At 41.4% G+C, this 211,351-nt stretch overlaps 4 protein-coding genes across 8 annotated transcripts; 3 read left to right on the top strand and 1 right to left on the bottom strand.

Annotated features, from left to right (window-relative positions):
- The first annotated feature begins 13,689 nt into the window (after window positions 1-13,689).
- Window positions 13,690-141,104, top strand: SLC38A10 (solute carrier family 38 member 10). Of its 3 annotated transcripts, XM_070740192.1 has the most exons (16): window positions 13,690-14,055; window positions 23,746-23,863; window positions 32,837-32,882; window positions 37,742-37,835; window positions 39,977-40,120; window positions 43,887-44,011; window positions 54,066-54,168; window positions 57,247-57,429; window positions 59,808-59,919; window positions 62,216-62,322; window positions 96,046-96,196; window positions 127,443-127,610; window positions 127,898-128,314; window positions 131,257-131,358; window positions 136,088-136,264; window positions 137,542-141,104. In XM_070740192.1, the coding sequence occupies exons 1-16, from the start codon at window positions 13,951-13,953 to the stop codon at window positions 138,642-138,644; spliced, it is 3,255 nt and encodes a 1,084-aa protein (XP_070596293.1). In that variant the 5' UTR covers window positions 13,690-13,950; the 3' UTR covers window positions 138,645-141,104. The 3 variants fall into 3 exon arrangements, with proteins under 3 accessions (XP_070596293.1, XP_070596294.1, XP_070596295.1); XM_070740193.1 differs by lacking the exon at window positions 136,088-136,264 and having other exon boundaries at window positions 13,696-14,055; XM_070740194.1 differs by lacking the exons at window positions 131,257-131,358; window positions 136,088-136,264 and having other exon boundaries at window positions 13,743-14,055.
- Window positions 141,105-142,457: 1,353 nt separating this feature from the next.
- Window positions 142,458-149,643, bottom strand: NDUFAF8 (NADH:ubiquinone oxidoreductase complex assembly factor 8). The gene is made up of 3 exons (XM_070740195.1): window positions 149,462-149,643; window positions 146,742-146,852; window positions 142,458-142,671 (listed from the first exon to the last, which is right to left on the bottom strand). The coding sequence occupies exons 1-3, from the start codon at window positions 149,540-149,542 to the stop codon at window positions 142,648-142,650; spliced, it is 216 nt and encodes a 71-aa protein (XP_070596296.1). The 5' UTR covers window positions 149,543-149,643; the 3' UTR covers window positions 142,458-142,647.
- Window positions 149,644-149,839: 196 nt separating this feature from the next.
- Window positions 149,840-165,300, top strand: TEPSIN (TEPSIN adaptor related protein complex 4 accessory protein). 2 transcript variants are annotated; one of them, XM_070740190.1, is made up of 13 exons: window positions 149,840-149,927; window positions 151,070-151,142; window positions 151,525-151,616; window positions 151,755-151,848; window positions 153,216-153,283; window positions 153,391-153,469; window positions 154,925-154,990; window positions 155,711-155,914; window positions 158,407-158,578; window positions 159,056-159,169; window positions 160,910-160,988; window positions 161,528-161,662; window positions 163,499-165,300. In XM_070740190.1, the coding sequence occupies exons 1-13, from the start codon at window positions 149,883-149,885 to the stop codon at window positions 164,027-164,029; spliced, it is 1,752 nt and encodes a 583-aa protein (XP_070596291.1). In that variant the 5' UTR covers window positions 149,840-149,882; the 3' UTR covers window positions 164,030-165,300. The 2 variants fall into 2 exon arrangements, with proteins under 2 accessions (XP_070596291.1, XP_070596292.1); XM_070740191.1 differs by lacking the exons at window positions 149,840-149,927; window positions 151,755-151,848.
- Window positions 165,301-173,449: 8,149 nt separating this feature from the next.
- Window positions 173,450-210,186, top strand: CEP131 (centrosomal protein 131). 2 transcript variants are annotated; one of them, XM_070740188.1, is made up of 26 exons: window positions 173,450-174,074; window positions 177,164-177,360; window positions 182,778-182,872; window positions 183,174-183,291; window positions 184,287-184,390; window positions 185,468-185,581; window positions 187,829-187,990; window positions 190,283-190,400; window positions 191,524-191,646; window positions 191,800-191,968; window positions 192,442-192,542; window positions 192,782-192,976; window positions 193,392-193,583; window positions 193,945-194,082; window positions 194,416-194,541; window positions 194,851-194,967; window positions 198,649-198,751; window positions 199,333-199,534; window positions 202,371-202,478; window positions 202,972-203,089; window positions 204,103-204,177; window positions 205,927-206,069; window positions 207,228-207,405; window positions 207,711-207,907; window positions 208,764-208,824; window positions 209,825-210,186. In XM_070740188.1, the coding sequence occupies exons 2-26, from the start codon at window positions 177,181-177,183 to the stop codon at window positions 209,897-209,899; spliced, it is 3,312 nt and encodes a 1,103-aa protein (XP_070596289.1). In that variant the 5' UTR covers window positions 173,450-174,074; window positions 177,164-177,180; the 3' UTR covers window positions 209,900-210,186. The 2 variants fall into 2 exon arrangements, with proteins under 2 accessions (XP_070596289.1, XP_070596290.1); XM_070740189.1 differs by having other exon boundaries at window positions 173,723-174,074; window positions 183,177-183,291.
- The last annotated feature ends 1,165 nt before the right edge of the window (window positions 210,187-211,351 follow it).

Raw genomic sequence — 211,351 nt, 5'->3', positions numbered from 1 at the left:
ATTATGGCTATGTCTATCTCTTTTCTTACTACCAGCATTCTTGAAACAGAGACAGAGACAGAGGGACAGAGAGGATAACTTTCTTTTCTTTTCTATTATGGCTATGTCTATCTCTTTTCTTACTACCAGCATTCTTGAAAGAGAGACAGAGACAGAGGGACAGAGAGAGAGAGACAGAGAGGATAACTTTCTTTTCTTTTCTATTATGGCTATGTCTATCTCTTTTCTTACTACCATCATTCTTGAAACAGAGACAGAGACAGAGAGACAGAGACAGAGAGGATAACTTTCTTTTCTTTTCTATTATGGCTATGTCTATCTCTTTTCTTACTACCAGCATTCTTGAAAGAGAGAGAGAGAGAGAGAGAGAGAGAGAGAGAGAGAAGGAATGCCTGCACAATGTCTTTGGGCTGGTAGACTTTCCGTGGAAACACCATTTATGTTTCAGTGGACAAAAAGGAAAAGCGTGAGCTGGCTACTTTGTGTGAAGTCGCTGCAGTGTTTCAACAACACAAGAAACAAAGCACAGAGAACACAAGCTAACGCTATAGAAATAAAAAGAAACCAAGGAGGACTCTGGGATGCCAAAGGTGGCTTGAGGGAAAGACTCAGTGGGGAAGAGGTTTAAGCAGAACATGGATGGGTGAATTTTCAGCCTGATGGGATTAAAGTCACAGTGGGCAACTCTGGTCCCAGAAGCTATATGCAGCGGCATATCCCATTTTCTCTGCCCTTAGATTGCTTTGCTAAAACTTGGTGGCATGACAATTTACACTGGGGCAGAAATTAAGGGGTCATATAGATACATTCTGCTTTCATCAGACTTAAGGCACCAATTTAAGGCAGTAAGTGCCATCAAACCCCTGCTGCACAAAATATTAAAAAATTAATATCCTTCCCTGCACTGTTGATAACAGAAACCTTTTCCCCAAAAGCACAGCATATAGGATTACCACAAAATATTGGGTTTCTATGGATTACAGGAATAGAAAGAATACTGATATATTTATTTATTTATTTGTTTGTTTATTCGATTTACAACAACTACGGACATTTCTCCAAAGGGTCGTTTTTCCCAATCCTGGTGTCACCTTCCATCTGTGTAGTGTCATTTTGATCAAGATGGCGGCACTTTGCTTGGCTGTGGCTGCTTCAGCTATCAAAAGTTTTGGAGATGAAAGAGCCATCTGGATTGAGTGATTCTATAAGAATTGTGGCAAGAAAGCAGAACTGAAATGCTAAAATGTTATAGTGTATCTACATTTTCTGTTGAGGAGGGATATTAGAATTTCATTTTTAATATGTCCCAGTGCCTTCACAGAAAAAAAAATCTTAGTAAATGTTCTTTATCTCTCCCACTCTCCCTCCCTATCTCTATCTCTCCCACCATTTTGTCATTTGCAGCCTGAAAGATGGAAACAAAAGGAATTATTCAATAATGAGTTTTAAAAAATCATTTAGAGGAATCCTCTTTCAGAGTTCCGATTTTTTCCTGCTCTAAATGGGCAGGGAAAAATCAAGAAACCTGCTGATTTTGAGATGCAAGAATTTAAGTGGCACCTGGAGGGAATTAGGCAGAAATTGCCTACCTCCTTGCCAGCCTGCAAAGAACAAAGTTTGGTGGCTAGCCAGTGCAACTGCAGCAAATTATACAAACAGCATGGAGTTTGTTCCAGTGGGAATTTGTTCCAATGGGAAGGTGCAATTGGCTTAAACAGAGCTAATTTGACATCATATGTGGTTGTGTGTTTATGCACGCATGCATGCACACACAAACTGTTCATCAAGATCTTGCTCATGGCCAAGGGGATAGAAACAAGCAGATAAATTAGTTGAGTCCTGAAAAACAACAATAACTTTTGTCTAGCATAAACAAAACATTTCTATGCATTTTGTAGCCTAACCATATTTAGATTTCAGAAACAGCAAGCTCACAACCCAAACTGGGGTTCAACCTAAATGGGGTTCAACATATTTGCACGTGCTGATTTTTATACCTTGAGAAATAATTGTTATAATTTTAATATAAATACAATTCATTTAATCATATAAAGTATCCTATATCAAAAATTTTAAGTCCTTGAATAACACACATTAATTAGGATAAGTCCAGGGATGGGCTGCTGCCCGGATGGGGGGGTGAATGCAGTAGCTCCACCCCAGAGCACCTAATTTGCACTGAAAGATGAAAGAAAATGCAGGGCGTCCTGCATAAGCCACGCCCACAGTGTGGTAGTAAAAATGTTGGTAGCCCTTCACTGGGTAAGTCCTATGTTGGACTAAAATGAAATTTTGAGAGAATATAATATTTATGAACTAAAATATTTTTACTGTAATAAAAAACCTTTACATAAGGTCAGATTGAGCAATAAATAGATGATAGGTTACTCTAGCTCAGGGCTGTCAAACTGGCAACCCAAACTGGCGAGATGCATCATGCATAGGCCACGCCCACCCCAGCTCAGCGAATGGGAAAAACATCACAAAACATCATATAATGGCAACGTAATGTCTTGAATTTGACATTCGAGCTCTAGTTTTTGCTATCAACACAAATATTTTTTGGGGGGGGGCAATAGAAATATTACAGCTTCAGCAACATGGCCTATACAGCAGTGTTTCCCAACCTTGGCAACTTGAAGATATTTGGACTTCAACTCCCAGAATTCCCCAGCTAGCGAATGCTGGCTGGGGAATTCTGGGAGTTGCAGTCCAAATATCTTCAAGTTGCCAAGGTTGGGAAACACTGCTATACAGTATAGAAGAGAGATTGGACAACCTTTTGTCTGAAATGGTATAGGGTGGTGATGGCGAACCTTTTTTCCCCTCGGGTGCCAAAAGTGTGTATGCACGCATTGTTGCACATGCAAGAGTGCCCACACACCTAATGCAATGCCCCTCCTGCATGTCCTGCCCCCTGCACATGTTCACGCAGCAGTGGGCTATGAGCCGGAACGCTAAATTGCGCTCGCCGCCACGGCTCATAAATTCTTGCAGGGCCAGCGCGATTTTGCTGCTGCACCTGTGGAGGCAGCAAAATCGCGCACGGAGCTGCAGGTGCGCCCATGTTTCAGTGAGGATTTTTTGCTTCTGCGCATGCCAAAATATGGGTGCACTTGCAGCTCCATGCGCAAAATTGCACTGGCCCCACAAGATCTTATGAGCTGCGACGGCGAGTGCAGTTTAACGTTCCGGCTCATAGCACACTGCTATGTGCATGTGACCAACAACACATGCACCTGTGACTCCCCGTTTTGGCCTCACATCCCAAAACAGCGATGGGAGAGGGGAAAAGCCTCTTTCCCCAAAAGGAGCTGGGAGCGGGGGAAAGCCTTGTTTGTCCAAACAGCACTGGGGTGCAATCTCCATGGGCCTCAGAAAGTGAGGAGAAAGCATGAGCTTGTCTGATCTGAAAATCAGCTGGCCGGCAGGAGGCACATGCGCATGAACAGTGGGGCTGAACTGGTCAACAGTTTGTATGCCTGCAGAGAAGTCTCTGCACGCCACTTGAGACATGCATACAGTGAAGGGCTACCAAAATTTTCACTACCACACTGTGGGCGTGGCTTATGCGTTTTCTTTCAACATCTTTCAGTGCAAATTGGGTGCTCTGGGGTGGAGCTCTATTTTCGCTACCCCACTATGTTCCCCAAGCCATCTGGGCACTAGCCCACCCCTGTACGCATGCCATAGGTTTGCCATCATGGGTATAGGGTTTCCTACTTATAGATGTTAGGGAATCTTATTGCCATATGTAAACATTGCCATACATGAGCATACAGAAGCCCCACAGAAATGTTTAAACCATGAAAACAAGGAAAGTATTACAAAAAATAACAAACATGCCATTCTTCACTGTTACTTCTCAGATACTGATTTTTCTAGGTACAAAAAAGCCCTGGAGATTTTGTTAAAAGCTCCATCTGCGAAAAAGTAGAAGAGCAGGTTCTTTCCAGAATATTCACCAGATGTGTTTTTATACATCTCTTTTGAATACAGGTGCATTTTAAAGTACTCAGTAAAAACACTTTGGCCAGAATTTTAATTTTCTATCTGTGCCTCTTTTACTCCTGACAATTAGCAAAATAAACTTCTTGGATTTTTAAAATAATAATGTGATTAAACATTACAATTAGAAAAAAGCTAACACAAACTACAAAAAAAGGGATGAAAAGAAAAATGATAGGATGCAAAAAATATATATAGTAAAGAAAAAATATAAAGAAATCACTTCCTCTTCATGACTATGAACAATTTTAGTAATTTATCTCTTAAAATAGAATAAATAATTTCTACTTCCTGTATCTCATCTCTTATTTACAAATTAATCCAGTAAAGGGAGATATTGTGGTTATGGGTGATTTCAACATGCCTGATGTTGACTGGAATATCCCCAGTGCCCTTACATGCAAAAGTAAGAATATAGTAGAGGCCTTTACAGGAGCAGCTATGGCACAGCTAGTTAAGACACCAACTAGAGGGGAGAATATTCTAGATTTAGTTTTTACAAATGGGAATCGGGTTTCAGAGGTCAAGGTGGGAGAAAATTTAGGTTGCAGCGACCATCTATGTTTGTGGTTTGATGTAAAAACTGATTGTGAGCAATCCTATACTGCAACCAAAGTATTGGATTTCAGAAAAACAAATTTTAATGCAATGGGGGAATATTTAAATAATGAATTAAAGGGGAGGGATAAAATGGCAGGAGCGAGCACCCAGTGGACTGTATTAAAAAAGGCCATCTTAAAAGCCACAAGACTTTATGTAAAGCAAGTAACTAAAGGTAAAAGGAAGAAGAAACCGCTATGGTTTAGCAATGATGTAAGGGCTATAGTCAATGAAAAAAAGGCTGCCTATAGGAGGTATAAAGAGTCTGGAAGTATAGCTGATAGAGAGGTGTATAAAATGAGACAGAAGGAGGCGAAACAGATAATATATGCTGCTAAAGCCTCAAAAGAGGAAGAAATAGCAAAATCTGTAAAGAAGGGGGATAAAACCTTCTTCAGATATATTAGTGATAGGAAGAAGAAAAACTGCAGCATCACAAAGCTTAGTACCGGGAATAATACATGCATTAATGGGAATAAGGAGATAGCTGACCATTTCAATAGCTACTTCTGTTCAGTTTTCTCAAAGGACACCTTACAAAATAATACTATAGAGGGATATAGCATTGCTTCCAGCTGTACGGATTCAGCTCCAGTGATCTTAGAAGCCGATGTCTTAGAAGAACTTGAAAGATTAAAGATAAATAAGGCAATGGGTCCAGATGGCATCCATCACAGAGTTCTTAAAGAACTCAGATCTGTCATTGCTACCCCCCTGACTGATTTGTTTAACCAATCCCTGTTAACAGGAGATGTTCCTGAGGATTGGAGAATGGCCAGTGTTGTGCCTATCCACAAGAAGGGCAGTAGAGAAGAAGCTGGAAACTACAGGCCAGTTAGCTTGACATCAGTTGTAGTTAAAATGATGGAGACTCTACTCAAAAAGAGGATAAATCAGCATCTAAAAAACAATAACTTATTGGACCCAAATCAGCATGGCTTTACTGAAGGCAAATCGTGTCAGACTAATCTCATTGAGTTCTTTGACTATGTCACAAAGGTGTTGGATCAAGGTGGTGCCGTGGACATTGCCTATCTGGACTTCAGCAAAGCCTTTGATACGGTTCCACATAAAGAGCTGATAGATAAATTAGTGAAGATTGGACTTAATCCCTGGATAGTTCAGTGGATTTCAAGCTGGCTGAAGCATAGACATCAGAGAGTTATTGTTAATGGCGAGTATTCTGAGCAGAGACAGGTTACAAGCGGTGTGCCACAAGGGTCTGTTCTGGGTCCTATTCTTTTTAATATGTTTGTGAGTGACATAGGGGAAGGTCTGGTAGGGAAGGTTTGTCTATTTGCCGATGACTCTAAAGTGTGCAATAGGGTTGATATTCCTGGAGGGGTCTGTAATATGGTAAATGATTTAGCGTTACTAGATAAATGGTCAAAGCAATGGAAACTGCAGTTTAATGTTTCCAAATGTAAAATAATGCACTTGGGGAAAAGGAATCCTAAATCTGAGTATTGCATTGGCAGTTCTGTGTTAGCAAAAACTTCAGAAGAGAAGGATTTAGGGGTAGTGATTTCTGACAGTCTCAAAATGGGTGAGCAGTGTGGTCGGGCAGTAGGAAAGGCAAGTAGGATGCTTGGCTGCATAGCTAGAGGTATAACAAGCAGGAAGAGGAAGATTGTGATCCCCTTATATAGAGCGCTGGTGAGACCACATTTGGAGTACTGTGTTCAGTTCTGGAGACCTCACCTACAAAAAGATATTGACAAAATTGAACGGGTCCAAAGACGGGCTACAAGAATGGTGGAAGGTCTGAAGTATAAAACGTATCAGGAAAGACTTAATGAACTCAATCTGTATAGTCTGGAAGACAGAAGGAAAAGGGGGGACATGATCGAAACATTTAAATATGTTAAAGGGTTAAATAGGGTTCAGGAGGGAAGTGTTTTTAACAGGAAAGTGAACACAAGAACAAGGGACACAATCTGAAGTTAGTTGGGGGAAAGATCAAAGGCAACATGAGAAAGTATTATTTTACTGAAAGAGTAGTAGATCCTTGGAACAAACTTCCAGCAGACGTGGTTGGTAAATCCACAGTAACCGAATTTAAACATGCCTGGGATAAACATATATCCATTGTAAGATAAAATACAGGAAATAGTAAAAGGGCAGACTAGATGGACCATGGGGTCTTTTTCTGCCGTCAGTCTTCTATGTTTCTATGTTTCTATCCTTAAAGTCTTATCATTAAGTCAGCAAAAAAACATTGTAGGTTTCCAGAGATAACATGTTTAATTTAATGTTGATCAAATAAACCCACCTTATACTCCTTCCTTTTACTTTTGGCAATCTTGATCTTTAATCCCTTCAGATGCCTGGTTTTTTTTTTATTTCCTCAAAAACTCCTTCCAAACTTTAACAGGTCTCTTTTATAAAACAAATATAAGAAAAACATTGAAGTCATTGTTTGGTTTGCCACTTGAACATACCTTTTACTTATAGAGACAGCAGCTAGTTTCATTGGTATATTCAGTGTAGCATGTAATCTTTCTTTAAACCTTCTTCATCAAGAATTAAAGAAAACTCATCCAGAGCTATCAAACTTGTTGATCCAAAGGTTCCTAATAATTGAAAAGGAGCAAATTTTGAAAATGAGTTAAAAATGAGCCTTGACAAATCTTTTGTCCATAAAGGATATATTAGAGTTATGAGCTTGATTGAAATCCTTCCACTCCCAGCTGTTCAACTTCCAAGTCATCACAAAAAACTTCAGTTTCTGCAGTCTAAAGAGGAAAAGCTATCCTGGGAACAAACAGCCAGTTTCACAAATTCTCCTTTTTTCAAAGAGTCTTCACCAACCAAGTTCATCTTTACCATAATACTGTTGCCACTACTTCAGGAATGTCTACTTCACCATGAATCCTTATCAGAAGCTGGAATAAATGTCAGGTCAGTAAAAATGCTGATTTATGCTACTCTAGTATTCTGCAATTGGACTGCTGCATGACTCCAATGCTAGCCCTAATGCCAGAAAGGACATCTTCATGATTGATTCTCAAACTGTACATACAGTGTAGTGGTCCACTACATAAGACCATTTATCTCAATTCAGTCATTAAGTACACCAGAACAGGAAGACTATGAAGTTTTGTGGTTGTGGTCCAAAACATCGTGTTGCTTACTCCTGGTACAGTATTGATAACAAAGAACTAAATGGACTTTATGTCAGCACTGCCATGCCCAGTACTCTACAGAAGTATAGAATTTAACACACATATTTTCTCCCGAAAATATGCTTTTAGAAACAATTTGACAGTTCTTAAGACTGTGGAGATGGATATTATAATTATAATACATTGGTAATATCTTCTAGAATTCAGAAATAGTTCAGAATTCAGATTCTTAAACCTTGCATAATTCCATGCCTCTTCACCCAAAGAGCAGCAAAATAAATTCTGTAGCTTACGCAGCTATATGTAAATTTTCCTAATGTGCATAATGATACCCGTTGCAGAAATCACATTTTCTAGATGCAGAATAGGTATAGGTCTGTCCATTTGGCAAAGTATTTATGTATACTTGATACCCCAAAGTCATGGATGCTGGTATATTTACTGGCCAGATCCTTTAGCCCTAATATTTGGAAATTGAAAGTTAAAAAGTTTGACACACCCTAATTTTAGTATAAGGGAAAAATAGAAGTGTCCGCTTGTTAGATCCCTCAAACTGAGCAGAGTTTTCTGGAATTATATGTATTTTTATCATTTAGAACTCCAGGTTTAATCCTAACCATCAGTCCTGGGACAGTATCCATGGAATTTCATTTTAGCATATAATCTAATTGAGAAATCCCAGGCTACAGCCCATCTGTGATTTTATAGGGCTGCTGGCAGTAAATTAGATCCATCCCCCTCTATTGGATGTGTTGTCATTTTTATGACTTTGTGGGGGTTACATAAAAGGCGAATGGGGAAAACAGGAGCAAGGGAAAGTCAGGCAAGCAGTCAAAGGACTAACCCATGGTGCCAAACTCCTTTCCCCCTTTTTGAATGTTTAAAAATTCTGGTTACTGTAGTTTACAAAAATCACACTCAGTATCAGTCCTTGGCTGGAACACAAATCTTGTTGAAGTGTAGAACAAGAGGCAACTTCAAACAGCTGTTGGTTTGTGTCAGAAACGATAAAGTGAAATAACAGGGTGGGGTTTCTAAGTCACAGGCTACAGCAGAGAAGCAGAATGTTTAGATTATAGAAAATTGTGTACACAGCACATATTGTGCATGCTTACAGACAGAGTCTAATAAAAATCAGGTTAGAGTCCTTTGTTCTTGTTCAGCTTTCCTCCACCACCACCCCTTATACAAAATGCTTGTGATGACACTGTTCACTTCTGTGAAGGAAGCAATTTGGCAAGTAGAACCACACTTGCTGTTGAAGAAAGCTGAGAAGTGCTTGGAGATTGAATAACTGTAGGTTCATTGCAATCGTCCGGGAAGGATCTTCAGCCTGAGATATTTATGTAGTGTTTCGGACAATTAGTCAATCGTCCATTGCTCATTGAGAATTCAATGAATAAAATAACACTGCCTGTCTTTATTCACAGGGGCATAGATGTGGCCTACAATGCGAGGGCCAATCTGGCATGAGCAAAGTCAATATAGCTTACCCATGCTGTCATTGTAAAATTAGTTAAACTACCAATAAAACAGATGAAGAAACAAATACACATACAGTATAATGGTGATGGAAAAGCACCTGACCAGGATAGCAAGGTAAAATTGTTTAAGATACAACTTCTTGATGCAATATTCAAAAAAGGATTAATCCTTGGTAACATTTTATAAGATTTTTTTCCCTCCAAGACTGGAAAATAATTCTTAGTGTTATTTGCATTGTCTTTTTCTTTAAACCCTTATCTTCACAGGTAATTTTGAAAGCAGAAGAGGAAGAGATTTCAGTGTGCAAGAAGCCAGCATTGCTTATCTATACAATTCATGGGAACAATAACGCAGCATAAATGATTGCTATTTTTTGTTTAGCAATAGCAGGAAGATTTGGTCTTGGTTATAAATTTTCCCCACCTGCTGTTCCAGGATTCAGTCATTGGATCATGCTTACTCTTGCGGTATGCATCCTGTTCTCATGACTTTAAAGCTTGTGACATGCAATGCCTATTGGTGTAAATAGTAGCAGAATCTGTTCAGGAAATAAGACCATCTCTATCCTGAGATATTTTAGTAGCTAAATATAAAATCTTGATAGCCCTTCTTCAAATTAGTCTGCACAGGATGTAATCTTTCTAGAAGTTATTCTAGACAAGTCAAATGAAAATGAGTTTTGCTCTATGCATTTATAGAGCAAAATATATCACTTAGCATGAATTATCACTGGTGAGTAGGTAAATAGGCATATCATAGAGAAGAGTTCAATCTAGCTTTCTCCCTGATTGCTTGTTTGCTAAATGCAGGGTCTCCCTGTGGGGAGTTCAACCCCCCCATAAGTGAGCATTCAAGTATGCAACCTCCCACCTGCCACCTGAAGTGGCGCATTGCAATAAAAGTGTTTCTATCTGATTGATGATTGTATAAACTTAATTAGTCCATAGATTCCTGCATACTGTGCAATAGGTATTGGGGAGCTTCAAGGTTGAAAGATTTCTCCAAATGCAAAAGTTTGCCATCCTCATGTAAACAGCTTTGGGGCTAACTCAATGTTTGTGGGGCATGTATTAATTCCCCTCTCCTCACTGCTAATTAATTCCACAACCTTGAGCTCAGATCCCTAGAGTAATCCACACATGCTCCATTGTCTTCAATTTCTTAAAGGATCTTTGTCCAATTTTGTATGCTTCTCAAAAGTCCATTTGGTAAACCTTAATAAGTGACAGTTTGGATAGAAAAAAAGTATTTATGCTATACCCAAAAGCGTACATCTATAGCACCAGGCAGTGATCAGGTGAACATAATTCCTACAGCCAAGACATAGCCTCCTTCCTTCTTGGGCATATTTTATCACTTGTCATGTGCTATAGGTAATCCTAGACTTACAACTATAATTGAAGTTTGGGGGGAGGGAGCGATTCTTAGGTTATAAGCTGTGCCAATGGATCACATGACCACATCTAATTTTATAACCTTTTTTGCAGCAGTCATTAAGCAAATGCATTTAAGAGAACCGGTTGTACCCAAAGGGTGTGTTTTGCCAGAGGCTGGAAATAAACTCTGGTTTATGGCAAAAAACATTGTAAATTGCATTCATGTGACTGAAGGCACTGCAAATGACAATAAACATGGGCCTGTTGCCAAAGGCCCAAAATGTGACCTGTACGTCATAGTTATCTTTCTTTTTTGCTCCAGAATATTATCACTATTAAATCTATCATAATAGCATTCATGTGATGTTCCACTCAAAGGGCCAACTATGGACATCATGGATATTTAGAGTTGTACAATGGAGCCCCTGTGGTGTATTAGTTAGCATGACAAAGTGAAACAGCAAAATCCAATTCAAATATCTATGTGAATATTCACTCTGTAATGTTGTGCCAGTCATTCTTTTTTCAGTCTACCTTGGCTCATGTTATTCTAAGAATGCTCTGCCCTCCCTGAAAGAATGGAGTACAGTTAATCCTCGACCATTCGTTTAGTGACTGTTTGAAATTACAATGACACTGAAAAAGTGACTTATGACCATGTTTCACATTCGCGACTGTTGCAGCATCTCCATGATCACAGGATCAAAATTTGGATGCTTGGGCAAGTGGTTCAGATTTATGATGGTTGCAATATCCTGGAGTCATGTGATCATCTTTTGCAAACCTTCAACAAGCAAAGTCAATGGGGAAACCCAATTCACTTAACAACCATGTTACTAACTTAACTGCAGTGAATCACTTAACAACTATAGCAAGAAAGGTCATAAAATGAGGCAAAATCACCTAACAACTGTCTCACTTAGCAATTTTGACTATGGAGATGCTACAACAGTTGTATATGTGAAAAACTGTCATTTTTCTGTGCTGTGGTAATTTTGAATGATCACTAAACTGTTGTAAGGCAAGGACTATCAGTATATGAAATATAAATTTATATCATAAATAGATCCACTGGTTTCTAAATGGTTGGACAATTTCCTGAACTCTTATCCAGATTTTGATATTTTGGGGTTTGATTATTATCCTTCTTCTCACCAGGCCTGGGGAAAAGAAGGAACCTAAGACAAAATAAGAAATGGAGCTGCCCATCTCCCCCCCCCCAAAAAATTAATTTTTTGCAATGGAATTTCTTCTCTTACCACTTACATATTCCAGTCAGCTGTTTTGCCAAATCACACTTAACCAGGTCAAGTAAAGATTTAGAAGCTGCTTTTTTGCACAGTATGCCAACTTTGGGCAAGATTAACCTTGTTTAAGCTATTTTCGTGGCTTGTTTTCTTATATAATTCCAAACCAATTGGTCACCTTTATAATTCCCTTTACTGTGTGAAGCAAATGCAACTGAAAGGGACCCACGTGGGTACTTTGTATGCTTCCATGTTTAGTCTTGAAATTCACGTTCACACCTGACAGTTACTAGTGCAGGAACCAAGAAAGAAAGTGCTGGAGTACGGCAATCAGGCAACAGTGCTCTCCAACTCAGGTAGTCCCCAACTTATAACAGTTTAATAACTGTTCGAAGGTATAACAGCAATGAAAAAGCAACCTATGACCGTTTTTCACACTTATGACCATTGCAGCGTTTCCACGGGCATGTGATTAAAATTCAGATACTCGGCAACCGACTCATATTTATGACAGTCACAATGTCCCAGAGTCATATAATCACCTTTTGGGGGGACCTTCCGAGGAGCAAAGTCAATGGGGGAAGCCAGATTCAAGCTTAAGAATCGTGTTTACTAACTTAACACCTGCAGTGGGGTTCACTTAACAACCATGGCAAGAAAAATCATAAAGCGGGGGCAAAGCTCGTTTAAACAAATGTTTCACTTAGCAAAAGAAATTTTAGACTTTGTCGTGGATCGTTAAGTCAAGAACTAGCTTGTAATCACTTTTAGTCAAGCCTTCAGTGGATTGTTGGGCTGCTTTTCTGTTAACAGATGGGTTCCTCCCGCCTTCATCTCCCATAGTATAATGTGACCTTCTGATGGAGAAATTATTTATTTTATTTGTTTGTTTGTTTTGTCAAGTATTGGAGGTATATTGGAGGTAGGTAAAGAACCGCCTGCTACAGCACGAATCCCAGCAACCGATAAGGTCCCAGAGTTGGCCTTCTTCGGGTCCCGTCGACCAAACAATGTCGTTTGGTGGGCCCCATGGGAAGAGCCTTCTCTGTGGCAGCCCCGGCCCTCTGGAATCAACTCCCCCCGGAGATTAGAACTGCCCCCACACTCCTTGTCTTTCGTAAATTACTCAAGACCCATCTATACCACCAGGCATGGGGGAGTTGAAACACCTTTCCCCCAGGCTTTTTTATATTTATGTTTGGGTATGTATATGTTGTTTGCTTTTTTAAATATGATAGGGTTTTATGTGCTTTTTAATATTAGATTTGTTTTCGCTGGAATATTGTTTTTATTATTGTTGTGAGCCGCCCCGAGTCTTCGGAGAGGGGCGGCATACAAATCTAATAAATTGAAATTGAAATATAATAATATTCATATACATGACATTGGAACAAGAAAAAAAGAAAAAAAACATTAGATATAGTAATAGTCACATACATGATACTAGTAAAAAGATAAAAGAAACATTAGGTCAGGGGACTGAAGGCACGCTGGTGCACTTATGAACACCGTGCCTCGAGACTAGGCGCCGTTATTCAACCCAAATTCAAGAGAAGCTCTTGGTCACCTATGTGGAACCCCTTCGCCTTTGCCTTCCCCGGCGATCCACGCGGAGTAGAACCCATTCCCCCGACCATTGCTGCCAGCACAGCAGCAGCAAAAGAAAGCACCCCTTCCTTTCCAAGGCGGCCTAATAGGCGGTGACAGCCAGCATCACGAGAGTTGCTATAGCAACTCCGCTCCTCCCCCTCCCCTCCGCTTCAGTCCTCCGGGGGCAAGTCCAACGCTTATTCCAGTCGTGCCGCTCTAGGCAACGTCCTCCCCTCTGTGGTTTTGCATCCCGGAAGCGCCAACAGAGCAGGGAAATGAGGAAGTGCGTGCGACGTGTTGAGGTTGGAGCCGGCTTGCAGGGGAAGAGTTTGTTTTGGTAGGAGGTTGCTGCTGCTGTTGCTGCTCAAGGTGGCCCGCTGACCCCCCCACCCCGCCGTAGTCTGCGGCGCTCCGTGCGGGTGTGGAGAGCCGCCCTTGCCCTCCTTCCCTCTTTCCAGGCTCCCTTCCCCCGTTTAACCTGCCCGCTCTCCCCCCGCGTCCCTTTAATTTTTTTCGGCGATGACTTCCTCGCCTCCTTCGGGCTCCAACTGGGGCTTGATCATGAACATCGTGAACAGCATCGTCGGGGTTAGCGTGCTGACGATGCCCTTCTGCTTCCGACAGGTCAGTCTGGTCGATTGCGTGCGGGTCCCTTCCTTCCCCGGTTGAAGTGTTAGCGGCGGGGATGACGTGTCCCGGGTTTCCCCCCTCCAAGCCACATGACCTGGTCCTGGCTTCGTCGGTCTGCGTGGCAAGGGGGACCTTTTAGCAACTGCCCTTCTTCCCTTTTCCCTGAGCATCTTTGGGCTGAAAAAGTTTCTCCTGGTATACTCCTAGTGGATGGGAAGCACAGGGGAAGGGAATTAAAATTACTCATTTTATTTATTGATTGGTTGGTTGGTTGGTTGGTTGGTTGGTTGGTTGGTTGGTTGATTGGATTTGTATGCCGCCCCTCTCCGTAGACTCGGGGTGGCTAACAACAATTTAATCAGGTGTAGAATAGAATATAATTCTTTATTGGTCGAGCGTGATTGGCCCCACAAGGAATTTGTCTTTGGTGCATATGCTCTCAGTGTACATAAAATATGCAATTAATTTTATATTAATTTAATATATTTAAATTAATATTTAATTAACTTAAGGACCCCTCGCATCCTGGACATAAACTGTTTAAACTCCTACTCTCAAAATGTCACTACAGAGCACTGCACACGAAGACAACTAGACACAAGAACAGTTTTTCCCCCGAACGCCATCACTCTACTAAACAAATAATTCTCTGGACACTGTCGAACAATTTACTAAGTCTGCACTTCTATTTCTACTAGTTTTTTCTCATCATTCCTATCACCCATTTCCTTCTACTTATGACTGTATGAATGTAACTTGTTGCTTGTATTATTAAGATTTTTATTCATATTGATTGTTTCCTCAATGCTTATTTGACTCCTATGACAATTATTAAATGTTGTACCTCATGATTCTTGACAAATGTATCTTTGAGAGCATATGCACCCAAGACAAATTCCTTGTGTGTTATCACACTTAGCCAATAAAGAATTCTATTTTGCTGTCAATTTAAAGATGAGGTTGGTTCCTCCTCCTTTAAAACTGGTACTTATGATCACCTTTTGCCCTTGTTTGTTGTTAGTTGTGAAGTCGTGTCCCATCCTTCGCAACCCCATAGAAAATGTTGCTCCAGGCCTTCCTGTCCTCTATCATCCCCCAGAATCCATTTACGTTCATGCTGACTGCTTCCGTGACTCCGTTCAGCCACCTCATCCTCTTTCATCCCTTTCTTCTTTTGCCCTCAGTTGTTCCCAGCATTAGGTTCTTCTCCTGTGAGTCTTTCCTTATCATTAGGGGGTTTCAACTTCAGGATCTGGCCTTCTAAAGAGCAGTCAGGGTTGATCTCCTCCAGGACTGACCTCTTTTGATCATCTTGCAGTCCAAGGGGCTCTCAGGAGTCTTCTCCAGCACCCTAGTTCAAAGGCCTCAATTCTTTGGCACTTAGCCTTTCTTTTTTCTTTTACTTTTATGCTAAGGTTTTTGACCTTTTATTACTTGCCTTCACTTTTAAATGCATCACATAAGTTATCTATTCTAAAGAGCCAGTTTGGTATAGTGGTTAAGGCACCAGGCTAGAAACCCTGAGGCACAAAGCCGGCAGGCTGACCTTGGGTCAGTCTATGCCTTTTAGTCCTACCGGTAGGAAAGAAGCAATGGCAAAACCCTTCAGAAATTCTTGCCAAAAATCCTTCAGGGACTAAGGTATCAGCACTAAGTCAGAGGGACATATTTCTTCATGTGGGTCAGATGTTCTGCATATTTGCATGGTACCAATGTTGTATATTGAAACTGACATTATTGTACTTCCTTTTCTTTTGGTCAGGGATTAATTTCTTTGGTGTGTGTGTGATATTTTAAACCACTTCCAAACTGCTTAGTGTTATCTTGCATTAATTGCTATTATATAAAATATACAGGTTAAATATTCACCTTAGGTACAGTAGCATGGCTTGCTTTTTATATTGCTCAAGGTTTGGGTTTCATCTTTTTATTCTTATTTCATATTCTTTTTAAACCGAGTTTGATTGTCTGTTCTTAGAACATCTATCCTGCATTATTGGTATGAAAAAGGATATCATGTAACAGTAAGAGTTCTCTTGATACATAAATACAAAAAAGAGCCGGGGTGGCGCAGCAGGTAGAGTGCTGTACTGCAGACCACTGAAGCTGACTGTAGATCTGTAGGTCAGCGGTTCAAATCTCATCACTGGCTCAAGGTTGACTCAGCTTTCCATCATTCCGAGGTGGGTAAAATGAGGACCCAGATTGTGGGGGGCAATATGCTGGCTCTGTTTTTAAAAAGGTGCTATTGCTATGTTGTAAGCCACCCTGAAGCATAAAAATCGAATAAATAAATAAATAAATAAATTCCAAGGTTTGTTAATTCTTTAATACTTTCTCCCTTTTATATTATCTGGCCAAGTTTATTATAACCTGATGCTTAGACACCTGTTCATCTGTGTGACTTGCCTGACAAGCACAAAAATATAGAATTTGTTATTAAGCTTTATGTTTTATAAATTGAAAAATGACATAGTATCATCATTAAAAGTAATCTTATATCTATATGAGACTTGTATAAATCTTGGTTCTTTTCCCCTCCTATTATTCCTTCCTCTTCACCATTGCCATGTATTACTTTCCTGGATATTGAGAGGCTTTCAGATTGTGGAATCCAATGTAAAACAGATTTTAGGAACATAGGCCCCAAGTTGTTTCATATTAAGAATTATCTGCATGTCTAAGCTCCAAATCCATTTCCTAGGAGCCATTTTAATATAGTGGTTAAGGCATTAGGCTGGAAACTAGGAGACCGTGAATTGTAGTCCCACCTTACTCTACTCCCACTTTAGGCCCCAAACCAGCTGGGTGACCGTGCGCCAATCACACTCTCTATAGTCCTAGGAAGAAGGCAGTGGCAAATCACTTCTGAAATCTTGCCAAGAAAACTCAGGGATGTTTCCAGGAAGATGTCAGAATTGATTTGAAGGCAAACACAAAAGATAAAGTTTGTATTACGTGGCTTTAGAACACAGAGCCCTAGAATAAGTTTTTTTCAGTGATCAAGAAAAATGTACACTGTAATTCTTTTTTTGCTTAATATGGACTATAGATATGAGCATCACATATACCAGCATGGCTGGCTGAAAAATTCTTGGAGCTGAAGTCCACATATCTGAAAGTGGCTACGTTTGAGAAACACTGATATACACAAAAATGTAGTTGCCTGTCCAATGAATAAGTGGCATACATTTTATAGTAAATGAATATGCAGCTTCCTATAACTATCTTCCCTAGATCGGCAGCAGAGAAAGTCTGCCATATTCGACACTACCGGTGCAACCTCCAATGCCGTCGCGGGCGCACACACACACAGTGGTATGAAATTTGGCTGCTGCGCATGCACAGCAAGCGAAATCTTATGTGAGCACATGCACATGAGCGAGATTTCGGCAATTTTCAGTGATATTTTTGCTTCCCTGCATGCGCAGAAGCAAAAAACCGGTGAAAATCTCCAAAATCTAGCTCGGACGAGTATCTTCACACAAGATTTCACTTGCTGTGCATGCACAGCAGCCAGATCTCGTGCGGAGCGCACATGTGCCCATCGGGAGCACGCAGCTGCGCAAGCATCTCCAAAATTGATACTGGAACATCTCCAAAATTGCTTATCGTTCCGGCAGCAGGCCTTCACTGATCGGCACCTTCCAAATGTATTGAAATTTAATTCTGAAATTTCCAGCCATTGCAACCATTAGATATAATGTTGGAGATAATAGAAGCTATAGCCCAATATATTTCAAAGGTGTCATTTTATCATTGCTCCCCTAGGAGATAAACCTACAAAGTGGCTTCTATACATATTTATTCAGTCCAGAATACTACTTTCCATTGTGCTAGTCAAATGCCAATGAATGATCTGTAAATAGGACATGGGTCTACACCAGTGCTGCATTCTTCATTTACTATTCCATATCATGTCATCTGGAGTTCCCAATTTTGCCACATTTTTCAATGCAAGGTTTCTCAACATATTGTGTATTATGTTATACATCATAAATTAAGATAATAGGAAAACTCAGAATAGTTCACTGTATATCTGTTGATATAACTGACAAATCTCACTCAGTATGTAGTCCTCAATGGAACTACTGTACATCTACATGAAACGAAGTAAAGAGTAGAGAATCTCAAAGTTCCAGTTTCGGGCTAGTACTCTTCAACATCTTCATACATGATTTAGATGAGGGAATAGAAGGGGAAATAATCAAATTTGCAGATGCATCAAAAAATAGGCTCCAGATCCAGATGGAACTCTGTAGACTTGAACACTGGGTCCAAGTCTACAATCTAACAAAATGAAATTCAATGTAGAAAAAAGTAGTCTAAGGAGAAGGGCGGCATAAAAATCAAACAAATAAACAAACAAACAAATAAATAAATAAATAAATAACAGTGAGAACAATTAACCACTGGAATGGCTTGCCTTCAGAAATTTTGGGTGCTCCGTCACTGGAGGCTTTTAAGAGGAGTCTAGATAGCCACTTGTCTGGAATGGTATAGGGCAGGAGCCCCCAAACTTGGCAACTTTAAGATTTGTGAACTTCAACTCCTGGAATTCTCCAGCCACCATAACTGGCTAGAGAATTCTGGGCATTGAAGTTCATAAGTCTTAAAGTTACCAAAGTTTGAAGACTTCTGGTATAGGGTCTCCTGCTTGAGCTGGGAACTGGATTAGAAGAGCTCCGAGAGCCCTTTGTTATTCTGTAAAGATTTTGAATTCTTTTGAGTTTTTAAAAAATAAAATATTTCCCAATTTATCCTAAAACCTTGAGATTTTCTATCCAAGCTCCATCGGGTCCAACCTTGCTTTACTTTTCAAAAACAGCCAAAGTCAGGTGGCTTCTACTACTTAGCTAGTTAATAATTACTACAATATAGATAACTACTATCTAGTTAATAATTACTATAAAATGTCATCTTGTTCAGAAATGTCCATCCATGTTATTTTCTTGACAACGTTAATGGAAGTTTGCCATTCCCCAATTATGGGACCTTGTTTGACTTCCCAGTCTAGTCTTCTTAGTTACTGACCAAGTTTGCTTAGTTTTTTCAGGATCATCCAATGCGTTTATTACACAAAGACTGAACAGAGAAAAGGTCGTTGTAACATCTTACATTAGCAATGCAAGAATGTTTATGTCAGGCTCCAGCAACAGTTTTGTGAATTTCAATTTAAATAAGTTATTAACTCTTAACTGCAGCTTTTGCATTTTATCTCCTTCTGACCTTACTATTCCCTTCCCTATCATCTAATTCAGGGGTGGGCATTTAATTTTGCCATGGGGCCGCATGAGAAATTGGGATGGTTTTAAAGGGCCGGATTAATATAATTAACTCAGGTCTACCCAATACTGTATATTATTGGGTAGAACTGAGTTAATTACAATTATATATTATAATTATATATTATTACTATATTATATTATATTATTGTTATTATTATTATTTATTAGATTTGTATGCTGCCCCTCTCCGAAGACTCGGGGCGGCTCACAACAATAAAAACAATATTATAACAAAACAAATCTAATATTAAAAGAAGCATATAAAACCCTATCATATATTTAAAAACCAAACAGCACATTCATACCAAACATGAAACAAAATATAAAGAAGCCTGGGGGGAAAGGTGTCTCAACTCCCCCATGCCTGGCGGTATAAGTGAGTCTTGAGTAATTTACGAAAGACAAGGAGGGTGGGGGCAGTTCTAATCTCCGGGGGAAGTTGATTCCAGAGGGCCGGGGCCACCACAGAGAAGGCTCTTATAATTATAAATTAATTGCCCTCCCTCCCTTCCTCCCTCCCTCCCTTCCTTCTTCTCTCCATTTCTCCTTCCTTACTTCTCCAGATGGAGAGAAGCTTCTGTCTCTCTGATTTTCTCTGCCTTTTATTTCTGCTTTTGGGCAGTTCTTTACTTCTCTTTCAAAATATTCCTTTCAGGTGCCTCTCTTCAAGTGACCTACATTATCAGTTGAGAAAACATAGTGGAGGCTTTGCCTGAAAGTAGCTTTGGGTTCATTTTCTTCCTCCTCCTCCCCTTCCCCCCCCCCCCTTGTGGTATACTCAAATTGTCTGTATAGGTAATCTCTCAGTTACATTGTTTTTTTGTTTTTCAGTCATATTTTTAACTAACATTTTTGTTTTGCCCTTATTGATTTTTAATTCAACCACCTCTCCATATTCTCCAATTTGTTGAAGTAACTCTATTTCAGACTTTAAAGGATCTTCCAATATAAACACAAACTCATCAGCCAATGCTTGTAATTTGTATTCCTCCTTTTTGATGTTCATTATTGTAATTTCCTTGTTCTCCCATACATTCCTCCTTAAGACTTCTAATGTCAACACAAATAACAATGATGATAATGGGCTTCCTTGTCTTGTTCCTTTCATAACTGCAGCTTTTGCATTTTATCTTACTATTTCCTCCTATCATCCAATCACGTACATATATGATTGACCCATACTCCTCATTCTGATGTTATCATTTTCATTCAGGTTAATATTCCTTGTGTATAATGGTGGCCACAAATATCTTTATTGTTTTTACTTCTGGTATATGTAGTCTTACAACACAAGCTTCAAGAAAGTAAGGTGCTAAACCTATTGACTACATTTTTTAAAATTGCTAAGAAAATAGATAGCCTGATATTGCTTTTTTTACAAAAAAATCATTAAAAGATTGGAAAACAATTGTTGCAAATAGTTAAAATTGTTATTATCAGAAGATTTCAGCCAATCAGGATGTTAGATTTTGGTTAGTTCCATCTTTTTCCCAACAGATGGCATTAACATGTAGCAAAGCAAAACACTTGAGTCTTTTAAGTAGGTCTGTTAGCAGATGGCACCACGATGTAGTTATATTTTTCACATGTAGATCTACATCAAGGTACTTCTTGATGGAATAGATGATTAGTCAAATATGAACATAGTCCTTTGATCAAATCCGTACATCAAAAGACCTGCTATTTTCAGCTTTAACTTTGGGTTAATTTAGATATATTTGTTTGTTTGTTTGTTTGTTTGTATCCTTCCTTTATTATTTTTACAAAAGAGTCAAGGCAACAAACATATCCAACACACCTTCCTTCCTTCTGTTTTCCCCACAACAACAACTCTGTGAGGTGGATTGGGCTGAGAGCGAGGGATTGCCCTAGCTGGCTTTCGTGGGTAAGGTGACCCTAGAACTCAGTCCCTGCTTTCTGGCCTGGTGCCATAACCACCAGACCAAACTATAGATAAATTAAGACATAAATTAGAATAGCGCCTGGTTCCTAGCTACTTATCATCCTCAGTATCTTCTGTTTGCAGTTAGCTATTTATGAAATATGGATTATATCCTGCAAGCAAGTGTTATCTTAGAGTCTTAGACCATGTTTCCTTGTAAAATACCTATCCTTCAAGCATCCATTGGTTTCATGCATTCCTTATAGGGAAAGGAGATGGGAATTGTGATCTGAAATGCTCCAGAATGTATACCTTTGATACACAGATGCCATTCCATTTTTACTGTTGTCTTTCCTTAGGATGTTCTTTCAATATAAAATCAATGGTAGTGCAATCTTACATATACTTTTAGAGAATGCTGTTAATGTTTAACAGTTCTGTAACTACAAATGTAAACAAGAAAATTAGATAATCCTAGAAAAAAGTTTGGGAGAAATGTTGAAATAGTTGTTGTGTAAGATAGCATTGATATTGGAGGGGGTTTATAACTATTGAACTGGTGGAAGATTTCTACTGGCCACTGCCTCGTTTGGCATCAATTACTCTTCTTCATCTGTCTGTCTGCTTATAGTTCTGATATTGCTGCTGCAGCAAAGAGCATCTCATGCCTCTCTTTTCGGTGGAAATCAGTGTCAAGTAAACAAGGAGCCCGTCTAGTGCATGGGACATTCACAGGCGTAGTTGGTTTTCCTATGTTGGACTTAACAGGAGGTGGACTTCTGTTAGTAATTAAGTGCTTGTGGTTATAAAAATGCTTACCCCCAGTGATATGTGGTTATGCACATGAACATCTGGTCACAGATGCTTTCCTAATGCATGGCAACACTTGTTACCAGATGCTGATAATAGATGCTGTGGTATGTGCTTGCGTGAATGGTGAGGTGGAAGATCACGGTACTAGAATGCTAATTCCTTTACAACTCCTGCCCAGTATGTCTGCATGAATGTAGCCTTCCTATTGAGCAGGTCCTGTTTTGCCATACCTGGAAATGGCTGTGATAATCCTCATTTTGTGTGTGTGGTGGGAGGAATGTGCCGGGGCAGTTTCTCTAAGGAACATTCAGAAGACTTTGGTTGTTTCAATACCGGAGCTACTAACTGATGTCAATAAACCTTCCCTTGAAGAAAAAGGCTTTTACAGCTCTTTGGATTTAAAGGGTCCTTAGAATAGGTCATTGGTTTGTTATGCATACAGTTGCCAGAAGCTTCAAAAGCTGCAACTCCTTTGATTAAAACAGAACAAATGGCAGCTGTGATTAAAATGTAGCACCACTTGTTCCTGTCCAGTGTCATGCATTGTTTTCATAAATGTTCAGCCATTCATGTTCTCTCCCCCTCTTTCCCTCCCAAACCCCTTCCACTTCCTCTGCAAATGTGTCCAGAGAGCAAACCGGCACAATGCTTTCAGGACAGGTAGCTAACAGGGTAATTTATGTTTATGCTGTAAGTGGATAGAACAGCCAGTTTTACTTGTGCAGAGGAGTTCAAACCCCTGGATCAACAGCATGCTAACTTGTTTAACATGAATCTGGTAGTAGCTAGAGACAGATCACTGTTCTGGAATAGGCCCAAAACCTGTCACAACAGCAGGGCAGGAAGGTTTTTGTCTTCCATAAATTGCTTTGGCTTCTCTTTCCATAGCAAGGAGGTATTGTGACTGAACCATTTAGTAAATAGGTGACTGCTCTATGTCTTTGCCATAAACTTATGTGTGTGTGTGTGTGTGAGAGAGAGAGATAGACAGAGAAAGACAGAGACAAGAGAAGGAAAGAGAAAGAAAGGAAAGGAAAGGAAGGAAGAGAGAGAGAGAAAGAAGAAAGAAAGTAAGTAAGTAAGTTCATATGTCACATATTTTGGTTGGTTGTTGCTCAGAAGCAAGGGATTCTCCTTTAATGGTCCAGTGTGTGCTTGCAAATAAAAACATGGCAGTTTATCTATCTATCTATCTATCTATCTATCTATCTATCTATCTATCTATCTATCTATCTATCTATCTCTATCTATCTATCTATCTATCTATCTATCTATCTATCTATCTATCTATCTATCTATCTATCTATCTATCTATCTATTTTGTCCAATACACAATGAGGGTTTTAGTGGGTATATATCTATATACACATAGTAAAATACATGATGAAGGTTATAGAGGAGATACTCATAGTAAAATATATCTAAGAAAGAATAGAAAAGAAGATATAGTAATAGAACATATCAATGAAAGAATAGAAGAAGAGATATAGGAATTGAAGAAAGGTATAGGAGATTTAGGAGAGCAAAAGGACAGGGGAGGAAGGCACTCTAGTGCACTTGTACTCGCCCCTTACTGACCTCTTAGGAATGGTCAACCGTTTCTTGGTGTTGTGGAAGGGCATAAAAGAAGAACTGTTTGGGGGGAAGGGATGATGATTATTCTACTACTAGTATTTATTCATTTTCCCCTTCCTATCGTAGTGTGGCATATTTCTGGGAGCCCTGCTGCTTTTTTTCTGCTCCTGGATGACTCATCAATCCTGTATGTTCCTAGTGAAATCGGCCAATCTCAGCAAACGCAGGACCTATCCTGGACTAGGTGAGCATGCTCAACATGAGGGTGGTTTTCATCCCACTCTTTTCTTCCTGTTTCCTAATGTGCAATTTCATTTTGGCATGGCTGAATTATTCCCAGCATATAAAATATGTCCCATCCCTACCCCCACCAAATATTTCTCTTCTCCTTTATATAGCAAACATTCTTAGCATACAGATTTCATTCTCCAGGGATGATATATATACTGCTCAAAAAAAAATAAAGGGAACACTCAAATAGCACACCCTAGATCTGAATGAATGAAATATTCTCATCGAATATTTCATTTGCACAACTATTCCATTTGCACAACAGCATGAGAAATTGACTGCCAATCAGTGTTGCTTCCTAAGTGGACAATTTGATTTCATAGAAGTTTAATTTACTTGAAGTTATATTCTGTTTTTTAAGTGTTCCCTTTATCTGTTTTGAGCAGTGTAGAATGCTTCAATTTGATGGGTGAAAAGGAAGGGAAGGGTCCAAACGGAGGTTCTTCAGGCCTGCTATACAATGTTGGTTTCTCTCCAACCCACTCACTTCCCCTGCCCAGCATGCTATTGAGGATGTTGGGTTCTGCCAGTAGAGACCCTAGTATGGTCTTCGAGCGTGTGCTTACGGCAGCTTAAGGGGGAGGCGAAGGGAAACAGCGTTCCAGCGTTGCAGGCAGCCAAGAACACTGAAACATCTGCAAGATTCATGTGTGTGGCTTTTTGGCAAGGACCAGCAGTCCTCTTGCTCTTGGTTCGCTGTTGCGTCTTGGCACCAGGACCGCCATCTATTTTTGACCTCTCCTCTGATTCCCAAAGATTGAGGGCTGGGTGGAACGGCGGAGCAGAGCAGATATATGGCCAGGCGTTGAGGATTCAAACATTTCTGCTTGGTGTGCATTCTGTTTGCTGGAAGACGAGTCACGAGCAGCAGGGATTGGGATATTCTCTCTCGAAATTTCTTTGAGGCAGCTGCTCCAGAAGGGCTAGTGCCTTTGCCAGTTTAAAGTTTGCTCATTGCAGAGGTGGAGTTTGTCCCCGGGGATGGCAGAGGTGAAAGATTCTCATGACAGGATATGCTGTTTTCTGGCCTCCCACAGCTGTAACCCCATCATGTGTTTCCTGAGGTGCCTCTTGGGGAGTCAGAGCGGGGGAATTGGCTGGTCTCTCTGCTGAAAGGAGGATTTAAAGCAGTGTGCAGTCTCCTTAGTGACTGCTGAAAGACTGCTACCCCCGGTTCCTCCGTTGCCCGAGGCTACCTCATTTAGCTGCACAGTGTAAGCATTGCAAAATATGTCCATTGGCAGCAAGGGGGGAAGAAAAAAGAAAAAAAACACCCATCAAGACCTGTGGTCTTGAAGGTTAAACCTTAAACGGCAAAATATATGGTTAATTATAACTCTTTTCTCTTGAGGAAGAGGAAGAGGGGGGATCAAATGTAGCTCTTCCTCCTTAACACCAGATGCCCATAATCATTGATTTCCCCTTCTGTGTCACAATAAGTCTTTATACGCTTCCCCTTTTGACTGAATACATTAAGTCCTGTTTACCTTGGGTTGTCTGCCAGGAATAAGAGATTCCCTTCACTTTCCAAAACTAAGCAGCTTAGAAACACAGAAGGGTCAGTAAATGCTTCCAAACTTTCTGGCACATAAACATTGGTGCGGAAAGAAATAGCTTCCCCCCCCACACACACTTTTTTTTTTTTTTGCCTGCCTTTGCCCTGGGAGAGATGCCATCAGCCAAAGTGGGGAGAATGCCTGGGAAAAAGGCATCCTTAGCCCAAGGGGAGGCTTTACTGCTCGAGTCATCCTGATGCATCAAGGTTGAGCAACTACACACAGCAGCCTTTGTCATTGCCTTTCTTCTACACCGGTCCAGCTGCAAGCGATCCTGGCAGAACCTAAGCTGATTCTGTGGGAGGCTTTGGCAGCTTTGAAGGATGCATGAATGGTTTACAAATTAACTTAATTTAAGCTACGTCTTCCGGAAGAACATTCAAAGCTTTGGCTACAAGAGCCAAAACCGGCAAGAAACAATAGGAATAAACAAAACACCTCTAAACATTATTTGGAAGGGGGTGGAAGGGTGAAGGAACATTTGTTATGAGTCCAACAAATCAGTAGTGTTTGTCTGTTAGCAACTAAGAACGGTGTGTTTTATATTTATTTTTAAACCATTGTGGAATTATGAAAGGATAATTTAAAATAACTGATCCTTTAACGTTGCCTGTGTATTTTCCAGGCATAGACGTGGAAGTAATACCCAAAGTGTCCAACCTCAATTTATCTTTGTGACTCCAGGTTCTCCTGTATAGGTGAACACCAGGATGTCCTTACTCCAAAATTATCCTGTTCTGTAAGCATAACAAAGATTTGATTGATACTCTAGAACGGTTCTTGGATGGGTGTCAACAGACTTAAACTCAACCCTGATAAGACGGAGTGGCTGTGGGTTTTGCCTCCCAACGACAATTTCATCTGCCCGTCCATCACCCGGGGGGGGGGGGGAACTACTGACCCCCTCAGAGAGGGTCCGCAACTTGGGCGTCCTCCTCGATCCACAGCTCATATTAGAGAAACATCTTTCAGCTGTGGTGAGGGGGGTGTTTGCCCAGGTTCGCCTGGTGCACCAGTTGCGACCCTACTTGGACCGGGAGTCACTGGTCACAGTCACTCATGCCCTCATCACCTCGAGGCTCGACTACTGTAACGCTCTCTACATGGGGCTACCTTTGAAAAGTGTTCGGAAACTTCAGGTCGTGCAGAATGCAGCTGTGAGAGCAATCATGGGCTTTCCCAAATATGCCCATGTTACACCAACACTCCGCAGTCTGCACTGGTTGCCGATCAGTTTCCGGTCACAATTCAAAGTGTTGGTTATGACCTATAAAGCCCTTCATGGCATCGGACCAGATTATCTCAGGGACCGCCTTCTGCTGCACGAATCCCAGCGACCAGTTAGGTCCCACAGAGTGGGTCTTCTCCGGGTCCCGTCAACTAAACAATGTCGCTTGGCGGGACCCAGGGGAAAAGCCTTCTCTGTGGCGGCCCCGACCCTCTGGAACCAACTCCCCCCAGAGATTAGAATTGCTCCCACCCTCCTTGCCTTTCATAAGCTTCTTAAAACCCACCTCTGCCGCCAGGCATGGGGGAATTGAGATACTCTTTCCCCCTAGGCCTTTACAATTTTATGCATGGTATATCTGTATGCATGTTGGTTTTACAATAGGGGTTTTTAACTGTTTATATTGGATTGTCATATGCTGTTTACTACTGTTGTTAGCCGCCCCGAGTCTACGGAGAGGGGCGGCATACAAATCCAATCCAATCCAATCAAATCTTGCAGATATAGAAATAACCTTGTATACCATCAAAATTCTGAAGATAGAGAATACAATTTGCTTTAACAGTTCCTCATACAATGCCAAGTTCAAAGACATTTCAAGAAACGGGGCTCGCTGTGCTGCAGTTCTATCTGGTTTACTTAATGGTACAGCAAAGCTGGAATCTAGCATCTTGAACCAAGTTAAAAGGGTGAAGTCATTTTATTGAAACCCAGATTTGGAACCTGCTTTATACTTTTCTAATTTTGGCGACTTGGCTTGAATTTCAACAGACTGGTTCGCAACTCAGTTGGAAAAAAAAAATAGAGAGTTCTGCTTTGGGTACACTGCCTTAAAGGTACATGAATTAAAACAGGCAAGGTATAAATATGTATAATATCTAACCACGTGCATAGCGATACAGCTAGCCCTCAGTTTACAACCATCTATTTAGTGATTATTTGAAGTTATAACAGCATTGATAAAAGTGATATGACTATTTTTCACACCACTGTTGTAGCATCCCCATGGTTACATGATCAAAATTTGGATGCTTGGCAACTGGCATGTCTTGATGACGTTTGTAGTGTCTTGGAGGTCATGAGATCACACTTTGCAACCTTCTGACAAACACATTCAATGGGGAAGCCAGATTCACTTAACAGCCATCACTACCTTAATAACTGCCACGATTCACTTAACAGTTGAGGCGGGGAAGTTCGTAAAATGGGGCAAAACTCATTTAACACCTGCCTTGCTTAGGCAATGGAAATTTTGGGCTCATTGGTAAAGATAATGAATACATTTTACTTTGATTGATAGTATTTTAGGTTATATGTTATAAATAGGTGTTGGGAGGTTTGGAAGATATTTTATTTACTTTTATTTATATGTTTAACTTGGGGTACAGCTAACTAGCAGCTTCAGCATTTATTTATTTATTTATTTGAGTTTTCTGCCGCCCAATCCCGAAGGTCTTTAAATAATTTAATTTTAAAAAGTAAAACTATTAATCAGAGTCCTTGATGAGTTGGGAGGCATACAAATTGAACTAACTAAATAAATAATACCTGGAACCAATATTAATCATGACTATAGCAGTGATTTTCAACCTTTTTTCAGCCGCGGCACATTTTTTACATTTACAAAATAATAATAATAATAATAATAATAATAATAATAATAATAATAATAATGATTTATTGGATTTGTATGCCGTCCCTCTCCGTAGACTCGGGGCAGCTAACAACAATGATAAAAACAGCATGTAACAATCCAATAATAAAACAACTAAAAACCCTTATCATAAAACCAAACATACACACAAACATACCATGCATAACTTGTAATGGCCTAGGGGGAAGGAATATCTCAACTCCCCCATGTCTGGCGGTATAAATGAGTCTATAGAATAAAATCCTGGGGCACACCACCAACCAAAATGACGCAAAATGACACTCGAAATTGGGACCATGGGGAGGAATAGCAGCTTCAACTACTCGCCCTGGCCACACAATGACAACTGTGCGGCAGCCCGAGCGGGGACCTTCCTGGGTGTGGATGAGAGGTGGCCTGCTATTGGTTCATCGCTAGTGGTCGGGATAAATCCTAGAAGTTGATTGGTCAGTGAGCGTTCCCTGTGCCTCCACTCTTCCTATCGCTGATAGCTGGAGGGATTGTGAAGGGAATGTTTATGTTTGGATGAAGGCGGCTAGTATCTGGCATGCGGGCCATAGTTTGGGGACCCATGTTTAATTTCCCCATGGCACACCTGACCATGTCTCACGGCACACTAGTGTGCTGCGGCACACTGGTTGAAAAACATTGGACTATAAAATTCAATGTGACTGAAAAAAAGCAACAAAGAAGTATGAGGGCATAAAGTTACATTTGGGAGTAATATGTAATATGTTTACCATATTATATAGTTAGTGTGTGAGATTAAAGCTTAATATTTCCCTCCCCAGTATATCTGACAAACTTAAACTTTGGGTGTGAATTTGGTTGAAATCCATCTTCACCTGGTTATGAAGTTTCTTTAAATACTTTAGGTCAGTCCCCCTTTTTTCAGCCTAATATACCAAGTAAGATTATTGTTACCGAGATATAATGACAGAGATGTAAGTTGACACATAGATTCTAGGTGTGATATAAATTTTTAAAAATGTTGTGTCCACAACTCTATAAACTAACGGGCAGCCTCCAACTTGACATCTTTTAAGAGGGTTGGACTTTAGTCCTTAACAATCATCAGTAACTAGAATGGGCTATTATTTACAGTGGTTGTGGGATACAGTGGCTAGGGATATTCTGTGTGGTAGATCAATCCGCAGGAGTGTCAAACTGGCAGCCCATGGGCCAGATGCATCATGTACAGGCCATGTCCACCCCAGCTCCAGGAGTGGGAAAAATATCATGTGATAGCAATATGACACTGCGAGTTTGACATCCATGATCTAAAACAGAGGTCTTCAAACATGGCAACTTTAAGACTAGTGGACTTCAACTCCCAGAATTCTCCAGCCAGCCATGCTGGCTGGAGAATTCTGGGAGTTGAAGTCCACAAGTCTTAAAGTTGCAAAGTTTGGGGACCCCTGATCTAAAAGGATATCATCCCTAGTGTTGGATCTTGATTGTAATGATCACTTGTTAATTGCTAACCAATAGGAATAACTTGACATCCTAGAACAGAGGTGGGGAACTATGACCCTTTTAATGACTTGTAGACTTCAACTCCCAGAATTCTGAGCTGGCTCAGGAATTCTGGGAGTTGAAGTCCACAAGTCATAAAAGGGCCACAGTTCCCTACCTCTGTCCTAGAACATTAGTCCCCTTAGTCATTTCCAGTTTCTGACAGAACCTTTCTGTTTATTCTTTCCACCACTTTTCCATTTAAGAATTTTTCACCCAACTTTATTCCAGAAACTCCAAATTGTCTTCTGAAAAGTTGCTATTTCTCATGCTACTCAATCTGTCATTCATTGAACTCAATCTGTATAGTCTGGAGGACAGAAGGAAAAGGGGGGACATGATTGAAACATTTAAATATGTTAAAGGGTTAAATAAGGTTCAGGAGGGAAGTGTTTTTAATAGGAAAGTGAACACAAGAACAAGGGGACACAATCTGAAGTTAGTTGGGGGAAAGATCAAAAGCAACGTGAGAAAATATTATTTCACTGAAAGAGTAGTAGATCCTTGGAACAAACTTCCACCAGACGTGGTTGGTAAATCCACAGTAACTGAATTTAAACATGCCTGGGATAAACATATATCCATTGTAAGATAAAATACAGGAAATAGTATAAGGGCAGATTAGATGGACCATGAGGTCTTTTTCTGCCATCAGTCTTCTATGTTTCTATGTTTCTATTGCCTAGTTGGTTGGTTTTCTTTTGAAGCTGACGAGATGCCCAATGAAAACCCGAAATTATGATGATCTTGAGCACACACAGATGAATACATTTGGTTTATTAACTTGTATTTACAGCTGGGTTTATTTCTAAAGATTTGGTCAAGTAGGTTCTTCCTTTTCTGATGACAAAAGCAGGCATTTATTCCTAAACATCAGTGGGATGCTATATGGTCTGGCTTACATCTTTAAATAACTGTTCACAATCAGCTTTTTTTTCTTCTTCATGTGAACAATAGAATGCCAGAGAACATTCTTATAGACAATCCCAGTGGCTACTTCCACGGAAGAATAAAACCCAGATTTCTCATTTCCAGCACACCCATTTAACTCAAGTAGCTACTGTGATCTTCTGGAAAGACCTCCCATGAAGTTATACTGAGCATGCAAATTGACCACCCATGCAAGCAACAATTTCCATAATCAGATAATGTGTGAACTACCTCGGAGTATGTGACTTACTCAAAACTGTTAGCATTACTCTCCGAATTTCCTAATCGCCCTTCTAAAGCATCTCTACATTGAATATTAAAGGAATGACTGTCTCTGTCAGTTTTTTCCCCTCCCTTTTTTCTTTTTTGGAGAGAAACAGGGAGATTTGGGCAAACTTCTTTCCCTGCCAGCATTTGGTTATTTTGGCTCTTTTTACTTTCTTCCATGAAAGTACGTGAAGATAAGATTCTCAGATCAACGAAGTTGCTAATCCCTTCTGGATCGTATGTTTAGACTTTTTATAAAGCCAGAGAAAGAAAGAATCTCAAATGTCTGCAACATGAGCCCCCCCACCCCAATAATCTGTGGAAACAAATCATTAAAATTTATCTTAAGGCTTCACTTACAAGTTTGCTCTTGGGACTAATTTTTCTCTGCCTATTCTATATTGGAGCCAGGGAAGTAAGTCTCCTTTATACTTAAACGTATACGTCTGCAAACATTTTTAAAGCAAACAAGAACATTGGAAACTGATATTCACAAGTACTTTCCTTGGAAAGCCTGTCGTTGAGACTTAAATTTGTAGGATTGGAACACGATAGCAGATGAAAAGTGAAGGCATAACCGAGCATCTAGGTCTGTGATGGCCAGCCAATTTGCCACCCTCTGCTAAAGTGGGCTTGCGTCAAAATTCTCTTTGGAAATAAATTTGAATGACTTTTCTGTCCTCCCTCCCCTTCCCCACAGATTTACTGAAGATGAGACATCAAGGACATTTTCATCAATGGGCCTGCCATTGCTGTATTCTGTTCCCTTACTTGTTTTAATTGAAAACCAGCGATTCTTTTTCAATTGAGAAATTGATTTCTAAAGAGATTTTATCCTTGGCCTTTAGGTTGTGGAGGGAGGTGCTTTCTCTTGCCTCCATCCTCCTCCTGTTACATTCCTGCACTAGGTTTTTGTGTATGTGTGTGTGTGTGTGTTTTTAAATAAAACCCAACAACGCCGATTTCCCCAAGGGAATATAAGTACATTCTGCAAAGTGAGGTTGAAAGCCAGCTGCCCTCTGTAAACATTTCACATGAATGTGGCATTAGTAATGGTTCCAGTTAAAAAGGTTCTCTCTCAGAATTGGAGGTGGTAATTTTCCTCTTACCCTCGTAGTCAAATGGCTTTTGAAAATGCAAGCTGAGCTTTGCAGAGCAGCGATTTCAAGGATGCTGATTGTTTTGTGTGGCAAGCAGCGATCAGTGTATGAAGCAGAAAAGGGGGGGGGGAGGAATTCTATCGGTTAAATCCCTTTGGTGTGGCGGTGAATCACGGATACGGTCAGGGCGGCTGAGCTTTCTGGGCACCCATCTTGGTCCACCCGTCAGCAGCCCAAAGTGGTCCAGCTGCAGTGGGGCAGGAAGGAATAAAATCAGGAACCCCACTGAAATTTTGCACTGCAGTAACTTTTAGCCACACAATCTCTTAGGGCTCGCATATATTTCAATGCTGCCTTTCTTCTTTTAATGGTTACCATGTGTAAGTCCTACTTAGTGCTGCTGGGTTGTGGAGGGAGGGAAGAAGAACCTGTTTTGAATCTTTCTTCCAAATTTGTTTTCATGTGGCTTCTGATTTGTGAATGGTATGTCAAAGAAGGGGGGGGGGGAGCCCCAACGTGGTGGTGGTGGGATGGAACCAAACTAGCAAACCTCTGCTTTCTCAGTTGCCGCTGATGAGCGATATTCGTTTTTATACATGCCACGTTTTGTGAACACATGTTTGAATAACGATTTTGATAATGTGTTTTTCCCTTCTCACTTTTTCTTTCCTTCTAGCCTTCCACGCCTATGGAAAATCTGGTAAAATGCTTGTGGAAACCAGGTATTTTATTTTATTTTTTGTCCCTTTTTCTTATCCAAGATTCAAGTATTTCAAATTTTTATTAACTGTTTAATATGCAAGTTGTTTTTAGCCCTGATGTTTTGTCTGTGATTTCATGTTTTTTGTCTACGTAATCTCTCCTTTTGTGAACGTAGTGTATTTATCCAGCTAGGGTTAAGCATGTTAGGGAAGACATGTAATGTACCATATATTCCCAGGTCCAATTTTAAAAGCTCTTCCCAAGACTAGATTTTCTAGCCCTCAGCACTCAATTGTCAGGAAAGCTGGGAGAGAAGCATACTTAAAAGTTCAGGCAAAACATTATACAGTAGTACAGTACTTCTGATTGGCAGAAAATATTTACGCCTAAAAATGAATTGTCTGCATTATAAATACGTAGGCCCTCCATCTTCTAGAATAGAATAGAATAGAATTTTTTATTGGCCAAGTGTGATTGGACACACAAGGAATTTGTCTTGGTGCAGATGCTCTCAACGTACATAAAATAAAATATACATTTGTCAAGAATCATGTGGTACAACACTTAATGATTGTCATAGGGGTCAAATAAGCAATGAAGAAGCAATATTAATAAAAATCTTAGGATATACGCAACAAGTTACAGTCATACAGTCAACATGGGAGGAAATGGGTGATAGGAATGATGAGAAAAACTAGTAGAATAGAAGTGCAGATTTAGTAGAAAGTCTGACAGTGTTGAGGGAATTATTTGTTTAGCAGAGTGATGGCGTTCGGGAAAAAACTGTTCTTGTGTCTAGTTGTCTTGGTGTGCAGTGCTCTGTAGCGACGTTTTGAGGGTAGGAGTTGAAACAATTTGTGTCCAGGATGTGAGGGGTCAGTAAATATTTTCCCCGCCCTCTTTTTGACTCGTGCAGTATACAGGTCCTCAATGGAAGGCAGATTGGCAGCAATTGTTTTTTCTGCAGTTCTGATTATCCTCTGAAGTCTGTGTCGATCCTGTTGGGTTGCAGCACCAAACCAGACAGTTATAGAGGTGCAGATGACAGACTCAATGATTCCTCTGTAGAACTGAATCAGCAGCTCCTTGGGCAGTTTGAGCTTCCTGAGCTGGCGCACAATGAACATTCTTTGTTGTGCTTTTTTGATGATGTTTTTGACCATTTTACGTCTTGAGATATGATAGAACCTAGAAATTTGAAATTTCTATGTATCCAGTTAGCCATTTCAATCGTTACAATATAGCACATGTACAGTTGTTCCCTTGAAATCTTGTGGCAGTTCCCTACATTTGTTAAAGATGTTCTTAATCTTTTATTTCCACTTTTTTTTCTCACAAATTTGGTTAAGGGGATTGGCATAAAGAGCTGTGTTTTCAGCCTCAGTATTTTCATGCTGAAAAAGGGTATTCCACTTGAAAAGCTCAGGATGCATAAACATCTTTGCTGCCCATCCAAGTCTATAAATCATGTTGTGAACTGGTTTTCCACATGGGGAAAACAGTTGAGTGGTCCCACTTCAGTCGGAGGAGAGAGCTGTGAATAATTCAGTAGTGTCTTTTTATCTTGTTTGTGGTTATTTCCATCTCTGTAGAACACGAATAACACTAGTCCACGTTAATGGGTTTGTTGACAATAATATGGCAAGATGCTCCTGCCATCATTTGAAGGCTCCCACTTCTTCTAATGATAATTTTTCATTTGTAAAGGGAAATGTCCCCTAATAGGATCTTAACATTGGTTCACAGCAAGCTTGAATTTTAAAGAGAAACTTAAACTTTTCCCATATATTATGCTTCTCAAAATAAAAAGAGGCATTGACTTGGAGGATAGTTTGATACGAATGGCATCACAGGGTTGCTTTTTATGATTGAGATTCTCAATCTCTGATCTGTCATGAGATGACTGGTCATGTGATCCTGGCTTGCTTCTTTATCACCCAGCTTTGAACTGTTTTGAGGGACGCCTAAAAATATTCTCAGGACTTGATTGCCATTACTCTCTCGTGTTAGCAATTGCCATAATTGCCACTGGGGTCCTATGCAGTCAGAAAAGAGAGGGGAAGTGATCCGTGCTTTTGTGGCAGGGAAAGGTGCAGGAGCTCACAGAATGATGTCCTAATTAAACTGCTGTCTGGCTTCCTGCAAATTGTGAGGCCTATTCCACTCTTCACTGAGCAAGTATTGGCTTCTGTCTTGGACCTTCACCCCACTCCTGATTGTGTGCTCAATGAAATTCCCAAGACCGTTCTAAATATGTTTCTCACTCACATAGATTCATACACCCATGAACATCCCCCCCCCCTTGTACATACAGATGGCCTTTATTGAAAGTAAATGAATGAATAATATGTTTCTCCCAAAATAAAACTTCCATCTTATATCTGGAAAAGCATACTTTGCTGATATGCAGCAATCTCTTTACTGGCCGGGTGCTGGGTATTGTCTCTTCTATTAAAGTCTGATTCAGCAATTGCCTGGCGTTTCCTTTTTGGCCCTCTCCATAGTGTCAGACCTGTAGACAGACTGAAACTATTGAATAAAAGAGTTATATTGCATAAAAACAATTGTATGTTACTTGATGTCTTTAAGGAGAAAGGGAGGGGAAAGAAGGAAGGGAGGGAGGGAGGGAAGAAGGAAGAGGGAGGAAGGAAGAGGGAGGGAGGGAGGAAAGAAGGAAGGAGAGGAGGAAGGAAAGAAAGAAAGAAAGAAGAGGAGGAAGGGAGGGAGGGAGGGAAGAAGGAAGAGGGAGGAAGGAAGAGGGAGGGAAAGAGGAAAGGAAGGAAGGAAGGGAGGGAGGGAGGGAAGAAGGAAGGAGAGAAGGAAGGAAAGAAAGAAAGAAGAAGAGGGAGGGAGGGAAGAAGGAAGGGGGAGGAAGGAAGAGGGAGGGAGGGAGGAAAGAAGGAAGGAGAGAAGGAAAGAAGAGGAGGGAGGGAGGGAGAAAGGAATGGAGGGAGGGAGGGAAGAAGGAAGAGGGAGGAAGGAAGAGGGAGGGAGGGAGGAAAGGAAGGAAGGGAGGGAGGGAGGGAGGGAGGGAAGAAGGAAGGAGAGGAAGGAAAGAAAGAAGAAGAGGGAGGGAGGGAGGGAAGAAGGAAGGGGGAGGAAGGAAGAGGGAGGGAGGGAGGAAAGAAGGAAGGAGAGAAGGAAGGAAAGAAAGAAAGAAGAGGAGGGAGGAAGGAAGGAAGGAAGGAAGGAAAGAAAGAAAGTTTTCTAAAACTACCCAATTTTCTAACTACTCTGGAAGTATATAATATAGCCCAATAAAGTACAAACAGAAATAGAAAGATAAAACAAACATATATTAAAAATAGCATTACTTAGATAGCTAGGGAAATTTTAAAAAATGTTTATCTGTACCAAAGGTATTTTTTCAAGAGGCAACTAAATGGACTTTCTGGTTTTTCATTGAAGACGTTTCGCTTCTCACACAAGAATCTTCCTCATCTCTTCTTGGATGAGAAGCGAAACATCTTCAGAGAAAAACCAGAAACCAGTTGCCTCTTGAAAAAGCACCTTTGGGACCACCATGACCTAGATGTCTGAGAATCTCCATAGATACGTTCATCTGTACCTTTTCTGTTTTACATGGATGCAACAATCTAATCTACCCCCATATCTGCAGAGAAGTGAAATAGATTTAGGCGACCGCATTAAAATGTGCCACATGAGAATGAAATTAAGAAGTGCTTCTTTCCAGGCTTACAAAGAAGAGGAAGAAGACAGGGTAGTAGATGTTAATGCTAGGCCACCTAGCCTATGCGGGAGATTCTTTGGAAGGCTTAGATAGCCTGTGAGGATTCTGGAAGGTAATAGTCAATATTAGGATCATAAATATATGCAGGCCCCGTTTAGTCATTATTGACTGCTGGCAGTATTCTTGAGGCATGCCAAACCATGCATCAATATGTTCCTATTAACATCCAGCAGCCATTAGTAAATATAGTTTTCCTGCAGTCCTGTCATGTCTCTGCGGCTAGTTGCTTCCCTTGAGATACATTTTCTTTAGATCCTGTGATACCAAAAGCTCGTGTGGTTCACATGAGTGTATGGTTTCCAATATATTTCTCTCTGCATGTTTGTTAAGAGTCTGCATGAAGAACAGTACCCTTTGTATGGGGGGCGGGGGAGAGAATTGCCTTTCAGCAAACCTGATTAATTATTATGTTATTATTATTTATTAGATTTGTATGCCACCCCTCTCCGTAGACTTCTTCTGAAACTGTCCTGTTTGCAAGACGATGAGAAGGCGGTTATCATCTAGAGCAGGGGTAGGCAACGTTGGCTCGTCTATGACTTGTGGACTTCAACTCCCAGAATTCCTGAGCCAATCATCCTAGTTCAGGAATTCTGGGAGTTGAAGTCCACATGTCATAGAAGAGCCATCTTTGCCTACCCCTGATCTAGGGCAGTGTTGGCGAACCTTTTTGGCATCGAGTGCTGAAATGGAAACACGTGCGGAAAAGGAAGTGCCGGAAACCAGAAGACCAGCTTCTTGGCATACACACGTGGGAGCGCCAGAAACCGGAAGAGCAGTTCCCCAGTGCGCCTGCATACACTAGGAAGCTGAGATTCTGGTTTCCGGCATACACATGCCCGCCAGTCACTTGGTCTTCTGGTTTTCTGGCATACATGCGTGCATGCAGGTCGGCTGGCCAGCACCCTTGTGCCCAAAACATTAACAGGCCACAGCTAGTGTGCCTGGAGAGATGGCTCTGCATGCCACTTCTAGCACCTGTGCCATAGGATCTCTGGCATTGGCAGTAAAAATGGCTATATTCAGAGAATTTCTGAACATAAATCTCACTTGAAGTCAGCACACAGGTAAATGATAACGGTTTAATTTTCCTTTTTCTAGAATAACCACTCCATTTTGTTTTTACAGTATGATTGGACTAATGCTGGGGACCTGCATAGCTTTCTATGTTGTTATTGGAGACTTAGGATCAAACTTTTTTGCTCGATCACTTGGATTCCAGGTAAACTTGCTTTTTTAATGACCTTATCAATAGCAAATTAGATCAGGGCCTCTTTCGTATTTATGTATAGGACATGGAATCTTGATATCACTGCTAGCACTGAAGATGTTACCTAGTTGGGTAATGAACTATCTGCAAGAAAACAATCAATCTCGGAGAGTACCACTCAGTCCAACCCTGAGCTACAAATATTCTCTATTATTGATAACATAGCTTGTCTGAATTGTATTGTGGTAGTATATACAAGCAGCCTGCCACTTTCAAAATTAATAGCCAGTATGCAAATTGCAGAGCAGCCTACCCCACAAAAACCTGATTTAAGGTTAAACTAAGTGCATTTAGTGATAAAGATTAATTTGTAAGATGTCTGTCTGTCTCTCCCTTCCTTCCTTCCTTCCTTCCTTCCTTCCTTCCTTCCTTCCTTCCTTCCTTCCTTCCTTCCTTCCTTCCTACCTACCTACCTACCTACCTACCTACCTACCTACTCAAATGTTTGTATTTCCTATTAATCAAGGGGTGAGAGTGAAGATAGACCAGGATCATGCGTGTAAATCATACTAACTTACAGTATGTTAGCAATTACTTCAAATGTTCAACAATGACAGTATTGATTTGACTAACTCTTGCACATTAAATTATGCTGGCGAATTAAGAATCTCCAGAAATTCAGAATGCTTTTTTTCTTCATAGCAGAAATGAGATTATTCAGACATGGTATTTAAAACTGATTTCAAATTTCAGTATTATAGTGCTTTAATAAAAACAAAGAAACTTCTTTAAAACAGAAATTTGCTTAACTCTGTTGTACATTTCTCATAATTTATCAGCAAGATTGTCTCTGCTTTTAGTTTATATAGCTGTTGCTCTCACCTACCAATCCTTCAAAATTGTGGAAGCATCCCACACCTGTCCAAAGAATAATCATGTTTTTAACTTGACGTAGGTGTGAGACTAGGCAAGGCACACCTGGACCTATTACTGTAGGCTGAAGCAGTCACCAGGGAATTTCCAGTTTGAGATGCTAAAGTTTATAGTATCAAATACTCTGGGGACGGAATTGGGTGAATGAATAGGGTTTTATACCTTAGGATCTATTGGCTGATTTGTTAATCTCAAAACTGCCAAGTCGGAATATAGAGCACGATGGCAAGCGAGGTTAAGAAAGTGCAGCCTTGATAGCGTATCTGCTTGTTTGCCTTTTTCCCCATGCAGGAGCAGTTTAATTCCCAATGGATAAATAGGAACCAAAGAAGTCCCCGTAGAGCAGAGACAAGCCAGGAAAGCTACAATGGACATTCAGTAGCATTCAGGCATGGTTTTTATCTGCTTCGGCCTGATGTAGTTAAGCTCTGATTAAGGACCTAAGCAGCTAAAAAAAAAAAGAAAAAAGCAGCATCATAAGCAAAGCCAAATTAGGTATTAAATATTTTGAGGCATTTCCAAGCTTCCTGCTATAATAAATATAAAAAGCTGCTGGTTAATTTTCTGGGTCAGAATTTCCAAGACTCCCTTAGTTTCCTTTTTTTTTTTTGCAGGAAAGTTAGTTTTCGTTTTATTTGTTGGAAGTACATAAAAGATATTCAAATAACGTTCTGTTTGGATTACCATTTAAAGCAGGCAGCGAGCCTTTGCCGTAAAATGGTTTCGATAAGTGCTTCATAGAGCAACAGTGGCACCCAGTGTCTGTGTGGTCTCATCACAGACACTGTGTGAGAAGCAGTTTTCTTGACGTTCCAGGGGGTTTTTTCCACCACCCCCCACCCTCCCCTCTTTTATTTGTTTTCAGAGTGAGTCTTAACCCCGGACTACAGCAGAGTGAATGGGCTTAGAATGTTAATTTTGAATACGCTTTCTTCCTGTGTTAACTCTCCCTTGCTGGACGTGTGGTACTCAAAGTGCCCCACATGTGAACGGCATGTGTTTTTTATATATATTGGGATTGTTTTATGAATTTTTAAATTTAAAATTGTAATTAGATTGGTGGGAATTGGATTTGTTACTATGTACTGTTTTTATTATTGTTGTGAGCCGCCCCGAGTTTCCGGAGAGGGGCGGCATATAAATCCAATTAATCTAATCTAATCTAATCTAATCTGATTGAAGTAGGCTGAGGTAAAAGGTCCTCACGTTCCTCTTTTCAGGTGAGCGGCTTATTCCGGATCCTTATGCTTTTTTTCATCTCCCTGTGCATCGTCCTCCCGCTGAGTCTCCAGAGGAACATGATGGCTTCCATACAGTCCTTCAGCGCCATGGCTCTCATTTTCTACACGGTGTTTATGTTTGTGGTCAGTATTAATGAGGGGAAGCTTTTGTTTTCTTCAGTCGGGCGGTTAATTCCTCTGAGGGGAACCACAATGCGTATTTAAATTCCAGGTTACCCAGACTTTTTCCACATGGGTGGGCTCTCCGAGGGCCTTTAACAGGAGGGCCTGTTCTGCCTGTTGGCAACAACACATACTTTTAGGGTTCAGCCTGAAAAACGTTCCCAATTATTGGCACTACCTAGTGAGGGAAGACCACTACCAGTAATGGGGATGCTGTTTGCTCTTCTATGCAAACCACAGGCCCAGGAATGTGTCTCCCATATGCTGCTTAAAGTTGTACATTCTTCCAGGGTGATCCTGCCGTGTCTTCATCTTCCAGCAAGTCAGCATTTTTATAGTAGTGTATACAATAGCAACTCAGGCCACACAGATTGTCAGAGGAACTCCTTAATGCCGCCTTCACTTTCTGTTCCACAGTGTTTAATCAAATGCTTCCTTCAAAGCTTTCTCGTTGAGGATTTGCCAGAGAGGCGGCTAACAAATTCCTCTGCTCAGTTTCTTTTAACCTCTAATGTTGTTCCGAGGTATTCCTTGCTTTATCTTATCTCTCCGGCCATTTTCATCTTGGGATGCCATTTATTTATTTATGAACATTTTAAAATGGCCTCAGACTTAAAGACTTAAGACTTTAAAAGGCTTAAAAGACTCCTAAGTGGTGGACAAAAAGTGACAGCTGAGCTTCAGCACTAGATTAAACACATACAGCCAGGGGTGTCAAACTCAAGGCCTGGGGGCTGGATTCAGTCCACGGGGTGCTTAGATCTGGCCCAGGGGACCACTCTGGAAACAAGAAAGGACTGACCTGCGGTGCCTCTGCCAGTGAAAATGGAACTCGAGAGAGATGCTCTGTTTTCGCTGACAAGAGGGTGTTGCAGGAGACTGTCGCAGCCAAAAATGGAGCTTGGGAGCTCCTTTTTTCTGGCAGAGCACTTCGGCCACCACAAGTCCCCCTGACGTGAGTCATATCAAGATGGCCGCACCCATGCTGACCACACCTACTCGCGCCCCCCCCCCCAGATCAAACACAATCCTGATGCAGCCTTCAATAAAATGAAGTTTGACATGCCTGCATACAGTAGACTAAAATTGTACCAAAGTTGTGTTTGTTTATATGAAATGACACATGGCACCAATTTTTTTCAATCAGTTAGAACTCGGGCTTTTTTAGAAAAGTTTGCCCAGGGAATGCCAGTTTTGGGTCTCCCTCTTCCCCATACTTGCTGATAGGCAGAGGCCTTTTGGCAGGTGTTCTCTGAACCACATAATAGCCAACTTCATGGTTCCCTGTTGTAAATACTTGTGCAGCTAGCTGGTACATCAGCCAAGCTGGAATAAGATATAGAGCCATGTTTTCTTCAACTCCAGTTTAGAAGCAGAAGCATCCTTAACAAACTACAGTGACATCAAAATAATGACCCAGGTATCATGATATTGGCAGCCAGCTGACACAGTTCTGTACTAGAGGGTGACATATTATGCAGGTATGTTAGTCACATTGTTTGTGCCATGACACACACATTGTCATTTGCATTACCACCATCACCCACCAAGTAACGATCTCAGATTATCTCAATAGTAGGTCAAATTAAAAAAAATGTGCCTGGTAAACAAAGCTCATAACAAAGCACATTTTTCCCTGTACAAACACTGTATTTTTTCTCAGTTGGGTACTGTGTTTTTCCCGAAAATAAGACCCAGGCTTATACTTTTTTGAACCCTGAAACAAACACTTGGCCTTATTGGCATTCACTCAAAAGCCCGATTGGGCTTATTATCAGAGGAGGTAGTATTTTGGGGGAAACAGGCCATTAAAGAGTTATATAATTTCCTCCCACACCCCCACAAAGAATGTTGGTTCCTCCCACTAGGCAGCTTATTGTAAGATGGGGATGGGAGGCCAGGGAAGAAAGTAAGATAAGGAAAGGAGGGAGGGAGAGACCAACATAGAAAAAAACATTTTTCTTCTATACAACAGTTGCATTTAGAGTTAGCAGTTCAAATTAGGTCATATATTATAATAGCCTTGCCGGAAGTAGCAGATTTAAAAGAAAGGTGGAAGCGACAGGTGTCTAGAAGAAGAGCAATGTGCAGTACACTTCCTTCAATGCAAAAACTGGTGCTGGTGGCTTAGAACACATAGTACAGTGATGGTGAACCTATGGTACGCATGTCACAAGTGGCACACAGAGCCATATTAGTAGGCACAAGAGCTCTGGTCTGTCACACATGTACACACTGGCCAGCTAATTTTTGGGCCTTCTGGGCCCACTAGTGTTCTGTCGAGCTCTCTGGTAGACTCCTCCCGAAAATTCACAGATACAAATTTCAGACACACAAACACGTTTGAAAATTCAAAACAATGTTCTTTATACTGAAAATTCAAATAAACTAAGCACTCTTTTTGTATAGCAAAGAACACTCATCTCCAAACAAACTGGTAATTGGTACAACTCCCTTATCAGTTCTGAGATACTTAGCTTGCAGCTGTGAAGCAATTCACAGTCCTTCTTCTTTCACAACGTGAAACACACTTTGCTCTGGTTTAGTTTCAAAGCGGGGAAAAATCAGCACACAAAAGGTCGAAGTCAGCAAGGCAGGCACGAAACACAATGATCAGATAATCCTCCACAATGGCCAAACCCACAGGCTGCTATTTATAGCAGCCTCACTAATTACCACAGCCCCACCCAACCACAGGGGGCCTCATTTTCTCATTTTAATCTCTCAGTTGTTGCTGCCTATGCATCGCTCTCCGCATGCGTGGCTGTATCATTAACTCTTGTTCTGAATCCAAGGAGGAGCTAGATAATTGATCTCCTTCTGAGCTGTCTGCCACACTCTCCTCCTCCCTGTCACTCATGTCTTCTTGGTCAGAGGAGCCTTCATCAGCAGATTCTACCGGGAGAAAAACAGGCCTGCGGCATGTTGATGTCTCCCCCACATCCACAGTCCTTGGGGCAGGAGCTGGGCCAGAGCTAACCACAACAACTAGGAAGGCTGTTTTCGCTCTTCCCAGGCTCCTAGAAAGGTTCTGAAGCCTAGGGAGAGCAAAACATCCAGTTCAACTGAAAATTGGCAAATGGGACATTTCCAGCCTCTGGAGGACCTCCAGGGGGTTGGCGAAGGCCGTTTTCGCTCTCCCCAGGCTCCTAGAAAGGCTCTAAAGCCTGGGGAGAGTGAAAAAATGGGTGTGCCCTTGCGTGCAGGGAGAGTATGCAAACCAAAAAAGGTTCGCCATCGCTGACATAGTGTATTTCAGAGGCTGTTGGCTGCTAAAGTTGGGAGAGCTCGTTATTACGAAAAGCCAGAATACAGAAAAGCCCCTGAAAAAGGGTGGTTGGTTAGGAGATGGAAGTGTATAAAGATGTTGAAAGGACTCACTGGTAGAAGTGGAAGGGATTGAATGCCAATGAAGGGATTTGCATATTTGTATCAAACATCCAGTTGGAGGGCAAGCCATTCTTGCACCACCCCTTCCTTGTGATGCAGGTTGCTGTAATTTGCTCAGGACCCAGAAACCCCAGGCTTCCCATTCATCTCATGCACTGGGGAGGCAGAGCCAGGAAAATGTGGCTGGGTGGAATCTCTCTGCCTGTGAGCGTCTGCTGCCCCTTTGCTGTTTCCTAGTTCTGACATGGCTGAGGCAACCTGGGTTGTCAGTTACTGGGTTGGTACGGTGTCTCTGTTGTCTAGAGTGTAACCTCTCTTCTCTTTTCCTTGGCTTCAGATCGTGCTCTCTGCTTTCAAACATGGCCTCTTTGACGGGCAGTGGCTGCAGCGGGTCAGTTATACACGCTGGGAGGGCATTTTTCGCTGCATTCCTATCTTTGGCATGTCATTTGCCTGTCAGTCGTAAGTATCAACAGCCCTGGCTGCTTGGAGATTGTGGGGTGGAATGAGTTTTGTTAAGGGCAAAGGGTCAGGATGGCCTGTATGGGATAGATACCATCTGGTCCCCTTGTCTTGATTTTAATCAAAATATTTTACAGCCCACTGAGGTATCGCATCTGACTGGGTTGTGACCCTTTTGTTACCTAGCTGGGAGAGGGAGTTATATTTCACTCTGGACTCATTGCACTTAAAAAGCTTCTTGTTCATAGGAGGCAAATACATCTCTGCTGTAATTTTCCAGTGGCTTTAATGTCTGTTACTTGGGACAGGATTGAGCCCTGTTCTTGAGATGTACGAAGAACTTAAGCAGAGATAGTTACTACCATAGTGGGCTTCCAATATTGGCTCAAAATGATTTTTGTGAACATCTTCGTTAAACAACATAATATTTTCCAGAGAATATTTAAGGAAAAGGTAACTTTAAGTCAGTTTGACCTGGGCAAGATGCGGCCCAAGGGCCGGATGCGGCCTGCCCGCTGTCTGTGACCGGCCCGTGGAGGTCGGTCCAACTTTTCTAGATAAGAACTGGGTGTTCAAGATATAATATATAATATATAGTATATAGTATATAATAAATATATAATATATATATAATGTATAATATATAATGTATAATGTATAATATATAATATATAATACATAGTATATAGTATATAATAAATTAATATATAATATGTAATATGTAATATATAATATAATACCGGTATATAATTGTAATCTATAATTATAATTAACTCAGTTCTACCCAATAATATACAATATTGGGTAGAACTAAGTTAATTATATTAGTCCGGCTCTCTAAAACCATCCTAATTTCTCATGCGGCCCTATGGCAAAATTAATTGCCCACCCCTGTTCTGGATTATAAAATCCCATTTACCATTTACAGGGATTGACTCCAGGCTTTCTTTCTGTGTCTTGCACAATGCAAAGCCTATTCCAGAACTGGATTCAAGTCTTTCACTTTTCATTTAACACATACACACGCCCCATGCACAAGCACACAATTTTTAAAGCTTCCCTGTTTCAGACTAGAGGGGTAGTTTTTTTTTTTTTTAATTTCTTGCTGTCATCTTCCCATTCAGAACCCCAAACATTAGAAATAATATCTTTGCACCTTGTGCTTTCTCCTGTTCTTTTCTCACCGTCCCCTTCTTCCATTTTCTGATTCCGCCATTCTTCGCCCCACCCCCGAATTCCTCAGAGTCTGTCAATAAAAAAGAAATAATGGAAACCCACGCTGCATGCTGGAATAGTTTATTTTGGATGAAGAACTTAAAAGATTTTTATTTTCTTTGGTGAAACACATGCCTGCCCTTCGTTGTCATACCCGCTCTTGTGGCAGATGCAAGCTTTCATCCATAGATAATTCCCATTTCCATTCTAGTAGCAATACCTCTGCCACCCTTTCATTTGTGGCTGGACTGAAAAGTGGCCCAGTGAAACCATAGACGTGTGTGTGTGGACCGTTCGCATTAGCTTTGATACAGCTGGGCTCTCCTTCTCCCCCTCTGCCCACTCCCCCAATTATGCTTCTCGGATTTAATGTGCTTCACTCAGTTTTAAGTGTCTCCGCTATAATTGGTGACAGAAGGGTTGATTCATTCTTTTATAGCTACCTAGTTACCACAGCGGGGGTTTATAAAATCCAAATTTGTCCTTTTTCTTGTGGTGGCCATTCAGCAACCAACCTTCATTTGGTGGGAGTTGGAAACACAGCAAAATTATATGTTCCAGACTAGTATATTCACATCTCTCTCTAAATATAGATTACTACACCGCTGGTGTGGCAAGCCAAACTGAAAGTTAAGTCCTATCAATTTTCCCAAGGGCAAGAACAACACACGTTTCTTGGCCTGTGTGACGTCACATACGGATGGATCCTGGGGTTGCCGGGCTTGTAATAACTGACCTTTCAGTCTATTTCCCCCCCCCCTCCCCCCTAAACTTTAAGGAATGTTAGGTAGAAGCAAAGAAGTAACATGCATTATTGATTGGCCACTTACTATGGCTTCTGAATGCACAAGTATGCTTTGCTTGTAGAGTTGGCTGTCTCTGGCAGTACGGTTTGTTGTCATTGCCAAATTCAAAGAGAAATGCCTCTGCGAGGGCCCCTCCCCGCCCCTCATGTGTGCAGCATATGGTTTAACAGACTGCACATGAGGCTGGAAGCCAGGAAGCCTAGAAATATAACATTAGCTCTGCTGCAGCCTTCCTGTACGACCTCGGGATAGTGTCCCTGCCGTTAACTCTTTTGTAATACGAGCTATGCCGGTGTAAGCTTTGGATCCGCTATTTCAGTCAGCGGTATAGATGTGAACCAGTTGCAATGACAGACACCATTCGTAGTAGTTCGGGCATCGCTGCTAGTTCAGTACGAGTGACACTTCGAAGAACTGGGAGTAAAGACTCCATTTATTGCTCTGCCTCACTTTTACATGGAACTGGACCCACATTTGTGGCTGTTTGGCCCAGTTTCTCTTTTAATCAAGAATCTTTAAAACTGTAGTAGAAGTGCATTTCAATTAATAATAATAATAATAATAATAATAATAATAATAATAACAACAACAACAACAACAACAACAATAAAACAACTACTACAACAATAATAATAATAACAACAACAACAACAGCACTGCTGGGTGGATAAAGGAGTTTGAGAAGGAATTCTCAGGGAGCAATATGCAGCAGCTGGAGATAACCCCTGAAATGATTGCAGAAAGAGTGAAGAGGGTAAAGAACTGGACATCCCCTGGCACTGATCAGGTGCATGGTTTTTGGCTGAAATACCTGACCAGCCTGTATGCAAAAATGGCCGAATTGTTCAACAAAATGCTGCAGACAGGAAATATCAGTGAATGGCTTACAACTGGCAGAACATATTTAATACAGAAAGACGCAGTGAAAGGAGCCATATCAGGAAACCACAGGCCAATAACATGTTTGCCGACCATGCTCAAACTGCTGACAGGTATCATAGCTGACAGAATTCAGGACTACCTAGAAGAAAATGACATCATGCCAGTGGAGCAAAAGGGCAATAAAAGACAAAGCAGAGGTACGAAAGACCAGTTCCTAATTGATAAAATGATTTTGGAGAACTGTAAAAACAGGAAAACAAACCTATACATGACCTGGATTGACTACAAGAAAGCCTTTGACTCATTGCCACACAGCTGGATCATAAAATGCCTGGAAGTCATTGGAGTCAATGAAAACATCAGGAAATTCATAGAAAAGGCGATGAAATATTGGAAGACTGAGCTTTTTGTTTGGAATGAAAGCTATGGACTGATCAACATCAGAAGGGGCATCTTCCAGGGGGACTCTTTGTCCCCATTGCTATTCATCAGCGCTATAATCCCGCTGTCACTCATCCTACAGAAAACAAGCCTAGGCTACCAAACTGCTAGGAATTCACCAAAAATTTCACACCTGAGGTTGTACAGAAAATCAGAAACTGAGATACAGTCACTAACCAACACCTTGCGAATCTTCAGCAATGATATCAGCATGGAGTTTGGCCTGGATAAATTTATTATTTATTATTATTATTTGGATTTGTATGCCACCCCTCTCCGAAGACTCGGGGCGGCCACAGTGGCACTGAAAAGGGGGGAAATCACTGAAAGTGAGGGCATTGAAATGCCAAATGGTCAAACCATCAAGTGCCACCAGTCAGAAGCCTATAGATATTTGGGCATCTTACAACTGGATAATATCAAGCATGGTCATGTGAAAACTGTGATCAGCAAAGAGTACATCCAGAGGACCAGAAAAATTTTGAAGAGCAAACTGAATGGTGGCAACGCTATCAAGGCTATAAATACTTGGGCCATACCTGTCATTAGATACACAGCTGGCATAGTGAACTGGACTAAAGCAGAGCTGGACAACTTGGACAGGAAAACCAGAAAATTAATGACGATCCATTCTGCGCTACACCCCCGCAGTGACATTGACAGGCTGTATTTACCAAGGAAAATAGGCGGCAGAGGACTTTTACAAGTGAAACAGACAGTGGAAGAAGAGAAGCATGCATTAGCTGACTATGTGAAGGAGAGAAAATTGTCAGTGTTGATGGAGGTCAACAATAGGAAGCTTCTCAAGGTGAAGCAAACTAAGGACCAGTATAGAAAAACTGTAACTCAATGTTGTATGGACAGTTGGCGGAACAAAGCATTGCATGGACAGTTCTTGGAGAAGATTGAAGGCAAAGTGGATAAAGAAAAGACCTGGTCATGGCTTACAAGTGGAACACTCAAAAAGGAGACAGAAGGACTAATACTGGCGGCACAAGAACAGGCCATTAGAACAAATGCTGTCAAAGCCAGAATTGAAAAATCAACAGACGATCCAAAGTGCAGACTCTGTAAAGAAACAGATGACATACTCAGCTGCTGCAAAAAGATCGCACAGACTGACTACAAGCATAGACATGATGCTGTGGCACAGATGATCCACTGGAACTTGTGCCGGAACTACCATTTACCAGTGGCAAAGAACTGGTGGGATCATAAGCCCGAAAAAGTGGTCGAAAATGAGCAAGCAATACTATTGTGGGACTTCTGACTTCAGACTGACCGAATTCTGAAGCATAACACACCAGACATCCTGATTGTGGAGAAAAAGAAAGTATGGATCATCGACACCGCAATCCCAGGGGACAGCAGAATTGAGGAGAAGCAGCTAGAGAAATTAGTGAAATACGAAGATCTAAAAATCGAGCTGCAACAACTCTGGCATAAGCCAGTGAAAGTGGTCCCAGTGGTACTTGGCACGCTGGGCGCAGTGCCAAAGGATCTCAGCGGACATTTGAAAACCATCGGAATTGACAAAATCTCCATCTGTCAATTGCAAAAGGCCGCTTTACTGGGATCAGCAAACATAATTCGCCGCTGCATCACGCAGCGTGGCCTCCAGGAAAGACGTCTTTGTGACGTCAAAGCTCCGCCCATGGAATTCCCTATTGGGATTCCCCACCTCCTTTCCGGCCTCCAGATCGGCCGAAAACGCCACCGTTGATCGCAAAAACGGCGCTCCGCTGGGTGCCGCCACCCGGCTGTAACCTTCTGAAACAGCCGGGCGCTTCTCGGCAGCCTCCAGAACCCAAACCCGAACTTCCGGGTTTGGCGTTCGGGAGAAAGCTGAGAAGCCCCCCAGCTGTTTCAGAAGGTGGCAGCCGGGCGGTGGCGCTTCTCGGCGGCCTCCCGAACCCGAAAAGTTCACGTTCAGGAGAACACCGAGAACCCCCCCGGCTGTTTTAAAAGGTGACAGCCGGGCAGTGGCGCCCAGCAGAGCGCCATTTTGCAATTCCCCCCCCCTTGCACACATTAATCGCTTTTACATTGTTTCCTATGGCAAACAATGTTTCGTCTTACGAACTTTTCGCCTTACGAACCTACTTCTGGAACCAATTAAGTTCGTAAGACAAGTTATTACTGTATGTTCTTTTACTTACATGCAGTGAATAGAGAAAGAGAAAAGAGAGGTAAATAGAGATATAGAGCGATAGCATAGTAGATTTGATATAGACGTTTAAAAAATGGAAAGAACAACATTTGGTATGAAAATTTTTTGCCATATGCATCATTCAGGGAAGGGGGGAATAGCAGTTTTTATTAAGATATGCAAAAAAAATCAATTCCTGACATCTCTCATAGCACAGTAGCACACTCAGTGTCATTGGCTGGTGGGCAATATTGTAGTACATAAATACATGGACTTCTCTCAGGGAATTACAAGGGACAACATTCCCCTTTACAATTAAATTGTAATGCTGGAGGAGTAAGCCTGTATCGGGTGAAGCAAGATGCTACCTAACCCTCATGAAATATTCTGACTGTTTTTGTCCCGAGACTTCTGCATTTTGACAAATTAGGACTTTTCTCTGAGCAGTGTTCTCTCCTGCCCAGAAAAATCTAACCCCCCCCCCCTGCAATTTTACCTTTCCACAGGCAATGGATGTTTATGTTTAATGAAATGGAAACGTGGTCTCTTTCTCTCCCTACCCCCCCTTTCACACACACACACACGCGCGCACACACACACAAAACACTCCCCCCCTCCACTAAGAACTATTTCAGGCTTGGAAGCTGCTTGCTTGTGCTGTTTTTCTCCTTGTGCTCATCTTGGAAATAGAGAGATACATGTAAAGGCATTTGGACTAAATAGTCACCCTGAGGGCAGCGTTCTGTGATTACAAGTGTGGCGAAGAATCTCTTGTAGCATAAGGAAATGTTTATCAGACAAAGGTTTCTGTTCCCAGATACCTTGATCTTGACCTGGCCTTCCGGGTGGACATTTCAGCTTAAAAATAAAATCTGTGCACAGCAAGCAGCACTGCTTGTTATGCATCTTGGAGTCTTGATTGGCAGAGAAGGTTTGACTTGCACATCTGATGGGTTTGAGAGTCTCTTTTACTTCTGTGTCTGGAAAGCCAAAATGTCTTGGGGCTTGTTTATACAAAGCAAGGGTGGTGAGGGACTTCTGATCTTCTGTCTCTTTGAACTGCCATCTTTTTAAAAACCCAAGAGTTTCCTTGTTAGATCAGACCAAAAGCTCTTCTTCTAATCCAGCTGCCCCGTCTCCCAGCAGTATCCAGGCAAATGCCATGGGGAAGTTCACAAGGAGAATATGGCGGCAAGAATAATTGTATGGTTTGTTCTTTGGGATTAGGCAGTCAGAAGTCCACCCTCAGAATGAACGAACGAGTAGGATCAAGGAGATTCACGAACATTCATGTTTTACTTTAAAAACAAGAAAGGAAGTGAGGTAGGCACTAAAGAGCTAAAGAAGAGGGGCTCATTCTCCCAGTTCTCTAGTCTCTGAAACGGTTTTCCTTATTAAAAATCAGTTCTGCATCCATCATAATGGTGGATGGTTTTAATCAAGAAAATATAGGATGGGAAAGACAGCTTTATTTTCTTCCTTATTTTCTTTCTTTATGTACGTGTGTATTTTGATTTATAACTGTATACTCAAAATTCATATACATTTGTACCAATATTCACATAGAAACATAGAAGTCTGACGGCAGAAAAAGACCCCATGGTCCATCTAGTCTGCCCTTATACTATTTTCTGTATTTTATCTTAGGATGGATATATGTTTATCCCAGGCATGTTTAAATTCAGTTACTGTGGATTTATCTACCACGTCTGCTGGAAGTTTGTTCCAAGGATCTACTACTCTTTCAGTAAAATAATATTTTCTCATGTTGCTTTTGATCTTTCCCCCAACTAACCTTTTGCTTTATGTATACCCTCCATTATTTATCTTTAATAAAGGTTATATTTTCTTTTTAAAAAAAACAACCCGCTGGCCTTAAAAATCAATCTTATCTTCATTCATTCATTCATTCATTCATTCATTCATTCATTTATTTATTAGATTTGTATGCCGCCCCTTTCCGTAGACTCGGAGCGGCTCACAACACAATAAAACAGTTCATAACAAATCTAATAATTTACAATTTAAAATATTAAAAAAACCCATTATTTAAGCAAACATACATACAAGCATACCATACATAAATTGAATTGAATAGGTCCGGGGGAGATGCCTGACAACAAAGGTGGGTTTTGAGGAGTTTATGAAAGGCAAGGAGGGTAGGGGCAGTTCTAATCTCTGGGGGGAGCTGGTTCCAGAGAGTCAGGGCATTGTCAAAGGACAATGCTTGCAATTAATATTATTTTTAAAATGCAAAGTATCTGATTTGGTTCATAGGTTTAAAAAGGGATTTGTTTCATTAACACCTTCCCCACGTGCAAAACTGCCTGGGTACAGGCTATGTGACTTGTGGCAGAAAGATACAAGGTTTTGTCCTTATTTTTCCTGAAGCCCTAGTAGGATTGTTAAGAGCAACCTAGCTGGATTGATTTTATTTATCGACATCCCCCCTTATATTTATAAATAATTTAAGGTGGCATCTTGGACCCAAATTGTTGGGGGGAGGGGGCAATATGATGACTCTGTAACTGCTCAGAGAGGGCTGTAAAGCACTGTGAAGCAGTATATAAGTCTCTTGCCGTTGCTATTGAAGCCCATATCCAAACATACCTCCCTCCACCTATTTTATTTTATTTATTTATTAGATTTGTATGCTGCCCCTCTCCGAAGACTCGGGGCGGCTCACAACAGCAATAAAAACAATATAGCAGTGGAACAAATCTAATATTAAAAACATATAAAACCCTATCATTATTTAAAAAACCAAACAGCACATTCATACCAAACATAAAACAAAGTATAAAAAAGCTTGGGGGAAAGGTGTTTCAACTCCCCCATGCCTGGCGGTATAAGTGAGTCTTAAGTAGTTTACGAAAGACATGAAGGGTGGGGGCAGTTCTAATCTCCGGGGGGGGGGATTTTCTCCTTAACAACAAACCTGTGAGATAAACTAGGCTGAAAGAGAGTGACCAACCCAGCTTTGCCTTTTGTGGCTAAGGTGGGGCTTGAACTCATGGTCTCCCACTTTCTAACCTGGTGTCTAACCCAAACTGGCTTGAGGTTCATACTGCCTTTATAGAAGAATGCTTAGAAAGAGAGGTCTATCAGTTGGATTTTAAATTATATCCCCCACCCCACCAGTTCATGATTCTGATCTGGGTTAGTTTTTAAGGGTGGGTCGTAGTTTCATAGGCTCCCATGTCCACTCCCACATCTAAAATGATCTTTAAAAAAACACAAGCTTATTTATTTGGGGGGTGGAGATGCTCTGGGAGTAGTTTGCTTCTGGGAAACTTTCCCTCCCATTGCTATCCTTAACCTTCCCACAAGGCCAAAAATGGCCAAAACAATTTTAGCCACACCCCTTATGATGGGATGATAGTTAGACATTACTGGATATATATTTTCTTGGTTTTGTTTTGGTTTTTTGCTGCTCCCGACCATTCAAACCTTGCCAGCCTCCGAATTATATCTATGCAACCTCCAGCTGCTGTAGTAAATTATATACCTGATGTTGGGAACAAGCTTATATAAGCGCCCAAACCCCCGTGTAATTGGCTCCTTCAGTTTTCTGGGAGCTTGGGCTCAAGCATTAGCGCTGAAATATGACAGGCACAGTGTTTTGTTTTGGTTGTTTAACTTTCCTCTTTGACAATCCGATGCTTTCGCTCCTTCCCTGCTTCTTATTCTGTAAACACCGTATTGCTTTAATTATCAACCTAGGATGCTTCAAGAGCAATAATCTCCAGAGTGCTGTCTGGAGCTTTGCCACTGTTCTTTGACTCAAAGAAGTGGTCATTCTAGTTGCGACGTCACTCCCCCCCCCTTCGTTCCTTCTTTCTTTCTTTTTTTCACCTACAAAAAGATATTGACAAAATTGAACGGGTCCAAAGACGGGCTACAAGAATGGTGGAAGGTCTTAAGCATAAAACGTATCAGGAAAGACTTAATGAACTCAATCTGTATAGTCTGGAGGACAGAAGGAAAAGGGGGGACATGATCGAAACATTTAAATATGTTAAAGGGTTAAATAAGGTTCAGGAGGGAAGTGTTTTTAATAGGAAAGTGAACACAAGAACAAGGGGACACAATCTGAAGTTAGTTGGGGAAAAGATCAAAGGCAACATGAGAAAATATTATTTTACTGAAAGAGTAGTAGATCCTTGGAACAAACTTCCAGCAGACGTGGTTGGTAAATCTACAGTAACTGAATTTAAACATGCCTGGGATAAACATATATCCATTGTAAGATAAAATACAGGAAATAGTATAAGGGCAGACTAGATGGACCAGGAGGTCTTTTTCTGCCGTCAATCTTCTATGTTTCTATGTCTATGTGAAATATTTACATTGTACACGTGGCAGTGGCACAGAGGAGAAGAAGGGGCGTGTTTGTGAAACCCTTAAAACTTGGGACTATTTAAAATCTCTTGGCCTTGGCAATATAAAGGAATCTTGTGGGGAGATGCTGGGATTACCTTGATGGTGACAATTGAATGCTGATTTGAATGTTTCTCTTCCTGACCACACGTTCTAACCAATGTTTGACTGTGTCTTGCAGCCAGGTCTTTCCAACTTACGATAGCCTGGATGAGCCATCAGTTAAAATCATGAGCTCCATTTTTGCCGCCTCGCTAAAGGTGGTCACTGCCTTTTATGTTATGGTGAGAATTTTTATTTATTCATTTTTAAAAAATCTTTCCTGCCGTGTCCCCTACTCTACATTGGTTTTTTTTTTTAAAAAACCATTAAAAAAAATCATTGTGTGGTGGTGGGGAGTCCATAAGGAATTAACTGTGAGTAAATTATAAACTATTCGTCCAATTCAGGATTTGCAAACCATAAATTCCATTAAGCAGGGATGGAACATGGTAGGTGTGATTAGTGTGCATATATGGTGTTTAAATTTCCCTACATCTTAACTAAGCAATTATTTTGATAAGATGGATTAACAAATGCTGCCAGAACTGTCTGTATAAAATAAAAATACCGGAAGGGATCACAACAGGGTCTGCTTCAGCAACAGCATCTATATCTTGACCTTAATTGAAATACTTGTCTCTGATAGAGCCCAAAAGGAAAGCCCTTCCTTCCTTCCTTTGTAACTTGTTAATGTATGAGCAGAGTAATCCTTGTTTACCAAGGTTGTGCAAACACAGAAACGTTTAGATTGAGATTAGTTATGAATAACTACTCAGCCGCACACAGATATACCAACTTGAATTAAAGTTTACTTTGACATCTTCAGATAAGCAGTCTAAAGTCATACACATAATAAGTCAGAGTAATAATCTAAATAATTCCAAGTACTGTACATAGCCTTTTTTGTCATAATCAGCAAACAAAAATATCATTTTAGCTAATATACATAACTACAATACAGAGAGATTGCAGAGCTAATCTAACAGTGAGTAGCCATTAATAACCAGTAGGCAGACAAAGAGAAACAGAGAGGGTGACTCAGAGAAATAATCTATAAACTCTAGCTCCCTCTTGTGGCAGTCTGCAACACCTGCAGCCAATATAATGCCAAAAGAGTCCTGAGATAATTCAAGGCAACAAACATAATTAATATTCCTTTGCTCCAATTTTGTCCACTGCTAACAACCCTCAGAGGTGAGTTAGATACAAAGTAGTGATTGGTTCAAAATTACTAGCTGGTTTTCACGCCTAAGACAGTACTAGAACTCACAGTCTCCTGGTTTCTAGGCCAGCCCCTTAACCTTTACATCAAGATGTGCACTGTTTGATTTTTTTTTCAGTAATGTGCCAAAAGTTTAACCCCCAAAAGTGGGTAACTCGAGTGAATATTAAAAGTCTTAAACCAATTTATGTGATTATTCCATCTAAAGTTTAATAAGTTCCACTCTTGATACATTCAGTAATGACATTTGAAGGGATTATAGGAGCTGCATTCTAAGTTTGTGCCTTTCCGGGCAATGCTTGGCAGTTATTACATTTCGCAGTTGTAGCAATGTCTCAGTACCATTGAGCTATTCATTCTTGGGGGCAGGGGAGGAACAATAAGCTTTGCTTGTAACTCTCCCAGTGCTACATTGTGAAATGAATGACATTATTTTCTGATAAGAAAATAACCAGAAAAACAGAAAAAAAATTACTGTCCACATTGCATTATGAAACTCAGTTAAATATATAGCTTATTCCAACAGTTCATGTTGCTGGGTATATTACCATACCTACCTTTTTTTAAAGGGCGAATTTTGGAGTTCCAGTTGCTATCTTGCCTTCTGTAATAGAACTAGATTGACAAATTCTTTGTTTTCTCTATTTCCATCCCGATAATGTGTGATGATGTCATAAAAATGCTTTTAAGATGATGGAATAAAATGAAATGAAAGTTAATGTGAAGTTTTTATTTATGTGTATGGCATTTGGGAAAGCATTGCTGGACATCATCATAGCCAAGCGCTCAGAATAAATTAACAGCACCTTTATCTTCGTATCATATTGAAACTTGATGTTTTACTCATAAACCTGCTACATGATTTACATACATACATACATCTGTTCCTTTCAATATTGCCCACTTCATCTGTAAAATATTTATTTATTTATTTATTTTGTCCAGTACAAATTGAAAGTTAAAGAGAATAAAAGCATGTAGCTGCCCCGAGTCTACGGAGAGGGGCGGCATACAAATCCAATAAATGAATGAATGAATGAATGAATGAATGAATGTAGTAAATATCAGGGAAAGGATAGAAGAAAAGATATGAGAATAGAATACGTCAATGAAGAATAGAGGAAAAGATATATGAATGGGAGAAAAGATATATAAAATATAGGAGAGACAATTGGACAGGGGATGGAAGGCACACTAGTGCACTTATGCTCGCCCCTTACTGACCTCTAAGTAACTTGGTGAGGTCAATCGTGGATAGTCTAAGGGGAAAATGTTGGTGGTTGGGGGTTGACACCACGGAGTCCGGTAATGAGTTCCACGCTTCGACAACTCGATTGCTAAAGTCATATTTTTTACAGTCAAGTTTTGAGCGGTTGATATTAAGTTTGAACCTGTTGCGTGCTCTTGTGTTATTGCGGTTGAAGCTGAAGTAGTCGTTGACAGGCAGGATGTTGCAGCATATGATCTTGTGGGCAATACTTAGATCATGTTTAAGGCATCGTAGTTCTAGGCTTTCTAGACTCAGGATTTATTTATTTATTTATTCTATTTTTATGCCGCCCTTCTCCTTAGACTCAGGGCGGCTTACAACATGTTAGCAATAGCACTTTTTTAATAGAGCTAGGCTATTGCCCCCACAATCCAGGTCCTCATTTTACCCACCTCGGAAGGATGGAAGGCTGAGTCAACCTTGAGGATTGTTAGTCTAGTTTCGTAGGGTATTCTGTTTTGAGTGGTGGAGTGAAGGGCTCTTCTGGTGAAGTATCATTGGACATTTTCGAGGGTGTTGATGTCCGAAATGCGGTGTGGGTTCCAGACAGAGGAGCTGTATTCGAGGATGGGTGGAATTTGGAAATGTACAGAGAAACCCACTATAGATGATGCGGTTTTGTTAAGAGACAGATTTGAATGGGTGATAGGCATTCCATTCAGAGGTAAGGGAGGAATAAGAAGGATAAAATTAATTAAACTATTAGAGAAGAAGATAGCTCTCTTGGACTAGGGAACAGGCCCAAGGGCTGCCTAAATTTGTTCTTGTTCCCCAAAAACAAATGTATCTATATCTTCCAAAACTAATTTCTGTTTTTTGCTTCAACAGGTTGGGTTCTTTGGCTATGTGAGTTACACTGAAACCATTGCAGGCAATGTACTTATAAACTTCCCTTCCAATGTAGTGACGGAGATGATACGTTTGGGGTTCATGATGTCTGTTGCAGTTGGATTTCCGATGATGATTCTGCCATGCCGGCAGGCGTTGAATACGCTTCTTTTTGAGCAGCAGGTAAAATGGCATAAACTTGCACGAAAATAGATTTTAGACTTTTCTCCATAGTTTATCCTATGATAAATTTTGTGCTCACACTGCCCTCCCCTTACTCTTTGTATTTCATGCAAAAGGAACTAGTGGAGTTTCCCCACTTTTTAGGTTTGGAGATTGTTGTTGTTGTTGTTATTATTATTATTATTATTATATTAGATTTGTATGCCACCCCTCTCCGTAGAGAGATACTTTGGTGGTGTTTCCATCTGATTTTATTATTTAAAAATTTGATTAAGAAAACAATTATCAGTATTTGCTCTTGCATGGAATCAATTTGGCTGGGGTGAGGAACTTGATAAGAGCCTCGGTGGCGCAGTGGTAGAGTGCAGTACTGCAAGCTACTTCTGCTCATCACTGGCTGCCAGCAGTTTGGCAGATCGAATCTCAGCAGGCTCAAGGTTGACTCAGCCTTCCATCCTTCCAAGGTCGGTAAAACGAGGACCCAGATTGTTGGGGGCAATATGCTTATTCTCTGTAAACCGCTTAGAGAAGGCTGGAAAGCACTGTGAAGCGGTATATAAATCTAAATGCTATTGCTATTTTGTTCAAATGCCTGGAAAAAGAACAGGAAGTAATGTTTAGGATGCTCTGTAAAGTGGGTTGATTAGGCTGTCCTGAGAATGAGTCTTATGCCTGTGAAGACAGCAGCCACTGACTGCTAGGTATGAAGTAGACTTAAGTCTAAAGCTTCATAACATCCCAAGAATTTTTAAAAAAAACTTCAGACCAATGATCAGTTGTTGTAGCTACGCCTTAGGCCAGTGATGGCGAACCTTTTTTTTCTTGGGTGCTGAAAGTGTGTACATGCGCAAGTGCCCATACCCATAATTCAATGCCTGGGCAGGGCGAAAATCGCCTCCCTTTCCCCCCGGAGGTCCTCTGGAGGCCTGAAATGGCCTGTTTCTCAACTTCCGGTTGTTGTACATACTCATGGTCAGTTGGAGGATGACGAAGAACTTGAGGACTCTGATACAGATAGTGTTTATGAATTAGTGGTGGGGCCGGGGTTACAGGTAGTAGAACAGGTGGGAGGCCAGCCACAGGATTTTGCTATGAGTCCAGAATCTAGCGAGGAAGAATCAGACGTTCGCTGGGTCGATCCTAAATTCAGAAGGGTCCAAAAACGTACGGAACAAGTGGTTGGAAGAAGATATTAAGGGGAGGAATGGGTTAAATACTGGAGTGATGTATTTGGAACGTCAGGGGGGCAGTGGGGAAGAAGGGTGGAGTTTTAATGTTGTAGAACAAAAATGGAAGGTGTTCCCGTTCAGCTCCCAAGCATGCAAACTCATTCTGTGTTATTTTCTAGCCATTTCTGCTGTTTTGGAATCATGCTATGAGTACATAAATCTTGGTGAACAAGGAAGGCTGGGAGGAATGCAAAAGGAATGTAATTAGGAGAGATAACGGGAGAACAAGAAATGTGCTAGTATGAAGTGTATTTTGAATACGGAAGGAAGAGAATAAAGATGGAGTTACTTTGTTTATGAAATACTGCATTTAGTAAAAGTTATTTGTAATAGCTAAAATTCTACCAGAAACCAGAACACCGGTGGGCCCGCTAGGCCCGTTTTTCACCCTCCCCAGGCTCCAAAGGCTTCCTTGGAGCACAAGGAAGGCAAAAACACTCTTCCCCATTTCCCCAGAGGCCCTTTGGAGAAGCTGAAAACACCCTCCCAGACCCTCTGTGCAAGCCAAAAATCAGCTGGCTGGTGTGTGCATGCATAGTGGAGCTGAGCTAGGGCAACATATGGCTCCATGTGGCACGCATGCCAGAGGTTCGCCATCACTGCCTTAGGCAAATGGTAATTATCTCCTTTCTTTTGTCTTACCATTTTGTTCCTACAAATGTGACCACTTTCCTAAGAAGCTCAGTCTCTGGTCAATGATTGACTCTTGTGCCATTCAAACGTAGCGTGGTAATGCATTTTTATCGTGGACATTATGACTGTGTAGCTCATCAAATGCAATCATGTTGGCCTGCTGGAGCTATGATGAATCTTGTCCACTGCTATACAGTACAGATTCGTGATACAGCTGACATCGCTTTGAAGTATAATTGCCTTAACATTTGCTCTACTGTTGTACTGGCCTGTTATCTTCCATCCTGGATGATTTTTTTCAGAAGTCATTAAATCAATGCTGGTTGGATTATTTTACAGTTTTAAGTTTAAAGTTTCTGTGAATAATTTCCGAATAGTAATAAAATGGTAGATTGAGAGAACACATTGGGAAGAGATTTTAATTTATGGGATCTCCAGAGAGATTCCTGAGAATTTGCAGGTGAGGGGGGACCTGTTTCTATGCTTTTATTTCATTCATCTTTTCTTTTTAAACAGCAAAAAGATGGAACATTTGCCGCAGGAGGTTACATGCCACCTCTCCGATTTAAAGCTCTGACTCTGGCAATTGTGTTTGGGACTATGGTTGGTGGCATCATGATCCCAAATGGTAAGGGAAATTTTGGAATTTTTGGACTCTTAATCCCTGACTTTTTAAAGCTTGTGTATGTTTATGTGGTTGCTGTATGTGAACATATATTAGAATAAGCCCAGTGTGTCTGCAATCAACTTTCGTTAAAGGTACAGACTTGCACATACAGTGAATGCATTTAGAATGATCATACTTATACCATGTAATATATTAAGTATTTCCTGTTTATTTTCAAAGTTTCTTTTGCTTGTTGTTCCCAATAATTTGTATGATCTTGTATATGTTGTCTTGAATTTTAGTATCTCTAGACAAAAATATGCCTGGTTAAACCTTCCCTTCCTGAAATGCTTCTAAATATCTTAATGTATATATGGTACTAATGGCTAACCTTTTCAGAAAGACAAGATACATTATCTTTTTTAGGAGTTCTACAGGTAGTCCAATTGCTTAACGACCACTTGAAATTAAGATAGGCACAAACAACTGCTTTACGCCCTACACAACACTGTTGACCAGTTTAAAATACTGTCTCTCCATCCCCACAGTCATGTGACTGCATTTTGGAGGCGTTATGATGGATTGCCACATCCCATAATCATGTGACTGTAATTGGCGATGGTTTTTATTTATTTATTAATCATTTATTTATTAACCAGATTTGTATGCCGCCCCTCTCTGCAGACTCGGGGCGGCTCACAGCAATAATAATACAATGTAAACAAATCTAATATTTAAGTTAATTTAAAAAACCCCAATTTAGAAACCAATCATACATACTAGCATACCATACATACATTTTATAAGCCTAGGGGGAGGGGAAATGTCAATTCCCCCATGCCTGACGACAGAGATGGGTTTTAAGGAGCTTACGAAAGGCTAGGAGGGTGGGGGCAACTCTGATATCTGGGGGGAGTTGGTTCAAAAGGGTCGGGGCCGCCACAGAGAAGGCTCTTCCCCTGGGTCCCGCCAAACAACATTGTTTAGTTGACGGGACCCGGAGAAGGCCAACTCTGTGGGACCTAACTGGTCGCTGGGATTCGTGCGGCAGAAGGCAGTCCCGGAGATATTCTGGTCCGGTGCCATGAAGGGCTTTATAGGTCATAACCAACACTTTGAATTGTGACCGGTTACTGATCGGCAACCAATGCAGACTGCGGAGTGTTCGTGTGACATGGGCATATTTAGGAAAGCCCATGATAGCTCTCGCAGCTGCATTCTGCACGATCTGAAGTTTCCGAACACTTTTCAAAGGTGTTTTGTTGGTTATTGGCAAAATATGCTCATTCCGACAAATGGACTTTTACTTACAACTGTGGCATTTGCTTAACGACCAGTGCAAAAATGTCAAAAAATCAAATCCACTTATGAATGTAAAAACTTACGGTCCTAACTAGGGTTTTAAGGTTGTAAGTCATGGACAATCTACAGTCTGGGGCAGAGATATTGGTATTTTTCGTCAAGGAACTGGTTCAAGTAGAGAAGTGAATATATTACGGTATACTGCATTAATGGTATTATTTTAGGTATAACAATCACTTTTCTAGAAGATACCAGTACCAGACTATGGAAAGAAAAGCAAAAAAAAAAAAAAACCATGGGAAAAATATGGGGATTTTGCTTGCTCCCAGTCACAAGATTCTGCCATGTTAGAACTCCAGAATAAGATGCCTTCCAATTATTTTGTGCCTTCCAAATGATTTTAATTTTAGTTCCGATCAGCCCTAGCCAGTATGGAAGGACTTAAAGAATTTGAAATCATCTAAGGGTATCACTTTGGTTATTTGTACAGGAATGAGTATCTGGATCCATGCTAGAACTAGCGTATCCATAATCCCATATCTGAGGGTGTTAGGTGGTTAGACATAGCAAATATAAATACAATTTAAAAAAATAATAATTTCAGTATCCTCTTAAGCATTCTCCGTTATCAAACAGAAGTATTGTGACAAGTGTATGCTTTTCGCTCTATTTTAATGCACACTTAAGGATGAAGTAGTATCCTAATCTACTGTGTTTATGGTAAGTATGGAGCTAAAGATGTTAGTTCATCACATTATGAACGAATTATGTGCTGATGTGCTTATTTTATCACAGTCAGTAATGTAGATTACAGTCTCTGCTTCATCAATAGGCCCAGAGGAAAAAAGTTCGTTCTTCACAGTCTAGACCAGGAGTGACTACAGAGATCTAATTCGTGTATGTGGCTTTGAGCACGTGCCTCTAGTTTTCCCCTGAATCATTTCAATGGAAGGGTTTATTTCATATACTGCTAACTGGTACTTCTAATAATGTTTCTCTTCCTCTTCTCTGCTAGTGGAGACCATCTTGGGCCTAACAGGTGCAACAATGGGAAGTCTCATCTGTTTTATCTGCCCAGCTCTTATTTACAAGAAAACTCACAAGAATGCTCTTTGCTCACAGGTCAGTACCAATTGTAATTAACTCTTATTCCAGTTCCTATTTACAGTAGAGTTTGGGCATCATGTTAATTTCTCTTGACGCCAAGGAACCCAGGCGACTCTCTTGTTCCAGATGGATGGCAGTTCCGGAAGGCAGGGCAAGGGTTCTAACTCGAACACATCATTATCAAGAATTTGGCGCTTGTGGCGGTATACCTGCATCTTCTTGACCTTGGAATGCCCCTCCTTTTATGTCTAGCAGACTGCAATGCATTAAAATAGCCAAATCCCAACGTTGCATCAGCCTGTTCCTTGCTATTGTGTCCCTAACATGGAGAGTGCAGGCAGCATTTTAAGTACTTAACTGGTCTTCTTCTTTGGGATTGGGTCTGGGAAGCAAATATATTTTGGCACTGTGGACCTCGCTCACGGGTTTTTGTAGTTGCATCCACAAAATAATAACTGCAAAAAAGTAGCATGCGTATTACACACACACACACACACACAGAGACACACACAATTATTGTTATAGAAATAGATTTCCCATTGTAGAAACTGTTTGAAAAGCACACCCAAAGTGTTCTTGGTTTTTTCCCTTTTCTTTTCAAAGATAGGACTGGGTTCCAGTTCCTGATTTACTGCAGCCACTAATTTTTAAATGGAGCTGAAATTAAGGTTTTTGCTGCTCCTTCTGACCATTTTTCAGGGAAGTTCAACCTTTCTCTGAGAAGAGGTGGGTGATCGTATTCTTTCCGCTGCTTACTCACTTCTCCTTCAAACATAGACTCGTAGCATCTTTTTTTAAAGGAAAGTGATTGGGAGTTTTTCAAGCAATTTGTTGGGTTAAGTCTTTGCTGTTAAGTCTAAGCGATGTTAGGCACAGCAAACTGGCATCACAAGACCAAAGAAACAGCCATCCCTGTTTTAGGATGAAACACCCTGTTGTCACATTCTTCTCCACTCTTGACACTCGTAAACAGATGCAGCATGTGGGCCAAGCAGTAGAACAAAGGCAGCAAAGTAAAATTTGATTTTAATTGTTGTTGTACTCTAGGCCTGCTACCTCCCCCACATGCTTTTTGGAATTATACCGTTGCCTCCTGTATCATTGCATGTCCAGTTTACTTTCAAGTTAGTTTTGATGTTTGTTGTCTTTGATTGCAATGTGTTTGTGTGTGCGCATGTGTGCGCCTGTGTATTGGAGTTAACTTGCAAACCATCCTGAGTAGCTTTAAATTGGCTAGTGTGTCTTCTATCTGTCTGCATAGAATGAATATAGCTGTGGATGTTTGCGAGTATGCATTTTATTTATTTATAATTTTTTTATTGATTGATTGATTGATTGATTGATTGATTTGATTTGATTTGATTTGATTTGATTTGATTTGTATGCCGCCCCTCTCCGTCGATTCGGGGCGGCTAACAAGAGTGACAAAAAACAGAATGTAAAAATCCAATACTACAACAGTTAAAAACCCTTGTTATAAAACCAATCATACATACAAACATACCATGCATAAATTGTAGAAGCCTAGGGGGAAAGATTATTTTAATTCCCCCATGCCTGACGGCAGAGGTGAGTTTTGAGGAGCTTATGAAAGGCAAGGAGGGTGGGGGCTATTCTAATCTCTGGGGGGAGTTGGTTCCAGAGGGTCGGGGCCGCCACAGAGAAGGCTCTTCCCCTGGGCCCCGCCAATCGACATTGTTTGGTTGACGGGACCCGGAGAAGGCCCACTCTGTGGGACCTAACTGGTCGCTGGGATTCATGCAGCAGAAGGCGGTCCCTGAGATAAACTGGCCCGGTGCCATGAAGGGCTTTATAGGTCATAACCAACACTTTGAATTGTGACCGGAAACTGATCGGCAACCAATGCAGACTGCAGAGTGTTGGTGTGACATGGGCATATTTAGGGAAGCCCGTGATTGCTCTCGCAGCTGCATTCTGCACGATCTGAAGTTTCCGAACACTTTTCAAAGGTAGCCCCATGTAGAGAGCGTTACATGCATTTGCAAATCACTCCTCAATGGAAGATATTTTCCTTTTAAATTCACACAGATCATTACCAAGACTGGGTCAGTTGCCAGTTATGCTGCAATGATGTAATTGAATGGTCTGCTGACTTGTGCTGGGTGAGAGTGTAAGTGTCATAGTTGAAGGTGCAGCTTTAAAAAGCTGAACCAAACATGTACTCCTCCTAATTCTTCTTGAACGGAATCATTCCCATGGGGAGGAGGGGGGCGCATCCCCAGATGTTTTTGTTGGTTGGGTATCTAATGCCACCAACCACAGTTAATTGTGGCAGACAGCTGGTCAGTCAATAGTTGGCAGTGAGCCAGAGCCCCGGAAGGCAGCTTGGATTAAACAGTGTGGGCAGTTCTCTTGCAAGCTTCGAATGCTGGAAAGTTGATTCAATAATTGAGCAACTGGGGGAAGGGCTGAGAATTCTGCTAGACTTGTGAAAGTGCTGATGACTTGGGAATCTTTGTCCTGCCTGTGGTTCCATTTGTAAGACTATATATATTCTCTTGGTACGGTGGGGAGAGACGGGAGAGACCATATTCTGTCCAGGGGACGGAAGAGACCATCATTTGAAAGTCTGTCAATGGTTTTGCTGATGCAGAAAACTTGCCTGGACTCTCTCAAACAACTTCCCAAACAGGAGAGAAGTCCAGGAATATTCTACATTTAACATATAAGAGAAAAAAGCCGAGAAACTAATAATAGTAACAACAACAACAAGAAGAGTTGGAAGGGACCTTGGAGGTCCTCTAGTCTAGTCCAACCCCCTGCTTGGGTAGGAGACCCTACACCAGTGTTTCCCAACCTTGGCAACTTGAAAATATTTGGACTTCAACTCCCAGAATTCCCCAGCCAGTGAATGCTGGCTGGGGAATTCTGGGAGTTGAAGTCCAAATATTTTCAAGTTGCCAAGGTTGGGAAACACTGCCCTACACTATTTCAGATTGTAGAGTCTCCTGCCAAAGCAGACCTCCAATGTCTCTTCAAACTCTGCTATTTTTAAAAAAATTATTATTATTAGTTTCTCGCTTTTTTCTGTCATATGTTAAACTCTTGACTAGATCTTTTATTGGCTAGTGTGTCATTTAGGACAACAATGCTCAAAAAGATAATGGGCTTTTTTGACTACCTTATTGTACTGCATATGGAGCTACTCTCGAAATCTGCAAAATCTGAGGGTTTTGGTTGCTAACAAGTACATGACATTGTGACTCCAACATACTAATGTTGAAATATTTGCAGTAACTGTCAGTAGTTATGCAAGGTGGGATTTGGTTTTGAGGAACTGTCGGTCTTGATACGAATTAGCCAGTTCTAGTTTTAGTTATGAAGGTAGTCCTCCAATTACAGCCACAGTTGTGCCTGGAATTGTATTATTATTATTATTATTATTATTATTATTATTATTATTATTATTATTATTTATTGGATTTGTATGCCGCCCCTCTCCGCAGACTCGGGGCAGCTAACAACAGTAACAAAACAGTATAATCCAATACTAAAAAACAGTTAAAACCCATTATATAAAAACCAATCATACATACAGACATACTATGCATAAAATGTTAAAGGCCTAGGGGGAGAGTGTATCTCAATTCCCCCATGCCTGGCGGCAGAGGTGGGTTTTAAGCAGCTTACAAAAGGCAAGGAGGGTGGGGGCAATTCTAATCTCTGGGGGGAGTTGGTTCCAGAGGGCCGGGGCCGCCACAGAGAAGGCTCTTCCCCTGGGTCTCGCCAAACGACATTGTTTGGTTGACGGGACCCAGAGAAGATCCACTCTGTGGGACCTAATCGATTGCTGGGATTCGTGCAGCAGAAGGTGGTCCCTGAGGTAATCTGGTCCGGTGCCATGAAGGGCTTTATAGGTCATAACCAACACTTTGAATTGTGACCGGAAACTGATCGGCAACTAATGCAGACTGCGGAGAGTTGGTGTGACATGGGCATATTTGTAGTCATTGAATGAAGTGATTGTTCAGCAAGGTGCTATGGGACTCCTTCATTCAACGACCAACATCCTAGCTCTCTCTGTTATGGTCCTTAGGCAACTGTTGGGATCATTAAATGGACATGGATAGCGGATGAGTTCCCACCACATCTAGGGGGCCTGGCCCCTCTCTTTGCTCCATTGGGGAGAATGCTGGAATGCACTTGAGTAACAGACCTCCAATCTGGCCAAAACATTAGCAAATCCTTCCATTCTGAGCCTTTCAGAATGCTGGTATTTACTAGCATTGCTCAGTTTGGAGAATGGACTTTATTAGGTGAGGAAGAAACCCTGTATAGCCTCCTCATCAGGCATGTGACTGTACAATGAACTTGAAGTCAGAAATTCAGATCCCAACTAAGAGGTAATATACGAACGTCCAGAACGTAATGCACCACATTTTTTTCTTCAACAATTATTTATTGAACACAATGAAACTTACACAGAAGAAAGAATTATGTTTCTTCTACACTCCCTATTTTTCCACATAATCTCCTTCCCGTTCTATGGCCTTCCTCCAGCGAGACTCAAGGGCATGTATGCCCTGTCGGCACCACTCCTTGTTCTAGTCACGAAGCCTTGGAGCTCTGCCAAACCGTCTTCTAATGGCCTCACCCTCTGTGTTAAGCGACTAACCGTACTTCTGTCGACTGCAGATTCTCCATAAACTGCGCACAAATGTTTGTGAATGTTCCCAACAGTTCTTTCTCCGTGGTGAGTATTGTATTGGCAGTTCTGTGTTAGCAAAAACTTCAGAAGAGAAGGATTTAGGGGTAGTGATTTCTGACAGTCTCAAAATGAGTGAACAGTGCAGTCAGGCAGTAGGGAAAGCAAGTAGGATGCTTGGCTGCATAGCTAGAGGTATAACAAGCAGGAACAGGGAGATTATGATCCCGTTATATAGAGTGCTGGTGAGACCACATTTGGAATACTGTGTTCAGTTCTGGAGACCTCACCTACAAAAAGATATTGACAAAATTGAATGGGTCCAAACCCAAAGATGGGCTACAAGAATGGTGGAAGGTCTTAAGCATAAAACGTATCAGGAAAGACTTCATGAACTCAATCTGTATAGTCTGGAGGACAGAAGGAAAAGAGGGGACATGATCGAAACATTTAAATATGTTAAAGGGTTAAATAAGGTCCAGGAGGGAAGTGTTTTAATAGGAAAGTGAACACAAGAACAAGGGGACACAATCTGAAGTTAGTTGGGGGAAAGATCAAAAGCAACATGAGAAACTATTATTTTACTGAAAGAGTAGTAGATCCTTGGAACAAACTTCCAGCAGACGTGGTAGATAAATCCACAGTAACTGAATTTAAATATGCCTGGGATAAACATAAATCCATCCTAAGATAAAATACAGAAAATAGTATAAGGGCAGACTAGATGGACCATGAGGTCTTTTTCTGCCGTCAGACTTCTATGTTTCGATGTTTCTATGTGAGAAATTCAATGACGACACGCTGCTTGTAACATACATCACTTACAGACACCATTTCGAAACACTGCTATAGCTACACTATCTGCTGAAGAAACACAAAATTTACACACGCACTCCTGACAATTCAAATAATGTATATCTAAAGTTTTGCATTCATACCATTACTGTAGGCTGAGAAAAAAAAATGGTGTATTACTTTCGGGACGACCCTTGTATATCTATTCAAGAGCTATCCTCTTTCAAGGAATTTCTGCCTAACAATTTTAAGAAAGTGTTGTTGTTGTTGTTGCTATTATTATTATTATTATTATTATTATTATTATTATTATTATTGGTCCTCTAAGTCTGTGCCAACATTTTTATATCCCTAAAGGGTCCTGAACGGTGTAACCATTAGCAATCGTTACTCATTGCTTCTTATTTCATATCTTTTGAATGGCCTTTGGAAGGCATGCTATTTCATAAAGTCAGATTTGACAGGCACATACCCTTTCATCAAGAATGAAAGAGAGAGACAAATATTTAGCACCATTTGGGAACAGACATGACAAATTTGAATACACAGTAATAGTTTTGGCTTGGCTAATTATAGGGTAGTCTCCATTAAATATTTCCTGATGTTTTTTTGGGAGGGGGGATATATATGTTGTGGTTTACTGAATGATATAATGATCTTTTCAAAAGATCTATCTTTACATTAGAGACGTCCTAGAACAATTCCATGAACACAGACATTTTATTTGGTTGGTAAAATGTGCATTCAATCTTTCCCAGCTGGACTATTTAGGGTACAGGAACCTACAAAAACACAATCTGAAGTGCGCCATGCATTTTCAAAGCTTTGTGAACGTGCATTAAAAAGTCATCCCTGACTTTGCAGGGTTTTCAAGAATGCTGTCTCCACTCTTAAACAAAGAACAGTCATTTGGATTGTCTACTCAAGAGCAAGCAGCATTTCAATAATTGCAAATCCTTTTCACAGCCATTGCTCAAGCATCTGGACCCACTCTGCCCCCTTGTGGTGAACACAGATACTTCAGATTTTGCCCTTAAGAGACCATTCTTCTCCATACAGTAAAAAAGAGAAAGAGAAATCTTCCATGTACAGGTAATCCTCCACTAACAACTGTTTAGTGTCTGTTCAAAGTTACAACAGCACTGGAAAACAGTGATTTGTTTGACCATTTTTCACACTTACGAGCGTTGTACCATCCTCATGGTCAACATGGTCAAAATTCAGATGCTCAGTGACTGGTTCATGTTCATGACAGTTGCAATTGTTTAAGTTAGTAACATGGTTGTTACATAGATCTGACGTCTCCATTGAAGGTGGAAGATGATTGATGATTGTGCAGGGCACTGCAGCCATCCAAAAATATGAGTTCACTTACAAGGATCTACATTTTGATCACGTCACCACAGTCCTAAGTGTGAAAAACGGTCATTGGTCCCTTTTTTTTTAAATGCTGTTGTAACTTGGAATGGTTACTAAACAAACTATTGTAAGATGAGGATTACCTGCATAGGTGCATACAGACCACCAGAATTGAAAATTCTGCCAAGAAGCACAATTTCTTACACCTTGTCACTTTAGGTTGGCACAGATTTTTGTGTGTGTGTGTTTTAAATATTACCCATATTATTTAAATATTACACAAATGATCAGAGACGCTATGTCACTTATTAGCCCCGGTAGCAGGGTGGCTGTCTCTGAAGGCCATTGCTGAGAAAATAGTGGGCTTCCTTGTGCAGTTGGTTGGCCTCTGTGACAAGCAGACAGTTGCACTGGTTAGCCAGGAATCTAACCCAATAGGACATTACTTACATGCTCATATTTCTGAATGCAATGTTCCATTGCTCATGTATCTCTACATGCAGCCAAGCAACTTTGATTTCCCCAGAGATTAGATCTTTCAGAAATATTGGAGATAGGGGCTAATTTGCTAGGTTGGATTAGAATGCAACAGTAATAGGTTGCATACGTCAGGGCTCAAATAAATGATTCCCAGTGAACCCCGTAAGCCAGGTCTTCATCTTTATCTATGAATGACGAGCAATTATTTCATCTGTGTTCCCCTTTCCTGAAGGGATGAGATGTTGCAACTTTGCCCTGATAACAGAACTGCTGGACATGATGGAGGGGGACACTTAAAATTTTGCATTTGTTTGTTTGCTTGTTTATTTATTGATTTGATTTGATTTGATTCGATTCGATTCGATTTGTATGCCGCCCCTCTCCGTAGACTCGGGGCGGCTCACAGCATACAATAAAACAATTCATAACAAATCTAATAAATTTTTTAAAAACATTAAATAAACCATTATTAAAGCAGACATACACACAAACATACCATACATAAATTGTATAGGCCCCGGGGGGGGGGATGCCTCAATTCCCCCATGCCTGACGGCAGAGGTGAGTTTTAAGGAGTTTACGGAAGGCAAGGAGGGTGGGGGCAGTTCTACTCTCCGGGGGGAGCTGGTTCCAGAGAGTTGGGGCCACCACAGAGAAGGCTCTTCCCCTGGGACCCGCCAGACGACATTGTTTAGTCGACGGGACCCGGAGAAGGCCAACTCTGTGGGACCTAATCGGTCGCTGGGATTCGTGCGGCATTGGGCAGAGGAGAGCTATTTTGACTGAAGATGAGAGTGCACATCAAGCATTGTTTCATCTTGTCATATTTGTTGCTGGCTTTTAGTTTGCAAATGCCTGCTTCTGTGGAAGTGCATCCATTCTTCCATTGGCCACTACTTGTACTAGAGGATCTTTATTTATTTATTTATTTTGTCCAATACATAATACACATTGAAGAGAAAGATAAGGGGAAAAAAAAAAAGAATAGAAGAAAAGATATAAAAGTATAGGTGAACATATTTGAAAGGAAGAAAAGATAAATGAGATAAGGAGAGACAATTGGACAGGGGATGGAAGGCACACTGGTGCACTTATGCACGCCCCTTACTGACCTCTAAGGAATCTGGAGAGGTCAATCGTGGATAGTCTAAGGGGAAAATGTTGGGGGTTAGGGGTAGACACTACTGAGTCAGGTAATGAGTTCCACGCTTCAACAACTTGGTTGCTGAAGTCAAGTTTGGAGCGGTTAATATTAAGTTTGAATCTATTGCGTGCTCTTGTGTTGTTGTGGTTGAAGCTGAAATAGTCATTGACAGATAGAACGTTACAGCATACGATCTTGTGGGCAATACTTAGATCGTGTTTTAGGCGGCGTAGTTCTAAGCTTTCTAGACCTAGGATTGATAGTCTGCTTTCGTAGGGTATTCTGTTATAAAACTGTTCCTACTCCCCATCCCTGCATTTTGAGAAGATGGGGACAAGATCGAGTAGAATGCATTCTAGATGTGGGTGGGGGGTGATGGAAAAGTGAAATATCTGATTCAATGGAAATACTACCCTGAATCAGAAAAGTTGTGGGAAACCACAACATATGTCCTTGCCTCAAGCCCTGTGCTTCACTTTCATTTTAAATTCTTGCACACGCCCCTCCGCCCCTCCCCTCCATCTCCCAGCACTGAAACTAGACAGGATGAAAGATGATTCTGTGCTTCTTACCACAATGCCAGTTTTTTCTTTGTTTAGGCTGGGAGACTGAATCTAATGGTTAGGACAGCAGTAGCACTTATATAATTGCTTTATAGCGCTTTGCATCCCTCTCTGAGTGGTTTACAGAGTCTGCATATGTCCCCAACAGTCTGGGTCTGAGTGGAAGGCTGAGTCAATCTTGGAGCTGGTTAGGATTGAACTCTTGGCTGTGGACAGAGTTTGCTTACAATACTGCATTCTAACCACTGCGCCATCGTGTCGCAGATGGTGTAGAGCAGTGTTTCCCAACCTTGGCAACTTGAAGATATTTGGACTTCAACTCCCAGAATTCCACAGCCAGCAAATGCTGGCTGGGGAATTCTGGGAGTTGAAGTCCAGATATCTTCAAGTTGCCAAGGTTGGGAAACACTGGTGTAGAGCAGTGTTTTTCAACCAGTGTGCCGCGAGACATGGTCAGGTGTGCCGCGAAGAAGGAAGCTCAGGTTCCGGTCTCGCAACTTTTTGCTGAGAGAGAGAATGAGAGTGAGAGAGAGAGAGAGAAAGAAAAGAGAGAAAGAGAGAGAAAGCAAGAGTGAGAGAGAAAGAAAGCAAGAGCGAGAGAAAGAGAAAAGGAGAGGAAGGGAGAGAGAGAAATGAGCAAAAAGGGGAGGAAAAAAGAGAAGTGAGAAAATGATTGAGACAGAGAATGAGAGGAAAGAGAGAGAAACAAAAGAGAGAGAGAAGTGACTTGATTTAAAGCATATGATAAAAAGCAGCCAAAGAATAAGAGAAAAAACCCAGCCCTCACCTGTTTTTGGAATTGGTTCAAGAGTGTATATACACACACGCACACACACACACACACACAAGGGTGGGGAGGAGACAGGGATGGAAAAAGAGAGGAGAGTGTCTTAGGGTGTCATTTTGTGTCATTTTGGTTGGTGGTGTGCCCCAGGATTTTGTAAATGTAAAAAATGTGCCGCAGCTCAAAAAAGGTTGAAAATCACGGACTACAAATGTAGCTTTGAAGAACATAGAGTCCAGCTATTACAAAAGCATCAGCATAGCCCAGAAAGACAGCAGGAGATGAGAGAGAAATTTAAGTTAGACCTGCCTTGACTCTTCTGGGAATAAGAAGGAAGGAAGGGAAGGGAGGGGAGGAAGGAAGGAAAAAAAATAACATCCTCATGAATGGACCATTGCTGTACATTGTACATGGAGCAACCTTTGGACCACTGGGGGACTACAGCTAGGCCAGAATGCAGTGATCTGGGCAGTAATAAATGTGCTGGTGTATGTCTATGTGATCTGCTCCATGAGCTGCACTGGTTACCACTTGGCTTTTAGGTGCAGTTAACAGAGCTAGTTACAGCTATAAAGCCCCCTCCATGGCACAGGGCCTGATTATTTAAATTATCTGATAATTTCTGCCTACCCTGTAAGATTGGGCAGAATGGATATTCATCTGGACCCTTGAATTAAGCAGTGTCATCTATCAAAACCTAGAAAGCCACCGTGCCTGTCCTCTAGAATGAGATCCCTCCAGAAGTCCATATGTCTCCTACCCTGGTGATGTTCAAAAAGTCATTGAAAACCTGGCTGTTCTCCCATGCTTTGAGGTAGAGTGGGTATTGAACCCCTTTGGATTTGTAATTGTTATGTATTGTTGTCTGGACAATTCTATTTGTGGCTGCCATTGTTATTATTTTCTTTTGAAGTTCTAACCCACTCAGAGTTTTTATAAGCAGGCAGTCTCTTCTTCTTCTTGTGCCATATCCGTCATCGGATGTTGGCGATCCTATTTTTATGCACAGCCACATGAAAAAGTTCTGTTAAGGTTTTGTCCGAAGCAATCCCTTAGATTTTGAAGCCATGATTTCTTCTGCCTAGACCTCATTTACCTTCAATCAAGGATTAAGTGAAGTATTGATTGATTGATTGATTGATTGATTGATTGATTGATTGGATTTGTATGCCGCCCCTCTCTGGATGCCGTATTTTTCTGGGTGTCACGTCATATATCCAAAATGTTCTAACTTTTGCTTTTTTTATGGTTTTGATGAGGCAGCCTCTAAGTTATTAAATTAAACTTAGCTAAAACTATATTAAAGTTTCACTACACTTATATCTTCTGTTTCCCTTAATTCAAATATTTTTCCAAATGTGTATTTGCAACTTCCATTGATGTTAATTTTACCAATTTAAATTTCAGGATTTTTACATGCATCCTCTATCATAGAATTCCCCAAAATTTCTCAGTTGGTGGCCTGGAGCGGGGAGGGGGGGGGGTAGAAAAGGAGGATGGTTTTGTGGGAGGATCAGGCGCATGCAGTTGTTGCTCATGCAAGTGGGGTGGTGAGCACTCACGTGAATGGGACTATGAGCGCCATCAATGCTCACACAAGTGGGGCGGAATGTGCACGCACGCCACTTGGCCACTAGCCCAGTTGCAAATAGGCTGCAGCCTAGCAGTGGGTCCACAGATTGGGGAACCTTGATCTATCATACATAATTTTGCAGATGATCCCACTTGGAATATTTATGGAATTAAGCTGAGTCTTAGTTTTTCACTCTTGACTTCACAATTGGTACCATCTCATAATGTTCCAAGAGGGAAACTACATGTTACATTGCAGCTTTTATCCGAACCTTTTCCAAATAATTACCAGAATCAAGTTTACCTTTTTAATCGCTTTTATATATTGAGTCTTATCGTCTCACCAAAGTGGTACCTATTTATCTACCTACTTGAATTTGCATGCTTTCAAACAACTAGGTTGGCAGGAACTAAGAACATAAGAACCTAAGAAGAGCCCTGCTGAATCAGGCCAAATCCCATCAAGTCCAGTATTCTGTGTCACACAGTGGCCCACCAATTGTCCATGGGGATCTTGAGCAGAAAGAGAATGCAAGTCCCTCCCTTTCCCTTGACCCCCAATAAGTGGTACTCAAGGGAATCCTGCCTGCGTCAACCAACATAGAGGCAGCACTTGGACATCCGTTTCAATAACCATCTATATGCTTGGCATCCATGAATCTGTCTAATTCTGCCTAGAAGCTGTTCTGTCTGGGTCCCCCCCAGACGCCAACACCAACCAAAAAGAGTATCCAGACACACTGGTAAAAAGCAAAGGCAGTTTATATAATTCAAAGCAAACACAGGTAACAAAAACTGTTCTTACAGACAGGAACACTCTGAAGCTTCACAGAGGTTTCACGAAGGCCAGGCAATAAAACAGGATTCTTGCTGGCAAAAACAACGCTGGAGATAATAAAACCCACGCCTCCCCCAAGGCCACAAGCCAAGATCAGAGACGCCGAGAATCGAAGCAAGGTCACAGGACTCCCAATTGATAACTCTCCACAAGACTGTAAGGGCGGGCCTGCCTTTTCAACCCTGCTGAGGAGAACCACACCCAAACCCAGCTGTTGCCAATTCAGGGATGGAAATATCTTTCTAATTGGCCCCTTCTTTGAGCTGCACGTCTCTGCCTCATGTCTATTATAGCCTGTGCGTCTTCATCCAATGAATCCAGGCTACTAGCTGGGGAGAGGCCCCCCCCCATGGGTCTCAGGCTGCTCTCCCTCCTCCTCTTCCTGACGTTCCTCTCCCCCGTCTGCCTGGTCCTCCCCCTCCTGTTCACTGTCCTCCTCCTCTGGGCATGGATCCAGCAGAGATCCAGCCGGTCCCTGAGGAGCCTCAGGCTGAATCACAACAGAAGCTATCAAGGCTGACAGCTGTCACAACCTCTTCTGGAAGTGAATTCCATAAACCAACGACCCTCTGGGTGAAGAAATGTTTCCCTTGATTTGTCCTCACTTTCTTACCTAACTGGGGCAAGGATGGGGGCTCACCCAACTGCGTAGCTCTTACATCTCAAACTTGGGCTGCCGGCTTTTTAGGCATCAAGCCTTAAGTCATCACTCAGAAGTGTAACAGCACTTTAAGATGTCATGCTGGCCATATGACTGCAGAAATGTCTTCGGATAGTGCTGGCTCAATAGCCTTGAAATGGAGATGAGCACCTCCCCTTAGAGTCAGCAACAACTAGCAGAGTAAAATCCAAAGGGACTTTTTTTATTTGTACCCTACGACAATCCTTAAGTGTTGTATCTTCAGAAAAGCTTCAGAAGATAAGGATTTAGGGGTAGTGATTTCTGACAGTCTCAAAATGGGTGAACAGTGCGGTCAAGCGGTAGGGAAAGCAAGCAGAATGCTTGGCTGCATAGCTACAGGTATAACAAGCAGGAAGAGGGAGATTGTGATCCCGCTGTATAGAGTGCTGGTGAGACCACATTTGGAATACTGTGTTCAGTTCTGGAGACCTCACCTACAAAAAGATATTGACAAAATTGAATGGGTCCCAAGCCAGGCTACAAAAATGGTGGAAGGTCTTAAGTATAAAACTTATCAGGAAAGACTTCATGAACTCAATCTGTATAGTCTGGGGGACAGAGGGGAAAGGGGGAACATGATCGAAACATTTAAATATGTTAAAAGGTTAAATAAGGTTCAGGAGGAAAGTGTTTTTAATAGGAACATGAACACAAGAACAATGGGGCACAATCTGAGGTTAGTTGGGGGAAAGATCAGAAGCTATGTGAGAAAATATTACGGTATAGTAGATGCTTCGAACAAACTTCCAGCAGACGTGGTTGGTAAATCCATAGTAACTGAATTTAAAGATGCCTGGGATAAGCATATATTCATCCTAAGATAAAATACAGGAAATAGTATAAGGGCAGACTAGATGGACCACGAGATCTTTTTCTTCCGTCAATCTTCTATGTTTCTATGTACCTCATGATTCTTGACAAATGTATCTTTTCTTTTATGTACACTGAGAGCATACGCACCAAAGACAAATTCCTTGTGTGTCCAATCAGAATTCTCCCCTTCCCTTCCAAGTTTAACAAATGTCCTGCTTAGCAATGGAAATTATGGGCTCAATAGTGGTTAAGAGTGCCTGCACTCATTGTGTTTCATTGTTGAACCTGGAATGGAAAACCTGCCTTATTCATTTCCGTTCCACAGGTGAACTTGTGAACCTTCTGGAATGCTTAATAGTTATTGTTCCAGTTGTATTCTGTACAAATCTCCGTGCGGCTGACCACACCTGCACATCTGTCAGCTGCATACCTGTGAGGCTTCTATTGCCCTTTTATTTTTTTCCCCTTTTGGCATATGTTACGTTAGTTCATTGTGGAAGAGGATCATTTTTGTTTCAAGCTAGTTTCACTATTCCCTTCAAAGAAAACATGCTTGTTTCTCGTGTGTGTGTGTGTGTGTGTGTGTGTGTGTGTGTAGGGGTGGCGTATTCATGTGGTTGCAGGAATTCTTGCCTGTTTAACATTTTCTTAACAGCAGGTTTTGCATTCAGAAGAGGCCAGCACCCATAAAGGCTGCCCATTCTTGGCTCTATAGGGGCAAAGTGTGGGTGACAGTCTGGACAAAACAACTCAGCCAGGTCTGAAAAATGTTCCGCCAGGATATTGATTAGGGCCCACATCACGTAGGGATGAATGCATCTGCTTCCAATGCTAAAGATGGAGCAGTTGCTTCAACATCACTTGTACTGCACATGGTTCTCAAAATGCTTTTTGCAATCAGCCACTATTGAGAGATTTATTTTGTTTTACTCCCTTTCAGTTGGTTTCTAATTCCTTAATCTTTAAAGTTTGTTTTCTTCTCTTTTCATACTTTGGGCATTATTATGGGAACCTCAAAAAACATAGATTTTTTAAAAATAAACAATTCCAATGAACTCTTGCTTACTGCATACAGATGCCTTATCATCTCCCTTGTATTTAATGGAGTGTCACATGTAAATGGAAAGGGAAGTTTTTAAAAATACTATACAGTGTTCCCCCGCTTTTTGCGGGGGATGCATTCCGAGACCGCCCGCGAAAGTCGAATTTCCGCAAAGTAGAGATGCGGAAGTAAATACACTATTTTTGGCTATGAACAGTATCACAAACCTTCCCTTAACACTTCAAACCCCTAAATTGCAATTTTCCATTCCCTTAGCAACCATTTAGATTATTACTCACCCTGTTTATTTATTAAAGTTTATTTAAAAAAATATTTATTAAAAGCAGATGAAAGTTTGGCGATGACATATGACGTCATCAGGTGGGGAAAACCGTGGTATAGGGGGGAAAAAAGGGAAGTATTTTTTAATTAATATTTTTGAAAAACCGTGGTATAGACTTTTCACGAAGTTCGAACCAGCGAAAATCGAGGGAACACTGTACTTAAAAAAATAGTACTTTGGAGAGGGAGATTATCCTATCACATTTTTTCCAAATGGGGAAAACCACACCTTGCTTGAAAACAGATCTAAAACGTCATTGTAGTGGTATCCTTTTCAGATAAATAATATGCTAAGGAGTTTTGTGATGGTAATATGTCTCTATGCTGGTTGGCGTAGTTGTTTGATTTCTCAGAAGAGTTTCTGATCAGTTAGCAGGGTCTTTGATGATTATTGAATAGACTGTTTTGATCTCAGGATTCTGTTTGCCATGGGTTGAACTGCTCTTAAACTGCACAAAGTTTGTGGGCAATAGAAGGTCCTAAGCAAGAGAAAACACAGAGGAAAATAAGCTATGCAAAGAGGATTGAAATTGATTAACAAAGTAAATTAAATACTGAGAGGGAGGGGGAAATGAATTAAGAGTGGAGAAATGGAGAGAGAAAGTGGCAGTACCATGGCAAAGATCAGAAGCACATGAACTAGGTTAATGTTAGGCTAATGTTCCTATTTTAGCCTGAATTTCTTCCTGGAAAGCTCTAGTCGTGTTAAATAGATTTAGCTAGATTTCTGACCAAGGCCAAGAAAATAGAATAGAATAGAATTCTTTATTGGCCAAGTGTGATTGGACACACAAGGAATTTGTCTTGGTGCATATGCTCTCAGCGTACATAGAATAAAATATACATTTGTCAAGAATCATGTGGTACAACACTTAATGATTGTCATAGGGGTCAAATAAGCAATGAAGAAGCAATATTAATAAAAATCTTAGGATATACGCAACAAGTTACAGTCATACAGTCAACATGGGAGGAAATGGGTGATAGGAATGATGAGAAAAACTAGTAGAAATAGAAGTGCAGATTTAGTAGAAAGTCTGACAGTTTTGAGGGAATTATTTGTTTAGTAGAGTGATGGCGTTCGGGAAAAAGCAACTGGTGGAAATCTTGATCATCACCGGATTTCCAGCTTTATGTACATTGAAGCAAAGCTAAGTACTGGGACTTTATGGATTTGCAGGTGCTGGCTTTGCAATTAATGGGACTGATACATGGAACAAGCCAAATCAAATTAATTTTTCCAGAGGACAAATGTATATGCATGGAGGTGAATGGCATATGCTACTAGAGTTCTGGGTTTTGTTTTTTTGTTTTTGCTGCAGTGGTTTCCTCTGCCTAAAAATATGCTTTTCGAACAGAAAAATGACTCTCCTCATCCGTGATAGAGATGGCAAACACAAAAAATGCAAAGCAAAATTCTAGCTGTTAATATGCAATTCCCTTCTGCATATTCATAATGCCTCTTTAAATGGCTCCTAATAAAACTTGCATCCTGTAGAGGTGTGCGTTTGCTTGTTTTTACTTCTTTGTACTTTGGGTAGAAAAGGCAATTTAAACTCCAGTCCAAATAGGAAAGCTAATTTTATTTGGCATCTCCAGTGTATCAGTTTTATTAACCAGGAAGCCCACTCTCCCAAAGTATAAAATCCCAAATGCCTAGCTTTAATTCCTGATATAATTAAAAGCTTAAACTCAACAGGCTAGCATCCTAATTCGTTTCAGTTTTTGAAATTTCTTTTAAAATAAGGAAGTATGATCACTCTGTGATAGTGCGTATGGTTTGCCTAATTGGAGAACTCTCAGGGCTTATGTGTGGCACTCAGGTTAAAAGCTTTAAGGAGCACGTAATAGAAAAGTCCTCTGACTTGAGACCTGTGCAGATCCCCTGCCAGTACAAAAATGATTCTAGATCCATTAGAGCAAGATTCTGATTGACGTGTTTTAAAAGTGGATAGCCTAATTAATCCATAATAGAAATCTGGGCATATCTGAAACTCCTAGTGTCCCATATTGTATTATTTTTTGTCTTATTTTATTTTTATAATTCTCATCTTTCCAAACCAGAACCGGAGTGGTATACCGAACAAGCAATAAAAGCAATCTTTAATTTAAACAAGGTTAGATTAAAAAGGTATCGTAAAGCAAAACAACCAGAATGCAGCAATTAAGACAAAATTAATTTGGAAAGGTAGCATGCTCCTGGAGCTGTTCTTACTTGCAAGCGCATGTACGAATAAGCAATTGAAACAATATTTTAAATTTGCTTTAGATTAAATCCGTACTTTGCTTTTCCCTCGAAGGAGCTCTGGAACATGTAGATTTATGTTAACCTTGGAAAGTAGAGTCAGTTGTAGTGACTAATATAAAGCCGGTTACAATAGAATTTATAATAGATCTGCTCCTCTAAGAACGTATCTGCTCCTATCTTGTGCTGATGCTGTTCTATTCTCAGATAGCATAAGGAAATTCTTTTCTAAACTGAGATGCTTGGCAGCCTTATTTAAAAAAATAAAACAGTCCAGACTACAAGCTGCTATGGCCATTAGACAATTCCCCTGCTGTTGTGTGCCCTCTTTACTTTCCATGCCAGGAAAAACAATTGTCAAGATTTTTTTTTACTCCCCCCCCCCTTTGGCGTGCAAATACACACATACATATGTGTGTGTTTGTAATAGGTATACGAACTTGAATTTATATATACAGCTGAAGCACCAAAGCGCACATATCAGGAAGCATGCAACCAAGTTTAAAGTAAAAAACCCCTTCCTTGTATTTTTCCAGCTTTTCCTCATGGGACCTGTGGATGAAATGTTTCTACTTCAAATAACTAGAGAATTAATAAAATAGTGCCCAACTGTATTTACTAAAATAGTAATAAAACAAAGGCCCAGAGGAAAAGTAAGTAACTCACGGAAAGAAAGATGATATTTTTAAAAGTTCTGCTGGGTTTCGAATTGACAACATTCTGCCCATGAAGCCCAGTCTTATAGGGATACTGCTCAGTTAGTCACAGTAATTGGGACCAGAATTTCCAACACTAAGCAACACAGCTGTAAATTGTGATATCACTTGAACACATTCTTAGCGATAGAAATGCTGGCACTTCTGTTTGCTGTTGTGTAAGGAAAATACATAGATTTGGAACACTGGTTTGAAACTTTGCAAGGTGATAGAGAAAAAACTGAAAACAGAAGACTAAAACGAATTCAGTGCTACTGGTATTGCTACAGATTTTTAAGGCATGAGTGTTGAGAAAATAAGCTTAAGTACAGGAAATGGAAATATAATTGAATTTTTGAATTCCGGAGAAGAAATAATGAAGACGGTGGATCCAATGACTGCAGCAAAATGATACAAGCCAGCATGTAGATCAGCTGTTTATAATTCCTCTCTGAACAAGGAGATGACTTCAGATCACCCACAGGGCTGCAGACAGGTGCTCCTTGTGAGGAGATAGCAAAGCAGTGGTCTCTGATGGGTTTAGAGGTCTGAAGATGAGGGATCCGCCATCTTTCTCAAAACGTGATTGTGCTTTCAAAAGGATACCAAGTTTGCATAGTTCCTTTTAAAATCATTTTCAGAAATTGCTTGTTATCTGTCTTTCCGTTCTTAGGAACCTTAGGATCCTAAGGCAGTATTAGGACCAACTTGTTTTACAGTGGATGAGTTTTCTTAGTCCTTAGTGAAAGACATTTTAATTACAATTTTAAGTACTGTAGTTTTTTATTTCAGAATTTTTTAAAGCAAAAAGATGCTTAGGAGTTTGGTTTTAGAAAGTTACAAATAAAGATCCAGATAAATTTGAAGTAAACTTTTGGAATTATTTATAAAGATTCCTTCCCCTGGGAAAATGCACTTGTTTTTAATACGTGTTTTTTTTTTAAAGAAAACATAAGGAAAATTTTATAAATTGGACAGTTGAGGAAATTAGAATGAATGATAAAGATTATAATTTTAAAAAACTGAATTGAATGAATCAAAATATCTTAACATTGGACATATTGAAGGATATTATTGAACAATGGACCCAGAAGTTAATTTTATTTGTGTGTGCCTCTATAAATTGACTGTGTTTCAGAGATGTTATGGAACAAGTTCTATCTGACAACATCAAGATTGATTTGAAAGTGGATTTTTAAATGACAGATTTTTAAAAATGATATGGAGAAGGATATAATGATATGCAAAAGAAACCAGTTGATATGTTAATAATTAAAAAGGATGTACAAATAACAAACTAAAAAAACGACCTGGATAATTTTCCTATTTGAATTTATAAAACAGGCATTAAATTTTTTAAGAATTTTGTGAAAAGGCACAAGGAATAAATGAAAAAAATATTAAGTTCTAGGACATTATTTCAAGGGACTAAAGAGTCAGATACAGGTAGTCCACAGATACAAAGAGTCCACCATTCTTTTGCTAGGGGAGATAGTTGTTAAGTGAATTTTGCCCCATTTTAAATCTTTCTTGCCATAGCTGTTAAGTGAATCACTCCAGGTGTTAAGTGGGTAACATGGTTCTTAAGTGAATCTGGCTTCCCCATTGACTTTGCATGTAAGAAGGTTGTAAAAGGTGATCACATGATCATTGGGATTCTGTAATCATAATAAAATAGGACTCAGTTGCTATGGGGATGCTACAATTGCTGTAAGTGTGAAAAATGGTCTTAAATCACTTTTTTCAGTGCCATTGTAACTAAATCAACAGTTGTAGGTCAAGGACTACCTGTACTTAGAAGAAAAGAAAGGATTATAAAGTTGGTTTAATTGATCACAGTTAAAATATACATGTTTTTATTTTAGTGGACTTTTATTGATAACAGAATTGGAATGAAGAGGCTTCATTAATATATTTAGAGAGATGGGATATGAGAAGAGATACTTTATTGTATTTTAAGAGATTATAAAATACTAATATTGTTTATACTTCAATGAATAGGAAACCATTTTATATTTTTCTTTTTCTCTACTGTATTTTTCTCTTTTTTAAATTTCTTATTCTATTTTTTCTTTTGCACCTTCTATTTTTTTCTTTTTATTCTTTTATATTTCAGTTTGTATTAATTTTACATTACTATTGTACTCTTTAATAAAATTACTATTTGTAAAAAGATGTTCATTTAGAAGACTGTCAGATAACCCCCGATATGGCTCTAGTCATATGGGTCTTGTTAAATCCATGGAATTAATCCAAAAATAGTCCAATTTGACTCAAAATGTGACTGAAATCTATGTATTTGTAGTTTTTATCCTATTATCCTAAATTGGCACCTGTTAGTGATCTTGCAAATAGAATTACTGTATGAACTGTGCTTCCTTGAAAAGCCTCCTTTACTCACAAAGCATAAAGAATTCCAGGTCTCTGGCAGATATTATCTCAAATATTGAAAACTCTCCAGCTCATCTTAGTTTACAATTTTTATATTGAAGTACAAACTTTTTATTTCCTAAGGGAAAAAATAGTAGAGTATTGCTTTTCCTTAAGGCATTCTGGTGCCTAGGGAGCCAAATGCAAATACTGTACTCTTTTTTCCCTCTTTGTATTATCTTTTGTTGATAAAGGCTTTTTTTAAAACATTCAAAAACTTAACAGTCTAAATTTTGTTTTTAAAAAATAACCGCATAATAAGGTACATCTCTTTACCTCCCACCCACCTCCCCAAAACCCACAGAAACTATACAGAAGCAATATTTCTTTTTTTCTTTTTTTTGTTACTAGGTGGCTTATATTCTGTTTTCATTTATACCCCATTTAGAGGGTATAGATCTTGGAACCAGTGTGAAATAGTCAAGAAGGGCGGCATACAAATCCAATCAATCAATCAATAAGATGAAGGCTGAGGACACACATTGCAGATGTATAGGGAATCTGTCAAAATATTAATGGTTCTTACACATCTCTCTTACGGTGAAATTGGTTAATTTTTTCCAATATCAATCATGTTTTATAAAATGGACAAATTATTTGTTCACACATGCAATTCAATTTGCAGTTCCCCCCGCTTCTTCACTGTCAGTCCTGTGTGGTAGTCCAAATGCTTGAACTTTTTCTCATTCTTCATGTTTCCATCTGAGAACTGTTTTTCATAACCAAATGTTGCTAATTCCTGTCTCAGAGTGGCTTTCACTTAACCCTTGGATATGGACCAGCTAATTTTAAAATGCAGAATACTCAATATAATGTCCTCCAGATCTTTCTTCAAATGAAATCTGTGCAAAATTGCTTGTTGAAAAAATTCTACATGTCTACAAGTAATTGCCAGCTGGTTTTGTATTAGGCTGGCCTCTGTAACACTTTTTGTGACTTCGTGCTGTTCTTCCCTAGCTTATGCAGTTTCTTACAAGTCTAGCAATGTTTTTTTTTGTTACAGTTGCTTGTAATATTGACAGTGTTTTCTCTTTAGAAAGCAGCCCAAAACACTTGATTGTGAATATTAGATGGTGAATAGCATAGCACTTAGACTTATATACCACTTTGCATTGCTTTAGAGCCCTTACTAAGCAGTTTACAGAGTCAGCATATTGCCCCAAACAATCTGGGTCCACATTTTACTGACCTCGGAAGGATAGAAGGCTGAGTTAACTTTGATCCTGGTAAGATTTGAATTGCCAAATTACAGGCAACCGGCGGTCAGCAAAATAGCCTGCAGTACTGCATTCTAACCACTGTGCCACCGCACCACCTCAGAATATTACACAGCATGTGGGTCTAGTTTGTAATGGGAACCCATGAATTAAATAGAGAACATAAAATAATGTATTGTTCTCTGCAAACTGTACCTCAAATAAGATTGAGTGGCAGTTAAGGTGTTGGACTAGAATTGGGGAGATATAGTTTATGTGCACACTGATTCATAGAAATAAATGTTGAGCCTGTCCTTTCTTTAGTCAGGCTACTTACTTACTTACTTACTTGCTTGCTTGCTTGCTTGCTTGCTTGCTTGCTTGCTTGCTTGCTTGCTTGCTTGCTTGCTTGCTTGCTTGCTTGCTTGCTTGCTTGCTTGCTTGCTTGCTTGCTTGCTTGCTTGCTTGCTTGCTTGCTTGCTTGATTTTTATGCTGCCCTTCTCCTTAGACTCAGGGCGGCTTACAACATGTTAGCAATAGCACTTTGTAACAGAGCCAGCATACTGCCCCCACAATCCGGGTCTTCCCAAGGTTACTGTTGTGGGTGTGACGTTGGAGGCAGAAGGAGAACATTGCCTTGATCCTCTAGAGAAAAAAATTGATACATATCTAAAAAAATAGATAATAGTAATTAATTAATGATATCTGGAAACTTTACAAAATCAGACAGTTGCTACAGAAATGTTTAAAAAAATACACACCGACGTATATGACCCACACAATGAATGTGAAGCAGTAGTAGCAGTCATCAAAAAGTAGATTTCTCGTGTCAAGATTCTACTTGGATCCATGACGGAAATCTCTTAAGGGGGGAACAAATCTTCATGGACTACTTACTTTTCATGAGTAAGTGAAAAAGATGATTGTTCAGAGACAGATCGAGCAGAGAGGGATCTTGACTGCTGCCACCGTCTTGCGCTGATCATCGGTTCTGCTTCTTAGCACCTCTTGCAAATAACATTTTCCCCCCAAATCCCAAAATGATGTTTTTTGATTGGAGTACCATTACCCTGCTTGATCTAATAACTCTTTGAAGAGGGCGAGGATAAAATATAGAAAATTCGTTATGCCTCAATTGACTCCTCTTTCTCCATCCCCACTGACTACCTTGTTATCTTGGGTGGCATTATTGGCATTTTTTTAAACAACAACAACATGCTTTCTTGGTTTTCTCTGTACCTGTAATAGTGCATTGGTTGACATGCAGGCCAGGTTCCATGTCAACCCCTTGCAGTGAAAAATACAGTGATTAACTAGATAAAAATAATGCATCAGAGTTTAATTAAATCTCCTTCACTGTCAGCCAATAAGCCATCCACTTGTTTTTCTCTCTCCTTCGGTGCGTTTTTTCGTTTGGAGCTTGGCAGCTCTGCTGTGCAGGTGAGGCTAAAATTCTTGATGCCCATATTGTTTATCTGTGATGATTGTGTATCTGCTTAGTTGATCAGCCCAACCCACACCTCATAAATTACGGAAACTTCAAGGGATAGCTTAAATCAAAGTGTTCTCTCTCTCTGTATGCGTGCTCAAGGCGAGCAGTAAAGCTGTGTAATAATAACCGGGATGTCTGGATTCTAACATCTAAGAAGCATCAAACTCATTCTGTTTCTGCAGCTTAATTTTGTAATCTGTTTTGCAAATATTGTTCCCTTGTTCCCTTTGTTTTAAACAGGACAACGGGAAACTTCCTGTTGTTTGATGGTGCGATTAGAGGTTTTCAGGCCTTTCACCAGCCATATGAGATGCTGTGCAAATTGGCCAGGTGGGATGGAGTCCAAAGTGGACTTCACTAGCTTCCTTCCTCTCGTTTGCCTTTCCTTCCCTGAAATTAAGAAACCAGCTTGATTCTTCCTCTTTGTTGAAATAGGAGCTATTACTAAACTTATTTAAATTAAATTGTGGCCTCCTTTATTTTGCACTTATGCCCCTCCTGGTTGAGTGAGGTCTGCCGGGATCAATTTCCGGTCACAATTCAAAGTGTTGGTTATGACCTATAAAGCCCTTCATGGCATCGGACCAGAATATCTCCGGGACTGCCTTCTGCCGCACGAATCCCAGCGACCGGTTAGGTCCCACAGAGTTGGCCTTCTCCGGGTCCCGTCGACTAAACAATGTCATTTGGCAGGACCCAGGAGAAGAGCCTTCTCTGTGGTGGCCCCGACCCTCTGGAACCAGCTCCCCCCAGATATCAGAGTTGCCCCCACCCTCCTTGCCTTTCGCAAGCTCCTTAAAACCCACCTCTGTCGTCAGGCATGGGGAAATTGACAATTTTTCCCTTCCCCCTAGGCTTATAGAATTTATACATGGTATGCTTGTTTGTATGATTGGTTTCTTAAATTGGGGTTTTTAGATTATTTTTAATATTAGATTTGTTTACATTGTCTTCTTTATTGTTGTTAGCCGCCCTGAGTCTTCGGAGAGAGGTGGCATACAAATCAAATCAAATCAAATAAACAAACAAACAAATAAATAAATAAATAAATATGGCTTGCAACTGGGTTCAAGTGATGATCAATGCCTGTTTGCAGGAAGCAATGGTACTACCTTCCTTGAAACAGGTGGTGGTAGTGCCCCCTGCTTTCTCAAGAGGCCATCCTTAGACCCAGTTAGATTATATACGTAACTTTCGTCAAGTCTCCAGTCTTCCAGTTTTGGGGAAGGTTATTGAGAGGGTGGTTGGCATGCTATCCTAAATCTGGATGAAGTGGATTATTTGGACCCTTTTCAGTCTGCATTCAGACCAGGGTTTACCACTGAGACGACATTGTTTGTGTTTGCTGATGATCTTTGGAGGACTAGAATGGGGGATTATGGTGATGCAACTATCCTGGCTCTCCTTAATCTCTCATTGGCTTTTGATACCATCAAACCCTTCTGAACCAGCTCCAGGGTTGGAAGTGAGAGACACTATTTTGCAGTCATTATCCTCCTTTCTCCATGGCCGGGTTCAGTTGGTGTTGGGGCAGGAGGAATTGTCAATCCCTGCTTGAGTCTATTGTCTCTCCTCTTTAACATCTACACGAAACTGCTCAGTGAGTTCATCCAATAGGATATAACAATACTACATAAAAGCTTCTCCTTTGGAAAATAAAAAACTAACCTCCCTATCTTCTTTCGGATCTAATCAGTACTTGTGTGATGTGAACCTTATTTGCTTTTTGTCAACCTGTTTCTCCAACTTGGAGGTGTCTTTTGAAGGGCTCTTCACCAGCCCTTGTTTTAAGCATCCCAAATAATTTGCAAAGATAGATGTCTCACTCCTCATCCTTAATTCCAGATCATTTAAAAAGAAGTCTTAATTCTTCAAAATCAAATAAATGATATCTGCCATATCTCTCCTCTTAGTTTCATGTTTGCTGATGCACTCAAAGAATTCTAAGTACAGTAATTCAAATTAAACTTTAACTTTGCCAAAGCTGTGTTGCTGTTTCGCTGGCAAAATGTGCCTTCAATACAATATTTGTTCATATTGTGTTTGACAATATTTTCCACCGACTTAGTTCGAACAGATTTGAAACTGTAGTTTATTGGATTTACCTGGACATTAATTTTATAGAAATCTTCACATTGGTCTTCTTTTCAATTTGCAGGATTATATGAACATCTGCACATTTTTAGAGTGTCAGATTAGTTGCTGCACACTTGAATTTTTTAAAGTTCTGTTTGATGTATGTTGTCTGGACCTGACAAGCTTGTTTTATTTCCAATTTGTTAATAAGATGTAGAATTTAGCCTCTTTATTAGTCTCAATTCCTCTGGTTTCCTGTCTAAAATGGCCACTTATCTATAGACATGTCTTTAATAGATATATACATATTTTGTCATCCAATATTTATTTAATGGTTCCATAAATATCTTAATTTATTGAATACTTTTTCATTGATTGGTGTCATCAATCATACGGTACATAGGGACATTGTTTGTGATTGTGGCGTTGTGGTAAAAATATGCCAAAACTGATGGATGATGACTGTAATCTAATTTGCAGTTTTCATATGTGTCCTGTGAAAACCTGATATCTGTGGAACTATTTAGTGGTGGCCCTAGCATATGGAAGATTGCAGTTTGTAATGCAAAAGGAGTGAATGATAAAGAGCCTAAACTGATGATTGAAATGCAAAGGAAAGAAACCCAGAGAAAAGGGCAGGATGTGTAATAGATCTGAATGAAGATTGTCTGATTTTGTGTGGGGAATTGATGAATAAATGCAGGCGAGCGAAGGGATGGGTTTCATTATGAATGAAAGGGTGAAATGGGCTGAAAAGCATACTAGAAAGTATGACTCAGTGTCATGTAGGTTATCATGGTTACATATGAAAATAGGAATCAACAGGGTGGTGAAAGTTACATGTTACACTTCATTGAATATTGATAATAGAAAGAACAAAAACGTGTTTGGGCAAAAATGTGCATTATTCTGAATGAATTCAGTTTGGAGAAAAAAATTAGGTGACATGAATGGATGATGGGAACGAGACAAGAGGATTTTTTTAAAAAGTTATCACGCCATTCTGATAACGCAAGGATGAAAGAGAATGATAATTGTTTAATGAGTTCTTGCTTAAAAAAAACTCTGCTTCCAATATGGTAAGTCTGTTCATAAATATACATGGAAAAAGAATAAATATACATCCAGATTCTTTACTGGCTTGTTTAGGATGGGTGAGAGAATGAAAAAAAAGTAAAATAAATCAGAGGAAAGTTAAAATGGTTAGAAAGAAGTAGAAGTCCTGTATGAAAAAGATTACACAATAAATGAATTGAACATAATTAATGAAAAACAGTGATAAAGAAAGAAGACGAGTGAGCTGCCTGGAACAGAATGAAGAGAGACATGTTGCAAGGTGTGTGAGAATATGTTGAGTTATGCTGCTGAAAAAATTTAAAACATGCTTTGTGGAGTGATGAAGTGAAAGAGGCTGTATATGAGAAAAAATGCATTAAAAGAGAAAGATAAAAGGTGTGTCTAATGTCCACAAAGAGAAAGATAGTTGCAAAGAATCTTATTAAAGAGAAAGATACAGTTAAGGCTAAAAGAAGTGGAGAGAATGCAGACCATTTTGATGGAAATTCAAATATTGTCTTAGAAGTAGATGAAAAGGGCCAAATAAGAAGCCCATAGCAGAGTAAGAGAAATTAAAAATAAAAACATGACATGATGTGGGATGAAACTGAATTGAGGGAATGCTGAAAGGAACGTATTGGAAATCTGTACAAATGATAGCAGTATGTCAAAAATGGAATTGAAATGCTATAATTAGAGCTGCTGCTTCTAAGACTAAGCAACCTAGACAGTCACCTCCTAAATTTTAGGAGGTGCAAAACTGAAAACACTTCTGAAGTATACAATATGAATGTAAAATCTGATGATCTTTCCTCGTTGCTTTTTCTTTCCACGCTTTAAAAAAAACACTCACAAAGTCAGTTGAGTGAAAGTGAATAGCACACTAACCAAGATGTTCAAGAAATAAATTATTACTGTATAGCAGACCTGGGCAAGGGGTGGCCCATAGGCCACATCCGGCCTGCCTGCTGTCTGTGACCGGCCCGCCTTCTATCTATGACCGGTCCGCGGTGATTCCTCATGATTCATCAGGAAAACAGGAACTGGAAAAGTCCCGGCAGATGTGATGAGCTCTTTCATCCTCGCACTGGAGCGGACCATGACCTCCTACCAAGAGCGGCTGAGCACAGAAACCACGCAAACACTCCAGCGCAGTGACTGTGGTGCACCGTGTTGCCGTAAAGCAAAAATATTGGGGTCTGTAGAGTGGGTCTGGGTGTTTAGGTCAGGCCAGGGTCCGGCCCTCTAAAACCATCCCAATTTCTCATGCGGCCCCATGGCAAAATTAATTGCCCACCCCTGCTGTATAGCTATGGACCTCAGGAAACTTATAATATTATCAAAGCAAAACAATGGCCTAATAAGAAAGTACTGAGTGAACAAGTTGCATAACTGTCAATTTATCAAACTTATACTGTATTTGGAGAAGTGGAAATGGAACATTTGGTGCAGTAGCACTTGGGGATTTGACTACTGTATACCGTCAGGCATGGGGGAATTGAAACATCTCCCCCTGGGCATGTTTAATTTATACATGGTATGCTTGTGTGTGTGTCTGTTAGTTTATGGGTTTTTTTAAATTTCTAAATATTTTAATTAATTGCATTATTTATGATTTGTTTCACTTGTTGTGAGCCGCCCCGAGTCTTCGGAGAGGGGCGGCATACAAATCCAAATAATAAAATAATAAATAAATAAATAAAGGGTGCCAGATTATGACTTTACTTAGAGGTCCAAATGTCTAGAGCCAGTCCTGCTAGGTTTCTATAATATGCAAGTAAAAATTGATGGAATATAATGTAACTGGCATGTGAGAATGTTGAAAAATGGCAGGTGTCAATGGAGGAATATTAAAATACAAGTGTGGTTTGCCTATAGAAGGCGATATGACTTGTGACCTGGAAAGATGCTTGGCAAAATCCTAGCTGGAGGTGATCATGAATAACGTTTGGGGAATGCTATGTGGCTTCATTTCCTCCACACTGCATTGAGATAAGTATGGATGTTACAAAGACATTTGGGAGGTAGCTTAATTTAGAGAAAATATGTAATAAGGTGAATAGGCCTGAATTATGGGATGTTTTCTGTGAATATGGAGATTGCAAAATATAATAAATGGATGATGGATATAAAGAATGCATATGAATAGATGCAATGCTTAGTTAAGATTTGTATGGTTTGTATGACACGTATGATTGTTTTTTATATTAAGAGTTTTAAATTGTTTTTTTAACTATTGGATTTGTATTGTTCTGTTGCTGTGAGCCACCCCGAGTCTTCGGAGAGGGGCGGCATACAAATCTAATAAATGAATGAATGAATGAATGAATGAATGAATGAAAGAATGAATGAATAAATAAATAAAATTTAAAAATAAATAAATAATAAATAAATAATAAAATAATAAAATAAAATAAATAAAACAATAAATAAAATAAAATAATAAAATAAAATAAAATAATAAAGATTGAGCCCTGGGCAAAAGAGTAAGGCAAGAATGGCTGATGTCCCTTTGATTGTTTTTTATGTATTTATGGAGAAAATGTGTTAAGTAATATTTGAGGTGAACATGTGGCAGGGGTGGATTCCTCCCAGTTTGAACCAGACTGTCCGAATCGTTAGTGACCTGCTGGTGACATGATGATGGTGTCCCAGATATGGTTTGGTCGTGGGTGCCGCCATCATTTTTGGGAAATTTTTGGAATTTTTTTTCCTTGTTTGGATGGCTTCTCCACTTTTGCTACTTGAAAAAGAGCCCTCCTGTCCACCTGCGGGTTAATAATGACCTTTACTTTTTCACCTGAAGCACAGCTGATCAGCTCCTCAGCTGTGTTTTGAGCTGAATCCTACTACTGAGCATGCGCGGAAATGAAATTGCACAAGGGGATGTGCACAAGTGCATGTGTGTGAAACATCGCGATGCAAACCAGTGGCGAAGGTAGGTGGAACCCACCCCTGGCATGTGAGAACTGAATGTAGGTACAGGTAGTCCTCACTTAGCAACCGCCTTGTTTACCACCTCTTCGTAGTTACGACAGTGATGAAAAAGTAACTTTACAACAAATCCTTACGTTTTGGATTTTTGCAGATCTGTAAAACAGGAAAGCTGAAGTAAAATAATAAGCACGGTCCCTGTTTTATTTAACGACTGAATTGCCTCTTACAGTTGTGGTCACTAAATAATTTTTGTAGGCAGATATTACCGTATTTTCCGGCGTATAAGACGACTTTTTAACCCCTGAAAATCTTTTCCAAAGTGGGGGGTCGTCTTGTACGCCGGATACTGATTCCACAGTATAGAAAATTCGCCGGATACTGATCACACAGGCTGTAGAATGTGTAATCAGTATCCCATTACTACCGGTACCTCACTGCAGATTCCATGATTCGGTTCCGTGAAGGGCCGCGCTCTCTCACTGCCAAGAAACCCCCCCACCCGGCTGCCGATAAGCTCCGCCCCTTTCATGTATCTGGCCCTCCTATTGGTTCCTTCCCCTCTGCCTTACAGACCTCAGCACACGCTCCGGCTGCCGATAAACCCCGTCCCTTTGATGTGTCTGACTCTCCTATTATAGTAATTGCTTCCCTGCCTCCCACATGTTGAAATCAAATCTGATGTGTTTTTTTTCATTTTTATTTGGTGTGCGTCAGAAGAGGGGTAGTCTTATACGGCGAGTATATCTCAAATTCTATATTTTAACTGGAAAAGTTAGGGGGTCGTCTTATACACCCAGTCGTCTTATACGCCGGAAAATACAGTACTATGTTGCTACGAGAACTTGAAGGTTTGAAGCAAATATTAGATTGTGTGATTCAATGAAGTATATGGATCTGAAAATGAATGTATCTGACCAAGATGCGTTGAGGAGAGAAAATTGAGTGATTGCAAGTTACAGTGATCCCTCGATTAGCATGGTCTCGATTAGCGCGAAACGCTGCAACGCGGTTTTTCAAAAAATATTAATTAAAAAATAAGTCCGCGCTAGTTCTCTCTCTCTTTCTCTCCCTGTTGCCGGCGTGGTATATGAGAGAGAAAGAGAGAGGCAGAGGTCGGGCGCATTACCGGGAGGTGGAGGCGGCGTGGGGACGCTGGGTGCCGGGGACACCGAGGAGGGGGTGGACGTGGCTTCTCAGCTGCAGAGCCGAACAAGGGCGGAGGCAACGGCGGAGTCCAGCACTGGGGCCATGCGGGGCCGCTCATCCAGGGGGGCGTGGACTGGCAAGTCGCCCTCCTTTCTCTTTCTTTCTCTCTCTTATACCACACCGGTAACAGGGGGAGAAAGAGAGAGAGCGGAGGGCACCTTGCCGGTCCACGCCCCCCTAGATGAGCGGCTCCGCATGGCCCCAGCGCCGCCCAGGCAAAGGGGAAACCCCAAGATCGCTTGCCGCTTGCCGCTTGCCGTATTGCAGCGAAGGAGGCGAAGCAAGGCTCCAAGCTGCAATACGGCAAGCGGCAAGCGATCGTGGGGTTTCCCCTTTGCCTGGGTGGCGGGAAGACCAAGGGAAGGTTCCTTCAGCCGCCCAACACCTGATCCGCTCCGCAGCGCGGCAGCAGCGAGGAGCCGAAGATGGGGTTTCCCCTTTGCCTTTACCCCATCTTCGGCTCCTCGCTGCTTCCGCGCTGCGGAGCAGATCAGCTGTTGGGCGGCTGAAGGAACCTTCCCTTGGTCTTCCCCGCCGCCCACACGCAAACTCCACCATCTGCGCATGTGCGGCCATGAAAAAAATGGCGCACATGCGCAGATGGTGGTTTTTACTTCCGCACCACTATAACGCGGAAATCGATTAGCGCGGGAGGTCTTGGAACGTAACCCCCGCGCTAATCGAGAGATCACTGTATACACAAATTATGAAGAACTAGAGTACTTTGGTAAAAAATTTACAAAGCTAGATAAAAGGATGAAAAATTGTTACAGTGGGCAGATGCAGGTAAAAAGATAATGTATAATCTGCAAGAAATCAATGTTCATAGAAGTAACAATGGCTGTGTATAAGAGCGTGCTTTTCTTCACGTTGTCATGTTCAATAACTTGAATAGGTTTTAAGTACTATAACAGATCAGCCATCCTCCATTTTGTAACAGGCAGTCCTCTTTGTTTCTTCTTCTTTTTTGAACTTTAAACTACAGAATTCTTGCCATTGTCATTGGCCCAAAATAAGTCATTATCAGTAGCTGTTTCTGGTAGTAATTGACATACCATCAGATGGGTCCAGTTTTATGTCTCTCCACATTGACACAGCGTGTTGTCATCTGCTAACAGCCTCCACTTGAGCATATTGGTTTTACACTTAGGCATTCCAACTCTCAACCTATTCAGGGTCCTCCAAGTAGTATAAGGGAGGGCAGGTCCTTCAGCCGTATCCTCCTTTAATGTTATTCCTTGCTCAGTGGTCACTTTCCTCCATCTTTTACTTTTTCATTCCTATCTATCTAGCTCCATTCATATCTAAGAGTTGTCTGTATAAATAAGAGACTGTCTGTCTGTCCATACGTTGGCCTTATTGTTATAAATGTTTCCTTAAAATCTTTAATTGCATTTTATGTTGTTTCTTTGTCACTAAATAAGTTTGGATTCCTTTTTGGTTTTCTCTTCTGAGTAGAATTTCCATTTTCTCAAAAAAACTGAGTAGATGTTGCTATATCTGTACTCATGTGTACGAGACCTAGACTCAAAATGAGAATCGCAAAGTTTGTAAAAACTTTATAGGAGATTAATTTATTTTGTTCAATAAATAGCTGACAGCAACAAATGGCAAAAAGACAGTTCTTGCAAATGCTTTTTCCCCTGACAAATGGATAATACTGGGTTTTAGAATTCCACATGCTTCATATATAATACAGACGTGCTTTGGATTTTGTATGAGTGTTGCTCATTAAAGAATGTGAAAGCCTGAAAAAGCTTCCACTACCAGTTATACTAACCTGTATTAATTGACTTATTAAAATGGCGGAAGCCTGAAAAAGAAGGTTTTACTTTAATAAATAGTATGTAGACGTTGTATTTGCCTACAGTCCAAAGCATGTTTTCATAATTGTTTTAGTACCATCCAATATACTGTATATCCCTTACAATGCAGATCAGTACAATCCAGGACTAGCTTGTTTAGGTTCTTTCTGTATCAGTCCAATGTAACTGAGTTTTGACCTTGTTGATATTAAAGCACTTACCCCATTTAATTTTTACTGGATCATGCAGTTAGTGTGTTGAGTTTGAGGCATAATTCAATTTCGATGCCATATGTGCTATAATGCACTGGGTGATTTTGGCTGGTGTTGATGAATCCTCTAGCTGTGATACAATTGATTGGGTGGCCTTAATGTCACAATGTCATGTTGCAGGACGCGGGGGGTGGGGTGGAGATGGGGATAGTCTCCAGTAGCTGCTGCCTGAATTACATAGATTACAGTAAAGGATAAGGGAGATAGGAGGAAAATTGCTGATAGAAGTACTAGAACTTTAAGAAATGAAAAGAAGGAAGGAAATAAAACCTAGAAAACAAACCAATTGGGGATATGAGAAAATAGTTTCGAGGGAAAGAAATGAGGTTAAGGAAGGAAGATCAAAGAAAATAAAGGGAAGAAGATTGGAAGACAGAAGAGGAACAATGGATATTGACAATAGCTGAAAGGCTGAAGAAATCTAGAGTAAGAACCATACACAATTGTTCTCCATAAACAAGCCTCTAAGGCAGTGGTTCTCAACCTGGGGGTCAGGACCCCCTTTGGGGTCGAACGACCATTTCACAGGGGTCGTCTGAGACCATGGGAAAAGACAAATGTCCCATGGTGTTAGGAACTAAAGCTTCTATTCTGGCTCCTTGGAACATATTTTTACAATCCGATCAATCAGGCGTTTACAGTAGTGTCCCTCTAACCTTCCTGCCAATCATCTTAAAGCTCTGTTGGGAGAATTGGCACTAGACGTATGGTTGGGGGTCACCACAACATGAGCAACTGTATTAAGGGGTCGCGGCATTAGAAAAGTTGAGAACCACTGCTCTAAGGTATCTCAAAGCCCTTTTTGTTGCCTCTCTCCTTTCCCTATTTTGCATTCTGCTTTCCTTTGTATTTGGCATCAAAGAATGGATAGACTGCAGGCCACGTTTAGTAGGGCAATAACGCAGTATGTTTGGAAGAATGTTAACACATACATTTTCATGCACACATATACACACATGCGCACACAAACATGTTTCCTTGATTTGTACGATTGCTTAGAGATGTTTCTTTTTAGTTCTATAATATTTACTATTCAACCAAGTGGAGAATCCTTGTCTCTTCAAAATGCTAAATAATAATAATAATAATAATAATAATAATAATAATAATAATAATAATAATAATAGTAACACTATTTGGCGATAGTTAGGGAAGGGTCCTGAAGCCCTCAAAAGAGGTTTGGGGATTGTGAAGGTGCTAGGAATTGTGCATCCGTGCATTCAAGATTCTGAACTTTTGTTGCACAGATCATATTATGGATTGGTTTGGGAGTGTTAATTATCAGCACCTACACAACTTTATCGGCAATTCAAGAGACTCCAGCAAAAGTTGAAGTCGTGGAACCAGACAACGGGCCTAGAGAAATAAATAAGGAACAAGACTCTGCTAAAATCTCAGGTATGTGACATTTTCTTGGAAAACTGTGCTGCAAAATGCTATATAAATTCATTAAATATAGTTGCACTCCAGTCCATTCATAGGATCACAGTGCTGAAAGATATTTTTAAGAAAGATAATGTACCGACTATAATCTCTTTTTCCCCTTCGTGATTGCTTTTAAAATTAACAAGCTGGGGCAATCTTTTTCTCGGGAGGCAGATTTTTGTAGGGGAGTTAACATGCTTTATATATCATCTCTAACCTTTAAATGGTTAAATATGTGTTAGAATATGCCCTTAATCTTTCCTTTCCTTCTTCTGTTTTTGAAAACCCAGAAGCAAATGTGTAGTCATAGCAACTGAACCTTGATCTCATCTGTTATATAACAATGCAATAAGTATATTTTAAAATAAATATGGGTATATAAAAGTTGATTCTCCTCCTCCTTCCAGACAAGTACAAACAGTTGCATTGACTTGACAGCTTCTCTAGTATTTCATTTTTTTAAAAAAATAGCTTTTTCCTATCCCTCGTCAATAATAAAATTATAAAAGCCTATAAAAACCCAGAAATATTAACACATATACTATATTTTAATCTTAATTTTTAAAAAATCATTTGTAATCCAAATTCATCACTTTCTTTAAGAAATAAAGCAAAAGAATTCTCAGCCAGCTTGTAAACAGATTCTTAAAACTCTTCTGTGCAGTTCTGGTCAAAAAGAAATCCCATTAGTAGCTTTGCAGAAACCACACCATACATATTTTAACTCTGATGACATAGATTCATTTCATAGACCACCTGTTCTCCGTACTGAAGGAGCGGGTCCAGCAGTCACATGGGTTGCTCATGTCCAATCCGGTGGAACTGAGCCTAGTGTTAAAAAAGCTTGCCGGATCCGCCCCTTCCCGAATTCGCTCAGTTCGCATATCCTGCGGTTGTATTGTGATAGCTCGTTCAACATTCTAACACCTTCCCTTCGATCTTTTTCTTCAAAAGTAGTAAGATTTTTTATCTTTATTTAATTACTTGCACTAATAGCGCCAGCCGTTTGCGGCTCGGCTTTTTTCCTTGGGAGAAGTTGCGGTTTCGTTTTCCCCCGGCTGTTTTGCCGTTTACGATCCCCGCTGCCGCTTGTGGATTCTTTTAATCCTTTGGCCTGGAGGTCTGGGTGCAAGTATTGATTCATTGATTCATTATTGTATTATTGTATTATTGTTAAAGGGCTTAAAAAATACCTCCTGCGGAGTGAGACGCTTGTTCTAGTCTCCTGGACTTAGTCGATCGCTTCCCCTTTAAGATTTCTATTACGGAGCGATTTTTCGGCGCGAAGGCCTTCGCGCCCTTTTTAAATTTAGGCCTCTCGTGTTGGCCTCCTGCCAGCCGCGTAGGCCTCAGTCCACCGCGTGGATCCCGGAGTGGGCTTTGGGACGCTCAGGCTTAATTCTCCACCGGCTAAGCCTCCAACCAGAGTGCCTTGGTTTACTTTAATTAAAGTTTAGGGAGGCTGGCCACGCTGTATTTGGGGACACGAACTCTGGGTTTGCCCAGATTGCCCTCAAGTCTCAGCAGCTCCGAGGCCTCGGAGCAGGATCCATTCCTCTTGGGAAGGCTTTGAAATTCTTCTCCCTAATTATTCAGTTATTTGGCTCAGCCTGGTCTTCTGTTAATTGTCAGACTATGGCTACTTTTCCCAAGAGAGGCACAACTAAAGGTCCCAGAGAGGCCAGGCCTACAGGCGATGAGATTACCAGTATCCCCCAGGCCTCGACCTCCTCTTCTTCAGGGGCCCGCCCCTCGACCAAGGTCACCAGGGCTGAGAAGAGAAGGGACCTAGCCCTACAAAGAATCCATGACAAATCAGCAAAGCGTTTGAAAGTACAGGCCCAAGTACTCAGTAGTCAAGACCCCTCAGAGGCTTCTAGTCTGCCTCCTTCTGGGGTCCCTGTGTTATCTCTGGATGAGCCAAACCTAGACAGACCCCAACCTAACCTATGGGGAATAGGTCCAGAGGAACCAGATATTATTGAAGATTCTCCCCAGCCAGGACCCTCCCAGGCCTTCAGGGATTCTTCTGCCATTCCTGCTGATATTTCTAATTTACCTCCTGAATTCCAATCTATTTTTTCTGTGTTGTCCAAGGCCATTGATGCTAAATTCTCTACCATCAATGAGCTTCCCTTACCTCCTCCACCTCTTCGTCCCTCCCGCCCCTTGGGTTCTTCCCCAGCGGTTAGAGCTCCTATTCAGGATGATTCAGATTCCTCTCAGGACGAATATGAGGATATGGAGGAGGATGAGGATCCCTTTCAAGGTCTCTCAGATGATGAGGAATCCCAAATAAAGGTTCCTTCTCCAATTACTATTTTTCCTTCTCAATTGTTCAAATCTCTCCTCCTCAAAGCTAGAATTTCTACGGGATTGGCGGCCCAGGAGAAACAGGCCTCCACATCCACTGATCCCCCGGAGGAGAATTTACCTTACTTCACAGAGGAACAGGAGGATAACGAGGTAATTCCTATGCCTAAATTGTTTAAAGATGCCTTACTTAAGCAGTGGGACTTCCCAGCCTCTGGGCTTAATCCCTCAACTAAGGACAGAAAATTGTACAAACTTTCCTCCTCCTATGAGGAGCTCCTATCCTTTCCTAAACCGGATGAACCTGTCAAGATCCTTCACTCGGCGGCTGCTGTGCCAGGCGAAGCAGAGGAAGTCCTCCGCCCAGAGGACAAGCGGATTGAACAAATGCTCAAAAGAGGATTCACCGCAGATTCCTGGGCCATTAAAAGTTCTGCAGCGGCTTCCTTTTTCTCCAGAGCCATGCTTCTGTGGCTTCGCCAACTTCAACAGCATATTCCTCCCGATGACTTGAGAGGTCAACAAGACTTCAACAAGGTCTTTGCAGCTGCCCAGTACGTGGCTGATGCCACTTTACAATCTACTAGATTTTCTGCTAAGTCTATTGCAGCTTCTACAACGGCAAGAAGACTCCTATGGATTCGCCCTTGGCAAGCGGGAGTACGCCAGAAGTGGCAGTTATCCCTGGGACCCTTAAAGCGCGACCTTCTTTTCGGTGATCTTCTGGATCCACTCCTCACGGAAACCACGGACAAGAAGAAAGTTTTGGGTCCAACCACCAAAAAGGCTACCAAAACGCAGTCCTTTCGTCGCCCAGGGCGTCAGCAAGATCAAGCGGCTTCCTATCAGAGATCTCCAGGTCAGTATTCCCCCCGCTTTCGTTCCCAAAGTAGGAACTCCAGGGGCAGAGGTTTTCGCTTCCAAAGGGGAGCGTCCTCTAACAGGGCTTCAAAGAAACCTAGATGGTAATTTTTCCTCAATTCCCATAGGTGGTCGTCTAGCCCATTTCGCCTCTAATTGGCGTCTCACCTCCAAGGACCCCTGGGTCATTGACACTGTTCAAACAGGCCTTCTTTTAGAATTTATTTCTCCCCCCCCGAAACGTTTTATTTCCTGCCCTTCTCCCAGGTCCTCCTCGGATTGTAACCGTATGGAGGAGGCCATTTCCCACTTATTGTCCATCAGAGCCATTCAACCGGTTCCCTCCGGTCAGAAGGGTCTAGGTTTTTATTCCATCCTATTTATGGTTCCAAAATCCTCTGGAGGTTGGAGAGCTATTTTGGATTTAAAGAAGCTGAACCTGTTCATCAAATATAGGAAGTTTAAGATGCACTCCTTATCATCTATTTTGGCCGCCATCCACACGGGAGATTTCATGGTCTCTTTAGACCTCACTGAGGCCTACCTCCACATTCCTATAGCCAAATGCCACAGAAAATTTTTACGTTTCTCCTTTCAAGGCAGGCATTTCCAGTATAGGGCGATGCCATTTGGCCTTTCCTCGGCCCCTCGGGTCTTTACAAAGCTCTTGGGGTCCCTGGCGGCCTATATCCGGGCGTCTCCCATTCACATTTTATGTTATCTTGATGATATTTTGATTCATGGGAACTCCCTAGAGAAAGTGAAAACAGACCTTTCTATCACCATGTCAGTCCTTCAGGACCATGGATTTTCCATCAACTTTGATAAAAGTCATCTCCAACCTTCCACATCCATATTACACCTGGGATCCATTATTAATTCAGAATCCTCCCAGGTTTTTCTCTCTCCCGAGAGAAAACTCAGTATAGGGGAGTTAATTTCTTGCATTTTATCTAAACCTTCAGTATCCATAGTAACCCTGTCTTCCCTTTTGGGGAAGATGGTGTCATGCATAGGCATCATTCCCTGGGCTCGCCTTCATGCTAGGGAACTTCAGTGGCTCCTATTACCCTTTCAGAGATCGGGGCACAGCAACTCAAATCGTCGCATTGTCATCCCACCAGTTGTTCGCAGATCCTTCAAGTGGTGGAAGTCTCCGGCCATGGACAAAGGATCCCCGTCCAGGTGCCCGGATCAATTTGTCATCACCACAGATGCCAGTCTATCGGGATGGGGCGCCCACGCCCAGGGGATGATAGCCCAGGGCACGTGGTCCCCGGAGGAAGCTTCCAAGCCAATCAATTGGCTAGAGTTAAGAGCCGTTTCCCTGGCTCTGAAGCATTTCTCTCCTCGCATTCCCAACCGGCACGTTCTCATTCTCACCGACAACATTGCCACAAAAAGCCATATCTGCAGACAGGGGGGCACGAGATCCAAGGCCCTCATGAGGGAGGCTCTCAAGTTAGGCCTTTGGGCGGAAAAACATCTTCGGTCGCTCCTAGCCGACCACATCTCGGGGAGCCTCAACGTCCAGGCGGATTGGCTATCTCGAGCAACGATAGACCCGGGAGAGTGGAACCTCCATCAAGACCTGTTCCATCAAATCAGCCTCAGATTCGGCCTACCAATTCTGGATCTCTTCGCGACCAATGCGAACGCCCAACTCCCTCGCTTCTTTTCCAGATTTCCATCCCCGGGAGCGGAAGCAATCAATGCCCTCCGAAGTCCATGGCCTCCAGGCCTACTTTACGCATTCCCTCCAATTCCAATTCTCCCGGACGTGATTCACAAGGTCCTCACCGAGAGGGCCGGAGTAATCTTAATCGCCCCTCATTGGCCCCGCCGGCCCTGGTTCGCGGATCTCCAACAGTTGTCCGTCCAGGACCCTTGGCGACTCCCCGTTTCGGGGGATATGCTGCGGCAGGGGGCCTCATTCCATCCAGACCCGGAGTGGTTCCACCTCACCGCCTGGCTGTTATCAGGAGAGATTTAGAACTGCGTGGTCACGACCCCGATACAGTGGAGGTCATTTTAAAGGCCAGAAGGGGTTCGACCAATCGAATATACGACCACACGTGGTCCAAGTTTCACCAGTGGTGTCTACAGGAAGGCCTCTCTCCCCTGTGCATTCCCATTCACAGAATCATTTCCTTCCTTATGCAAGGGTTCCATAAAGGACTCTCTACCAGCACCCTCCGGCGTCATCTGGCAGCCATTTCATCTGTCCTAGGGGGCCCCCGCAGACAGCCTCTCCGATCCTTCCCAGAAGTTCAGGAATTCCTCAAGGGCATAGCCAACCTCAGACCTTCCAGGGTCCACAGGTATCCATCCTGGGATTTGCCACGGGTTCTCCATTCCCTCACGCAGGCACCATACAAACCCCTAAAATCGGCGTCCCTCAGGTACCTATCCTTTAAGGTAGCATTCCTGGTGGCTATTACCTCTGCCCGACGCATTTCGGAGCTGGCTGCCCTTTCAATCAGGCAGGACCTTTGTCAATTTCATCAGGACAAGGTAGTCTTGCGACTGGACCCCACCTTCTTACCCAAGGTCAGTTCCATGTTCCACAGAACTCAGGATATTGTCCTACCTTCCTTCTGCCTCCAACGAGACCATCCCTTGGCAATTAGATGGCACACCCTGGATCTCATTAGAGCGCTGAGAATCTATATCCAACGCACAGGACCCTTTCGGAGGTCAGAAGCACTTTTTATAGCCTATCACCCCAGAGTCATGGGTGCCAAAGTGTCTTCAACAGTAATAGGCCGTTGGATCAGAGGGACTATATCTAAGGCCTATGAGTCGGCCTCCCTCTCAGTTCCAAGGAACATCACAGCGCATTCCACCAGGAGCGCAGCCACCTCGGCCGCTTGGGCGACTCAAGCCCCGTTGGAGGAGGTCTGCAAAGCAGCCACTTGGGCCTCGCCAAATTCCTTCATCAGGCACTACAAGATTGATTCTTACGCTTCAGCGGACGCTGCCTTCGGCAGAAGGGTACTCCAATCCGTTATCTCACACGATAGCAATTTAATCCCACCCTAGGGACCATCTATTGGGTATGTCCCATGTGACTGCTGGACCCGCTCCTTCAGTACGGAGAATAGGCGTTGATTGCTTACCTGAACGCCTCTTCTCGTACGGTGAGCGGGTACAGCAGTCACTTCCCGCCCTTGTATGTGTCTTCTTTATCTTCCTATAACCTTTCTTCCTCTAACAATAAGAGTTGAACACTACAGAGCTTCACAGCTGAGCCTAGTCTATGGATTCGCGAATTCTGGGGAAGGGGCGGATCCGGCAAGCTTTTTTAACACTAGGCTCAGTTCCACCGGATTGGACATGAGCAACCCATGTGACTGCTGTACCCGCTCACCGTACGAGAAGAGGCGTTCAGGTAAGCAATCAACGCCTATTTACTTTTTAAAAGCTTTAATCCTGACATGTCAAATGACCATAATTTGACTTCTTATCATTTGCTCTTTGTCTCCTATCAGGAACAATTTCCTTGGTTTTATTCATTCGTTTTGTAAATCCTAGCTAAGAAGGCTTTCCAAATCATTCTTTTGATTATTATTTGTATGTTGCCTCTAGTTTTTAAGAAATCAACTGGTTTAAACATAGAAGATTGACGGCAGAAAAAGACCTCATGGTCCATCTAGTCTGCCCTTATACTATTTCCTGTATTTTATCTTAGGATGGATATATGTTTATCCCAGGCATGTTTAAATTCAATTACTGTGGATTTACCAACCACGTCTGCTGGAAGTTTGTTCCAAGCATCTACTACTCTTTCAGTAAAATAATATTTTCTCACGTTGCTTCTGATCTTTCTCCCAACTAACCTCAGATTGTGCCCCCTTGTTCTTGTGTTCACTTTCCTATTAAAAACACTTCTCTCCTGAACCTTATTTAACCATTTAACATATTTAAATATTTCGATCATGTCCCTCCTTTCCCTTCTGTCCTCCAGACTATACAGATTAAGTTATATATATATATCGTTCATGAAGTCGTTCCTAAGTTTTATGCTTCAGACCTTCCACCATTTTTGTAGCCCGTCTTTGGACCCGTTTAATTTTATCAATATCTTTTTGTAGCTGAGGTCTCCAGAACTGAAGACAGTATTCCAAATGTGGTTTCATCTATAAATCTATTTTGAGTTCTTTTTCCACAATATTTTTCTACTCTGGCATTTTAAAAGCTATTTTCAGAGCCACAGCAATTTTTTCCATATAGCTTTTGTAACCCAACATTTTTAAAACTCCAAGTCCCACATTCAAATCTGTTTTATCCATGAAATCTGTACCCTTTGTGATATTAAAAAAAAAAAAGTAAGCAATTTTTGAGCACATTGTTCACAAACAGTCTAATTTCTTTTATAGTAAAATAGTGTTGCTGCATTGCACTAATGGGTCTATTTTCCTTTAAATGAAATTGTTTGTTCTCTCTGGTTCCCTCTAGGCAGCCTTATCTGTTTATTTCCCCACTTATCATCTGTTTATTTTTCTAATCAACAATTCTGGGAGTTGAAGTCTCCAAGTCTTAAAGTTGCCAAATTTGGGGACCCCTGGTATAAAGCTTGCTCTGCCGAAGGCTCTTAACTAGAAAGAAGTTAATATTAAGCCGTTTCCTAAAGTAGCAAAGAGGAATTAGGCAAACCCTGTATCTCTTTGGTGTCTCCATGGTTCTATACCATAGTTCAGTGATTTTCAACCTTTTTTGAGCCGCGGCACATTTTTTACATTTACAAAACCATAAGGCACATTGAGGGGGGGGGGCGGGGCGGCTAAAAAAAGTTTGGACAAAAAATTCTCTCTCTTCCTCTCGCTATTTCTCTCTCCATCTTTCTCTCCCTCTTTTTTTCACTCTCTCTCCATCCCTCTTTCTTTCTCTCTTCCTTCTTTCCTCTTTTTTGCTCTTTCTCTCTCCCTCCCTACTTCCCTCTATGTCTTTCTCTCTTTCTTTCTTTCTCTCTCTTGCTCTCTCTTGCTTTCTTTCTCTCTTGTTCTCTTTCTCTCTCTTGCTTTCTTTCTTTCTCTCTTGCTTTCTTTCTCTCTCTCTTGCTTTCTTTCTCTCTCTTGCTTGCTTTCTCTCTTGTTTTCTTTCTCTCTCTTGCTTTCTTTCTTTCTCTCTCTCTTTCTTTCTCTCTCTCTTGCTTTCTTTCTCTCTCTTGCTTTCTTTCTCTCTTGTTTTCTTTCTCTCTCTTTCTTTCTTTCTTTCTCTCTCTTGCTTTCTTTCTTTCTCTCTCTCTTGCTTTCTTTCTCTCTCTTGCTTGCTTTCTCTCTTGTTTTCTTTCTCTCTCTTGCTTTCTTTCTTTCTCTCTCTATTGCTTTCTTTCTTTCCCTCTCTCTTGCTTTCTTTCTTTCTCTCTCTTGCTTGCTTTCTCTCTTGTTTTCTTTCTCTCTCTCTTGCTCTTTCTTTCTCTTTCTTTCTCTTGTTTTCTTTCTCTCTCTGAGCTTCGCGGCACACCTGACCATGTCTTGCGGCACACTAGTGTGCCACGGCACACTGGTTGAAAAACACTGCCATAGTTCACAGAGGATGACCCCCCCCCCCCAAAAAAAAGAAGCATCCACAGTTCTCCAAACCTGCTGGAGATTGCAATTTTGCAGGGAGAGGACAAAGACATGATATTTTGGTCAAAAGTGGCAAATAATGTATCAAAACCAACACCTGACTTTTTCACCCAACAGTTTTATATACTGCTCAAAAAAATAAAGGGGACACTCAACACATCCTGGATCTGAATGAATGAAATATTCTCATTGAATACTTGGAGTTATATTCTGTTGTTTAAGTGTTCCCTTTATTTTTTTTAAGCAGTGTATTTTCAGGTTTATAAAAGAATATAGGATGCATATTGTCAATCATGTGCAAGAAAAATGTGCAAATAAATTTTGTTTATCATGCCCTAGTTAAGGTGTGGCCTCAAATCTGAACTTTTTATCATTTTTTTTTTTTGGATTTAGAAAGCTTGTGGGTTGGAAAACAGCCAATGATAGTTTTTCCTTTGGAGAAAGAACTGTGTAACTATTCTGTTGCCAATTTTATACACTGATAAGCATTTTCCTCCCTAAAGTTTGTTTATCAGTGGTAGTTCTGCGCCATCACCAGCTAACTGTTAAAGCAAACATTTGTCAGTTTTGAAAACAAACAGTCCCAGTAAAACTGGGGGGAAAATATTTGAATCTCTTTTGCATTACTAATGCCATACATACATGTTTATCAGGCCAAGGAAATCATAGGACCTCACGTGAGTCAGTGTAGATTTTGTACTATTTAATTGATAATTTAGGCAAACGAATAAATTCATTCAACTGTTGTTTAGATTAGCAGGGTGAATCAGAGCTTGGTGAAAAATACCCATGGGGTTAGACATAGGCTATAAATTAAGAAACAGGATGCCTTTGAGCACATGCTCAGTTTAGGCAGTTTGTGATCTAAAAAAGCCAACACTCAAAGTTCTTTCCTCTCCTGGTTTCCCCCCAAATATTCTGTCGTGGTATTGAAATTACAAGAAAGAGAGACTGCGTTAATGGACAGAGGGGCCATGTAGAAAGCATTCCATCATGGTTATTCCAGCTTGTATAAAGGGAGTGACATCGCTCGAGGAAAATAAATGCATATCTATTTTGTTTCCTTTTAAAGAGACAAAATTTCATAAAGATTACAGAAGAACAGAGAGACAGGTTATGAACAGAAAAGGATATTTTCCATATTTTCCTTTTCCATATTACTCCATACAATTCTTTCCTCTCCTGGTTTTCTCTCCCAGACATTCTCTTTCAATTGTGTAATTTTAAGTGGAAAAATATTTTTGAACTGTTCCTATTCGTTGTTTTAGTATTGGGAACCTTTCCCAATCTCCTGCAAATCGTCTGGAGATCTATAAATGCTAGTCTTCCATGTGCTAATCTAGGAAAAAGAACCAGTGAAACAGAATAGGATTATTATTGCACTTTCCCCCTCTTTTTCTAACTTTTCTGGAACTCTATTTAAGTAGATCTGAGAGTGATTCCTTGTGATGAAGAATGAAACGCTGTAACGGATGGGAAATAGGCAAGCATGTATCTCTCTATGTGTTTACTGACATTCACAGAAGATAACATTTAAAGGATCTTTGGTGAGACTTGGAGATCATAAGAGGACACACGAGGAGAGAACATTGCTTTAACTCCAGAATAGTTCAGAGAACTGCAGAGTATTGTTTAAATGTATTTCGGCAATCTGTCCCTATTAGAGGGTAGATATATTAACCATATTCCAAAATATGGTTGAGGCATTCAAGGCATGAAAGATTTTCTGATTGCGGCCTTTTTGCAAGTGGGGTCAATGGACCGTATGATATCCTAGCCATTGAAAGCATAGCTCTATTTAAGCCACACATAAGGAAGCACAATCCATTGAAGCCCTCAGCTAGGTATGAACAAAAAGGCCGCAAGCCTCTCCATTCTTCAGGGACTCTAGAAGGGACGTCTTCTCGCTGTGTTAGAAGATCTCCTCATTTATTTATTATTTTATTTATTTATTAATTAGATTTGTATGCCACCCCTCTCCATAGACTCGGGGCGGCTAACAACAGTAAAAAGACAATATGAACAAATCTAATATTAAAAGTAATGTAAAAAACCCCAATTTAAGAAACCAATCATACATACAGACATACCATGCATACATTTTATAAGCCTAGGGGGAAGGGAATGTCTCAGTTCCCCCCATGCCTGACAACAGAGGTGGGTTTTAAGGAGCTTACAAAAGGCAAGGCGGGTGGGGGCAACTGATACCTGGGGGAAGTTGGTTTCAGAGGGTCGGGGCTGCCACAGAGAAGACTCTTCCCTTGGGTCCCACCAAACGACATTGTTTAGTTAACGGGACCCGGAGAAGGCCAACTCTGTGGGACCTAACTGGTTGTTGGGATTCGTGGGGCAGAAGGCGGTCCCGGAGATATTCTGGTCCGATGCCATGAAGGGCTTTATAGGTCATAACCAACACTTTGAATTGTGACCGGAAACCGATCGGCAACCAATGCAGACTGCGGAGTGTTGGTGTGTTCCTATGGTGTCAGAGCCTGCCGTCTTTCTTTCACACCTTATAAGGTTATCTTTTAAGGGATGCTTCTGTGCTAAATGCACCATCTTCCCCTCTCTCCATTGCGAATTAATTTTGCCAAAAGAACCTGCTTCCCAGGGAGCTGCAGTCTGTCATTCAAACCACGTATGGGGCTTCTGGGTTACTTGGCTGTCACCAATACCCCCTCTTTCAGCCCACATCTGTTTCTCATTTCTTGCACGAGCCTCTTGCGGAAACACATGGCTTTCCTCTTCAGGCAGCGTGCAGAGGGACCCTTTTCCCAGCTTGTTTCTGAATTTGTCCCAGTCCCACTCCCCCACCCGCGCAACCACCAGCAACTTTAATTCGTGTTTGGCTTGTTGAGGCCGTTGATGTGCATTTTGGACTTCTGCCTTTGTCATACATCCATTGCCCATCAGTAGATGCTAGGATGCTTGAGATTTTTTTCTATTTTTTTTGGAACGGCGGCTTTTGAAGATATAGAATTGTATAAACTTTCATTAAACTCTGCCCCATGGGTTTGGAGATTAGGTATATTAGAACGCTGCCCTTTTATGTGAACACATATTGACCAGGAAATTTTGAATCACGCTTTTATGAACGACTCCCAAGTGCCCAGTATACACACATACACACACACACACACACACACACACACACCATATCGATAGGTGTTTCCTGTCAGCCGCTGCTTCCGAAGGTATAAAAACCCCTTCCACAGCAAGGCTGCTGTAATAGGGCATGCGGATGTTAAGAGATTGCTAAACTGCCTTTGAAAGCACATGGAGGCAATTATCCATTTAAAACAAAAAATCTAATTAAGCAATTTCTTTTTTTTTGCTTTTGAAAAATACCCCCCCCCCCCAAAAGGATCTCCCTGGGTGGATTTTTTTTTAAAAAAAAATATTTTGCAGCTCCCTGCTTTAAAATCGTTGCTCGGAGCCTTCTTTCTGTTGCATTCCTCAGTGGGGTTTTTTCCCCCCATATCAAAAGTCTGATTCGCTGTTTCTCTACCTTCTTCCCAGCTAGACCAGAAATGAAAACAACGTGGTCCCCGTGATTCACCCCTGCCATCTTTCCCCCACCCCCAAATCTATCCGTTCAGATTTACCCTTTTTTTGCCTCTGATGAGACATGGCTGCGTCTGGGTGTCTGGTGTGTGCTGTTCGTCTGTTCCACTTACGGTCATCCTGTGCAAAAGACTACCGTTCTGACATCTGTGTTACAGGGAAGGGATTTTGGGGGGGGGCAAGCGTAGGGAGGCCTTGCGAGCTTCAAAGGTTACACCTGTAATAGGCGTTTTGGATGCACTTACTTTGTCATTCCTGTCTCGCTCTGCTTTCTCCTCCTCTCTCCCCCCAGCTTGTTGGCTATGCATAGGAGAAGCTGGAGCTCTGTGTGAAATGGATTACACCCCCCACCCCACCCCCATTCCTCCCTTAGCTTCTAATAACTGCTGGAACAGCTTGGCTTGTTGGAGCACTCCCTGGTGCTTTGGGAGAACAATCTTTTAATAGCTCCTATGACACAGAAAAAGGAGCTATTGCCCTGCTGTCATTTTTTGTTCAGTTTTACAGTCTGCATGTCAGGAGAAAACAGTGAACTAGTTCCCCCACCCCCATCCCTGCCACCATGCCGCTCAGTCACCTTGTAAAAGTATTAATAGTTAACATTTACAGATTTTCTTAGTGAAAGTATCCTCTTTCTCTCTCTCTCTCTCCTCTCTCCCTCTCTCTCTCTCTCTTTCTCTCTCTCTCATATTGGGTAAGCCTTTGCAGACTTATCCCCTGACAACCCACCCCACCTGTCCTTTTTGTTGTTGTTATCTGTTCTTGGGTTTGGGCCTAGACCCATGATGGCAAACCTATGCCACGTGTGCCACAGGTTGCAAGCAGAGCCATATCTGCTGGCCCGCAAGCCATTGCCCTAGCTCAGCTCCAGCGCACATGTGGGCACCTGCCAACTGATTTTTGGCTCACACGGAGGCTCTGGGAGGGCCTTTTTGGCCTCCGGAGAGCCTCCAGGGGAGCAGAAGAGGGCATTTTTGTCCTTCCCAAGCTCCTTGAAAGCCTCTGGAGCTTGGGGAGGGCAAAAAATGGGCCTACCGGGCCCACTGGAAAGTCAGGAAATGGGAGACCGTGGGCACGTGGTGGAGGGTTATTGAATATGAGTGTGGGCCTGTGCAATAGCACGCACGAGCACTATTTCGGCATCCAAGGAAAAAGAGGTTTGCCATCACTGGCCTAGAAAGAATACCTGCACAGAATCAAGGATTTGGGTCAGTTAAATGTCCTGTGTCCATGATGGCGAACCTATGGCACATGTCCCAAAAGTGGCACACAGAGCCCTCTCTGTAGGCAAATGCACAGTTGCCAGCTGCTCCTCTGGCTTCTGGTGTACACATGCACACTGGTAAATTGATCTTCCTGGGGCATCAGAGTGCCTGAAAATGGCCTGAAAAATAGCCAAAAAAGGAGGCCATTTTCTGGGCTGTTTTCCAGCCATTTTCCAGGCTCGTTTCAGGCCGGTTTTTGGATTAGTTTCTGGGCCGGTTTTCAGGCTGGGTTGGGTTTTTTTTTGGGGGGGGGGGGGGGGCTGAAAGATGGCCAGAAAACAAGCATGTGTGTGCCCTCCAGGTGGTCTTCAGGTTTCTGGCGCTCTGGCACGCGCATGCACACATGTTCCGGTTGGGCTACTCAATGCCAAAAAGGTTGGCCATCACTGTCATATGCGATGACTTTTCTGTGCACATTAGTAAAAAATTGGGGATATTTATTTCCTCTCTTTTTTATGATGCCTGCCATGTGACTGCCTCCTTCCAGAGTTGAGACAGGAGCTGAGCGGGGGTCTTCTCCCTGAACGTGTCCCCATTAGGAATGACAGAAGAAACAGATGATGTGGTACCTATGGATTTTCTTAGTTCTTATGGGTTTCTCTTGTCGGGGGCGAGAGATTTGTGTTGGTGATCATGTCAAGACCATCTTTTTTAGATACTGTGAGATATATTAGTTTAGAAGCCTGGGGTAACATCAGATGAATTAATTCCTTTTCTCTACCAATAATTACCCCATTATCTTCATGTCCTTAGCTATAACTCTGTATTTATTGTCTAACAGCACAAGTGATTACCAGTTGGCATTGTGCATGCTGCTGAAATTTTGCTTTAATTGTTTCTTTACTAAATGTCAACAGACTCATATTTGTCCATTTCCAGAAGAAAATATTTTGCTATTTTTAAAATAATCCATTCTATTTGAAATTGTTGGGTTTTCTTCTTTCATGATCCTTTCAGAAGCATGGCAAGAGTAATGAAGCAGGGTGTATAATGGCCTAGAACAGGGGTGTCAAACTCTTATTTCATTGAGGGCCACATTGGGGTTGTGTTTGACCTCGGAGGGGTGGGGTGGGGCGTGGCCAGGTTGGGCGTGGCCATGGCGGGCATTTGAAACAGGCCCAAGATACATTTTTTCCCCTTTTCTTCTTTCTTTCCACATTTCTTTACTATTCCCAATCTCTTCTACCAGATATTACTGGCGAACATTTATTACTTAGTCTTCATACTTCACTAAACTTTTTATTTCTAAAATTGCAGCCCAGTGTTTAATAGTAAATTGCTTTTCCAGGCAGAAAAGCTATTTATACTATTGTATTTTTATTATTCAACTAATAAAAAAAAACAACAATAGCATAAATAACATGATAATACAAGCTCTAACAGCAGAGGTAAACTCCCAGGATAGTAAATAGAAATGGTTGTCAATTATAGATTGTTGATTGTAGATTAAATTGACCTACAGTTTAAAAAATCTGCCATTAAATTGTAGTATTAACATAAAACGTTGCTTGTTTTCTATCCAGATCAGACACTTACTTGAGGCCACATAATTGTAATCTAGTCCAATGCCATGTGGCTTATTTTCCACCAGCAGAATGCTACGGGAGGCCAGGGAGGCCAAAAAACGGGCCAGGTGGGGGCCGCATGAAAGCCCCCCCAAGGACATTTTGGCTGGCAGAGGCATTGCTGGCTGGTCCTTTGATATTTCCAGACCGGCCCAGCAGGCCGGTCCTGCTGGGGAGAGGTAGATATGGCGGGAGTCACGGGGCTAGCCGTTCTGGAGGAAAAAGAGATCGCTGCTTAATAGCGATCCCTTGTTCCGGTTCCGTGAGCTCAAACCGGAGCCCTGGTGATGAGTGTAATCCGGGCCCTGGGCTCAAGCTGCTGCTACTCAATGCCAGATCGGTCGTGAATAAAGCTCTCCTCATCCGGGATCTGATCCTGGATGAGGAGGCCGATCTGGCATGTGTTACTGAAACCTGGCTGGGCCCAGAGGGAGGGGTGCCTCTCTCGGAAATATGTCCAGCTGGGTTTCAGATATGGCACCAGCCTCGACCCCAGGGAAGGGGGGGAGGAGTGGCTATTGTAGCCAGGGAGAGCCTCCATCTGCGTAGACTCGTTGCTCCTGAGATCGCGGGTTGTGAGTCACTCCTTGTGAAGTTGGACTTAGGGGTTCAGGTGGGCTTGTTACTCACATACCTGCCTCCCAGCTGCGTGTCAACAGCCCTGCCTGTGCTGCTCGAAGAGGTGGCCGGGCTGGCGGTGGAGTTCCCCGGACTTATTGTCCTGGGGGACTTCAATCTGCCGTCGCTCGGCGGTTCCTCAGGATTAGCACAGGAGTTCATGGCCACCATGACAGCCATGGACCTGACTCAAGTAGTTCAGGGTCCGACTCACGAGGGTGGACACACACCCGACTTGGTATTCCTCTCGGAGCAATTGAATAGTGGTCTGAGACTAAGGGGCTTAGAAGCATTGCCTTTGTCATGGTCAGACCATTTTCTACTGCGGCTCAACTTCCTGGCTCCAATCCTCCCCCGCAGGGAGGCGGAACCGATTAGGAGGTTCCGCCCCAGACGCCTGATGGACCCTGAGGGCTTTCAGAAGGCGCTTGGGGTTTTACCAGATTCGCTCGTCCACAGCTCGGCAGAGTCTCTTGCTGAGGCCTGGAACAAGGCTGCAGCGGAGGCTCTTGACCGAATTGCGCCACTGCGACCTCTCTGTGGCACTAGACCCCGTAGAGCTCCATGGTTCAACGAGGAGCTCCGGGAGTTGAAACGCCAGAAGAGACGTCTAGAGAAGCGATGGAGGAAGAGTAAGTCCGAATCCGACCGAACACTTGTAAGAGCTTTTATTAAGACTTACAAAGTGGCGCTCAAGGCGGCAAGATGCGCGTACCATGCCACCTTGATTGCATCAGCGGAATCCCGCCCGGCTGCCCTGTTTGGGGTAACCCGCTCCCTTCTAAATCAGGGGGGAGTTGGGGAACCCTTGCAGGGCAGTGCTGAGGAATTTAACTCGTTTTTCGCTGATAAAGTCGCTCGGATCCGAGCTGAACTCGACTCCAATTGCATAGCAGTATCGGCTGACAATGAGTCAGTCGAGGTGACTGGGACTAAACGTCTTTGTCCATCTGTCTGGGAGGAGTTTGACTTGGTGACACCTGATGAAGTGGACAAGGCCATTGGAGCTGTGAGTTCTGCCACCTGCTTACTGGATCCGTGTCCCTCTTGGTTGGTTTCGGCCAGCAGGGAGGTGACACGGAGCTGGGCCCAGGAGATTACCAACGCTTCCTTGGGGAGGGGAGTTTTTCCATCACTCTATAAAGAAGCGCTTGTGCGCCCCCTCCTCAAGAAGCCCTCCCTGGACCCAGCCGTACTTAACAACTATCGTCCAGTCTCCAACCTTCCCTTTATGGGGAAGGTTGTCGAGAAGGTGGTGGCACTCCAGCTCCAGCGGTCCTTGGAAGAAGCCGATTATCTAGGTCCCCAGCAGTCGGGTTTCAGGCCCGGCTACAGCACGGAAACTGCTTTGGTCGCGTTGATGGATGATCTCTGGCGGGCCCGGGACAGGGGCTTGTCCTCTGTCCTGGTGCTTCTTGACCTCTCAGCGGCTTTCGATACCATCGACCATGGTATCCTTCTGCGCTGACTGGAGGGGTTGGGAGTGGGAGGCACTGTTCTCCAGTGGTTCTCCTCCTACCTCTCCGGTCGGTCGCAGTCGGTGTTAGTGGGGGGTCAGAGGTCGACCTCTAGGTTTCTCCCTTGTGGGGTACCTCAGGGGTCGGTCCTCTCCCCCCTGCTATTTAATATCTACATGAAACCGCTGGGTGAGATCATCCAAGGGCATGGGGTGAGGTATCATCAATATGCGGATGATACCCAGTTGTACATCTCCACCCCATGTCCAGTCAGCGAAGCGGTGGAAGTGATGTGCCAGTGCTTGGAGGCTGTTGGGGCCTGGATGGGTGTCAACAAACTCAAACTCAATCCAGACAAGACGGAGTGGCTGTGGGTGTTGCCTCCCAAGGACAATTCCATCTGTCCGTCCATTACCCTGGGGGGGGAACTACTGACCCCCTCAGAGAGGGTGCGCAACTTGGGCGTCCTCCTCGACCCACAGCTGACATTGGAACATCATCTTTCGGCTGTGGCGAGGAGGGCGTTTGCCCAGGTTCGCCTGGTGCACCAGTTGCGGCCCTATTTGGACAGGGAGTCATTGCTCACAGTCACTCATGCCCTTATCACCTCGAGGTTCGATTACTGCAATGCTCTCTACATAGGGCTACCTTTGAAAAGTGTTTGGAAACTTCAGATCGTGCAGAACGCAGCCGCGAGAGCTATCGTGGGGCTTCCTAGATTCGCCCACGTTTCTACAACACTCCGTGGCTTGCATTGGCTGCCGATCAGTTTCCGGCCACAATTCAAAGTGTTGGTCATGACCTTTAAAGCCCTACATGGCATTGGACCAGAATACCTCCGGAACCGCCTACTACCGCACGAATCCCAGCGGCCGATAAGGTCCCACAGAGTTGGCCTTCTCCGGGTCCCGTCGACTAAACAATGTCGTCTGGCGGGCCCCAGGGGAAGAGCCTTCTCTGTGGCGGCCCCGGCCCTCTGGAATCAACTCCCCCCGGAGATTAGAACTGCTCATACCCTCCTCGTCTTCCGTAAACTACTTAAGACCCATCTAAACCGCCAGGCATGGGGGATTTGAGACACCTTTCCCCCAAGCTTATTATAATTTATGTTTGGTATGTATGTGCTGTTTGGTTTTTAATTGATAGGGTTTTTTAGTTTTTTCTTAATATTAGATTTGTGCCTGTACAATATTGTTTTATCGCTTGTTGTGAGCCGCCCCGAGTCTTCGGAGAGGGGCGGCATACAAATCTAATAAATTATTATTATTATTATTATTATTATTATTATTATTATTATTATTATTAAGCTTGCAGGACTTGATTTTTACACCCCTGGCTTAGAACAATGTTTCCCAACTTGATGCCATCCAAATATATCAAGTTATATATCCTATACTTGATATTGAGCTTTCCTTAATTTATTGTATTCCTCATGAATGGGGAGATAATGACAGGTAAAGTGTCCACCAAATTCAAAAGACACCAATTTGGGAAAAGTTGAAGGGAAATGGTATGTTTTCAATTCTACCTCTAAAAATTACCACCAGACCAAGAGTGGCAACAGATTTGCAGAAAATACGTGCATGTACATGCACACCGAGAGTAAACAATAAACTTCATTGGTATTTTCTGCAGCATCTTTTCTCAATAGACTAGCATCAAAAATCAACTAGCAAAGGGAAGGAAGCTACTTCTTTCCCTTTGATAGTTAAAAAGAAGCATATATATGTTTTCCCATTAACAATTGCTGTGTATCCCTTCTCATTTTTTTTTTCTTTCCTCGAGATTTGAAAAGAGTAAAAGCTTCTTAATATGTTTCATAGAAACCGGAGCATTAATAATGTCACAGAAGAGACGATGTCGGTTGATATTGTGTGGAAAGTGCCTTCTCCTCTGGCACATAAGCTGTAATTTTGCTTCATTCATTCATTCATTCATCCATCCATTCATTTATTCATCCATCCATCCATCCATCCATTCATTCATTTTCTATAGGTGCCCCTCTCAGTCATGAGTGGCTTACAATTCGAAAATATATTACAGTTAAAAATACTAAAAACATTTAAAACAATAAATAAATGTTTTGTAGGAGATTGATTGTAGGGAAGGAGAGCGAGACTATAGTTTTTCTTTTTTACCTTGTCCTTAACCTCTTTTCCATCTTTTCCACACCGTCACTGTGCTAAACAAATAATTCTCTCAACACTGTCAAACTATTTACTAAGTCTGCACTACTATTACTGCTAGGTTTTTCTTCATCATTCCTATCACCCATTTCCTCCCACTCATGACTGTATAACTAATTTATTACTTGTATCCTAAGATTTTTTATTAATATCGATTGTTTCTTCCTTCCTTATTTGACCCCTGTGACAATCATTGTGTTGTACCTTGTGATTCTTGACAAATGTATCTTTTTCTTTTATGTACGCTGAGAGCATATGCACCAAGACAAATTCCTTGTGTGTCCAATCACACTTGGCCAATAAAGAATTCTATTCTATTGTAAATGATAAGCCACTGCTTGTACTGTAATTTCTGAGCCCAGCCTTGCTGCGTTATTTTTGACTTAACTGTTTCTTTAAATTACGCATTTGGCGAAAAGCCTTCCAACTCCCTGTTCCATTTGTATTCTCCATCTTACAGACAGTCCTCAAGTTACAGCCGTGTTACTATTCAAAGATCTAGTGGCACTGAAAAAAGTGACTTACAGCCGTTTTTTCACACTTAAGACAATTGCAATATCTCCATGGTCACATGATCAAAATAAAAAATGTTTGGCAACTGGCTTGTACTTATGATAATTTCATGGGGTCATGTGATCAAGCACCTTTTGCGACCTACTGATATACGGTAATTAATAATAATAATAAGAATTTATTAGATTTGTATGCCGCCCCTCTCCGAGGACTGATATGCAAAGCCCATTGGGAAGCCTTAACTTAACGGCAGTGATTTGTTCAACAACTGTGGCGAGAAAGGTCGTAAAATGGGGCAAAAGTCACTTCACAACTGCCTTGCGTAGCAAAAGGAAATGCTAGACTCCATTGTGGTCATAGGTTGAGGGCTGCCTTTACTGAAAAACATGAAAAGATTTGCCTTTGCATTTTATTTGGATTATTCTGGGATAAACCTGCCAAGGAGCCCAAAGCCTAGCAGTTATATTTTTCTCGCGGGGGGGCTCTTTACGAGCTGGCGTGGCGCAGTGGTTAGAGTGCAGCACTGCAGGCTACTTCATCTAACTGCTAGCTGTAGTCCAGCAGTTCAAATCTCATCACCGGCTCAAGGTTGACTCCACTTTCCATCCTTCCGAGGTGGGTAAAATGAGGACCCAGATTGTTGGGGGCAATAGGCTGATTCTTAGAGAGGGTTGTAACTATGTTTATGTTTATTAGATTTGTATGCCGCCCCTCTCCGTATACTCGGGGCGGCTCACAACACAATAAAAAACAGTTTATAACAAATCTAATAAATTTACAATTTAAAATATTTTTTAAAAACCCATTATTAAACAGACATACGCACAAGCATACCATACATAAATTGTATAGGCCCAGGGGAGATATTTCAGTTCCCCCATGCCTGACGACAAAGGTGGGTTTTAAGGAGTTTACAAAAGGCAAGGAGGGTAGGGGCAGTTCTAATCTCTGGGGGGAGTTGGTTCCAGAGAGCCGATGCCGCCACAGAGAAGGCTCTTCCCCTGGGGCCCGCCAACCGACATTGTTTAGTTGACGGGACCCGGAGAAGGCCCACTCTGTGGGACCTAACCGGTTGCTGGGATTCGTGTGGCAGGAGGCGGTCTCGGAGATATTCTGGTCCAATGCCATGAAGAGCTTTAAAGGTCATAACCAACACTTTGAAGTGGTATATAAGTCTAAATGCTATTGCTATTTACGTGGGATATTCCAAAATAAAACACGGCTGCCATTGTGACTTTGGAGGCTGCAAAGAACATTAGAAGGGGGTTTTTTCCTCTGAATTGACAGCAGTGCACTGGGCCAGGTACCCAATCCTCATCTTCCCGGGAGAAGAACTTCTCTCCTTGTTGAATTCTTGGAGAGGGTATTGGAAAAGCTTTTAGGGTTGATTGCTCGCGATGAGATTTTATTGCAGCCCAGAGGGATTTGGGGGGGGGGGAGTTGGTGGGCCATTAAAATAAAAGTGGATGCTTCAGATACCCCCATGGGAAAAGTCCTTCCCTCACCCTGTCCTAATGCAGTCAGAGGAGTTCAGCTCCGGTTGGCTCGGTGTGCGAGGTATTTATTCAGCCACCAGTCCTTGGGTGCACTCCCAACGTTTGGGGTTTTTTCATCTTTTCTCCCCCTCCTCCTTTCTGCCTAATTCTTCCTGAGCCCCCGAGTTCTTTTCCCCCCCCCCCTGCTGTTTTTGTAAGCTAAGAAGCTTTTACAGCCTCTTCGCCTTTTTTCCTGTCAAGCCCAGCACCCCTCATAAAACATTAAGAGGCACAACATTACTGTAACATTATCCAAAGGGACCAGGAGGGCGACTCTACAGTTTCAGTGATTATTACACATCCTGGGCAAAATGTTTCTCTCCAAACCACATATAGCCCCTTATAGATTTCCGAGCAGCGTGAGAGGCCGTTAATTCACGCCCTGATGATGAACTTAATTTTGCTTCCTGCTGAGAAAATGACGGCTTTGAGGCAACTTTGCCTTATTACAGAGTGGAGACTCTTTTTTAAAAAAATCTCTTCCCCCCCCCCCCTTTTGTTTTGCTCTGAGTGTCTGCGCTGCATACATTTGTGTGTTTGTGTGTGTGTTGTATATGCAAAGCCAGAGGTTTAGATATAAGCTTACTCGTTATGTTCCACAGTGTTGAACGCAACTGGAGCATTAATAAATTAATGCCAAAAACCCCTCCACCTTATCAGAGGGGAATAGAAAACTGAAATAAACAAGGAATGTGCTGTATCTGTTCTGCTCTTCCTGGCATAGCTGCCCTTTAGCCAAATGACCTGGGGAAAATCAGCTGGTGACAGACTAACATTCTAGGCCAGGTGAAAAGATCACGGTCCAGGTGATAAAGTTAAATTCCTGGTCGAAGCTTCCAGGGTTATTTCAGAAGCTGCTGAAATAAAGATTAATCCCGGCCTTGCCACTAAGCCCTGCATTTAAAAAGGGGAAACATACATGTAGTGTGTGTTCCCTTTTAAATCGGCAACTCGCTGACTGTGCCTGAAAGCTGGTCCAGGTCATTTGGCTGCACAGCAGTTAATGCTGTGAAAAACGGGAAAGATAGTGTCCATTCCCCCGTTTCTTTCCGCTTTCTATTCCCCTCTGATAAGGTGGGAGTCTCTGGCATCAATTCGCTAAACGCTTCAACCCTGGGTTTTTTCCGATGTGGAATGCAACTCGCAAGCTTGTATCTAAACTTCTGGCTTTGCAGCTGTATTTCCCCCCATGAGTTATTGGTAATCAGGGTTTTGAGGAAAGAGAATGTCCTTGTAAATCTGCACAACTACAAATTTCGACACGTATTACATCAAATCCACTACGTATTTTTGTTTCAAGTAAATTCCTTTAGACATTGTGGGGGTGAAGAAACCTTGGAGGTTTGCATGCAGTGCATTTTAATGGCTCAAAACTGCTTCACTCTAGGTCCCCCCCTCCTTTTCTTTCTTTCTTTTTTTTTACATACCGGTAATATTAATTTTTGAATTCTTTTATTTGATGTGTTGCTTTGCGTAAATTTTTATTTATTTATTTCTTTTAGCCAATCAAAAATTTTTGCCCATGTTTTATAGTAATCTGATTCTTCTTTTCCCTCTAATCTTTTGGATAGCCTGTCCATCTCCGCACAGTCTAGTATTTTTTTAATTATTATGTTTTCTTCCGGTATTTTATGGTTTTCTGGTGGGGAGGGGTGAATTGGACAGGACACTATTAAAAATGATGAAAAATTAATCGGTAAAATATATAAATTTTTGATCCGTTATGAAACAGAAGTGGAAATTGTAAAAGAGAATATGATAAGCTGGGGAATGAATTTTGGCTACACAATTGAACTAGAAAAATGGGAAAAATTATGGATTAACAATTGGCAGATGACAAGACCGACCGCATTCAAGGAAAACCAATTAAAAATGTTCTACAGGTGGCACCTATCGCCAGAAAGACTTGCAAAAATGTTCCCAAAAACCTCTCCAATATGTTGGAAGTGTAAAAAAGAAAGAGGCATGTTCTACCACCAATGGTGGACATGCACACAGGCAAAAAAGTTTTGGAATAAAATAACAAATTGGTTAAAAGAAATAGCAAATGAAGAAATCGGAAAAAACCCCAGAATTATATTTATTGGGTATTTTTAATAAAAAAAATAGAAAAAGAAGTAAGATACCTAGTTATACATATACTAACAGATGCCAGAATAGTATATGCCCAACAGTGGAAAACAGATAAAATACCCCCCCCCTCCTTTTCTATGTGGCCCGTCAAAGGAAAAGCAAATGCCACTGGAATTGAAAATTCTACGTAGATTCTAAGTTACGAAACAACAGTATTCCCAGCAGCATCCAAATATACATGTATGGTTTGAAACGTAGCAAGGTAGGGTTTCAATTGGCCATTCATAAAGGCCATGCTAGCTGGGTTTTCTGGGAACTACAGACCCAGTGGTATGCTGAAGCCAGCTCATACAGGATTGCAAAAGCTGATTGTTAAATTTTCTGGCATTCTGTGAGCCACTTGAGAGCAGAGCTGAGTCACAATGGAGCATGCTGATTAGCTGTTCAGTGGCTAGTAGCGCAAACACTGTGGCGGCAATGGATCTGGAGAGCCAGTTGCTAAACATTTACCAGCACACCACTTATCTAGACCCAGTGTATGTTTGGAAAGTACCAACTTGGGGGAGATTGGTGTACGTGGTTTCCTCCCCCTCCTCCCAATCCCATGTGTGGTTTAGTCTTCTTAGTTCAAGTTGGACTTTTCAATCTTTTGCTAAACAGTGCCAGTCTTATTGCCTGTTCATATTTGTCCCCATCCTTTTTTCCTTTCCTTTCTATTCCCCAAGTTTTCTTTTTATTCCCCAAGCAACTTTTTTAGTTGGGTGCTACCATTGGGACATACAATGATTGCCTCCCTGAAACAAATGAAATTTGAGGATGTCTTTATTTTCCTTTTAGGGTTTGAGAAGTCTTATGGAAATAGGTGTGACAGGTATTCCTGGTGACTTAATGCATTTGCTTTTTGCAACAAATTGTAAAAGAGGAAGACATCGCCCTTTGAAAATTACCGTTTGGTTGCTGATGTTGTTGAGCTCTGGGAATTGCAAAAATATTTCATAAGTGGTCCAAGGGCTGTAGGATGCCCACTCCTATATGGTCCTTAAACGGTATGCATAGAACCAGTGAAGGGGTACCAAAGTTTTTACTACCACACAGTGATATGCAGGATGCCCTGCATTTTCTTTCAACATCTTTCAGTGCAAATTGGGTGCTCTGGGGTGGAGCTCCATTTTTGCTACCCCACTGCGTTTGCCCCCTGTCCGGGCAGTAGCCCACCCCTGGATAGAACCCAGCACCCTGTCTAGTAAGGATAATGGAAAAACGGTGATTTCATATTTAAAACAAAATGTATCATATCCTCATGTTGTTATGTAAGAGCTCCCTGGTTTAAGGACATTAAGCAGTACCCTACATTTTATCTAAAGAATCTCGAGCTTAAAGTAGGAAGGGATTTGATTCACTGCACTTGGTAGTCTGTTGAGTGGATGTGTGAAACAAGTGCTCTTACTTGCTTTCTTGAATCTTGCAGTAGGTAAAAAGTGGCTTTGCCTTAAGAAATCAGATTTGAGATATCATTTATTTATTTGTTTATTTACTTATTCAATGTTTTTTAATGCCTCTCTTCTCCTTAGACTCAGGGCGGCTTACAACATGTTAGCAATAGCACCTTTTTTTAAACAGAGCCAGCATATTTTCCCCACAATCTGGGTCCTCATTTTACCCACCTCGGAAGGAAGGAAGGCTGAATCAACCTGGAGCCAGTGATGAGATTAGCATCAGATCCAGCATTCAGAAGCCACTGTGCTTTAGGAGAAAGTTTCCCAAATAATCTGGGCAACGAACCATACTAGATTGTCTTACTTCTGGTTTTCAATTTATCTAATTGCCAGGAATGGGCAATTAATTTTCTCAAGGCGCCCCATGAGAAACAGAGACTCTTGTGGAGGGCTGAACAAATAGGGCTGTAAAGGTGTGTAGCCATGCACACACATGTATATTTATGTATATTTATAGCATGTGTATATGTGTGTGTATGTGATTGGGTAGATATACCCTTTCTCTTGAGACTAGGCAATAGAATTTCATTTTTAATGTGGGCCAGGGGGTTCACAGTAAACAACAACAACAGAGTTGGAAGGGACCTTGGAGGTCTTCTAGTCCAACCCCCTGCTTAAGCTACTTCATACAAATGGTTATCTAACATCTTAAAAACTTCTAGTGTTGGAATATTCCCAGCTTCTGGAGGCCAGCTGTTCCATTGTTTAATTATTCTAACTGTCAGGAAATTTCTCGTTAGTTCTAAGTTGCTTCTCTCCTTGATTAGTTTCCACCCATTGTTTCTTGTCCTTCCCCCAGGTGCTTTGGAGAATAAGTTGACTCCTTCTTCTTTATGGCAACTTCTGAGATACTGGAAGACTGCTATCATGTCTCCCCTGGTCCTTCTTCTCATCAAACTAGCCATGCCCAATTCCTGCAACTTTCCTTCATATGTTTTAGCCTCTAGTCCCCTAATCATCTTTGTCGCTTTTCTTTGCACTGTTTCTAGAGTCTAAACATCCTTATTGCATCACTATCTTATTATTTATAAGATAAAAGTTATCTTATCTTACATACATAAATTGAGAGAAAAAATTGTTATTTTCAAAATAAAAACAAGCCAAGTGGGCCAAACAGGGATACCCAAAGGGCCGAATGTATCCAGGGGCTGCAAAATGCCCATTTCTAGTCTTGATTATAAAGGTCTATGTCCAGTCATGTCTAGGGATGGGTGCTGAACACAATTTCTTAGCTGAGGGACTTAGCATTATCCAAAGATACTTTCCATAATCACGTGGCCAGCATGACATTAGCTTCTCACCAAAGTGGACCCATTTATCTACTTTACTTTAGAGACTTTTTAATATTAGATTTGTGATGCATTGTTTTTTATTATTGTTGTGAGCCACTCCGAGTCTGCGGAGAGGGGTGGCATACAAATCGAATCAATCAATCAATCAATCAAATAAATACATACATACATACATACATACTTACTTACTTACTTACTTACTTACTTACTTACTTACTTACTTACTTACTTACTTACTTACTTACTTACTTACTTACTTACTTACTTATGAGCCGGGGTGGGGCAGCAGGTAGAGTGCTGTACTGCAGGCCACTGAAGCTGACTGTAGATCTGTAGATCAGCGGTTCAAATCTCATCACTGGCTCAAGGTTGATTCAGCCTTCCATCCTTCCAAGTGGGTAAAATGAGGACCCGGATTGTGGGGGCAATAGGCTGGCTCTGTTAAAAAGTGCTATTGCTAACATGTTGTAAGCCGCCCTGAGTCTAAGGAGAAGGGCGGCTTAAAAATCAAATAAATAAATACTTTCATTTGCATGCTTTTGAACCACCAAGTCAGCAGGAGTTGGGGCAAATAGTGGGAGCTCACCCTGTCGTGCAATGCTCAGGTCTCAAACCTGTGCTGTCAGCTTTGCAGCAGACAAGCTCAGCATTTTTAACCGCTGAGCCATCGGGCTCCCTTCGATCTATATCATATGCCATTGAAATCATAACATCCCCAACATATTCTGAGATCCAGGGTCAGCCAGCCACACTAATTACAGCAGAAGACTTTGGGGAATTGTTGTAGCTACAGGCTTTGTTTTGTATATTTCTTCCTCTTGCATTTTTGGAAATACTGGTTACTTTTCTTCTGTTGTGACTGCCAGAGACGTTCATATTGTCTAAATATAGTTGCTTGCGAAGTCATTCTAATTGTGCCCTGTGCTGGTGCTTCGCTAATCTGCCAGGTTCCACAAAGAACACTGGCTTCTAGTTTTGTTGTGGTCCTTGACAATGTTCAGTTTTAGAAACCCAAGGTTGCTAATCATACATCTCCTAGGTAATGTTTCTTTCTAGCCCTCCTCTTTCCCTGATAGGTTCCTTAGAACAGAAAAAAAAGGGAGGGGGCATAGTTTGAGATTGCTCATTCATTTCCTCCTTGTTGCCTGTTGATCTTAATGAAGACTTAACGAACTCAATCTGTATAGTCTGGAGGACAGAAGGAAAAGGGGGGACATGATCGAAACATTTAAATATATTAAAGGGTTAAATAAGGTCCAGGAGGGAAGTGTTTTTAATATGAAAGTGAACACAAGAACAAGGGGACACAATCTGAAGTTAGTTGGGGGAAAGATCAAGAGCAACATGAGAAAATATTATTTTACTGAAAGAGTAGTAGATCCTTGGAACAAACTTCCAGCAGACGTGGCTGGTAAATCCACAGTAATTGAATTTAAACATGCCTGGGATAAACATATATCCATCCTAAGATAAAATACAAAAAATAATATAAGGGCAGACTAGATGGACCATGAGGTCTTTTTCTGCCGTCAGATTTCTATGTTTCTATGTTTCTATCTCTAGCTAATCTGAGCCTCTGATGACTAAACCAGCCTTCCCTAATCTGGGTTCTTTCCAGAGGTATGGATTTCGAAATCCAGCCAGTGAAGCCGTTGCTGAAAATTCTGGGAGTTGAAATCCACATACATTGGAAGATTCCCCACTTTAGGGAAGTGCCTTCTCTCCAAAATGGAGTAACTGCTTTCTTTTAAACTAAGTTGTGAACGAGAGAGGGGTGGGAGAGAGAGAGAGAGAGAGAGAGAATGAGGAGGATGCAGCTTGAATTGAGAACATCTCTCCCAAGGGCTCTGTGGAACCTGGAGCCAGCTTGGCTTGGAAGTGGGACTTTGGCTGTCATTCTTCAGCTGCTTTGCTTCCTCTTGCATTTGGTCTCTCTGACAATGCTGCCTGAAGCCAAGCCTTTCTCTCTCTCTCTGCCTCCCCCCCCCAACTCTGTTCTGTTCCTGGCACCCGTGGGCTACCTTACATACCCACTGATGCTCATCTGCCCCACTTGGAAGGGGTGTGGGTGGAGGCAAAGTTAATGTTCACAGGGAGCTGAAAAGGAAAATGGGACAGGGTGGAGAGGAGGGTGTTCGCGTAAGTGTGAGAATGACTATTTCAGACTTCAACTCTGCAGGAAATGCTTGGCGTGACTTCAGCTGCCAGAAGTGAGGGAACAATCTGAACTGCCCTGCTTTTTTGGGGGGTGGGGGTGTTAAATCCAACTCCTCCAAGGCTCTTTTGCAGTGTAGGCCTCTGATAAATGGGAGGTGTAGTCTTCCTGTTCTCATTTATTTCCTCTTTGGAAAAAAAAAGACTTTCAAGCTTCGGTTTGATGGGGGGAAAGGTTGGATCTATTCTCCACCATTTAGTCAGGAAAGCAGCTGGAGGTGAGAAGGCTCTGCCCCATCCACCTGCAGAATTTGAAAGCCCAAGGGTAGGACTGTCACTCTTCCTCCTTGCTGCAGGCTGCTTTCCTACTTTCCTGCAGAGAGCGGTGTCAAGGCTTTTAAACGGGAGGCCTAATTGGGAAAGCCTGAAGCCTCTGCTGTGACACCCTGCCTCCTGTTAATTCTGGTTTTAAGCAGAGAGCACAGCCCGTATCTGCAAGCAGGGAGCAATGCTGGCAATTCCTACAGCAAGAGGCTTGAATGAAGAGGCCCCAGACAGCCTTCGTCTGCCTCCTTCCTTCACTCTGCCTTCCGGGGATTTCTCTTTTGCTTTCTGTTGTAAACCAACTCCTTAGTATGTTTCTTCTGGGTTTGCTAATTCCAGCAGGTAGCTTCCCTTGGCCATGCCTAGCTGGCATCTTCACGTGCTGCTTGTCATGCATAGCATGTAAATGAGCAAGAGCAATGCTGCCATCTAGTGGCCACTCATCCCAAACAGCAGCATTTTTTTTGTTCTAAGAATCCAACGTGTGTGTGTGTGTGTGTGTGTGTGTGTGTGTGTGTGTGTGTAAAAATGAGAGTTGTGGTTACTTTTCCTAACCAGATTATCTACGGGAACATCTTCTGCCTTGTGTACCCCAGCAACTGGTTCAGTCCCACAAAGTCAGCCTTCTCCAGGTCCCATCAGCCAGACAATGTCATCTGGTGAGACCTAGGGGAAGAGTCTTCTCTGTGGCGGCCCCGGCTCTTTGGAATGAACGCCCTCCGGAGATACGTATTGCCCCCTCCCTCCTGGCCTTTTGCAAAGTTTTGAAGACCCATCTCTGCCGGCAGGCATGGGGGCCATGAGCATCGAGATCAATTCCATCCGTTGCCATGAGTGATTGATTAGGTGAACGTGGATGGTTGTGCTGGGATGAATGGGGCTTTGTACATTTTTTTTTAGTTTTTTCATAGTAATTTTTAATATTAGATTTCTATACATGTGTATTGTACTGTATTTATTATGTTGTATGAGAATGGTGGAAGGTCTTAAGCATAAAAAGTATCAGGAAAGACTTAATGAACTCAATCTGTATAGTCTGGAGGACAGAAGGAAAAGGGGGGACATGATCAAAACATTTAAATATGTTAAAGGGTTAAATAAGGTCCAGGAGGGAAGTGTTTTTAATAGGAAAGTGAACACAAGAACAAGGGGACACAATCTGAAGTTAGTTGGGGAAAAGATCAAAAGCAACGTGAGAAAATATTATTTCACTGAAAGAGTAGTACTGTAGATCCTTGGAACAAACTTCCAGCAGACGTGGTTGGTAAATCCACAGTAACTGAATTTAAACATGCCTGGGATAAACATATATCCATGCTAAGATAAAACACAGGAAATAGTATAAGGGCAGACTAGATGGACCATGAGGTCTTTTTCTGCCATCAATCTTCTATGTTTCTATGTATGCCGCCCTGAGTCATTTGGGAAGGATGGCATAGAAATCAATCAAACAAACAAATACATTTCTCTCTTCCAATATAAAATGGAACCTGGTGTGTATTAGAGAGGGAGAGAGAGAATTTGATTAGTGTCACTTCTTACACCTAAAGAATCTCTTGCGTTTCCGCTCACACTCACATTTCTCTTTTTCCTTGTGGAGGAAAATGGCAGTACGGTGGTGCATAGATGGGGAAGATGGCCCAGGGTAAAAGGGAAGGTTGCCTCTTTCCAAGCAGAACTGATACCATCAAACTAACAATCCGTTTTCCACAGTACAGTGATCCCTCGAGTTTCGCGATCTCGATCTTCGCGAAACGCTATATCGCGATTTTTCCACCCGATGACGTCACACTCTTCCTTCCTTTCTCATCTTTCTTTCTCTCTCTCTTTCTCTCTCTTGCTTCTTCCTCTCTCACACTCTCTTCCTCCCTCTCTCATCTCTTTCTTTCCTTCTCTCTCTTTCTCTATCTCTCCCCCTCTTGCTGGCGGGCGGCGGGCGGGCGAGCGGGGGCATCAGCGAGGAGCCGGGGTTTCCCCTTTGCGTGGGCGGCTGGGAAACTCCGATCTTTGTCTGCTCGCTGCTGCTGCGCCGAGCAGATCAGCTGCTGGGCGTCCGAAGGAACCTTCCCTGGGTCTTCCCCCTCTTGCTGGCGGGCGGGCGAGCGGCGGGCATCAGCGAGGAGCCGGGGTTTCCCCTTTGCGTGGGCGGCGGGGAACGCAAACTCCACCATCTACGCATGCGCGGCCATAGAAAAAAAGGGCGCGCATGCGCAGATGGTGTTTTTACTTCCGCAACCCTACATCGCGAAAAATCGATTATCGCGAGGGGTCTTGGAACGGAACCCTCGCGATAATAGAGGGATCACTGTAGTTGCGCTTTATTAAAAACTGAACACCGCAGGAGATATAGCCACAAGAGAGCATGGGGGGGGGGGCTTGTTTGTATCCCAGGAATCCGTGTCCTTAATCATTTCCAACCATGCTTTTCAGATCAAGACCCTGCAGTTCAAGAAGTGGCTGATAACCGTGACAGACCCAAATCGATGAATGAGAAAGAAGAGGTGGAACAGCCACAGATCAAAGTTCCCATGGATATGCCTAAGAGAGAAGACAAGGAGAAACCAAAGGAGGAGGTACAACTGGACCGGCCTGATCAAGGTAGCGTAGAATTTGAACTTAAAAAGAAGCTAGAAATATAAAAGTAAGAGAAGCAACAGATCCACAACTTGTTATAATTTTTCTAAGTTCCCATTTATTTATTCATTCATTCATTCATTCATTCATTCATTCATTCATTCATTCATTCATTCATTCATTTATTGGATTTGTATGCCGCCCCTCTTGGTCAGAGAGAGAACTTTGTAAATACACGTCAATTGTACTTCACCAAAGGTGTGGCTTTCTGTGCCATTCTTGATTGAGAGAATGTGTTTCTTTTCACACAGGCATTGCACAACCTGTGGGTGAAGCCCATCGCCATGAGCCACCAGTGCCACGCGATGGGGTAGCAGTGGACGAGGGTCAGGACCAAGAGGAATCTGAACAGAATCGGCCACCAGCGGACAAAGAGGTCCTGGTAGAGAGCAATGCTATGGCGGAGAAGGGAGAACTTAAAATTGTTCCTAAAAAAGACGATGAAGAGAATGGCCAGAAAAAGCTGGAAGGCCAGCCCATAAAAGACCCCAAGCCAGCGCCGGAGGGGGTGGTACACAAGGATGACCAGTCTCCTCGCAGAGACAGTGAGCTGGAAAAGCAGAATGAGAAGAGAGACAAGGCCCTGGGTGGGAAGAACGATGCCAATTTGCAAGTAGACGAACGTGGCAAAGAAAGAGTAAAATCCATGGAGAAGGAGAATGAAGCACGTATGTACTTTTCTCTGCTTCTTTTGGTTCCGGGGAAGTTTAATGTATTATTTGGTCTTCTGAGATTTTGCATTTATACACTCGACATAAATTATTACAGAAATTGATTGGTGCCATAGAACGCCTGAAAGAACTGCAGAGACAATTAAAGACACACCCAGAGCTGAACTGCTATAGTCTGAGCTGGGCTTTTCAAGAATTTTTCCAAAATTCCTACTCTATTGACCTTCCTTATTCACAGCTGTTTTTTGCCCCAAGACTTTTATTTATTTTTATTTAAAATGTCCACTTCGTGCCAGTGTTTTCTCCAGCCTGGTCGCATCCATTACTGAAAGAAAGAAGTCTACTTTTGCAACTTTTAAAAAAAGTAGATTGTATATCCCAAGAAAAATAATTATGAATTGTTTTGCTTGCACTTTAAAAAACAAATACTTATGTGTAAGAGGGAAATGTAATATCTTATACTGATGAATTCCTAAGTTTCTGTTTGCCCTGACCTAAAATCACAATTTTTCTTTGTATGGGGGTACCCATGAAGAGCCCTTTCAGTCATTGTTTGGGAAAGGGGCTGCCCTAAATTGTTGGCCATGGTGGAGTCTGTGGCTTGGCTCTTGTGCAGTTCCGCACTTCTTTGCTAAGCATCAGGTGCTACACCATTCTGGTCATTGGGGATTCACAGCCCAGTCTTGACAGGGGCCTCATTGTACAAGTGCATTGCATAGCTCTCCAGAGCTAGGGCTTGAATTTTAATAGGCTTAGGCAGTTAGCAGTGGTTTCTTGCTAGCAGGCTATAATTTGTTTGTTTGTTTGTTTGTTTACTTACTTCTGTAAAGAAGGGGGATAAAACCTTCTTCAGATATATTAATGATAAGAAGAAGAAAAACTGCGGCATCACGAAGCTTAGTACCGGGAATAATACATGCATTAATGGGAATAAGGAGATCGCTGACCATTTCAATAGCTACTTCTGTTCAGTTTTCTCAAAAGACACCTTACAAAATAATACTATAGAGGGATATAGCATTGCTTCCAGCTGTACGGATTCAGCTCCAGTGATCTTAGAAGGCGATGTCTTAGAAGAACTTGAACGATTAAAGATAAATAAGGCAATGGGTCCAGATGGCATCCACCCCAGAGTTCTTAAAGAACTCAGATCTGTCATTGCTACCCCCCTGACTGATTTGTTTAACCAATCCTTGTTAACAGGAGAAGTTCCTGAGGATTGGAGAATGGCCAGTGTTGTGCCTATTCACAAGAAGGGCAGTAGAGAAGAAGCTGGTAACTACAGGCCAGTTAGCTTGACATCAGTTGTAGTTAAAATGATGGAGACACTACTCAAAAAGAGGATAAATCAGCACCTAAAAAACAATAACTTATTAGACCCAAATCAGCATGGCTTTACTGAAGGCAAATCATGTCAGACTAATCTCATTGATTTCTTTAACTATGTCACAAAAGTGTTGGATGAAGGTGGTGCCGTGGATATTGCCTACCTGGACTTCAGCAAAGCCTTTGATACGGTTCCACATAAAGAGCTGATAGATAAATTAGTGAAGATTGGACTTAATCCCTGGATAGTTCAATGGATTTGCAGCTGGCTGAAGCGTAGACATCAGAGAGTTATTGTTAATGGCGAGTATTCTGAGCAGAGTCAGGTTACAAGCGGTGTGCCACAAGGGTCTGTTCTGGGTCCTATTCTTTTTAATATATTTGTGAGTGACATAGGGGAAGGTTTGGTAGGGAAGGTTTGCCTATTTGCCGATGACTCTAAAGTGTGCAATAGGGTTGATATTCCTGGAGGCGTCTGTAATATGGTAAATGATTTAGCTTTACTAGATAAATGGTCTAAGCAATGGAAACTGCAGTTTAATGTTTCCAAATGTAAAATAATGCACTTGGGGAAAAGGAATCCTCAATCTGAGTATTGTATTGGCAGTTCAGTGTTGGCAAATACTTCAAAAGAAAAGGATTTAGGGGTAGTGATTTCTGACAGTCTCAAAATGGGTGAACAGTGCAGTCAGGCAGTAGGGAAAGCAAGTAGGATGCTTGGCTGCATAGCTAGAGGTATAACAAGCAGGAAGAGGGAGATTATGATCCCACTATATAGAATGCTGGTGAGACCACATTTGGAATACTGTGTCCAGTTCTGGAGACCTCACCTACAAAAAGATATTGACAAAATTGAACGGGTCCAAAGACGGGCTACAAGAATGGTGGAAGGTCTTAAGCATAAAACGTATCAGGAAAGACTTAATGAACTCAATCTGTATAGTCTGGAGGACAGAAGGAAAAGGGGGGACATGATCGAAACATTTAAATATATTAAAGGGTTAAATAAGGTCCAGGAGGGAAGTGTTTTTAATAGGAAAGTGAACACAAGAACAAGGGGACACAATCTGAAGTTAGTTGGGGGAAAGATCAAAAGCAACATGAGAAAATATTATTTTACTGAAAGAGTAGTAGATCCTTGGAACAAACTTCCAGCAGATGTGGTAGATAAATCCACAGTAACTGAATTTAAACATGCCTGGGATAAACATATATCCATCCTAAGATAAAATACAGAAAATAGTATAAGGGCAGACTAGATGGACCATGAGGTCTTTTTCTGCCGTCAGACTTCTATGTTTCTATGTTTCTATGTTTCTACTTACTTACTTACTTACTTACTTACTTACTTACTTACTTACTTACTTACTTACCTACCTACCTACCTACCTACCTACCTACCTACTCACTTACTTACTTACTTACTTATTTGATTTGTATGCCGCCCCTCTCCACAGACTTGGCTGTTAAATATTTTTTTAATGACTTTTTCTTCTGCAATCAATTTGGATAGAAACTGCAAAGAGAATGGAAACGGTGGGGGCCAGGGGCAGAGAACATCTGTCATTTTCTCTGCTCCATCCAGGAAATATCTATGCGTTTCTTCTTTTCAGTTGATAAAAAAGAGGTGGTTTCTTCAGAGAAGCTTGGTCCAGCCCAAACTGAGCCGAGGGAGGTTCGTAATGCAGAAGAGAAGTCAGAGAACAAGCTCGAGGGTAAGCATTGTCCTTTGTCCACAGAACAGATGTGTATACATAGGCACGTGTGCACTCACTTGCACACATACACATACGCACTAAGGTTACCATCTGCTTCCCTGGCAGCCTTTGGTGTCTGGGTGTTGTGCTGTATATACCTAATTGTACCATGAAGGAGAAACTAGATAAAGGCTAGGCTGCAAGGCCAGGCAATCTTATCTTGAGATAATCTCAGAACGTGTAATCTGAGGCTACAAGCACCAGAGCAATGCAATCCTATCATTTTGGTGAAGGGCAAATAAGCAGCTCTTCAAAGAGCCATTTGCTTGTCATGGAGTCACATTCCATTTACAACTACAGCTAAGTGAATGAAGAGCCTTCTCAGCCAGGATCCCCAGTTCCTCAAAATAGATGTGATTGTATTTGGGGTGTGTGTGTGTGTGTGTGTGTGTGTGTGAGTGTGTTGCAACTGAGTAGGCTATATTTTAAAATGGAGCAGCCTCATCTCTCTTCTTTTTTCCCCCTTTCTTTTCTCTCAACTCTTCAAAAGTCCTCAGCATTAGGAGAGCTGTTGGGCTTCAGAAGTTTATTTATTTTATTTTATTTATTTATTTTGTCCAATACATAATACACATTGAAGAGAATAGATATGTAATAATATAAGTAAAGAAAATAATAGAATAAAAGAAAAGAAAAGATATAAAAGTATAGGTGAACATATTTGAAAGGAAGAAAAGATAAATGAGATAAGGAGAGACAATTGGACAGGGGACGGAAGGCACACTGGTGCACTTATGCACGCCCCTTACTGACCTCTAAGGAACCTGGAGAGGTCAATCGTGGATAGTCTAAGGGAAAAATGCTGGGGGTTAGGGGTTGACACTACTGAGTCAGGTAATGAGTTCCACGCTTCGACAACTCGGTTGCTGAGGTCATATTTTTTACAGTCAAGTTTGGAGCGGTTAATATTAAGTTTGAATCTGTTGCGTGCTCTTGTGTTGTTGCGATTGAAGCTGAAGTAGTCATTGACAGGTAGAACGTTGCAGCATATGATCTTGTGGGCAATACTTAGATCGTGTTTTAGGTGATGTAGTTCTAAGCTTTCTAGACCTAGCATTGATAGTCTGCTTTCATAGGGTATTCTGTTTCGAGTGGAGGAGTGAAGGGCTCTTCTGGTGAAGTATCTTTGGACATTTTCAAGGGTGTTGATGTCCGAGATGTGGTATGGGTTCCAGACAGATGAACTGTATTCAAGGATGGGTCTGGCAAAAGTTTTGTAGGCTCTGGTGAGTAGTGTGAGATTGCCAGAGCAGAAGCTGCGTAGGATCAGGTTAACAACTCTAGAAGCCTTTTTGGCGATACTGTTGTCTTCCCTTTTCCATCAAAATGCAGTGCCTGCCATTCTGACAACTTAAAACATAGCAGGGTCCTGTTAGAAGTCCCCAAATGCTTGTTTTATATACTGCATGAAGGCAGTGAAGGCCGTAGCAGATTTCCTAAAAATAGTTTTGGTCTTGCCAGTTCTCTTGTGTTTTGAACATTCCTATCTACATTTGGTTCAGCAATCCTCCAGGCATATGAAAATGATTTTGTCCCCCTTGCCAGTCAAAAATCTTCTGATTTCCCCAGACAGTTTGCCAATGGGGTTAATGCTGAGGCAAACTGATTATTACCTTATATCCCTTTTCTCTAATCTGTACCCCTGCTGGCAATTAGCTTTACATTAATTTCTTCCCCGTTGTCTTAATAAACATTTAATATGTTTGTAAGTTGCTAAGCAAGAGATTGTCAGGTTGCTGATATATAACCGGTTGTTCCAAAATATGTTTGCTTGTTCTGGAAAAGAATAGCTCTTCCTGAATTGTCTTGTGGGCCCCGAAATTGTTCTGAACTAAGTAAGGCCTATGATGTTCAATGGAGCAGCACTTGTATTCTAAAGTAAGCGTTTCCTATTTAGTTTTAGTGTAGGTAACCACCAGGACTCTTCCAGGGGGTTGTAAGAACTCTTGAATGCATGATATTTATTTTTTTATTTGTTTGTTTGTTTGTTTGGATTGGATTGGATTTGTATGCCGCCCCTCTCCGTAGACGTGGGGTGGCTAACAACAATAATAAAAACAGCATATAACAAATCTAATATTTAAAATAACTTTAAAAAAAACCTTATTAAAAACCAAACAAGCACACACACAAACATACCATGTATAAATTGTATAGGCCTAGGGGGAAAGGATATCTCAGTTCCCCCATGCCTGACACGATAGAGGTGGGTTTTAAGGAGCTTACGAAAGGCGAGGAGGGTGGGGGCAATTCTGATCTCTGGGGCGAGCTGGTTCCAGAGGGCCGGGGCCACCACAGAGAAGGCTTTTCCCCTGGGTCCCGTCAATCAACCTTTTTTTGTCAACGGGACCCGGAGAAGGCCAACTCTGTGGGACTAACTGGTCGATGGGATTCGTGCGGCAGAAAGCAGTCCCGGAGATATTCTGGTGATATCTTATGCGTGCAGTATGTATGCTAAGAATGAAATGGTTGTGAACTCTGAGGAGAAAAGAAAGATTAAAAAGGAAGATGTCCCTGTATTAAAGAGGAAAAGCAGCATTTAAAAGATGTGAAAACTTGATGAAAGCAAGAGGGCAGATTTCCCCCAAATGGATTTCCAGATATGTTGGAGGTATAGTTCCTAGAATTCCTAGCCATTTGTGGTTTTCGTTGCCTTCAGACGCCTCTACTTACAAACTTTTCTAGGTAAGATTTTTTTTGCTTCTTCTCAAGAACCATTTTCCACTTACAAACCTGAGCCTCTGAAAGTGTAACTGGAAAAGGCAGGGAGAAGCCTCTGTGGGGCCTCTCTAGGAATCTCCTGGGAGGAAACAGGACCGGAAAAGGCAGGGAGAAGCCTCTGTGGGGCCTCTCTAGGAATCTCCTGGGAAGAAACAGGACCGGAAAAGGCAGGGAGAAGCCTCTGTGGGGCCTCTCTAGGAATCTCCTGGGAGGAAACAGGACCGGAAAAGGCAGGGAGAAGCCTCTGTGGGGCCTCTCTAGGAATCTCCTGGGAAGAAACAGGACCGGAAAAGGCAGGGAAAAGCCTCTGTGGGGCCTCTCTAGGAATCTCCTGGGAGGAAACAGGACCGGAAAAGGCAGGGAGAAGCCTCTGTGGGGCCTCTCTAGGAATCTCCTGGGAAGAAACAGGACCGGAAAAGGCAGGGAGAAGCCTCTGTGGGGCCTCTCTAGGAATCTCCTGGGAGGAAACAGGGCCTCCACCCTCCCTGTGGGTTTCCCCAATCGCACACATTATTTGCTTTTACATTGATTCCTATGGGAAAAATTGCTTCTTCTTACAAACTTTTCTACTTAAGAACCTGGTCACGGAATGAATTAAGTTCCGTGGGATTTAACAGGAAATAGGTGGTACCACTGTACCACCTATTTCCTGTTTACCCTGCAAACATTTCAAGTCCCAAGAAGGTTCCACACCTGTTTCCACTCTGATTCAGGTGACTCAGGATACAGGCAAACCCCCAAATAGCCTCAAGGAGTCTCAGAGTGCTAAGAATACGAATCTTTCCATTCCCCACCAGTTAAAACCAAAGAAGTTTCTTGGATGAGAAGCAAAAAGTTTTCAAAGGGGAAAAAACAACCAAGAAAGTTCATTCGTCTTCGGGTGTTGAGTTGGACGGGGGTGGAAGCACCTTTGGGACAACTATGACCTGGATGATTATGTATCTCCATAGACATTTTGTCTTCAAGAGACTCCTGTGTAGGTGTGTGTGTGTGTGTGTGATTTGTGCCACCCCTGGAAAACTCCATGTAGTTTTCTTGGCATCTTTTGAGGAAGCAGTTTGCCTTCTCCTTCTTAAGGCTGTGAGAGAGAGATAGACTAGTGCAAGGCCAGTCAGCTGGATTTGTGCCTAAGGCAGGATTCACTCTCTTCTGGCTCCCAGGATGATTCTCCCCTTTCATCAGGGTTAGTGAGAATTCTGGGTGCTGCAATCCTAACTGATGGCGGACACCAATTTTGGGGGGAAAGCTGCTATAGAAAGCTGCTTGGGATATTTATTTATTTATTTATTAGATTTGTATGCCGCCCCTTTCCGTAGACTCACTTTATATATGTTCTCACTTGCTTCCTATGAAACACCAATGACCACATTATCTAAGAATGTAAAATTGCTCTAAATAATACCCAAGTGAAACAGGAAATATCCCTAGACTGCTTGGGAGGGCAGAACTACACCTTTTAAAGTCTATTTCTTTCCCTATAGTTGCTTTACTTATTTAATAAATCAGAACAGATAGTAAAAAAGTAAAATTATAAAATAAATAAAAGGATGCCATACTGTGATAAGGAAATGTAGGGATCCCCATACCTGTATGGATGTGGGTGTTTTACTTGAAGGCATATTTCTTCCTAAGTCCAATTCTTTTGACTACGTGACTGTGAGAATCCTTTTGTTTTTAAGTTCCCACTTTGCCGATTTTTACTACCAGGAGAATGTATAGTTTGCTGGATTGTTACTTGATTTAACCTTTGGGGAAAGAGTTCCTTTTCTGCTTATTTGCATGGAATGTTATTGATCTTCATGGTGTAGATCAAGAAGGTTTGCAAGACGATTCAGGGTAATAATTACCCTTTCTGGCAAAGCCTTTCTAGAGAGTGTGCTTCCTGATTTTCTCCTTGAAGATGTACAGTAGATCACACGAATAGATTCCTTCTAGCCTCAGTTTCTTCCCCCCCCCTCCCCTCCAGGAGATGAGGAGAAGCAACTAGACCATGCCGTCCTGTTGCAAGTGATAAAGGAACAGCAGGTTCAGCAAAAGCAACTCTTAGATCAGCAGGCAAAATTGTTAGCAGTGATTGAGGAACAACACAAAGAGATCCACCAGCAAAGGCAAGAGGACGGAGGCGAGGAAAAAGCAAAGCAAGGTAACACCCCACCACACCCCCATACATAAGCATGGTCGAAAGTTGCTCCTGGAACTGCTCCCTTCTCCACTGCCCTCTCCAAGCAATAGATTAAAAATTATCTTAATTCTGGAAGCTTAAGAAAGCAGCCTGCTTTATGACCTGAACGTGCTGGCACACACATACACACACTCTCTCTCTCTCATACACACACACACATGGCATTGGGGAGCGAAGTAGAAGGAAAATGATATTAGAGTTTGATGAAATCTCCATGCATCCCAGCACTTATTTCAAAACTATAGGAAGACTATAAACTTTAAAACAGAGGTATTGCTTAAGACACATGCTTATATCTTATTTATAATTTCACAATTAATGCAGTAATTTTGGTAGTCAGTTTAATGTTTCCAAATGTAAAATAATGCACTTGGGGAAAAGGAATCCTCAATCTGAGTATTGTATTGTCAGTTCTGTGTTAGCAAAAATTTCAGAAGAGAAGGATTTAGGGGTAGTGATTTCTAACAGTCTCAAAATAGGTGAACAGTGCAGTCAGGTGGTAGAGAAAGCAAGTAGGATGCTTGGCTGCATAGCTAGAGGTATAATAAGCAGGAAGAGGGAGATTATGATCCCCTTATATAGAGCGCTGGTGAGACCACATTTGGAATACTGTGTTCAGTTCTGGAGACCTCACCTACAAAAAGATATTGACAAAATTGAATGGGTCCAAAGACGGGCTACAAGAATGGTGGAAGGTCTTAAGCATAAAATGTATCAGGAAAGACTTCATGAACTCCATCTGTATAGTCTGGAGGACAGAAGGAAAAGGGGGGACATGATCGAAACATTTAAATATGTTAAAGGGTTAAATAAGGTCCACGAGGGAAGTGTTTTTAATAGGAAAGTGAACACAAGAACAAGGGGACACAATCTGAGGTTAGTTGGGGGAAAGATCAAAAGCAACATGAGAAAATATTATTTTACTGAAAGAGTATTAGATCCTTGGAACAAACTTCCAGCAGACGTGGTTGATAAATCCACAGTAACTGAATTTAAACATGCCTGGGATAAACATATATCCATCCTAAGATAAAATACAGGAAATAGTATAAGGGCAGACTAGATGGACCATGAGGTCTTTTTCTGCCGTCAAACTTCTATGTTTCTATGCAGTGGGGAGGGTACTGAGTGACTCTCCAAGGGCCTCTGGGACAAATGTTTTGTTCATGATAAGAGTTTTCTAGTTTGCTAAATTGTGTCTACAGTAACTGAGAGCTCTCCACTTCTCTTTGCAATAGAAATCCAGCTGGAACATGGCCTGGCTTTGACCAAGAGTAAAGAGAGAGATCACCTTGACAACAAAATGGAAAATGCTCCCAAGAATATACCAAGTGATAACCTGGGTCATCCTTTGCATCTGCCTGAGAACCAACCCCAAGATCCTGATGAATTTAAAAGACATCAAGACACTGGTCCAGGACACTTAAAGCCTATACAAAACAAATTAACTGAAGCTCCTCCTCCTAAAAATCCTATGGCTGAGATAAACGATGATGAGAAAATCGTACACCACCAAGCTAACGCACACCACAAAGAGGAGTTGGAGCCAATCAGGAGTGATTCACTGGGAGCTAGGCCCGATGGACCCCACCAGGAAAAACACGCGAAGGCTGAAGAGTTGAAAGGGCAGGAGATTCAAGGGGCAAACAAGGTTGAGAAAAGAAAGGAGGCGGTGAAAAGGGGTGAAAGCCAAAGAGAGATACCAGGGATAGCCAACATCCATGGTGCTGAGGGAAAGATTCCTCGTAAAGCTTCTGAAAGCGAGTCCCTTGCCAAGGAGGTCAAAAAAGACTCCCATGATCCAGACATTCTACTTAAACCAAAGATTGCTGATAACGCACCAGGGAAATTGGAGAGCCAGGAAATTGTGAAAGGTGGGGAACGACAGAGTTTACCTTTGGACCAGGTTGACAGGTTACAGGGCCAGGAAGCCAAGAGTAAAGAGAGGGCAGACACTGGAGCCCATCATCCACAGCTGGGAAATGGCAATGATCAAGGCCATGATTCAAAGAGAGAACAAAGGATCCCAGAGAGATTGCAAGAAGCTGACAGTGACCACATCTTACAGGCAGACAAAGTTAGACCTGAATCCAGGGATTACGAAAAGGCCAAACCCAACAGAGACCTCAAGCTACAAGCAGACCTGGAACTGCGGCGCAAAAGGCGAGATCTGGAAGAAGAGGTGGGAGGTGTAATATTTGGACTTAATCCCGTCCCAGATGTGAAAGTCAACGACCTCCGTAGTGCATTGGACACTAGGTTCAATCAGGCAGCAGAAGGTGCCCAGCAAGCCCTTCACAGCCGACAGATTAAACAGATACCAGCGGAAGAAGAGGCGTGAAAGTCTCCGCACTCTGAGGAAATGTAGGACTCCACCAGCTGCTTAAAACTGTCTGTTACTGCCACTGGTATATATAACCCTTGGCAGCCCAGGTCAACTGACTCGATCTGAACTGAGCCCTGGTAACTGAGCATTGCTCGCTCTGGAGGAAAAAGGAGAATTTCCATGTTGCCAGCCAATTTCATTCTTCAAAATGGCCTCTCCTCACGCTGCTGGTAGCTTGTGTGCAAAACCCATCTGTTTTCTGGGCTCTGAAAATGCTTTACGCTCGCCATCTTTCCAAAGAAGCATGTACATTTTTAGTCCTGCTCAGATACTTTTTAACTGTTTAATTTCTGCGTCCAGGATTAGTCTGTTGACTTATGTGTTGTTTTATCTCGTAAAACAACTTTTATCGGGTATCTGGATGTTACCTTCCCTTAAACTAATGTTTGGATTTGTGTCCTGCCGTTTGCTAAATGGGTTAATTTGGCTTTTGGAAGTGGTTGCAAGATGATGAAAGGAGTTCTGTAAACGTCTGAAAAGGGACCATCTCTTCAAAGATAAATTCTTAATGTGGACTTGATTGGTAACAAAGTCCATGTTTACAGCGACTTACAAACTGCTCTGATCTTCTTCAACCAGGTCCAGTTTTAGCAATAAAGTTAACATTTCCCTCCATTTTTGGTTATCAAAATATAGGTCTGTTTTTTTTAAAAAAAACATACCTGTCTTAAGTGCATTATGGAACCATACTGTGCATAAAAGCTTTGCAAGATGCTTGTCTAAATCAGGAGAGGCAAAGTTGGCTCTTCTATGACTTGTGGACTTCAACTCCCAGAATTCCTGAGCCAATCATGCTAGCTCAAGAATTCTGGGAGCCAACTTTGCCTACCCTTGGTCTAAATGAAATCATTTCAAGGGGGCACTATTAGTGTAAGCCATCTACCTCTTTCCTCCATTTTATGAGTGTATATAGGGTAATTTAAAGCTTGTCCCTTCTATTTTTTCAGGAGACTAGTATGCGAAATCTGTTAGTCGTGTCCTAGAGGTGGCAAGCTTCGACATTTGAACCTCATTGATTTGTTCTAGGTGCCCCTTAACAGTCCCAAGGATTGTGTTCACAAATGATACAGCAGATTTAAGCTCTTGACATTTGATTGTCACTAATATCCAGGTTTATTTGGAATTTGGCTATAAACAGGTAAGTATCAAAGTCAGTTATCAGTTTATGTTCCTAGAATAAGAAGAGAAAAATAAAGTGGATGTTGCTTCTGGAATGAAATTTGGCCTGCAACATGAAATTGAGATGGCGAGGCAGGTGGTGGTGGTGAAATGCCATTATCGTATCTTTCCTGTCAAGGGTATTTGCTATGTTACAATTCAGGGAGACAGAGAAATGTGGCTGGTATCACTTGACTATTATAGGGGGTATTTTTCCTTGTTACAAACATTATTATTCTAACTTCAGGCATCTCATCCGTCCTGTTTGACCATCGTATTAAACTCTGATTTTAGGTGTTTGTAATAAGCTACAAAGGGCCTTCAGTTTATCTATAATCCCCCCCAAGCCTCCACCAACAAAGGCCACATGATGTTTGGAAGCTTGAGCTTCTGTTTGGTCAATTAATTTCCAAAATAAATTATGGTCTTTGTGTATCAAACTATGGTTAATGCTGTCATGGCTCAATGGAAGTCATAGTTAAATGAAAATTAGAGATTTCAAATTCTTTTGCAAGCCATATTTGAGAATGATATATGTGTGTTAGATTCATGATCATCACGCTAAACCAGGAATAGCCAAGATGATAGTTTTGGTCATTTTGGATTATAAAACTCATAAATTCAATCAGCATGACCAGTGATTACAGTTGTTATAGTCCAAAAAGCTTGCAAGGCATCAGTTCATCTATGGCCGAGTTGAGAGAACAAAATTTCCTAACCAAAATCCCCAGATGTTTTGCTACTTTCTGAGTTGGCTGGGCATCTTGGAATTAAAGAGTCGGGGGGGGGGGAGCTGGGGGGAGACAGATTTAATATGATATTCCACATGACCATTGAACAGTGCTGCCCAAAGCACAATTACAGTAATTTGTGGTTGGATCGCTGTTACTTTCAGTATGTAAATATGATTTATTTTATTTTATTTTGTAAATATCAGCCAAACTGCTTTAATACGAAGGGCTATGAACGCCCTGTCATAGTTTCTCTGGACACAGGGTGACTGTCTGCTATAATTGAAGGACCAAAGATACTTCTGGCATTCCTCCATAGAACGACTCAAGTTTTTTTTTTAAACAATCCATCTCCAAGCAATTACAAAGAAAGACACAAGACGGAAGGCAGCAGTCCTGGATTTCATCAGGAATTCCTCATTTGCTGCCACAGCAAAATGTCCAATTTGCAGGGTTGTAACAATGACCAGTTCCAGGGATTATGGCTAACCTGCACAAATCAATAAAAAACACTTGAAGCATTTTACCAAAGCCTCTTTTTTCCCCCCCTTATTGGAAATGGCTGGTTTTTACAACACAGGACACCAAGATTGCTTAGTTGCAGACAACTGAGGTCGTATCTGTTGATCTTGATGCATTTTCTAGCTTTTACACTCTGGTTTAATTTTTGGATGCCATCAACAAAACTAACTCACTACTAGTTTCAAGTAATATTAATCACCCTCATGAAAACAATTGTACTTGTGCCCAGCCAGAGTACAATCCAATTATTTTCAGAGACATGGTTATAATGAACTGACAGATTTGTACAAGATATTGATATATGGTATTTAATACTTTCATAAACTTTTTCTGCACAAGGGCAGTGTTTCTCTCTCCCTCCCCCTCCCATCAACTAATATTGGTCCACTGGTTGTGACAGGAATTGACCAATGAACCGGCTTGTTGCCTGAGCCTGACTTATGGGCCGCAAATGACTGGACCAAGATCAGCCAGCCGGTTTTCATTGCCTATGGCGAGACTAGAATTCAAAGTTTCCAGCTTTCTAGCCTGGGGCCTTAACCATTTAATATTTTCACTAACATTCACTAATACAAAGATAAACATTTGTGTTTTGTGAACCAAAGTTGCATTCTAGAAATCCTCCTAGTTGATATTTGTCTCTAGATCTGACCAGAGTCTGACAAATCCTTTAGGAGTTTTAGAAACTCTGGTTGCCTAGCATTCCTAGCCAGCCAAGAGGTAGAACTCTGTCCCAATCTTCATATTGTTACTAGTCAGATCTTGAGTTCTTCCGTGGAACCTTGGCACATATACGCAAACACATTTTGGTCCTTAGGCAATTTCACTGATTAGATTTTCCTCCCCCCAAAGCTTTAGTGAGGAAATTCATATTCCGAAGGGAAATCAAATATCCAAAGTTGCAAATATCAGGATTTTTTTTATATACCATAACTGGATATTTTTGGGTAAATGACCAATGACTGTTAGGGAGTTGGCCACTCTGGGCTTTCTTTGCCCCAGATTTTCAAGAGCTGGAATTAAGAATATAAAGTAGCTTAAGCAAGATCTACGGGAGTATCTTATTCTATTCCTGTAAATAAGGGAATTAGTAAATCCTCAGGGCAAAATTGGTACAAGTAGCTAATTTAACAGACATTCCACTGATAGGAAAAAGCTGCTGGTATATTAATGTCATATTTTACCAAAGGGAACCTGACATATTTGCTAATAGAAATTCTAACATTACAAAAATCTGAATTAAATGGTATTTATATATTTTTCTGGCTTTGTACTTCTCAGTCTTGAACTTTGCAGCTTGCCAGTCTGAAAAAGTGTACTGCTCATCCCATGTTTAAATAAAATACCCCACGCTGAGTTTTACATTTAAAAAATGTTTTTCAGAATGTGCTTAACAGTTCACGCATGCATAAATTGAAAAACCATTAGCTCTTGGCACATTGGGAAATATTCCATTTCTGGACCTCAGTACAATGACAGAGGGAAAGGTTCTTTATTCTTCTGTGCTGAAAACAAACTAAATCCCAGATTTGCCATCCGTATCCATTTCAGGTCTTTACATTCTTTTTTGCCTGCAAAGAAAGATACATTTTGTCAGAATAAATATTAAGAATGATGTAAATATATTCATATCAATATATCCTGTAGCATAACGCCAATAGGATTTTGAAACAGATCAGTTGTCTGCTATCATTCCTATAACATTTAAGTAACGTGCAAAGCAAATATGGAACAGGTAGTCCTTGACTTACAACTATCCATTTAATTAATTAATTTATTGCATTTATATAACGCTCACTCGAAACAGACTCTGGAGCAGACTAATGACCATTCAAAGTTACAACGGCATTGAAAAAAAGAGACTTATGACCAGTTTTCACACTTGGAATCATTGCAGCATCCACCCTAGTCATGTGATCAAAAGTGGAGTGCTTGGCAACTGGCATGAATTTATGACTGTAGTAGCATCCTGGGGGGCATGTAACCATCCCAGCAAAATCAAGGGGAGGAAATCAGTTTCACTTTAAAAACTGCAGTGATTTGCTTAACAATTGTGACCAAAAACAAAAAAATCGAATGGGGCGCAACTCACTTAAAAATTTATTTATTCATTTATTTATTCATTCATTCATTCGATTCGATTCGGATGCCGCCCCTCTCCGCAGACTCGGGGCGGCTCACAACAACAATAAAACAGTGTACAATGAACAAATCTAATATTTAAAAAATATCTAAAACCCCATTATTTTAAAAACATACAACACAAGCATACCATACATAAAACTATATAAGCCTGGGGGAGATGTCTCAATTCCCCCATGCCTGACGGCAGAAGTGGATTTTAAGAAGTTTGCGAAAGGCAAGGAGGGTGGGGACAATCCTAATCTCTGGAGGGAGCTGGTTCCAGAAGGTCGGGGCCGCCACAGAGAAGGCTCTTCCCCTGGGTCCCACCAGATGACATTGTTTAGTTGATGAGACCCGGAGAAGGCCAACTCTGTGGGACCTAACTGGTCGCTTAGCAATGGTGGTTTTAAGTCACGGACTACCTGTATATATCTAAATAGGCAGATCCATGATTGCGAACATATAGCATGTGTGCCACATGTGGCATGCGGACCTATATCTGAGGGCACGTGAGGCATTGCCCTATGACAGCTCCAGCGTGCATGTGTGTGCCGGCAAGCTGATTTTTGGCCTTCAGGAGTGCAGGGGAGGCTGTTTTCGCCCTCCCCAGGCTTTAGGAAAGCCTCTTGAAGTCTGGGGACGATGAAAAATGGCCCAATGGGCCCACTGGAAGTTCAAAAGCCAGCTTCCAATAGGCCCATTGGGCCTGTTTTTCTCTATCCACAGGCTCAGGAGGCTTTCCTGATGTCTGGGGAGGGTGAAAAACAGCCTAACGGGCCTACTGGAAGTCTGGAGGTTTCAGTGAGGCCTGCACAGGTGGATGGGGGCAGCAGGGTGGGTTGTGCATGAATGTGCAGGGGGAGGGCATTGCATTATGGGTATGGGCACATGGGTGCACTATTATGGGCGCACACACAGCCAAGCAAAAAAAGGTTCCCCATCACTAACATAGATTCTTTTAACTACAGAGGTGGGCTATGAGCCGGAACACTAAATTGTACTCGCTGCCGCGGCTCATAAGTCCTTGCAGGGCCAGTGCAATTTTGCTGCTGCACCTGTGGAGGTAGCAAAATTGTGCACGGAGCCGCAGGTGCGCCCCTGTTTTGGCACGCACGGAAGCAAAAAAACCTTTGCTGAAACATGGGTGCACTTGTGTCTCCATGTGTGATTTTGCTACCTCCACAGGTGCAGCAGCAAAAAATCGCACTGGCCCCGCAAGAACTTCCGAGCCGCGGCAGTGAGTGTAATTTAGCGTTCCGGCTCATAGCCCACCGCTGCATAACTACATATTAAACGGGATAAGCTTGTCGCAAAGAAAATCACACAGTTGTTGTTGTTGTTTCACCATATTAGTTTCTTTTAGAAGTTTCTTTGGTCAAACTAAGCTATAACTAAATGAACAAAATCCCACCATAGCACCGGTAAGTTTCAGATAAGCCCACATGTTTTGTGTTGGGTAATGTGCTTTGCTAGCAGTAGGACTGATCAGCAGACTTTTTACCAACCTTGAATTTCAATAGAGGTAGTCCTCAACTTACAACTCTTCACTTAGTGACTGTTTCAAGTTACAATGGCACTGAAAAAAGTGACAACTATTTTTCCCATTTACGACCACTGTAGCATCCCCATAGTGATGGGATCAAAATCTGGAGGCTTAGCAACTGACATGTATTTATAACAGTCATAGTCTCCTCTGTGTGTGTGTATGTGTGTGTGATGTGATCCCCTTTTGCAACCTTCTGACAAGCAAAGTCAATGGGGAAGCCAGGTTCACCTTACTAACTAACTGAACGTCTGCAGTGATTTGGTTAACAACTGTGGCAAGAAAGGTCCTTAAACGGGTCTATTATGGTCATAAGCTGAGGACTACCTGTATAAACAGATGCCTTCTTACAAGTACAAAGTTTTTGGATACACTGAAAGACACTCTAGAGCAGGAGTCCCCAACCTGTTGGACCTCAGGGACCACCAAGGTCATAATTTTAAATCCCACGGATCCTAATTCATAATTTTAAGTCCTGCACATCACTAATATGAATTTTTAAAAGATAAATACATTTGTAAAATAATGATCAGAGAACTTCCATTTAATTAATATGAAACGCACCTATTTAACATAACATTATAAATGCTTATTTAATTTTAACATAATCATAAATGCTTATTTAATCATAACAAAAATCTTTTAAAACTGTTTAATTGTAACAAAGTTATTAAAGTTACTGTAATTATTACAAAATAACTGAAGCTTACTTGACGGTGACTTGCTGATGATGTTGGGAAAATCAGTCCCATATTCCACAGCTGTAGCTGTAGTCCTTCCTTTCCTTTCCTTTCTTCCTGGACTGATCTTGGCCATATCTGGCCTAGGGGCCAAGCTTTCCCCACAGAACACCAAAATTTTCTTGTGGACCACTAGTGGTCCATGGACCACAGGTTGGTGAACTGTGCTCTAGAGCAGTGATGGTGAACCTTTTCCCCCTCAGGTGCCAAAAGCATGTGTGCCCACACCCACAATTCAATGCCCCCTACCCCACCTCCATGAACATGTGCACATGACCCCCTGTGCTGTCCCGCTCCTGAGCATGCATACGCAATCCCCCATGCATGCATGCATGCCAACACCCACCCACCCCCGGGCATCCTGTTTTGGGCATAGCAGGACTCCCTGAAGCCTCTCGAGGGCAAAAACGGCCTCCTCCGCTCTCCCAGAGGTTCTCTGCAGGTAGGAAATGGCCCATTTATTGACTTCCAGTGGATCTGGTATACCCCTTTTCTACTCTCTGGAGGTTCCAGAGGCTTTCCTGGAGCCTAGGGATGGTGAAAATGGTCTTTCCTGTCCCCCTGTGGGCCAAAACACCCTCCCGCAGCCTCTCTGCAAGCCATGTACTGTACTTACCTGATATTCAAAACGGGCTGAGATTCCTCGGAGGGGCGGCTGGGTGGGGCCAGCCAAAAATCAGCTGGCCAGTACACGCATGCGCACTGGAGCTGAGCTAGGGCAACAGCTTGTGTGCCACAGATATAGCTCTGCATGCCACCTGGTTCACACATACCACAGGTTCACCATCACTGCTCTAAAGCCTAAAAGCTATAAAAATGTATAACAGACAATAACAATTCAGTGTGGTAATTCTAAAAGCAAAGTTCTAGAAGCTGCTGATGTTATTTACTACTGAACTTCCTTTCAATTGGTAGGTGCTATGAATTATTTGCAGCAAGACTGAACTTCTGTTTTAACAAGGGGGAGGGGGGAATGGAGAGAACTTTAATGCCCTATGCCTGTAAAGTATTATTATCATTATTATTATTATTTATTAGATTTGTAGTAGGATTGTTTCCATGATTTCTTGGTTATCACTCTACATTTCCAGCTACCAAAAATGGAAAAGAGGACAGTGGCACATTTTGATTGTGTCTTTATATATCACTGTATTTATTGCATGTTTTGCTCCTAGCCGAATCCCAAATGAAAAGTTAACCATGTGGAATGAAAAACAAAACGTAAACAACTCACAGCCTGTATGAAGCAATCCATCAGCATTGCAAATTCCTTGGCACACACATCCTTTTTCAAGTTTCCATGTTCAGTAGTATTGGAAGCAATACATTTGCCATAAACTGAGGCCTGTAAATATTAGCTCTAATTAGATGCAGACTGCAAGGCACACCAAAACTCTGATAAACCCTAAGCAAGTTTTATCTTTGTAGGCCTTTACTCCAGTAATAATCCAAATGCTTAAGAATACAAAGGTATGACCAGAGACCTATATTCTTCAGTAAGTCATAAGGAGTTAATCAAGTAAGTACTGTACATATGTAATAAATATTATCTCAATTTTAGGATATATGGAATTTTCTTTTACTGTTCCTTTACACATGTCCTGGTTTGGGGTTTTTTGTTTGTAGCTTAAAATATTTTCATAAACAACAAAAGTTTAATAGTCCCTAGGCTTATAAGATACCACGGACATCCTGGTCTGGGTATTTATCTGTTTTTTCCAATTTGTTCCACTTTGCCTTTTAAATGATCTAGAGACTTCTAATCTCTGCCAAACTTTACTCAAAGGAATAGGATTAACTCATACTGTTCTGTCTTAGTTAGACAATTCACCTTGATAGGAAGAAATGTTCCCCAGCACAGAAAAGGGAAAACGTGCAGTGCTGTTCCTTTAAAAAAAGGGAATACATACAAATACATGCCTGTATGCAACAGTTCAGAAAGGGACAGGATCCTGAACAGATAGCAGTCACACCTAGAATGACCAACTCTCTCTCTCTCCTTCCCTCTTACTGACATTTATTTATTTACTTCCTTACTTTTGGGACTTATTATATGGCTGCCTCATGTAATAGCTTTAAGGCAGCTCATAATCCATCAGCTCCGGTGCTGTTTTTGCCAGTCTGTGCATGCCACCATATTTTTTTCAATTTTTCAGCAATTTTTGGCAGAAATAAAACTGTCCCTCTGCACATGCATGGAAGCCAAATCGTCATGATGCGCAAAGCTGGGAAACGGTAAGAGGAACCCGCCCGTCACAATCCATAAATACACCAATAAAAGTACCCCTCTCTTCAGGTTCCAGACCAAACAGCCTTCCAATTCAACCTCCTCTTGGTCCAATTGTCACAACAATAGTAAGCTCTACATGACTCTCTGGAAGACTAAAAGGGTAGGAATCTCTCATATAGGAGGCTATTCCAATATAATGGCCACTGAGATGTACCTTTGAAGGCCTATCAACAGACATTTAAAGGAGGGAATCTAGAGCGGATCTCTCTCTCTCTACCTACCTACCTACCTACCTATCTAATCCATCCATCCATCCATCCAACTGTGGGATTAATCAGGTGCAGGGCACCCTAAACTGTGTGCCCCTTCATTCTGAACCAGTTGCAACTTCCAATGGTCTTCAAGTGCAGCCCCATATAAAGTGTGTTGCAGTAATTCAAATGGGAAATGACTAAGGTATGAGTGGGTGCAACTGGCACACAGGATTAATTTGTGCAAAGTCCTCTCCCTCTATTGGGGGCAGAGGGGAGAAACACAAAAACCCACAACCCTTCTGTCTTGCCAGGTTTGAAATGCAGTTAGCTCCTCCCCATCCAGGACCTTGCAGCTTCTAGGGCACTGAGCAGCCTCACTTGCTTAGCATGGAAGAGAAGAGAATCGAATATGAACAGTATATTGATGATCCCAAGCCCCATGCGTCTTAGATCAGTAAGTCAATGTTTTTCAAACTTGTCAATAAACATTCTCCTTTATTAGTTAAAATTTGTCAAATTTTAGGATGTGTGTTTCAACTCTCAGAATTCCCCAGACATTATTGGAAATTCTGGGGTTCCATGGCTGGAGAATTCTGGGAGCTGAAGTCCATATCTCAAAAGTTGACAGGTTTGAAAAATACCGGGACGTTAAAGAGGCGATTGACATTACCTAAAACTCTTTACTCCTTTCCTGCCAAGAGGACTACAATACATCTATTTTTCCTTTCCTATATTATTATTGTTGCTGTTGTTATTATTGATCAACGCACAGTCAACCAGATGTTCAGACTGGATTTGGCATTTTTGTTTACCTATGGAATCCTTACCAAGGACCCGAGATAGGCAGATTGGGATACTTGACAGTGTTACAGGATGGAAGCTTTGATTGTTATGCTATTATTGTGCTATTATTATTATTATTATTATTATTATTATTATTATTATTATTGTTATCATCATCATCACCATCATCAGTAGTAGTAGTAGTAGTAGTAGGCAGATTGGGATATCTGACAGTGTTACAGGATGGAAGCTATTATTGTGCATTATTATTATTGATATTATTATTATTATTATTATTATTATTATTATTAGGCAGATTGGGATATTTGACAGTACTATAGGATGGAAGTTATTATTATTGTGCATTATTATTATTATTATTATTATTATTAGGCAGATTGGGATATTTGAGTGTTACAGGATGGAAGCTATTATTATTGTGTATTATTATTGTTGTTGTTGTTGTTATTGTGGCATCAAGCCACTCACTACCGACCACACAAGCAGATTTTCTCCAGGATAGTTTCCCCTAAATGTACACTGAGAGCATACGCATCAAAGACAAATTCCTTGTGTGTCCCATCACACTTGGCCTATAAAGCATTCTAATCCAACGTAAATACTGAGCGTGTGAATGGAGGTGATGGAGATGCTGCCCCTGCAATCTGCCCCTTCTGGACCGCCTACCTGCTCCCCGCAACTCGCCAGTAGCTCAGGGAAACGCTGCACCCTCGCTCGGACGCGTTCCCACACTGCTCGACTGGACATAGCCAGAAAAATAAAAGAAACCAGCCTCCCTAGCTATCGGCTGGACGCGGCCATAACCAGGTCCGAAGCAGCGATCTTTCAACCACCCTTCGCCTCTCCAACCATCGGCATGGAGCCGGGCCTTACACACCGCTTTCCGATTGGGGGAAACGGTTTCACGCTCCCTCTGCCCTGATTGGGTCTTGGCTCTCGTCGTTGGCTGGCGGCGTCTGATGACGACAGACAGCTGTTTGTCGAAGCACGTGATTGGCTGGAGCGGGATAGAATCGCCGTTCGATTGGAGTATCCGGCGTCCCAGGAGGCGGGGCGTTGAAGCGTATGGCTGAACCCGGAAGTCACCATGGCGGCTGTCCCTTTGCGAGATCGGTTGAGTTTCTTGACTCGGGTTAGCGTGGATAATACGATACTTGCTTAGGAACGGGACATGTGGAGATTGAGAGTATTAATTTATCCTAAAACCTCTGCGGTTAGAGTGGGAGGTCAACAAACCAGATGAAGTTATGATTTTTTTGCCTAGTGATGTATTAGATGCTCCAGTTCTTTTGGTAGCTCGATACGTTAGCAGTATAAGGCAGAGAAGAAAGTAAATATGGACTATTTTATCAGTGCAAGACGTGGAGCTTGTATGTTGCATGCTGCGCGATTGAAAAGGCTCCCAGAATCATTCTCCATGGACGCTTGATTCTTTGTTTTCAAATTTATTTGTAAAGCATTGATTTATTAGTAAAACATTAAAACATAGGATATATTTAATAACACTGAAGCAATGGAGTCTGTAAAGGGCACTGAGACCAGCATAATAATGGGATAAAAAAATGAAGATGCTAATTGTTTTCATCCCATCATCAATACTTTATTTTTACAGTTGCTATGCTATATGTCAGCAATACAATGATAGTGGCTTACTGAGCTCTGATTCTACAAGATAATTTAATTGAAATAAACATTTTTGAAGAAGATTGTTGAAGCTGGATAAATTATACTAGCCAGATAGTCTAGCAAGCCACAAGTGATGATATTAAAGTTCCACTTAGCAGTGCAAACATAGGATGACGCCTACTTGTAAAAAGAGGGGTTACCAGCTGCCTCAAAAATAATCAGTGATAGCTTGAAGAGATGTCAGTGGTCAGCCAGTATGGAGGGAAGTCACATTGCATTAGGTTGCTTGAAATAAAATCAACATTTAAGCATTTGGAAGCAAATCTGCATTTGGAGATTTGGAAGGTGTCCTTTTTGGGCAGAGAAATACAGGGTTCTTTTCTTATACCAGCTAAAATTTATAAAAGATATTTGTAAATATTGTAAAACATAAAAGACTTTTCTTAATATCAGGGTATGCCATATTTATTACAAAAATGAACTTTGATAGTAATGCTTCCTTATTCATGAAGGCTACCTGTATTTTCTCATTCCTATGTCTCTCTCTTTTTAATTTTTGATGCCTCATAATGCCATTGATTGTTGATATTAACAACTATATATTAGGAAGAAGTGACCTTTTTTGTATGTGTATGTTCTTTTCTTCAGCTACCCACTCTAATAAAAGGTACCTCAGATGATGAAGTTCCATGCCCAGGTTATCTGCTTGAAGAGATTGCCAGTATCCTTTGATCAGTTGGATGATCTGTATGTGATCTATTCATGGAATCATTTTAATTATTAGTTTAGTTTTAGTTATTCAGTACTCACTTTTGTTAATAGCAAAAATGTGTGGTTATAACAAACCCTAATACAATGCATCTAAAATTGTGGAATCTTGTAACAGACTGGGAAACCAGCAGCTACATTTTTTCAGTTGCATCCCCCCATCTCCTTAATTCCATAATTATATATTGAAAATCCATTGTATATATATTTTTTAAAAAACAACTTATTCTAGCAATGCAAGAAATGTAGGACTTGGAAGATAGACCGGCACAAAGGTTTGAGCGATGTTTGTCTATCAGTTCCTTTATTTTGCTAACTTTAACGTAAACTTCCAGAGATCTCCCATGAATCAACAGGAAGCAGTCACTGTCTTCTTGAATACCTCCTCAATCGTCTTCAGAGCAACTCATGCCATATCAAGCTAAAGGTAAAAAAGTGACTTGAAAGAATGTGGCCAAAACTAGAGTTGCTCTTTGCAATAGGCATCTTTAATTTTGAAACAAAAACAGAGATTTATACTTTTAAATCTATTTTCACAATCCCAACATAGCTTCTGCATTCTTAGGTGCTTAAGATCCTGCTCTATATGTGTACCCATGGCTCGTCACCTTTCCTTCTGCAGCTTAAGAGGAATTCTTCCTTCATTCAGGAAGCCATAGGTAGGTGGAAGCCAGAGATTCCAGCAAGGATAACTATGTCTTCCTAATAATAGTTATATAATGTTCATTCAGCACCTATGTGATCTCTTTTACATAAACTGATAAAAACAGCAGCAGGGTTAATATTATTGTGGTACATTATAACTGAAGGGTTTGATACTGAGAAAAGATAGGTTTGGCTAAGGCTAATTAGCAAGTTTGGGTCAGAAAATGGCTTCTTGATTGGCAGCTCAAATATAACTATTAGTTATATAACTGTTAAGGAGTGTGCAGAATGACCCTTAAGTTATCAAGGACATGCACAGTGAAAATGTGGGATTGCAGTAGGTATCCAGGAAATATGAGTAATTATTCGGTCATACACGCAGATACATTAAAATGCAATTAGTATTTACTTTTAGCAATGACACAGTCAAGTTAAACAGTCCAGGTCATACACATTTAAATCAGTCAATATCTCTCAATACGATAATCTTCTTACAAGCTTTGTCTTACATATCAGACTTACAGCTTACAAATACATCAAACTATCATAGAATAACACACAGCTTACTATATCAGTCAATAGCAGTGTCAATCACAAATGAATCACAGAGAGAATAATGATCTCTATCTCCCTCTTAGCGTAACTTGCAACACCACAGCCAAATGGAACTCGGTAATGCATTTAAAGCTATATTAGCTTAATACATACAAACATACATAGTTGGATTGTTTATATATTGCCAATCCAACCTTTTGTATAGAGTACTAACAATAACCATCAGGGAATAAGTCCTCTGATCTCCTGAGTTAGTCATCCATGGAACAATGCTCCTTGATACTGCACTAGTAGAAGCAAATGGGAGAATAGAATTTCCCCCTCTCCAGCTCTTGTCATCAGTAATCCATGCATAAAACCTCATTTATTATTCTGCATCAATATGAAAGTCACAAGTGATCTTTATTATGTATAACTTTGTGATTGTGGTACTTGGGAGCCATGGTGGCGCAGTGGTTAGAATGCTAACTCTACACACAACCAGGGGTTTGATCCTGATTGGCTCATGATTGACTCAGCCTTCCATTCATTCTTCAGTAAAATAAGGACTCAGATTGTTGGGGGCAATTTGCTGACATTGTAAACTGCTTAGAGAGTGCTGTAAAATATGAAGTGGTAGAAAAGTCCACTGCTATTGCTTTCTCTGCTGGAGGCATGTTTTGTACTAGGATTGTTGATAGAGAACTTCTTGTATAGGGTATTTTTCATTACTGCAAAACAGACTCAGCTGCTTTGACTGATGCTGTTATAAGAGGTGAAACCTATGGAAAGCATACATGGATTCTGCTCTTTTGCTGCCTCACCATCTCTCTCCTCTACTTTGTAGGATTCACAGGGCCTCCTGATCCTCTCCATGGCAACAGCTTGTATCAGAAGGTGCGGATGACTGCACAAGTGAGTGACAAAGCCCAGTCATGAGATCTTGATACTGTCAAAGCCTTCCATGTAGAAGGGCTATGACCGTTCTTCACATTGTCCTTTGCTTGCCTCTCTCCTTGTAGGACCTGGCAGGCACGTTATTTTCAGATGTGCTGTTGCCTCAGTGTGTTACTCGGCCACCTAAAGAGCTGCCTTCAGCAGGTAAACTAATATTGCCAAGATAAGACCATAGTACCTGTGTAGATCCCCTGTATTACTTTTTTCAGTTTTAAAAAATATGTAATTTTATTTTCTTTTTTCTCATTTGTCCTCCTTTCCTTCCATTATTATTATTATTATTATTATTATTATTATTATTATTATTAATTAGATTTGGATGCCGCCCCTCTCCGAAGACCCGGGGCGGCTCACAACAGTAATACAAAAACAATATAACAGTGAGACAAATCTAATATTAAAATAAAACATATCTAAAACCCCAACAATTTAAAACCATACAACACATACATACCAAATATAAAAGCCTGGGGGGGGAAGGATGTCTCAGTTCCCCCATGCCTGGTGATAAAGGTGGGTCTTGAGTAATTTGCGAAAGACAAGGAGGGTGGGGGCCATTCTAATCTCTGGGCGGGAGTTGATTCCAGAGGGCCAGGGCCACCACAGAGAAGGCTAAGATGAGCATAACGTCCTGGCCCTCAATAACAGAGGGAAGAGAATTCTACCTTTGAGAATGATACTGTCCAATTATTTCTGGTTTGGGGGTGTTGAGCCATCTATTTTGCCTTTTTCAAATATTCCCCAATAAACTTTCACTTTAGAGCTATAGCAGAATTATAATTCTAGGCCCAATTATTGTGATCAGGTGAGAATATTTTCACTGTGAAACTACTTGCAGCAAAGCTGCCACTGATTTGAGGGAACTACTGTGTTGAGAGTAAGACTGGATATGCTCCTTCCATTTCCATGTGGCCTTCATCATTAGTATGATGGAAGTAAAATTTATTCTGCTTCTGTGCCTCTTCTTTAGCCAGGAAGTAAGTCATTTGCTACAATCTCACCCTGGTACTGGAAGAGATCAGCCTCATGGTTTCAGGCAATTTGTCTTCCAATCCAATAATCTGCTCCCAACAATTCATGTGCATATATACAGTCTGGTGGTGTGTTTTCTGAGAGGAAGCAGTTCTCAAAATATCTCAGCCTTCTTAACTAAGTGGAAGTTTGTGATGATTTCTTTATTTGAATGAATGGAATATATAAATGGAGAGACGGTTTGGGGTAGTGGTTAAGGTGCTGGCCTAGAAACCAGGAGAGAGTGAGTTTCTAGTCCTGATTTAGGCAGGAAAGGTAGCTGGATGACTTTGGGCCATTTCCTTTCTCTTGGCCCAACCCACCTCACAGGGCTGTTGTGGGAGAAATAGAAGGTGGAAGAAATATGAGATACGTTTGCTGCATATCTTATTGTATTATTATTATTAATTTGTTTTATTTCTATTGTTATTATATGTAAAACAATGATGGCAGAATAAAAATAATTGCTGATAAAGTTGTTTCAATATGATGCTGATAAAGTGGAGAAAAGCATATGAGATGCCTGCAGCAGCGCCATGCGGGATTCAGACTTCTTTGGTAAAGTTCCTTTCGTGTCTCTCTTCCTAGGTATGGGAAATAGATCTAGCCCCCATGGCTCTCTCGAAGGCTTTGGTTTTGAAAAGAACAGCTCTGGTAAGCGTTGGGTTCAAGAGCTGGAGGGAGGTGATTTCTACGATACCCCCATCTTTTTTGGCAAGAACCTTCTGCCTGCCACCTAGTCTTCTGCTTCTTCCACCTTGCCTCCAGAACTTTGCTATTTATCATATTCAGAACCTTTCCTCTCCCGATTCCTAGCAGTATCCACAGCAGTGCTGCTAGGGTTCAAAAGCTCTCTCAGCACTAAAGCAAGGTGAGAAGAAATCAGTTGAATAAATTGCCAGAGAAGAGATCCTGTGGTTTCACCTGAAAAATTTTGTAGTTGGGAAGGATAAATTTGCTTCTTTATGAAGCACAGAAATTGCTTCATCAGAACTTAACGTATGCCAATGGAGATATAGATACATAGGACATGATGTCAAGGCTAGAAAGGGGAATACCTTTAAAAAAAACCTGGAAAAAATAGGGGGAAACAGTTTTTCCCCATTTTTTTCCCTCCAAAGCTATTTGGAAAAAAAGGGGGGGAAACTCATTTTTCCCAATTTTTCTGGGGGTTTTTCCCCAGGCCTTCCCATCTCTAGTCAAGGCCCTTCTTATTTTGGACTCTGTGGCTTAGCCCTTCTCTGTTCTGAACAAATGGATATAAATTCATGACCGTTAGAAATTCTGGCATTTTTCTCCCTTATAGTTACTTCCCTAATGTAACCCAATGTATATTAAATCTATATAAACAGTTCCCTTTGATTCCTTTTCTAGTATCCTCTGGCAAAAGTCTGCTGGCTACCATCCAGAAGGCAGCTGAGGTAGTTGCCAATGTGGTGCTCCCTGGTCAGGAACTCGTATGTCCCCCTCAGAGGGAGCTGGCAGAAAACGTCTACGAGCCGGTGATGGCACCTTCTCCTGGCAAAAGCCCCGGCTTACCCACTAAACCACCAGTAACCCTAGCCAAGAAGATGCGAGGTAGGAGGCATCTCCCATTCTGTATATATTAAACCTTGTTGCATGTTGTTGGTTTTGAGAAAAAGAAAAGGTATATAGGTAGACCTTGGCAGATGACCACAATTTGTGTTACCAAATTTCCATTGCAAAGTGAAGCAGTTGTTAAGTGAGTTTTGCCCCATTGTAGGATCTTTCTTGCGACGATTGTTAAGTTAGTAACGCATTGTTGTTAAGTCAATCTGGCTTCCCCATTGACTCTGCTTACTGGAAGGTTGCATAAGGTGATCACGTGAATAAATGTGCCTTCCATTGAGGACCTGTATACTGCACGAGTCAAAAGAGGGCTGTGAAAATATTTACAGACACATCACATCCTCCTAACCTCAAAACGATGCTTTAGAGCACTGCACACCAGAACAACTAGACACAAGAACAGTTTTTCCCCGAACGCCATCACTCTGCTAAACAAATAATTTCCTCAACACTGTCAAACTATTCACTAAGACTGCACTACTATTAATGTTCTCATTGTCCCCATCACTCACCTTTGTTGCTTGTATCCTTACAATTTATACTGACTGGTTCCTAATATGATTCGATTGCTTATTTGTACCCGGACTATCATTAAGTGTTGCACCTCATGTTTCTTGACAAATATATCTTTTCTTCTGTTCTGTCGGGCTCTCTGGTACACTCCTCCCAAAAATTCACAGGTACAAATTTCAGACACACACACACGTTTGAAAATTCAAAACAATGTTCTTTATAATGAAAATTCACTTAAACCAAGCCCTCTTTTGATATAGCGAAGAGCACTCGTCTCCAACCAGACTGGTAATTTGTACGAGTCCCTTATCAGTTCTGTGATACTTAGCTTGCAGCTGTGAGGCAATTCACAGTCCTTCTTTCACAAAGTGAAACACACTTTGCCCTGGTTTAGTTTCAAAGCGGGGGGAAATCAGCACACAAAAGGTGAAAGTCAGTAAAGCAGTCAGGAAACACAACGATCAAATAATCCTCCACAATGGCCAAACCCACAGGCTGCTATTTATAGCAGCCTCACTAATTACTACAGCCCCACAGGTGGCCTCCTTTTCTTTGATAATAATCTCTCAGTTGTTGTTGCCTATGCATCGCTCTCCGCATGCGTGGCTGTATCATTAACTCTCGTTCCGAATCCAAGGAGGAGCTAGATAATTGATCTCCTTCTGAGCTGTCTGCCCCACTCTCCTCCTCCCTGTCACTCATGTCTTCTTGGTCAGAGGAGCCTTCATCATCAGATTCCACCGGGGTGGGGGGCAAAACAGGCCTGCAGCATGTGGATGTCTCCTCCACATCCACAGTCCTTGGGGCAGGAGCTGGGCCAGAGCTAACCACAACATCTTCTATGTACCCTGAGAGCATATGCACCAAAGACAAATTCCTTGTGTGTCCAATCACACTTGGCCAATGAAGAATTCTATTCTATTATGTTCTATTCTAAATATGAGCCAATTGCCAAGCATCTGAATTTTGACCATGTGACCATGGAAATTTGTTGTGGTTGGCTCTGAATTTTCGGGAGGCTCCTATCAGAGAACCCGGCAGAACAGAGATTATTGCAATGGTCCTAAGTGTGAAAACTGGTTATAAGTTTTTTCCCCCAGTGCCATTGTAACTTTCAACATTCACTAAACAAACTGTTGTAAGTCAAGGATATAGATAATTAAGTCTGAGGGAGGAGCGCATTTATATGGGCCAGGTAAATTCCCCACCTAAGTGCTCATTGGCAGACCTCTAAGTCAATATCCACACATTTTCTAGTATGTTTGGTGGTACCTTTTAACTAATTTCTTCGTATTTCGTTTGGGAGGCGAAGGTGATTTAAGCTGTTCTGTATTTTTTTTAATGGCATAACTATAGTCATAGGCTGCCTTGGACACAGGGGTCTTTCTGGCTGGCTGTTACTGAAGTGTAGGTAATGTTGTTGAATGTATTTCCTAAAGTCAAACCAACCTTAAAGCACCAGTGAAGTTGGCTGACTGCTTGTAGATCTTTGCAGCATACCGTAGCAATACAGGTAGTCTTCGACTTACGACCACAGTTGAGCCCCAAATTACTGTTATTAAGCAAGACACCTGTTAAGTGAGTTTTGCCACAGTTGTTAACTGAATTGCTGCAGCTGATAAAGTTAGTAACCTGGTTATTAAGTGAACGTGGTTCCCTCATTGACTTTGCTTGCAAAGAGGTCATAAAAGGGGGTCACCTGACCTTGGGACACAGAAACAGTCATAAGTATGAACCAGTGGCCTGGCATTTGAATTTTGGTCACATGATCGTACGGATGCTGCAAGGGTGGTAACTACGAAAAACTGTTGCAAGTCGCATTTTTCAGTGCCATTGTAACTTTGAATGGCCACTAAATGAATTGTTGAAAGTTGAGGACCACTGGTAGTGATGAGCGAATGCCTTTCTTGGCTTCCGAAGAAGTCATTCAGTCCTATCACCCGGTTCCTTTGCAAATTCTCTCACAGTGAACCATCAGCCTGGGCAAGCAGGAGGTGGGTGGGAAGACCTGGACACGGGGCTCAGCTCCCAGAATTCCTTGCAAGAGAATAGTGACCTGAGCAGAACTTCGGAATCCGGCAGCAAAGCAAGCAGTGAGAATCACTCCGGAGCCTTGGAGCCAGGCAGTGCTGCTGACAGGTAAGAGAAGCTGGAGGAGCTAATAGCTGGGCCTAAGCCAAGGGAGAAATAGCCAAGAGAGAGAGATGGATTTTTGATTTGGACTGGGGAAGAGTCTGCTACAGGTCCCCTCTTGACTACAGAGCTCACTGGATAACGTAGGGCTAGCCATTATCTCTCAGCCCAGTACTCACCCGATGTTCAAAAATCATACTAACCTACCCAGGCTTCGTGCTCTGGGGAATCCAAAGCATGATACCATGGTCTTTCGAGACTGAAGGATGCCAGTGCAAAAGTACACCACCTGGGTGGGTGGTGACAAAATGAAGGGAAGCACACTCTCCCGCTCCTTGAGAGCTTCCAGAGGAAAAGCACATTATGCCATTAATAAATACACGTTCGCAATGCATAGTTTGGTTGGAAGGAGGAATTTATTGGGAGGCAGAGGAAGGGAAGGGAAAGGAGTCTCAACGTTAATTTCTCCCAAATTGTTTTTAGGATGGAAACTGAAAACCCGAATGATTGTCTTCAAGAAATGAGTCTTGTCACTGGATTAACCAGGGGCTCCAAAGTCTTTCTGACTCGTGAGGAAACCCAGCACTTCATCAAAGAGTAAGAATCCCACGTGCTCCCCATGTCCCAAAATAAGGCTCATCCCTGTTCTTTCCCACTTTCTCTGCCTTACTGGATAGTGTGTGTGATATCCATATAGAATAAGAATAGAATAGAATAGATTTGATTTATTGGCCAAGTGTGATTGGACACACAAGGAATTTGTCTTTGGTATGTACTCTCAGTGTAAATATTTGTACAACTTTGCATCAACTGGTTGCAACTTAGGCCTTGTTTTCAGGGCTAAGGGCTAAAGCAGAAAATCACTTATCCTCTGTTTATTAGAAGTACAAATGGTCCTCGACTTAACAACCACAATTGAGCCCAAAATTTACATTGCAAAAGTGAAAACATTGGTTAAGTGAGCTCTGCCCCATTTTACATCTTTTCTTGCCATATACGTTAAGCAGTTGTTAAATTAGTAACACGGTTGTTAAGCGAATCTGGGTTCCCCATTGACTTTGCTTGTCGGAAGGTCACATAAGGCGATCCCATGACCCCGGACGTTGCAACCATCCTAAAAATGAGTCAGTTGTCAAGCCTGTGAATATAAATCACGTGATCAGGGGAATGCTGCAACTGTCATAAGTGTGAAAAATGATCACAGGTCATTTTTGTCAGTGAGGTTGTTAAGTTTGAACGGTCGCTAGGCAAACTGTTTTAAGTCAACGACTACCTGTGCAACAAATGAATAACTTGCCATCTTGGCACATCGTAATGATATTCCACCACGCTTTGTCCTGACCGATTTTCATATGACGAGGATGAGAGGGGCTTCAACTGAATAGAGCGCATCTCCTTCTGAAAGATCTCTGCTGGCTGCATAAAATGATCGCAGACCCTCCCCTTTTGCATGGGGTTTCTTGGGGATCTCCAGAGACCTGGGGGAAAAGGGCTGGCTGCCTTCCTTGCCCCACAAAATTGTTTCCTTTTCTTCTCTGACTTGTTGGGCTCAGGGAAGGCCTGATGTCTTTGGCGCTACCAATGTGCCCCCCGAAGCCATTGCGGGCACGAGATTTCACTTCTGAGCATGCATAGCAAGCAAAATTTCATGTGAAAATGCTCATGTGAATGAGACTTGGGCGATTATCGCCGATACTTTTGCTTATGCACAGAACCAAAAAATTAATAATAAATAATAATAATTTATTGGATTTGTATGCCGCCCCTCTCCCTAGACTCGGGGCGGCTAACAACAATGATAAAAACAGCATGTGACAATCCAATAATAAAACAGCTAAAAACCCTTATTTATAAAAACCAAACATACCATGCATAACTTGTAATGGCCTAGGGGAAGGAATATCTCAACTCCCCCATGCCTGGCGGTATAAATGAGTCTTGAGTAGTTTACGAAAGACAGGAAGGGTGGAGGCAACTCTAATCTCCGGGGGGAGTTGGTTCCAGAGGGCCGGGGCCGCCACAGAGAAGGTTCTTCCCCTGGGGCCTGCCAAACAACATTGTTTAGTCGACGGGACCCGGAGAAGGCCAACTCTGTGGGACCTTATCGGTCGCTGACCTTATCGTTTAATTGTCAAACATCACCAAAATCTCACTCGCGTGAACGTTTTCATGTTTTCTGCACATGCGCAAAAGCGAAATCTCATGCAAGGGGGTGCATGCACACATCTGGGGCACACAGCTACGCACGCATCCCTCAAATTGCTACCAGAACGGAACACCTTACCATTCCGGTAGCAGGACATCACTGTTTGGGCTCCATACTATTCCTCTCCACAGGTGCGGACTGCTGAACTGTGAAGTCGTCTTGGCTTTGCTTAACCGAACTCTGAAGGACCCCAGCGAGTGCATCTGTATGGTGAGGAAACTCCTAGGAAACTATCTACTTCAGCAGGTTGCATTAAATCTATCTTCAGTTTGGGCAGATAAGCGTCGTTTTCTGAAGCTGCAGCCATAGAACTCTGTTTTCTGCAGCTGTCTCCTTTAGGGCTAACAGCAAGGGTAGGATTTCCTTTCTTATCAATTGTATCAGTATACTCATAGATTACCAGTGTAATGTGGAACAACAGCTGCCTGGGCTTATTCATTTTTAGGGCAACACGTTGAGGAAAGTCTCAGACTTGTGTTCCCCATAGAAAGGCTTTTAATACTGTCACAACAGGTGGTGGCAGCATCTGTCTGTCTTTAGCTGATTACTGAAAAGTTAAGCAATTGAGTGATCTCAAAATTCAATACTTGATTGGCACAATGCTAAGGCTTGCAGGCTAGACTGAAATAAATTTCAGAAGGCAGCAGTGACACCACCTCCTCTTCTTTCTGCCACTGTGGCTATTTACTTTTGGAACATACCATTTGTCTCCCTAACCATGTGCCCCCCTTTTTTAAATCCTTCCACAGAGGGCTATGTGTGCCATCTCTTCCCTTATGTGTTCCGACTTGCTCTCTCAGGATCATATCTTTGCCGTTACCCAGAAACACTTGCAGGAGCTTAGTGAAGGGAGCCCAGGATGTGTAGCCAACAAAGCAACAAAGGTAAATCCTTTTTTCTTTTTTTTTTAATGTTCACTTTCTAGAACACCGGGCTATATGTCCCTTCTACTTTGGCATTACAGTGTTCCCTCGATTTTCGTGGGTTCGAACTTCGCGGATAGCCTATACCACGGGTTTTCAAAAAATATTAATTAAAAAATACTTCGCGTTTTTTCCCCTATACTATGGTTTTCCCCGCCCGATGACGTCATACATCATCGCCAAAGTAATAATTTTTGCAAATAAATAACAAAAAAAAAAATTACTGTTAATAAATAATTATGTTTAAAAATATCAGGATCACTAAGTATCTTATTCAATGGTGAGTACCAGTAATAAGGGTGAGTAAATGGTTGTTAAGGGAATGGGAAATGGTAATTTAGGGGTTTAAAGTGTTAAGGGAAGGCTTGTGATACTGTCCATAGCCAAAAATGGTGTATTTACTTCCGCATCTCTACTTCGTGGAAATTCGACTTTCGCTGGCTGTCTCGGAACGCATCCCCCGCGGAAATCGAGGGAACACTGTATATGGTATTTCTACATTCTGAATTGGTCTGTGTGGGTTTGCATATAGTATGTGATTGTGCGTGTGTACCTTTGACTCCGCAGCTTTTCAGTGGGAAAGGAATAGAATAAAAAGCCAGTTTGATCCAGGTATACTGGGACAACTGCAGAGAAACCTGAGTTCTAGTCTTGCCTTAGGCACAGAGGCCAGCATAATGGCCTTGGGCCAGACACTCTCTCTTAGCTCTAGGGAGAAGGTAAGGGCAAACCACTTTGGAAAATGTTGCTAAAACCTTTGAGGATTCACTCATCTAGTCACCAGAAATCAGAATTGATTTGAAGGCAAAAAAAAAAAAAAATCTGAATATTTTCTATTTCTCTATATACACTGCTCAAAAAATAAAGGGAACACTTAAACAACAGGATATAACTCCAAGTAAATCAAACTTCTGTGAAATCAAACTGAAGCAACACTGATTGACAATCAATTTCACATGCTGTTGTGCAAATGGAATAGTTGTGCAAATGAAAAGTTCAATGAGAACATTTCATTCATTCAGATCTAGGATGTGTTATTTGAGTGTTCCCTTTATTTTTTGAGTGGTATATTTAATATACTCGAGCAGACTTTGCTTTGGGGGTGCATGAATCCTAAAGATAGTTTTGCTCTTAGACCTAATGCACATTTACTACAAATGATGCTTTGAGTTTCAGACACACACGTAGATAAGGCTAGGGCATCGTAGACATTGCTTGCCTCTCAGTAAAATGAGAACGTCTAGTACTCTGGCTTTGTTGCAACTGAAGAGGGATCAATTGCATGGTACCTAGATGGAAGTCTGCTGACATATGCGCTTTCCAAACTAGATGCTCAAACTGAAAATAAAATAATGTAGATCATGCTGTCCTAAAGGAAATCAGCCCTGGCTGTTGTTTGGAAGGACAGATACTGAAGCTAAAGCTCAAATACTTTGGGCACCTAATGACAAGAGAGGACTCACCGGACAAGATCCTGATGCTGGGAAAGGTTGAATGCAAAAGAAAATGATAGTAGAGGATGAGATGGTTAGATAGTGTCATCAATGCAATGGACATGAATTTGGGCAAACTCCGGGAGACAGGGGAGTCTGCTGTGCTATTGGCCATAGAGTTGCAATATCAGACATGGCTCAGCAATTGAACAACAGCAACAAAAGACTATGCCCAGTGAAAACAAATCCAGGGCGGGAAAGTGTCTCTATACGTTCCTTCAATGTGGTTGCCTTCTTAAGTGTTAGTCTTATGAACATTGCCCTTGTTATTCTGGTCAAATTCTTTTCTATCTCACTTAAACAGATATTGCGTCAGTTTGAAGCCCTCTGCCGAAACCATCCCGTTTCCAAGAATCCACCGCCAGTTGGTGCCTCCTGTTTGCCTGCCGTGACCACCTTGGAGCGTGCCGATGACTTGCTGACAAACACGGTGCCCTTCTCAGAAGAATCCTTCCTGAAGCCCATTAACTTGTCCCTGCAGCCCTCCCAAGCCCCTAAGCTCATGACGGGTAACATGTTCCAACCAGCAGGGCAGATGCCCGACTCTCTGTCCTGTGGCCAACTGGATACCCTGCCACCTGATCTCAGCCAACAGAGGGCAGAAGGCAGACTGCCAGACTCTGACCCCCAAGAAGAAAGGCCCCCAAGGGGTGATCCAGATGGCACGGTTTCTTTATTCGCCGGTATGGAACTGATCGCACCTTCAAGCATGGCCCTAGCAGCATCTGTGCAGGGTTCCATCTCCCCAGTGCCACAGATGGCATCTCTCCCTGGGAATACTAAGGATAATGAGGACAATCAGCAACTGTCTGCTTTTCCCTTCCTTCGTGTATAGCAGGGATCTCCAACCTTGGCAACTTTAAGACTTGTGGACTTCAACTCCCAGAATTCCTCAGCCATCTTTTAAGTACGCAAGTCTTAAAGTTGCCAAGGTTGGAGACCCCTGAATTGTATATCACTCCCTGAATGCAATTTTAGTTGGTGTGCGGGAATGAGCAACAGACCAACAAACTATCTACCATCTATCTAACTATCTTTCTAGCTCTTTTCATCCTGGGATGGAGTGGGGAGGAAGGTCTTCTTGTAGGATAAGCAATTGATCTAGTTAGGGGTTGCTTTACAGTAACAGTGTTTTTTTCTGATCTTACAATGAATTTCATCATCTTTATTCTTGACGGATCAGGAGAGGGAAAGGCTGGTTTCTTGTCGTTCTATTCTGGAAAAGGTTTAGGTTGATATGAAAAAGGTTAAGATCCATATGTCCGACTAGTTTATATTCTTACCAAATCATCTGTGAGAATGAGAATGAGAGAGAAGACTTGAATCCTCACTGCTGTCTCTTAAATGGGTTATTTTTATTGAGTGGAGAATAAAGACAATCGTATGTTCTCGTGAAGAACAATATAGAGTAATACCTTGTCTTACAAACTTAATTGGTTCCGGGACGAGGTTCTTAAGGTGAAAAGTTTGTAAGATGAAACAATGTTTCCCATAGGAATCAATGGAAAAGCAATTAATGCGTGCAAGGCCAAAATTCACCCCTTTTGCCAGCCAAAACGCCCGTTTTTGCGCTGCTGGGATTCCCCTGAGGGTCCCCTCCATGGGAAACCCCACCTCTGGACTTCTGTTGCCAGCGAAGCACCCGTTTTTGCGCTGCTGGGATTCCCCTGCAGCATCACAAAAACACGGAAGTCCAGCAGTGGGGTTTCCCATGGAGGGGAGCCTCAGGGGAATCCCAGCAGCACAAAAACAGGTGCTTCGCTGGCAACGGAAGTCCAGAGGTGGGGCATCCCAGCGGCGGCGGTGGGTTTGTAAGGCGAAAATAGTTTGTAAGAAGAGGCAAAAAAATCTTAAACCCCAGGTTTGTATCTCAAAAAGTTTGTATGACGAGGTGTTTGTAAGATGAGGTATCACTGTAATTGATTCTTATGAAAAATGTTACTCTCTTTCATTACTAAAATTGAGTTCCATTTTGCAGTATTTGTTCCTGCAGATTATGTTATTCAGGCTGCATCAACCCTTTTCCTTGATAGAGGCAGCTCCTCACTTGAGGTATTAAGGCTGTCAAAATTCTTAAAACTGGAAAAAAATTAAATGAATTGGAAATGAACTGGAGGAGTTCGCCTCCCTCCCTACCATTTTCTGTTCCTTGTTCGTCTCACCACAAAGTATGAAATAAAGCAAAACAGGGATAAAATATCAAGAAAAGCCCCATTTTCTTTCTGTGGGACTTTGTGACAGTTCCAGCCACTAAACAAGGGGACAGTCTGTCAATGCTGTCATACTTCAGCAACAGCTAACTCAGGACAATTAGTTAATTCCTTCCAACCTTCACTCTCTTGGCTAGCATTAGAGTGTTTACACAATATGTTAAGACCTCTTGCAAAAATCAGGTGTCAAAGGCCATTGTTTAAATTCTGCATGTAACAAATAGAGAAGGTGCTCTAGAACAGTGTTTTTCAACCAGTGTGCCGTGGCACACTAGTGTGCCACGAGACATGGTCAGGTGTGCCGCGAAGAAGGAAGTTCAGGTTCCGGTCTCACAACTTTTTGCTGAGAGAGAGAGTGAGAGAGAGAGAGAGAAAGAAAGAAAGAGAGAAAGAGAGAGAAAGAAAGAAAGAGAGAAAGAGACAGAAAAAGAGAGTGAGGAGAGAAGGCAAGAGAGAGAAAGAAAAGAGAAAGAGAGAGAGAGAAAGAAAGCAAGAGAGAAAGAAAGCAAGAGAGAGAGAGAGAAAAGGAGAGGAAGGGAGAGAGAGAGAGAGAGAAATGAGCAAAAAGGGGAGGAAAAAAGAAATGAGAAAATGATTGAGACAGAGAATGAGAGGAAAGAGAGAGAAACAAAAGAGAGAGAGAAGTGACTCTTGATTTAAAGCATATGATAAAAAGCACCCAAAGAATAAGAGAGAAACCCCCCCCAGACCTCACCTGTTTTTGGAAATGGTTCAAGAGTGTGTATACACACACACACAAGGGTGGGGAGGAGACAGGGATGGAAAAAGAGAGGAAAGTGTCTTAGGGTGTCATTTTGTGTCATTTTGGTTGGTGGTGTGCCCCAGGATTTTGTAAATGTAAAAAATGTGCCGCGGCTCAAGAAAGGTTGAAAATTACTGCTCTAGAAGAATAAAGTTTACTGACTGTGCTAGTGAACTCTTCTGCCCATTCTGGGAAGGAGAGCTAAGTATAGCCCACATAAAACCACTGTGGCTCTTAAACACCCTCACAGGTTGCTTAGTTGGGTGATTGCGAATTTTATGATCTCATTGCTGGTTGAAACACAGGTAGACCTGCTTTGCACCCAGCCTTTCCTTGCTCCCTCTAACCATTTCCCCTGCAAACAGAAAGGCTAGAAGTTGTTGACAGCAGCTTAGGTGGAGTTTTTAACATATCAACAGAAAATTATAAATGATATTATGTCGGTCAATATCAAGATTTTATTTTCCCCGGTAGCCTGCAGACTCCTCAACCTTTGACCAGAAGAAGTCAAAGTTGCTGATTGGGCAGGAAATCCAAACACATGAGCATCATAGTACCAGTTGTCCCCCAAATAGCACTGATAGCCTTCCAAAACTGTGTTATCACATAACATGGCAAGACAGCATATAAGACTTAAAGGGCTACTGGTCATGCAACATATGTGTGGTACTTTAAATGAATTGTGCTTTTTCTCCAGAAGTCTTGCATTCATTTTTTAATTTAAGGGTTTTCATATTAAAACATATGTCATTGGGAATCTTTCCACAAATCTGATACATAATACAAATTACACTATTTGCTTAATTGCAATATTTCTCAACCTTGACAGCCTGAAGATGCGTGGACATCAACTCCTGTTGATGTCCACATATTTTCAAGTTGTCAGAGTTCAGAAACCTGGTCTAATAGCTGATAATTTGTTGGATTCAAATGTGCTAGTCAGTGCTGAGGGAATATTCCTGCATTTTCACACATTGCTTATTTGTACATTATAGTATAGGACTGAGCTCAGTCCTTGAAATATGATTGTTGCCCTACTAGTTACACAGTGCCATACAGTGGTTCTCTACCTTGGGGTCGGGATCCCTTTGGGGGAGGTCAAATGACCGTTTCACAGGGGTCACCTAAGACCATGGGAAAAGACAAATTTCCCATGGTGTTAGGAACTAAAGCTTCTATTCTGGCTCCTCGGAACATATTTTTAAAATTTGACCAATCAGGCGCTTACTGTGGGGGTGTCCGTCTGACCTTCCTGCCAATCAGTTTAAAGCTCTGTTGGGAGAATTGGCACTAGACTTATGGTTGGTGATCACCACAACATGAAGAACTGTATTAAGGGATTGCGGCATTAGAAAGGTTGAGAATGACTGATATAATGTCAGTAGAAATAGCCAACATTACTGAGACTATTTCTATAGATCAGCACCCCCTATGGATGTGATGGGCCACAGCTTCCATCATCCATTACCAAGCACTTCTATGATGCAGGTGATGAGAATTGTAATCCCAATAAATTGAACAAGCGCCAGCTGATAAAGAAGAATGGCAACTCTTCATGCTAAAATACTTACCGTACATTCAGAATAATTTGTAGGATCCAGTCAAATATTTTCTTCTGTTCATTTCTAAACAGGACACAGTATAACGAGAGAATGGCACAGGCAGTCCTTGACTTCTGAGCCCAAAATTTCCAATGCCAAGCAAGACAGTTGTTAAATGAGGTCTTCCTCATTTTATGACTTTTCTTGCAATAGTACTCCTAAGTTAGTAATATGGTTCTTACATGAATGTTGCTTCCCCCATTGACTTTGATTGACAGAAGGTCACAAAAGGTGATCATATCACTCCAGGACACTGCAATTGTCATAAATACCAATTTCCAAGCTTCTGAATTTTGATACTATGACCACAGGGATGCTTCAACAGTCATGTGAAAAATGGTCATAAGTCACTTTGCAGTTGTAACTTTGGTTATAAGTCGAGGACTACCTGTAATATAGTAGCTGGTTGATATGTCCATGCTAAATGGATGCTCATGACTTTGAGGTAGCTTACTTTCATATAGAAAAATATGCCTATTGTATCAAAGAATTAATTTCCCAGTAATTGCCATTAGTTATTTTGGGGGGGGGGGGGTGGTTCTGAGAACAGTTTCTGTAACTATGGTGTTGCCATAGATAGAGTTTTGATGGCTGTGCAATCTGCCTAGACACATTTATTGTCTCAAATCAATACATTTATTGTCACCTTTTGGTGTGAAGAACCTTGGACTTCACACCAAAAATGAATTAGTCTTTATTTTTTAAAACAGTCTACACAGAGGCCAATAATCCTCTATTTGCTCCTTTAAATGGTTCCTGGACAAATCAAAGTTTTACGATTGAGTTCTCTTCACTGCTGAAAACTATTTCAGAAATCACTGTATTTGGGATCACTCTCTTTAGTGATTGAATAACACGGTCAAGCTGGCAATAAATCACATAAAACCAGCATTTTTTGAGATTTGGGGCAGTAACACGTCTGTTCATTTGCCTAACAATCTGATTTCAAGAATTGCCACGTTACATGGGATGTCTGAGACAGAAGCAATTCAGTTTTTAGAAAATGCCTCTTAAACTATCAAGCAAGCAAACCTGAATCCAAGGAGTTGCATTACGTTGAAGGAAATTTGTTTCTTTATATCTGCATGGTTTTTAATTATTTTCCATCTATGAGGAAATTATATTTATTGTACTTATACTATATATTATGGAATCGAATGATTCACAGCAGGACCAAGTTCTGCAAACTTATCTTCCTACCACTGCAGCATCATGGTTGACTCAGCCTTCCATCCTTCTGAGGTGGGTAAAATGAGGACCCGGATTGTGGGGGCAATATACTGGCTCTGTTAAAAAGTGCTATTGCTAACATGTTGTAAGTCTAAGGAGAAGGGCAGCATAAAAATCGAATGAATGAATAAATAAATAAATAAATAAATGACTGGATGATGTTTTTCCTATTGACTGATGATATGCAGATCAGAAAGGACAGCAAAGCTAAGAAATCCATCAAATTATTTTGCTCACCATCTGCTGCATTCGCATCAGGAAGGGTGATTTAATACTTTAATTCCCCTTAATGCCAATCAAACATTCAAATGTTTTATTGTAGGTAGGAATTTGCATTGCCTACAATTGTAAAATGGATTCAACTTTCAAGGGGAGATTGGACTGCTATTTGTCCGAAATGGTGTAGGGGCTTTAGGGACTTGTGCCTGAGCAAGGGGTTGGACTAGAGGACCTACAATGTCCTTTCCAATTTAAATAAAGTAAGTAAGCAAGTAAACAAACAAACAAACATTTTTCAGATGGGCCAGGATGTATTAGGAGCATCTAAAACTCCTTAATTATTATCAGTATTGGAATATGTATTACATAAAGCTAAAAACTTAAGGTAGTCATTACAGGTAGTCCTTGACAAAAATTCATTTAGCAATTGTTCAGAGTTACAACAGCACTGAAAAAATGACTTATGATCCACCATCAATGGGGAAGCCAGATTCACTTAATAACGGTGTTACTAACTGAACTGCAGTGATTCACTTAACAACTGTGGCAAGAAAGGTCACAAAATGAGGCAGAACTCGCTTAACAAATGTTTCATTTAGCAACATAAATTTCAGCCTCAATTGTAATTCATAGACTAACTGTAGTGCATCTTGAAGCCAACATGCCAAGGATGAAGACTCGACAATAATCTTGGACTAGTGGACTGGGATTCTAACCTCAGGTTTTAGAAAATTCTGCAGGCCATTTTAAAAGATTGTATGGGTGTGTGTGTGTGTGTGTGTGTGTGTGTGTGTTTTCCCTTTGATTATAGTGTGTGCCTCTATCAAAAGGTCAATCTTAATTGTTCTTATGTCTTTGGGTTTGTCTTTGTTGTGTAGATGGTGTCTGGGCAGCCTATTTGTGGGTTAAGGGAAGTAGGTTCTTTGTCTGGCTAATTATTCTGGTCCATGTAATTGGTTTTACTATTTATCAGTTGATTGAGCAATCTTAGTAGCCAATCTTTGTTAAAATGTACCTATTTGATTGCAACATAATTTCAAGTCTTCCTGAATTGAGGCAGTGGAGGAAAGAATCATCTATAATTACCATTATTAAAATTCTTTTTCTACAAAAAGTAAAATTTCCTCCACTATTTGTATAGAAGAGTGTTTCAACACTTATAAGACCCTGATCTGTCTTTTAAATCCCTTCTCTCTCCTCTCCTGGGATTTCTTCCCATTGCTATTTTCTTCTTTATTAATGGGCAGCTGATAAACCACTGGCACCTTCCCAAAGTTGGCCTTGGTCGAGCCTCTTCTCCCCCCTCCTTCCCCCAGCCCCTTCAATGTCTGTGAAGAACATTCCTTCTTTTATTTGTCTACTTTTTATAGCTATGGTTCCTCCAAACCCACACATCCTTCCTCCATCTGTTTCAAGGTTGCAGCTTTCATAAGCAATTTTGCAGTGCTGACACTGGGCCAAAAGGCTTAAAAGAGGAGGGGAGGAAAGCACTCCAGGTGCCTGCAATTTTCTCAGCAGCTTGTTCTTCCCCAGCCTGTTGTGATTGGATAGTGGGTTCCTGTGTCTTTACCCAAAGATAAACCACTTTTATCTAATAAAAGGTTTGGGAAGCACTGCCTTAGATGTTAATTTAGAATGGCAAACTTTAACCCCCTCAGAAAGGGTCCATAACTTGGGTGGCCTCCTGGATACACAGCTGAGCCTTGAGTTGAGGCCCTATTTGGACCAGGAGGCTCTGCGCACAGTCACTCAGGCCCTCATCATCTCCCATCATTACCCTTAGATTATCTACAGTTGACCTATCCAGATTCCTAAGAGGTCAGTAAGGGGCGAGTACAAGTGCACTAGAGTCCCTTCTGTCCCCTGTCCTTTTGCTCTCCTATATCTCCTATTCCTTTCTTCTATTCCTTTATCTCTTCTTCTATTCTTTCACTGATATGCTCTATTACTATACCTTCTTTTCTATTATTTCTTAGATATATTTTACTATGAGTATCTCCTCTATAACCTTCATCATGTATTTTACTATGTATATGTAGATATATACCCACTAAAACCCTCAGTGTATTGGACAAAATAAATAAATAAAATATTGCAATGCGCTCTACATGGGGCTACCCTTGAAGAGTGTTAGGAAACTACAGATAGTCCAGAATGCAGCTGCATGAACTGTTATGGATGTACCTAGATACACCCATAAAACACCAATGCTCTGCGCACTGCAATGGCTGCCAATTGGTCTCTGGTCACAATTCAAGGTCTTGGTTATTACCTATAAAGCCCTACATGGCTTAGGACCAAATTATTTACGAGACTGACTCCTGCCATATACAGTGTTCCCTCGATTTCCGCGGGGGATGCGTTCCGAGACCGTCCGCGAAAGTCGAATTTCCGCAAAGTAGAGATGCGGAAGTAAATACACCATTTTTGGCTATGGACAGTATCACAAGCCTTCCCTTAACACTTTAAACCCCTAAATTACCATTTCCCATTCCCTTAACAACCATTTACTCACCCTTATTACTGGTACTCACTATTAAATAAGACACTTAGTGATCCTGATATTTATAAACATAATTATTTATTAACAATAATTATTTTTTTTGTTATTTATTTGCAAAAATTATTAGTTTGGCGATGACATATGACGTCATTGGGTGGGAAAAAACGTGGTATAGGAAAAAAACTGCGAAGTATTTTTTAATTAATATTTTTTGGAAAACCGTGGTATAGGCTATTCGCGAAATTCGAACCCGTGAAAATCGAGGGAACACTGTACCTCCCAGAAACCTATTAGATCACAAGGAGTTGGCCTTCTCCAGGTCCCGTCAACTAAACAATGCAGGTTGACAGGCCCATGGGGGAGGGCATTCTCTGTGGCTGCCCCAACTTTATGGAACCAGCTACCCCCCCCACTCCTGATATCCATACTGCTCCTACTCTGCTGTCCTTCTGAATGTAAGTAACATCACTCAAAATTGTATCAGATTCTGTGTGTTTGGATAGCTCATTGGGCTTATTATGGTTTTATTGTTCTTTATTAACTAATGTTTGACTTTTGTTATATTGTATTTATTATTACAGTTGTAAGCTGCCGAGTCCCATTGGGATTGGGCGGCACAGAAGTCAAATTAATAAAATAAAATAAATTATTGCATGTATTTAAAAGCATTTTAAAATTATGTTCCCAAAACTTGGAGCTCATAACTGCAAGGGAAACTATTAATTTACTAAAGGAAGATCAATCTTGAAAAAAATAGAGCTAACGCAATTCGTTTTGGATGACAGATATTTTATGGGATAGCTTTCATAATCAAAATGTTATCATGCATCTCTCGCTTTGTTTAAAAGTGGGGTGGATTTATATTTCTCATAAATATGTCTTGGTTATTTCTTTTCAGTATTTGGCGTCTTCCCCCCCCCCCCCCCTTTTTGCTGTAATACTCCTTTGGATTTTTACAACCCGGATCCCATAGCCAGATCTGAAAGACTTCCAGTAAGGGAAGAGGTCAGTAAAGGATGTGCATAAGTGCACCAGCGTTCCTTCTGTTACCTGTCCTAATGTTTCTCTCTTACTAGTATCATGTATATAAACATTGTTGTATCGTTGTATCCTACCAATACGTACTTGGCAAAGCAAACACATAAAAATAAATAGGTTACAACAACGAGCACAATAAAAAGCAATGTAAAAACGCATTTATAACCTTAAAAACCATACAAACTCTCAGTCATTCGTGGCCCTATCCTGGTTTCTTCCTTGCCCTTCGACACTTTTGTTTGCAAATTACAACTAAGCCCATTGCGAAATAAAACCACCGGGTGAAGCAATGGGGTGTAGCAAAGCCGGTTTAGTTACTATATTCGATTAGTAGGACCCAGCCACGTAGTTTCGGTGCAACGCTCAAATACCAGGGGACAAACTGAGGGGGAGGGATGGGGAAGAGGCGCCAGCATACCCGCAGGGTGTTATCTCGCCACATCCCCCTCCCTCTGCAATACAATGGGAGGGGGCTTTACTTTGAAGTGCGTTTGCAACTAATATTTCTCCCCTAAGAGTGAAGTAATATGGGAGGCGGGGAGGATGAAGATGCAAGACCGCCGCAGAGGACCCATTTAGCGCCGCCCACCCCATAACGGTGGGGGGGGGGTGTTCCGAAACAAACGCTCGGCTACGTCCCTGAGAATTTTTTTGCAAACTATAAAAGTGGCTTTAAAAAAAAGAGGGAGAAGAGGCGGGGCTTTTAGGGGGTGTTTCTCGGCACGCGCTGTCGGCTCTTACCGCTGCTCCACCCCTCCCTCGCCCCCCCCCACCCCCGCCTCTCCTTGTTCTGGCAACCTAGCTCTGGCAACTGAAGGACGCGGAGATTAGCCGATGAGGAGGCGGCGTCTCCCAAAAGCCGGCCAATGAGGGCGTCGAGGAGGGGCGGGAAGCTCGGCCAGAGTCAAGTGCGCGTGCGGGTGGTTGCTAGCGGCGCTTCCCCCCCTCCCCTCCCCCTGCTCACTTTTGTTGTGGCTCTGAGGGAGAGAGCGCTGGTGCTGTCTGTAGCGGCAACGACGGGAAGCCGCCCCCTCCCTCTTTTCCCCGTTTTGGTTTTGGTGGGGCCGGGAGGGGGAGAAGAAGGAGGAACGACCACTTTCCCCTTTAGGCGCTCAGCCTCCTTGCTTGGGAAGGAGGGGGGCAGCTGCTGTCTCTTGCGGACGTGGGCTCCGAGCTCAACGAGGCGCCCTCCCCCCCCCCACTTTACGCGCCGAGCCCGAGAAGGAAGATAAAAGCCGCCCTCCAACCCTTGTGAACCTCCCAAAAGGACCTTGGGGAAGAGGGGAGGAAGGAACCCCGCGAGGTCCAAGTCTCAGGTAAGTGAAGAGGTGGTGTGTGTGTGGAAGGTGAGGGACATAAAAGACCCTCCCTCCCTTCCTAATTCCCTCTGTCTGCCATATGGAGGAGAAGCCCATCTGCTTCCCCTATTTGTGTTTGTGGGGTATGGGGGGTGCATTCCCACTTTTTTCCCCCTGGTTACTGCAGCGTCGTCTGCTTGGTGGTTTTTTTTTTGCAAAGCTTTCCTTGCAAGAGCTCGTTCTTTTCAAAGGGGACCCCAAGATGCGGTGTGCAGGTTCCCCCCCCCCCCCCCGATAAGACAAGTCTTCTTCAAAGAGGGAAAGGTCCTGCTTGGCTTCTTCCCAGTCTCTTCTCCCTGACCTCCTTTCAAGCATTTTGAGAAATTCAGAAAGTTTTAAAAGCTTTGCTCCAGCTTCTGGGTTTTTTTGTTGTTGTTGGTGTCCCCAAAGACCATATGTATATAAAAAAGATGCCTTTTTGCCTTCTGGCCCAACATTTGAAAGATGTTGGCTAAATTTATTTGGGCAGAACTTTACCAATCACAACAGGAACACAGTGCATATGATAAAGTGGACTCTTGTGACAATTTTGTCTTTAAAAAAAATGCTATTAATGTTTTTTTCTGCAAAAGAATTGGACATGAATGCCACTTGATAATCATAACTACAATAATGAAGAATCTATTTATGTATAGTATTGGCTTCCACATTATTATTATTTTAAAAATGTGTTAAATATGTATATTGGCTGCCTTGGAGAAAAATGCATGCAAATATTTTAAGAATCCTATGTCTTTTCTTTTTTGTTCAAGTCCTTTGCTTTTATTTTTCGGTCGAACAAGCATAAGTCATTCTGCCAAATTAAAACAATAGAATAGAATACTTTATTGGCCAAGTGTGATTGGACACACAAGGAATTTGTCTTGGTGCATATGCTTTCAGTGTACATAAAAGAAAAATATACATTTGGCAAGAATCATGAGATACAACACTTAAGGATTGTCATAGGGTTTAGATAAGCAATGGAAAATAAGTAATAAATAAAGTACTGTACATCCTTTCAATGCTTTGCTACATTAAATGTAGCAATTTCCTTACTTAGCAACCAAGTTGGAAGCTATATGGTCACTAAATGAACACATAACTGAGAGTGAAAAAAAACATTACTCTTGCTCCTGTATTGTGAAGTGCATAAATTTGGTCATAAGTGTGTGCACTCATCCAAAAATCTTTAGATTGCAAAATTCCAGATGGCTATTATATGGCAGCAAATAATTCTTGCAGCCTAGATCTATTGATATACTTTTCATACTTGATATAATTGGAGTCACAGAACCAACCACAGTAATAACAAATGTCCCTGTAGATTGCAGAGAATTCACCTATGTATGGTGGCTGTATCTATGTTTATGTATTTGTGGAATTTCAAGGATGATAATTTTTTTCTGGTAAATACAATATGTGTCTCAGAGCCAGATTTCAGTTTGTTGCTTATGTGACCTGATAACTTCAAATAAGAGATTGTCTTATTTGAAAACACTTATCTCAAAAATTTAAAAGCTACATTATTCTGGTAGCAAATACGTTAATAGAAGAACAATTCTAACAGTGTAATCTCTGTGTGGGTTGAAAAATATTCTGTCTTGCATTTGATATTTGAGATACTTTTTACAAACTTTATAGCATAAATGATAATAGTATGTCAAATTCATTCTATATTCTTTCAAAAATGTGTAAAAAGTACCTTAAATATCAAATGCAAGAGAATATTTTTAATTTGCTTATGTGTCATTTTAGTACTATCTTTAAAACATAATGTTGGGATTTCATGGTTAATGATACAATCAGGTAACACATTGCAGTGAATGTCTGAAGGTTTCTTAGAGTACATTTATATATTTTTTAGCTAATTGAAAGTATAGTACAGTTACTATGGATGGACAGTTTCAGTTCTATTTTTTTAAAAAAAGTTTAGCCTCTAAACAGAATTAGAAACACGATACAGTATCTTTCAAAAAATTTAAACATGCCTCTAGAATAGCTGAACTTAAAAGAAAAAATACTTAAAATTGTAATGTAATCCTTTTTTCTATTGGAAGCATCATTCCCACAGGGAATCATTTTGAAGAAAGACATGGTGGGCAAGAATGAAGGGGTGGCAGAGCTGAAGTTAAATGTGAAATATTTCCCCCCCTGATATTTTTCTTTTAAGCTCCTAAATGGGATAAATAGCTCTCTCTAAAGTCTGAACAGATTGCTTGTAATAAATAAACAACAGTTTGGGATTAATGCATGGGAGCTGGTGTTCAATACAAAAACTTGCATGAGTTTAAGTCTCATACTATAGTCACACTTTTGGAAAGCAGTTTTGGAATAAAGGTGGTCAGTTCCCTTTAATTGCATAGATTTTTTTCAGATTATTGGAACTGTCAGGCAGAAGGAATAGCTGCTAAGGTACTACTGTACTTGTCTAATTTGTATTCTTAAGAATTCTGACACAAGAAAAGGTTAGTCTTATTGGACAAGAATGATTTGCTTAGCATTGGATGAGTGAACTTCAGGGCAAAGCTGGGTGACCCTACATTGCAACATTAAGATTTCATTTTGCGAGTTTTTAAAAAAAACAAATCTATTTCTGGTAACTATCTTCTTTTTTCACCTTTGTCCACTCAAAATTACATTGATGAAACTTTTTTGTCTGCAAAGAACTGGGTGCAGAATCCAAGCCTAATTCCCTTTCAATTCGAACAACAAAACATTTTGCCAGTCATACTTTCTGATGCTGTATTGCAACAAATTAAGGATGAATTGCCTCCAGCACCCTATGCACAGTGCCCATGCTTAGTTTGACCTTTAGGTATTGGGATTGGTCTCTCCTGTATGGGCTTAGCAAATGGTTAATATAATTCAAAGGTGTGAGAATTTAATGTGGCCACCTTTCACATTTATTTTTTACTAACTCCTATTAAATGCAGCCAATATGACCAGTGGCAAGTAATTACAATGCATGAAGAAGTTCTTATTACAGTGTGAAATAATGCATTTAGGCAAATGGAATAAGCAAGGCATATGGATCAATTTACTCATTGTTTTTCCTTTATTTACAGAGCTTCTCTAATACAAAATGAAGAGTGCCCGTGGCAGCAGTTCCTCCTTTCAGGGAAACGGTGTCAATGGTGTGGACCTCATTCTTACAGGGCTGCCTATGCAAGTGCTTCAGCGCCCTAGCAGTGCCTCCCCAGGCAAACACATTGCTCGTTCCATTTCTGTCATTACGGAAAACAAACCCAAGAGGAATATGCTGGTGAGTACTGATGTTGTAACAAGCATTATTCTTCTAAAGCTTATGGTTTATATTCCTTTCACTCCTAGAGAATAGATTTAGTTTAAATGTAATCTTTTAAGTTCTGTTGATGTACAAAGTAATAATGTGTCTTCAGTTTGTTTGGATGAAGAGCTTTGCATTCAGTTATTCTTTTGGTCAGATGAGAGAGAGAGGGATGGAGGGAGTTAGAGAGAACAAGAACGAGCATAACAAAGTCGCCTTAGGTGCCCCCCAAAACACCTTTGAGACAACCATGACCGGGATGACTGAGAATTTCTACAGACTTTTAACTATACAGTTTGGGATGAACACCCTTTGAATGGTGTTGGTAGTAGGAATGGATTTCCAGAGGAAAAATTGCAGAGTATGGGAACTAGAAGCACTACTCTGGTGACCCTGAGGACACAGGTAAACCTCCAAGTACTTCAACAATACTCTAAAACAATGTTTCCCAAATGTTTGACATATGTGTACCCTTTCTATAATTTTGTAATTCTTATTACCCCTCCTCAAACAAAATGGATGTATTTTAATAATATATATATATATATCAAGTATATCAAAATATTTTTATTTTTATTCTTTGGTACATACACAAAATAATAATAAATGAAAAATAAAATTATTCATAATAAAATATAAATAACAGTTATAAATAACATTCATTTGGATCAATGAGAAGGATTAAATTGTTTGTGCTGAGATGACAGATCATCATAATTTGGTTCCCTGGTTGCTAATTTTAATCTGAGATGCGGTTCCACGTCCAATAGTCTGTTTCTTTTTCTCGACTTAATGTCTACAAATGCTGAAAAAGCAACTTCACATAAATATGAAGTTGGAAAAGGCCAGATGTATTGCAGAACTTTTTCTGAACGCGTACCCCCACCAAACTCTTCCGGTACCCCTGGGGGTACGTGTGCCACACTTTGGGAAATGCTGCTCTAAAAGGATGCAGGTGACCAGCTGTCTGCAAGGAATATAAATCCTTCTACTCCCCTGTCAGAGTTGAAGAAACTTCTTGGATGAGAAACAAAAGCTCTTCAAAAGAAAAAAAATAAATGAAGTCCGGTTACCTCCTGAAAAAGCACCTTTGGGACTACCTTGCTTTGTATAACCTTTGTAGTTACCAAATGAAAGGCAGAATCTACATCCATCAAAAAAGAACAATAGTTACCGTACCTTGACAAAATACTTCACATTGTCTGGAAACATCCTTAGTCTCTCTTATCTCTTGTCACAAAAGGCAAAAGAAGCTTCTGCATCTCTCTTAGAAATGCTGGAGAGAGAGTGGAGAAAGCATTCCCTTCTAATCTTTGCTTAGTTTCCCCCAAGCATTAATCCGAACTAGAAGATGCAATCCTGCAAGGGTTTTTGCATATGGAGGAAGTTCCTGCTTTTTGCAAATTTTACAGGAGGGGAGGTCTGAGAGGAGAGCTGTGAAGCAGAAGAAGGGGAAGTAACAGGGTTGCTCTTTTTTGTTAAAATACAAGAAAATACTTTGAAGATGGTGCATTCCTCAGATGTTCCTTGAAATGAACAATCCTTCAAAGACTGGCAAAGCCCCGAATCCCGGACAGTCTAATTTTCAAACATTTTCAAGGGCAGAAACTTAATAGCTCAATAATAGTCATTTATCTATCGTTATGTTATCCCCCCCCTTCCCTCCTCCCTCAAGAGGCATAGCACTATTGACAGAAAATTGTCTATATAATGAAAAGTAAATGCAAAATTAACATTTCTACTGTAAAAAAAACCAAGCCTGAATTTAAGCGCTGAAGCAGGAGCAGGTGGTAGAGTATGTTTAAGATCCTTCTCTCACCCCACTTGTCTCCTGTAGAGAAGTTTGTCACTCACTTTCAAAATATCAGTTTGGCAGAGAACTGTAGAATCATGAGAGACCACGAAAGAATTTTAACTTGAAAAGGGCTCCAAAATTACAGCATTCCTCTATAATAAGCATCCCTCTATAGAAAATGTTTCATTGATGTACTTTACTCTTTATAGCCAAGGGAAGTTGCAATTGCATATTATTTTTGGATTACAACAATGTACTAACAAATTCAATCAATTAGACCTGCAAATTGGGTTGGGTGTAGAGCAAAACTAGCTGTAAGATAACGAAGTTATATGATGGAATTGTGAGATCCTAACACACAGGAAACTCATGAAGGAAAAAAATGTGTTTGAGAAATAAGCCATCCGTGTTATAATGCAGTCTGTTGCTCTGCTCAACCATAGATAGGGATTATGCAGAGTTATGCATAGGGATGTGTGACATTCTATCAATTTTTTTACTATATTAAAACCTTTGCCATTCATGTGAGAGAGTACAGAAGAAACTATGGTGCACACTTCATGGCCATCAGTGGTGAAATTTTTCCAAAATTTCAAAATGGAAAGGATCAAACAGCTTTCAGAAGAGGTTGTCATGATAGTCAAAGAAAAAGTGAAAGGGAATGAAAGAGCTGTACAACAAGAAGAAAGCATGACAGCTGAATATAGATTTCTAGAAACAAGCAAAAAACCAACAAATGCAAGGAAATTGGCTAAACAACAATTAGTTATTAATTCAATCTACACAATACCGTAGATTATACTGAATTCCAGATGCATAAAAATAACACTACATGAACATCCACCAGGTAGATGTAACCTTTCTTCCACAGCCTTGGCCCATATTGTGAATCTATATTGCCAGCCTCTTGACAAAGCTGATGAGTCTGTTCTGAGGCAAAGCTTTTTGTCTCACTAAATCTACACAACATTAACAACTCTGTGGGAATTTTAAAAACTTCTCCTTTTTTTTTGCTGCTTAAAACTTAAGAAATACTTTCAATGCTAAACAACACGTTTAGTTATTAATTCAATCTAAACAATACTGTAGATTATACTGAATTCCAGATGCATAAAAATAACACTACATGAACATCCCCCAGGTAGATGTAACCCTGAATCATATCATTATATTGAATGTTCTTGCCAGCAGATGTTCTTATCAGCAGATTTTTACTTTTTCTACTTATCAGTAAAAATGGATAAAAACAACATTGCTAGTAGGGCAGAACAAGATGCCTTTCAAGATCCCAATAATAACATTAGCAAGGTGATAAGAGTCATTTGTCATTGTGAATAAATTGGATTATCTCAAGAAAAGTGAGAGACAGCCATCCAATGGCATCTTTTACTAATTTACCTTCATATCCAAATGGCAGTATATTTGACAAAACTATGCAATTTTATGTAAAGTTACTAAGGACACCCAAGACTGTATTTATGTAGAGGCACCCCAGGAGCCCAGACCAAGTATCTTCTCTGTACCTTGATAGACAACTCTGGGCTGTTGTTTGTCAGGCATTGGAACAATGGAAATCTGGTTACAAGGATTTCAATTTTATGTCAGCAACTTCCCAGCTTACATGAAAGACATTGCAACTTCCTAAAAATATTGATTTATATGGGTTATCTTCTTAACATATTTTTAGCTACCATAGATGTTGAGGCAATATATCCCAGCAGGGACTTCGAGTTATGCCAACATACTTTGCTTTCAGATCCATTCATATCTGCACATGTAGTTCCATTATATGCCAATGCTTTCTCAACTTCTACCTCCTTTAACCTCTCCTTTCTTTGAGATTCATTGGTTATGTTTTCATTAACTAAGCCTTGGAAAAGAATAATCAAATTCCATTATGATTTCAACAGTTTTTATCCCACCATCAACCTCAGCATATCTGCTGAACAATTTGTGAATGTAATGACCAAAGTACATGATGAGCACATGAACATCACTTTATACCGAAAGCTTATAGACCATTATCAATGCGTACATGCTTATGGCTTCCATTTAGAACAAAGCACCAAAGATGAACATCTTTATACTAAGTTTCCCCCCCCCCCAAAAAAAGGTATCATAAAATATTTCTAGAAGCCAATAGTCTCTATATGATGCAGTTTAGATTAATAAACATTTTAAAAAGTTTAAGTACCTTTTTATAGCTAACAGCGACAATGAAAAGATCACAGATGTAAATGAAACCTAGAAGGGGGGGCATGGGTAGAGAATCTGTGCTCCAACTGCTTGCACAGCCAAACAGATTATCAAGGGAATGGGAAACAATATAACTACCACATTTTTCAGTATAGAAACATAGAAACATAGAAGACTGATGGCAGAAAAAGACCTCATGGTCCATCTGGTCTGCCCTTATACTATTTCCTGTGTTTTATCTTAGGATGGATATATGTTTATCCCAGGCATGTTTAAATTCAGTTAGTGTGGATTTACCAACCACGTCTGCTGGAAGTTTGTTACAAGGATCTACTACTCTTTCAGTGAAATAATATTTTCATATAAGATACACCTTTTTCCTCCCTAAAAGAGGCTGAATATTTGGCTTCCTCTTATACTGTACTCTGTAGCTTTTGAAACATTTTTCCCAGCCCTAACTAGATGCTAATGATCTTCCTGGCTTGCAGCATTTATTTTTATTCCTACTCCCTCCGAAGCAGTTTTTCTTCCCTAAGTCTTTGCAGGCTTGTTTTCATACCTACTCCCTCTGAAAAAAGGCTTTTTCAGCCCTAACCAGAGGATAACATAATGTGCTGAAGCTGAACAGACTGAGGACGCTAGCCAGATGAATACCTGGTATGTAGATCCCCCCTCCTTATTTTCCTTCCCCAAAAGTAAGATGCATCTTATACTCCGAAAAATACAGTAGTATGCCATTGGAACTCAGAATAAGGGTAAAGTAGTATTCAGTGTTCAAGGATATTCTATTACAAATTCCAGAATAGCCTTTGGGAAACAAAGAAACTTTTGCCAATATAATTGTGCAAGAAATTGCTCTGAAGGCTTCAACAAACAATGGATATTTACCATTTTACAATTGTTACAGTTGATAAAGTCCTTGTGTAATTTGCATCTGCATAATCAGTCTTTCCTTCCTTGCACATCATCCCATTTAAAATCCTATATCAGTGTAACCAAACATTGTAGCTGATGAAATGTGCTGTAATTCACCAAACCTGTGCCTTTTAATTAAATTATTAGTCTGAAAAGTTTTCCTTCTGATATTCAAATATACAATAAACTGTAAGATGTATAATAGAAAAAATAATCAAATACAAGATGGCATTTTTCTCAATATAATGTGCATGCCTTTGAATATAATTTGGCTAAATGCAGTTGTATGAGCATAATTCTTTATGTAGTGGGTGTTTTAGTTTTTTAAAGGACTGTAGTTCCTCCAAATGAATTCTTATCTGAAAACAATGTTGTTCTGTCATTTGTAATTAACTAGGCTAGAATGATAGAAATGAGGCAGAATTAAGAGAATTATTCTCAAGTCGTAGGTACTACTTTACTTTGTTATAACTTGTCTGTCTTTCAGGAAGATGCAGGGCTTGTCACCTCTAGAGCTATGAACAATTTACGAAGATCCAACAGTACAACACAGGTTAATCAGCAAATGAATGATGCCATCATGTGAGCATTAAACACTTACTTATTACTGAAAAATAGACTAGCTTAAAAAGTGCCTTAGAACCTCTTTTGTTCCTTTGAGTACTCTGGGAAAGCTAAGTATTTTTGTTTTGGGATACATCCTTTAGAGTGGACATAAAATATTGGAGTAGTTTATAGGAATAAAATATCTTTCAGAAAAGCTCAAAGCAATGCTATGTGTAGACTTGTTTATTTTATTATTTATTATTTGGATTTGTATGCCGCCCCTCTCCGAAGACTTCTGCAGGATTCCAAATTAATCTTTTGTCATTTTCCTTTTTAGCAGTGCAGATCACCACGATGACTTCCTCACATTGTTTAATAGCAGCTCAACTGGAAGAAAAAAACTAGCAAGTCTAAGCAAAGATTCCCCAGAAAGGAAAACTACCTGGAACATCCTGGTAAGGGCTGAGGTGCATGCGCATTCATTAGAAAAGCTTCGGAAGCTGGTTCTAAAACATAGCTTTATGTTAAGTTTGATAATTCCTCTGCAAATGCATTCAGGATATGTTTAGATTTATTATGTCAAAAATCCATTATTGCAAAATAATAATAATAGTAATGCCAAATCGTTAGCTCCCCTCCTGTGTTAAAATTATATTTCCCTTAGAACAGGATTATTGCCATGTGACTGTTGGGAAAATACAAGATACCCCTACAATGTACTTATCACACATGCTATAGTAATGAGTAATATATACAATATGCTTAAGTGACTTTCGCATACAGCTGTTGAGTAAGGTTTGCACTTCCCTTAGGGCAAGAATATATTTTTCTCCATAAAAAAATAAAATAAAAACGGTGGGAAAGCTGCACTCTACAAAAAAGACTTCTGCCATGATTTTTTCATAGGCTTTAGGGAGCTAAGTGCTGGTGGATCAGGAAGAGTCAAACCTGGGTTAGAAAATTCAGAAAAGATGTTATTGTACCACAGATGAATAGGCTTTTACCAAAGCTTTCCTGTTGACAAGAAAAATTTAAACGCTTCTTACGTTTTCAGCATCTTACTATGCTTTGCTTTGTGCCTGGTTCAGCTGTCAACGGCACAGCAATTCCCCAAAAGCTATATAGGGCCTATGATATGGGTGCTTTTGATTCCTATCTCTGCTTTTGAAGTTCTGTTGACTCTGTTCTGATATAGGCATGCTCTGCTCTGTTCCACACTCAGCACCAATCTCTTCGTTTTGAAGCACTCTTAATTGGATAAAAACCCTAGCATCTATCTCCGAAGCTTTGAAATCTTGATACATTTATTTCAGTTGTTTATAGTAAAAACTCTGGTGAGATTGATCTTTTTGTTTTTGCTTGAGGAATTAAGAGATCTTGCTAAAATATTTGTAGTAAAGATCTGGGTACTGTTACATCCACGCATACTTATTTTTGTTTATCTGGTCAGGATGAGCAGCCCAGGATATTTCCTGCCGTATCCAGCACTCCTGGAAACATGAGGAAAAAAGAAATGTGTGTACCCCTTGCAGCTAATTTCACTGCCAATAACAGGTAAGAAACATGTATGTCTGGACATTCAGCTGAAGTGATGGCATTAAGTTGCAGAAAAATTCCCATAGCTTTAATAGTACCACTTTGATTTAGTAGTTGAATATGAATGATTCTTTGACACTAGGCTGAAGCTGCCATACCTAAGGGTGAAGCAATCACGTAGGCACAGGGGATAAGAAGTGATATAAAAGCCTGAAATCTTGTTTAAAAGATCCCTTGGGGGAAATAGATAAGGAGGAACTAAGTCATTAAGAAGACAAAAAGAAAAAAGTGAGCTAAACAAAAGAGGTTGGGCCTGAATACATGAGAAATCCCTCCCCAAATTTCACCACCAGCTACTAGATTTGTAAATTAACAGGAGAAGAATAGTTGCCAGTCTTACTGATCCTCAAAGCACCCAAGGACTTTGAGGGATAAACAGCTTCCTTAAGGTTGCCCATTCTTTGAGTTGTCTTTGGATCTAGACTTCCATCCCTCCAGCCAGAACCTGGCAGAAGGACAATATAGAGTAAGTATAGAGGATTGTGTATGCATGTCTGGGTGGGGGAGGGTATGCATGTGAGAAAGAGCATAGATATATTGTGACCAAGTGTTTGGTTGAAAGTGATTTAAGTGTTTTTCCAGGGCTGAGAGTGTAATAATGAGTAACCATAAATTGAACCTGGGAACACACATAACAATACCAGATCCTGAACAGCAAATATTGCTAGAATCTTTTTAAAAAAAGCATATTATTGGCAGAGTTGTGAATTCTGAAGTTTGAGAACTTCCATCCTTTTTAAGTTCATTTTGTTTTTCATTATTTGATATACACACCTCTAAGCCAGCATCTAGGAAGGAATGTAGCTGATTCCAAAAATCTGGATATCTTACTGAACATGAGACATGAGTCTACGGAGAGGGGTGGCATACAAATCTAAATAATAATAATAATAATAATAATAATAATAATAATAATAATATTATTATTATTATTATTATTAAATGGCAGGGTTCTAGATGCTTGATCTGTTTTGATAATATATTGGAGAAATTATTCTGGAAGCTTGCTGACACATTTTCCCTCTATTTTATAAGGAGTAACAAAGGTGCCATGGGCAACTGCGTCACCTCTATGGTGCATAACAATTACTCCATTACGGACAAAATATCTGTGCCAAAGAGCTCCAATCAACCTACGACTTCACTCAAGTAAGTCTTTTGTACATTCCTGTTCAGTTTCCTTCCAGTTATGAGTTAGGAGCAGTTTGCTCAACATTTCATGCATGAATGAGATGAGAGGGAAGGAATGTTTTCAATAGGAAAAGTATAAATAGACCAAACACCTAGAGCTGAACTATCTCAAGCTTAGTTTAATAGCAAAGATGCATTTTAATCCTTTTTTCATGTTAATACAGTGTTTCATATCACCAGTCACTGGACTAAATGTGCGCAAATAGAACTTGACCAACAAATGAGTATATAGAATAGAAGTGGACAAGGCCATTGGAGCTGTGAGTTCCGCCACCTGCTTACTGGATCTGTGTCCCTCTTGGTTGCTTTCGGCCAGCCGAGAGGTGACACAGAGCTGGGTCCAGGAGATTGTTAACACTTCCTTGGGGAGGGGGTCCTTTCCGGCTCCTTATAAGGAGGCACTTTTGCACCCCTACCTCAAGAAAACTTCCCTGGACCCAGCCGTGCTTAATAACTACCATCCAGTCTCCAACCTTCCCTTTATGGGGAAGGTGGTTGAGAAGGTGGTGGCGCTCCAACTCCAGCAGTCCTTGGAAGAAGCTGATTATCTAGGCCCTCAGCAGTCTGGATTCAGGCCCGGCTACAGCATGGAAACTGCTTTGGTCACGTTGATGGATGATCTCTGGCGGGCCCGGGACAGGGGCTTGTCCTCTGTCCTGGTGCTTCTTGACCTCTCAGCGGCTTTCGATACCATCGACCATGGTATCCTTCTGCGCCGGCTGGAGGGGTTGGGAGTGGGAGGCACTGTTCTCCAGTGGTTCTCCTCCTACCTCTCTGGTCGGTCGCAGTCGGTAGTAGTGGGGGGGTCAGAGGTCGACCTGTAGGTCTCTCCCTTGTGGGGTGCCTCATGGGTCAGTCCTCTCCCCCCTGCTATTTAATATCTACATGAAACTGCTGGGTGAGATCATCCAAGGGCATGGGGTGAGGTATCATCAATATGCCGATGATACCCAGTTATACATCTCCACCCCATGTCCAGTCAACGAAGCAGTGGAAGTGATATGCCGGTGCCTGGAGGCTGCTGGGGTCTGGATGGGTGTCAACAAGCTCAAACTCAACCCAGACAAGACGGAATGGCTGTGGGTTTTGCCTCCCAAGGACAATTCCATCTGTCCGTCCATTACCCTGGGGGGGGGGATTATTGACCCCCTCAGAGAGGGTTCGCAACTTGGGCGTCCTCCTCGATCCACAGCTGACATTGGAACATCATCTTTCGGCTGTGGCGAGGGGGACGTTTGCCCAGGTTTGCCTGGTGCACCAGTTGCGGCCCTATTTGGACAGGGAGTCATTGCTCACAGTCGCTCCTGCCCCCATTACCTCGAAGTTCGATTACTGCAACGCTCTCTACATGGGGCTACCTTTGAAAAGTGTTCGGAAACTTCAGATCGTGCAGAATGCGGCCGCAAGAGCCATCGTGGGGCTTCCCAGATTCACCCATGTTTCTACAACACTCCGTGGCCTGCACTGGTTGCTGATCAGTTTCCAGTCACAATTCAAATGTTGGTTATGACCTTTAAAGCCCTACATGGCACTGGACCAGAGTACATCTGGAACCGCCTGCTACCACATGAATCCCAGCAACTGATAAGGTCCGACAGAGTTGGCCTTCTCCAGGTCCCGTCGACCAAACAATGTCATTTGGCAGGCCCCAGGGGAAGAGCCTTCTCTGTGGCGGCCCCAGCCCTCTGGAATCAACTCCCCCCGGAGATTAGAACTGCCCCTACCCTCCTTGTCTTTCGTAAGCTACTCAAGAACCACCTATATCGCCAGGCATGGGGGAACTGAGACACCTTCCCCAGGCTTTTATACTTTATGTTTGGTATGTATGTGTTGTTTGGTTTTAAATGATAGGGTTTTTCTCTTTTAATATTAGATTTGTTCCACTATAACATTGTTTTTATTATTGTGAGCCGCCCCGAGTCTTCGGAGAGGGGTGGCATACAAATCTAATAAATTATTCTTATTATTATTTATTGGCCAAGTGTGATTGGACACACAAGGAATTTGTCTTTGCATATGCTCTCAGTGTACATGTTCTATATATGTTGTATATAGAAGTTGTTATCAAGGAGAACTATTCCTGAGAAATCACAGTACAAGTTAATATGAAAAATGGGAAACATTCTTTAGTGTATCTTAAATTGAAGAGTCTTGCAGAATTCCATACGATCCCATTGAGCAGAATATTATTGTCTCTCTTCTTAGCAACATCATCAAAGCTACCTCTAATGAAGACACAGATGGCAGCAGTTACATGAAATCACAGAAAAACTTTTCCAGCAGCAACATCCTGGCTTGGAACAATAACACCAGTAGTAGCAATCCCCCAACTAGGGTACAAGAAGTGTCTGAGGAGGAGGCTGAGCGGTAAGCCTGACAAAACTGACAGGAAGAAATATGATAGGAAGAAGTAACAAATTATGCAGAAAATTCAGAGCAAGTGAAATGAGGCCATATAGTAACTGGGTTATTCGTTAATTGCCATATCTGATTTGGCAATTTCCAGTTACTGTGTTTCTCCGAAAATACGATGGTCTTATAAATATGGCCTTGGCCTTATTATCGGGTGTATGTGTTATTATTTGGGGGTTGCAGCAGAGGGCAGGAGTGGGACTGGATGTCCCATCACCGCCGCCCTCCCTATTCTTGGCAGTAGCAGAGTGGTTGGCTCGCCACAACCGCCTCGTAGAGCAGGACTCTGCAAGGTCTGTTGTGCCATTGCATGCACAAACTGCAGGGCTGCCTCACGGTAGTGCTACTGTTCGTGCATGCAGTGGCACAACAAGCCTTGCAGGTCCTGCTCCATGAGACAATGGTGGTAGTGTGGTGGGTCTCAAAAAGACTCATTTTTGGCAGGTGGGACATGTTGGGCGAGCGAGACGCAATCTAATAAATAAATAAATAAATAAATACATACATACATACATACATACATACATACATACATACAATAAACAAACAAACCGACTCTCAAGTGAAGTGGAAGGGGAAAAAACTCTTACGGACTGCCTGTCGTCAGGCATGGGGGAACCGAGACATCTCCCCCGGGCCCATACAATTTATGTATGGTATGTTTGTATGTATGTCTGCTTAATAATGGGGTTTTAAAAAAATATTTTAAATTGTAAATTATTAGATTTGTCATGAACTGTTTTTATTGTGTTGTGAGCCACCCCGAGTCTACAGAGGGGCGGCATACAAATCTAATAAATAATAATAATAATAATAATAATAATAATAATAATAATAATAATAATAATAGCTGACAGCCAAACATCAGTGGCAGAAGCAGCTGGGCACATGCTTCCTTGTCTCTTCCAAACACGCCCATTTCTCGGCGGGGATGGGGGAGTGCATGCAAGACACAGCTCCAGGATAAGGAACCTTTTGCCTGCACGCTGAAACACAAGAAATCTTTCTCCTTTCACTCCAGGATTCTCACAAACCTCATTTCTGGCGGAGTTTTGAAGAGAGAAAGATTCTTGCGTTCAGCGTGCAGCCAAAAGATTCCCGCAATAGTTTTTCCCCCCTCCTGCTTTGTTCGAGAGCTGGAGGTGGGGGAGGATCAGTGGACACAACACCAAGCAATGGGAAGCTGTTCCTGCAGGGATTTGCTCCCCTGTCTGAAGGACGTGGGGAGGGCAGGTGGAGGGTGAGAGACCTGAGCCAGCAAGCGAATGAGGGAGGCTGCAGCGGAATGTAGAGCCAAAGGGGTGGCAACAGGGATGTCTACTGTTCAAGCCGTGAGCTTGTGGGCTCCGTGTTCCTGATCAGCCTTGCTGCCTCTTCACAGGCAGAAGCGTGTTTAAAATTGCCATAGACAGAGCCCAGAGGATTTGAGCTAGTCCCACAGTGTGTGTGTGCACCCTCTCACACTTGTTCTCGTTTTCCCAGCTGGGAGCTGCTCTTTCTCCGGTGGGCACTCTTTTGACCGGGAGAAGAGAGAGCAAGCGAGAGGCCGGTACTTACACACCCCACAGGACAGGATCGCCTGCCTCTGGCAGCATTTTGAAACGCATGTCTGCCTGCGAGGAAAAGCGAGGCAGGAGTGTGTTTCAAACTGCCATAGGCAGAGCCCAGATGAGCTGAGTTAGTCCTATGGGGTGTGCACACACACACTTCATGCTTGCTCTCGCTCTCCCAACCAAAAGAGTGCCCAACAGAGAAAGAGCGGCTCTCGGCATGTCCCCCCTTCTTTCCCCGGAAAGTAGTTGGGGGGCCTATTTCAACACATGCCCTGAAAAGCCCTGTTGGCCTTATTATCAGGACATGTCTTATTTTTGGGGAAACATGGTAAAAGCCTGGTTCTTTTTTTAATAGCAACCAGGTAAATTTGGGCAGTAAAAGTTGCAACCCGGCCTCCCGGAATTCTGAAGTCCGACAGAAGCAATTTAGTTAGGAAATTAGTGAATTATAGAAAGTTGCTTGCAGTTACCAAATGGTATGTTTTCACACCTTCCTAGAACAGTGTATTTTTGAACAGTGCTTCTGGATTTCTAAAAGCTGGAGGGAGGAGTGTTTGAATATAGAAGCCCTGTGGTCAAGATCTGCTTTTCAGGAATGTTTTTCTGTGCCTTTCTTAACATCAGGAACTCTTTTGCTTGACATGGTAGTTGGAAACCAAGTCAACTTGTATGATTTTTTTCCGTCCTGTTTTAGATTTGTTAACCAAGTCAATTCTGCTGCTGTGACAATCCAGCGCTGGTACCGTCGGCAATCTCAGAGGCACAAGGAAGGTGTAGCTCAGCTTGAGCGATTGTTAGCTTCCAAAAGAGAGGTTTGTCTTATGTAGATATTATATACAAAAGTTCTGAACATGCTGAAATAATGTTTTGTTTTGCATAAGCTTCAAATGCATGAGGTGTTGGTCCCACAGGTGAAAGTCGAAAAATTAGACTATCATGCAAAAGTCCATTTATTTGAGTAATGCAACTTAAAAGGTGAAACTTAATATATGAGAGAGACTCATTTCATGCAAGGCAAGATAGTTCAAGCCATGATTTGTCATAATTGTTATGATTATGTGGCACAGCTGATGGAAAACTCAAATCCACCATCTCAGAAAATTAGAATATTACATATGGTCAATTTAAAAAAGGATTGTACATAGAACAATATTAGACCTCTGAAAAGTATAAGTATGCATCCATACTTGATTTGGGCCACTTTTTCAGCAATTACTGCATCAATATGGCATGGCCTGTGGCACTGCTGAGGTGTTGTGGAAGACTAGGATGCTTCAGAAGAGCCTTCAGCTCTTCTGCATTGTTCAGTCTCATGTCTTTCATCTTTCTCTTGGCAATGCCCCATAGATTCTCTGTGGGGTTCAGGTCAGGCGAGTTTGCTGGCCAATCAAGCACAGTAATTCTACGGTCATTGAACCAGGTTTTTGGCATTTTTGGCAGTGTGGGCAGGTGCCAAGTCCTGCTGGAAAATGAAGTCAGCATCCCCATAAAGCTCGTCTGCGGAAGGAAGTGTTCCAAAATCTGGTAGACGGCTGCATTGACTCTGGACTTAATGAAGCACAGTGGACCAACACCAGCAGATTACATGGCTTCCCAAATCAACAAAGACTGTGGGAACTCCACACTAGACTTCAGGCATCTTGGCATCTTGTTGTGTGTGCCTCTCCATTTTTCCTCCATACTCTGGGTCCTTGGTTTTCAAATGAGATGCAAAAGTTTTCATAGTCTGTGTTGATTTGGGGAGCCATATCATCTGCTGGTATTGGCCCACCTTTTAAATTGCATTACTGAAATAAATGAACTTTTGCACGATATTCTGATTTTCAAGTTTCCCCGGTAGTTAGATGATAGGGAAGTTAGTTGATTTTTTCTGTGTCCTAGAGATAGGATCACGATTGTGTAGTTTTATAATGCTTATGCTCTATGGTTTTTAAGGAAAAGAAGCAGCAGCAGCTCACAGATGAGGGCAACATCTTGGACTTGCAGCAGAGACGAAATGAGGAGAGGAAAAAAATACGAGAAGAGAAAGCTCGCCTTGCCAGAAGAGCAGCCATCCAGGTAGCCATTTGCTTATTGATATTGCTAGTCCTGGGCATTAGAAGACAGGATTGTCTTGCTTGATTTATTTGGGTTAAAAGCTAGGTCAGGTATGTTTGGACAAGGAAATGGGTCCTAACAGAACAGAAATGTGAGTTGGTGTTTCGTTTTTAGGAGCTGCAACAAAAACGAACACAAAAAGCTTTAGAGACACAGCGTTTGGCGGAGGAGGAGATGGCAGTAATTAAAGAAGGCAAGAAAGCCAGAAGAAAGAAAAGTGAGAAAGCCAGCTCTTTGAAAAATAGCAGTCCTGCTAACAGCATCATCAAAGCCAACAATGCAGGTGAGAAATAATGGGTGGCCTTGGAACATTTGGCCTAGGGGTCTCCTGAACTAATTTCTCTAAATTCAGTACACACACTAAATCTGTTTCAATACAAAACATTTCTATAGCATTGAAACCCATGGCAACATGGCATTGTTTGGTCGTACAAGGCAGTGAGGAGGAACAAATATAACATGCTGAAAATAAGGAGTAAGATTGGAAATATTTAATTTGCATGCAGGCAAATAATGATAATGGAAAAATATGGACAGCTGATATATCCTCATAGACTTGTAGTGAAAAGCTGATTCGCCACACTTTGGAATTGCTTGGAAAACCCAGAAAAATTATTTCAAAAATGAACTTGGACTGACATCTTAGTCTTATACTCCAGTTCTCGAAATGAAAAACATACCTGTTCTTGTTCAACAAAAAGGCCAGTTCTAAATTCTCATTCTTACTGAAGCAAATGCTTTTTGTTGCTACTGCAGATGCCAACTTCCACTTTGCTGGAATAGATCTAGAAGAAGCTTCTGCCATGGCGTCTCTTTGTCGCTCAACACAAAATAATGGACTTGAAGAACAGCCACAGGTATTGTCTACTTCTGATGTTCCTGAAAGCCTAAATACTTTTTTTATTTTATTCTTTCTTCATGATTTGTAAAGTTCCCAATTTCTGTACCTTTCAATGTTTTTATTAGTTGGGAAGTATAAGGTTTTGCGAACCTTAGAGATGAGATGGATGACTCCCTATGTCAGTGAAATATACTGATAATGTTTATTTAGAATTCTTCATAAAATTTCATCGCATGGATTGTCTCTGTTTCCCAGGATGGGAGTTCGGGAAAAATGCCCAGTGAAGATTTGGATGTTATGATGAGCACAGCCAGTAGGATGCATTCCAAAGTAACTTTTCATGACCTACTAGACACCCTAAAGCTTTTGGAAGCGGATCCAGAATTTCTGCCACCATTACCGTATCAACCAAAGTTTTTCAAGGATTACAAATATTCTTGGATAGATGGGGTAATTGAAATATGATGTTGTAATGTCTTTTCTCCTTATATCCTTTTTAATGGCTTTGGATGAAATTGTACAGAATTTGGGCTGGGGTGAAAATGGTTTGGGGAAAAGATCCTGGAAATGACAAGCACATAATCAACCATTGCTTTTGGCTTTATATCAAGTACTCTGCTTAGAGCAAACTTTTGAAAGTTGTGAACTGGAATATTTTTTTTAAACTCAAAAGACATTTGTAGTTGTTTTCCAAACATTTACAGTTAATCCCCAAAGAGAAACGTATTAAAGTATTATTTTTAATCAATGGAATCATACATCAATTCTCCTTTCCCCTTAATTGTTGCAGGTTGAAATCATTCTCTTTAGTACTGCCATAGTGGTCTACATCTATTGATCCCAATAATTTTTCCCTGGAATATAGGACTTGGACTCAATTTCTCTAACAACTGACAACCTAGAGAAGTTTGGAAAATTGAACTGCTCGCTGGGTGCCCCTGAAGAAGGAACGTTATTGTCAGAAACAAAACTTCAGAATATAATGAGCTTTTTAGATGAGATGGAAAAATCTGAGCAGGAACGACCCAGGTCTGTTGCCTCAGCTTCACAGCAAGAGGTGAATATGGCACATTTAAATTTTATTGATTTAGGGGGGGGGGGGGCAGGGCAGATGGCTGTTTTAAGCAATGAGCATTTGCCTTGCCTGATTGAAACAAAAAGTATTTGAGGTTTAATACTATTAAGTTGATATTGGCATTATGGCTTCCAATAATCTATTCTTAAGATAGAATTGAGAAGCTTCAGATAGTTGGATCTTCCTTAGGAAATGATGGACGTTGTAAAATGGCAATTTTATGATGAATGGTTCTTATGACAAGCAAGGTTTTCAGTGCTGGTATATTAGTGCATACTTTCTGTCCTTAAAGGATGGAAGTTGTACCTCAGTTTGATCCTTTGCTGCTTATTGCGTCTACTAGGGATTATTGCCAGAAGAAGAACTTGCCCGCTTGGATCAGGTCTCAGCAGTTGCCACAGAAGTCACCAGCTCTATCCAGAAGCTGAAGTTGGAAGTAGAAGAAAAGAAGAGAGCCGTTGCTTTTCTACAAAGAGCACTGGTAGGTGACCAGAACCTGGTTCTTATGGGTCTGTATATGCCACAGGAAAGATGGGGAGGAGGCTGTGTTACAGAACCCAGTATTTTGCTCTGTTGTGTGGAAAGATGCATGAAATTAAAACCTGAACTGCGAAAGAGGCAGATTTCAGAGTGTTGTTGGTGATGAACAATCCGTATCAGTAAATGATCTGCTTAGGAATCCCAATGGCTATATTTACATGTCCTTTCTTTTCCTTCCGCCCCCTCCCCCTCTTTTTCTTTGCTTGTTGACTGACCAGATAGTATACCTTTTAGGTTTTCTTAAATGCCTTGGTTTTGCTCTTTGTCCTGGTAGGCTCAACAGCAGGATATAACTGGACAGCATGTTAAAGATGTACAGAAAGAGCTGACTCACCAACTAACTATGCAGAGGGAGCAGTATGAAGGTGCAATCCAACGGCACCTGGCCTTCATTGACCAGGTAATCTTTTCTTTTTCCTTTTTCCTTTCCTTTCCATATAGGACTTGGGAATATAATATATCTTTCACCTACTAACTAACATCACTTGTATTGCTGGCATATCTCTTCAGAAATTTCTGTGGGCATCAGCTAGAACAGTTGGCATTCTTAGTTGAAATGCTCTGTTGGGAGAGGGGAGTTTTGTATCCATTTTCATCTGAATAAGACCGCAGTTTGATCCCAGGTACTTTCTTCTAGCTAGTTAATGTGTCACATTAGTACAAACTATGTTGTATTGTTAGTAATACTCTCTTGCCCACATCTCTACAGCTCATCGATGACAAAAGAGCTTTGAATCAGAAATGTGAAGCGGTGGTATCTGAATTGAAGCTTGTGGATCAGAAATATACAAAGAAAATTGCCCAGATGCAAGAGCAGCATGAGTTGGTGAGCAAATGACATTGATATAAGGGTTGGGAGAGCTGCAGAGCAACTAGATAAAACATGACTGGACTTACGTTGGAATGAATTTTGCTTATGCAGAGAAAATAGTGTTTGATCCACTCCGGAGAATATCAACCAAGAGAATGTTGGAAGCCACTTGAATGTTAGTAACATGAGGAGACTGAAATGCAATCTTTTATATCATTATGGTTTTTCTTCTATAATCTCAATATTTTTCAACTTTGTTACTTACATACTTGAATTTCAGCTCCCAGAAGTTCAATTCCATGTGTCTTAAAGTTGTCAGGATTGAGATGGGCGGATGAATGGATAGACAGACAGGGACAACTTCAGCTAGGACTTGCTATACATATTAATTTGGGCCAAGCAAGCTAAACTAGCAGGTACTGAGAAGGGTGGTAGATTTTTTTTTAAAAAATGTGATCTCAGTAAAATTAGGATTATTCCTGCCTTGAAAAGCACTTTGAACTGATGCAATATTCCCAAAATATTAGCTCTTTCCTTTGGTCACTTTATTTAACCCCTATGCTAAGAAGTAATCTGCACTCTGCTTAAACTGTATCCTTGCTTCCCCCCCCCCCCCTCCAACTCTTATTTCACACTCCTTCCACTTCCCCATTTCTCTCATCTTTCCTCTTTCTGTTTAGGTCTGGCGCACTCTGGGCCCCCTCTGTGAGGTAAACTTTGTGCATGCTGTTAACTTCAACTTTTGTCCTTTGTGCTGGTCTAGATCCATTAAATGTGATTCTTCATTAATTTCTTAGAGGGTGCTGTGCCTATATCTCTTGGTATAGGTATGGCAAACATTGCAATTTGGTGCAAAGTGCTATTCCATGATTTTGATAATAATGCTCTCATTAGCTTCTGTACTTAGTGTCCAGCAGAACAGGCTGTGGTATTTATGAAGCAAAGGCAACATTTCCTAAATGCTTTAGCAATTCATTATTACCGACATGCACATTGTTTTGATTGGTGGTGGATAGTGGATAGACCCAGCATCACGTAACCACCTGTTTTTAAATTTCAGTGTATAGATGTGGAGGTAGATTATAGCTCTTGATTATTTTCGTGGCATGGGTCCAGGTTACTTGAGGGACCATCTCACCCCACTTGGATGGATGATATGGGTCCCATCAGCCTGATTGTTCCAATTGGCGGGGTCCAGGCCTTCTCTGCTATTGCTCCTGCCCTCTGGAACTTCTTGTCCCCCACAATGTAAGGTTGACCTCAACCCTCCTAACCTTTTGTAACGGCCTAAGGATGTGGCTGTGCCAGTTGTGGAACAACCCAGTGAAGGTTGTTGACCGAGTAACAAAAGATCCCATCTCCCCCCTACTTCCACCCCTGCCCCCTCCCCGTGAGTCCATAGGTTTTCATGTTGGTTTTAATTATCTATGTTTTAATTGTACATGTATTTTTATGACTCTAAGCTGTAAGCTGCCCAGAGTTAACATATGGTAAGATGAGTGGCTAATAAATTATATAAATAAATAATTTGGAAAGGCATTGAAGACAGTTTGTAAAAGGGATAAAATGATACAAGTTTGCATTATAGAAAAGTATGCATTATATAACCTTTTGGAGTAAAATAGTAGCACTGCTCTTCAGAAACAGCTAGTCAACTTTTCATTCAGCAGCTGTTCAAAGTTATGTTTCTGGATGAAGGAATTTAAGATCTGTTACCCAAGTTATGACCATTGCACTGCTCCTGCAGTCATGTGACCAAAATTTGAGTGTGTGGCAGCCCATCCATACTTATGACTGCAAGGGTGCTGCAATTCCTCTGTCTTCCCCCACCTGTGCCTTTTTTGCCTCCAGCATTCCTTGACTCTTGCTGACGCTAGCTGTTTGGACTTCCTGGGGCATATAATGGTGGCTCAGGAGCTTCTTGCAGCCTCAGTGTTGTACTATTCTGGAGGTGCTTGCCACCCCATAAGGCATAATACAGGGCAGCCTAAAGGGCAGTGATGGTTTGGGGAGGAGAAAGATAGGCAGGTTGGAGGAGTTGAAAGCACTACCTTACCTTACCAAGGATTATGGCTTCGAATGGTTTGCCCTGGGAGGGGGCTTCAGTTAACGACCAGTAGAATGTGCTTTATGACTGCCACTGGGGAGTGCTGGGACTGCAGTTGCTAAGTGACATCATCATGTGGTTTTGCACTTTATGAATGCCTTCCGTAGCAACTGAATATTCAGGTTTCATTTGTGATAAACCGGGAACCACATTAATTGTTACTGCCATAATTATGTTAAGGGCAGAAGGTATCTTGTCTGTTGAAAGACATTCTTAGGCTTGCCTGTTGTTTCACTTTCTTGTCTTCCAGTCTTCTATCTTGAATGGTAATATTATCTGGTTCATTTACCTGACCTAATAATTATTTACCAAGAAGATCTGTTTATTTCTTCATCAGTCTCAAAAAGAACTGATAAACTGATAGGAAAACACATTAGAATTCCTTATGCATGCCCTTTCTCTTTGCACATACACACGCACACACACGCATGCGCACACACATACCCTTCTTTTAATGCTGCTGCAAGATATATATCACATTCTTTTCTAAAACAGCTCTTGAGGAAACAACCAGCTGCACTGAAATTGGCACATTCCCTCTCTTCAGATGTCCCATTTTCCTCAGCTTTGTTTTTTTTAAATGTCATTTTTCTTTGTTTTTAAGATTAGTCTGCAACATAATGGAGCTTCATTTTCCTATCTTGCTCCTAATCTGAACATTGATTATTGCTAGAGACTCTCCAGAGTGATGCAGATCAGAACTTGATGTTTTCCAGAGTTCCAAATAGATTAACCCTTACAAAAAAAAAGGCTGGACATAATCATTTGAGGCTGTTGTGGTTTGTTCAGTATTCTTTGCCTCCCAAATTTTAGGAATAAAAAGCTTTGATTCTCTTAATTTTCCTGGCCCAAACTATTGTAGTGGAGAAAAAAGATTTACTAGAGGTTCCGTTGCTTAATCATTTTGGGTGTATAAACTTAGAACTTAAATATTTTAGTTGTTATTTTGAATTCAGATCTTGAAATTTGTCTTCCAGAATTGGAGCCGAAGAAAATACCATTTATATGGCATTATTAATTAGGTTTTTATTTTAAACAATTTTATTTTAAAATAAAATGAATTAATGAATCAATCAATCAATCAATCAATCAAGGTTTTATTATATGGCTGCATAATATAAATAATTAAGTATATAAATTACATACCGAGATATATACACAAATAGTATAAAGTATCCTCTTTCTGAGTTCGGTAAAACGAGGACTCATTTTGTTGGGGCAAATATGCTGATTCTTTAAACTGTTTAGAGAGGACTGTAAAGAATTGTGGAGTGGTATATACTGTAAGACTAAATGTTATTGTTATATAAACCACCTGTGTGTGTTGTGGGGTATGTTTGGGTTAGGGTTCTACAGTGAATTATTCGTAAGTAATGTCAATTCATGCATTGCATGCCTTGAAATTTAACGACAGAAAATTCCAGGAAGTTCAGTTGACTATCTTGTTTGATTCTTTTTATCCCTTCTAAAGCAGTTCTGGTGCATTGCAGATTTATTGAAGAATTGCTTTCTTCTTTCATAGATACAAGATGGAATTTAATGAAAATCTGATATAAGTCTTGCTTTTCCCCTTTTTAATTCACATGAAGGAAATAAAGAAGCTGAAACAACTGATGACTGCCACAGAAAAGATCCGCCGAGAGAAATGGATTGATGAAAAGACCAAGAAGATCAAAGAGATCACTGTTAAAGGTGCTGTTGAGCATTCATTATTTGTGCAGATTCTTGTCCCAATAGCAGACTTTTTAGTGTTAAAAAGTGCCCCCAGGTAGAACTGTTTCATAAGCATGTTGTCTTTGTTTTGACTGTCTAGGTAGGATTGTAGGTCTGATTATTCTTCCCACTTTCCTTTCTTTGCTTCAGCTCCAATACCTGAACTGTTCTTTTTTTTAAAAAGGATATTATTAAAGGCAAATATGCTTTGAGATGTTTTAGAACTAGTTATGGCAGGAAACAATTTATAGTAGTTCTTTTTCATTAAATATAGGCAGACAGGTACATTTTATGCTCTCTGGTATTTTTTTACTAATGATAAAGATACAATTTCATTCTAATTAAGCTTGGCTCCTAGGAATGTGATGATTATGTGTTAAAAGTCAGGACTGTACAATGCTTTTAATATATTTTAGTAGCTCCATTCATCTTTTGTCATCTTTGATTATTGAAACAACTGAATCTGCAGGGAGAAGAGGTGGGTGTACAGAGTGGAAATTTTTGCTTTCACATCATCACTTGTAAACTGTAACTTCCCATTTGCTTTCTTCCCCATTCAGGCCTGGAGCCTGAAATCCAGAAGCTCATTGCTAAACACAAGCTAGAGATCAAAAAGCTGAAATCGCTGCATGAAGTAGAACTACTGCAGTCGGATGAGCGTGCAGCTCAGCGCTACATTCGACAAACAGAAGAACTGAGAGAGATGCTGGAGCACGAGAAGGAAGAGCAAGGGCAGCGAGAGAGAGAACTGGCAAGGCAACGGTATGAAGGGAGGAGCAAGTAGGAATGTGTCCAGCGGCAGAATGAGGATCTGGAAAAGGCTATTGCAGATGTGCAAAGAGGGGAGGGGAAAGGGGCAAAATTACCCAGTGGTGCTGGTGGGATAACAGGAGGAGGAGGAAGAAACTTGTGTAATATTTTTTAGGGAAGGAACACTATGATGGTGAACCTATGGCGAACCTCTCTGCAGGCACGCCAGCTATCACCCAGCCCAACTCCACGGTGCATCTCCCACCAACCAGCTGGTCTTCGGGTCTCTGCCATGCAATGCGCTGGAGCAGGGCATTTCCACATGCTGCAATGGGAAAAGAAATTGGGGAGGGAAGAATCAAGGAGGAAACCAGCATGCTCAGGAAATTGGGGGGATCGCACATGCACAGGTTTTGGTACTAGCAGGCCTCCCTGAAGCCACCTGGGATTAAAACATAGCATGGGGGGGGGGGGGATAGCAGCCTCCTGTCCATGTTTTGTTCCAGGAGTTTTCAGGGAGGCCTACTAGCACCAAAACAGGCTGAGAGGTGCCACCAATGCATTCACAAGGGGAGCTCAGGGATCACTCGCTCATGCTGTTGTGTGCATGCATGCTTTTTTGGCACCCAAGGAAAAAAAGGTTAGCCAACAGTGGCCTAGAAGAAAGTGAGGCACAGAATGTGCATTCATACCTGATAACAAGATGACTTTCTTCACTAGGTTAGAAAAGATAGCAGTCCTGTAAATTTATGAACAAGTGACATCAGGATTCGGTTGAAAATACTTTACTGTATGTCATTGGCTTTCTAAGGGCAGAATGGAGAGATAGGAGAGCTCAAATGTCCACAGAGAGGCATCATTGAGTTGTGTTTGTTTTTCTTGGTTTAGAAACAGGAATATAGTGCAGAGGACTGCTAACTGCTGGTATTGGGGCTTAAGCAAGTACAGCGGTACCTCTACTTAAGAACTTAATTCGTTCTGTGACCAAGTTCTTAAGTAGAAAAATTTGTAAGTAGAAGCAATTTTTCCCATAGGAATCAATGTAAAAGAAATAATGCGTGCAAACCAAAGGTGGCGGCTGATTCCTCTTCCTTCCCATGCTGAGAGCTCCCCTCTCCTCTCTCTCGCTCACTTGCTTTGTAGCCGGCACCTTTTCTTCATTGTGGTGACTCCTCGGTTTGGCTGAAGCCAAGTTGATCTGGCTGGGGCGAAGCACCCCCTTTTGCCTTTCCGCACCCAGACGCTCCGGTAGGCAAACTCAAGCTGGGTGTATGGGAGGCAGAATGAGGGAGTCACCACAGTGAAATGGTTTATTCCCTCTCCAAGCGCCCAGAGAAAGGAAAATGCTCCATTCACTCTGGGCTGCCAAAGCCTCCTTAAGCGCCACCGAAAGGCTCCTCTGGTAGCCAGTGTTCCCTCTAAATTTTTTTCGGGGTGAGCGGAAAAGTATAGTGTCTGAGCGGCAGTCCCTTTGGCACTGGGCGGCATATAAGTATAAATAAATAAAGTAAGTAAGTAAGTAAGTAAGTAAGTAAGTAAGTAAGTAAGTAAGTAAGTAAGTAAGTGTGGGCGTGCGCTATCACACATGAGCAAGTTCTTGCATCCATAATTCTATCCTTTCTATGTCTTCCTCCCTCTTTCCTCCCTCCCACTTTCCTTTCTATCTCTCCCTCCCTCTTTTCTTTCTATCTTTCCCTCCCTCTTTCCTTTCTATCTCTCCCTCCCTCTTTCCTTTCTATCTTTCTTTCCCCCTTTCTCCAAGCCCTTCCTTTTCCCTCTCCCTAACTACCCCCTTCTCCCTCCTTTCTATCTCTCCCTCCCCGTTTCTCTCTCCCTTCCTTCATCTTTCATTCCCTCTCTCTCCATCCCTCTTCCTTTCTCTCTTCATTACTTTGAATGTTCCGGGCGGGCGCGCAGGCAGAGAGATGGGAAGAGCGCGCGCCGGCCCGCGCGCCCGCCAGCCTCCGGAGAACGCCTGCCCCTCCCCCCTCTCTTGCAGCGGAGGAGAAAGAGAGGCCGGGCAGGTGGGGGGCGGGGCTGAGAGGCCAGGAGCGCGAGGGGGCCGGAGGCACCATGGAGAGGCAGGTGTGGCCGCGGCTCCCTTCTACTGTCCGCGCCTCCCCGCCCGCCCCCCCGCCCCCCCCGCGGGCTGGCAGGGGGATGGGGACTGCGCGCCCGAGGAAAAAGGTGCGCGCGGGGGTATTTTGGAGCGCGCGCACACGTGCGCAGCTTACAGGGAACAGTGCTGGTAGCCCAGAAAAGCCCAAGATGGCCAGGATTAAAGGGGGAATGGCAGGAAACTGGCCAGGCCTTCGTGCCGCTCTCAAATTTCCTGGAAAATGTTTCCAGGCTCAGGTACTTAAATAGAAAATGGTTCTTAAGAAGAGGCAAAAAAATCTTGAACACCCGGTTCTTATCTAGAAACGTTCTTAAGTAGAGACTTTCTTAAGTAGAGGTACCACTGTACCCAATACAGTACTATGGGAGGAAAGTAATAGGTGCAGTTTGGGTACCTTTCTCTGAAATATGTTTTATGTGCTGCCTCACGCATTTGTAATTGAGCCTTTATGCCAGTGTATTCCATCCTTTGTTATAGGGCTTTTCCATTTTGCAACTTCCACATCTTTATTTATTTATTTAATTTATTCAACTTCTATGCCACCCAATCCCGAAGGACTTTGGAGGGGGTGGGTGGGAGGGTCAAATAATGATTTTGCATTCTTTAAAGGTATTATTTTTTCCCTCCCACTTGAGGAAATATTTGGCTTTACGCTTCCTATAATGTCGGGTCAAGGCAAGGATATTGATGACTTGCTAAGACTTCCTTTGAAAGGCTCCCTCTGAACAGGTATGAGAAGCAGCTGGAGCAGGAGGAGCAATCTCTACAGCAACAACGGCGCCGGCTCTACACTGACGTGGCTGAGGAGAAGGAGAGGCTAAACCAACAGGCTGCCAGGTGAGAGAAGGCTTGTTGGGTTCAGAACTGGTGGGTATGCAAATGGTATAGACCATTTGCACTGACAAGGCAGTGCTCAGGAAAAAAGAACTCCAACTTCTTGAAATCGCAAAGGTAAAAAATACATTTATCATATAAATACATATATCTTCTTCAGATGACCAATTCCTGTAGCAGTGCTACATTAATTTTATAGCCTGTTTCAAGAGTATTTTTTCCCACCACGTTGTATGCAGCATTTTTCAGTCTAAAGGTTGCAGTTGTTCTAGCATGGTTGGAGCGACACACCAAGTGGCTAATGCGCAAACAATATTTTATTGGAAACAGATTAAATTGAAGTAATATTGTTAACTTGATTACTTCCAGTGTATGGGATGTATTCCAATTAATAACTTTAGAGGGTTGGTGGGAGCCATCTTAAGTCTGGGAAATGTATGCACTGGCGCCTGAATTTTAAGAGTTCTATTCTGTGGCATTCATCTCTGATTCCCAGGCAAAGAGCTGAACTGGAGGATTTGCGAAGGCAATTGGAAGAGAACAATTCAATTGTTACCAAGACTTTAAAGGAAGAATATGAGAAAGGGAAGGAAGAACAGGAGCGACGTCATCAGGTCTGTGTTATTTCTAGACTTTCTATATAATTTTGCTGTCACATATAAGAACGCTTGTGAGAACTTTGGAAAAAAATGTTATGATAGCAGGCAGAGGACCCTTTTTAAATATCTGCATTGTTACTTTTATTGCACATCAGTACAATGCTTGTTTGCTTACGTGTACAATTTTTCTGCCTCCTTGCAAGGTTTTAGTTTGATCTCTAGTTCGCGGCATTTGTAGCTGATGATCTGAGCTGTTGTTTTTCACAGTATCCTGAGGTCTTGTTGTTCATGTAGGGCTGTTCTCTGAAGTAATGTGTAATTCAGAAAGGTTATGTAACCTGGTCTTATTCTCATTACTTCAGCACATATTAGATGGACAGAATATAAGAGGGATGTGTAAGGCAAGTAAAATAGAACTAGATCATGTCAAGCTTTTTCGGGGGAGAGGTGTGTGCTGAAAAACATAATTCATATATCATTGTAGGCCACAGGAAATTATTTTCATAACATTTGATTGGAATTTGAATCCAGATTAATTGTTTTAAGGTTTCATCCCCGTTTCCCCTCAAAGGGCACTAAGCCCTTCTTGAGGGAGGGAATTGCAGCTTGATGAGGCCACATATGGAGTGGCGTATTATCTCATCAGTTTGACCATGTAACTTTGAAGTCTGGAACTAGAAAGGTAAAGCTGGAGATACAGCTTTAAGCCATTTGACATTAACCAGAACAAGATTTGGGACACTTTAAAGTTTCTGTCTGTCTCCCTCCCTCCTTCTGTGTCTCTCCCTTCCCTTCTCTTCCCTTTCCTGTAGCTACAGGCCAAGGCTATTTTCAGATTCATGACTGTTGCAGAATGAGCCCAATTCACTATGTGCCCCCTTAGTGTGTAATCTAATAGCATCCTCTTCAGACTTGCAACTTGGATGCCTTAGGTGGTTCAGACTTTGTGTACTGGAGATTGGAAAGAGGCAGAAGAACTCTGGTCCATTTCTTTTCTTTATACTTCCCCCCCCCCCCTCCTCCTCAAGGTAGAGACTCAGAGCTTGAAGATGCAACTGGATATGGAGAAGCAGGCTTGGGAGGCCACTTACCTGAAAAAAGAGGTAATAAAATAAAATAAATAAAATAATAAAATAAAAGAGCTTCTTTTCCTAAGCCACACACTCATGATCCATCAGTGGCTCAGGGGAACTTTCCTGGTGTTGACAAAACATTCCCAATGATATGCATGCACATTTGTTAAATATTGATTTACAAATGTATCTCTTTTGCAAAGGCTTGTGAAAGCTTTTCATGATCGCTTATAGGAAATATGAGACCAAAGACAAAGCTTTAAGAAGTTAGTATGGGGTGTATTACAGAACTAAAACACGTTCAAAATACATGCATCAGGGGACTTGGAATCATGAATCATACTGATTAGAGAACAGTTACACAATATACAATAAACATGAGTACAGGTAGTCCTTGACCTACGACCATAATTGAGAGTCCAACATTTCTGTTGATAAGCAAGGAAGTTAAGTGAGTTTTGCCCCATTTTGCAACCTTTTTTTTACCATGGTGGTCAGTGCAATTTTTAAGTTAATAACATGGTTAAGTGAATTTGGCTTCCCCATTGACTTTGCTTGTCGGAAGGTTGCAAAAGGTGATCACATGATCTTGGCACGATGTCATAAAAATATGCCAGTTGCCAAGCTTTCCAATTTTGACCATGAGATATTGCGGCAGTTGTAAGTATGAAAAATGGGCATAAGTCATTGTTATTGTAACTTGAATGATCATTAAATGAATGGTGCTGAGTCAGTGACTGCCTGTAATACAGGCAATGTAATACAGGCACTGCCAGTAAGAGCCAATGAAAACACTGTTTTTTAATCCTAGAGAATACTACAGTATGTCTATATCATTTCTTTCAATACTTTCAATAACAAAGAAAATAGCTAAGATAACAATTACAAAATTTGGGCTTGGGCTTGGTGAGTTAGGAAGAATAGGAGTGACCTGAAAGCAGATATGGAAATAATTCCCAAGGAAAGGTGCTAATGATAAATATTGAATGCAAGTTTTAAGAGGCCTTGCAAAGATTGTATTTGCGGCAAAAAAAACCCCATCCTCTTTGAAAAGATATACAGAGAAGATATTATTTGATTTGTTGAAGATTAATTGAAAGGAATAGGGAGTTATTGGGAAAAAATGCATGTGCTCCACTCTATGGAAGTTAGCTTAGCATTTTTGAGAAAGGATGAAAAACTGAAAACAGAAAGAAGAGAACAGAAAGAAATTGCTTCCTCTTTTGGACTGGGGAAAGGAGAAAGAGCAAGAATATTTTAGATATTAATTTCATACAGTATATTCAACTTCAACCTGCGAAAGAGACAGGATACCTCAAATACAATCCTAAACAAAATGTTTTATTGAGGCAACCAGATGTGGCTACATCAGCAGGATGTGAATTGATTTAGTCTTTCTTTCAAATATAAGATCAGAAAAATAAAGCTGCACTGGCACAAATTGATGCTTATGCACACAACAAAACAACTCATCTCTCCTTTTTGGCTTAAATAAGAAGATTCGAGTCAGCATAAATATAACTTGGTGACTATTTCTATTTCTTTGCCCTTAAGCAGTTTCTGCCATTTCAGAGGATTTTATAGGGGGGGATTGTGGAAGCATTGAAGTAAGGCAACATAACCCATCAAAGGTGCTGGTAGAAGCTTGGGGACATACATCATTCTGCTTGATAGTGTCTTGCCTGAGATCCAGTTGCACCTTTTTCAAAGTAGAATGCTTTTCAACAGTAGACTGTTTTAACAAAAGGGGTGGGTGGGGGGTCTTTGCTTCCTCTTCAGGAGGCCTGGTTGCTAACTCGAGAACGGGAGCTAAGAGAAGAAGTCCGGAAAGAAAGGGACAAGGAGATTGAACTAGTCATCCAGAAGCTAGAAGCTGACATGTCCTCTGCCAAGGATGAATGTGAGAGGATTGCAGAGAGCAGGTAAGATGCAGGTAGATGAAAGAATGATGGCCAAAGAACCAAGCACATTCAAAAGCCCTGGGGGTACGGTGGTTGGAATGCAGTATTGCAGGCTAATTGTGCCTTCTACTGTCAGTAGTTTGATCCTGACCGATTCAAGATTGACTCAGCCTTCCGTCCTTCCGAGGTTGGTAAAATGAGGATTCAGATTGGAGGCAATATGCTGACTCGGGAAACTGCTTAGAGAGTGCTGGAAAGCACTGTGAAGTGCTCCGAGTCTTCGGAGAGGGGCGGCATACAAATCCAAGTAATAAATAATAAATAAATAAAGAAATGCTATTGTTATTCTCAAGACTGGCTACTCAGAATTAGCATTCGGTAGAATTTTTAGGAAAGCACAGTAATGAGGTTGTGCTTTATAAAGTCCTTAATAGGAAGCTGATGGTGGTGATATACTTTTAGTACTTGAATCAAGGCATTGGTACACATGAACATCTTGAGCCCTTTGCTGTAAAACTATAAATAAATTCATTTTGAATAGTGGAAGTATGGTAGTCCAAGACAAGATCACTTTTGGAAGTGGCTCAGGCAGTCACCTCCCTGTTTCATTGAAGTGTATAAAGGGAAAGCAGGAAGAGCCCAATCAGAATTGCAGGATTCTTCTTATCTCATTCAATAGTTTTAGGCTTTCTGCGGAATTGCTTTCCTGTTCTGGTCTATCTTAATAGGGCTGCCATTTTCAGGATTTAAAAAGATGCAATTTGTGACTGCAACCTTAAATAAAGTCTCTAATTTCCATACCTAATTTTTCATGCCATGGTAAGTCTTATAAAGAGAAAATTGTCTGAACTCTTACTGCAGCCCAGATCTGATCCTAGTAGCTGAACAAATTGCCATTGTGCCATTCTATTCTTCATAATTTGTAAATTCAGAAAAATAATGTTAAAAACCATGCTGCTGCACAGAAAAAGAACTTGCACTCTATACCTCTATTGCTCAAGAGTGCAATTAATCAAATAATATCTTGTTTTCCTCAAAATAAAACATCCCTGAGCCCAATCGGGCTTTTGAATGCGTGGCAATAAGGCCAAGTACTTATTTCAGGGTTCAACACCCCCCCCCCCCCAACAAAATAGGGTCTCATTTTTAGGGAAACATGATATTCCTTTCTCTATTTAGAATAAAGAGAATGCGGGACAAATATGAACTAGAGCTGCGGGAATTGGAGCTGTCGGAACGAAGGTTTCAGGAACGCTGCAATGAGCTGAAGGGGCGTTTGCTGGAAACAGAAAGTGAGACTGTTCGTCTCCAAGGTCTTCTACGCCAGAAGGAGCAGGAAGTTGAGGACATCCGGAAGGTGAGTTGGGACAGTTGACACCTGTGAATCCCATGATATACCTTTCTGGATAACTGACATTGATCTAGCAATAACCCATACTCTAAGGGCATAAAGAAATGCTAGAACTAAATGAAGATACCATGCATGCAAATTTTTAAACTTTTTTACAGCAATAATCAGCATTTTCGAGGTTGGTGAAACAAGTACCCAGATTGTTGGGGGCAATAGGCTGACTGTAAACCGCTTAGACAAGGATGGAAAGCCCCATGAAGCAGTATAATAAGTGCTCAGTGCTATTGATTTTCATATGCTTACTGTAATAGGTGAAGGACCAGTTAGCTCAGGAGCGCAGCAGCCTCTCTGAGGTTATTCGGCAAGAATTTGCAGACCGACTGGTGACCACAGAGGAAGACAACAAACACCTCAAGATAGAAATGGCTGAGCTTCGTGCCCGTCAGCGCTTGGAGCTGGACAGAGTGATGCGAGACAAAGAGGAGGAACTGGAAGAGGTGCATAAAAGGTAACAACAGCTATGTTTACCTTCCGTAAAGAAGTTTAGTTCTGACCCAGGATCCTACTGGAGTCTAGCACTGGTCTAGGCCACCTGACTTACATTCCCATTCTTCCCAAGCCACACGGACAAAGCATAAATAGTGGCATTGTGTATTTGGCAAGCTGTGTGCCAAAGATGCTGTTTTACAAATGAAGTGTGTTTGTGTGTAAAATAGAGAATTAAAGCTTCCCAATCAATTTAAAATCAAATATTTCTGTTTCCTTTTCTTATTGAACTTTCAGTCAAAGCCAAGAACAAAGCTTAACTCATATTTTACACACTTTGGGGGTTTATTGCCTCTCGTGTTTGAATGCACCCCATTAAATGTATACAGGAATGATTCATTCATAGACGTAGGAGGAATATGAAAACTGCAGGGCTTGAATGGAGACCCTCTGACCTGCAGAATCTGAGGTGAAGGCTTTTCCCCCACTGGAAGCCTATTGTTATGTGTCCCAGATGGAACACTTCCAAGCACAGTCCCATTTAAGCCTCCTTGTACTTTCTTCCCAAAGAAGAAAGACACAAAGCAGCCCAAACTGAAGAGAGCTGAATTGCAAGAGTCCTATCTGGAGTGTCTCCAGTCCTGGTTTTGACCAAAGATTCCAGTCCCTATGCTGTTCTGAGGAGTGTATGTCCAGCCAAAAAACAACAACCCCAATCTTCTCAGGGATATAATAGCCTGTTAGTTTTTTGCCTGTTCTTGTAAGCTACATGTAGTGCTTATGTAAGCAGAAAAATGGAATATACATTTAATGATTATGTTAATGAAGAACCTGTTGCTTGGTTATCCAAATGTCATTTAATTTGACCTTCTTTGTAGAGTGAAGACAGCAATTGTGAAGAAAGAGGAGGCTGTGAACAGCTTTCGAAAGCAGTATGAGGTGAGGTTCTATAAAGCCCTGTCAGTTCTTGTGTGGAATAATAATGGTTTTAAGGTAGAATTCCAAGAAAACAAATGGAGAGTGTTCCATGAGGAGAAACAAGCTCATGAAACTGACTCATTACAGAAATGCAGAAATTGGATGAATTGGGGTTTTTTCTCCCCCCCCCCCATTCTCTGTTTTATTTTGATACAGTGATTCCCCCCCCTCCCAAAAGTTTGTAACACTAGTTTTTAATATTCCTGGTTCTGACTATTAAGGTTCAGTCTGATTATAATCATAAATTGCTGATGCAAATATACTGAAAAACTTTCTGTTATGCTCCCTTGAGATTTGCTTTGATTATTTTAATTTTACTATATCTTATAAGTCTTACAAGATGCCAGACAAACCTGGTCACAAAAGAGTTTAATCCCACAAAATATAGTTTGAGATCATTGGAAGAAGGAATGCAAACTTAGGTTGTCTTTTGTTTGCCAAGGAGTGTAAATATCAGGAAAGGACACAGATTACCTCAGTCTATCTTGTCACTAATAATTATTAAAAGTGTCAGTTTTGGAAAGGACACTTTAGAACAGGAGTGCCAAACTCAAGGACCATGGCCCAGATCGGGCACGCAGCGTGCTTAGATTTGACTCGCAGGGCTACAAGAGGAAAACAGCGAAGGACCAGCCTGCAAGGCCTCTGCCAACAAAAACAGAGCTCAGGAAGGCTGGCAGAGGACTGCAGCGTCCGTCACAGTTGAAAACAGAGCCTAGGAGAGCTGCACATGGCTACCCTAAGCTCTATTTTCACTGGTGGATGTCAAGCTGACCATGCCTCCCCAGATCCCCGAGGTCAAATACAACCCTGATGTGTCCCTCAATGAAATAGAGTTTGTCATTCCTGCCTTAGAAGGTCTTTGTTACAACAGCTTCTTCTCTGAGGTGTAGGGCTCTTTAGATATATAGTAGAGCTCTCAGACGTATGACGCTTTAAGTGAGTTCTCTTCTCATTGCAGGCTGCCATGAAGAGGGCAGAGCATCTGGAATCCCTCTTGGAGCAGCAACGTAAGCAGTTGCTAACGACCAAGTAGCAACTTGAACTAACCCTAACCAGTGGCCCTGTAAGGGCAGAGCCAAATGAGGGTGCAAAATAGCAAAAGAAAATTGCTTGTTGCCGTTCAGAAAATATGAAGTCAAAATGAACACTAATCTGTTTGTTGATGGGGATAGGGATGAGATTGTCCTGTCCCCCCCCCCCCCCCTTGATTATTTTTGTAACTTGTTCTGAGATCTGTCCTGAAGAATATATCTGGAAAAAAGATGATATTCCATTTCTTGACATTGTATTTTGACAGTAAAATACAGCTAATTTGTAAAATGATTGTCTGGAACTGTGTTTTTTCTCTCCCTTTGATCAGATTATAATCCAGTAGAACCTCGACATACGAGCTGCTCTATATACGAGCATTTCGAGATGCGAGCTAGGAGGGGAGATATATTTTTGTTCTACTTACGAGCCCAAATTCGGGATACGAGTGCTCACTGCCTGTCCCTGCTCCGTTCGGGATGGGGGCCGGTGCGGCGGCGCCTTCGCCTCCTTCCGTGCCCCGCCCCCGCTTGGCAATCGGCCCGCCAAGACCTGCCTCTGACTCATCCTTCTTCCTGAGAGTTCCCTCGCGTACGGTTTGGGATGCCGGCTTTGGCGGTGTTTTCAGGACTTTTCGCCCCGCTTTTTCCCTACGCCTCTTCCCTTCGGCAGCGTCCCCGGGCAAACTTCTACAAGATTCTTGCAGTTAACAGCGCTCTCCTCGCCTTCGCCTCCTTCCGCGCCCCACCCGGCAATCGGCCCGGCGGCATTGCTGGCGTTCCAGGCGGGCCGCCCGGCATGAGCACCGGTTTCGTGCCTCTCAGGCCGGGCAGACAAGAGGTGTGGCGCTCCCACGGGGAAAGGAGAAGGCGGCGGCTCAAGCCCTTCCCCGTGCGCCCCTCCGGAGGAGCCTCTCTGGCGGTTGTCCGGGCGGGTGAAGGTGGCTGGGCCGCTGACAGGGACAGGCGGTGAGCGCTCAGAGGGGGCACAGCCCGGAGCGAGACTTGGCCTCCGCTGCGGCTGCTGCCCGTCTGCTTCTCTCTCCTGACATGTATGGCAAAGGTGCGGGGAGGATCGGGAGGCTCAAGCCTCCTTCGGTGGTGGCGGCCGGTTTCTTATTTTTGGGCTTGCACGCATTAATCGCTTTTCCATTGATTCCTATGGGAAACAATGTTTCATCATATGAGCTTTTCGACTTACCGCACCAATTAAATTTGTAAGTCAAGGTTCTACTGTAGTAACTTTTTAATACTTCTTAATGCTCATCTAATGTTTTTAAAAATAATCTATCCTGTCTAATTATGAAAACCATAAATCAGAAGGGCTATTTTTTTTTCATTTTTACACAAACCCCCTATAAAAGACTATATCATCCTTATAATAGTAATTAAACAACCAGACAAGTCAAGAACAACCAATTTCTAGTTTTATGGAGAACGGACCACATTTTAACTCA

Source organism: Erythrolamprus reginae, chromosome 2 (genome assembly GCF_031021105.1).
Source record: "Erythrolamprus reginae isolate rEryReg1 chromosome 2, rEryReg1.hap1, whole genome shotgun sequence".
Lineage (NCBI taxonomy): Eukaryota > Metazoa > Chordata > Lepidosauria > Squamata > Dipsadidae > Erythrolamprus > Erythrolamprus reginae.
The sequence above is the reverse complement of the archived record's forward strand: the minus strand, read 5'-3'. Positions and strand labels throughout refer to the sequence as shown.

What these genes read in the sequence shown, in the direction of transcription:
- SLC38A10 (XM_070740192.1), top strand. Translation starts at nt 13,951, where the DNA reads ATGACTTCCTCGCCTCCTTCGGGCTCCAACTGGGGCTTGATCATGAAC. An exon ending in TGCCCTTCTGCTTCCGACAG is followed by an intron (nt 14,056 to 23,745) that starts GTCAGTCTGGTC and finishes TTCCTATCGTAG; the next exon opens with TGTGGCATATTTCTGGGAGC. An exon ending in CTCGATCACTTGGATTCCAG is followed by an intron (nt 37,836 to 39,976) that starts GTAAACTTGCTT and finishes TCCTCTTTTCAG; the next exon opens with GTGAGCGGCTTATTCCGGAT.
- NDUFAF8 (XM_070740195.1), bottom strand. Translation starts at nt 149,542, where the DNA reads ATGTCCAGTCGAGCAGTGTGGGAACGCGTCCGAGCGAGGGTGCAGCGT. An exon ending in TGGCGAGTTGCGGGGAGCAG is followed by an intron (nt 146,853 to 149,461) that starts GTAGGCGGTCCA and finishes TAATATTTACAG; the next exon opens with GCCTCAGTTTATGGCAAATG. An exon ending in TGGATTGCTTCATACAGGCT is followed by an intron (nt 142,672 to 146,741) that starts GTGAGTTGTTTA and finishes CTTTCTTTGCAG; the next exon opens with GCAAAAAAGAATGTAAAGAC.
- TEPSIN (XM_070740190.1), top strand. Translation starts at nt 149,883, where the DNA reads ATGGCGGCTGTCCCTTTGCGAGATCGGTTGAGTTTCTTGACTCGG. An exon ending in CTTCATTCAGGAAGCCATAG is followed by an intron (nt 151,849 to 153,215) that starts GTAGGTGGAAGC and finishes TCTACTTTGTAG; the next exon opens with GATTCACAGGGCCTCCTGAT. An exon ending in TAAAGAGCTGCCTTCAGCAG is followed by an intron (nt 153,470 to 154,924) that starts GTAAACTAATAT and finishes CTCTCTTCCTAG; the next exon opens with GTATGGGAAATAGATCTAGC.
- CEP131 (XM_070740188.1), top strand. Translation starts at nt 177,181, where the DNA reads ATGAAGAGTGCCCGTGGCAGCAGTTCCTCCTTTCAGGGAAACGGTGTC. An exon ending in TCTGAGGAGGAGGCTGAGCG is followed by an intron (nt 187,991 to 190,282) that starts GTAAGCCTGACA and finishes GTCCTGTTTTAG; the next exon opens with ATTTGTTAACCAAGTCAATT. An exon ending in AGAGAACTGGCAAGGCAACG is followed by an intron (nt 199,535 to 202,370) that starts GTATGAAGGGAG and finishes CCCTCTGAACAG; the next exon opens with GTATGAGAAGCAGCTGGAGC.